General features: G+C 40.4%; 4 protein-coding genes and 1 long non-coding RNA gene across 13 annotated transcripts; 1 reads left to right on the top strand and 4 right to left on the bottom strand.

Annotated features, from left to right (window-relative positions):
- Positions 1–65793: 65793 nt before the first annotated feature.
- On the bottom strand, positions 65794–111955 carry BMS1 (BMS1 ribosome biogenesis factor). 2 transcript variants are annotated; one of them, XM_082674285.1, is made up of 23 exons: positions 111854–111955; positions 109757–109966; positions 108836–109026; positions 107754–107833; positions 104093–104281; positions 103314–103456; positions 102452–102573; positions 101947–102140; positions 100753–100892; positions 97971–98731; positions 97654–97755; positions 96590–96747; positions 91421–91502; positions 76372–76445; positions 75595–75771; positions 72246–72434; positions 71977–72157; positions 71719–71777; positions 70586–70708; positions 69672–69819; positions 69167–69342; positions 66872–67033; positions 65794–66339 (listed from the first exon to the last, which is right to left on the bottom strand). In XM_082674285.1, exons 2-23 carry the CDS (start codon positions 109930–109932, stop codon positions 66109–66111), a joined length of 3858 nt encoding a protein of 1285 aa, XP_082530411.1. In that variant the 5' UTR covers positions 109933–109966; positions 111854–111955; the 3' UTR covers positions 65794–66108. The 2 variants fall into 2 exon arrangements, with proteins under 2 accessions (XP_082530411.1, XP_082530410.1); XM_082674284.1 differs by having other exon boundaries at positions 111840–111891.
- Positions 111956–127523: 15568 nt separating this feature from the next.
- On the bottom strand, positions 127524–137797 carry LOC309834704 (zinc finger protein 33B-like; the record flags this gene model as incomplete). Its single annotated transcript, XM_082673730.1, has 5 exons — positions 127524–129945; positions 131084–131176; positions 131429–131555; positions 136854–136912; positions 137761–137797. 5 exons carry the CDS (start codon positions 137795–137797, stop codon positions 129545–129547), a joined length of 717 nt encoding a protein of 238 aa, XP_082529856.1. The 3' UTR covers positions 127524–129544.
- Positions 137798–151605: 13808 nt separating this feature from the next.
- Positions 151606–170256, bottom strand: ZNF248 (zinc finger protein 248). Of its 4 annotated transcripts, none has more exons than XM_082673225.1 (6): positions 170186–170256; positions 168305–168406; positions 168171–168212; positions 159806–159932; positions 159453–159548; positions 151606–154769 (listed from the first exon to the last, which is right to left on the bottom strand). In XM_082673225.1, the coding sequence occupies exons 3-6, from the start codon at positions 168183–168185 to the stop codon at positions 153289–153291; spliced, it is 1719 nt and encodes a 572-aa protein (XP_082529351.1). In that variant the 5' UTR covers positions 168186–168212; positions 168305–168406; positions 170186–170256; the 3' UTR covers positions 151606–153288. The 4 variants fall into 4 exon arrangements, with proteins under 4 accessions (XP_082529351.1, XP_082529352.1, XP_082529353.1 ...); XM_082673226.1 differs by lacking the exon at positions 170186–170256 and adding an exon at positions 169147–169176; XM_082673227.1 differs by lacking the exon at positions 168305–168406 and having other exon boundaries at positions 170186–170242.
- Positions 170257–180850: 10594 nt separating this feature from the next.
- Positions 180851–258334, top strand: LOC309834389. Of its 3 annotated transcripts, none has more exons than XR_014297859.1 (5): positions 180851–180929; positions 183410–183468; positions 211494–211598; positions 245259–245292; positions 257847–258334. It is a non-coding gene; the product is annotated as an uncharacterized lncRNA (long non-coding RNA). The 3 variants fall into 3 exon arrangements; XR_014297860.1 differs by lacking the exon at positions 180851–180929 and adding an exon at positions 181050–181161; XR_014297861.1 differs by lacking the exons at positions 180851–180929; positions 211494–211598; positions 245259–245292; positions 257847–258334 and adding exons at positions 181050–181161; positions 195709–195779.
- Positions 229575–249589, bottom strand: ZNF25 (zinc finger protein 25). 3 transcript variants are annotated; one of them, XM_082673105.1, is made up of 7 exons: positions 249455–249589; positions 247284–247384; positions 247063–247176; positions 235992–236118; positions 235599–235694; positions 233505–233568; positions 229575–233010 (listed from the first exon to the last, which is right to left on the bottom strand). In XM_082673105.1, the coding sequence occupies exons 3-7, from the start codon at positions 247075–247077 to the stop codon at positions 231927–231929; spliced, it is 1386 nt and encodes a 461-aa protein (XP_082529231.1). In that variant the 5' UTR covers positions 247078–247176; positions 247284–247384; positions 249455–249589; the 3' UTR covers positions 229575–231926. The 3 variants fall into 3 exon arrangements, with proteins under 3 accessions (XP_082529231.1, XP_082529232.1, XP_082529230.1); XM_082673106.1 differs by having other exon boundaries at positions 247284–247358; XM_082673104.1 differs by lacking the exon at positions 247284–247384.
- Positions 258335–288358: the final 30024 nt, after the last annotated feature.

The raw sequence follows: 288358 nt of genomic DNA, 5'->3' as shown, positions 1-288358 counted from the left end.
TTTTCTATGAAGTAAATATAACATTGAAACCTGATGAGGAGTGCACCCACAAAAAGGGAGAAGGTATAGACCAATCTTAATTATTAATTCCGATTTTAAAATCCTAAATTAAATATTCAAAAACAAAATTTATCAATGCACTAAAATAAATATACATCATTATGACTAAGCAGAATTTATTCCAAGAATAAGACGATGACTGAATATTAGGAAATTAATATAATTCATGAATTCAATGGCTCTAAAGAGAAAAATTATATGATCACCTCCGTAGACCATAAGTTTTATACCCAGTCTTAGTTTAAATATTTTAAATGAAACAAGAATAGATTAATACTTCATAACATGATAAATGTATATCAATCTCAAAAATTCATACCCCTAGAAGAATTCCTAACAGTGTCAGAAACAAAACAAGAATGTCCTCTATTACCATTATGATATAATATTGCACTGGAGGAACCAGCCAATACAATTAGACAAGAGAAATAAATTAGTAGAAATACTGGAAAGAGAAACTATGGTATGATTGTATACCTGGAAAATCCAAGATAATCAATTAAAAAGTATAACAATAAGAAAATTTATTAAATTAGCAGAGAACAAAATTAATATACCAAAATCCATAGCTTTTCACATATAAAAGCAACAATCAAGTAGAAAATATGAATTATCAACCTAATAACAAAAAGACAAATAGCCTAATTTTTAAACAGGGCAAAGGACTTGAGTACACACCTTTAAAGAAGACACACAAATAGTCAATAAACATATGAAAAGATGTTCAGCAGAATTAGTCATTAGGGAAACATAAATCAAAACCATAGTGAGATACTACTTCATACTCTCTAGAATGGTTATGAAAAAAAAAGATGGACAATAACAAGTACTGATGAGGTTGCATAGAAATTTAAACCCTCACAAACTATTGATGGGAATATAAAATGGTGCAGCCACTTTAGAAAACAGTTTGGCAGTTCCTTAAAATGCTAAAAATAGAGTTACCATATGACCCAGTAATTCCACCCTTAGGTATATACCTGAAGTACTGTGATTTATAAGAAATATGTATTTGGCCATTCAGATGACCAAAATATTTTTCTCATATACATTTGGTCTTTGTTTATAGTTCCTGGCTCACAGCTCCCCAAACCCTTGGTATCTCCTGAGTGATAAGGGCAATGGGAGCATCTTCTTTCACAGTATTTTGTGTCTTGCTCTCAGTTCATGAAATGGCTTCAGAGCCGTAAAGGTGAAATGGGTGTATTGTTATTTGTATCAAGCCCCTTTCCACCACACTGTGTTTATGTTAATAAGGTGACTTTTGGAAAGCACCTAAACATGGGGGCTGGTTGCCAAGGGAACTGACCATAAATAGTGGGTTGGAAATTTCAGTCCCACTCTCTGATTTCCTGGAATGGGGGAAGGGCTAGAGGTTGAATCAATCACCAATGACCAATGATTTAATAAATAATGGCTATGTATGGAAGCCTCCATAAAACCCAAAAGGACTGGGCTCAGAGAGCTTCCAGGTTGGTGAATACGTGGAGATTTGGGGAGAGGGGCACCCTCAGCGAGGGAGCATGGATGCTCTGCACCCATTCCACATGCCTTGCCCCAGGGGTCCCCAGCCTGTTAGGAACCGGGCCACACAGCAGGAGGTGAGTGGCGGGCGAGCTAGCAAAGCTTCATCTGCCGCTCCCCATTGCTCCCCATCACTCCCATTACCACCTGTACCATTCCCCTGCCACCACCCCATCCGTAGAAAAACTGTCTGCCACAAAACCAGTCCCTGGTGCCAAAAAGGTTGGGGACCGCTGCCTTGCCCTATGCATCTCTTCCATCTGACTGTTCTGGAGTTATATCTTTTTATACTAACCTGGTAATCTAGTAAGTAAAATGTTTCTTCGAGTTCTGTGAGCCACTCTAGCAAATTAATCAAACCAAGGAGGAGGTTATTGGAACTTCCAATCTATAGCCAGTTGGTCAGAAGCCCCAGTGACACTCTGGACTTTTGACTGGCATCTGAAGTGGTGGGGGTGGGGAGGGCAGTCTTGTGGGACTGCGCCCTTAACCTGTGGAATCTGATGCCACCTCCAGGTAAACAATGTCAGAATTCAGTTGAGCTGTAGGACACTTAGCTGATGTCCAAGAATTGCATGGTGGTGTGAGAAACCACCCTCCACACACATTGGAATTGATTCCAGAACCTCTTAATACCCAAGAGAATTAAAAGCATGTCCACACAAAAACTTGTACACGAATGTCCATAGTAGAATTATTCATAGCAGCCCCAAAGTGGAAATGACCTAAATGTCTATCAGCTAATGAATGGATACACAAAATATGGTATGGTCACACAGTGGAATATTATTTGGCAATAAAAAACAAAGTACTGATACATGCTACAACATGAATGAAAACATTATTTTATGCAAAAAAAGCTAGTCACAGAAGACCACATATTGTATGATTCCATTTATATAAACTGTCCAGAATAGGCAAATAGTGACAGAAAGTAGATTAGTGGTTGCTTGGGGCTGGAGCAGGTTGGGGCAGGGGGAGGAACAGGAATTGGAGTGACTGCTAATGTGAACCTGGTTTCTTTTTTGGGTCAAAAATGTTCTAAGGGGCTTCCCTTGTGGCACAGTGGTTAAGAATCCGCCTGCCAATGCAGGGGACATGGGTTTGAGCCCTGGTCTGGGAAGATCCCCCATGCCATGGAACAACTAAGCCCATGTGCCACAATTACTGAGCCTGCGCTCTAGAGCCCGCAAGCCACAACTACTGAGCCCACGTGCCACAACTGAAGCTGGCGCACCTAGAGCCTGTGTTCCACAACAAGAGAAGCCACCACAATGAGAAGCCCGCACACTGCAACAAAGAGTAGGCCCCACTCACTGCAACTAGAGAAAGCCTGCATGCAGCAATGAAGACCCAACACAGTGAAAAATAAATAAAAAAAAACAAATAATAAAATAAATTTAAAAAAAAAGATGTTCTAAAATTAGTTTGTAGTGGTGTTGCCCAACTCTGTGACTATGCTAAAAACCACTTTAAGTGAATTTTATGGCACGTGAAATATATTTCAATAAAGAAAAAGAAAATATCAATTAAGAAAAGACTTCAATTTCGATACAGCACTATTAACTCAAAATACCTAGGAGTAAACTCAAGAAATATGCAAGACCTATATGTTAAATTTAAAATGAAAGAAACCTTAAAATATTAAAAATACCAGTGGAGAAACAAAAATGAATTCTTGAGCAAATGGAAGTGGAGATGAAGAGACAATAATATAAAAAGGAGAATTCTCCCTGACTTACTTCATAAATTTAATGTGAATTCAATGAAAATATCAATGGACTTTTTTTTTAGCTAGACAAACTGGTCCTTAAGTATACATTGGAAAGTAAAAAAAAACAAAGACTGTCTAGTAAAACTATGAGGAAGAAAAGTAATGATGGAGTAAGAGTCCTACTAGTTATTAAAATTTTTATAAAGCCTCAGTAACTAAAACAGTATGGTATTGATTTCATGGATAGTCAGATGGACCAATGGAATAGATTTTAAAATCTAGTAATGGATTCAGGTAGAGCAAATTAGTGTCCAATATAGGTGGAATCTCAAATAATGGAGGAAGATGAATTTTTTGATAAATAATTTCATGACATCTTCATACTCATTTTGAAATAAAATTAGTATATCTGTACTTGCCCCATGAAGCCAAGATAAATTCCAAATAGATTAAAGATTACAATATTAAAAACTGAACAAAAAGTTCTAGAAGAAAGCATTTTTGGAAGATTCTTTTTAAAACTTTGAAGGAGGGAAAGCCTTTCTTACCATAACTCAAAATCTAAAGTCCGTGAAAGAAAAGATTGATAAATGTGTCTATAAGAGAATTTTAAAAATTTTGTATCGTAAAAACAAAACAAAACAAAACAAAGAAAACACTATAAGCAATATAGTGTTTATATATCAAAAAACAAATGATAATCTGGAGGAAACACTGTATCTCATATCAGACAGAGAGCTAATCTCCCTAATATACAAAGAGTTCCAAAGAATTATCATGAATAAGACCAATAATTCAATTTTAAATGTATAAAGGCATTGGATAGAAAGTCCATTAAAAAATACAAAGAATTCTGGAAAGACGCTTAACCTTACTCATATTGAGAGAAATGCAAATTAAAGTTACACTAAAAACTATTTTTCACCTATCAGATTGGCAAAATCTTTTTAAAATCTGAGATGTTCTGTCTGAGGCTGGGGCTCTTACACATTGCTGGCTGGAGTATAAATTGGTCCACTCCTATGGAGAGCAATTTAACTATCAGAAATCACAAAATCAGATGGCCCTTGACTCAGCATTTCCAATTTAGGCGGGGGGGATTTATCCTATAGACATCCTTTCACATATGTGAAATGGTGTGGGGTATTCACTGCAGCACTATTTTTTCATAGTAAACATTGTTTGGAAACTACCTAAATATTTATCAGCCTGGGCCTTAAGCATGCTGGAGAGAGCTAAGGAGCAGGTCAGGGGATTGAAAGAAAAAGTTGAGAACATTTCAGAAGGCAGAAAAGAATAAAGTGTTTAAAACTATAAAAGCAAGCTAAAAGACATGGAGGATAGATGTGGAAGTGCCAACATCCAGAAGGGAAGGAGGTAATGGTATCCTACACATACACACACAAATGGAAAAGAGAGAGAGAGACAGATTTGAATAAAGGCAAAGATAAATTTCCCAGAAATAAAGACTTCGAATTGAAGGGGCTCATAAAGTGCTAAACAGACAAGATAAAGACACACCCAGTCTCATCACAGTGAAACTTAAGAAAACAAGAGACAAAGAGAAAATTCTAAAAGCTTACAGAAAACCTTACACAGGAGTAAGAATCACATTGGCCTCAAACTTTTTAAAAGCAACACTGGAAGCAATAGAGCAATTGAAAAATATTTTAAAAGTATTGAAGAAAAAGAACTTTGAAACTAGAATTTTAATCTCCAGCCAATTTTCCACAAAAACCTAAGAGAATATTAAAAATATACTCAGGCATATATAGGGCCTCAGGCTGGTCACTCAAAGACTCACAAAAACCCACAATGAGAAGAGTTCTACAGAAACAAAGAAATAAGGAGAGAAACAAATTCAGAAGTATGATATAGAAGATGTGGGCAATAGGGTCCTGAAATACATCAGCAAATACTGTCTTTGTTTTAGAAAGAAATGAGGGATGAAAAAAAGAAAGAAAGGAAAATAGGGGAAAATTAATGCAAGAAGAAAGGAAAGATGGAAGGAAGAGAGGGAAGAGGTAAGGAGAAAAGAAATATAAAAACAAAGAAAAGAAAAGAACATAATTATGGCAATTAAAAATTAAGATTCTACACAAGGTGTATGATTCCATTTACTTAAAATGTCCAGAATAGGCAGCTCTATAGAGACAAAGTATATTAGTGGTTGCCTAGGGCTGTAGGGAAAGGGAGGTAAAAAGGGGAATAATTGCTAATGGGTATGAGAGTTTTTCCAGGGTGATGAAATGTTCTAAAATTGATTGTAGTGCTATTTTTCTGGATTTTGTGAGCTTATAACATTTGTCATCTTTTTAAAATTTATAATTTGTTGTGATTTGTTCTCATTCTAAATAAATAGTCTCTTCTCTGAAAATAAATAAATAAATAAGTTTCATCCACAGAATCAGAAAAAATAAAATAAATTTTTTTAAAAAGGGCTTCCCAGGTGGCACAGTAGTTAAGAATCCACCTGGAGTTAGACTCATCCACCAGAGGGCAGACAGCAGAAGCAAGAAGAACTACAGTCCTGCAGCCGTGGAACAAAAAACACATTCACAGAAAGATAGACAGGATCAAAAGGCAGAGGGCTATGTACCAGATGAAGGAACAAGATAAAACCCCAGAAAAACAACTAAATGAAGTAGAGATAGGCAACCTTCCAGAAAAAGAATTCAGAATAATGATAGTGAAGATGATCCAGGACCTCAGAAAAAGAATGGAGGCAAAGATCAAGAAGATGCAGTAATTGTTTAGCAAAGACCTAGAAGAATTAAAGAAAAAACACCTAGAAGAATTAAAGAACAAAGAAACAGAGATGAACAATACAATAACTGAAATGAAAAATACACTAGAAGGAATCAGTTGCAGAATAACTGAGGCAGAAGAATGGATACGTGACCTGGAAGACAGAATGGTGGAATTCACTGCTGTGGAACAGACTAAAGAAAAAAGAATGAAAAGAAATGAAGAGAGCCTAAGAGACCTCTGGGACAACATTAAACGCAACAACATTTACATTATGGGGGTCCCAGGAGGAGAAGAGAGAGAGTAAGGACCCAAGAAAATATTTAAAGAGATTATAGTAGAAAACTTCCTGAAAATGGGAAAGAAAACAGCCACCCAAGTCCAGGAAGCACAGAGAGTCTCATACAGGATAAACCCAAGGAGAAACACGCTGAGACACATAGTAAGCAAATTGGCAAAAATTAAAGACAAAGAAAAATTATTGAAAGCAGCAAGGGAAAAACGACAAATAACATACAAGGGAACTCCCATAAGGTTAACAGCTTATTTCTCAGCAGAAACTCTACAAGCCAGAAGGGAGTGGCATGACATATTTAAAGTGATGAAAGGGAAGAACCGACAAGCAAGATTACTCTATCCGGCAAGGATCTCATTCAGATTCGATGGAGAAATCAAAAGCTTTACCAACAAGCAAAAGCTAAGAGAATTCAGCAGCACAAACCGGCTCTACAACAAATGCTAAAGGAACTTCTCTAAGTGGGAAACACAAGAGAAGAAAAGGACCTACAAAAAAAAAAAAAATTAAGAAAATGGTAATAGGCACATACATATTGACAATTACCTTAAATGTGAATGGATTAAATGCTCCAACCAAAAGACACAGGCTCGCTGAATGGCTACAAAAACAAGACCCATATATATGCTGTCTACAAGAGACCCACTTCAGACCTAGGGACCCATACAGACTGAAAGTGAGGGAATGGAAAAAGATATTCCATGCAAACGGAAATCAAAAGAGAGATGCAGTAGCAATACTCATATCAGATAAAATAGACTTTAAAATAAAGAATGTTACAAGAGACAAGGAAGGACACTATATAATGATGAAGGGATCAATCCAAGAGGAAGATATAACAATTATAAATATAAAAGCTCCCAACATAGGAGCACCTCAATACCTAAAGCAACTGCTAACAGCTCTAAAAGAGGAAATCGAGAGTAACACAATAATAGTGGGGGACTTTAACGACTCACTAACACCAATGGACAGATCATCCAAACAGAAAATTAATAAGGAAACATAAACTTTAAATGACACAATAGATCAGATAGATTTAATGGATATTTATAGGACACTCTATCCAAAAACAGCAGATTACACTTTCTTTTCTAGTACACACAGAACATTCTCCAGGATAGATCACATCTTGGGTCACAAATCAAGCCTCAGTAAATTTAAGAAACTTGAAATCATAACAAGCATCTTTTCGGACCACAATGCTATGAGATTAGAAATCTGTTACAGGGAAAAAAATGGAAAAAATACAAACACATGGAAGCTTAACAATACGTTACTAAATAACCAAGAGATCACTGAAGAAATCAAAGAGGAAATCAAAAAATACCTAGAGACAAATGACAATGAAGACATGACGATCCAAAACCTATGGGATGCAACAAAAGCAGTTCTAAGAGGGAAGTTTATAGCGATACAAGCCTACCTCATGAAACAAGAAAAATCTCAAATAAACAATCTAACATTACACCTAAAGGAACTAGAGAAAGAAGAACAAACAAAACCCAAAGTTAGCAGAAGGAAATAAATCATAAAAATCAGAGCAGAAATAAATGTAATAGAAACAAAGAAAACAATAGCAAAGATCAATAAAACTAAAAGCTGGTTCTTTGAGAAGATAAACAAAATTGATAAACCATTAGTCAGACTCATCAAGAAAAAGAGGGAGAGGACTCAAATCAATAGAATTAGAAATGAAAAAGGAGAAGTTACAACAGACACCGCAGAAATACAAAGCATCCTAAGAGACTACTACAAGCAACTCTATGCCAATAAAATGGACAACCTGGAAGAAATGGAAAAATTCTTAGAAACGTATAACCTTCCAAGACTGACCCAGGAAGAAATAGAAAATATGAAGAGACCCATCACAAGTAATGAAATTGAAACTGTGATTAAAAATCTTCCAACAAACAAAAGTCCAGGACCAGATGGCTTCATCGGCGAATTCTATCAAACATTTAGAGAAGAGCTAACACCTATCCTTCTCAAATCTTCCAAAATATAACAGAGGGAGGAACACTTCCAAACTCATTCTATAAGGCCACCATCACCCTGATACCAAAACCAGAAAAAGATACTACAAAAAAAGAAAATTACAGACCAATATCACTGGTGAATATAGATGCAAAAATCCTCAACAAAATACTAGCAAACAGAATCCAACAACACATTAAAAGGATCATACACCATGATCAAGTGGGATTTATCCCAGGACGCAAGGATTCTTCAATATGCACAAATCAATCAATGTGATACACCATATTAACAAATTGAAGAATAAATCCATATGATCATCTCAACAGATACAGAAAAAGCTTTTGACAAAATTCAACACCCATTTATGAAAAAACTCTCCAGAAAGTGGGCATACAGGGAACCTACCGCAACATAATAAAGGCCATATACAACATCATTCTCAATGGTGAAAAACTGAAAGCAGTACCTCTAAGATCAGGAACAAGACAAGGATGTCCACTCTCACCACTATTATTCAACATAGTTTTGGAAGTCCTAGCCACAGCAATCAGAGAAGAAAAAGAAATAAAAGAATCCAAACTGGAAAAGAAGAAGTAAAACTGTCACTGTTTGCAGATGATATGATACTATACATAGAGAATCCTAAAGGTGCCACCAGAAAACTACTAGAGCTAATCAGTGAATTTGATAAAGTTGCAGGATACAAAATTAATGCACAGAAACCTCTTGCATTCCTATACACTGATGATGAAAAATCTGAAAGAGAAATTAAGGAAACACTCCCATTTACTACTGCAACAAAAAGAATAAAATACTTAGGAATAAACCTACCTAGGGAGACAAAAGACCTGTATGCAAAAACTATAAGACACTGCTGAAAGAAATTAAAGATGAAGGAAACAGATGGAGAGTTACACCATGTTCTTGGATTGGAAGAATCAATATTGTGAAAATGACTATACTACCTAAAGCAATCTACAGAGTCAATGCAATCCCTATCAAATTACCAATGGCATTTTTTACAGAACTAGAACAAAAAGTCTTAAAATTTGTATGGAGACACAGAAGACTCCGAATAGCCAAAGGAGTCTTGAGGGAAAAAAACGGAGCTGGAGGAATCAGACTCCCTGACTTCAGACTATACTTCAAAGCTACAGTAATCAAGACAATATGGTCCTGGCACAAAAACAGAAATATAGATCAATGGAACAGGATAGAAAGCCGAGAGATAAACCCATGCACCTATGGTCAACTAATCTATGACAAAGGAGGCAAGGATATACAATGGACAAAAGACAGTCTCTTCAATAAGTGGTGCTGGGAAAACTGGACAGTTACATGGAAAAGAATGAAATTAGAACACTCCCTAACACCATACACAAAAATAAACTCAAAATGGATTAGAGACCTAAATGTAAGACCAGACACTGTGAAACTCTTAGAGGAAAACATAGGAAGAACACTCTTTGACATAAATCACAGCAAGATCTTTTTTGATCCACCTCCTAGAGTAATGGAAATAAAAACAAAAATAAACAAATGGGACCTAATGAAACTTAAAAGCTTTTGCAAAGCAAAGGAAACTACAAACAAGACGAAAAGACAACCCTCAGAATGGGAGAAAATATTTGCAAACGAATCAGTGGACAAAAGATTAATCTCCAAAATATATAAACAGCTCATGCAGCTCAATATTTAAAAAAACAAACAACCCAATCCAAAAATGGGCAAAAGACCTAAGTAGACATTTCTCCAAAGAAGACATCCAGATGGCCAAGAAGCACATGAAAAGCTGCTCAACATCACTAATTATTAGAAAATGCAAATCAGAACTACAATGTGGTATCACCTCACACCAGTTAGAATGGGCATCATCAGAAAATCTACAACAACAAATATGGAGAGAGTGTGGAGAAAAGGGAACCCTCTTGCACTGTTGGTGGGAATGTAAATTGATACAGCCACTATGGAGAACAATATGGAGGTTCCTTAAAAAACTAAACATAGAATTACCATATGACCCAGCAATCCCACTACTGGGCATATACCCAGAGAAAACCATAATTCAAAAAGACACATGCACCCCAATGTTCATTGCACCACTATTTACAATAGCCAGGTTGTGGAAGCAACCTAAATGCCCATCGACAGATGAATGGATAAAGAAGTGGTACATATATACAATGGAATATTACTCAGCCATAAAAAGGAACAAAATTGAGTCATGTGTAGAGATGTGGATGGATCTAGAGACTATCATACAGAGTGAAGTAACTCAGAAAGAGAAGAACAAACATTGTATATTAACGCATATATGTGGAACCTAGAAAAATGGTACAGATGTACCGGTTTGCGGGGCAGAAATTGAGACACACATGTAGAGAAAAAACGTATGGACACCAAGGGAGGAAAGCGGTGGGGGGTGGGGGTGGTGGTGTGATGAATTGGGAGATTGGGATTGACAATGTATACACTGATGTGTATAAAATGGATGACTAATAAGACCCTGCTGTATAAAAAAATAAATAAAATTAAATTAAAAAAAATAAAAGAATCTACCTGCCAATGCAGGGGACACGGGTTCAAGCCCTGGTCCAGGAAGATCCCACATGCCACGGAGCAACTAAGCCCATGCACCACAACTACTGAGCCTGCGCTCTAGAGCCTGTGTGCCACGATGCCTAGAGCCCACGCACCGCAACAAAGAGTAGCCCCTGCTTGCCGCAACTAGAGAAAGCCTGCACACAGCAACGAAGTCCCAACACAGCCAAAAATAAATAAATCAAATAAATAAATTTACTAAAAAAAAAAAGAATTAAGATTCTAAACAATATCAAGATGACAGGGATTGGGGGATCAGGAAGAGATTGAAAGTGTTGTGAACATCTAATGTACTTACATCGTTAGGGGAAAGATGTACATATTAATATGCTTAGGAAAATAAAAGAGGTAAATAAACACGTATTTGGATTTTAAGGCAATTGCCGTATGAGTAAAAATAACAGTTGTAACTTTTAAATCAACGAAAGAAAACAACATATTCAATGGAAGACAGTAAATGGAAATATGAAATAAGTACTCAGAAATAATCACAATAATTACAAAAATATAAAAGGATTATATCCAACAGTTAAAAGGCTGAGGGTAAAACAACAGCAAGAAAACAGTATCCAAAAATATGTGGTCTCCAGAAGAAACTTTTAAAACAAAGAGACACAGAAGAGTTGAAAATAAAAGGTGCAAATAGCCATTCCATGGAAATGTAAACAAACAAAAAGCTTGTGGAATAATTGTAATACCTATACTGCATTGTATCTGAGGTTTCATCAGTTATATTATTTTATGTATAATTAAGAAAGAAAAAAATCCCTACTGATTAAATCATGACACAATGCTTTCTTATCACTTAGATTTTTATTTTATATGCATTAAAATAACTCTTTAATTTTTTTTTTTTTTTTTTTTTTGCGGTACGTGGGCCTCTCACTGTTATGGCCTCTCCCGTTGCGGAGCACAGGCTCTAGAAGCGCAGGCTCAGCGGCCATGGCTCACGGGCCCAGCCACTCCGCGGCATGTGGGATCTTCCCGGACCGGGGCACGAACCCGTGTCCCCTGCATCAGCAGGTGGACCAGCCCCTAAAATAACTCTTTCATACCTACTTAGATGTAGATTTTTATCATATATCACCCTTGTTAATACATAAAAAGGAAAAATTTAAACTTCTTCACATCAGAGTATAACTCTTCTGAATTAATGTTTCACTCAGTTACCCAAGTTTTTAAGTACACTAAAATGTCCTCCAGGATAATAATAGATTTTGTGATAAAGCATTGTTTAAGAGTGCTCCGCTCTTCTCTTTGGCACTATTCTCTCTTTTCTTCTGAGACCCTGACACCAATCTGTAAGTTGATGCTAGTGCTTTTACAATCTTACCAGAACTTGCCAGTGGAAGGTTTTCAGACAACAAACAGAAATCATTTTCCTTCTTCAAATAGTTCTTAAATGGCTTGTTGATGGAATCATCAAGGGGTCATACTCTGGTCTTGCCTCATGGAAATAACAACCAACTCAATTCACTTTTTAATGAGTTTATTCTTTAGCCGATCAGATACATCAAAACAGATGTATTTGGTTAGTTGCTTAGGTTGCCTGGACACCTATTCATATTCTTTAAGTTAGTCTGCTCTCAGTTTACCTAATGTCCTACTTTTCTTTTCAGTGCCAGCACAGTACCATATTTGGAGAAATATCTCACTCTTAGTTATTGCTCTGTAGTTTAAAATTAAATATGGTGGCAACTTTTCATTTTGGTAGTTATTCATAGCAACATAGTGATGCATTACTTGTTATAACCTGTGCTCATAATAAAGCAACGTTAGCAGTGGCTCCACAAAAGCATCAGGGTTTTATTAGCATTTCTTATTTGATGTAATTCATAGCTTCATGTTTTTCTCCCAACTGAAACATGTGTTACTGGAAGTTAAATAGCTTCAGATCAAGTCAGCAGGAAGTTTCTGACAAATTGATATTTGACACCATGACTCTAGTCGTGCATGACATATCAATAGGCCATACTAACCACTTGTTTTTAATTTTCTTCATCCATTCCAAGGAATTTGACAAAGTAGCTTCCCTCTGATTGGAGCACTTGGTGTGATAGGGAGCCCTTCCGTATGAATCTTAGTAATAAAAGAAACATACCTCCATCTACTTGTATCTTCAATTCTTGGGTTCCATGAAGCATTTGATTATTGCTTTGTATAATAATTTAGAATTCATTTTTCCAATGAAAAATATTTATTTTCTTAATATTAAATGTATTTACTATTAAGAGCTCTAATATGCTCTATTTCCATGCCTTTGTGCATATAACATTTCATTTCAGTTCCAAATGCAACACATATAGTACCAATGATGCACATAATTCAATTGAAGTAATGACAAAAAGAACAGCTATCATTATGTGCACATAAATACAGGCAATGACAACTAGGTCACATCTGCTGCCTCCCTGACAGCAAGTGTAAGAAGAAACTCAACTTAGAGATGTTAAAATGTGGAAAAATGCTTGAGTTAGAAACAAAGTAATATGGTATCTCACAAAATACAATTCAGGATAAAATGTTAGGGAAAACTGAGGATACTGTAAACTACTGAAAGGAAAAATAAAATATACATATCACACTTATGAAAATATGTGTAACTACCATTATAGTATCAACATATATAAAGCCACAGTGGAAAAAATTGCAGCTTATATAGATGAAACAATATTTTAACATACCATTTCCAAAACTGATAGATCAAGCAGACAAAGAAAAGAAGCACCCATACCAAGACCTGAACACTATACTAAATAGATATATAAAGAACTCTAAACCCAACGGATATTTGATACACATTGAATTAGAGCACACATGGAACATGCACAGAACTTGACCATGCACTAGGACATAAAGGAAGCCCTAATAAATTTCAAGGGATGAATTTCACAGAGAACATGTTTCCTAAGTATAATACAATACAATTAAAAACAGCATAAGAGGGCTTCCCTGGTGGCGCGGTGGTTGAGAGTCCGCCTGTCGGTGTGGGGGACGCGGGTTCGTGCCCCGGTCTGGGAGGATCCGGCATGCCGTGGAGCGGCTGGGCCCGTGAGCCGTGGCCGCTGAGCCTGCGTGTCCGGAGCCTGTGCTCCGCAGCGGGAGAGGCCACAACAGTGAGAGGCCCATGTACCGCAAAAAAACAACAACAACAACAACAAAAACAGCATAAGAGAGTTTTTTTTAATCCCACAATTTTGGGAAATAAATATAGCCCTTGGGTTAAAAAAGATATTGAGGAATACTTAAAACTAAAAGATAAAAACACAATTTGTCAAAAAGCCATATTCAGAGGGAAAGTTATAGCTTTAAATGCATTTGTGAGAAAGTAAGATTAAGAACAAACAAGCCAAGCATTCAATTTAAAAAGTTGGAAAAAGAGCAACAAAGTAAAGCCAAAGAAAGAAACAAGATAGGGTCTTTCCTGGTGGCACAGTGGTTAAGAATCCGCCTGCCAATGCAGGAGACACGGGTTCAAACCCTGGTCTGGGAAGATCCCACATGTCGCGGAGCAACTAAGCCCGTGTGCCACAACTACTGAGCCCACGTGCCTAGAGCCTGTGCTCCACACAAAGAGAAGCCACCGTAATGAGAATCCCGCACACTGCAACAAAGAGTAGCCCCCGCTTGCCGCAACTAGAGAAAGCCCACACACAGCAACGAAGACCAAACGCAGCCAATACATTTATAAAAACAACAAAAGAAGAAAGAAACAAGATAGAAGGTAATGATAACTATCAGGGCAGAGATCAAGCAAATAAAACAATGGAGAAGATTAACAAAAGCAAAACTGAAGTCATTGTAAAAGTTAATAAGATAGACACACATCTCACAATACTCCTCAATGAAAAAAGACAAGTATAAAAGCAAACATGAGAGAAAATACAGATCAAAAAGGGTAATAACTGCAAACACAGTGGATATGTATTTCTAACATCTTTATTGGAGTATAATTGCTTTACAATGGTGTGTTAGTTTCTGCTTTATAACAAAGTGAATCAGCTATACATATACATATATCCCCGTATCTCCTCCCTCTTGCGTCTCCCTCCCACCCTCTCTACCCCACCCCCCTAGATGGTCACAAAGCACCAAGCTGATCTCCCTGTGCTATGCAGCTACTTCCCACTAGCTATCTATTTTACATTTGGTAGTATATATAAGTCCATGCCACTCTTTCGCTTCGTCCCAGTTTACCCTTCCCCCTCCCCGTGTCCTCAAGTCCATTCTCTACATCTGCGTCTTTATTTCTGTCCTGCCCTGAGGTTCTTCAGAACTATTTTTTTTCTTTATTCCATATATATGTGTTGGCATACAGTATTTGTCTTTCTCTTTCTGACTTACTTCACTCTGTATGACAGACTCTAGGTCCATCCACCTCACTACAAATACAGTGGATATTTTTTTAAATAACAGAGGAGTATTTTATTACATGTGAAAAAATTGGAAACCCTAAATGAAATGAATAAAATCCTATAAAAATAGAGAAAGCCAAAAGTTCATAAGAAGAATGTGAATGGGTAAACACAGAAAACTTAAAATTAAATTGATAGTCAAAGTTCTCCCTTCTACCCTCATCCCCTCTCCAAAAAAATCAAACAAACAAATCCTGGCCAAAATGGCTAAATCCAAGACTGAGGCAGGAAAAGTACTTTGTGGCACATTTTCTTGCGCCAGAAAGTAAGAAAGTGCTTGAAAACTCATTAGGCATGACAAAGGACACAGTGTCAAGAGTGAAGAGGCTCCCACTGGCAAAATCTGAGATAATCTGAGCATGAAAATGAAAAATGACAGTAATACATTATAAGACAGCAAATAAAAATAGAATACATGGGGCTTCCCTGGTGGCGCAGTGGTTGAGAGTCCGCCTGCCAATGCAGGGGACGCGGGTTCGTGCCCCGGTCCGGGAAGATCCCACGTGCCGCGGAGCGGCTGGGCCCGTGAGCCATGGCCACTGAGCCTGCACGTCCGGACCCTGTGCTCCACAGCAGGAGAGGCCACAGCAGTGAGAGGCCCGCGTACCAAAAAAAAAAAAAAAATAGAATACATGGTTTCATACTATTAGTGTAAGTTATAAAACGAATTAATGAACACCCTTCTTTACGAGGAATGATCTAGAGTTAGAAACCACCATTTTGCAGCCACCATTGCAATAACTGATTCAGGCAAAAAACCATCAAGGGATGCTAAACCATTAGACAGAAGTTAATTGATGAATAGATTATTTATACAAATTACATATCAGTTTTAAAGGTGAAAAAAGATATCCTTACAATGGAAAAATATGTCAGACACTAGCTTGATATTGACCCAAGATTAATATCACAAGTAATAGGACAAACCAGCATCATGATGAATGCCCTAAGAAAGATACAACATCATCCCTGCAATGTTTCTGCCAAATATGCATAACCTGAATTTATCATGAAAGAACATCAAACTTAAATAAAACACATTCTACTGTTCAAAAATGTAAAAGAAAAAAATCAATGTTAAATTAGATAATCGTATTATGGTTATATAAAAGAATGTCCTTGTTTTAGGAGACAGGTTGAAATACTTAGGCATGGTTGTGATAACTGAAACTTATTCTCAAAGGGTATAGCAAACGTATACACATGGAGAGAGAGAAAGACAGGGAGAGAAAGAGATAAAGCAAGTAGGACAAAGCGTTGGATGGTGACACTAGGCTAGGTGAAGGACATACAGAGATGGATGGTGGGTTGCAGATAAATTCCTCTGTGTTAATCCTAAAACCAACTGAATCATGCCAGCTCAGGGGTTCTGGACTGTTTGGATGTTTGAAGCCAACTCTCACATATATCACAGGGCTGTAAATAGTGCAGGTGATGTCTGAACATAGCTTACTATTGTCTTGGTTAAGAACTCAGACTCTCCGGGACTTCCTGGTAGTCCAGTGGTTGGGATTTTGCCTTCCAATGGTGGGGTGCGGGTTTGATCCCTGGTTGGGGAGCTGGGATCCCACATGCCTCCGGGCCAAGAAAAGCCAAGGCATGGAGCAGAGGCAGTGTTGTAGCAAATTCAGTGAAGATTTTGAAAATGGTCTATGTCAAAAAAAAAAAAGAAATTGGACCCCTATACCACAACCCACACAAATCAATTTCAGGTGTGTTATAGACTCAAATGTAAAATGCAAAATTCCAAAACTTTCAAAAGAAAATATGAGAGAATCTCTTAATATCGTCAGAGTAGGAATGATTTCTTAAATAAGACACAAAACATACTACACATATAGGGAAATTTTTAAAGATATAACCACATTGAAATGAAGAACTTCTGTTAATCAGGGTACCTTAAATGGAATATTTTTAAAAACCACGATATGGTATAAAATATTTGTAGCACATGTAATTAACAAATGACCAGAGCCTGGAAACATAAAAAATTCCTATAAGCAGTGATGTGCTAGAAAATGTCTAACGACAGACTCTCCAAACCAAAAAAGGTTCTGATTTGTAGCATTTGCTGATTTCCATGATATAAATACTCCCACATAGCCGATTTCAAGCCACCAACATGAGGTCTCTGAGTGCAGAGGGAAGAGATGGGCACAGTCAGTTCTCATGAGCCTGGTACGAGCGGCTCCATCACAAAAGTCAATAAGAAAAGAATACTCGATGGGAAAATGTGCAAAAGACTTGAGAGGACTTTTATGAAGTCATAAAAGAGAAAGCCTGAATGGACACTAAAATATGAAAAGATGCTCCACCATGTTACTGATGAAAGAAATGCAAATCAAAACCACAATTGGATACTATTTTACATCCAGATCGACAAACATTTAAAAGTTTGGCAATACAGTGTTTGTAATGTTGATCAATGGGAACTTGATCAACGGGAACTCTGACTCACCACTGGTGGAACAACTTGGCATTTCCTAGAAGAGGTGAACTGTGCACACCCTGCAACCCAGCACTTTCTCTCCTGTAAATATATATACAAATATAAATAAATATTTCCTGCAAATAACACACACACACCCTAGAGAAATTCTTGCCCATGCATCTCATACACTTCCTGGGAGCACGGTGAACAACAGGAAAAAAGTGAAAACAACCCATATGCACATTAGCACAGAAGAAAATAAATAGATTATAGTATATACATATGATGGAATAAAATTGCATAACAGTGAAAATGAACGAATTGTAGATAGCTACATGCATTAACATAGCTAAATTCCAAAAATTTCATGGAGAGTGAGCATCACAAAAGAATGCATGGGGCTTCCCTGGTGGCGCAGTGGTTGAGAGTCCGCCTGCCGATGCAGGGGACGCGGGTTCGTGCCCCGGTCCGGGAAGATCCCACATGCCGCAGAGCGGCTGGGCCTGTGAGCCATGGCCGCCGAGCCTGTGCATCCAGGGCCTGTGCTCTGCAACGGGAGAGGCCACAGCAGTGAGAGGCCCGCGTACCGCAAACAAAAAAAAACAAACAAGAATGCATGCAATAAAATTGCAATAATATAAAGTTCATTATATATACTAATAAAGAAGAGCAAGGCTGTCTATCACCAAAGTCAGAAGAGTGGTTGTCTCTGGCAGGGGAGTGAGAAAGGAAGGGGGAGGGTATATTCCAAGCGACTGAAAATATCCTACTCTTAAACCAGGTGCAAGTACACAGATGTTCACTGTATTATTATTATGTAAACAATATAATTGCATCGTATAAGTTCCTTCGATATGTATATTCACATTTTGTTTCATCAAAAGGTGTGTGTGTGAGAGAGAGATCACAGGATAGCGTGTGCAGCGTGACACCTGGGGAAAGGCCAGGATGCATGGCAGCAGAGGAGTACCTGTCTTAACCCGGAGGTGGGAGTAGGTGTGGGAGAAGGCTTCCAAACTGCAAACTGAGAAGTGAATTGTGGATAGGAGTTAGCAGGCCAGGAGCAGGGCGGGAGTCTCCCAGGCAGAAAGAATATCATGTGCAAAGGCCCAGAGGTCACCTAGCTGACAGGTGGAACTCCAGTCTATCTGGTTCCACTTTCTTTTACCCCTCACTCCCTGACCTAAAACAGGCACACGTATGTACACACACGCATAAGAGTCTACATATGTATGGCCAAGCTAACTCACAGAGGTCAATAAAAAAGAAGCACGAGTTTAACCTGTCAATCTTCCTGCTTCCTACCTCATCTCCTTTCTTCCTACCACACACACAGACACACAGACACCACGCACAAGGTATGCATAAGCCTTTCCTCTAGTTGTGCCTTTTTATTCAACTTGTGACTTTCATATTCCATCATTACAGCAGTCTTCATAATCCAGCTGTCATCCCCTCTGTCTGGCTTTCAAAGGTGGATCCTTGTGTTCACGTAGCTACTGGGCTCTAGTATTGCTTTGCTTGATCTTCTGTGAGTTGGTGAAGCCCTTCTCCTTTCAGAGCACCACGAACATCGCCTTTGTAAGCTGAAATGCTCCGTGTCTTTATTCCTGACAGCACAGCTCAGGGTGACCCAGGCCACTGTGGTCCACAACAGGGAGCCAAGTGGGGTCCTGCCCTGTGTCCCTGTGAAAGGTGTCACCAAAGGAGGCAGAGCAGAGCCTGCCTCTGGAGCCAGTGCTCCAGAGCGACCCTCTTCTCAGTGCTCAGCAGAAGTGGCCCCTGCAGAAAGGCAGTGAGGGGAAGGGAGGGCCACAACAGGGGCTCAGATCCCCTGGCCCAAGCTCCTTTCTGCCCTGCCCAGGGCATCTCTAAAAGCCCCTAGCCAGCGCCCGAGGCCTCAGACTGTGATGCACACACCTTGGATTTGCCTTCTGTTGTGGTTGAGCCAGCACCCACCGCTGAAGGAAAAACGTTGCCACCTTCTGCTACCTTCTCTTCTCTGCCCAAGAACATCCTCCCTGCTCAGCCAAAGCCACTTTCCTAGTTCAAAGAGGCAAGCAGGGCTCCTTACTTTACGGGGATGGATGGGGTGCGGGGCGGCAGACCTGGCCTCAGGGTCTGCTTGTAACAACTTGAGCTTCTGCCAGGCCTAGTTCTGTTCCTTTTCCAAGAAATGAGGGGAAATTCATTTCCTTTTCCAAGGTCAGCATTTAAAGGTTTCTCCTCACTTTATTACAGAAAGAAGGAGAAAAGAGACAGAACGTTCCAAGACACAGACTGATGCCTTCCTTGACCTAAAAAGCACCCCCAGCCCCCAGAACTATAAATGATCCTGATTCCCAAAGAGTTCTAGGAGTTATCTCCACCCCAGACGCAGAGTGAGCATTCGGCACCGCAGGTCCTGAGCCAGCGTTTCTGATGCCCACTTCGTGGAGAAGCCCCATTTCAAGGAGAGTCATCACCCTGATGAGAAAATGGATTTATGTGTTTATAGAAGGAGTTATGGGAGGGGGTTGCTTGGATGTTGGGAAGCAGATGATTGAAGGAACTTGCCCTCTAGCTGCTGTGACAGGCTGGGCTTCCAGCTCTCACTTGGTCTCTTGCTGGGTGATCTAGCAGTTCTGTCCTCTCACTTTATTCCTGGCAAACATAGGTGGCCAAGACCACATGAAACATGGAGCTTTTTCCCTTTTTAAAAATATTTATTTATTTGGCTGGGCCAGGTCTTAGTTGTGGCACACGGGATCTTCGTGGCCACGTGTGGGATCTTCACTGTGGCACGTGGGATCTAGTTCCCTGACCAGAGATTGAACCCAGGCCCCCTGCATTAGGAGCTTGGAGTCTTAGCCACTGGACCACGAGGAAAGTCCCCACGGGGTTTTTTTCCTGTGAGCTATCACTGCTTCTGAGCAGTCCTGAACCCTAACCCTAAACTTCCACCAAATGCTGGCTCATAAGAGAGACAAATGAAATACACATTACAAGGGGATTTTTTTCTTAAAGTTTTTTTTTTTAATATGCTATCTGTGTTAACATGTAATGGGCTTACTATATTTCTTTTTATTTATTTATTTTTATTTTTGGCTGTGTTGGGTCTTCGTTGCTGTGCGAGGGCCTTCTCTAGTTGTGGCGAGCAGGGGCCACTCTTCATCACAGTGCGCGGGCCTCTCACTATCGCTTCCCCTCTTGTTGCGGAGCACAGGTTCCAGACGCACAGGCTCAGTAGTTATGGCTCACGGGCCCAGTTGCTCCACGGCATGTGGGATCTTCCCAGACCAGGGCTCGAACCCATGTCCCCTGCTTTGGCAGGCAGACTCTCAACCACTGAGCCATCAGGGAAGCCCAGATTTTTTCTTTATTCTAGCTAAGAACATACTCATCAACTGTCTGCCATGCCCACATCTCTCCAAACTAAGATGAAATAGATCCACACCCTAGTCCCCTTCTTAGGGTCCATGAATTTCAAATTCAGTCCTGTTTCACTTAAATAGGTAGAGACTGTGATGGGGATAAAGGGAGAAATTATCTTAAATAAATGCCTTTATAAATTTTAAATATATCATTCATTCCCTCTCCTCTCCAACATACACATATTCCTCCTGGAACTGTACACTTTCCAAGGTCAAGGCAAAAGAAGTTAGCCCTTCTGTAAGATGGAGGAACACACACCCTGTTAGCATAAACAGCTAGAAACAGGCGAGGAGGTGATTCATCTTCATAGTGTGAACAGCATAACAGATTCTCTACTTCACTTATAAGAAACTATACATGGAGTGGTTGTCACACAGAAATGAGTAGCTAAAATACCAGGTTTGCTCTCAACTTATAGTGAGCCCCTATAGGAATAGCCAAGTGAGCATCCCATGGGAGACAAATGTTTGTATTCCTTTATTGTGTTACTAAGGCAACATCCAATTGTAGCCTCCTTTTTACCTTATTTGAGACACTAATGGGCAGTTTTCCCCATGGTGTTTTACGGATCTATAAAAAGCAAGCATGACTTCAAACAACAAAGGATTCCTAATAGGGGCCTGGCAAATGGACAACCCATCTAGAATAGGTCATGAAGACCTTGGGGTACCTTGTTTAACAGGATCCAGAAACAGTAGTCACTGTTAATCCAATCAACTTGCCATGGAAAGGAAAAATTAGTACATGTGGTATAAGAAGGCCTCAGGCAAGGTCCCAGAGGACAGAGTCTCCTCCCTACTAAGACACAGTGTCCTCCCCACACCCATCCAGCAAGAAGCTCTGATGGAACAGATAACACCTGAGGAGCATAGGCAGGAGCCTGGGTGCCAGGGAAGGTGGGCTTAGGAGACAGAAGGGAAGCCAAGAGGGCCCTGAACACAGAGGAACTGTGAGGGGGGGTGGTAGAGAGCCTGTGAGGTAGATGCTCTCTGCCCTCTGAGGGGATGGTTGCAGGGGTTCTGAGACAGGGAGGGCATCCAGGACACACTGAAGGTAACAGGGAAGGCCTCTTGGCTGTCCCCCACCATGTAGACTCTTTTTGTTTCAAGGTCTGGAACTAATCCTCTGTGGCTCAAGGCTTAGCCCTTTGAGCTAGTGGCTCTGCCCACAGAGTCATCCTTTTTCCTTAAAGGGTAGCACATGAGTAGTGTTATGGGCTGCCATTTCTTGCCTGTAGAATTTTGGGGGTCCCACAGCCTTCTGTTTTGTATTCATTTCATTTTGTGTTCTCTCTATACTCTTCAGTCCACTCTGGCAGTGTTTCTGCTGGTGTAACACCACCAAGAACCATATGAGTTTCCACGTATGTCACAGGGATTCATACCATTAGACAAGAGGGCTCTCCCTAGACATTCCCTATGAAAAGCTCAGTACCACCTGCAAGGTGGTACAGATTGGGAGTCCACTATCAATAAATGGCCAGGAGAAGTGCTCACCTTCTCTGCAGGCCTGAGATTTGCCTCCCTAACCAGATATAGCAGGGTAGGGAGAGGGCACTGGCAGAGGGAATCCCACCACAACAAACACTTAACCTGGGAGGCACTCTCTGTCCCCCACAAGAAGGAGAGATCCTGCCACAACAGGGGCCCAGACAGGAAGACCTCTTTGCCCTTGTGGGCCTGAGACTCCCTTCCCCCACTGAGTGACAACAGGCTGACGAGCCTAGAGAAACCCCTCAGCCCTCCAGGTATCAAGAGCAGGGACCAATGGGAGCCTGGCAGCATGAGTAAAACCAAGAAAATAAAAATAACACCACAAATTGCCTGAAAATTAAATTGCCATTGGAACCACAGCCCACAAAAGTAAGCTAGGACCTTTTACTAACCTAAACAAGGTGATCGTCTGCTAAAATAGAAAATTTAAATAAGAATCAGAGTCTTCTTCACACAGATATCCAAAGAGCACATGAAAAGAGGATCAACATTGCTAATTATTAGAGAAATGCAAATCAAAACTACAATAAGGTACCACCTCACACCGGTCAGAATGGCCATAATTAAAAACTCTACAAATAACAAATGTTAGAGAGGGTGTGGAGAAAAGTTGGTCCTACACTGTTGGTGGGAAGGTAAATTAGTACAACCACTATGGAGAACAGTATGGAGGTTCCTTAAAAAACTAAAAATAGAACTACCACATGATCCAGCAATCCCACTTCTGGGCATATATCTGGACAAAACCATAATTCGAAAAGATTCACGCACCCCAGTGGTCACTGCAGCATTATTTACAATAGCCAAGACATGGAAGCAACTTAAATGTCCATCAACTGATGAAGGGTTAAAGAAGATGTGGTACACATACACAATGGAATATTATTGGGCCATAAAAAGAAATGAAATTGAGTTATTTGTAGTGAGGCAGATGGACCCAGAGTCTGTCATTACAGAGTGAAGGAAGTCAGAAGGAGAAAAACAAATACTGTATGCTAATGCATATTTATGGAATCTCAAAAAAAAAATGCTACTGACAAACCTAGTGGCTGGACAGGAATAAAGACGTAGACATAGAGAATGGCCTTGAGCACATGCTAGGGGGAGGGGGAAGGTGGGGCGAAGTGAGAGTAGCACTGACATATATACACTACCAAATGTAAAATAGATAGCTAGTGGGAAGCAGCAGCATAGCACAGGGAGATCAGCTCAGTGTTTGTGACGACCTAGAGGTATGGGATAGGGAGGGTGGGAGGGAGGCTCAAGAGGGAGGGGATATAGGGATATATGTATGTATATGGCTGATTCACTTTCTTGTACCACAGAAACTAACACAGTATTGTGAAGCAATTATATTCAAATAAAGATCTATTTAAAAAATTAAGGGGAAAGAAAGACATTCTCAGATAAAGGAAAACAAATAATTTGTCACCTCCAGATATATCCTTAAAAATTGGCTAAAGGATGATCTTCAAACAGGAAAGAAATTAAGAAAGAAGGAATCATGGAACATCAGAAAGGAAGAAAGAAAAACAGAATAATCAGAAATATACAAAAATAGACTATCCTTTTTCTCATGAGTTTTATAAAGCATATTTAAAGATTGAAATAAAAATTATAGCATTACCTGATGCTGAAGAGTACAGTATATAAAATTAAGGAAGGTAAATGGACCTGAATGGAAAAAAGGTTTCCAGTACTCAGTACTAGTACATTTACTAGTACTTAGTACATTGATACTGTACTAAGTCACACATGTATATTGTAATATGTAGAACAACCAAAATGAAAACTACATTATACAAAATTATACAAAGAAATAATTCAAAAGCACTATAAACAAATAAAAATGAAATACTAAAAATTATGGAAGTAACCAACAGGAAGACAATAAAAGAGAAACAGGAATGAGAACCAGAGGAAACAAACAGAAAACAAATAATAAAATGGCAAGCTTAAGCTCTAACATATCAATGATTACTTTAAATGTAAATGGTCTAAATATATAAACACAGAGACAGATAGAAGGAGTAGATTAAGCACGTAAAAACCCATAGTTCAACTACCTACTATTTACCAAAACAAAACAAAACAGAAACCTCACTTCAAATTCAATGACATAGGTAGGTTAAAAGTAAAATGATAGAAAAAAAATTTAGGGCTTCCCTGGTGGCACAGTGGTTAAGAATCCACCTGCCAATTCAGGGGACACGGGTTCAAGCCCTGGTCCAGGAAGATCCCACATGCCTTGGAGCAACTAAACCCGTGCATCACAACTACTGAGCCTGCGCTCTAAAGCCTGCGAGCCACAACTACTGAGCCCGCATGCCACAATTATGGAAGCCTGCGTGCCTAGAGCCCATGCTCTGCAACAAGAGAAGCCACCGCAATGAAAAGCCCATGTGCCACAACAAAGAGTAGCCCCCACTTGCCTCAACTAGAGAAAACTTGCATGCAGCAACGAAGACCCAATGCCGCCAAAAATAAATAAAATTAAATTAAAAAATTATTTATCCTATGAACATTAGTTTTTAAAAAGCAGGAATGGCTATAATTATCCACTTACGTAAACTTCAGAGCAAAGGTAATTACTAGAAACAAAAAGTAACATTACATAATGATAAAAGAATCAATCCACCAGGAAGTCATAAAAATTCTAAGTGTATATGCACCAAAAACAGTGCCTCGAAATACATGAAGCAAAAACTGATAATGTTAAAAAAAAACTGATAGAGTTGAAAGGAAGAATAGAAAATCAACAATTATAGTTGAGGATTTCAATACCTCCCTCTCAGCAACTGTTAGAACTACTAGACAGAAAATTGGCAAGGATATAGATCTGAAGAACACAGTCAACTAACAAGATCTGACTGATAGCAATAGAACACTCCACCCAACAACAGCAGAATATACCTTGTTTTCAAGTGTCCATTGAGTAGTCACCAAAACATACCATATCCAGGGCCACAAAACATACCACAACAAATCTACAATAATAGATATTGTACAGATGTTTTTCTCTGACCATAATATAATCAAACTAGAAATCAATAACATAAAGACAACAAGGAAATCTCTAAACACATGCAAGTAACCCAATTCTAAATAACATGTGGTCAAAGTTGAAGTCCCAAAGGAAAATTTTTAAAATACCAAGAAGTGAATGAAAGTAAAAATACAATATATCAAAAATGTGAGTTGCAGCTAAAGCAGTCTGAAAGGGAAACTAATAGCAAAATGGTCTCAAAATCAATAATCTAAGAAACTAGAAAAGGAAGAGCAAGATAAACCCAAAGCAAAGCAAAGAAATAATAAAGAGCAGAAATCAACAAAATTGAACACAGAAAAGCAGTAGAGAAATTAATAAAATGAAAATCTGATACTTCAAAAAACATCAATATAATTGATAAACCTCTAGCAAGACTTACACAGATAAAAAGAGAGAATACACAAATCACCAATATCAGAAATGAAACAGGGAACTCATAAAAGATCCTGCAGCCATTAAAAGGAAATTACAAGGCCTTCCCTGGTGGCGCAGTGGTTGAGAGTCCACCTGCCGAGGCAGGGGACTCGGGTTCGTGCCCAGGTCCAGGAAGATCCCACATGCCGTGGAGCGGCTAGGCCCGTGAGCCATGGCCGCTGAGCCTGCACGTCTGGAGCCTGTGCTCCGCAACGGGAGAGGCCACAACAGTGAGAGGCCCGTGTACCACCAAAAAAAAAAAAAAAAAAAGTATATTACAAGAATACTATGACCAACTTTATGCTCATATATTCAACAATTTAGAAGAAATAGGTCAAAGAAGTCTCAAAGTAAAATTACAAAAATACATAGAACTGTATGAATTGAAAATACCACATATCAAAATATGTGGGATGCATCTAAAGCAGTGCTAAAGGGAAACTTATAGCAATAAATGCTTATATTAAAATGGAGGTGGAGTCTCATTTCTCAAATGAATGAAAAGTAAAATTACCAAAACTCAACAAAGATGAAATGCATAATTTTATAATCCTATAATCATTAACAAAATTGAACTTTAAATCTGTAATTTTAAATCTGAAGAAGAAATCTCCAGGCCCTGATAATCTCACTGGAGAATTTTCCCAAATATTTAAAATAGGAATGACACCAATTTTATACATTATCTTCCCCCAAAATAGAAGAAGAAACACTTCTCATTTTATGAGGTTGGTATTATCACATAAAACCAGATAAAACGAGTATACAAAAAGAAAACTGCAGACCAATATCATTCATCAACTTAGACACAAATTTCCTCAACTAACTGTTAGAAAACCAATTCCAACAATATTAGCAAGTAGGATTTATTCCAAGTATGCAATGTCATCAATTATACCAACAGACTAAGGAAGAAAAATCATGTGATCATATCAGGTGATGCAGGAAAAGCATTGACAAAACCCAACACCCATTTTTGATAAAAACAAAACCCCAGAAATTCTCATCATGTTAGGAATAGAGGGGAATTATCAATACTTTAACTTCATAAAGAGCATCTTTATCACATACAACTAAGATCACACTTAATGATGAAAGACAGGATTATTTCCCTTAATATGTCCACTCTCACCACTCTTATTTAACATAACGCTGGAAGTTCTAGCTGTTGCAATGAGGAAAGAAAAAGAAATAAAGGCATACCAATTGGAAGGAAAGAAATAAACTGTCCCTATTTGCAGATGACATGATTGTTTACATAGAAAATCCTAAGGAACCTACACATAAAATAAAAAGAAATAAGAAGGGAGTTCAACAATGTCTCAGGAAATAAGATCAATGCATAAAAATTAACTGTATTTCTATATACTAACAATGAACAAGTGAAAACTGAAATTTAAAATGCAATACCAACTATAATCACTCTGAAGAAAATTAAATACTTAAGTGTAGAACTTAACAAAACATGTACAGGGTCTGTATGCTAAAAATTACAAAATACTGATGGAAAAAATCAAAGAACACCTAAATAAATGTAGAGACATACTGTGTTCATGGATTGAAATACTCACTGTTATAAAGATGTCAGTTCTCCTCAAATTGATTTATAGGTTTAATGCAATTCCTATCAAATTCTCAGGAAGGTTTTTTGTAGGCATAAGCAAGCTTATTCTAAAATTTACATGGAAAAACACAGGGCCTAGAATAACTAAAATAATCTTGACGAATAAAAATAAAGCACCTGATATTAACTAAAATAAAGTACTCTACCCAATATTAAGGCTTACTATATACGCAGTAATCAAAGCTGTGTGGTATTGGTGGATGGACAGAGACATAAATCAATAGAACAGATTCAAGAACTCAGAAATAGACTGACATAAATATTCTCAACTTATTTTTGACAAAGGTGCCAGAGTAATTCAAGAAGGAAGGATTAAAAAAATTTTAAAAAAAGAAGGATGGATAGCTTTTTCAACAGATGGTGCTGGAGCAATTGGATATCCTTAGTAAAAAATAAATCTCCACCGACACCTCATGCCTTATACAAAAATTAACTCAAAATGGATCATAGACTCAAATGTAAAAGGTAGACCTATAAAATTTTAGAACAAAAAATATAGGAGAAAAATCCCTGGGGTCTAGAGTCAGGCAAAGAGATCTTAGACTTGACACAAAATTGGTAAGTTGGACCTTATCAAAATTGGTAAGTTAGACCTTATCAAAATTTTAAAACTCTTGCTCTACAAAACAAGTGGGAACTAAAATATTAGAGAAGAGTAAGAGTAAAATGGGATACAAGACAGTGATCTGAGGTATTTCTTGAGAGGAGTTTATTGATATTCATTAACTTTGGCCTTTGTCAAGCAAACAAATTAAAATATGAAAACAAAGTAATAAAACTGCTTTCATTTGTAGATGTTATAATGGTATACACAGAAAACCCAAAAGAATCCACAGATAAAATTTTAAATGAATAAATAATTTTAGCAAACTTGCTAGATAAAAGATCAATATAGAAACAACAATTGCACTGTTGGAACACTACACAGCCATAAAAAAGTGTGCCATTTACAGCAACATAGATGGATTTAGAAATTATCATACTAAGTGAAGTAAGTCAGAAAGAGAAAGACAAATACCATATGATATCATTTATATGTGGAATCTAAAAGATGACACAAATGAACATTTCTATGAAACAGAAACAGACTCACAGACATAGAGAACAGATTTGCGGTTGCCAAGGGGGAGGGGGGTGGGGGACGGATAGACTGGAGGTTTGGGATTAGCAGATGCAAACTATTATATATAGAATGGGGGTCCTACAACAAGGTCCTACTGTATAGCACAGGGAACGATATTCAATATCCTGTGGTAAACCATAATGGAAAAGAATATTAAAAAGAATGTATATATATGTATAACTGAAATCACTTTGCTATACAGCAGAAATTAACACAATACTGTATATCAACTATACTTCAATAAGTAAATAAACAATTGCATTGCTATATATCTGCAACAAACATGAATTTTAAATTTTTAAGTGATATAATATAAAAAACCATCAAAAAAAGAAATCAAATACACAGGAATAAATCTAACAAAGTATGTGCTGGAGCTCTACAAAGAAACACAACGCCTTAATAACTAGAGGGATCTATCATGTTCTTAGATTGGAGGATTTAATAAAGTAAAGATGTTAATCATCCCCACAATGATAAATAGATTCAATGCAATCAATCAATCACAGCCAAAATCCCACCGGGATTTTTAGGGGGATTTGACAAACTAATTCTAAAAATGTTTAGAATAGAAATGAAATGGCCCCCAAACAGCTAAGACATGCTTTAAGAAGACAAACAAGGTGACGGGACTTGTTCTACCAAATATCAATAAAAATCATTTTAAGCTGTCTGACAGAGTGGTCTTGGTGCAAGAATAGACAAACAGATTAGTGGAACAGAACAGAAAGGCCAGAAACAGACTCATGCATCTACGGGCACTTGATTTTAGTTGTCATTGTAGGCCAGAGAACAAAGGATGGAGTTTTCAATAAATGGTGCTAGAACAACCACATATCCATTTGGGGAAAAACTAAAGCTTGACTCCTACTTCACATCATGCATAAATATCAATTTTAGGGGTACTAAAGATAATATAGGAGAGTGATCTGGGAGGTAGGGAAAAACATCTTAAACAGGATACAAAAAGCGCTAACTATAAAGAAAGATTGCTGAGTTGGACTACTAAATTAAAGTTAAGAATATCTGTTCATCAAAAGATACCACTAAGAAAGTGAAAAAGCAACCCATGTACTGGAAGTATATATTTACAATACATATAAAAGACCCAAATTATTTAATTCTCTCTATATAGCCTACTGATCAATAAGGAAAAGACAGGCAAATCAAAGGAAAACAGCCTAGAAAACTGAACACGGAATTCATATGAAAGATATGCCAGTGGGTAATATACTTGCAAAACTGTTCAATCTCATTAGTAGTCAAGGATATGCAAATTCACACCTCTTTGAGACACAATTTCACATCCACCAGAATGTCTAAAATTTAAAAGACTGACAATATCAAGTGTTATCAAGCCTGTGGAGAATGGGGTGGGTACTCACACACTGCTGACAAGAGTTTATATTGTACCAATATTTTGGAAACAGATGGCATCATTGACTAACGTTTCATATCAGCATATCCTATGACCCAGAAATTTCACTCTTAGATATACACCCAATCTAAATGTCTGGACATGTATCTCAAGAGTCATGTACAAGAATGGTCACAGCAGTATCATTCATAATAGCCAAAGATCGGAAACAAGCCAAATATTCACCAACATTAGGATGGACAGATCATGACATAATCATTCAATGAAATATTATGTAACAGAGAAAATGAATAAATTACAGCAACAGGCAACCATGTGGATGAATCTCACAAACAAAATACTGAGTGCAAAAAGTGAGGCATATAACAATTCATACTGTATGAATGCTTATAACACATCATCGATGAAAATAATACATATCCAAACCTGAGGGATGCCACTGAAAGGTACTTTTAGGGGACTTTTTAATGTTATCTGTTAGGAAACAATACTTAGAGTCCAAATGAAGAAGTTAATAAAAATAAAATAATAAATCTTTAGATAAAAAGAAGGAGATAATCAAGATCAGAGCAAACATTAATGAAATAGACAATAAAGATAAAATAGAAAGGATCAACAAACTCAAAAAGGTAGTTCTTTGAAAATAAAAATAAACAAACCGCTAGAACAAATGATGAAGAGAATGAAAAGAGAAAAAATATTAGCATATAATATAAGGACTCAAGAGGATATAATTTTCAAAAGAACAGAAAATTTAAAGGTAACTATAGATCATTATAATGCCAATGCATTTGAAAACATTTAGAAAGTGGACAATAACTTGAAGAAACAAAACTTTTTACAGAGTCTCACAAAGAAAGAGAAAACCTGAATATGCCTTGAACATTAAGAATTTAAAATCAGGGGGCCCCTTCAAGATGGTGGAGGAGTAAGATGTGGGGATCACCTTCCTCCCCACAAATACATCAAAACTACATCTACATGTGGAACAACTCCTACAGAACACCTACTGAACGCCAGCAGAAGATCTCAGACTTCCCAAAAGTCAAGAAACTCCCCACGTACCTGAGTAGGGCAAAAGAAAAAAGAAAAAACAGAGACAAAAGAATAGGGACGGGACCTGCACCAGTGGGAGGGAGCTGTGAAGGAGGAAAAGTTTCCATACACTAGGAAGCCCCTTCGCTGGTGGAGATGGCGGCGGGGGGGGGGGGTGGGAATCTTCGGAGCCATGGAGGAGAGCGCAGCAACAGGGGTGTGGAGGGCAAAGCGGAGAGATGCCCACACAGAGGATCCGTGCCAACCAGCACTCACCAGCCCAAGAGGCTTGTCTGTTCACCCACTGGGGCAGGTAGGGGCTGGGAGCAGAGGCTCGGGCTTTGGAGGTCAGATCCCAGGGAGAGGACTGGGGTTGGCTGCGTGATCACAGCCTGAAGGGGGCTAGTGTGCCACAGCTAGCCAGGAGGGAGTCCGGGAAAAAGTCTGGACCTGCCTAAGTGACAAGAGACCATTGTTTCAGGGTGCGCAAGGAGAGGAGATTCAGAGCACCGCCTAAACGGGTTCCAGAGACAGGCGCAAGCTGCGGCTATCAGTGTGGACACCAGACACAGGCATGAAATGCTAAGGCTGCTGCTGCAGCCACCAGGAAGCCTGTGTGCGAGCACAGGTCACTCTCCACATCTCCACTCCCGGGAGCACGTGCAGCTTGCCACTGCCAGGGTCCTGTGATCCAGGGACAACTTCTCCAGGAGAACACACGGCACGCCTCAGGCTGGTGCAAAGTCATGCCAGCCTCTGCCACCGCAGGCTCGCCCCGCATTCCGTACCCCTCCCTCCCCCCGGCCTGAGTGAGCCAGAGCCCCCTAATCAGCTGCTCCTTTAACCCCGTCCTGTCTGGTCAGGGAAAAGACACCCTCAGTCGACATACATGCAGAGGTGGGGCCAAATCCAGAGCTGAAACCCAGGAGCTGGGCGAACAAAGAAGAGAAAGGGAAATCTCTCCCAGCAGCCTCAGGAGCAGTGAATTAAATCTCCACAGTCAACTTGATGTACCCTGCATCTGTAGAATACCTGAATAGACAACGAATCATCCCATAATTGAGGCACTGGACTTTGGGAGCAACTGTAGACTTGGGGTTTGCTTTCTGCCTGTAATTTGTTTCTGGTTTTATGTTTATCTTAGTTTAGTATTCAGAGCTTATTATCATTGGTAGATTTGTTTATTGATTTAGTTGCTCTCTTCCTTACATATATATATTTTTTCCTTTTTCTCTTTTTGTGAGTATAGATGTATACACTTCTTTGTGTGATTTTTTCTGTATAGCTTTGCTTTTGCCATTTGTCCTAGGGTTCTGACTGTCTACTTTTTTGTTGTTGGTGGTAGTGGTGTTTTAGTATAGTTTTTAGCACTTGTTATCATTGGTGGATTTGTTTTTTGGTTTGGTTGCTCTCTTCTTTCTTTCTCTATTTCTTTTTTTTTATTACCTTTTAATTTTTTTATTTTTAAAAATTTTTTCTATTTTAATAACTTTATTTTGTTTTATTTTTCTTTCTTTCTTTCTTTCTTTTCTCCCTTTTCTTCTGAGCCGTGTAGCTGACAGGAGCTTGGCGCTCTGGATGGGTATCAGGTCTGAGCCTCTGAGGTGAGAGAGCTGCATTCAGGACACTGGTCCACCAGAGATCTCCCAGCCCCATGTAATAACAAACAGTGAAAGTTCTCCCAGAGATCTCCATCTCAACGCTAAGACCCATTTCCACTCAACGACCAGCAAGCTACAGTGCTGGACACCCTATGCCAAACAACTAGCAAGGCAGGAACAAAACCACACCCATTAGCAGAGAGGCTGCCTAAAATCATAATAAGGTCACAGACACCCCAAAACACACCACCAGACGTGGTCCTGAGCACCAGAAAGAGAAGATCCAGCCTCATCCACCAGAACACAGGCACCAGGCCCCTCCACCAGGAAGCCTACACAACCCACTGAACCAAACTTAGCCACTGGGAGCAGACATCAAAAACAATGGGAACTACGAATCTGAAGGCTGCGAAAAGGAGACCCCAAACACAGTAAGTTAAGCAAAATGAGAAGACAGAGAAATACACAGCAGATGAAGGAGAAAGGTAAAAACCCACCAGACCAAACAAATGAAGAGGAAATAGGCAGTCTACCTGAAAAAGAATTCAGAGTAGTGATACTAAAGATGATCCAAAATCTTGGAAATAGAATGGAGAAAACATTTAACAAGGACCTAGAAGAACTAAAGAGCAAACAAACAATGATGAACTGCACAATAAATGAAATTAAAAGTTCTCTAGAAGGAATCAATAGCAGAATAACTGAGGCAGAAGAAAGGATAAGTGACCTGGAAGATAAAATAATGGAAATAACTACCGCAGAGCAGAATAAAGAATAAAGAATGAAAATAATTGAGGACAATCTCAGAGACTTCTGGGACAACATTAAACACACCAACATTCGAATTATAGGGGTCCCAGAAGAAGAAGAGAAAAAAAAAGGGACTGAGAAAATATTTGAAGAGATTATAGTTGAAAACTTCCCTAATATGGGTAAGAAAATAGTCAAATCCAGGAAGTGCAGAGAGTCCCATACAGGATAAATCCAAGGAGAAACGCACAAAGACACATATTAATCAAACTATCAAAAATTAAATACAAAGAAAAAATATTAAAGGCAGCAAGGGAAAAGCAACAATTAACATACAAGGGAATCCCCATAAGGTTAACAGCTGATCTTTCAACAGAAACTGTGCAAGCAAGAAGGGAGAGGCAGGACATATTTAAAGTGATGAAAGGGAAAAACCTACAACCAAGATTACACTACACAGCAAGGATCTCATTCAGATGTGACAGAGAAATTAAAACCTTTACAGATAAGCAAAAGCTAAGAGAATTCAGCACCACCAAACCAGCTCTACAACAAAGGCTGAAGGAACTTCTCTAGGCAGAAAACACAAGAGAAGGGAAAGACTTACAATAACAAACCCAAAACAATTAAGAAAATGGTAATAGGAACATACATATTGATAACTACCTTAAATGTAAAGGGATTAAATGCTCCAACCAAAAGACACAGACTGGCTGAATGGATACAAAATCAAGACCCGTATATATGCTGTCTACAAGAGACCCACTTCAGACCTAGGGACACATACAGACTGAAAGTGAGGGGATGGAAAAAGATATCCCATGCAAATGGAAATCAAAAGAAAGCTGGAGTAGCAGTTCTCATATGAGACAAAATAGACTTTAAAATAAAGACTATTAGAAGAGACAAAGAAGGACACTACATAATGATCAAGGGATCAATCCAAGAAGAAGATATAACAATTGTAAATATTTATGCACCCAACATAGGAGCACCTCAATACATAAGGCAAATGCTAACAGCCATAAAAGGGGAAATTGACAGTAACACAATAATACTAGGGGACTTTAACACCCCACTTTCACCAATGGACAGATCATCCAAAATGAAAATAAATAAGGAAACACAAGCTTTAAATGATGCATTAAACAAGATGGACTTAATTGATATTTATAGGACATTCCATTCCAAAACAGCAGATTACTTTCTTCTCAAGTGCTCATGGAACATTCTCCAGGATAGATCATATCTTGGGTCACAAATCAACCCTTGGTAAATTTAAGAAAATTGACATTGTATCAAGTATCCTTTCTGACCACAACTCTATGAGATTATATATCAATTATACGAAAAACTCTGCAAAAAATACAAACACATGGAGGCTAAACAATACAGTACTAAATAACCAAGAGATCACTGAAGAAATCAAAGAGGAAATCAAAAAATACCTAGAAACAAATGACAATGAAAACATGACAACCCAAAACCTATGGGATGCAGCAAAAGCAGTTCGAAGATGGAAGTTTATAGCAATACAATCCAACCTCAAGAAACAAGAAAAATCTCAAACAAACAACCTAACCTTACACCTAAAGCAATTAGAGAAAGAAGAACAAAACAACTGCAAAGTTAGCAGAAGGAAAGAAAGCATAAAGATCAGATCAGAAATAAATGAAAAAGTAATGAAGGAAATGATAGCAAAGATCAATAAAAGTAAAACCTGGTTCTTTAAGAAGATAAACAAAATTGATAAACCATTAGCCAGACTCATCAAGAAAAAAAGGGAGAAGACTCAAATCAATAGAATTAGAAATGAAAAAGGAGAAGTAACAACTGACACTGCAAAAATACAAAAGATCATGAGAGATTACTACAAGCAACTCTATGCCAATAAAATGGACAACCTGGAAGAAATGGACAAATTCTTAGAAATGCACAGGCTTCCAAGACTGAACCAGGAAGAAACAGAAAATATGAACAGACCAATCACAAGCACTGAAATTGAAACTGTGATTACAAATCTTCCAACAAACAAAAGCCCAGGACCAGGTGGCTTCATAGGCGAATTCTATCAAACATTAAGAGAAGAGCTAACACCTATCCTTCTCAAATCTTCCAAAATATAGCAGAGGGAGGAACACTCCCAAACTCATTCTACAAGGGCACCATCACCCTGATACCAAAACCAGACAAAGATGCCACAAAAAAAGAAAACTACAGGCCAATATCACTGATGAACATAGATGCAAAAATCCTCAACAAAATACTAGCAAACAGAATGCAGCAGCACATTAAAAGGATCATACACCATGATCAAGTGGGGTTTATCCCAGGGATGCAAGGATTCTTCAGTATATGCAAATCAATCAATGTGATACACCATATTAACAAATTGAACAATAAAAACCATCTGATCATCTCAACAGATGCAGAAAAAGCTTTTGACAAAATTCAACACCCATTTATGATAAAAGCCCTCCAGAAAGTAGGCATAGAGGGAACTTTCCTCAACATAATAAAGGCCATATATGACAAACCCACAGCCAACATCGTTCTCAATGGTGAAATACTGAAACCATTTCCACTAAGATCAGGAACAAGACAATGTTGCCCACTCTCACCACTATTATTCAACATAGTCTGCACAGCAATCAGAGAAGAAAAAGAAATAATAGGAATCTAAATCAGAAAAGAAGTAAAACTGTCACTATTTGCAGATGACATGATACTATACATAGAGAATCCTAAAGACGCCACCAGAAAACTACTAGAGCTAATCAATGAATTTGGTAAAGTAGCAGGATACAAAATTAATGCACAGAAATCTCTTGAATTCCCATACACTAATGATGAAAAATCTGAAAGATAAATTAAGGAAACACTCCCATTTACCACTGCAACAAAAAGAATAAAATACCTAGGAATAAACCTACCTAAGAAGACAAAAGACCTGTATGCAGAAAACTATAATACTCTGATGAAATAAATTAAAGATGATACAAACAGATGGAGAGATATACCATGTTCTTGGATTTGAAGAATGAACATTGTGAAAATGACTATACTACCCAAAGCAATCTACATATTCAATGCAATCCCTATCACACTACCACTGGCATTTTTCACAGAACTAGAACAAAAAATTTTACAAGTTGTATGGAAACACAAAAGATCCAGAATAGCCAAAGCAATCTTGAGAAAGAAAAATGGAGCTGGAGGAATCAGGCTCCCTGACTTCAGACTACACCACAAAGCTACAGTCATCAAGAGAGTACGGTACTGGCACAAAAACAGAAATATAGATCAATGGAACAGGATAGAAAGCCCAGAGATAAACCCACACACATATGGTCACCTTATCTTTGATAATGAAGGCAAGCATATACAATGGAGAAAAGACAGCCTCTTCAATAAGTGGTTCTAGGAAAACTGGACAGCTGCATGTAAAAAAATGAAATTAGAACACTCCCTAACACCATACACAAAAATAAACTCAAAATGGATTCAAGACCTAAATGTAAGACCAGACACTATAAAACTCTTAGAGGAAAACATAGGCAGAACACTCCATGACATCACTCACAGCAAGACCCTTTGGACCCACCTCCTAGAGAAATGGAAATCAAAACAAAAATAAACAAATGGGACCTAATGAAACTTCAAAGCTTTGGCACAGCAAAGGAAACCATAAACAAGAAAAAAAGACATTCCTCAGAATGGGAGAAAATATTTGCAAACGAAGCCACTGAGAAAGGAGTAATCTCCAAAATATACAAGCAGCTCATGCAGCTCAATACCAAAAAAACAAACAACCCAATCCAAAATGGGCAGAAGACCTAAACAAACATTTCTCCAAAGAAGATATACAGATTGCCAACAAACACATGAAAGGATGCTCAACGTCACTAATCATTAGAGAAATGCAAATCAAAACTACAATGAGGTATCACCTCACACCGGTCAGAATGGCCATTATCAAAAAATCTACAAACAATAAATGCTGGAGAGGGTGTAGAGAAAAGGGGACCCTGTTGCACTGTTGGTGGGAATGTACATTGATATAGCCACTATGGAAAACAGTATGGAGGTTCCTCAAAAAACTAAAAATAGAACTACCATACGACCCAGAAATCCCATTACTGGGCATATACCCTGAGAAAACCATAATTCAAAAAGAGTCATGTACCATAAAGCTCATTGTAGCTCTATTTACAAGAGCCAGGACATGGAAGCAACCTAAGTGTCCATCAACAGATGAAGGGATAAAGAAGATGTGGCACATATATACAATGGAATATTACTCAGCCATAAAAAGAAACAAAATTGAGTTATTTGTAGTGAGGTGGATGGACCTAGAGACTGTCATACAGAGTGAAGTAAGTCAGAAAGAGAAAAACAGATACCGTATGCTACCACATATACATGGAATCTAAAAAAAAAAAAAGTGGTTCTGAAGAACCTAGGGGCAGGACAGGAATAAAGATGCAGACATAGAGAATGGACTTGAGGACATAGGGAGGGGGAAAGGTAAGCTGGGACAAAGTGAGAGAGTGGCATGGACATATATACACTACCAAATGTAAAATAGATAGCTAGTTGGAAACAGCCGCATAGCACAGGGAGATCAGCTCAGTGCTTTGTGACCACCTAAAGGGGTGGGATAGGGAGGGTGGGAGGGAGACACAATAGGAAGTATATATAGGGATATATGTATATGTATAGCTGATTCACTTTTTATACAGCAGAAACTAACACACCCTTGTAAAGGAATTATACTCCAATAGCGATGTTTAAAAAAAAATGAAAAAAAAAAGAATTTAAAATCTACTCACAGAACCAACAACAACGAAGTCAGGTTCAGAGATCCCCACAGCTGTGTTCATGAAATGTTTTCAGACATAATCTGATCTCAGACAAGCTCTGCCAGTTTGTGGACAAGGGGACCTGCCACTTCACTCACACTAGGAGACTGAGGGAGCAGTGATGTCCGGGGTCTCCCCTGGGCGGGGTCTGCCTGGCCGGCCCTCCTCCTCCAGCACCCTTGGCTTTGTCTCTCATTCTTGCACACTCACGCCACCAAGGAAGGTAATGAGGCAGCTGTTCACCACTTGGGGAACCAGTGGCCACACCACTGTCTCCACTGGTTCATGCTGGTCTCCCCATGAAGCAGCGAACTGGCAAACCTGAAGGACCCCCTTCTGTCTGTTGTCCCCTCCCTGGCCCTGATGGCCACCTCTCCCCTCTGCTGTCCATGCCCCATGCCCCCCTCCATGGGGCCCCCTTGCTCTCCCCACCCCCACCTGCCCGGCAGCTGCCCTCAGTCTGCACACCCCCAGGGGCCTCTTGACCTTCAGTGACCAGCTCACTGGGAACACTGCAATCACGGTGACTCCAGCTTGGGTCCCCTGCACTTCTGTCTCACCCAGTCAAGGACACCTCCTGTTCCATGGGTCCAACACAGAGCCAGCCAGCTCCCCTGGAGGAATGGATCCCCTCGACCCAGCCCTGGACACCCGAGCCGCACTCTGGGCAGGCCCTTGCCTCACCTCAACGCCCGTTGGGTCCCCGAGTCCTTGATCTCGCCTCCTGCCTGCCTCCCCTTCCCCCACTGTGGCCGACTCAAGGGACTTTGACACCTGGCCTTGATCACCAGAAGCCTCCTGGCCGACCTCTGCCTCCCCCTGCCTGTCGTCCTTGAGTGCAGCCTCAAGACCTTCCAGAAGCACAGTCTGACCCCGTGGGCCCCCTGGATCAAACCTATTGGTGGCTCCACACCGCACAAGGGCCCAGTTGAAGCTCCTGGGCATGTCTGTCACCCTCTGAGCTGGGCCTGCTCTCCTGGCCTCTCCTCTTATACCCACACCCTGCCTCCCAGCCCGGGGACCAACCACCCCATTTGGGCTTGGTTTTCTGGCCCGTGGGATTTTTATTGCTAAAACTAGGGAAGTCCTGGTCAGAGGGACGAGCTTTTCACTCTGCCCACCGTGTCCCTCACCTCCAGTCTTGTGCTGGCTGTCGCCTCAGCCTGGATCACCCTCTCCCCTTCGAGGTCAGCTTCTCCCTCTCTAGGGCTTACTTGGGGAGCCTGTCGCCCCCTGACCCCGATCCTGTGTGCTCCTGAAGTCCCCCAAGAACTTATTGCCTTAATCCCATAGGCTTTGGCTCCTGGAGAGAAGGGGCCACAGTTTTTAACTCTGCGTTCCCCATCCAGTTAGTGCCTGCAGGCATGGGGACGTATTCACTTACAGCTTGTTTAAAAAGCATGAAAGATAGATTTGGTGTGTCTCTGACCTCAGCCCTCGGTCTCTCTTGGGGGAAGCAGAACCATGGAGAACATGGTAAGGCTCAGTGCCTGATTCTCATGACTCACATCCACCTACAGGGAGAGGGGGACGTGGCGGGAGGGACAACAGGGATGCCCACAGAGGCACCTCTTAGGCTGCGCTGTGAATGCGACAGCGATCCCTTAGAGCCCAGAAAGGGGCGAGGCTCCAGGGAGGGGCCCCAAATGCCTTAAGGGTCAGCCCTGGGTCCCTGGGTGTGGGGCAGACACACGGAGAGCCCTTGGTGACTAAGAGCTCCAGGAGGGAGGTGTAGGTGGCACAGGAGGGCCGGGCCGACTCCAGATCTCACTGTCCTCTGACATGAGCACGCCTCTGGCCTTGCGTCTCTGGCATAGCCCCATCCACCCCTGTTTCCAGCTGCCCAAGGGGCACTTCCAGCTGTCGCCACTTACGTAGTAACAGGGGTGGGGGCAGCGAGCAAAAGCTGCCCCACGAACCTGCCAGGAGTGACTGTGGGCGAGGCGTGGCCCAGTTCCCACGTGATGCCCACCAAGGTGGCGGAAGGGACTCATCTCCAGGTACCATGCTGGCACCAGGGACTCTCAGCTCCCCATTGGCTGAGGCCATCCATCGCTTACCAGGCCCTGTGCCATACTCCTGACTCCTGCTAGGGGCCAGGAAGACTGCAGGTAACGCTGTGGAAAGAGCAGGTGAAGGAGCGTGACGGGCCCTCTGAGCCTGGGCAGGAAGCATGACACTGTCGCGAGGAGAGGAAAATAGAAGATGCCCCAGGGAGGGAGGCTGGAGCGGATCCTCCAGATCCTCAGAGCCCGGCAAGGGCTGCGGCTCACGCCTCCCCTGCCCCGGGCAGTCTCTGCCTCAGTGCCTCCTGTAGGAGGTAATGAAGACCGAAGATGCAGCCCGTCAGCCTGGCCAAGTGCCAGCTGCCTTGTCTGGGGCGGCTCCTGTGGGGGCTGGCAGCTCCCCAAGCCCCGTGCTGCTCCACGGACCTGCTGAGCTTCTCCCACCTTCGCACCCACACCCCCCATGAGGCGGGTGGTGCCCACAGTGCTCTGTCCTCTACAGAGGCTGGCCATCCTCATGCGTCCCCCCAGCATTGCCATGGCCCTGCCGCTGCCGGCACAGGATCCACCCTCTGCGCCTCTCTACTCATTCGCCAAGAACTCAAGCCCCATGAGGACAGACAGGCAGCTTGTCCATCCCTGGTTCCCTAGACCAGGGCCCAGCGCAGGGAGGCACTCAGTGGGTTTTTTTTGGATGAAGAAAAGGGAGCAATTCGTGCTTGGAAAGTTTTCCTACTTAATTCCAACAGGGATATTTCATCTGTTTTGTTTTGTTTTTCATGGCTGGCTGGGCTGTTTTGATCACCTTCATATCTATGTTAGTCAGGGTTCTTCAGAAAAAAACAGAACTAATAGGAAATGATAGATAGATTAGATAGATAGATGATAGAGATAGATGATAGATGATGATAAAGAGAGAGAGAGATGATAGATAGATGATAGATGATATATAGATAGATAGATAGATGATATAGATAGATAGATAGATAGATAGATGATAGAGAGAGAGATGACAGATGATAGATAGATAGGTAGAGAGAGAGATGGTAGATAGATAGATAGATAATAGATGATGATAGAGAGAGAGAGAGAGAGAGATGATAGATGATAGATAGGTAGAGAGAGAGATGATAGGTAGATAGAGAGAGAGAGAGAGAGAGAGAGAGAGAGAGAGAGAGAGAGAGAGAGAGAGATAAGTGACTGACTTATTATGAGGAATTGGCTCCTGTGGCTATGGAAGCTAAGAAGCCCCAGGATCTGCAGGCTGGAGACTCAAGAGAGCCAGTGCTGTAATTCCAGCCTGAGTCCAAAGGCCTGAGAACTGGGGAGCTGATGATGTTAGCCTGAGTCCAAGGACAGGAGAAGACTGGTGTCCCAGCTCAATCAGACAGGCAGGAAGGGAACAAATCCCCCCTCCACTTTTTGTTCTATTCAGGCCTTCAACTGATTATATGAGGCCCACCCACATGGGAGGGCAATCTGCTTTACTCAGTCTAATCTCATCCATAAACAGCCTCACAGACACACCCAGGAATCATGTTTAATCTGGGTGCCCCATCATCCAGTCAAGTTGACACATAAAATTAGCCACAATATCTTAGTTATCCATACCTCATGCCTCATGGCTAGTGGAGTGTCCTGGTGCTCTCTTTGTCCTGTTGACAGAGGCTGCCAGAACTTCAGGGACATTGTCAAGCAAAAGGACCCCCATCCATCAACGTAAATGCCAGTCACAGCACCTCGTGTTCCAGGCTCACGTGGCCCAAGGAGGACAGTGTTGAGAGGGTAGGCCACACAACTCACTAGTGCAGAGCTGCAATTTGAACACCGGTCCAGCAGGCCTCAAAGCCAAAGCTCCCAACCATTGGTCCACTGACTATCAAGGGTCCTGCAACTCTGTGCTTCCAATGCAGGGGGCACGGGTTCAATCCCTGGTTGGGGAACTAAGATTCCCCCATGCCGCGATGCAGCCAAAAAAAAGAAAAAAAATTGAACATCACAGCTAGACAATGGTTGTGTGTGTGTGTTTATGGAACTGTATCATACAAATACCGATTTGTTGGCTCATGCAGGCACACGTGTGTGTATCATCCACAAGCCCACATGCACGCGGGTCTGCCTATTCTTCTAGAAATGGAGCAGGCACAGCCTTCCGACCATTAGCAGCGGACTCGCCTTGCATTTGGAAAATGCATTTGATGGGAAAGTCCAGGAAAAGAAAATGGCAGTGTGAGGCTGCAATGATTTCTTAAGGACATGTTGCTAAGTGATTTAATCCCTTCCTGAGACACTGCCCATGAATTGATGACCTCTGCTTTTCCTTTCTCCAGTCTGATGAGCGATGGCTTTTCTGACAGGCCAGTAAATTTCTCCCATTGCTTCTGTTAAGAAAAATTTTTTAAAAGATGATGAGGGGGAAGTGCTTTATTGCAAAGCACTCTGCACCCTGCCCCCATTTTTCACAGAAGCATAAAGCTACAGTAGAAGGAAGGACAAACCAGTGGCCGTGCTCCCAGAATGAGCCGAGTCCTGTTAAATTAAAACAAATGAGGGCAACTTGCAGATGGTGACTCATACACAAAGGAGGCCGGAGACAGGGGGAAGTCTGGCTGCCTTCCGGAACTGTGCCCAGGCTCTGCAGTGAGGCAGAAAAGGAGCACCTCCCAGCCTCCCACTCCACCCAGAGCACCCTGAACTCCACACTCCCATCTTAAGGGGCTGAGGGGATCCCACAGGGACCTGAAGGGAACCTCACTTGCCTGCCAGAACCTACCATCCAACAAACACATTAGTCTGACAACCACCTACTGCGCCTAGCTGTGGGCCGTGTACACTGCCAGCCTGTGCCTGCAGGGACACCTCTACCAGGAAGTCCTCCAGGATGCCGCGCCAAGGAAGCGCTGCACAGAGGCCTGGGGATCGACTGCAGCAGCCGGCAAGGGAAGGGTTGTGGGGAGAGGACAGTACGTGATCAGCGAGACTGTCTGCCAAGGAACCCCAAGGGGAGGGCGAGGTGGGCAGAAGGCTGAGGAGATGTTGGGTCTGCAGAACGAGAAGAGCTAGGAGGGGTCTTGCTCAGTGCCTGTGACTCAGCCCCTCCCTGTTTCTGACTCTGCCGCACAAAACCCTCCACTAGGGGTGCTCCCCACCCCACCCCTACAGTGTCCTCCAGGGCTCGTCCAGCACAGACCAGCATGGAGGGCCATGTGGCCCCTGAGGGTCATGGGACCTCCCTTCTCAGGTGGGGGTGGAGAGCCACACAGCGCAGGTAAGAATTCCTTTTCAGGGGCTTTCCTGGTGGTGCAGTGGTTAAGCATCCGCCTGCCAATGCAGGGGATGCAGATTCGAGCCCTTGTCTGGGAAGATCCCACATGCCGCAGAGCAACTAAGCCCGTGCGCCACAACTACTGAGCCTGAGCTCTAGAGCCTGCAAGCCACAACTACTGAGCCCGCATGTCACAACTACTAAAGCCTGTGCGCCTAGAGTCCGTGCTCCGCAACAAGAGAAGCCACTGCATTGAGAAGCCCGCGCACCGCAACAAAGAGTAGCCCCCGCTCGCTGCAACTAGAGAAAGCCCGCGCACAGTAACGAAGACCCAACGCAGCCAAAAATTAATTAATTAATTAATTAATTGAAAAAAAAAAAATGAACTCCTGGGCTTCCCTGGTGGCGCAGTGGTTGGGAGTCCGCCTGCTGATGCAGGGGACGCGGGTTCGTGCCCCGGTCCGGGAGGATCCCGCATACCGCGGAGCGGCTGGACCTGTGAGCCATGGCCGCTGAGTCTGCGCGTTCGAAGCCTGTGCTTCGCAATGGGAGAGGCCACAACAGTGAGAGGCCCGTGTATCACACACACACACACAAAAAAGAATTCCTTTGCAACCGCCCTCCCGGGGCTGAGTGGGGAGCTCACCCACCCTGGTCCTTCAGGAGGCACCGTGTGCCCCCAACCCCTGTCCAGGTGTCCACCTTGCCCCAGGTCCCAGGCCTCTGGGGCCCGAGTGGGAATAAAGCACGATACGTCCAGGCCTCAGTTCCACAGGATGTGCCCCCCAAAACCCCTCCCAGCCAGGCTCAGTTGGCCCCCAGATTCGGGGTGGGGAACTGCATCGGGACAGGGACGGTCCCCCCTCACCAGCAAAATCAGGGCCTTGACTTGAGTAGAAAACAATCTGAATTTCTAAGAAAAAAACTAAAATTAGAAGGAAACCAGCCTAGAAACTGTCTCTATCAAATATGACTGACCTATAGCTAGTTTTACAAAATATTCACTCAAATTTTAATGAATTCATCAAGTCCTTGATTGATAAAGGTGTGATGGGTCTGAACAGATAGTTTGTGAGAATGAAACACAAATGGAAAAAAAAAAATCGCACAAGAACAAAAACTAGAGCAAATTGTCCAACCACATAGCAGTCAAAGAAATTCAGATTCAGTGCTACACCAAATTAGTGTCTTAATGCCAAACCCAGCAGTGACAAGTTTGGGGTACAAGAGCAAGCATCTGGGGGGGCGTGGCCTGGGAACTGGCCCCGTCCTTCAGGCTGGTCCCACACATTGCCTGCATTCAAATGCTCCTCCTCGGGCACACTAATTCCACATTTGGGTGATTACCCCCAGAAATGACTGAAGAAAAGGGAAATGCTCTAGGCTCCAGCAGGAGCACTGTAGCACTATCTTCATCAGGGGAAAAAAATAGGGAAAATCTGGGTCTCAGCAAGACGTAAGAAGGCCACTGTCAGACACGAGCTGGTGTAAAGCCTGAGGCTTCTCTTTCTGCCACAAGGTTAGTGAGCAAAGCACAACACAGACACATGCAATGTCGCCACAAGTACGAGCCAAGACAGTCAAGAAACAGGAAAGTAGTGACCACTGTGATCCGGTTTTCCCTCCTGTGCACAGTGAGGTTCAGTCATGCTCATTTGGAACACTTCTGTGTAACTCTAGTGTCCATGTCACATGACATGCCACGACACCCCTGTAGGTGTGTGCTCCTTGACACCTGTTCCCAGGTTACCACCCCTGAGGCCTTCGGTCCCACTCCTTCCCAGCCCATAAGCCATAAACCCATCTTGGGCAGAGAGCCCTTCAAGGACAAAGCCACCTGCTCTCATTTCTTACTCACTCTTTATGCCTGACCTCCTTCCAGAAAAGATGTTCCACAATCTGCAATAATGGGGGAAAATGTACGAAAATTGAGCAACAGCCTCATTCGATAGAGAGAGACCAGGGGCCGTACCAGAGAACCAAGCCAAGGAAAGTCGGTCTGGAGCTGAGCATAAAACTTGGCGCTGAGCTTCCTAGAAGCCAAGGTAAAAAGGAAAACAGGATATATTATAATTCTCATTACCCAGGACAAGCAGCCATAGTCATTTGTTCGGAAAGATCAGTATTTTCCCAACCCACTGCAGGAGACCTGTTACTGCATGTTTGCTCATACAAAGGCCTGAAGACATCGGCGGGTCCCCAGTGGTTGCCTGACTAATACGGGGACGTTCTTCATGGGACCAGATCTCACTCCAACCTCCTCAGAATGCCATGTTTTAAGTTCTGGTTCTGGACACATTTCTGTGGGAACTCAGTAATGTAATCAATGTAGGTCACTTTCCGAATTAATCCAAAAGTGAGTACTGTCAGAAACCGGTGGCAGGCAGAAAGCCAAACCGTGGGGCTTTCCAGAGGAAAAAAAAAAAGAGAGAAATGGGTGGCAGTCTTGGCCACCGCCCTGGTTCCCTGACACAGCCTTGCTGTTTGTTCTGTGACAGGCACGAACATAAAGGAGGAAGAAGTGGCAGAGCAGCAAGTAGTGCTCGGGCTCCTGGGCCAGGAGATGGGGGGACGCCGCCTCTCAGGGGTCCTGGTCCCCTCGGGGGCACAGAAAAGCTCGCCGCCATGTGGCCCGAAGGCACCCAGAGGACTCAGGCAGAAAGTAGGAAGGAGGGAGTGCCCGCCCTCCAAGCTCCCCCAGGGAGCCCAGCATGCGGTGGCTGGCAGGTCTTCCAAGGGAGCCAAGCCCACTGTCCACTGACACCCTTTCCTCTCACAGCGCTGCCTGTGGAGGGAGGGCCAGGGACCTGGACAAACCTGTCTCCAATCCCAGCCTCACTTCCGCGTCGGCACTGTCATCTGGGCCAGGTTACCTGGACCCTCAGGGGAGGGTCACTGAGCCTCCAGGAGCCCCATTTCCTCCTGTGTCACCAGGAGGGTGATGGAGCATAACCTGCAAGATTGTTTTAGGGAATCTTAAAGCTCCTGGCATGTAGTAGGGTCTCAACACATGGTAACGGTACTTTTTTCTAATTTCCTGGGTTCCATCCTGACCCACAGAAAGAGCAACCAACCCAGCTCTCACTTCAGGCCTGGAGCCCTCAGAACTGTTAAGCAGGAAAGGGAGAGAAGTCACAGGTGGGACTGGATCAGGCTGGTGTGGAAATCAACGACGTGGCCGTGTCATCATCACCATCCTGTCCATGATTGCCCCCAGGTCCAAGGCCCCGTCTGTTCTCTGTCCAACCGACAGCTACTCTGCCTGGTCAGAAAGCGGGGCCATGGAGTGGGCTCGTGGGGACCTCTGCTGAAGCCAGCGGCATCTGTCGGGGGACCCTCAGCCCATGTGCAGATCCGGGCTAAGAAACCCCCAGGGGACAGCTAACATCGCACCTCCTTCCTGACAGCTCCACTCTCAGAAGCTACAGCGCGCTGCAGAGGGTGCAAGGAGTGAGGAGGCCAGGCCAGAGGGAATTCCACTCGGGTCACATGGAGAGGGCACATGGGACAGGCAGCATGTGCCCCTGGAGCCGGGCCCCAGCCGCCTGATGCACCTGGAGAAGTGGCTCTTCCGGCCACCTCTTGGGAAACCTCCGCTGGTCCTGCATCATCCTCACCTTCAACCCCTAGTTCCTGCCGGGCTGGGAAAACCCAGACCCTCAACTCAGCCCCAGACCCTGACCACCACCTACTCTGCACTGCCCCCAAGGCCCCCGCTTGCCCAGCTGCAGCGCATACTCATCCCTGGAGGCCCTGTCCCCACGTTTTCAGATGGCACGACACCGAGTTGCCTCTGAGGTCAGTCCTGGGTGCAGACTGGAGTGAGGAGGTAGAGGCACAGGGAAACCAAGAGCAAGGTGTGCCCCAGCCCTCCCCGTATCTGCTTCCCGGAATGTTTCACCCCATCAGTGCCCTCTCACCCCGACTCCCCGTGTCTGCTGACGCCACACTCTGGGCAATCCCAGGGAGAGAACCCACGGGAATTAATACAGCTCTTTGGTTCTGATTACAGATTATACTGGAGAGAATTTCTGGACTCTCCCCAATTTTCCTCTCTTCTTAAAATCTTCAATTAAGAGCCTAACCTTGATGGAAAATGGCCATTGTCTGGAAGGTCTAAGGTACTGATTCCTCATTGCTGAGTGCTTTCTCTAAACAGATAAAGACTCTCCATGATTCTGAATAAAACCAGAGCCAAGGACCTCAAAGGGTGGGAGGAGAGAGGAAAGCAACAACAAGACACTCTGGCAAGGCCGTGCCCCAGAGCCGGCCCCTCTCTGTGGGCACTGGCGTGGATGGTGGAGGGTCTCTGGGGCCTGTCCAGCCTGGAGAGAAGCCATGAGCCAAGGAGCAGCGTGGTCATCCAGGGAGCCAGGCCCGGCTGCCGGCAAAGCAGTTGAAGTCTTGAGGAAACTTCCTGATTCCATTTGCGAGGTGGCATCACCAGGACATAAGCAAATCTCCCTGGAGAACGTGGTTTCTAGAAGGGCTACTGCTCATGTGGGGCCGATTTAGGGCAACCAGTGCCAGAGAGAGCAGAAGGAGGGAAGGCCGGGGCTTGGGACCCAGGGCAGGAGGTTGGAGGGGCCGCCCCACCTGGGATCAGGGCCATCACAGGGCCAGCGGGTAGTGTTGGTTGCCAAGCCCCAGGCACCCTCCCCAGCGATCACGTGTGCAGACACCTGTCAGGCAAAGGCCCGGTTTCCTGCCCAGCGGGCCCACATCCTAGGCCCTCCTAGTTTTACAGGTAAGGAGGGCTGCCTAGAAAACCTGCGCGCAGCAGGTAGGCGTGGATCTGAGTCCACCCCCTCACATCAGGGCCCCCTGCTCAGGGGAACGAGCTCTGGACTCTTTCCAGCTCCACCATCCTCGCTCCAGCCTGCCTGCGCCTCAGTGGGGCAGGACCAATCACATCTGCTTGTCAAGACTGCTGTGAAGAGACTGGCACAGAGATAATACGATGCGGCTTTGTGGGTATAAGCCCCGGAGCTCTGGGGGTGAAGCCAACTGTAGTGCTGCCACCTACTGGCTAAGGGACCTTGGGGGAATCTACTTAACCTCACTGGGGCTCAATATCCTCATCTGTGAAATGGGGATAAGTATAGGGTTGTTTTGAGGTTCAAAATAACAGAATATATATAAAGCACTAAACACAGAGCCTGGCCCAGAGAGATTACTCAGTAGATGATAGCGGCTGTCTTTAGTTGATTGTTATCAGAAAGAGAAGACAGGACCATCCCCCCTGGAGTTAGTGGTTGGGGTGGGATGGGGTGGGGGTGAGGGGATGATCTAAAAGTCTGCTTCTTCATTTTTGCAGTTCAGTACCCTGGGGACACAACTCCTATTAACCCAACCACAGAAGACTAAGGGATACACCCAAGGCCAATGTCCTATAATGCCGCCTCCTGGTTTCTTCTCTAAGAATACTTTATGTTAGCTGCCCAGAGTAGCTAACTCTATAGTCCTATGTCCTGACCATGGTAAGAAAGTACATATGAGAGTTTCTCAACATCAATTTGTTGAACAAATGTATAAATGCAGGCATGAAGGAACACACCTAGAGACTAGGACACAGACCTGCTGATGCACACAGGGGCAGCCCACCGTGGGACTCCCAGAAGAGCCTGGGCTCGGCACACAGATTGCACTTGGTAGCTGCACCTGACACAGGAGGGCCCGGCATTCACTAAGCACCTAACGAACGTTTGGTGACAGAGGACAGCATCACTTCTTCTATGAGGAAGGGAAGAAAAGAGAACCAGAGATGGCTGAGATGGGGTTTTGAGGATGGTCCTGAAGGATAGGCAAGAATGGGCAGGGGAGGGTATAATTCAAGGTTCAGAGACAAGAGGGCATGGGGGTGCGTGTGTACATACGTGTGTGCATGTGTGTGTGCACACGTGCAGGGTGGGGGGCTCATAGAACAAGATCTCTCCAGGACCCCATGCCAGGCCCTGTGGAGACCCTGATGGCAAGACACGCACCTTCCCAGAGCTGGGAGAGACCAGTCAGCTCTGTACCTCAGGGAAGCCCAGGGACTGAGGGGCTGATGGAGCCCCCAGAGCCCCCTGGCTGGACCCAGCGAGGCTCCTGATGGTATCTCTGTTAAGGTGGGAAGGGACGTGGACACAGGGAGAAGGGCTGGGCTGGTGGCAAACCAGATGGAAAGTGATGCCCTTGGTCTTGTCACTTAACCTCTGCAAGCTCCAGCACATCATCAGTAAAGGGAGTGACGACCGTGCCTCTGCTTCTAGTACAAGGGCTGAGAGAAAATTCCTGTAAAGCACCTGAAACTGGGCTTGGTGCATGGAAAGCTGTCCACCAGTGCTGGCAGTGACGGTGAGGATGGGGACAGCAACGCAGTGCAGAGCGTGGTCCACCCCGGAAAGTCCACGCCAGCCGGCCTCAGGGAAGCCCCGAGGCGGGAGAGCAGAATGCTGACGACAACCAGAGTGCCCAGCCACAGGGAGGTCTCAGCAACAGCAACAGCCGGACTAAGCAGTATCATAAGAGAGAGATCCAAGTCCTAAAATTAAGTGGACTGGGACTTCTCTGGCGGTCCAGTGGTTGGGGCTCTGCGCTCTCACTGCAGGGGGCCTGGGTTCAATCCCTGGCTGGGGAACTAGAAGCCCACAGGCTGCGTGGCCAAAAAATAAAAACTAAAAATAATAAAATAAAGTGGATAAGTCAAGACTGCTTAGCAGCGTACCCTTCCATGATTGCAACCATGGAAAAATATGTGGACCTAAAAAAGGCGTGGAAGGGTCTAAGCAAGTTCAAATAGGTCCTCAAGCCGCAGTCTCCAGGTCGGGACTTTTCTCTCCTTCCCAAACCTACGGCAGCGGGTGCCCAGGACACTCTCCGCGGCCCCTGACTTCAGATGCTGCATCTCACCTAACGCTTCTCTTACCTGACTCAGGGAGACTGTGTGTGCGAGGCATCCAGACCTCAGAAGACCTTCTGGGGGGAGCAGTGGCAGGAGGAACCCCGATGAAGCTGTCAGCCTCAAAGTCCCACAGTCAGCATCTGACCCACCTCCTCCCGTCTCCACTCGCTCACTCCTGCTTCCTGGGATAATCCCCCAATTAACCACCTTCTCACAAGTCTCTTCAGTTTTCCTCTTTTTTTTATATTTAAAGTTTTAATCTATCTGGAATTTATGTTAACCATAGTGTAAGGAGTGACTTTATGTTTTTTCAGTGGATTAACTAGTTGTCCCAACCACACTTGTGGAATAACCCATCTCTCTCCTGCTTGTGGCACCGTCACTGCCTTATGCCCACTCGGCCGTACTTCATGGGCCTCCTTCTAGGGCTTCTGCTCCAACCGGCGAGCACAGTCCCTACGGCAGCCTTCTTCCCAAGGGACAGCGTCAGCCCAGGTGCCGAGATGCCCTCCCGGCAGCCTGTGCATTTCTCGACGCCCCCTATTTCCACTCCCTTCTCTGACCACTCTCTCCATCTTCTCAGGCATGCTCTCCACCTCCCCGAAGCACAGGACTGCCATGGTCCAGCCCCCAGCGCCCCTCTTTCCTTACTGTAAGCAGGTTCTGAGCCTCTCTCCCCAGAACACCCCCCGCAGGATGCATGGGGATCGCTGCTTCTCTCCTGGGCACCTGGTGTCAACTGCCTTCCTGGCATGTCCTCTAGACTCCTCAAACTCCAACTCCAGGGTCTTCAATGTACACGTGCAAACACACACACACATCCATGAAAACACGTGTGCATGCACACACGCACACACTTGCACACACCTGTGTGTATGTACACACACACAGGCTAAAAAAATCTATTTTATGTAGAAAAATCTCAGGCTCAAAGACGTGTCCAGAGTCACACAACTACTGAGTGGCAGAACTAGCTCAACTCTGGGAGCTTTTTAATAACAGACTTACAAAAATACAGGGTTCCAAATATTGGCGAAATAATGCACGTTATGCAGTCAGCCCGGTGCCTGGGAGCATAAGCGCTAAATAAGCAGTAACTGTCGTGTTTAATAATTATTATTATTCCCATTGTCAGCGGTAGGCAAGGATCCGAGTCGTGCGCTACCCCGTCCCTGGCAATCAGGCGGAGGCCCACCTGCCGTCACCCTGCATTTGCTTGTCTGGGGCGCCCCCTCCCGGCCTCTGCGTGTAGCTCCCCGCGGAGCCCAAGCAGAGCGAGCGGCGAGCTTAGAGCGAGCGGCGAGCTTACTCACCGAAGAGTTCGGAAACGGCCCTCCTCCTCTACGCTCCAGGGTCTGGAGAGGAAGAAAGCCTCCCGCTCTGCTGGGAGCTGGGGCCTTCCTCCGTCTGAACACACAAATATGCATATTTGCCCGCACGTACACGCGGCGCAGTCGCACCCACGCACACGCACGCACACGTGTGCACGTACAATCTCTCTCACCTGGGTGGCCCCGCTAAGCTTACACGGGCTTGACACCGCTCCCCGTCAGAAAGGCACACGGTATCAGAGCTATGAAGACCTCGTTGGTTTACATCACCGACGGGGAAAGTGAGGCCCCCAGAAGGGGACCAGTCCAGCCCACAGCATTTGCTGACAGGCAGCAGGGCCGGGTGTTAGGGCAGCAAAGAACGCGATATCTTGGTCAGTTCCCGGGAGGGGGCCGCACTGCCGAGCCCGGTAGGCAGGCAGGCTGCGGTAGCGGAGGACCCAAGAGGACCCCGCGGCCTCGGTCAATCACAGCCGAGCACCTTGTCCAGGACGTTGACGGCCAGTGGGGGAAGCAGGTGTCTCAACAAACAGATGCAATAAAGTGTTGGGAGAAATCAGATGGACGCTTGCGCCGAGCCCACGGGGAACCGAGACGCCAATGGTCAGGGGCTGGTGCCTGCCACTCTAGAGCTGAGCATGAACGGGATGTTATTAGAGGTCAATGAACAAGTAGGGCACGATGGGCAGGGGTGCTGAGGCTTGGGTGGGAGGAGAAGCATGGCCAAGCCCTCCTGGAAGAGGGCTGGGGATAAACAAGATGGTAAAAAGAGCTCCTTTCTCGCAATCCCAGCCCCATGGAGGCAGCCCAGGGAAGGTGGCTGCAGTTGTCCCTAACACTGGGCCAGGCCGCTTTAACAACTCTGCCGGTGTTACCCACCAGAGCCACGCTTTAAACACTAGGATTCCCATGTTACAGATGAGGGATGAGGAACAAGGAGGTTTAGCAACTTGCTTAATGCCCAGCGACTTAATGGCCAAGGCAGGATTTGATACAGGCAGACTGGCTCCAAAATCCATGCGTTTTTTTTATTTTAATTGTGATAAAATATGTATAAAACTTACATTTTAACGATTTTTAAGTATCCAGTTCAGTGGTATTAAGTACATTCACAATGTTGTGCAAACGTCCCCACCATCCATCTCCAGAAAATTTTCACCTTCCCAACCTGAAACTCCAAACCCATGAAACAATTCCCCGTTCTCCCTCCCCCCAGCCCCTGGCAACCACTGTTCTATTTTCTATCCCTTCGAATTTGTCTTTTCTGGGTACCAATATAAGTGGCATCACATCGTATTTGCCCTTTTGTGTCTGGCTTATTTTACTAAGCATATCTTCAAGGTTCATTCACCTCGTAGCATATGTTGGAATTTCCTTCCCTTTTTAAGGCTGAATAATAGTCCATTGTGTGGATACACCACATTTTGTTTATCCATTCATCCACTGACGGACAATTAGTTGCTTCTAAGTTTTGGCTATTGGGAATAATGCTGCTGGGAACATGGGTGTGCAAATATCTGTTTGAGTCCCTGATTTCAGAAACTCCAACTCTTAGCACCCTGCTAGAGCACCATGCTAGAGCTGTTTCTCATAAACCTCAGGGAAGACGTGAGTCAGTTTGGGAGAGCAGAGGATAAGGAGGTGACGGAGTGGGGTAAGACGGAGTGCAAGGCAGACAGCTGCAGGCTGAGGGGGGCACCCTGAGAATCACCACAGGAGGAGGACGGCCCGCTGGGGAAGACGTGTGGGGCTTCCCAGACACGCTGGCGTCAGAGCAGCAGTGGCCCTGGGAGGCCCTGGTACTCTCCCAGGAGCCTGCATTCCTCTCCATCACTGCGGGGACCATCTCCACACAGTGGGCCGGCCAGGAGCCCAGGCCAGGTGGGAGCCACCTGACCAATAATATCTGTCACGAGGCAGGGAAGTGGGCAGTGTCTGCCCTACAACAGCAGAGATGGCACACACACCCCCAACCCAGGAGAAATGCACCCCACCCTGCAACTCCTGCCTACTGTGCTCACTACGCTCTGAGACACGGGAGTACTTACCTGGCAATACGCAAGGAGAGCAAATGAGAAGGTGCCAGTCCTGGACAACAGGTATCTGGCCTCTCTCCACTCTACCCTTCAGCCTAAGCAGAGAAACATCCTGGATATGTTAAAAGATTCACCAGCGCCAGAGATTTCAGCAAACAAAACAAGTGAGGCTATTCCAAAACAGTAAAATAGATCAGAATATCTGGAACTCGCTTTTTACAGAAAGATTTGAACCCAACAGAGAACATATGTTCTTGTCAGGCTCCCGTAGAGCATTTGGAAACATTGATGCTGTGCTGGGTGAGCAAGGAGCCCTCAGCATCTTTCACAGATCACATTCGGTCCCCAGGTTGCAATACAATTAGGGACAATAAGAATGTTAAAAATGCATTTTGGAAACAAAATTAATTTCCACAATGGGAATTATAAAATGTTTGAATCTCAATAGCAGTAAGGTATTCATATAAAAATATGGAATTCAACAAAACTGGCATTTAGAGGGAAATCTATATCCTCAAATGAATTTGTAATAAACAGAATAAAAGGGGGAAAAAGAGAAAGGCAACTTATATTAAAGAGAAAATAAAAACTGAAATGAAAAACTCTTTAGAAACAGACTATACAGATGGTCCCTGACTTAAAATGTTTTGACTTAACGATTTTTCAACTTCACAATAGTGTGAAAGCAATGTGTATTCAGTAGAACTGTACTTCAGATTTTGAATTTTGGTCTTTTCCTGGGCTAGCGAAATGCAATATGGTACCCTCTCGCAATGCTGGGCCACAGCTCCCAGTCAGCCACATGATCAAAAGGATAAACAACTGATAACTTTCAACCATTCTGTACCCAGACAACTGTTCTGTTTTTTACTTTCAGTACAGTACTCAATAAATTACATGAGCTATTCAACACTTTATTATAAAATAGGCTTTGTGTTAACGTAATTTTGCCCAACTATAGGCTAAAGTGAGTGTTCTAAGCATGTTTAAGGTAGGCCAGGCTAAGCTATGACGTTTGGTAGATTAGGTATACTAAATACATTTTCAACTTATGATATTTTTTACTTACAATGGGTTTATCAGGTTGTAACCCCATTGTAAGTTGAGGAAGAGATGTACAATAAGAGCATGACCTATCAAAACCTGTGGCATATGTCCAAAGGGACATTTTATAGCCTTGATATACACATGTATACTTAAATATAAGAAAGATATAACTAAGCTTTTTTAAAAAGGATGAAATAAGAAATAAGTTAATTTGAAAACAGCAGTAATAAAAGTAGATTTGATAAATAAAACCAAAAGCCAGTTCTTTGAAAAGATCATTAAGATAAGCAAGCCTCTGGAAAGTCAAGCAAAAGAAAAAAGGGGAAAGGTACGAAACTGAAGATGTGAGGTTAAACAAAGGGACACGACTGCAGATATGAAGGAGGTGATTTCAACCACAAAAAGATGGTAGGCACAGCTTCACCCTGGTCGGTTTTGTTGTATCTGGATGAAATGGAAGATTTTCCTGCAATATCTAAATCACCAAAATAGGCTTAACAAGAGGCAGAAAACCTGAAAAGAACAATAAACATAGAATGAAAAAGGTAAAAAGGGATTAGAGGGGCTCCATCAGCCTCCAGGGACAGGGGATGCTGTTACGGATGTCACCAAAACACAGGGGAAAACGCAAAGCTCCCAGTTCTCTACAGGATTAGCAAACCAAACAAGGATCACACACACACACACACACACACACACACACACACACACACACTGCAATGATATATAGAAAGATCCTCTGAGCCACATACAGTAGTTAAAAATAGAAAGCTTCCAAAAGGAATAAAATTGGGTCATTTGTAGACACGTGGATGGACCTAGAGACTGTCATACAGAGTGAAGTTCAGTCAGAAAGAGAAAAACAAATATTGTGTATTAATGCATATATGTGGAATCTAGAAAAATGGTACAGATGAACCAGTTTGCAAGGCAGAGATAGAGACACAGATGTAGAGAACAAATGTATGGACACCAAGGGGGGAAGGGAGGATGGGATGAACTGGGAGATTGGGATTGACATATATACACTAATATGTATAAAACAGGTAACTAATGAGAATCTGCTGTATAGCACAGGGAACTCCACTTCGCTGTACAGTAGAAACTAACACAACATTGTAAAACAACTCTACCCCAATTAAAAAAAAAAGTAGAAAGCTTCCAAACAAGACAATCCTATTTGTGTTTTTTTTTAAAGATAACACATGGAGGAAAATAAATATACATGAATATAAGTATCCAGAAAAGATCTGGAATATACACATCAATCAGATCACTGTGGCTAGCTGTGAAGCAGAGAGTTTGGAAGGAAGTTAAAGAGAAAAGCATTCTTTTTACGCTATTCCTGTAACGTTGGAATGTTTACAAACTAAATATGTGCATATATTACTTCAAAATTAAATGAAAAACAAATCAATAAAAGTAAATTAAACCAATAATTAATAGCTTGATAATATTAATTTGAAGAGAAAAGTAATACTTTAATAATTGTGAGTTAAATATTTTAAGCTAAAAATTAAAAATTTAGAAAACAAATGGAAAGATTTTTTTTACAATAGGAGGATATTTAAAATAGAGGGTCATTTTTGTAATTAAATAGGTAGGAATGACTCACCCTGACAAGACACAAAACCTCAAAGCCATAAAGGAAAATACCAGATTTGATTGTTATGGACATTTAAAACCTCTATACAAAGAAAGGCATCATGGACTTGTCAAAAGACAAGTGTCAGGGCTTCCCTGGTGGCATAGTGGTTAAGAATCCGCCTGCCAATGCAGGGGACACGGGTTCAAGCCCTGGCCCGGGAAGATCCCACATGCTGTGGAGCAACTAAGCACGTGCGCCACAACTACTGAGCCTGCGCTCTAGAGCCCAGGAGCCACAACTACTGAGCCCATGAGCCACAGCTACTGAGCCCATGCGCCTAGAGCCTGTGCTCTGCAACAGGAGAAGCCACCGCGATGAGAAGCCCGCAGATCACAATGAAGACCCAACGCAACCAAAAATAAATAAATAATATATATGTGTATAAAAATCTTTAAAAAAAAACCCAAAAGACAAGTGTCATATTAGGGAAAAAATATTTATAAGGTTTGTAAACAGCCACAGGGTTTACATCCAGAATATATAAGGAGCTTTCGCAAAGTCACTAATGGCCAAGAACCCAACAGAAAAATGAGCAAAGGAGATGCACAAATTACAGAAGATATGAGAATGGCCGATAAACACTTGAAGAGATGCTAAAGCCCTCTAGCTATCTGATAAAAATGCAAATTTAAACAATAATGAAATATTTCTTGTACCCAGCAGACGGGCAAAAATTAAAAGCATTGAGCACATGCATCACGGGCAGGAATCAGAAATGGGAAAATTCTCAGTTACTTTACAAAGATTTCCTCTTATCTGTTGATCTTTTCCTCCCCCTCTGGCACTCATAGGAGATGAATGTGAACAAGCTTTCCCTTCCCACCTCCGCCCCTCCTTAGCTCTCCATCTCGAGCCCTCAACCCCTTCATGTTCATTCGTTTGTTCTTCTGCCCTTTAACCTTCCCGTTGAGTTAACCATTTCAGCACTTCCATTGTTCACAGCCATTTAACCCCAGCTGGTTCTCCTTCATAACTGCATCATCTAGCCTCGTATTTCCAATATCCTCCTGAGGATATATATCATGCACATGTAAATGCTTTTCCTGTCTTGTTTACCTGTTCCCTCTGGTGTTCAGTTTGCTTGTGGTCTTTGTCTCTCGGAGTTTACTCTTCTCACAGTCTCGTTTTTCCCTACAGCTGCTCACTTGCCCTGAGGAAGGTGAGCCACCTTAGCTGGTCACTTGGGAGGAGGAGCCTGCAGCCTTAGCCCCAGGCAGCACCTTCCAGGGACGGCTAGGGAAGGTGGGCAGGATGCTCCTCAGGGCAGAGAGTAGGGTGAGATTACCTGGCTCAGCCTCCCCTATTTTACTCATTCCCAAGGGGCTAGTCTGGGCCTCAGGGAACTTCCCTTTCTCCAGCCTGGGTGCTGTCTTTGTCCAGCGGCTGTCAACCTGCATCATAGTTGACTATCCGCTCAGGTGGGGACGTGCCGTGGGGCAGCCCGCTAACCTGCCGAGGTGGTGTGGCACTCACTCCAGGTAGGTTCCGGGCTAGTCTGGCATTGCCTAGATGCCTGTGTCTGGCACAGGATCTCCTCCTCACAAGAGCAGTGCTGGGCAGGCAGGGACCCCAGGGAGCGGGTAGGAAAGAAGCTGTCCCAGCCTGGCCCTGATTAGCTAAGTAGCAGCTTCCAAACTGGAATGTGCCTCCCCTCCCCTCCCTCACCCCACTGGGCTCTGCCTCCACGGGATTTCTCCTGGGTTTTCATCTTCGTTCTGGGCTCTATCAATTAATTATCCCTCTTGTGGCATCTCCAAGGTTTGGATTCATAGACTAGAGCCAGCAGCCCATATTAATTAATCATCTTATTAGGAACAAGAAGCAAAATTTAAAAACAAAATCACAGCATCAGATGCTTTTTCATGGAAGAAGAAAATGGATGCATGCAGACATTGCCAGTGGGAGTATGAATTGTTACACCTTTCCCAAGGGACAGACATTGTGACGATACGTTCCAAACACTTGAAAGATTGACTGGTCATTCCATGACAAGATGGTGTACACCACTCACCACTCACTCCTTCCCTCGAAATGTGACTAAATGCGCTGGAAATAATCTAAGAGACGATCGTAAAAGGAATCTGTAAGGTGGAAAGAGAAACTAACAGAACCTTGTAAAGCAACTATACCCCAATAAAAATTAATAGATAATAAATAAATAAATAAAATATAAGGTGGAAAGAGGAAAACAGACTGGCTGGGAAGCAGAGGACTTGAGGGATGACACTGCACTGAACTCCTGGGTTTTCTTTTTATCTCCCATTGTCTTAGTCCATTTGGGCTCCTAGACCAAAAACACCATTCAGCTGGGTGGCTCAAACAACCAAAGTTTCTCTCTTACAGTTCTGGAGGCTGAGAAGTCCAGGATCAAGGCACTGGCAGAAGGGGAGGGGAAAGGAGAGACTAGGCAAAGAGTTCTTAGACTTGACACCAAAAGTATAATCCATAAAAGAAAAAGTTGATAAATCTGGACCACACTCCATCAAAAATAAATTGTTTTTGCTCTGCAAAAGATCCTAAGATGATGAAAAGAGAAATTACAGATGGGATAAAATACTTGCAAATCACATACCTAACAAAGAACTTATGTCTAGAATTTATAAAGAACTCTCAGGAGTCAACATTAAATAAACAAAATTGAAAATGTACAAAAGATTTGAACAGATATTTGACCAAAGAGGCTATATAGATGGCAAATAAGCACATGAAAGGATGGCCAACATAATTAGTCATTAAGAAAGTTCAAACTAGAACCACAATGAATTATGACTACACACCTATTAGAATGGCTTTTAAAAAGCAATAACACTAAATGTTTGCAAGGATGCAGAGAGCTGGAGCATTCATACGTTGCTGGTGAAAATGTAAAATGGTACAGCCACTCTGGAAAACTGTTTGGAAGTTCCTTTTTCTTTTTTATTTTTTTTGCGGTACGCGGGCCTCTCACTGTTGTGGCCTCTCCCGCTGCAGAGCACAGGCTCCGGACGCGCAGGCCCAGCAGCCACGGCTCACGGGCCCAGCCGCTCCGTGGCATGTGGGATCTTCCCGGACCGGGGCACGAACCTGCATCCCCTGCATCGGCAGGCGGACTCTCAACCACTGCGCCACCTGGGAAGCCCTCCACTATTTTCTTTTTAATTTTTGGCCACACTGCGCCACATGAGGGATCTTAGTTCCCCGACCAGGGATCAAACCTGTGGCCCTGGCAATGGAGGCACAGAGTCTTAACCACTGGACCGCCAGGGAAGTCCCTGGAATTACCTTTTAAAATTAAAAATGGACTTTCCAGTTGACCCAGAAAATACAATCTTGGGCGTTTTTACAGGAGAAATGGAAACTTACTTTTACACAGAATCTTATACGTGTATATTCATTCATAGCAGCTTTGTCTGTAATAGCCAAAAACTGGAAACTACTCAAATGTCCTTCAATGGTGAATGCTGAACTGCAGAACATAATAGACATTATGGAATACTATCCAGCATTAAACAGGAAGAGACTATTAATACTAGCAACAACTTGGATGAACTCAAGGAAATTATGCTTAGTGAAATAAGCCAGTTTTAAAAGGACACAAACTATATGATTCCATAAAGTTGTGAAGTAACATAAATATAGAGATACAATACAGACTAATAGTTGTTAGAGGTTAGGGATGCGGTGAGGGTGTGTGGCTCTAAAGTGGTAGCCTGAGGAAGCCTTGTAGTGATGGCACAGTTTTGTATCATGATTGTATCATGATTGTGATCATCAAAGCTACACACATACAAAGCTACACACATGATAATACCACAGAGTAACACACACACACAAATTAGTACATGAACAACTCATGAGATCTGAATAAGCTCTGTGGATTGTACCAAGGTCAATTTCCTGATTTTGATATTGTATTACAGTTATGCTAGATGATAGCATTGGAGGAATGGCACAAGGAACCTCCCTGTAATTTTTTGGCAACTTCCTGTGAATCTTTAATTATTTCAAAATAAAAAGCATTTTTTAAAAAATGGCCTCAGAATCTTACTTGTAGGAATTTAAGGAGAAAAACAAAGAGGATTTCAGATCAGGGAAAAACAGAGTAAGTAAGTAAGTATGTTTTGCTCTGTTTCCCACTGAAACGCAAGTGTAAAAGCTGAATAGAATGCACGGAGAAGCTATTCGAGGACTTTTAAAATCAAATAACAGCAGGAGAATTGGGACACGAGACCATAATTCAAAGTAACACTGAGCTGGTGGTGAGTTGTACCATTTTCCCTTCCCTAGTATCTCACAGTTATCCTCATTCTAGGCAGCCTGAACTCGGAGGTGGACATAGGTGCAAACAGAGCGCTCAGGAAAGCCCTCTGGTTCTGGCTGAGGAGGAGAAAAGTGTCTCCTAACACCCAGAGAGAGTGCAAGAAATACCCCCTCTTCTCTACTCCATTTTCTCCTGCCCCAGCCCCCTGCAGCCCACAGGCACACCCTTTTTTTTTGATCCAAGTAGGGTGGGTTTGTTTTTTTCTTTTAACCATTGTTTTCTTACTCTCTGTCCTTTGACTGCTTGACCCTGGATGTGGGCACAGTCATGGTAAGGAAGCTGCAGTGTCTTGGATGGAGGGCTAAAAAGGAGAGCCCAGGTGACTGGAAAGTACCAGGAAATCATGGAACGGGAGGAGTTCAGGACAGTGACCCCCCAAATTTGTTAATGATCTCCTGGGCTCCCTCCTGAGCTGTGCATGCATAGATCTGACTCTAAAGAGCGTATCATTGACTCTGAGAATGGGCCTAAGAGATGGATCAACGTCCCGGTCCTACCCAGGCTACGGGTAATCCACACGTGGGACTGACCCAAATAACACTGCAAGGCCTTTGTAAACAGAACTGACACTGTGACCACAGCCCACAGAAGTCTGGTTGGGACGTGCAGCTACACAGTGCTTACAGGGACATGTATGGCATTGAATGCTTATATTAAAAAAGAAGAAAGGTCTCAAATCATTAATCTAAGCTTCAACCTTAAGACATTAGGAAAAAAGAACAGAAAAAAATCAAGGCAAGTGCAAGAAAAGAAATAAAGAGCAGACACCAATGAAATTGAAAACAGCAAAAGAACAGAGAAAATCAATGAAACCCAAAGCTCATTCTTTGAAAATAAATCAATAAAATTAATAAACTTCTAGGAAGACTAAACAAAAGAACAAAAGTAGAGAAGACACAAATTACCGATATCAGGAACGAAAGAGGTGATATCACTACAGACCCAAAAGATAGTAAAAGGGTAGTAAGGGAATCCTTCCTACAAATAACTTCATACTTATAAATTTGACAACTTAGGTGAAATAAATCAATTCCATTTCATAACCTACCATAATTAACTCAAGATAAAATAATCTGAATAGCCCTGTAACTATTAACGATATTAAATTCATTGTTAAAAAAAATTTTTTTAAATGTCCAAGCCTAGATGGCTTCATTGACAAATTCTGTTTTGTTTTGTTGTTTTTGGCTGTACCACGCAGCTTGCGGGATCTTATTTCCCTGACTAGGGATCAAACCCATGCCCCCTGCAGTGGAAGCACAGAGTCCTAACCACTGGACCGCCAGGGAATTCCCTCATTGACAAATTCTATCAAACATTTAATGAAGAAATAACAACAATTCTACCCAATCAATTCCAGAATATAAAAGGGGAGGGAACATTTCCCAAATCATCTTATAAGGCCAGCATTACCCTGATACCATCATCAGATAAAAGACAAAAGAACTCTACAGAACCATATCCCTTATAAATATAGATGCAAAAATCCTCAACAAAACATTAGTGCATGAAATCTAGCAAAATATTAAAATAATAATACACCATCCAGGGATACAATATTGGGATAAACGTCACTCAATTGTAAATATTATTTTTTAATATTTTGTTTGCTACACTTGATGCAATATCTATGTAGGTTCAAATATGGTTTGAAAAATAAATCAATGTAATCATCATATTAACAGTTGAAAGATGAAAAATTACATGATTATATAAATTGATGAAGAAAAAGCATTTGGCAAAATTCAACATTCATTCATGATAAAGATTCCCAGCTAACCAGGCACAGAAAGGAATTTCCTCAAACTGAGAAGGAGCATCTACAAAAAAATTGGGACCAAAGCAAGGATGCCCACATTGAACAGTCCAATTTCCCATTATACTGGAAGTCCTATCCAGTGTAACACATAAGAAAAAAAGGCATACAGTTGGAAAGGAAGGAATAAAAACTGTCTCTGCTTGCAGACAACATGATAGTCTAAGTATAAAATCCCAAGGAATGTGTTCCCCTCCCCCACAAGAAAGATCTAGAACTAATAAATGGGCCTAGTAACATCACAGAATGTAAGCTCAACGTACAAAAATTAATCATTTTTCTAAAAACTAGCAGTAAACAGTTTGAAGCCAAAAACAGTCCTAAATAAATGGGGAGATATGCCATGGACTGGAGGACCCAAGAGTGAAAATGTCAATGCTCTCCAAGTTGATCTACAGACTTAATGCAATCAAAATCACAGCAGGATTTTTTGGTAAATGTAGGCAAGCTTATTAAAATTTATACCAAAAGGGAAAGGCCCTAGAACAGCTGAAACAATTTTGAATAAGAGAAATAAATTTATTTAGAGGAATCACACTTCCCAATTTTAAGACTTACTGTAAAGCTACAATAATCAAGATCTTGCAGCAACGGTATAGACGCATCAATCAACGAACGGAACAGAACAGAGAGCCCAGGATATACCCTCACAAATGTGCCCAAATGATTTTTGACAAGGATGCAAATGTATCTCAATGGAGAAAGGATAGCCTTTCAACAAATGGTATTAGAACAATTTGTTGTCTGTAAGTTTAAAAAAAATACCCCAATCTAAATCTCACACCTTATACAAAAGTTAACTCAAAATGAAAATCGTAAAGCTACAAAGCTTTTAGAAGAAAACATAGAAAATCTTCATGATCTGTGGTTAGGAAAAGAGTTCTGAGCCATGACACCAAATGCACGATTCATAAAAGAAAAAAAGTAATAAATTAGTCTTGACAAATATTTTAAATTTTGCAAAAGACACCGTTAAGAGAACGAAAAGACAGCAATAGACTAGGAGAAAGTATTTGTAAATCGCATATGTGACAAAGGACCGCTTCCAAAATATATTAAAAACTCTCAAAATCAACAATAAGAAAACGATCCAGGGCTTCCCTGGTGGCACAGTGGTTGAGAGTCCGCCTGCCGATGCAGGGGACACGGGTTCGTGCCCCGGTCTGGGAAGATCCCGCATGCCGCAGAGCAGCTGGGCCCGTGAGCCATGGCCGCTGAGCCTGCGCATCCGGGGCCTGTGCTCCACAACAGGAGAGGCCACAACGGTGAGAGGCCCACGTACCACAAAAAAAAAAAAAAAAAAAAAAGATCCAAATAAAAAGTAGCAAAAGACTTGGACATAAACTTCACCAAAGAGGACATAGTATATGAAAGGCAAGTAAGCATATGCAAAGATGCTCAATATTATTGGTCATTAGGGAAATGCAAATTAAAACCAGTGAGATGGAATGCAAAATGGTACAGCCCCTCCAGAAGACAGTCTGACAGTTCTTTTAAACCATATGACCCAGAAGTGCTACTCCTGGGTATTTTTACCCTGGAGTAACGAAAACTTATGTTCACACGAAAACCTCTACACAGATATTTACAGCAGCCACATTCATAACTGCCCAAAGCTAGAAACAACCACAATGCTCTTCCACTGGAGAATGGATAACCAACTGTGGCCTGTCTGTACAGCTGGTAACCATTTAGTAATCAAAAGGAACGCACCATTGATACACAGGACAATTGGGACGAATCTCAAAGATATGATCCCAATTTCAAAAGATTACATACCGTATTGTTCCACTTACATGATATTCTTGAAATGACAAAGTTGTAGTGATGAAAAACACATCAGTTTTTTTGGTAGTGGAGAGTGGGGAAGTGGGGAAGGCTTGGGTTGCACAGCATGAGGAAGTGCTTTGGAAAGATGGGACTGTTTGGTATCTTCATAGTGGTGTTGATTACATGAATATATAGGTATGTTTTAAAACCTATATAAGTGTTCAAATTCACAGACCTATACAACTCTTTAAAATGGGACCAGAAGGAGAAACAAAAAATTTAAAAATCTGTTCTGTACCAGTCACTTTGCATTTTGTCTCATTAAATGCTCACAGACTGCCAGATTAGTTTATCATCCCCATATTACTTGGGGATGATAAACTAATCCCCATAAGAAGCTTGAAACTCCAAGATACTCAGGAACTTACCCAGTCACACCATGAAGAGTGGCAGAGCCTGGAGCCCTACCCAGACCCTCTTTGCACCTAGCACTGGGATGGTCAAGTCTGCAGGAAGTAGTTTAAGACACTGGGAAAGACAGGCTGCCCTCTTTGTTCATGTCAGTTACGTGTCTGGCTTCTGTGCACAGCCTTGCTAAGCTGGACCTGCTCAGCTTTTAGTCAAATGGACATCTTGGCAGGATCATCTGGGCTTCTTGGGCGCTGGCCTGCATATGCGGATTGGACTTGGTGATGTTCTTTGAGGTAGTGAAGATACTGAGGAAAGAATGCTGGACTAAGACCTGACTGTTTCATCTTGATCCCTTCCTATTCCTAGAAGATTCTACCCACTCCCAGCAAGGTGTTGATGGCTCTCAGGCATGCATTTTAGACCCAGAGGGTATACCAACATGAACTTCAGAGAGAATGCTAACTACCTCCACAGATGTCATCCCTAGTCTAAAAGCATTAAAACAGTATTTAGTGTTAACTAGCTATTATACTAACTTGAAAAACATGTGAAATAAGATGTAAAATGTCCATTAGGGTCAATAGTCAAAGAATATAACATATGACAGACAAAAAAATAAAAATAACTATATATCCTTCTCTAAAATTTTACCTTAATGCTGAGGATTCAAGTTAATATTTTTTCCCTTCTGGAAGACTCATCATGAAGGTGGTAGAGTAAGCAATTATCAAGCATTCATTCCCTAATGAAAACTACTAAGCCAAAATTAACAAGAAAATATTTTAATGATACTTTTGTAGCACAAAATTAAACTGAGACAGGTAAGAGGAATGTGAGGGAATCTAGAAAACCATCAATTATATGGCTTTATTGTGACATAACCCAGATGTTGAGAATGAACAGGTGTCCTATCAGCAGTCTCCATTTCTCCTCTCAAAGGCACAGTCTAGGCAATATATCCAACAAAGAGGTTGTGCTTAGGCTCCAGTCCCCTGACTTGTTATTTAAAAGTACTACAATATATGAAACCATTTATCACTGCAGTTTCAAATGACTGTCTGTCTGTCTGTCTGTCTGGAGATCACTTCAATTGCTCCTCAGGCCCCTTCAGGCTGGACTTCTGATTTCTTCTTTCTTTCTGACCCTGAATTCGGTAGAGCTTCTTCCTGAGGTCCTTCTGTCGCTTCAGTTTCTCTTCTTCCTCCTTCTGCTTCACTTTGAAGTGTTCTTTGTTGTGCAGATGCCGTTGCTCCTTGGCTTTCTTCATCTTCTCACTGTGCACTGTACTCAGAGCATCCAGCAGCGCAAGGATCTGACAATGGCAAAACCCAGTGAGCATCAGAATATTCTTACAGCTACAGCATGCTTTCCTTCTAAGTTTCAGGAGGCCTAAACACCACAGCTGATGGCATCAAAGTTACAATCAATTCATGATCCAAATGAATATTAACCTAGTGAAAATTTACCCTGAACTAGGAAATTATAATTTGCATGGAAATATAAGTAGGAGCATATTTACTTAGTAAAATACTTAAATAATGGCCTTGACCACAAAACCACCTTTGTTAAATCACTCTGTGGATACTCTGTACAACTAAGAGCGACTTGCCAGCTGTGTGCCTATTATTCCCCATTAAAATGCATAAGGCAGAGCATGACTAAACAAAAGAAGCAAAATGGACTCCGGCCTTTCTTCTAACTTCCAGATCAAGTGCCTTGAATAAGTCTGGCCCTTATCCTTTCCTAATGAAAAGTGAGAATGCAGTAAAAATGCCACGTGTGTTACTGAAAGCATTATTTTCACATCTAAATGCAACATGCTGGAAGCCGTCCATCAACAGTACCTTCCTTTCATGAGGCTCCCGTACGACAGCTGGTCTCAGTCTGTCCTTCGGAATCTTGCCTGCCTTTGCTTGGGTCTTGGGCTTGCTCTTAAATGGCAGGGCCTTCTGCAAGGCTTTTGGAATGTGCAGTGAATTAAAATGTTTCTTTTGCCTCACAATTGGCTGAAAAAGAAAAATAAAACAAAGACTGTGACATATATTATGATCTATGTACATTTAAAACTTGCATAAAATCTTCTCAATGGGTTGATTTTTCCACAAGATCAGTAACACCACAGTTTGCTGACCATCAGAAATGAGGACTCAATCATCCATCAAATATATATTGCCTCAATGGCCATGCACAGCTGCAAACAAAACAAAGGAATATATAGAATATACATATTTACAATTCTTCCAAGAAATCAACTGTGCCCATATCTACAGTATGGACGATAGGATCTCAACAGAGCAGATGAAAAGATCCAAAGTTTCTGTTAATGAAAAACTCTGGCCTTATCTTTGGGGCACTGAGACGGCTTTTTCTAGCCTAACAAGAATAACTAGCTTTTCATCTTGACTATAAACCTCTCTGGATTTAAGGACATAGTTATTCCTCCAATGAGCAGCTGAAATGCCCCCATCCCTGATTCTCATTAAGAAGTTTAACTTTATTCTGTTTCTAATAGAAGGCTGGTTGAGAAAAGTGACATTTAAATGACCAATGAAGGCAAAACTCCTTCTACATTCAGTTTTCAAGCTAACCAAATTCTATGCTTAAATTGAGATGACCAAAATTCTTAACTGTCTCAGAAGTAGTTAATAAGTTGAAAGTTTTGCCCTAGACCTTTACCAAGGTCGACAATTATATAGAGAATATGTCTGCTGTATCTTTATAAATTTACTGTTAAAGACATCACCCACAATAATATTCAATATTCTCTGTTTAAGACACCAAAATATTTTAGAATGAAAGAAATCAGAGAAATCTCCTTCTCAAAAACAAGTAAGCACCACAGACTGGACAACAGGTACTATGTTCTGAAGTATATTTTAAGAGAAATTCATGGCAATGTGATTCAAATTTTATTAACTATTTTACAGAAAAACTAATGTCTGGAAAACTTCTGTTTCTAGCAGAATGGCAGACCGATACCCTGAATTACCCTCTTATTACAAAACAATTAAATATCCTGCATTATCACAAACAAATCTTTTCAAATGCATTGTTAACCTGTGAACAAAATAATGGACTTTCTCAGAGACCAGAACTTGAATGAAAATGGGAATCCAGACAGGCACTGAGAACTTAACATTTTAAAATACTGATGAGGCCAACTACTGGAAAGGATGTGGAATAACTAGAACTCTGATAAGCTGTTCAAGTCTAACCTGGTATTTCAGTATACTACAGGGATCACACACTGATGCTGAACACATGTACCCTGGAACCTGGCAATCCCACCCATGGGGATCTATGGAATGGAACTGTGTGCACATGCACACCAAACAAGTTGCATATAAGTGTTCAGGGCAGCATTTATAATAGCCAAAAATTGGAAACACTGTCCATCAATGGATAAAACCGACATTCTCATACAATGAAATTCTACTCAACAATAAAAACAAATAAATGTCTGCTATATACAAGAACATGGATGAATCTCATAATACTGAAGGAAAGAAACCAGGCAAAACAGTACATGGTATATTTTATAAAACTCAAAAAATATACATGGTATATTTTATAAAACTCAAAAAAAGGCAGAACTCAAAAAAATGTCAGGGGTTGGGATAGCGGCTACCTCTGAGGTGGAGGTGGGGTAGTGACTGGGAGAGGTCACAAGGGGGACTTCTACTGTGCTGGTAATTCTATTGCTTGATCCAGGCGATGGCAAACTTAGGTATGCTAAAATTCGATGAGCTGTATACACTTATTATTTGTGTACTTTTCTGTGTGTATGTTAACACTTCAACAAAAAGTTTATTAAAACTCAAAAAAAACCCTCCCCCTTGCTTCAATAAGAATCAGTACATTAATGTTTTTCAAATTAATACATGTATATAGTACAAAAAAAAGTTCAAAAGAGGTATATAGTTCAAAAGCGGTGAAAAGTTTAAGTCTCCTTTCCAATCCACAGAAAACCACTATTACCACTTGTCCTGTGTTCCTTCCAAAACAGTCTATGAATATACAACATGTTCATTCAAATTTAATGTTACACTTTCTACTTGAAAATTCAAACCACAAAAAACATTACATATGAAGCTTCTGGGTGACACCCATCTACAGAGCACATGGGTGATTGACTGTACCTTATACAGAGAATCCTTGCTAGCCTTTAGTTTGATGCCATGGGAGAGCCGGAGTTGACCAGTTGTCCGCATTCCTGACCAGGTGTCTTTCTCACCAGCTGGTTTCAACAAAGATGTTACTGGGTTATAGAAGGCTGGAACAGAGACAGGATACCAAGTTCTCATGAAGACAATGTCTGGAAAGAGAGGAAATTTACATTAACATTTTCAAAAGAAGATTCATATCCATCTCGGTAAACAAAAGAACAAAATATTCACTCCAAACTTCTCTAGCTGGTTGCACAGTATTTGAAGAGAGACTTCACCAAGTGAACTACTTTTGAATAACACATAGCTTTTACTGGGTGTGGCTGGGCGTGCTACACGAGATGCTCCACCTGGGGAGAGCTACAGCTGACGCCTGTTTCTAAAGACCTAAACTACCAGCTATAGTTCACACTGGCTAGAAATCAATAGTGAATGGTAGGTAACATGCTGTTAAGAACACACCACAAAGGATATTTACCACTCATCAGCAGTTTATCCTCAAAGGTGGCCCGGAAAGCTCCTTCTGGAGCCCGGAGCGCCTTCTTGATCTGTCCCCTTATTCCACTGACAGTTCGAATCACAGCACCTTCAAATTTGGCCACTTCCAAAGCAGAATTAAACATTCCCTACAGGTATATATATACATATATATATTAAAAAATACATACACACAAAGTCAGATATTTTACTTCTGAGTTCATAAATATATCCTTGGTTAAAAAACAAAAAATAATTCATTGAAAGGTGATAAAAAAATCAACTCTATTTTTCCCCCAAAGGTGGAATTACTAGGTCAAAAGGAATACAACTCTATCTTCCCTGAAATAACACTAATTAAGACTCTATTGTGGGCTCATTAACATGTTCATCACTGCTATCTTTGTAGAAGAGAAGATCAAAAAGATATTTATTGGTCTGAACTGGCCTAGATGGCCTTTGCTGTCGTCTCACAGGGCTTGATTACAGTTCATATCCTATTACTTAGGTGCACACACTCAGAAAATAAAGAGACAGCAAGATAAATGCTGATGGTAGTATTACGTTATAAGAACATTTTATGATCATCTTAACTCTGTGTTTTTAATGGAAACACCCTCTACTGATGAAATTTTCAATAAATGTTGCTCAAACTACCCTCCCATGTTATATTGCTCTGTGTTACTTAAATATGCTCAGAAATCTAAAGAAGTAAACTAAATATAAAGAATATAAAATATAAAGAAGTAAACTAAAAATATCAAAGACCAAGTTTATAAAAGATTTCAAATACTTCTCTGAAAACATTAGAACTATATCTTAGACCTACATTAGAATATTTCATTCCTCCTTTAAAAATATACACATTTATAAGCATATGAATATACAGATATATATATGTATATATATATATACCTTAATGAATGAAGTGTTCTTGAAAATTTTATATGGAAAGCCAGTTAGCTTTAATTTCTTCACAATTTTTATAGATTTATCCAGATCAAGGACAACTCCTGTGGCAGCTATCCGGAAATCAGCCTAAAAAGGAACCCCCAAAATGTGAATACAGGAATAATGTCAGCAAGAGAAGAACTACATTTCTCTGTAATGCAACAAATTACCAAAGTGCAATTCACTTACAATCACCTAAGAAAAAGTAAGAAAGAATACATGAACATGCAAAACAGTATTTTAACAAAAGCTATCTGAAACTATAATACACGTACGCCAAAATTAATGATGATATCTTGAGCATTTTCCTGAGGGTGATTTTACAGTAACACAGTTTCACAAAGATGAATGAAAGGGAATATGAAGATTTGGCTACAATGTTTGAGAAATTAAATTTTGGACATTAAGGATGGATTCCATTTGCCCATTATTCTGTTTTCTTTTCTGTTAAATGAGGCCAATAAAACCTGCTCTGATTGGTCAAATGAAGACTGTGTGAACATACCTTGCTAAACCAGATTACTAGGGGGTAGTCTTATGTCTAGCTGGTATCCAATGTATGCCAGAACCTAGTCGAGTGGTTAGCTCATGGTGAGCACTGCTTAAATATTTTTAGAATAATATTAAAAAGCATAAAATATAAAAGCATAAAAATATAAAATGTCATCAGTATCATTACAATTCTTCTATTTCCCTTTTCTCTACTCTCACACCTTACTTAAAAGGATGCAGGAAAGGGCTTCCCTGGTGGCACAGTGGTTGGGAGTCTGCCTGCCGGTGCAGGGGGCAGGGGTTCGTGCCCCGGTCCGGGAGGATCCCACGTACCGCAGAGCGGCTGGGCCCGTGGGCCATGGCCGCTGGGCCTGCACGTCCGGAGCCTGTGCTCCGAGGTGGTAGAGGCTGCGGTGGTGGGAGGCCCGCGTACCGCAAAAAAAAAAAAAAAAAAAAAAAGATGCAGGAAATTTAAAAGCAAAGAGAAGTTTACTATAAATACTTAAAATGAATAATTTTCAACTTAAAGTTTCAGGTACATATTCCATAATCCAGACATTATTTCTCAAACACAATCTATAAAATAAACGATCAAAGATAGTTACCATTATGCCACTGACAGACTGTATTGCCAAGAACCCAGTACCCTGCGGAGTGATAGGACCTTAAAGGAAACAGGAAAAAAAAAAAAAATACAGTGAACCACACATTCTAGATCCTGCTTTACATATATACTCCAATCCAAAAAAAAAAGAGAAAAATCTTAATTGGGATTTCATGAAAGGAAAAAAGCAAAACTACAATGATAAAGCTTAAAAGATTTAAATTAACCTACAAGCAAGTTTATTCTAATCCCTTTTTACCCCAAAAGGTTGCTCCACAATGCATGTGCTGTGGGGTGTATTTCAGAAGCCTCTGTCTTCCATTGTGGTCTTCAATATAATAAAGTGGGATGGTCTGAAACCTCCTCCACCCTACAGAAAAAATGACTGGATCTCGGGACTTGAGGATTTTCTTATACCAACGATGTTTCTTCAGACGCATCTGAAAGGAGAAGAGATTTCAGTAAGATTACTGGTACAAGTATGACCAAAGAACCTCAATCGTTAAGCATACAGTGAAGGGTACCTACCTGTACATATCCAACATTGCCCTCACTATTGCCCAAACCACCCAAAATAATTGGGTAATGTGGGTCAAAGTTAAGCACGAATTCACAGGGGACGTTTTCTATCTCAATTCGGACATACATCCCAGGTCGAAAACCCTCATACTGAACTCTGGCTTCATCATCTTGATCTTCGAATTCTGCCCGGTTAAGCTATACATGAGAGGGGGAAAATAAAACAAAAACAATTAAAAACCCATAATTCTGTTACTTTTAATAAATGTAAGATTAACATTTAAAAAAAAGAGCAATTTCTAAAGAAAGGAACCATGTACAGAATTATTTAGGCTTTATCCTAATTAAAAATAATATGTTTTATCTATACAGTTTGTTCAGGATATGCCCCAACTGTTTACTTCTCTGTTGCTCCAAGCTATACTAAATACAAACAACTCTGAAAGCAGCCCTTAATGTTGGTCGACACTCTGAACTTCCCCATCCACACTTTTCTTACTCTCCCAATTATTTCACACTTTTTCTCTTTTCATCAAACACCCAGTTATCTCCTCCCTCATCCTCACTCTCAGCTGTTGACTGTTTCCTAATTCACCCAAAATTTAAGCAACCTAAAAGAACTTCCACAGTTAGCCCCTCTACCAGGGTTTACACCCATATTCAGCCTTTTATTACAGCTCTGCACTGTTCAATATAGTAGCCACACATGGCTATTTAAGTTGAAATTAAATAAAATTTTAAAATTCAGTCATTTAATCACTTTAACTGTATTTCAAGTGGTCAGTATCAATATGTGGCTACAATATAAGACAGTAAGATATACATTTCCTTAATCACAGCAAGCTCTACTAGGCACTGTTAGAGATTATCCATGCCTCTATTTAATGCCAACCTTTACTTGCACCCTAGATCATCCACTCCTGTTGGACTTTATTCCAACAAATCTTTCCTGTTATTTCTCTCATCTTAAAACCTTTTGACTGCACTTCCTCTCACTATTGCCCCGTTTCTCCGCTTATCTTTGAAGCAAAATGCCACAGAAGTTTTCTAAAGTCTGGTTCCAGTTACGCTGCACATATTCTCATAAATCCCCTAAAATTGTACCTGAACCAATATTCCATTGAAATACTTGCAAAAGTCACTAAAGGTCTCCATATTCTTAATCCAGTGGTCAATTCTGTCTTCACTGTAGTTAACACAACAGCAGGATTTGAAACAATTTATCACTTCCTTCTACAGTGGTTTCCAGCATACTGCACGTCCTCTTACGTTTCTTCTATCTCCTGGGAGCCGCGCAGCCTCCACTGCTGCTTCCTTGTCTCTGCCCAGTCTCCTGAAGTACCCAGTCCTGGTCCTCTCCTCTCCTGACTCCATGCTTACTCCCCAGGTCATTCCACCTATCTCATAGTTTTAAAAAGCACCCAGCTCCTGAGTACATCACATTTAAGTCCCTGGCCTCAACAGCTCTCCAGAACTGACCACCTGACACTCCTCTTATCTGAAAGGTATCTCAAACCTAACAGATCCAAACTTCATCTTCCCAGGTAGACTGACATCAATGAAAGGCTTTCCTCTTACTGATGACAACCCAATGCCTCCAGTAAGTCATCCTTATCTTCCCTCTCACACATCTCACATTCAATCCACCAGGAAATCCTACTGATCTACCTTTCAAAAAAAGTATAGCCAGAATTTGACTCTTTCTTTCCTCTCATCACTGCAACCCCCCACCCCCACCCCAGTGTAAGTCATGTTAATCTTACTGAACTTGTGCCAGGGTAATCCTTTCAAGGGGTAAGCAGATCATGCACGTCTCTCCTCTACTCAAAACCCCCGATGCGGGCTTCCCTGGTGGCGCAGTTGTTGAGAGTCCACCTGCCAATGCAGGGGACAACGGTTCGTGCCCCGGTCCGGGAAGATCCCACATGCCACAGAGCGGCTGGGCCCGTGAGCCATGGCCGCTGAGCCTGCGCGTCTGGAGCCTGTGCTCCGCAACGGGAGAGGCCACAACAGTGAGAGGCCCGCATACCGCAAACAAACAAACAAACAAACAAAAAACCCGATGGACCCCCATTTCATTCACAGTAAAAAAATTCGAAGTTCTTTACAATGACCCACAAGGTTTTAGGTGATTTTATTTTATTATTATTATTGTTTGGTTGCATTGGGTTTTCATTGCTGTGCACACACGGGCTTTCTCTAGTTGGGGCGAGCGGGGGCAACTCTTCATTACGGTGCGCGGGCTTCTCATTGCAGTGGCTTCTCTTGTTGCAGAGCACGGGCTCTAGGCGCGCAGGCATTAGTAGTTGTGGCTCGTGGGCTATAGAGCACAGGCTCAGTAGTTGTGGCACACGGGCTTAGTTGCTCTGCAGCATGTGGGATCTTCCCGGATCAGGGATCAAACCCGTGTCCCCTGCACTGGCAGGTGGATTCTTAACCACTGCGCCACCAGGGAAGCCTCTAGGTGATTTCAAATTATAAACGGCCTAAAGCAAAGACTTCAGAACCAGCCTTACATTTCCTAGTCACTTCTATCAAAGGTCAGAAGACACTTTGAATCACTATGTTAATGACTAACCAGGAGATACTTCTTTAACTAGATGAAGACCTAGGTTGAGCAAACCCTGTCAGCTGCATTTTCACAAATCATATACTTAATCTGCAGAAGACATATTAGGGTATGCTCCCGTTTACAGGGATTCTTGGTGGCCCCACTTGTCAAAGCGCATCTCAAACACTTGCCATCAACTGTACACATCTTTGCCTCCTTCAGAGTCAGTTCATCAACTCAAACAGCCTGCTCAGCATCCCCGGACAGCAGGGCCACACTATCTCCCTTTCAGCATTCCACAGGCTCCCTTTATCTTTGCATCTGACCTTACATTCGAAGTATCCTCTGAACTCTGACCAAGGTGGGTTTTCAGAAAACCATCCCCAGAGAGCACTGGTATATGCATAAGCCACACAGGCCAAGAATCACATACACATTCAAATTATTCAGTTATGGTTCCAGGGAGTGACAATCAGAATACTAAGGCAATGCTTGCATGTAAATAAACACACTGTCTCAAATCACTACTCTGTAAGAGCCTCAAAAATGGTGGCCGTGTCTCAGCCATTTCTGCTTCCACAACATTTAATGCTTGGTACAAAACAGACACTGATATTTTTCTGGTGAATGTCTGACTGAAGAAACCATTAGATAACTGCATGAATAAACACACCTATTTGCATCTTGACCTAGGAGCCCAAACAGGAGGCCCAGAAGTAGGCAGGGAGCAAAGACCTAAACAAAGTTACGTATTCACAGCACTATTACAGCCCTGAAATGAGGCTGATAGGAACTGAGTTTTCTCACCTGTGCTTGTTTCTGCATTTCTCCTTTAAGATCATCAAAGTATGTGTTTTCTCCTTCATCATATTCTGCATCAAACATCTCTTTCAATTTTCTCTTTTTATCCAAATGCTTTTTCTTGGCACTTTCCTCTGCATTGGGGTCAATTTCTTCTTTAACTTCTTCCTCCACATCTTCAACCTTAAATTTCCAGAAGAGAAAATTTTGTAAAAATTTGTAGAGAACTTCTTCTTTAAACATTAAGGCAGATTTTAAAAGTTCTATTTGAGCTGCGAAAATCTTAGTTATGATCATCATGAAAACAAAATAAAACAGTCTTTGTCTCTAAATAACATGTACTGCAACAAGAGACATTTAGACATCTGCATTACAATTAGCCACCATTCCTTAATATGGCTGGGAATGCCAAACATGAATAAAAATAATAGCAACTGTTCCCAACCCAGATGCTCCCAGATACTGTTCTAAAGAAATTTTAGGGAGAACAGGGAATTATTATTTTTTTAAAGCGGCACTTAAAATTAAGTGGAGGAGAATGATGGCAAGACAGTGACCCAGGAGCTAAAACTTTCAATGACTGAAGAATCATAATAAGAAGAAGAGGTAATAGGTATCACTCAAGAAAATTAACAATAACAAATAAACCAACAACTTTTGGTCCGTTCCCACCCTCTTCACTTTTAGGAAGGAATCCATCCATCTCATATGGGGCCTCTTGCAGAACATACTGACCACAGATCAAGGACCAGTGGCTGATGGCTGGCCATGGCCAGGTCATACCTGAGTATCCGGGCCTGATTTTCCCTTGTGCACGTCCCCTGTTTCCAGGTCTTCAAAGTCACCATAGAGCTCCTCTGGGAAAAGAACATCCAAATGACTCCCCTGTAAGTAGGGCCTGCATGTGACACTCTAGCACCACCCAGCACCAAGTGGACTATGTGCTCGGCATCTCAAACTTCATTTTTACTGTGCTTATTGCTACACACCCCTAAAGAATCCCGCACTTACACAGCCTTCTTTTTCTTGTTAAATTTTGTCAGTATTTCATCACCTGTTTAGGTTAAGGAAATGGGCCCAATCCACTTTTCCATATTCTATTTCAAAATGCCACTTAGCCACAAGCTATTTTTCCAGGATAGGTGATGAACATTCTGTAGCACTGATGCATACAGAGGTGGCATGCATGGCCCTGCATGTCAGTCCCCAAACCAACAGTTCAAAGAGTGACTTGAAAAGTCATGGCATGATAACAGCACATATGAAAAAGAGTCTCAACAATGAGATCAACACAGCACAACCATGTGACATACCTAGGAAAGATCTGAGATTACATAAAATACATCATTTAGAGTAACAGTAGTATCCAAAACAATGTCAAGCCCATAAGAAGAGCTCATTAATTTGTTTCTGGAGCTCTAAGTTTAGTTATGGATCCTACCCTTAAAAGAAACAGGCGAGTTAAAACCCTGGGAGGCAACATTTAGAAAGGTATCAAAACATTTTCATACAAGAAAGAACCAAAGGACGTATAAAAGATGGGAAGATTTCATTTGTAATAAAAAACAAAAAAAGGATAAAGTACTTAGGAATAATCCCAACAAGAAATGTACTAGAACTTTAGTTTCAAAATTTTTTAAGTTTTAATATGCTTTTTTTTTTTTTTTTTTTTTTTTTTTTTGCGGTACACGGCCCTCTCACTGTTGTGGCCTCTCCCGTTGCGGAGCACAGGCTCCGGACGTGCAGGCTCAGCGGCCATGGCTCACGGGCCCAGCCGCTCCGCGGCATGTGGGATCTTCCCGGACCGGGGAACGAACCCGTGTCCCCTGCATCGGCAGGTGGACTCTCAACCACTGCGCCACCAGGGAAGCCCTAATATGCTTTTTAAAGGACACATGGAGACACAACTAGGGTGCCAGTGGGACACTGGTGGGGGCCCTCGATGCCCAGGATGACAGGAGGAACCCCAGAGCGACTGGGTAGGACATGGGGGAGTGAGGGGGGAGGAGAAGTGGAGGTCGGACAGGAATGGCACCCCTGAGGGGTGGCTGGGATGGGGGATGGGTTCCCACGCCTAGAGGGACCCTCAGGGGCTCGGAGGATCAGGCATTTCCCCTGTCCAATTGGGCCCCAGGAGGCCTGTGGGGCTCCCGGGCCAGGTCCTCCTCCCTCCAAGGCCCCCTCCAGTCCGCGTTGATCCCAGGGGCATAGGAGGGAGGTACAGGGAGGAGAGGTGGGATATTGGGGCCCTCCAAGATCAGAGGATCAGGGGAGGTGCCGTGGGCGTTTCCCCCACCCACTCGGCCCTGGGAAGTCTGCTGGGCTCTCAGCCTAGTCATCCGTGCTCGTTCTCCAGGGTCCCCTCTGGCCTCATGGGTCCTAGGGGTGTGGGAGGGAGGGAGGAGGGGTTAAGAGGAAAAGAGGTGGACAGTGGTGGGGAACCCTCTAAGACCAGGTCAGAGGAGGTGCCACTCATGTTTCCCCAGCCCACTTGGGCCAGGAGGCCTGCTGGGCTCCCAGGCCAGGTCCCCAGCCCTCTGAGGCCCCCTCCGGGCTGCATTGGTCCTAGGGGCGTAGGAGGAAGGGAGGAGGGGGGAAGAGGGAAAGAGGAGGAGAGGTGGACAGGGGAGACCCTCTGGGGCCAGGGGATCAGGGGAAGCACCGCGGGCATTTCCCCTGCCCACTCAGCTCCAGGAAGTCTGCTGGGGTCTGGTCCCCTGCCTTCTAGAGCCCTCTCCTGCCGCGTGGGTCCTAGGGGCATGGGGAGGGGTGGGGGTGGGGGGAACAAGAGAGGCCAATGGGGAGGGGTCCTCTGGGATCGGAGGACTAGGGGGAAGGCGCCTAGCATTTCCCCGCCCACTCAGGCCCAGTGAGCCTGCTGGGGTCCTGGACCTGGTACTCTGCCCTCCAGGGACAGAGGCACTCCTGGTACCTCCTGCTGTGTTGAGCCTAAGCCCCAACCCCCACCACCCTGCAGGGCCTGTTCCAGCCCTGTGGGTTCTAAGCATAGGCCCCACCCACCACCTAAACACCTAAACCCTGTCCCTGCATAAGCCCCATCCCCATAGCCAAGGCCTTGTTTGGCTTTTTTTTTTTTTTTAACTCCTCTTTTTTACTACTGCAGTTTTCTTTTACCTTCCGGTTGTTGTTTGATCTATATTTTTCTTTTTTTATTCTTTCTAACATATCTGTTAGTTTTCTAATCTTATTTTATTTTCTCTTTGTTATTGTTCTGCTCCTTTTTTCCTTTTCCTTTTTTTGTTTTTTTGCCACCCCACATGGCTTGCAGGATCTTGGTTCACAAGCCAGGGGTTGGGCCAGAACTCCTGTGGTGGGAACTCTGAGTCCGAACCACTGGAATAACAGAAAACCTCATACCCCAGGGAATAGTCATCAGAGTAAGGTCTCCCAGAGGTCCTCATCTCAGCACAAAGACCGAGCTCTACCCAACAGCCTACAAACTCCAGTGCTGGAAGCCTTAGGCCAAACAACCAGTAAAATAGGAATACAATCCCACCCATTAAAAAAAAAAAAAAAAAGAGAGACGATTAAAAAATATGTCAAGTGTCAAGATGAAGGAACAAGGTAAAAACCTACAAAACCAAGCAAATGAAGAGGAAATAGGGAACCTACCTGAAAAAGAATTCATAGTAATGATAGTAAAGATGATTCAGAACCTTGGAAATAGAATGGAGGCGCAGATTGAGAAAATTCAAGAAATGTTTAACAAAGAGCTAGAAGAACTAAAGAACAAACAGAGATGAACAACACAATACTGAAATGAAACATACACTAGAAGGAATCAAAAACAGAATAACTGAGGCAGAAGAACGAATAAGTGACCTGGAAGACAAATGGTGGAAATAACTGCCGAGGAGCAGAATAAAGAGAAAAGAATGAAAAGAATTGAGGACAGTCTCAGAGACCTCTGGGACAACGCTAAATGCACCAACACTTGAATTATAGGGGCCCCAGAAAAAGAAGAGAAAAAGAAAGGGTCTAAGAAAATATTTGAAGACATTATAATGGAAAACTTCCTTAACATGGGAAAGGAAACATGGGAAACCACCCAAGTCCAGGAAGCACAGAGAGTCCCATAAAGGATAAACCCTAGGAGAAACACACCAAGACACATATTAATCAAACTAACAAAAATTAAATTCAAAGAAAAAATATTAAAAGCAGCAAGGGAAAAACAAAAAACAACATACAAAGGATACCCATAAGGTTATCAGCTGATTTTTCAGCAGAAACTCTGCAGGCCAGAAGGGAGTGGCAGGATATACTTAAAGTGATGAAAGAGAAAAACCTACAACCAAGATTACTCTACCCAGCAAGGATCTCATTCAGATTCGACAGAGAAATCAAAAGCTTTTCAGACAAAGAAAAGCTAAGAATTCAGCACCACCAAACCAACAAATGCTAAAGGAACTTCTCTAGGCGGGAAACACAAGAGAAGAAAAAGATCCACAAAAACAAACCCAAAACAATTAAGAAAATGGTAATAGGAACATACATACTGATAATAACTTTGAATGTAAATGGATTAAATACTCCAAACAAAAGACACAGGCTGGCTGAATGGATACAAAAACAAGACCCATATATATGCTGTCTACAAGAGACCCAATTCAGACCTAGGGACACATACAGACTGAAAGTGAAGGGATGGAAAAAGATATTCCATGCAAATGGAAATCAAAAGAAAGCTAGAGTAGCAATACTTGAGATAAAATAGACTTTAAAATAAAGACTGTTACAAGAGATAAGGAAGGACACTACATAATGATCAAGGGATCAATCCAAGAAGAAGATATAACAATTATAAATATTTATGCACCCAACACAGAAGCACCTCAATACATAAGGCAAATGCTATCAACCATAAAAGGGGACATCGACAGTAACACAACAATAGTAGGGGACTTAACACCCCATTTACACCAATGGACAGTTCATCAAAAAAGAAAATAAGTAAGGAAACACAAGCTTTAAATGACAAAATACACTAGATAGATTTAATTGACATCTATAGGACAATACACCCGAAATTGGCAGAACAGAGGTTTTTCTCAAGTGCACGTGGAACATTTTCCAGGATAGATCACACCTTGGGTCACAAATCAAGCCTCAGAGAATTTAAGAAAATTGAAATCGTACCAAGCATCTTTTCTGACCACAGTGCTATGAGACTGGAAATCAATTAAAGGAAAAAACCTGTAAAAAACAAATACATGGTAGCTAAACAGTGCACTACTATATGACCAAGAGATCACTGAAGAAATCAAAGAAATAGAAAAAATACACAGAAACAAATGACAACAAAAACACGACGACCCAAAACCTATGGGATGCAGCAAAAGCAGTTCTAAGACGGAAGTTTATAGCAATACAATCCAACGTCAAGAAACAAGAAAAATCTCAAATAAACTATCTAACCTTACATCTAAAGCAACTAGAGAAAGAAGAACAAAGAAAACCCAAAGTCAGTAGAAGGAAAGAAATCATAAAGATCATAGCAGGGTGGGATAGGGAGGGTGGGAGGGAGGGAGATGCAAGAGGGAAAAGATATGGGAACATATGTATATATATAACTGATTCATTTGGAAAGCAATTATACTCCAATAAAGATGTGAAAAAAAAAGATCATAGCAGAAATAAATGAAATAGAAATGGATAAAACAATAGCAAAGATCAATAAAACTAAAAGTTGGTTCTTTGAGAAGATAAACAAAACGGATAAACCTTTAGCCAGACTCATCAAGAAAAAAAGGGAGAGGACACAAATCAACAAAATTAGAAATGAAAAAGAAGAAATCACAACTGACAATGCAGAAATACAAAGGATTTTAAGAGACTACTACAAACAACTATAACCCAATAAAATGAACAACCACAAAGAAATGTACAAATTCTTGGAAAGGTACAATTTACCAAGACTGAACCAGGAAGAATTAGAAAACATAAACAGACCTATCACAAGTAATGAAATTGAAACTGTAATTAAAAATCTTCTAACAAACAAAAGTCCAGGACCAGCTGACTTCACAGGCGAATTCTATCGAACATTTAGAGAAACACTAACACCCATCCTTCCCAACCTCTTCCAAAAAATTGCAGAGGGAGGAATACTCCCAAATTCGTTCTACGAAACCACCATCACTCTGATACCAAAACCAGACAAAGATATCACAAAAAAAGAAAATTACAGACCAATACCACTGATGAATACAGATGCAAAAATCCTGAACAAAATACTAGCAAACAGAATCCAACAATACATTAAAAGGATCATACACCATGATCAAGTGGGATTTATCCCAGGGATGCAAGGATTCTTCCACATATGCAAATCAATCAATGTGATACACCATATTAACAAATTAAGAAATAAAAACCATATGATAATCTCAACAGATGCAGAAAAAGCTTTTGACAAAATTCAACACCATTTATGATAAAAACTCTCCAGAAAATGGGCATAGAGGGAACCTACCTCAACATAATAAAGGCCATAAATGACAAACCCATAGCAAACATCACACTCAATGGTGAAAAACTGAAAGCATTTCCACTAAGATCAGGAACAAGGCAAGGATGTCCACTCTCGCCACTCTTATTCAACATAGTTTTGGAAGTCCTAGCCACAGCAATCAGAAGAAAAAGAAATAAAAGGAATACAAATTGGAAATGAGGAAGTAAAACTGTCACTGTCTGCAGATGACATGATACTATACATAGAAAATCCTAAAGATGCCACCAGAAAACTACTAGAACTAATCAATGAATTTAGTAAGGTTGCAGGATACAAAATTAATGCACAGAAATCTCTGGCATTCCAATACACTAACAGTGAAAAATCAGAAAGAGAAATTAAGGAAACACTCCCATTTACCAATGCAACAAAAAGAATAAAATATCTAGGAATAAACCTACCTAAAGAGGTGAAAGACTTGTATTCAGAAAACTATAAAACACTGATGAAAGAAATCAAAGATGACATAAACAGATGGAGAAATATACATGTTCTTGGATTGGAAGAATCAACATTGTGAAAATGACTATACTGCCCAAAGCAATCTACAGATTCAATGCAATACCTACCAAACTACCGATGGCATTCTTCACAGAATTAGAACAAAAAAATTTTACAATTCGTATGGAAACACAAAAGACTCCAAATAGCCACAGCAATGTTGAGAAAGAAAAACAGAGCTGGAGGAATCAGGCTCCCTGACTTCAAACTATACTACAAAGCTAGTCATCAAGACAGTATGGTACTGGCACAAAAACAGAAATATAGATCAATAGTACAGGATAGAAAGCACAGAGATAAACCCACACAGACTAGTCACCTAATTTACGACCAAGTAGGCAAGAACATACAATGGAGAAAAGACAGCCTCTTTAATAAGTGAAGCTGGGAAAAGTGGACAGCTACATGTAAAAGAATGAACTTAGAACACTACCTAACACCATACACAAAAATAAACCCCAAATGGATTAAAGACCTAAATGTAAGACCAGACACTATAAAACTCCTACAGGAAAACATAGGAAAACACTCTTTGACATAAACCACAGCAAGTTCTTTTTTGACCCACCTCCTAAAGTAATGAAAATAAAAACAAAAATAAACAAATGGGACCTAATGAAAGTTAAAAGCTTTTGCACAGCAAAGGAAACCGTAAGCAAGACGAAAAGACAACCCTCAGAATGGGAGAAAATATTTGCAAGTGAAGCAACAAAGGATTAATCTCCAAAATATACAAACAGCTCATGGAGCTCAATATCAAAAAAACCCCAAACAACCCAATTAAAAATGGGCGGAAGACCTAAATAGACATTTCACCAAAGAAGACATACAGATGGCCAAGAGGCACATGAAAAGCTGCTCAGCATCACTAATTATTAGAGAAATGAAAATCAAAACTAAAATGAGGTATATCACCTCACACCAGTCAGAATGGCCATCATCAAAAAGTCTACAAACAATAAATGCTGGAGAGGGTGTGGAGAAAAGGGGACCCTGTTGCACTGTTTGTGGGAATGTAAATTGATACAGCCACTATGGAGAACAGTATGGGGAGGTTCCTTAAAAAACTAAAAATAGAACTACCATATGACCCAGCAATCCCAGTACTGGGCATATTGCCTGAGAAAACCATAATTCAGAAGGACATATGTATCCTAATGTTCACTGCAGCACTACTTCCAATAGCCAGGACATGAAACAACCTAAATGTCCAATGATAGATGAATAGATAAAGAAGATGTGGTACATATATACAATGGAATATTACTCAGCCATAAAAAGGAATGAAATTGGGTCATTTGTAAAGATGTGGATGGACCTAGAGTCTGTCATACAGAGTGAAGTAAGCCAGAAAGAGAAAAACAAATATCGTATATTAACACATATATGTGGAATCTAGAAAAAGGGTACAGATGAACCTATATGTAGGACAGGAATAGAGACGCAGACATAGAAAACAGACATGTGGACACATTGGGAGAAGGGGAGGGTGGGACGAATTGGGAGATTAGGTTTGACATAATTACACTACCATGTGTAAAACAGCTAGCTACTGGGAACCTGCTGTATAACACAGGGAGCTCAGCTTGGTGTTCTGTGACAACCTAGATGGAGGGTGGGAGGCCAAGAGGGAGAGCATATAGGTATACATATAGCTGATTCACTTCACTGTACAGCAGAAGCTAACACAACACTGTAAAGCAATTTTACTCCAATAAAAAAATAAAATAAAATAAAGGACACATGGAATAACCTTAGCTCATGCTTTTAAGTGCTTCACATACCAGTCAGGCACTGCTCTAAGTGTTTTACATGCCTTAACTATATTCTTCAACATGACTCAATGAAGGAGGTATTATTAATGTTATCTACTGAACAAGTAAAACCACCATGTGTTTGGAAAGGAAGCCTCAATATTATGAAGACTAATTCTCTCTTTTACATAGTAACTGATTCACTTTGTTTTAAAGCAGAAACTAACACACCATTGTAAAGCAATTATACCCCAATAAAGATGTTAAAAAAAATAAAAAGAAAGAAAAGAAAATAACCACCAAGGATTTCCAGTCTGGAAAAGATGGTGTAGACATATCTCCTCTGTTCCCCCTGACTGTGTATAACCATCAACTCCAGAAACGATGCAAGAGCACAAGAGACAACCAAAGGAAAACTCTGAAAGGTGGAAAGACAAAGATGGGCTGGTGAGCGTCCCCATGACCAGAGGAATGACATAGTGGCCTATGTCTCACTATACCACAACCCACAGAAAGGCAACTTAGGGCCACCATTTCCCAATCCGCAAGTGGCAACAGAAGGCAGCCGCAGAATGAGATAGGCCCATTCTTCCTTCAGATTGAACCAGATCTCACCAGCAATCCAGGTAAACTGGGTATCCCACTGACAGCAAGTGATGAAGGAAAGTGCTAGCCTTCCCAACGAGCTTGAATCTCCTTTCCTCCACCAAGATGTACCAGGTGCCCAAGGGTTATCAGCAAGGAGGGATTCCACCAGGCATGAGGCTCTCCTCTTCCACCTTAAAAACAATATGCGTCCAGGCAGGACCAAGCAAAGGAGATGCCCCCAGAACAAGCAAACTGGCCCCAGAGGCCAAAACAACTTTCCCCAACCTAGCCACACTAGGTGGCCCAGCCTAGGGAAGCTCCTCTGTTCCCCCCAGGTAGCACCAGCAGGAACCAGTAGCACCAGCAGGAACCAGTAGCACCAGATAAACCAAGTACAGCAAAACAGTACCACAAAGGCTCTGAAATTAAATTGTCATTGGAACCACAGCCCATGAAGTAGACCAGGGCCTGTACATTAAACCTAAACAGGATGATCGCCTGCTAAAATTTAAAAATTACATAGGACCCAGGGTCTCCAAATAAAATGTGTGGCTACAATAGAAAATCACCTGTCATACCCAGAACCAAGAAAATCATCATTTGAATGTGAAAAGACAACTGAAAACAACACTGAAATGAATCAGATGTTGCAACTATCTGACTTGTACCTTGAAGCAGCAATTATAAATAAAATTATAAAAGCCAAAAAAAAAAAAACCCTTCAACAAGCAACTATAAATCTTACAGCAACAACCAAAAAACTGAAAACCTCAACAAGAAATTGAAGAACAAAATGGAAATTATAGAACTGAAAAATACAGTAACAGAAATTAAAAAACTGGCTACATGAGCTCAATAGTAAGAGTAGAGATGAAAGAGGATGGACTTAGAGAACTTGAGGCCACATAATAGAATTCATTCAGTCTGAACAACATAGAGAAAGCCTAAAAACAAATGAAGAGCACCTCAAAGACCTGTGGGACAGAAACAAAAAAATCCCAACATCTGTATCATCAAAGTCTCATAAGGAGTCTGGAGCTGAAAGAAATAATGACTGCAGATTCCTAAATCTGTTGAAAGACACAAACTTACAGATTCAAGAAGATGAGTTAATCTCAAACAGAGTAAACCCAACAAAATTCACACCAATCAAACTTCTGAAAACTAAAAACAAATAAAAAATATCTTAAAGCAGCCAGAAAGAAATGACAGATTACCTGTAGGCGCACACCAAGTAAAATGACAGCCTATGTATCTATTCTTTAGAAATGAAGAAGGAAACAGACATTCTCAGATGAAGGAAAGCTACAGGAATTTGTAGCTACCATACTTACCCTTAAAAAATGGCTAAAGGAAGTTCTTAGGCAGAAAGGAAATTATAAAAGGAGAAATCTGAGACCATCAGAAAAAAAAGAAAAAACAAAAGAGAAAAAGAACAGAAATATGGATACACAGAACAGACTATCCAGCTTATGAATTTGTAAAATCATATTTCATAGTCAAAAAAATTATACCACTATCTAATATTCAAGCCAATATTTAAAAGTGGGGAAACTACAACAAACTACTGAATATAACAAAAAAAAGCAAACTCACAGATACAGAGAACAAACTAGTGGTTACCAGTGGGAAGAGGGAAGTGGGGCGGGCCAATAGAGGGGTAGGGAATTAAGAAGTACAAACTATTAGGTATAAAATAAGCTACAAGGTTATATTCCCCATACAACACAGGGAATATAGCCAATATTTTATAATAACTATAATGGAGTATAACCTGTTAAAAGTGTGGATCACTATATTGTACATCTGTAACTTACATAATAATAATAAAAAAAATCTTTTTAAGTGGGGAAGATAAAAGGGCCTAAATGGAAGAAAAGTTTCCACATGTTACTCAAAGTGGTAAAATGTTGGTTAACAGTAGGTGTAATATTACAATATGTATATAGTCTATTTTGACCACTTCTAATCAACATTGTACTGGAAGTTTAAGCCAGTGTACTAAGGCAAGAAAAATAAGTCATCCAGATGGCACAGAAAGAAGTATAACTGTCTTCATTCACAGATCATATATGATGGTCTTTGTTACACAATGGGCAAAAATTGCAAATTCCATGTGATAAAGGATTGTATCAAAAGTAATTTAGAATTAAACTTCAATAATAACACACAACCAAAGTAAAATAATGGGCAAAAGATTTGACAGACACTTCACTGAAGAAACACAGATGGCAAATACGCATGTGAAAAAAGGCTCATTATCATTAATCATTAGGAAAATAAAATGAGATACCACTCTAAACCTTTAGAAGTGTCTAAAATTAAAAAGACCAACATATCAAGCACTGGCAAGGATGTGGAGCAACTGGAAGTCTCATAAAGTGCTAGTGGCAATGCAAAATGGTACAACCACTAAGGAAAACAATTTGGCTATTTCTTAAAAAAAATTAGAACTACATCTACCATATGATTCATTTAGTCCACTCTGAGATATGTACCCAAGAGAAATGAATGCAGTTGTTCATACAAAGACTTGTAGAAGAATGTTCACAGTAGCTTTATTTGCAATAGCCCCAAACTGGAAATAACATAAATGTCGATCAAAAGGTGAACAGATAAACAAACTGTATTGCATTATACAATGGAATACTACTCACCAATAAAAGGAAATTAACTACACAGCAATAAAAAGGAATGAAGATGCAACAGCATGGATGAATCTCAAAATGATTATGCTGAGTACAATAAGTTAGAAAAGACTGCATACCGTATGATTCCATTTATATCAAATTACAGAGGATACAAACTCTTGTATAGTGACAGAAAGCAGAAGAGTGGTTACCTGGTAATAGGGAAAGGACAGAAGGGAGGGATAACAAGTGGCATGAGGAAACTTTTGGGGTGAAAAGTATGTTCATTATCTTGATTGTGGTGATTGTATACTCATGTCAAAGCTTATCAAACTGTACACTTTAAATATGTGCAGTTTACTGTATATCCATTAAACCTCAATACAGCTACTATAAAAAACACAAATCCACCACACTTCCTTTTGGAAACGGAAAAGATGATTCTTAAGTTTCTGTGGAAAAATAAGTAAGAGAATAGTCGGAAGAATTCTAAAAAACCTAGCAGGGACAGGGAGAGATACGAACCAGTCATACCAGTTTTAATAGTTGGTGTCTTAATAGCATACTATAAAGCTATATAAGGGTTTTAAACATAGCAATGATGAATGAACCAACAGAAATCAATGACATAAACTAGAAAAGTCCAAAAACTTTTTTCTATATCTATCAATTAAGAATACGACAAAAAGAGCATTTTAATCATTTGGGAAAAGAACAAATAGTATTGGAAAGAACCTGGTGGCCACCTGGGAAAAACTCTATCTATGCCTCTCAACTCACACTAAAATAAATAGCAGATGAGTCGGTGATTTAAATGCTAAAAAAAAAAAAAAAAAAAAGGAAATCAGGAAGCACTAGAAAAAACAATGGAAGATTTTTCTTCTCCTTTTTTAGATTTTTTTTTTTTTTTTTTAACAAAAGACCTTTTTAAGTATAAGACAAATCCCAAAAGTCATTTAAGGCAAAACTGATAAATCTAACTTCATTAAAAAAAAAAAATTCCACATGAAAGAATCATAAAGTTAAAATACAAATGTTAAAATAAGGGGGTTAAATGTGGTACCTCATATCACAAAAGACTTATTTCTCTAATATATAAAAAATTCTTATAAGTATGAAAAAATATCAACAATAACCCAATAGAAAATGGGCAAAGCATATTCAAAGACAGTCATGGAAGGAAATACAAATGGCCCCCTAACACACAGAAAGGTGCTCAAACTGGCAGAGACCCAAGATTTTGTTAGTGCTCTGTTCATTAATTGTGACAAATGTACCATCCATATGTAAGATGATAATAATCGGGCAAACTGGGTGTGAGGTATGTGGGAACTCTGTACTATATTCACAATTTTTCTCTAAATGTAAACTATTATAAACTTTAAAAAAATAAGCAAAAGACTTAAATGGATACCTCACAAAGGAAGATATTAAATTGGCCAATATGCACATGAAAAGATACGCAACGTCCTTAGTCATCAGGGAATTACAAATTAAAACCACGAGATACTATTTCACACCCACTAGGATGTGAACTGAAATTGTCATCCACTGCTGGAGTTCTCTTTGAAGAACTGTGGGGCAGTTTACTTTGTAATCAACCCACAGAGACAGGATGAACCTCCCACCCAAAATATGGTTTGCATATTGAGACAGATGACACACACATGAATCAAGAGGATATGGAAAGATTTATAATTCACATAATGAGACTTTTTGGGGCGAGTTGGGCAGTCCTCCCAAGCTAGTTCAAATACAGCTTGGGAGAGCGGGCAGAAAAGGAGAACAGCTTGAGCTATTGGTAGTTAGGAGGTGGTGGGGCTTTGGTGACAGCTGGAGTGTATATGGTTTGAACTCCCTCCTGATGCCAAAAGAGGAGCAACTTGGCTTTTTTATCAGCTTGCAGGACAGAAAGGGGGACAGAACAGGTGGGGCTTAAGAGCTGTCATCAGTCTAACATTAAAAATGGAGTCAAACTCTGTTAGTTGCTTATCAAGTTGGTTGTCCATCTACCCACCCATAGCTCTGCCATTCTACTCCTAGGTATTACCAAGAAGAAATGAAAACCAATTTCCACAAAAAAAGACCTATACGTGAATGTTCAGAGCAGCCTTAATTGTAATAGTCAACTACTGGAAACAACCTAAATGGCCATCAAGAGAAAAATGGATAAACGATTGGCATACCCATGCAACAGAATACTTATTCAGCAATAAGAAGAAACAAATTATAATATGAATGAACCTCAAAAACAGTATGCTAAGTAAAAGAATCTACAGACAAAAGAGAGTATTTTTATTATGTAATTCTAGAAAAGGCAAAACTAATTTACAGTGAGAGAAAGCAAAACTAATTTACAGTGAGAGAAAGCAGTCCTTGGGACTGCTGTGATGGTGGGAGTAGGGACTGACTGCAAAGGGGCATGAGGGTTCTTTCTGTGGTGATACTTTATTTCTTGATTGTAATGGTAGTACATGAACATATACAATTGTCTAAACTAGCCAAATTAGAATATTCTTAAAACAGGTATACTTAACTGTATGTAAAACATATCTCAACAAGGTTGATTTATCAAAAAGTAAAACACTGTGTTGAGGGAAAAAACCCAAACACTAAAAAATACATACTGTCTGACTACATCTGTATGAAGTCCAAGATCAAGCAAAACAAATCTATGGTGATAGAAATCCAAAAGTGGCTGCCTGGGGTAGGGGGTGGGTGCTGACTGCAAAGGACACAGACAAACATTTAGGGTGTGACAGAAATGTTCTTATTCTCGTTTTGGGTGATGGATATAAATGTATGTAATTGTCAAAATATATTAGGTTGAACATTAAGCTATACCTTAATTTTTAAAAGTGCTTTCCTTGAAAACAAAACCAAAAAATTCCTTTTCTAATCCCACAACTAACAAATACAAGAAAAAGAAAAAAAAAAAACCTTGTTAATTTTTTAATCATGAGAAAAATAGTAAAAAGAAAAATAAATCCAAAAGTTATGGATCTAACAAAATAGAGAATGTGCAAATCTAACTAAAACACACACAAAAAAGGAACAATGTTAGAAATGAGAAAGTGTAAATAACAGATGAGCACTTTATTCTGTTATAAATTCAAAATTTCACTGAAAGTCTTGTCAGAAAATATTATGAAGAATATCTCATGGGCTTCCCTGGTGGCGCAGTGGTTTAGAGTCCGCCTGCCGATGCAGGGGACACGGGTTCGTGCCCTGGTCCGGGAAGATCCCACATGCCACAGAGCGACTGGGCCCGTGAGCCATGGCCGCTGAGCCTGCGCGTCCGGAGCCTGTGCTCCGCAACGGGAGAGGCCACAGCAGTGAGAGGCCCGTGTACCGCAAAAAAAAAAAAAATCTCATGAAAATGTCAAAATGTAAACACAAAAACCACAACCACCACTACAAGAAAACCAAATTTGACCAATGATCATAGAAGAAACTGAAAATGTTTCTTAGGAAGCCTCTACATACCTATGCATGCCTGCCAAAAATGCTTAACCTGAATCTTAACGTGAATCTAACCACAGCACATAAACAAGAATGACTATTTTTAACAATGCATGATAAAATTTATGGAGAGCTTCCCACTCTTCTTCAATGTCCATATCTAATAAGTCAACTAACCAGAGGGAGAAAATAAGACCATCATGAAAGGAGGAACTAGAATGTTACTCCTGTCAGAACTCTTGTCAGAGTTCCCCAGGCCATTTCACAAGTGACTAATATTTTCAAGTTGACTATTAAAGATATGGAAGAAAATAATATAGAGAGAAGGCAGTCTTCTCTGAAGAATACAGCCATTTACTTACCATCTTCTGCTAAGATCTTGGCTGCATCTTTATCCTCTTCCCACTTCCCAGTCACGAAGCAATCTCTGATACTGTTCATAACCTTATACAGAAAAGTCAGCTTAGTTGACAGGCTCCAATCATTCAATAAATAACTGCTTTGAGAAACAGTAGGTGACAATTTGCCTTTAAATACTTTTCAAGACAGTTCTATGGATATTTTCATTCCAAGTGGACCTATGAAATAACTTTGATGTATATAGTATAACAACAGATATAAAAACATAAATATTATAGCATTAACCAGTGGATAGGGAAAATAACGTCAGCCCACTGACTTCATAAGTAAAGAAACAGATATTTACTAATTCGTTAATCCAGACTTATCATGGCTGTTTAAAAACGTAATTCCTCTGCCAAAGACAAAATGTCTTGTATGAGCCCAACAGTACAAAGAGTATTGATGAGGCTCCCAGTCCCAGATCTGCCAGATCATCCAGTACACACATGTAGTGGATGCTGGATGCACCTCTCAAATACAGGCTAAAACTTGTACACAACTCCTATTTCAGACTGCTTCCTGGGGAACCTGACTTAGGACAGCACATGTCAGTCACTGCCAAGGGCTCAAAAGCACATATAAGAGAAATCTTCACATGGGTCCCGGCTTTCAATCACATTTTGATCATGATTCACATTTTTCAGATACAACCTCACTCTCAAAAAGTAGCCTTGAAGCTAGCACGATTACAATGGATGCAAAAGCAAATCTGCTCATTTATTCATTCCTTCATGCCTATAATCACTCAGTATTTACTGAACATCTACTCTGAGCCAAGAAGCTTTGCAGGCACTGAATGGCAAACTGTTCCAAAAGATCCTTGCTTTCATGAAGCTTAACAATTGACTTAGGGGAACCAGGGACCAAATAAATTTTAAAAAATAGACCCTCCAAGATAAAAACCCTCAACAAACTTAGAAGGGAACTTCTTAAATTTGATGAGAGGCATCCATAAAAAACCCCACAGTTAACATCACACTTAATGGTGAAAGACTGAGAGCTTTCCCCTTAAGATCAGGAGTAAGACAAGGATGTCTCCTCTCATCACTTGTATTCAACATTGTACTAGGCGTTCTAGTCAGGGCCATTAGGCAAGAAATTAAAATAAAAGGCATCCAGTTTAGAAAGAAAAACTATCTCTATTCACAGGTGGTATGATCTTGTATATAGAAAACCCTAAGGAATCTACTGAAAAACTATCAGAATAAATGACTTCAGCAAGATTGCAAGATACTAGATCAATATACAACAGTAGGGCTTCCCTGGTGGCGCAGTGGTTGAGAGTCCGCCTGCCGATGCAGGGGACACGGGTTTGTGCCCTGGTCCAGGAGGATCCCGCGTGCCGCGGAGCGGCTGGGCCCGTGAGCCATGGCCGCTGAGCCTGCGCGTCCGGAGGCTGTGCTCCGCAACGGGAGAGGCCACAACAGTGAGAGGCCCGTGTACCGCAAAAAAAAAAAAAAAAAAAAAAAAAATATATATATATATACACACACATACATATATATATATATATACAACAGTAAACTTTATTTCTATACACTAGGAATGAATATCCAAAAATGAAATTCAAAAAACAGTTCCTTTTACAATCACATCAAAAAGAATACTAGGAATAAATCCAACAAAAGACGTGCAAAGCTTATACTCTGATAACTACAAAACATTCTTGAAAGATCTAAATAAATGGAAAGGCATCCCATGTTAACAGATTAGAAGACTTGGTATTGTTAAGGTCTCAATACTACCCAAGTCAGTGCAATCCCTATCAGAATCCCAGTTGGTTTCTTTGCAGAAGATTCTGCAAAGAATTCTTTGATTCTAAAATATAGAAAACCCAAGGGATCCAGAAAAGACAAAATAATCTTGAAAAAGAACAAAGTTGGAGGATTCACACTTCGTGATTTCAAAACTTATTACAAAACAATAGTAATCAAAATAGTATGGTACTAGCATAAGGACAGATGTATAGATCAATGGAATATAATTAAGAGTCCATAAATAAACCCATGTATCTACGGTCAAGTGATTTTCACCCCGGGTGCCAAGACAAGGCAATAGGGGAAAGAACAGACTTTTCAACAGGTGCTAGGACAACTAGATAACCACATGCAAAAGAATGAAGTTGGACTCGTCTCACACCAAATACAAAAATTAACTCAAAGTGTATCCAAGACCTAAACGTAAGAGCTAAATTATAAAACCCTTACACAAACCATAGAAGTAAATCTTCATGATTTTGGATTTGGCAATGGTTTCTTAGATATGATACCAACAACAACAAAAATACAGAGAAATTGGACTTCATCAAAATTTAAAACTTCGTGCTTCAAAGGGCACAGAAAAGATAACCTACAGAATAGGAGAAAATATTTGCAAATCATATACCTGATAAGGGACTTGGATCCTGAATACATACTCAATGATAAAAAGACAAATAACCCAATTTTTTAAATGGGGAAATAGTATGAATAGATATTTCTTCAAATAATATATACAAATGGAAAACAAGCACATGAAAAGATGTCTAACATCATTAGCCACCAGGAAAAGGCAAATCAAAACTGCAATGAGATATTACATCACACCTCCTAGAATGGTTATAACAATAAAAAACAAGAAAAACAACAACAGGTAATAACAAGTGTTGGTGATGTTATTCCAATGTGGAGGACTCAAAAGCTATATATACTGCTGGTGGGAATGCAAAATGGTGTAGCCACTTTTGAAAAAACAAAAGGGAGAACATATAAGAAAAAAACTTCAGGGGACTTCCCTGGTGGTCCAGCAGTTATGATGCTGTGCTCCCAATGCAGGGGGCCCGGGTTTGATCCCTGGTCAGGGAACTAAATCCCGCATGCTGCAACTAAAAGATACCGCACACGGCAACGAAGATCCCGCGTGCCAAAACTAACACCCCACACAGCCAAAAAAATAAATATATATTTTTTTTAAATAAAGGAAAAAACTTTAACTGTTTTTAGTAATCGTATTAATAGAAACGTGTAATGTTATTCTCACACTTCTATGTATAAATGGGATAAAGCAAATAATTACACAATTTTCTAATTTAATCATCTTCAAGTTCAAACAGGAACTAATTCTACAGTGGAAAAACAAGAGATATAAACAGGAGATAAAAGAGATTAAGTAAGAAGCCTGTAGTCCTGAATCTGAATTGAAAATGTATGTATGAATTTTCCTAGCTCTGGTCACTGAAAAGGCCTAGAAACAATGACCAACCCATAGCAATGAGTATACATAGACCTCGACTGTGATGTTGAAATACCATTTTGTACTAAGAAAAATCAGGACTTCTTATGGCTGTTTCCAAGTCTGGCATCAGAAATGTACAAGATGATACTGGAACACCTTATCATATCAGACAGCAATGAAGCAATCTAAGGACTACTAGGATCATGTCAAAAGGACTCAGGAGCCAATTTGAAGAGACTCTCACTGGTCACAGATGCGATAAATATGATCATCAGCAAGGATAACAAGTGCAGTGAAAGGAAACACGTCAACTACATTTAAATTCATGAGTTAAAAAAAAAACTTAAAAAAAAAAAAAGAGTCACCTTTGGAGAATCGTTCTGAAAACTGATAAAAATAATCAAGCATTTATACTGCTTATGTGGAACTGGGTAACCAAATAGTAGATGAGAAGTTTCTCTTTATAGAAGTATTCCAGCTAACAAGAGGAATTTGAACAAAATATCACCATTTTACATCCTTAACAAATGAATGGATCTAGGCATTGAGCATCAATAGCTAACATCACAAGATGACTTTATGTGCCTCCTAATGAAAAATCACCACCACCTAGGAAGCAGTCTTGCCAAAAAATCTGAAAACAAAAAACGAAAACCTCAAACCTAAATCTAATCAAACTTCTGGATGCATTATCCAGAGGGTAGCTACAACATGTGGTTATTTAAATTCTAATTAAAATTAAACAAAACTTAAATAAAATTAAAATTTTAGTTCTTCTGTCTCACTAGCCACATTTAAGGTGCTCAACAGCCACAAGTAGCCACATAAGACAATTCTTTACCCATCACCATAGACAATTCTATTGGTATTGCTCTGTACCAATTTATAGGACATACAGAGAAGAGTGAAGTCTGACAGACCGCACATAGGGATACAATGCGCCCAGGAAATCCAGAATATGAGAAACTCTACACATCAAATACTTGGTTTCTTAAACAAGTGAAAAGGTAAGGAAAAAAGAGATGGGTGGAGGGGAATATTGTAGATTGAGAGATTTAAAAGGCATAGAGAAAAATAAACAAAAATAACCTGGTAAAACTAAACTTTGGTGTTCACTGATACATACTTGAAGGATGAAATTATAAAGAAAAGAAGGAAATGATTACCGTAAGAGTCGTGATTCCTTCTGCAGGGAGGATAGGCCTATGACTAGGATGGACACATGGTGGTTACAGAGGTACTCACCTAGTAATCCATTAAGTTAAACAATTACTTTTATGTGGTTTTCTATAATCTGTATTAAATTTTACCCAAAAAATGCTTACATAAAAATCTCGTAAAGTGCACAAGTGCTACCCAGTGAATTAAAATACATAATATGATAGTCATTGGGCCTCCCTGAGGAGTGACATTTCAGCTAAACCGAATGATCAAAAGAAGTAAGCCTTGGGAAGATCAGAAGAATATTTCAGAAAAGAAAACAGAAGACAAGAGGTCTATGATGGGATTAAACCTGGCAAGTTTAAGAACTGAATGAATTCTCTAGTGTGACTAGAGGGTGATGAGTGGGGGAAGAAAATTTACCAGTGTCATGGATTCCTGTTTGCTTACAAATAGTAGAAATTATAAATGTTAACTCAGGGATACTACGTATCTCCTAGTCATAAAACACAAAGTATCTCAAATGTATGAAAACCTACGTGCAATGCTTCAAAATAAAGATTAACAATACTATTCACACTAAGAGTTGAAAACTAACACACCATTGTAAAGCAATTATACTCCAATGAAGATGTTAAAAAAACACAAAAAATAAGAAGCAAATAACAGGTAGGCAATACTGAAATCACATAATCTTTTAAAAATATTCCCTAATTTTCTCATAAGTCAAACACACTATTTATATTCAGCCTCACCTCCTCTAAATCCCAATCATGGGGCACCTCCACATGAAATCTGGAGCAGTCCAAAGAGTCAGCCTTGTGCTTACACTCGCTGGCAGACCGGCTGACACGAAACAACCCTCCGAGCTCTTCCTTGGTATCACCATCTTCTTCTTCGTTATCCTCTGTCACTAAAGAGACCACCATGATAGAAAAGTGAGAATAAATCCACCCACTAGAGGACTAGGGACTGAAGGTCTCTGTTTGCAGTAGCTATGGTGTGTGCCCCTGAGCGCATCAGCCACAGACACCGAAAGGCCGTGGAACTACTGCTGAGCAGCTCTGGAGGACATCTGCCCTCCTGCAAGGCAGCAGGAAAGTGTCCATTGAGGAGGGAGAATACTGGGGGATGGGGCAGGGAGGGGACATTTAAAGACAGAGCTTTCAATTATCATAAAGAGTTTCTCTTGAAGAGTGCTGAGTCTCTAATCACTAAGAGTACTTAGACAAAACCTGAATGGAAGTCAGTAAATACCAACCCCCGATTCTATGCTCCTACCTCACATATACTCCTTGGCCTTGTTCTAACCATACAGTAAATAGGGACCACAATATCAGGTTCACCACTTTATTTTCTGCATTACTGAGTCAAGCTCTTTCCAAAAAGAACATATAGACAAATTTAATAAAATATAAAATCAGAGGAGAAAGGCAAAAGGAAAAAACAGAATGAGTAATACAGAGCACTCATTCTCAGAGAGGAAAAAACACCTTTTCAGGCAGAATTATTTTTCTGGTACTAAATTCTACAAAAAAATTCATGAAGGATTTTCTACAGGGGGTACAAAATGACATAATGAAGACTATTCTTATCAAAAGTTTTATGGCAAACCCATAAATCTACTTCGTACGACTGATTTACGGTCCTCATGAGCTGATGATTAAAAACATCTGCCAAATATAAACTATGACGCCCAGGAATATCTTATGGATATCAAAAGTACCACCCAAATCCTCTAACCAATTTCTTCATCTCCTTTTCAGAAAATAGTCTAAGAAACTAAAATGTTTCTAGATCTGAACCAGAGCTCCTTTACCTGTCCCATAAATGAGCTTTCGAAGGTTTGGAGTTGTTTGTTGCTGCCTCAGAAAGGCCTCAGCTGCCTTCCTGGAAAGGTCTTCCTTCCACTTGAGGGCACCTGAAAGGACCAACACAGACATCAGTTAATTCTGTTTGTCTGTCCTCTCTGCTTCAAGCTCATCACTCATTCATCCTGAAATCCTTTAATGAGGTGTAATACTTGAACAGTTAACAAAGTCTCCAAAACAGCAGACCCCAAATGGTAGACATTCTATTTGTAGAACATTTTCAGTGCCGAGTTTGTAATGGCAGTTAAATTAAATTTAAGCATACCTGAAGTTTCTGTGGAATAGTCATTTTCTTCCTTATAATCTTCTTCCTCTCTGAGTAAGTCTTCTATATCACAGGTCTCATCAGTTAAGTTCTCTGACCCCAGTTTCTGACTACTGACCACTTGAGAAGGCTTTGGAAACTTTTTCCTAATAACCTCTTCATTTTCTGAGTCCTCCTCCTCTGTACTGAGAGAGTTTTCTTCAGATTCATCTTCAGATGCAAATGCCTCTTCAGCTGTGCAATGACCTGAATCTGAAGTGGTGAGGGTTGCTTTTTTCATTGTCAAAGACTTCTCCAGATTCAAACTATCACTCAGATCATTAGTTTGTAACAGTCCTGGCTTACCACCTTCTCTAACAGCTTTTGATTCTAAAATATCCCTCTCTTCCTCTGCAGTGGAATCCTCTTCTTCAATGCTTTCATCAGCTTCCTCTGTTGCTTCTTCTACTGAGCTTCTCTCAAGGTCATCATCACTGTCAGCAAACGCTGGCAAATCCACCTCAACGTCTTCTTCCATCTCAAGTTTTTGCCGTTTGATACCTTTACCAGACATATACTGTTTACCAGTCATTTCAGCATCTTCCCCCTCTTCTGTTTCATCATCACTAGAGCTATTTTCCAACCTGTCACCTTCAGACATTTCTTTATCATCTTCATCATCACTATCTCCAGAATCATCTTCTTCATCTCCAAAAATGGCTTTCCGACGCACTCGACCAGTTTTTAAATCCACCTGCTTTTCCTCTTTTGGCATCCACAGCCTATATTAAAGAGAAAATGCAAAATAATTCCGGTTGTATAACAACCAGCTAATCTGCAAGTCAATAAATATGCAAAGAAATAGAAAATAATGTCAAGGAATGGTTTTAAATGACATAGCATATAAAGGAATGATGTGATGAATACTGGAATAGTTAATAAGCAAACTCATGCATATTTCCATAATACCACTCTACAAAAGAACTTATAGAGAAAATAAAGAGATAACCTTTATTTAAAAACGTCTAATTTTAGAAAGAAACTGCTCAAAAGGGAAGTGAGTGCTTAATAGATCTTTTAGAAGACCCATTAGTTCCAAGCTTGAAACAGATGATCCTTAGAGAAATGGCTGACTGCAGGTCCAAGGCAGGGAAAGTACAAAATAAGCCTGGAACATCCTGCTGTCAGAAAGCAAAAAGTGCTCAAGCACTAACAGAGACACACCAAAAGGACACAGAAGACAGACTGAAGGGACAATATAAGCATCACAAAGACTAGTGATAGCAATGGGATAATAACAAATATTTTTTTAAAACTCCATTCGTCAACAGTGATACTAAAATAAAGGGGTGAAAGCTCTTTGTTAAAGAATGCCAGGGCTTCCCTGGTGGCGCAGTGGTTGAGAGTCCACCTGCCGATGCAGGGGACACGGGTTCGTGCCCCGGTCCGGAAGGATCCCACATGCCGCGGAGCGGCTGGGCCCGTGAGCCATGGCCGCTGAGCCTGCGCGTCCGGAGCCTGTGCTCCGCAACGGGAGAGGCCACAACAGTGAGAGGCCCGCATACTGCAAAAAAAAAAAAAAAAAAAAGAATGCCAGCTAACGAATGGAGAAGGAATAACTGACTAAGAATATTCCCATTTTGAAATCACCAATGCAATGCTTGATAAAGAAAAATCATCAAGATGCCAAAAATATGGGATGAAATAAAAAACTATCAAGCTATTTAATGTAACAGTATTATATAAAACTGTAAAAAAAACAATTAGAAAAATACTAAAAATTGTACTAAAAGAGAATGGATAAGTTTAAACACATCAATAATAACAAAATGATGACTATATATAAGAAACTATATAGAAAAAGGAAATGTTCACAATATAGATATAAAAATTTTACCTGTATTATAACTGTAACTATGTTAGAGTATCCATGTACACAGGATAATTACAGGAATGCTCAAAAATGAAAAGAGCTAATAATAATGATCATAATAACAGGGATATTTTAGTGATACTTCTTAACTGTCAGGCACCATGATAAGTAGCTTATGTGCACTATTGTGTTTAATCATCACAACTCCTGTGAGATATTAGGAAATTAATTGATTTCCTCAAACTAGTAGGCCCACTGCACTTAATTACCATGCTATACCATCTGCTAGTTAGAGGGCAGCAGACGATTTTTTTCCAAAAAATTTTTCCTGCTTTTGTACATACTTATAATAAATGATACATTAGATGATCTCAATCATTTTCAGACTAATTTTTATTGGCAGTCATAAACCACTACAATAAAACCAAAATATCCACTATGTATAAATATACAAATTCCCAACCCAGACTGATAATAATTCACATAAGCCCTATATTAGTGGAAATTAAGCCACAGGAGATATTGCAACACAATCTAAGTAAAAATTTTAGAGACAAGGTATGTGGCTTCTGGACAGCAACCTGAAAAAGCTCCCTGACTCTGCTTGTTATTTTGGCCGTTAAAATAAAGCCAAGTGGCCTCAGGACTCCTAAGAAACAAAAGCAACCTATGGAAAAGGTTTTGTGAAATTTAAGGAATATTCTGAGTTTGTTAAAAAACTGAATCCTTCATATGATTTCAAGAAAATACTTCCATGTAATGTCACATAAGTAAAGAGCCCTCAGAAATACAAGCATGTACAAAGCAAAAAGCAAAACCAAACCACCTGGAATGAATCCCACCAAAACGTTTTATGATGGCAGAATGATGTATGATATAACCTTATGTAATATAATTTTTTTTTTAAGAACACAAAAACAGCACACTTACCCTTGATTATCTATATCCTCTGACACCAGTGGTTTGGAATCAGAAAACAGTGTCACTCTACTTGAAGCCATCTTGGCATCAATAGTGGAATGGGTGGAAATGAGACTCTGGACCAGTTCATGGGTGGGCCTCACCTCCTCCTGTCAAGGTCACCAAGAAAGGGAAAGTGAGGAATGCACAAGGATTCTGAAGAAAAATACACTGGTTTCAATCAGTTTCTCAAAATTACCTTAAACACAGTTCCTGAGAACCTTTCTTACTGCCTCAAAAAAAAAAAAAAAAGACGAAGAAAAAGAAGAATTCTTACAAGGCCTAAAATTGATCTCTGTCCTCATTAAACTTTTCCAAAGTGCATGGAGTATACAGTCTGATAACCTAAATACTGTGTTGCCAATACTACAGAAAGCATTTACAGAAAAATCCCATTTCAGAACAGTCAAAGAAATAAAAATCTGGAGTCTATATTTTTTAAAAATCTGTTACCTTTGATACAAAAATTGCACTTCAAGGAATTTACTGCATAAAAAGACCCCTCCCAGTGGGCAAAGCTGCATATGCGAAGGCACTCACTATAGTACTTGCTCAAACCAGGGGAAACTGGGACTGAGCCCCATAGCCCTCCAAGGATTGGTTCAGTAAACAAAGTTTATCTATACGATGAAATACTACACAGCTATGAAAAAACTGAAGCAGTTCTATGAATACTAACAGGGGAAAAACAGATTCACATATTCTTAGGTGCCCTCAAAAAGTTGCAAAAGCATTTACAGTTGGATCCCATATAACAAATACTATTTCTAACACACACACAAATACCATATATATGGTATCTGCAAATAATATATAATAATTTAGATATATAATCTAAATAAATATGTATATGTTTAGAGAAAAACAGAAAAAAAAAAGAGAATGACCAAAGAGAGCTAGAAAACATATTGATTTTATATGATGAGAAATGGGAAGTACAGGCACCAAACTGCTTCCAAAGCTCACATTGGGGACATGGGATCCCCTGTGTGTCTCGGCAGCAGGAAAGTATGGAGGATGTGACTTTTACTTTCTGCTTGGTGCAATTTAAGTATATTGAACATTTACAATATGCACTGTGGCCTTTATCATAAATGTGACTAAAGACAAAAAGCTTCAGTAAATAAAAGGTGACTACATAACTTCCCGTGACTTCCCTCTCACCGATTCCTGGAAGCCATGGCTGCCCCCAAGGTCGACATAGACCGCATCTTTGTCATACAGCACACCACCAACTCCAGAGAAAGGTGCATACACCAACTTCTCCTTCTCATTTAAACAGCGCTTCTTTTGCTGTTCAGGAAGGGCACAGGGGTCTGGGAGGAAACTGACGTCACTCACAGCAAAATCTCCTACACCTGGAAGGCAGACACAGGAAGATAGCTTCAGCTGACAAGTCACTGGTGGCAGAAATGGCCCACAGTCGGAAGGCTTCAACCACAACAAGGGCATGGTTTGACACTAGCACTGTATCTCTTTAGCTAAACAACATCAGAGCAGAGGAAATTTGGTCAACTCAACACCTTGGGTGGCCAATGCAGAGCTGAGTTAACTCTTAAAACCTCCAGGAAGATGGCTCTATCTTGTTCGGCCATTTTTCAGTTTTCCTGAGAAATGAAGTCATCCCAAGAGTTTTACAAATATAGTATATTTTACAACAAAAGGATACCTGGTATGTGAATTTGGCTTTTATTTTTCAAGTGTCCTCCTCTTAGATAACCATAAAGAGACACCTTTCGATCACACTTGATATTTGTTCGAATATCTTCTGGGTTTGTCAAATCTTCCATCCTAGAAAAATAAAACCCAATTATATGGCAGAAATAAATGTCATAGTTCTTGTACCTCTCTTCACATTTCAGTGATTTATCACATTCAGTAATCCACTACACATATTGTTTAGAAAAGTACAGAAAATACAGAAATCAGGGAGCAGAGTTCACCATCTACCAGGGGCAAAGGGAAAAACACATGACTGCATCTCTCTCAGGCTCTACAGGATGCACATTCCACAAGCAAGACACCAAAAATGGGAAACAACATGGGCCTGGAGTTGAGGAAAAGTAGAGAACATATCCAGAAAAATCATTTATGGAAGAAGATTAAGCTTTGACCTGGATTTTTTAGTGTGGCTTGGATTTTGGCAGGTGGAGAAAGGGTTTTCCAGGCTGACAAAATATATGAAAAAAGCATAAAGGAAGGAAAGCACAGGGCACATCTGAGTGACTGGAGCACCACGGTCCAAAGGCAGCATCACTGAAAATTAAGGATAAAAAAGCAGGATGGGGCCCACATCCTGTAGCCTTAAATGCTTCAGAATCCTCACATTTTTCTAAACATTTCATACTTTACTCCTGAAGCCACAGCATCTTTAAGTAATGATACAAAAAAAGTAGATATTTTCCATCAAGTATAGTTCTCTCATCACTATTCAATAATAAGACAAAATAAGCTCTATTATTGTTCTTTTCCAAACTTTTTAGCTTTGAAACATATGGGTCAGGAAGAAAAAGTTTGCATTCACTTTTTACCTGTCTGCCAGGATATAAGGGTGAGAAGTCTGCCATGTAAGAGGCCTAAACTTCATAACTGTTATAAAACGGCCCAGATTGTGAATTTCTTGGTTTTGATATTCTCCGTGTACCATTCCAGAAAGGTAAAATAGCTTGGCACCCTAAATATTAAGAAAAACAAAAAATTAAATTTCAATGAAATTCTTGTCAACACTGCACCAAAATAAAGGCCTTTAAATAAGAAGCAATCCTAAGAAAGGGAGACTTCTAGTGACCCACTATGCCAATGCTTCCAGAACTTCTCTGGCTTCTTTCAGGACTCATCTTTTTAGGGCTTTGTATAAACAGAACTGCAAATATATTTAGTTTCAAGTCAAGCAGTGGCATCTATCTGGAGTATGGATACATAAGCAACAGTGAGGCTCCTGGGCACAGAAAATATTTTATGACCGATGGGACACAACACAGTAGTATGGGGGAGAGGAAGGAGTGGCAGTATGTGTGCGCTATAGTTCCTGGTCCTGTAACAAGGAAAAACTTTGGACAAATTCTATTAAATCACAAATCCAAAATACTTAGAGCCAGACACTGCCTGGTCCTGGGGGATGCAGAGACAAATGAGACACATCAAGAGGTCCAGAATAAAGACTATCTCAAGGAAATATTCTAGGGACTATGAACAGATATAATAAGGAAACTAAGGAGGTGATCCTGTAAAGATGTTTGTTAATCTCTCCCACTCATTCTATTTTTAAAGGATTAGAGTGTTAGTATTCAATAACTAATTCGCTTCCTACCGGGTAGACTTCTGTCCAGAACCTGTGTTTTAGTCGCTTCTTTGTCTTCTTCAGTTGCTTATTATACTTAAAGGAATCTAGGTGAGTGAGAACGCCCATAATTTTAGGAAAGCCATGTACTTGACAGATGTTTAGGAACTCGAACGTTTCCATTTCAAACCCAAAGCTGGCATCTATAAGCATCAGAACCTAAAAACAGAAGACACAATTTCTCAAGGAGGCTACCCAAAATAGACCATCACCAAACTATGGCTCATGAGCCAAATCTGGCCCATCACTTGTTTTATAACTAAAGTTCTATTGGAACACAGCCAGGTTAACTTATTTACATGTTGTCTACACCTACATCTGTGCTACAACCACAGTTCAGTGATTGTAATAGAAACTGGGACCTACAAAGCCTAAAATATCTACTATCTGGCCCTTTATAGAAAAAGTTCACCAACTCCTGCTCTAGACTAAATTAAATGATTATTTAGGGAATCACCATGATAGAGAAAACACTATCCTTTGACTTGCTCTAAAAGGCAACCTTGACACAGTCTCAACCATGTTTCAAGAATGTGCATATATGAGAAATAACTTAGAAAGGGCCAGATCTAATTTGGCCCTTACCTGAAAAGTCCTCACTTCAAGAAATAAAATTTGTTTGTTTGTTTGTTTTTTGTGGTACACGGGCCTCTCACTGTTGTGGCCTCTCCCGTTGCAGAGCACAGGCTCCGGACGTGCAGGCTCAGCGGCCATGGCTCACGGGCCCAGCCACTCCGTGGCATGTGGGATCTTCCCGGACCGGGGCACGAACCCACGTCCCCCGCATCGGCAGGCGGACCCCCAACCACTACACCACCAGGGAAGCCCAAGAAATAAAGTTTTTTGTCAGGTGTTCTTAAGCCAAATAACAGATCTCTAACAAGGAAACCAAATAACAGATCTCTGATATCCAAAAGAATGGGAGGAAGTGGTAATCAATGAAAAACATCAAAAACACGAAGAAAGCCAAACATCTTTGTTTCAGTCTCCTCAGGGGAAAAAAAGTTTTCCACTGGGAAGTATGTAGTAAGAAAGCTCTACCTTAGAAGTTAATTGGTAACATGCAATTGCTCAGAAACTAAAAAAGTCTACCAGTTCAGAACTGAGTCAAAGGATAGTCATGGATGGTAATCTGTAAGAAAATATAAGTACATAAGACCAATTTTTAAAATTTATACTCTTCAAACATGCAAAACAATTTCATAGTTGATTCCTAGCGACTTAAGACATCTCTGTCCTCATCTTTCTGTAGCTAACTAAAAATAATTGGAAAAAAAGAACAGAAAAACTTAATCTTTGATTAAACTAGAGAACATTCATTATCCTAAACCACAAAATACATGAAGGTGGACCACTGAGCATTGAGAGGAAGCATAGCTGTGTGGGCTGGCTGTGGAGTATTCCTACACCCCATTTGATACCATGGCATGACAAGTTGCAAGCAATCGGTTGTAGAGTCAGAACAGGTGGGTGGCAAACAGTCCCTGAGCTGACAATCTTTGTCGACTAAAGATAAGTAAAGCCTCTATTACTCCTCCAATGTTCATACATGTGTACACGCACACACACACAAGCGCGAATCCATGTACTGTGTGCCTTCGCTGTGACTTCAGAAGCTTTATAACCCAGAACAGAGCAATCAACATTAAGCTAGGCTGGGCTTCCCTGGTGGTGCAGTGGTTAAGAATCTGCCTGCCAACGCAGGGGACATGGGTTCAAGCCCTGGTCCGGGAAAACCCCACATGCCGTGGAGCAACTGGGCCCGTGCGCCACAACTACTGGGCATGCGCTCTAGAGCCCAAGCGCCTAGAGCCCACGCACCTGGAGCTCATGCTCCGCAACAGGAGTAGCCACTGCAATGAGAGGCCCGCACACCGCAACCAAGAGTAGCCCCCGCTCGCTGCAACTAGGGAAAGCCCGCACACAGCAACAAAGACCCATTGCAGCCAAATATAAATAAAATGAAAATAAAAAAAACAAAAAAAAATTAAGCTAGGCTAAGTAAATAATGGTACATACAACAGAATACTTAAAAATAATGAGGTTGAACTTAGTGCTTATTTTATACCTCCAAGACATACTAAGTGAAAGAAAGCAAAGCACAGAACACTGTGTATGATAAACAGTGTGTGCTTTAAAAGGGTTATATGTGTATTTATATACGTATCTGGAAAATACTGCTGAGGGGGGCTGAGAGACTAGGGGTCAGAGCAAGGAAAGCAAAATCATGCATCGTGCATACCCCGTAGCACAGTTTGAGTATCTTACCAAATGCATGTGTTCCTTTTTAAATCTTAAAAAGATGTATATGAAAGGCATCTTTCTTAATATGTGTATGCTTTTAAGATTAGTATACAATATATGTTACATAAAAGAGAAACTAATGACATGCTGAACTATTTCAATCATTTCAAGTACACAAGATTTAATAAGTTTATACTATTTTGTGTTGGCAATAACACACTTATTTTTATTAATGGCAGCATTACATATTCAAAATTTGAATGGTACTTATTTTCTGATATTAAGATGGTACAACTGTAACATCTATATTAAATTACTTTTTCTTTTAGTTTTAGGAGACTTCCTGAGTCAAAGGGTAAAATCTGTAGCTCATTGTCCCAAACAGCTCTTCAGAGGTGTTAAATAAATAAAAAAAAAACCAACGAGGTATCCGTTACCCCGCACTTCCTAATCAATATGGTTTAATTTTTTTTTCCTTTTTGGCTTTTTTTTTTTTTTTTTTTTTTTTTTGCGGTACGCAGGCCTCTCACTGCTGTGGCCTCTCCCGTTGCGGAGCACAGGCTCCGGACGCGCAGGCTCAGCGGCCATGGCCCACAGGCCCAGCCGCTCCGCGGCATGTGGGATCTTCCCGGACCGGGGCACGAACCCGTGTCCCCCGCATCGGCAGGCGGACTCTCAACCACTGCGCCACCAGAGAAGCCCTATTTTTGCTAGTTTTAAAGGTAATTAACAGACATTAACATTTCTGTAAATGCAATCAAGGCTGTACAATTTCCAGATGCTGAGTGCAGTACAGATTTTCTATTATAAACTCTGACAACTTCTCAAGGGTAATCCATGAGATTTTTTACCCAATATGGTAAAAAGATCCATATTTTATCATAATCATTAAGAACAGAGTTTCTGGCACCATCAAGAGCAGAATTCTCATCCTCAGAAAAATTGCTTAAATTCTGGGAGCCTCGACTTCATCATACGTAAACTAGAGATAACACCTACTTACCTCTAAGGCATACTGGGGGATTAGATGAGCTAAATTTGTAGAAAGCTGTTAGCACAGTGCCTAGTAAGGGTCCAAGAAATGGTACTATTATAAACTTGTATGTATGTATGCATATCTTAATGAGCTTTTATTAGCTACATTCATTAAAGGTTTTCTCTGACCTACGGTCTACTTTTAGATTTCAGAATACATTTCATTATGCACATTCTATTTTTACTATAACAATTATTGTCATCATCAATTCAAACACATCTTTTGTATCCCTGATGATACTCATCATTTTTTTAATAATCTTAAATCTTTCTTCCCTTCAACTTGGGATAAATAACTTATCACATTGCTGTAAATCCCCATCAGAAACCCATGCTGCCCCCAATGACTTACCAAATCCGCTACTTTAGCCAGATCAATCATCATGTTAATGTCACATCCACATTCAATAATGGTGAGTCTGCGCTTTTTACCTATAAGTGAAAAGATGAAAATTTTACTTTTACAAAGCCTTGGAAAAAAATCTGTTAACTCTAATTATTATTTTTAATTGCATCTAGTAAAGCACCTTGTACATTCACAAGAGTATGCCAGAAGTTCATTTTTATAGGAGAAAACTGATCAAATAAAGTAAATATCAAATAAAGTAAATTAGTTTTCTTGTTAGGTTCTCTAATTTTAAAATAATATCAAAAGCCTACCCATAGGAATCAAGTGCTCAAATAGGTAAAATTCCAACTGGAATGGGCAGACAAGTAGGCTTCATGATGGCTGTGATCCTACTGTTCAGCAGTGGGCCAAAGCTTCTATCTCTATCAAAGCTTCCCCTGTTCTCACTACAGCGAAAAAACCCTCAAACCTAATGCAACAGAATGTTCATGGAGCAATCATTATTTCAAATTAAGCTAAAAACAAATCAGTCAAAATGATGGGAATGCCTTAAAGAAAAAGAAAAGCCTCAATCCAACTATATTATTACTATGAGAAGAGATTTCAGATTCTACCACTGCCATCTGGGAACTTGTTTCATCCTCCCTCAGACTTTAGAAACATCACCATTTCCCAGAGCAGACAAGTTCTCACAGGAAAAAGAAAGGAAAAACTCCCTCACTTCCACAAGAACGTGGCTTCAGGAGGGCAAACAGGTGCACCTGGTACATAGTAGGTACTCATTATCTGTTAAATGAAGGTGCTCACCATAACCAAGCCAGCCTGCCCAGGCCTGCCAAGTCTTTCAGAGGAGCACAGCTGGCAAATCCATACAACAGTTACAATAGGTATACATCTACACCATTATTATCTCTGGGAATCTATCCTTTTCTGAAGCTACAGCCACCTTAATAAAAGTACAAGAGGAGTAACATGGAGTGACAATATTACTTTACCATTTACCAGTGAAGAAAATGTTAAACAAAGACATGCATGTCCCACAGATGACAACACCTGCCATGTCAGTCTGTGACAGCACCTCCTACCTGACACGATTGTCACAGGGCCTCTGATCTCTGTCAGCTTCTGCCTGGTAAAGTTCCGAATGAGGCACTGGATCAAAGTGCTCTTTCCAACTTTTGGAGGCCCCATCACCACTACCACTATTGGTGGGGGCTCTAGTGGAGTTCGATCAACCACTGGAATGTGATGCTTTTTTGTCTTCAAATCCTGAGTCCTATTTGTTTTAAAAAAAAAAAAAAGTAAATTCACTTTCAAAATATAAAAGGCATCATCCCTAGAAACACAAACTTTAAAGAGAGCAGAACAGACAATATGTGAATACAATTAGCTTGTTAACTTCTGGCGCCAATCCAAATAACCACTTCAGTAAATACATACAACACAATAGCAGAGCTGAAAACTATATACACCTTAAATCTGATTGCCTTATTAGTTGACTTTAATAGTTTAAAAAGAAAACAAGAGGCAAACGTGGAGGCAGTGTACCATAATAAATAAAAGGAGAGGCTATTGGGTTAAATTTGGCTCTCCTACTAGGAGAAGTTAATTCAATAATGTTTAAAGTACACTGCCTTTAAAGTACATATAATAAGGACCCATTAAATAAAGCTGTTTAATACTACATACTCCAATTATATGAAACATATCCAGAAAATAACACAAGCACACCTGTTACCATAGAGATTGTTTAAAGTTTACAAACAAAACAAATTCTATAAAGAAAAACTCTTTTTCTCTTGGACAAAAGAACCCAATCAGTGTGCAGATGCTGGAGGCAAAGTGACATCCACAGCAAAGACTTCTCACATTTCAGTAAAAGAAATATGACTTGCACCTCCATGTCCTTCAGAGTTGGAACAGACTCATGAATCCAAACCTCTGGAGAGGCTCCTACTAGTTAAAAAGAATAATTGGAAGAACCACTAGACTCCAGCTAAACATACCTGTGAAAGGACCTCGCCATCCGCACAGCAGACTGGACTGCAAATGCTTTGGGGTTTCGCTTCCGGGCATCTTCCTCATCTCCAATTTGGAGATCGTGCAGACGACGTTTCTTCTTCTTTTCAGCTTTGGGCCCACTGTTTTTCTTTCTATGTTTCTTCTGGTCCTTAGTCTCCATAGTAGCTTTTTACCAATCCACAACTAACTCCAACCTACGGTGAGTTGGGTGGGGGCAGGGGAAGCATTTTACAATCCAGAAAACACCCAGAGAAAAACAGTAAATTTCATTTACTTCTTTACGAAGAGATATATATTTGTTTATCCAACAGGTGTGGAAACTGCTTAATATTATCCCGACTTTTGGCACTTCCCTGGTGGCGCAGTGGTTAAGAATCCGCCTGCCAATGCAGGGGACACGGGTTCAAGCCCTGATCTGGGAAGATCCCACGCGCCGCAGAGCAGCTAAGCCCGTGTGCCACAACTACTGAACCTGAGCTCTAGAGCTCGCGAGCCACAACTACTGAGCCCTTGTGCCGCAACTACTGAAGCCGGCATGCCTAGAGCCCGTGGTCCGCAACAAGAGAAGCCACCGCAACGAGAAGCCCGTGCACCGCAACGAAGAGCAGCCCTCGCTCACTGCAACTAAAGAAAGCCCGGGCGCAGCGACGAAGACCCAACGCAGCCAAAGACAAATAAAATAAAATAATTATCACCAATTTCACTTATCTCTATTATGCTATAAATTAGTTACCTCTGCTTAAGTTACTTTTTATTTGTCCTAAATGTCTACATTAGCACTGTCCGTTTCTGCAATGATGAAAATATTCTATATTTTTCAGCACAGTAGTCACCAGCCACATGTAGCTACTGAGAACTTAAAATGTACCTAGTGAAACTGAGAAACTGAATTTTAAATTTTATTTAATTTTAATTAATTCAACTCTAAATTTAAATAGCCATATGTGACTAGTGGTTACCATACTAACTCAGCCCTAAATATCAACTGGACTAATGAAGTGGCCTCCAAACTTACACTATTTTTAAGATATTTTATTCTGAAAAACTAAATCATTTTAACAACCCTCCAACATAATAGCAGTATTACTTTTACAACTGTTGAATATGTAAAATTTTCAAGTTCTAATACTCATCTATATGCCTTTAAAAAACAGCAGTATCTCCGTGCGTGAGATCTGACTGACTCTGGATGATGCCTGGACACCACATGGATTTGTAGAAACCCGTACAATGATTTCTGAGAGGCCCAGGAATTTATGGCCCATAAGTGGGAAACCACTGGATTAGAGAGTTCTTTAGAAAATTGGGTCGCATACAATCTGCTGCGCTTGCTTGAAAAAAAGAAGGGGTGGGGTGGGGGGGGGTCACTTCATTCAATTAAGGTACTGAATTCATTTCAGTTCGATATATATTTGCATCGGCCTATAATGCACTAGGCATTGTGCATGGAGACGGCTACAGCTGCGATCTGAACTAGTGGAAGAAATATAAACCCATGTCTTCTGTACCATGCTATAAGGGCCGCATCAGAAGTCTGCACAACCGCTGGAGGTCAGCCAGAGGTTTCCCACGGACACACACCAGAGGAAACAGAAAGTCCACATATACCAGCATAATGTCAAAAAATCCTAGCCGGGAGTCAGGAGAGCTGGGTTCTAGGAACGCTTTCACTAAACAGCTGTAGAATTCCAGAGACATTATTTCTCTTCTCCACTATATTTGGGTTCCGACTTGTACTGATGCCTTCCTCCTTTTTTCGGGGTATAGGGGTGGGAAAAGCACAATTTGGAGTCCACAGATCTGGCTCCGGTTTAAGTCACCTGCTAGGATTACCCCGGTAGGAAACGACCTCTCACCTCTCCCTGTCACCTCCCCTCCCGGTCCCGGCTCTCTGCGTGAATTCATTCAGCACTTCTCCGGCCGGTACCAAATATGTCTGCCCGGGCCACGAGGCGCTGCCCGGGGCAGACTGTCCGGGAGAACCGAGCGAGGACCTTACCACGCGCGCGACTCGCGACCCTCCCGGAGTCCCAGCCCCGAAGACCCCACCGCCGCCGCCTAACCCACCACGCGACCGTTACCGGGAACGCAACTGCCGCTCCTCCTCAGGCCCGCACAGACAGCGCCGGAAACGGAAATGCAACGTACCCGAGGACTCTACACGCCGGCGGGAAACAAGGAGGCCAAAGAAAGAGAACTGCGGAGGGACGACTTTCAGGGGAAGACCGAAGGACGGCTCGTGATTGGCTGAGGGCGGACGCAGGCAAACTCTGCGCGGTGCTCTCCACCTGGAGCCCCGCCCCGCCGCCGCTGCCGCGCCGCGGGGCGCCGCTTCGCTGCCCAGTGTCCGCCCTGCACTGGTGATACCCTGAGTCTCCGAGCCCCGGGTGCAGCGCACGACCGAGTTCACCCGGAGGCAGTGGTGACGGTGCGGCATGGTACCAGCTCCCCGGTTCGGGACAAAAGCCAGAAATAACACATTTATCCTGGTCATCCCGGAGTCACTGCGCCGGCCCACTCCTGAAGCCCCAGGCACTGCGTCCTCCGACTGGCCCAATGGAATAGCACTCGGCTGGGAGTCTCAATGGTTGGTCCGCTTGCTCATCCTTAAAGATGACAGGGCTGGAGATTTCTCGGACGTCTTTAGTGCTAGGACCCTCTTTTGCTGGGACCAACAGCCTCTTAGGGCAGGGACAGACTCTGACCCAGCACGAAATGCTTTGGCCTTTCTCTGTTGCAGGAAAAAGAGCTTTCCCTGGGGGATGCCCGTCTTGCCGTTTTCTTGAAGCACAGCTTTGCCTTCCCAGGGCTCTGCCCATTCCCACCTCTCGGGTGAGCTGGAATGCCCTAGTGCCTACAAAGCTAGGTACATTTTCAGAGTTTGAATCTCCCTCTTGTCTTGGAGGCTTTCTCTTCAATATGATCCCACCAAAGCACCCGAGGCTCAGTTCTTCTACCTCACAAAACTAGGCTCATCTATGCTTCATGCCTTTCCACAGCGGACCTGTTCTCTCCCTCAGCATCCCACAGGTATTCACTCTGCCTACACTACACATTCTGTGCTGTGCTTGGGAGGCTACTGTATAGGGCACACACTTCTCTCATCTGTGAAGAGCTTATAATTTTGTGCCACCCTGCAACACTGTTCCCCTCACTTCTTGGAGATTTCAGTGTACAGGTACGTAATCCTTCTAACAACCTCTTGGCTCCATGAATCCCACTCCTATCCTCTTTCTTACCTCAGACTCTCACTCTCCCTGTGATCACACACCCTAGACTTTGTCCCGTTCAAGGAATGGAACCCTGGAAGCATCCCACTATAACCACCACCTGCTTTCTTTACAGGTTACTCCCTCTAATGCCCTGAAATCAAGACTTCGTAACCCTACCCGCACCTCCAAACCACATCGTACTACCTTATTCCCTTATGACTTCTCCCTCCCTAGTAACCTAGCTTAAACTCCATGGTCAATCATTATCAGCAGTGTCTTGCATCCTCAACTCCCTCACCTCCCTGTCGCCTCATCATACCTGCTTGGTAAATTGAGAGCCCTGGATAAAGCCAGTTGCCCATCTACTCCATACTACAGCAGTGCATGGCTGGAGGAAAACCCAGAACCATGCTGACTACCCTCACTTTAATAATTCTAACTTTGCCTGGTCTATGCCATTCGTCTAAATGTGTATTTCACACCTCCTCTTCCCTCTTCAATCCTTCTCACCACCTCCCCCTTCCTTGCTTTCTACTTCACTGAGAAAATGGAAGTGGAGACTCCCGCCACCAAAGACTTCCACCACATGCAGCTGTGTCCCTCTCTGCTGCCTGCCTGTTACTGTAGATGAACTAGCCCTGTGTCCACCTAAAGGAATTCTGTACTTGAGTGCTGGATCCCATCATCCCCTACTACTCCAGAGCGTCACTCCAGCCCATCTGTTCTCTCCCCAGCATCATCAGTCTTTATTGGACTATTCCCATCACACAGCACATACTTATTTCTCTCATCTTCAAAACAAACGAACTCCACTTGACCCCATTTCCTCTGTTACTGCACCTTTCCCCTGCTCCCCTTTGAGGCAAAATTTCACAAAAGAACTGTCAATATGTTTTCTGGTTCCTCTCCTCCTATTCTTTGATTCACTTTGCTCCCAGAATACCACCTACCACCCTGGCTGCTCCTCCACGGTGGCCTTTGCTGGTTCTCCCACTCCTGCCTGACCTATTAAAGTGACAGCCCACAGGGCTCAGCCTTTGGTCTTCTTCTGTGTCTATACTTATTCCCTTGGTGATTTCACTCTGTCTTTTAGTTTTATATGCCATCTGTATCAGTCACTGATTGACTGTAACTGTGCTACAGATTCATCCTTCATTACCCACTCTGCAAAAATGGAGTTAGGCCCTTTATATTTACTTTGACACTGGTATGATGTTAGGTTTTGTCAATAGAGGGTGATGGAGAGACTTTGCAGGAGGAAGCAGTCTTTCTTCCTGGTTCTGCTGTGCTTCCTGGCTGGGCTTCTGAAGGTGGGTACTTCTCCAGGGCCAGCTCCTCCGGTATGTGGTGGCCAGCAGCCCCCCATTCCCCCATCCCAACTTCCCAGCAGTTCTGTCGTGGCGTGACTCTCCCAAGACACCGCCCCTTTCCCCAGCACCGAAAGAGGGATTTCCAACAAGTTCCAGTGGTGCAGCACCACAAGGACTCCCCTGACACTGGTAGGCCATGGCCACACCCCTCCAATGAGGTCTGGATCTCAGCGGTTGGGGGGCAAGTATGGGGCTGGGGGAGGGACCTCTTCCTGGGCCCTCCACCTCCACCCTAGGGTAGCGGCTGCTCCTCACATCTGCTGTTCTTATAGGCTTTAGAGTTCTCTTTACTTCTTACTAAGTCCATTTCTCATTGCTCTAATTCCCTGTTGTAGTTAATAATTCTTGGGGTTTTTTGCACAGTTAATTGAGTAATTTTATATTCTCCTTTTATCATTTGTTATAAGTTTCTTAAATAAGAGAATTTTATAGGCTATGATATGTCACCAATGACATGTACAAAATAAGTTATAGGAAGAGATTATGTTTACACACACTTCAGCAATAGTGATATGGATGATTTATTCTGGAACACACTACAAGCCTTATAATTCAGTAATTGGGAAATTAAAGGCTAAAAATTTGTAGCAAAACACATTGCAGAATAAATCAAATATCTCTCAGCAATGGAAAATAATAACAACCACTATTTAATTGTTAAACAGTAAAAATAGCTAACATTTATTTAGCATGTGAAAGACACCTTAGTAAGCATTTTACATTTCATCATACATTTCATTTATTCGTCACAAAACCACTGTCAGTAAGGTATATTTTTACTGTCAATTTATTACTAAGGAAAATGAGGCAAAGAGAGCTTTAGTAGCTGGTGATTTCTTAACAGTGTCAGGATCAAGACTTAAACCAGGTAGTTTGACACCAAGGCTAATACAGGAGAAATGAGAAACTAATATTTCTCAAGAAAATACTGCAAACACACTGAAAACTAAGCATCTGTATTATAACTCTTCCTGTAGTATTAGAAAATAGAATCCAAACTGGATTGGGCAAATGGAGGATGTATTGGTTAATAGAGCTGACAGGCCCAAGAGTATAAATTACTTCAAGAAAAGCCTGATTCGAGGGCACACATAATGGCACATCTCTCCATTTGCGGTTATGTTTTCCTTTATCATGGATTCTGTATTTAGGCTTCATTTGGTATCAAGATGGCTCTCAGCAGCAATAAGTCCACATCCACCAGGTTAAATTTCAAAGAGGAAAGGAAAGGAGAGGGTTGAGGAAGAAGGGAAATGAGAAAGAGATACTTCCACAGAAGTCCTAGCCTGTAACTGTTGAATTGTAAAATACCATCCTGTAATAATTCTTAACATAAACTTTGCCTGTTCAAATTACAGTGTGGTTTCTTTTTCCCGATTGGACCCTGATCAATATATCATTTGCCAACGACTCCCAAATTTGTATCAATGACTCAGACCTCTCTCCTGAACTCCAGCCACCTCCCTGACAATCCAGCTGGATGTCAAATAGACATCTCAAACGTAACAGGCCCTAATGGAACTAATGATCTTCTCTCTAACCGGCTGCCCAGCTTTTATCTCAGGTGATGACAGTTCTGTCCATAAACATGATTAGGCCAAACACCGTGGACACATCCTGGCCTCCTCTCTTTTTCTATCCTCCATATCTAACCTGTCAGGAAATTGCTGTTGATCCTACCTTTAAAATATAACCAGTATCCAACCACGTATCACCATCTCCAGTACTCCTGCTCTGGGCTGAGCCCCATCTTACCACACATGGGTTACTGCACGACCTCTTAGTCCTCCTCCAACCACCCTTACCCTTGCACAGTCACTTCACAATGCAGCAGCCAGAGTGATCCTGTAAAAACGTAAGGCATCAGTCGCAATTTAAACTGGTATAAACACCTTGGAAGATGGTTTGACATATCTATTATTACTGAGCATACACCTACTCCACAAGCCAGCGACAGAAATATATACTGAAAGACATGTACAAGAATGTTCATAGCATTGTCCAAACTTGGAAAACCCCAAAAGTCCATCAATAGAAGCAGGAACAAACTACAGTATGTTCATACAATGGAATAATACGTAACGATGAAAATAAGCTGCCTTGAGCAACAACACAGATGATACTTAGCAAAAGAAGACACAAGAGAATATGTTGTATGACTCCATTTATATAAAATTTGAAACGAGGCAATAGAAGTCAAGATAATTTACTTTTGTAGAGGAGGGGATGTATGACTAGGTTGGATCCTGGGGACAGCTTCTCGAATGCCAGTGACGTTCTCTTTCCTCATCTGGTGCTAACTGATGGGTATGTTTACTTTGTAAATATTTATTGGGCTGTACACTTGTGCTTTGTGTGCTTTCTGAGTGTATATTATATTTAATTTTCAAGTTTATAAAACAAGTAAGATCATGTCATTCATCTGCTCAAAGCCCTTCAACGGCATCTATTTCACTTCAGGAAAAAGTCAAAATCCTTACAATAACCTCCCAGCTCTGCAGACTTCGGTCCCATCTTCTCAGACCTCATTTCCTATTACACTCTCCTTTGCTCACTGGACTTCAGTGCCACTGGCCTCCTTGCTCTTCCTTGAAGATGCAGGCATGTTCCTGCCTTTGAGCCTCTGCATTGGTTTCTCTTCCTTCAGATATTCATGTAGCCAGTTCCTTCATCTCCTTTAAGCTTTTGCTCAACTGTCCCCGCTCTCTGAAGCCTTTTCTGACTTCCTACCCTCACCCCCAGTGCTCTTATCCTGACCTAATTTTTATAGCATTTATCACCTTGAAACATACAAACATGTAATTAACTATCTCTCTCTGCTAAAGGCAGGGAATTTTGTATGTTTTATTCACTGGTACAAGTGGCTAGAACAGTGCCTGGCATATATAATACCTGTTTGTTGAATAATAAATGGATTTAAATGAAAATGTGGTGGCATCTTCTGACATGATCCCAATGACCCCCACCCGCTAGTATTCACACCTTTGAATTCACCCTGGAGTTCGAAGCTGGACCTACTGACTCGCTTCTAATGAATGGAATCTAACAAAAGTGATTGGATGTCACTTCCGTGGTTAAGTTATAAATGACTGTGACTTCCTTCCTGTGGGTATACTCTCTCCTGCCATCTCAGATTGCACACTTTCATGAAGCAGGCTGAGGACAGCCTCCAAGTGTTCCTCTCAAGTGAGGGACTGAGGCCCTCAGGCTAAGAGCCTGCACAGACCTGAATCCTGCCAACAACCATGGTGAGTGAGCCTTGAAGCTTATCTTTCCCCAGTTGACCTTTGAGATGATAACAGCCAAGACTGTGGTCTGTCAGAGACCCTAGGCCAGAGGGACCCATCTAAGCTGTGCCCAGATCCTGACCCACAGAAACTGTGAGATAAAAGTGTTGCTGTAAGCCACTAAGTTTTGGGGTAATTTGTTACACAGCAATAAATAACTAATACAGGAAAACAAAACATGAACCTGTTAAACAATAAAGATAGAAAGCAGAAGTCGGAGAAAAAACATGAATGCTTATAAGTACCTACAATTTGACAGGCACTTCCAGATGATTTTAATATGTTATCTCAAAAATGGATATACAGTAAGTGACATGTTAGAGTTCTCCAGAGAAACAGAATAGGGGTGTGTGTGTATGTAGAGAGAGAGAGAGAGAGATCTATTTTAAGGGACTGGCACACATGATTGTGGGAATGGCAAGTCTGAAATGTGCAGGGTAAGCCACCAGTCTGAGACCTAGGGAAGAATTAATGTTGCAGCCTGAGTCTCTAGAGACAGAATTCCCTCTCTTAAGGCCTTCAACTGATTGGATGAGGCCCACCCACATTATGGAACGTAATCTGGTTAACAAAGTCTACTTATTTAAATGTTCATCTCATCTCAAAAAAAAAAAAAAAAACCCTGCAGAGCAACATCAGAACTGGTGTTTGATGAATTATATGGGTACTGTGACCTACTCAAGTTGACACATAAAATTGACTATCACAAATGGCAAAGCTATTGGATTTCAGGTAAGGGAAAGAACAGCATGGGCTAGAGCTGTCAGGGCATTTTTCAGAAGATTCATCAAAAATGGGTTAAAAAAAAAAAATGGGTTAACAGGGACTTCCCTGGAGGCGCAGTAGTTAAGAATCCGCCTGCCAATGCAGGGGACACGGGTTCGAGCCCTGGTCCAGGAAGATCCCACATGCCACAAAGCAACTAAGCCTGTGCACCACAACTGCTGAGCCTGCGCTCTAGAGCCCACGAGCCACAACTACTGAGCCTGCATGCCACAACTACTGAAGCCTGCATACCTAGAGCCCCTGCTCTGCAACGAGAAGCCACCACAATGAGAAGCCCAAGCACTGCAACGAAGAGTAGCCCCACTCGCCGCAACTAGGGAAAGCCCCCGCGCAGCAACAAAGACCCAACACAGCCAAAAATAAAAATTAATTAATTAATTAATTTTAAAAAATGGGTTAACATAGGGACTTCCCTGGCAGTCCAGTGGTTAAGACTCTGCACTCCCAATGCAGGGTGCATGGGTTCGATCCCTGGTCAGGGAACCAAGATCCCACATGCCGCAGCCCAAAAAAAAAAAAAAAAAACGGGGTTAACATGGTTGAAGAAGATAAGGAAGAGGTTTACATATGAGAAAAAGACACATGAGCAAAGACTGCAAGCATTTAGGGTAAATAGAATTAATATTTTTGCCTATCAAGTACTTATTTCTTTGCATTATGAAATAGTGCAATGCCCCTGGCCACCAGTATAAAAAAAATGCAATGTAAAAAATACATATTTGATACAAAGAATGAAACACAGGCATACACATTACCCAACTTAAGGAAAATAATATAACCAATAATCTTAAAGCTCCCTATGTGCCCTCCTCAATGAGATCCTGGAAAAAGCAACCCTTATTAATAATTTTATCATTATGAATACCATATTCATTATAGTTTTATTGCTATGTACACTTCCATAAATTATGTATTAAGTTAAATATTTTTAGACTGCTACATAGTATTCTATTATATGAATATAATATTATAAATTTATTCATTCTTCTGTCTACTATATGTTTGGGTTGCTACTAGCTTTGGGTTTTGCTCTTATAAACAATGTCTCTTGGTACATATGTGAAATTGCCAGATCAGAGGAGCTCACGTGATACTGCCAAACGATTTTCAAAGTAAGTCTACCACAACGATGAGATAATACTACACGCATATTAGAATGACTAAATTTTTTTAAAAATCTACAAGACCAAATGGTGGTGAGGCCGTGGAGCAACAGGAATGCTCATTCATTGCTGGTGGAAATGCAAAATGGTGCAGCCCCTTTGGAAGACAGTTTGGCTATTTCTTACAAAGCTAAATACACTCTTACCACACAATATGGCAATCATGCTCCTAGGTATTTGGCCAACTTACTAGAAATTTATCTCCATGCAAAAACGTATTCATAATAACCCAAAAGTGAAGCAACCAAGATGTCCTTCAACAGGTGAATGTATAAGTATGATACATCCAGACATTGCAATATTATTCAGTATTGAAAGGGAATCACACAACAATATGAATGAATTTTAAATGCCTTTTGCTAAGTGAAAGCAGTCAGCCCCCAAAATATGACATTGCAGAAAAGGCAAAACTCTAAGGATGGAGAACAGATCAGTAGTTGCCTTATTATTGTCAGTAACCCTTATTTCAACAAAAGGACAGTGGGGTCAAAAGAACACAGGAGTCATTTTGAAAGGACTCCCAGTGACCAAAGATGGGACCATTTAAGCATAGAAGAATAGACTGCAATTGATTGAAAACCTTTAAATATGTAAAAGTCCAAGAATTCAAATAATACACAGGAGATAGATGGAGAGGGAGCAGAAGAAAAACAGAACCTCATTGGTCAGCATTGGAGAAAGCTAGAAAATCAACCCTTTACTCTGAGATTAATGATGGACAATTTTCCTTTAAATAACTCCAACCATAAATACGGAAATGATCTAATTAGAAAAATACATTTTTGACCCTCATGAAACAATTGTTTCATGCAATAATTATTAATGATGATATAAGGATTAGAAGAAACTTGATGGGGAACCTTACAAAACCACCAAGCTGTCATCACCTAAAACCAGTGATCAATCTTAGGGTCACTATAAGTGTGAGTGTCAAAGATTATACGAGTGTCTACTCATATGATGATGACAACGTATACGGCACCACCTATCAAGTATTCGGGCCCTCAAAAGCTGAACCTGAATCTAGTCAAGCCTTCAGTTCTAACTTCCTGCTTATAAGAAATACAAGGGATTTGAGAACAATTTCAAATGCCACCACCAGGAAGCAATCAGCCAAATCAACAATCAAGCAATATATTACAGGGCAATGGACCTGTTTTCTTCAAGTCAATGGCATAAAAAAGAGGGGTGGGAGACAGCATTCAATTTAAAAAAGACTTGAGAGACCTAACCACCAAATGCATAGTGTGGACTGCGTTTGAATCCCGATTTGAACACACCAACTATAAAAAGATATTTTTGAGACCATCAGGAATTCTGAGTGTAGACTGGACATTAAATAACATTAAAGAATTACTAAAGTTATTGGGTTTGATAACAGCACTGTGGTGTTATACAAGAAAATGTCTAGTTTTTAGGATCCATACTGGAGTATGTAGGAGTAACATGACATGGTATCAGAGATTTGCTTTAAAAGTTGACAAGAAAACATAAAAGAAAAAAAGATAAAAGAAGTGTATCAAAATGTTGACATTTGTTGATCCAAGTGAAGGGCATCATCCAATCCCCCCTACTTTTGTGTATATTTTTTTAAACTTCTATAATAAAAAGCTTTTTAAATGGCCTCTCTCCTTTGGCCTCACATTATCCAGCAGTCACATACTTTTTCTTTCTTCCCTCATAAAGAGATGCTTCTTAAACGTGTTGTCAATTTTCAGTCTCCATTTTCTCACTTTACCTTACTTTTCAATGCACTACAATTTTGATTTCACACCCACGGCTCTAAATTACCTTCAGTAAATTCCCCAGTGATTTCTGTGTCATCACATTGCAAAGTTTCAATTTTTATTTCATTAGATGTCCAAGGACCATTGAAGAGTTACACATTTTGCTCAAAAGTGACTTCCTTGGGCTTCATGTATATATATATATATCTCCTACTGATTCTGATTCTCTGGAGAACCTTATCCTCTTTTTTACTATATTGAATACCTTCTGTGCTTACTGGCTGCTTCCACCACAAGAATGCAAGCTCTGTTCAGATTAGAACTTTGTCTCGTTTGCTCACTTTGTGCCTAAACCATAGAACAGGATCTGGCACATAGTTGACGCTCAGTAAATAATTACAAAAGCGACAGAACATTTTATTAATATTTTAAAATACTTTTGACAGGTTTTTAAATTCTAAATCTTGAATCCATGTGAAACTTTTTGTTACATGCTAAAGATCTAGCCTTACCGAGATAGTTAGCAGTACTTTTTAAAGCCACTAGTATTTGGTATCCCAGGAGCTAGGAAACCCATCCCAAGAAACTCCACCAAATTTCATCACATTTATGGTACCTAGACATTTGGGTGAATTGCTCTTTCTCAAAATCCTCTAAATCTGCGAATGTTCCTGGCGTTCCAGAAAATCATCTTTCTGACTGCGAGGTAAGGCTGGAATTCAGTAAGACACTATCAGGCTAGTTTTCCTTCGAGGGCTTTGTAGGCACTGGCTTCATAAATAGACCTTGTTCCTTAAAAATGACATCATACCCAGGACTTCCCTGGCAGTCCAGGGAACTGGACTGTTTTAATGTTTCAGTTTCAGTTTACAAAAGCAGAGTCTACTAAATTGTTTTGGATTATAAATAGAAAAGTTTCCTCATAAATCCAGTGAATTATTTTGCTAGGCTGCTGTAACAAAATACCAAAGGCTGAGTGGCTTAAACAACAGAAATGTATTTTCTCACCGTTCTGAAGGCTAGAAGTCCAAGATCAAGGTGTCAGTAGGTTTGGTTTCTCAAGAGGCCTCTCTCCCTTGGCTTGCAGATGGCAACCTTCTTGCTGTGTCCTCATGTGGACTTTCCCATGTGTGTGTGTTTGTGTGTGCTCCTAATGTCTCTTTGTGTGTCCAAATTTCCTCTTCTTATAAAGACATCAGTCAGATTCATTAAGGCCACCCTAAAGACCTCATTTTAACTTAATCATATCTTTAAAGATCTTATGTCCAAATACTGTCATGTCTGGGGTACTGGGTGTTGGGACTTCAATATATGAATTTTGGGGGAACACAATTCATCCCATAACATACAGGAAATAGAAAATTAAAACATAAAATATTCCTATGAACAGCAATAATAAAATTTTTCTCATCAATTCATTTGATCCAATGTAATATATTCTTGTTCCTCTGGGTCTTGGGTTACTAGCCTGCTCTCCTGAAGCCATCTACTTTTGGGCTGAAGAGTCTTGGAAATCCCGAGTCCACTGGTAAAGTCGGAAAGTTGTCCAAGTGATGTTATCTCAGAAGCTGTAACCAGGAGTCTATTCTTTGAAGTATCCATCATTGAAGTACTTTGGACAGTACTATACCATGAGGCTCCATGACTGTCCTTTGCTGAAGACAGAAACTCTGACCTGTTGAGCTTATAGCAGCATGCTCAGGCAAGCCTCAGAATGAAAAACTACCTGCAGATGACAGACACTTGGTGGCTGTGGTTAATTTATATCTGTAGCAAATAATAACAGAATGAGAATACACTTCTCTGTTGAAGAATTGTACGTAACTACTTCATAAGAATTTTATTCCTAAGGTTGTAAACATATTATCAACAGAGAGGGCACTGACAAATCTCCAGAGATATCCATAAAGTATAAAATTTCTGAAATATTTATATTAATAACACTTTACCTTTACAAATTTAACCTAGGGCAGATTGAGGAGTATCTCTTCTGATTTGTTAACTCTTCGCATGCAACTTTTACAATAGTAACTCATCAAACCAGCCTAGATGTTACTAGCATCTCTCCTAAGTTGAAGGAACAAATCTTTGCGATTTTTATTTGAATAAAACCTCAGACAGTTCTAGGTGTTAAAGCTATCCTGCCCACACAAAGATCATTGTCCTTACCTATCCTCAAGCAGAAAGAGACCTGATATCTTGTCCTTTATCCCTCACTTCAGAGGAAAAGGGCTCTGATTGAGCCAACGAGGGAAAGCTCCTTGTTCTGTGCTAAGAAAGATCACAAGACAAGGAAGGATCAGATGGATTCCCTTGAACCTCTCTTGGAGCCATCTACATGATTTTTCATGGCCACTGAAGTTGTCATAGGAGCAATTGCTGAGTCCACACATTTGATCACAAAATTCCAAATGAAGCTCTGACACTCAGCTCCAACTCTTTAACCTTGCTCTCCAGGCAGACTGAACCAGTGAAATGGTGATTGGGGGGCATAGTCTAGGACATCTGAGAGCTTCCTGGAGGTCTCATTTGAACTGCATTCTTGAGTTATCAACTTTTCAGAGAATATGATGGAAGCTACTGACACTCCCAAGGAACATGCAGTTCGTGTATGAACAAGATTATAAAAATCTGGGGTTGCTGGTTAGGAAGTATGCTGAATTAACAATGTCAGTTTCCTCATACCTGCTTATGAAACCCTGAATATATTCCAAAGGGGAGATGGTGGGAGCTCCAGAACCCATTGACCTCCAAACCCAACATCATTGCATGGAACTGAAATTCCAGAGGAGTGTAAAGTGACCAGATGAGGCAAACCATTTTTTATGCACGATTCTGGTGCTCAAGATGAAAAAAGAATTCTTATTTACACAACTTATGACAATATTCACTATATCAGTGCCAGTACAACAAGATTCACTGATGGCATCTTCAAGATGACACCAACACATGTCACTCAATTATTTACTGTGCACAGTCTAGTACTGGGTTATACTATGCCACTGATTTATGCACTGACAATGAAAGGATGAGAAGACACAGATATACATGTATGAGAAAGTACTTGAATTTGCATGGGAAAGAAACCTCAACATTAACCCTTCATCATGCATGATGAATTTCAAGATTGCAAATATCAGTAAGATTCAATTACCCCTACCAAGTGCATAAGTAAAAGGATGCTTGTTACACAATCACTGTGGTAAAAAATGTCTTCTTTGGATCTAACGCCAGGGTATATGACAATGTACAGTAACACCTGTACATCCCTGTTGTTTGAACTTCCATTTGCCTATGGAAGTTATAAATGAAACTTTTGAGTACACTGTGGAGACTGCAAAAGAAAATTTAGATACCTAATGGATTATGTAGAGAGACTGTATGTTCATGGAAGGCATGGCAGAAGCAGAAAACCAGAAACTGCAAGATTTCCACCAGAAACTTGGAATGTGTATACATCAGTACTAACTGGTGATCAGAGGACAAACAACACAGTGAAAGGCTGGCATAACAAATTTCCAAAGCTGATGGTAGTGCATCATCCTTCAATTTGGAGATTTACTGAAGTGTTAAAGGATGAATAGCAAAGCAATGAATAAGTTATCACCCAGTTCTTGGTGGTCACATTCAAAGAGGGCCACCAATTTCACAACGATACTAACAAAATCAAATTCATATAACCAAAATTGTTAGCAGATATAACGAACATGAAACCAATAATCAGGTCAATATATACTCAGGAGCAGTTGGTCATCGACTGAAGAGTAACCCTGCCAAACTTCACGACGAGGAAGAATAAATGTGAAATCCAAAATCCATCATGAATTACAACAAAAATTACATAAATTTTTAATGAAGTTAAATGTTTGCATTATTTAATGGATCAGGGACCAAATGTCTCAATGGATGTTTTGGACAGGACCAAATGTCCTGAAAGGGTTCCAGGACCCACATCAGATACCAAAATTCATGGATGCTGAAATCCCTTATATAAAATGGTGTATTACTTGCATATAATTTATGCATACCTTCTCATGTACTTTAAACCAACTCTAGATTAAATAATACCCAATACAATGCAAATAATATGTAAATAGTTGTAAACACAACTCTAGATTAAATAATACCCAATACAATGCAAATAATATGTAAATAGTTGTAAACACAATGTAAATGGTATGTAAACAGTGCTGGCATGCAGTAAATTCAAGTTTTGCTTTGAGGAACTTTCCAGAATTTATTTTTCAAATATTTTCAATTCGTGGTTGGTTGAATGCATAGATGTAGAACCCTCGGGTATGGAGGGCCAACTGTATCTTACAATTTTATTTATCAGTCATAGTCAAAAAGCTGAAAATAAATTAGGTTAGATCATTATCTCCTGTATCATACAGAGGAAAGGTGGACAGTGAAACAAAAACAACATTCTGCTGGCATGGAACAAGTGAGAGACAGCTGGTGAATAACTAATCACAAGTCTGTAAAAGCTCCTACAAATCTGTTGCAAGGAAATTATGCTACTCATAGAAAAGCTAACACCACACTCTATCCAATGGTCTAAGTACTTTACATTTACTAATTTACCTTATCTCCACTAGAACCCTATGGGGTAGGTAATATCATTATCATCATTTTGCAAATAAGGAACTGCAGAACAGATAAGGGATTTGGCCCAGGTCACACAGCTAATATGCAGTAGAACTGGGATTTGAGTCTAGTAACTCTGGTTCCAGAGTCCATGCCCTTAACTGCTACATCAGAGGTCAGCAAACTTTGGCCCACAGGCCAAACCTGGCCAACAACCTGTTTTCCAATGGGCCATGAGCTAAGAATGGTTTTTACAGGTTGTAAAAAAAAAAGCGACACAAAGCACATGTGGCCTACAAGGTTAAAATATTTACTATACGGCCTTTTACAGAAAACGTCTGCCAACTTCTGCACCATACCATGGTTGCTAATACTAGGAAGTAAAGACAACGATATATAGCATGTTACTATACAAATAATTCCTAATTCCATCTAAACTGGGCTGGTACACTCAAACCTACTTAGGGTCCCCATTTAAACATTTCAGGACATTGAAAGAGGGGGTTGTTTTCTCAAGCATTACTGTTCACAGCTGCTTTCTTAAACTCAGGCTTATGCTAGAGGTAAAAATTGTGAACTTAGCATCTATTTTGTATGTAAATAATTGTTATTAGAGAAACATGTGGCTGGCAAAAATACTGTTGGCTTCTTTACTGAACAGACCATTCAGTAACAATGGCCATACCCATTAATATACACCAGGACATAGTAGAGAAGATGTGTGTACAGTTGACCTTTGAACAACACAGGTTTGAGCTGTGTGGGTCTACTTATATGTGGATTTTTTTCAATAGTAAATACTACAGGACTATATGATATATGGTTGGTTGAATCTGTGAATGTGGAACCATGATACAGAGGCCAACTATAATTTATACTCTTATTTTCAACTGCACAGAGGTTCAGTGTCCCTAACCCCTGCGTTATTCAAGGGTCATGTAGCATGATACTTTAAATGTGTCACATATAATCTCACATAAAATATATATTGTGTTTGGACTTCCCTGGTGACACAGTGGTTAAGAATCCATCTTCCAAAGCAGAGGACACGGGTTCAAGCCCTGGTCTGGGAAGATCCCACATGCCATGAAGCAACTGAACCCATGCGCCACAACTACTGAGCCTGCATTCTAGAGCCTGCGAGCCACAACTACGGAGCCCATGTGCCACAACTACTGAAGCCCACGCACCTAGAGCCCGTGCTCCACAACAAGAGAAGCCACCACAATGAGAAGCCCACGCGCGCACCGCAACAAAGAGTAGCCCCTGCTCACCACACCTAGAGAAAAGCCCACAGGCAGCAATGAAGACCCAACGCAGCCAAAAATAAATTAATTAAAAATATATATATATATATATAGTTAAAATATAAAAGACTGCAGTGACATTTACAATGATAATTATGTCATAATGGTCATTAAATTAAGGATCTTGATGTTTTAGTTTGATTCTATTGGGTTCCAGTGAAAATTTTAAACACGGAAAATATTATACAATACACTCATATAAAAGTCTCCCACAGCTCAAGGAATTTTCACACATACATAACGCTGTATACATGATTCATTCGAAATATTTGTGATATTTTACAAAAACACATGTACTACAGCGGCTACATACATATAAATATTTTATTATATTTAGCAAAAGTTTTGTTACCAAAACATTTTTCTAAAAAAAATTTGTTTTCTAAATTGTTTCCCTCAGTAAAAATTCTCTGAACTATAATAAAGTATGTTTTACTGAAAACTTTCAGAAAGCCAAACGTTTATAAAGTTTTACTGTACTCTGATTTACCTGAGGTTCAGTGAAATATCACCTTTTAGTAAAGCCTTTCTACATTTGTTGTAACCAATAGATTTCTTGACTCTGATTTTTCCCATTACAGTGAGTTTGATTCATGGATGAGGCTTCTAAGCATTCAGGATTTTGACAGGAGTCTCCACTCTTGTGTGAGTTCACCAACGTACAGTGCATACAGACCTCTCAATGGAAGGCAACTACATTCCTACCCCACAGAGAACAGAGAACACAAAGGACTGCCACGGAGCCCATCATGTCTCAGACCTAGAAGTGAATGACATCATTATGCTCACATTCCATTGGCCAGTTCTCATTCACATTGTCCCATGTGGTTGCAAGAGAAACTCAGAAATACAGATTAGCAATGTGCTGAGTAGCAAAATGAAATGTATATTGATAAAAACACTGCCAGGGTTTCTTCCGTGTGAGTTCTCTGATATAAACTGAAGGCTAACTTCTGGCAGAAGGACTTCTCACATTCATTACATGCATAGAGTTTCTTCCCCAGATATAGTTTCTGTCATACCAAAGGCTCTGAATTGTGGGAGGAGTGTTTTGTATAAATGTCTTTACATTGTTTCTCTTCTGTGTGTATTCCCTGATGTGTGGCAAGAGTGGGTCTGTGGCTGAAGGTCTTCCCACACTCATTACAATTATAGGGTTTCTCCCGAGTGAATTCTCTTATGTTTAACGAGGGATGAACTATTATAGAAAGATTTTCCACATTCGTTACAATCATAGGGCTTCTCTCCTGTGTGTGTTCTCTGATGTACATTGAGGGAGGCCTTCTGGCAAAACATTCTCCCACGTTCGTTACATTCATAGGGTCTCTCCCCTGTATGAATTCTCTGATGTTGAATGAGTTGTGAATTTTGGCAGAAAGCTTTCCTGCATTTGTTACATTCAAAGGGTTTCTCCCCGGTATGAATCCTCTGATGTTTACTGAGGGTTGACTTCTCAGAAAAGGTTTTCCTACATTCAACACATTCGTAAGGTTTCTCCCCTGTATGAGTTCTCTGGTGTTTAAGGAGAACTGACTTCCCACAGAAGGTCTTCCTACATTCACTGCATTCATATATTTTCTTCCCTTGTGAAGTCTTTGATGTTTATTGAGGGTTGACTTCATATAATACATCTTCCCACATTCACTACATTCGTAGAGCTTCTCCCCTGAGCCTATTCTCTGATGTATAGTAAGTTTTGACTTTATACTGAAGAATTTCTCAAACTCATAACATTTATAAGGTTCTTCTCCTGTGTGAGACCTCTGATGCACAGTCAAGTCTGACTTTTGGGAGAAAGATTTTCCACACTAACTACATTTATATGGCCTCTCCCCTGTGTGTGTTCTTTGATGTTGACGATGGAGAGCTGACTTCTGATAGAAGGTTTTCTCACACTTAGTACATTCACAGGGTCTCTCTCCTGTATGAATTCTTTGATATACAGTGAGGGCTGGCTTATGGTAAAAAGATTTCCCACATTCATTACATTGATAGGGTTTTTCTCCTGTCTGTGTTTTCTGGTGTACTGTGAGGTTTGACTTCTGGAAGAAGGCTTTTCCACATACGTTACGCTCGTGGTATTTCTCACCCATGTGAAGTCTATGACGTTTCTTCCAGAGGACTGACTTATCACAGGTTTCCCCACATTCATTAAGTTTATAGTGATTCTTCCCTGAGTAAATTACCCCATGTAACATGAGGTTTGACTCATCCTTGACCGTTTTCTCACATTCACCATAATCACAGAGTTTCTCTCTTGTGTGAGTTCATTCTTGAGTAATGAAGAGGGCATTACCGTGGAACGCTTTAATGTGTTCATTATATTCAAAGAGTTACTCCACACTGTGACTCTCCTGTTGCTGAATAAAATCCTCATTATGATAGCAAGTGCTCCCATTTTTATTAAAATCATTAAGTTTCTCTCCAATATGAGTTTTCTCATGATTAATTTCAGGAATCAATTTCTCACACCCATTGGTATCATCAGATTTCTTTCCTGAATAGTTTCTATTATTATTGGTTAACTCTGATGTATTTTCTAAACTGATTCCATCTAGGTTATATTTACTGGGCATTCTTCTGGAAGGAATACAGTCTACGCAAAAATTAAATGGTTTTCTTAATACATTCTCTTTCACAGTAACTACTTTTTTGTTATTGATAAATGCAGCCTGCCATAAATGTCTGTCTTGGTTTTCTTTGCTCTTTATCATGCCATCAACTTTCAATTCACCTAAAAATAAGAAAAATTAAACATACATTATGAAGTAAACTACTTATAAAATTGGGCTAATACACAAATACTATTTATCTGACTCTTTGGTTTCAGAATCATTCTTTTGAAATAAAAGTTCCATATAAATGTTTCCATTTCCTCCACTTTTCTGAGGAGCTGAGGGGACGGGGTGACAGTGAACCAACTAATCAAAGCTACTGGGGTAGAAAAGGGGAGAGTAAAGTTGGCAATGAATGTACATATATTTATGTGGCCCTTCATGAATATACCTTCCAAAATGGATAGAAGGGGTGAAAGAAACATCAGGAATAGAGAATTAAAGGTTCAATAAGAATGGATGAATTACAAAGAGTGGAATTCACAGTAAAATATGCCCAATCAAGAGAATTATGCAGTAAATGTGACAGGGAGCACAAGTAGACAAGGATGTTGTTCTAAGAAATTACCAGAGGAATGAAGTATTTAGAGGAGGTAGATTAGAGTCCATGTGCCAATTTTGTTAACCCCACTGTCAACATACACCCAGAACTCCATCACTTTATACACTCTGTCCCCCTAAACCTAGTCAATGGCATTATCTCTTTTCCTGACTGGTCTCCTTGCTTCTACTCTTGCCACACCTGTACATCATTTTCTCACAGGGCAGTCAGGTTCCTGTGTCTGTTTCCTGCTAATAAGTAAATTCCCTGAGAGCAAGGGACTTATTTCACCCACTGCTGTATCTCTTTCATTTAGAGTATGATTGGCATGGACCAAGTGCTCAAGCAGTATTGGTTAAGTTAATTAATTAATTAACTCCTGAAAACAAAAGGAGTCCTTAATAGAAGGGAATGTGGGCAACTGAGAATGCTTAGAGGAAAGGGGACTAACTAAGATAAAAAATTTATTATGAGATAGGAATGAAATTCAAGGTACAGGTAATAGGGATTAAACTCCTAAAAACCCAAGCGAAAAAGAAAACATTTATGTGTGAGACTATATCTGGTGGTGAATTTAGGTATCTGAGGCATGTAGGCTAAATATCCTTAGTCAATTCCAAACAGATGGAGCCTCTAAATAGATTTGTTCAAAATGCTCCAAAGATGCTTATATCTAAAACAACCACCTGGGATCTAATTTCCCCTGGATTACTCACCTGGGTAACAATGGCTTGCAAATTCTTCCTCTAATATCCATGGTGCTTCTTGCTCTAACTTGAAGATCTCCTCTGGTTTGGCAATGCAATGCCCTGATAGTGGAAAGTGATACGGGACATAGAGAACACTGCCTGGCTTCAGGAACTCAGAAGAAAAACCAAGGACCAGCTTCAGGAACTGCACAATGAAGGAGCCCACTGGACTCTTTCAATGGGGAGGTGAAAACACAAACAATATTCCTAGTGTCCAAACCTAAATATCATTAAACTCTACAAACGATCCATATGCTTTGGTAACAAAGAAAGGATAGGTCTGATGTTGTTACTTAGAGAAGCTCTGCTTACCCAATGAGATGAGGATTCTGTAGTTCTCCAGCGTCACATCCCTGCACAAAGTCCTCTGATCAGGGTCCAGCTGACCCCACTCCTCCTGGGTGAAGTTCACAGTCACATCCTCAAATGAAATTGATCCCTGTAAGAGCATATATCTGATCAATCTGAAATATTCACAACTGTATGACAGAGAAAAGATATTTAGGAACTAATTCCTCACCATGTTCACTGTTGAGCTTATTAGAAAAAGTTTTTATGTTTACTATATTCCCTGTTTTGTGTATATGTGGTGGGACAAAGAGAAACATAGTGAAAATACCCAATTAATCTATTAATTCATGCGTAATGTTGTCAGAGAGGAAGAAATTTTCCTCCACCCTTCTGGGTTCTTCTGGCTGCTCTAAGAATTAAATTGACATGAGAGTTTTACCTCTTCATTTCCAATTTAGATACCACAGAGATATAAAAAAAAATCGTAAGAGAGGCTTTGACACAGTTATATGCCAACGAATGGACAACCTAGAAGAAATGGACAAATTTCTAGAAACACAGAGCCTGCCAAGACTGAGTCAAGAGGAAACAGACAATTTGAACAAAACAACCACTAGAAGTGAAATAGAATCTGTAATTTAAAAACTCCCTTCAGGAATTCCCTGGCAGACCAGTGGTTAGGACTCCGTGCTTCCACTGTAGGGGGCACGGGTTTGATCCCTGGTCAGGGGATCACAGGGGAATTCTACCAGATACATATCTCAAACTATTCCAAAAAACTGAAGACGGAACACTCCCAAATTTATTCTATGAGGCCACCATTACCTTGATACCAAAACCAGACAAAGACACTACAAAAAAAGAAAATTACAGGCCAATATCTTTGATGAATACAGATGCAAAAATCCTCAACAAAATATTAGCAAACCAAATCCAATGATATGTAAAGAGGATCCTACAACATGACCAAGTTGGATTTATTCCAGGGTCACAAGAATAGTTCCACATTTGCAAATCAATCAATGTGCTACACCACATGGATAAAAGGAAGGATGATATTCTCTAGGTCAAGTTTGTTTTCTGTATCTGTGAGTCTGTTTCAGTTTTGCATATGCATTCATTTGTATTATTTTTTAGATTCTGCATATAAGCGACGTCCTACAGTACTTGTCTTTCTCTGCCTGACTTATTTCACTAACCAAATATTCTCTAGGTCCATCCACATTGCTGCAAATGGCAGAATTTCATTCTTTTTTATGGCTGAGTAACACACAGCTTCTTAATCCAATCATCTGTTGGTGGGCTCGTGGGTTGCCTCCATGTCTTGGCTATTATATATAAAGTTGCTATAAACATTGGGGTGCATGTACCTTTTTTTTTTTTTAAAGATTTTTTGATGTGGACCATTTTTAAAGTCCTTTTTGAATTTGTTACAACATTGCTTCTGTTTCTTATGCTTTGGTTTTTTCGCCACGAGGCATGCGGGACAGCCCCCCGACCAGGGATCGAATCCATTGGAAGGCAAAACCTTAACCACTGGACAACCAGGGAAGCCCTGCATGTACCTTTCTGAATTAGTGTTTTCATTTTTTTCTGGGTATACACCCAGGTGTGGAATTCCTTGGATAGTATGGCAATTCTATTTTTAGGTTTTTGAAGAACTTCTATACTGTTTTCCATAGTGGCTGCACCAATTTACATTTCTACCAAGGGGAGAGGGAAAGGAGGAGGGGTATGGGATTAACATATACAAATTACTATGTATGTATAAAATAGATAAGTAACAAGGATATACTGTATAGCACAGGAAATTATAGCCATTATCTTGTAATAATCTATAATGGAGTATAATCTGCAAAAATACTGAATCACTATGCTATATAACTGAAACTAATATAATATTGTAAATTAACTATACTTCCATAAAAAAAATAAACTGACATGAGAGAGATTAACAAAAGAAAATCAAACAAAAGTTTAATAAAATGTATACAGCGGAGAGACCCAGGAAAGCTAAGTAACTTGCCAAAATGGCTGAAACCCTCACTTTAAATACCATCTTGAGCAAAAGATAAAAAAGGATGTTAGTGGTAGTGATTTGGGACTTCAAAGGGGAGGAAGGCAATTTACATGGAAATGGAAAAGCAAAAGTTTGGTGAACAAAGGTTTACTGGGCCTGCAGAGACAATGGGACACAGAATAGACACTGATCTCTAGGCGCTGTAGAGCACAGGTCCCCAAACCCTGGGCCTTGGACTGGCACAGCAGGAGGTGAGTGGTGGGCAAGAAAGTGCTGCTCCCCATTGCTCCCCATCACTCACATTACCGCCTGAACCATCCCCGAACACCGCCCCCATCCCATGGAAAAACTGTCTTCCACAAAACTGGTCCCTGGTGCCAAAAAGGCTGGGGACCGCTGCTGTAGAGTTTCCCCAACCACATATAGCCTTCATTCTTTGCAGCTTCTCTGGTGACGGCTCTACTCCAGGAATAGGCCCTATATCTAAATTCTTCAGGTAAAAAGAAAGACTTCCTGAGTCTTCTGTTTCTTAAAAATAATCAGTCTAACGTATATACAGTGGTATATTACTCAGCCATAGAATGGAAAAAAATTGAGTTGTTGTTCATGAGGTGGATGGACCTAGAGTCTGTCATACAGAGTGAAGTAAGTCAGAAAGAGAAAAATAAATACCGTATGCTAACACATATATATGAAATCTAAAAAAAAAAAACGGTACTGATGAACCCAGTGGCAGGGCAAGAATAAAGATGCAGACGTAGAGAATGGACTTGAGGAATGGACTTGAGGGGAGTGGGAAGGTTAAGCTAGGAAGAAGTGAGAGAGTGGCATGGACATATATACACTACCAAATGTAAAATAGATAGCTAGTGGGAAGCAGCCGCATAGCACGGGGAGATCAGCTCGGTGCTTTGCGACCACCTAGAGGGATGGCATAGGGAGGGTGGGAGGGAGACGCGAGAGGGAGGAGATATGAGGATATATGTATACAAAGTCGATTCACTTTGTTATACAGAAGAAACTAACACAACATTGTAAAGCAATTATACTCCAATAAAGATGTAAAAAACTAATAATAATAATCAGCCTAAATTAATCCTCATGCCAAAGAGACACATTTTGGTGTGGCAAATTTTGCTCCCTTACAGTGTATATACATATATAGATGTCCACAAGCATAAAATACATTATATGTATGAAAGTGTCCTAGTTTCTGTGGATATATAAAGTACATAAAACACTGTTTCTACCCTCAGAAAGCTTAGAAACTGGCATGGATGCAAACTGGATTAACAAACAGCATAAAATCAGGAGAGAACTGAGTTTGGGGCTTCAGTAATATAAAATGCCCTGGTCTAGGGACTTCCCTGGCGGTCCAGTGGTTAAGACTCCACGCTTCCACTTCAGCGGGCACGGGTTCGATCCCTGGTTGGGGAATTAAGATCCTGCATGCCGCATGGCATGGCCAAAAAATAAATAAATTTTTAAAAATGCCCTGGTCTGTTCAGGGAATAGATGATGTGTAATCTTGGGATTATTCCTTTACACAAGAGTGCTCCTAAGTCTCTGATAACCTACACTGCCAGGCACAACTTTTAAGCATCTACAAATTTGTGTTAATAGATAGGTATGTATGAATGTTTATGTCTATACAGATAGTCCAACTTCGCATGGTTCTAATAGGCATGAATTTCAGTCACCACAATTTAGTTAAATAACACCAGCCCAACAACACGGGTCAGATTTTTAGTTACTAGGATAACTGTAATTGCACAAAGTAGAAACTTCACTGCTTGTTTTTCAGTCCACAAATCACTACGAAATAACAGACACACATCATGAACAATGATCAATCATGTCGGTTTTTCCAAAGTCTGCCTGTGACTGGTTGCTGTGCATTCACCACACACAGCAAAGCATGTAGTTGTGTTGCCTCTTGTCTCTCAGCAATAAGACATTTGCAAAAACAGTTAACTGCAACAGGGAACTGGCCAACAAAGACGAAGGAGCAATAAAGAAATGAAAGGGGTTTTTTAGAAATGAAATTCAAATTGAATATAAATGGTGTTTTAGAAGAAATAGCTGTGGGACTGCTGACATTGCTGCCACTGGAGACATTCTAGACCTGCAGCTAGAGGAACTCAGGGAAGGGGAACTTGGTACTAAATATTAGCTGTATTATTTTTCAAATTCCATATATATTTATAACTGACAATTTCCAGCCTACCAATTTGCCCTACAAATTTTAGACTTGCCAGTCTCCACAATCACGCGAGCCAATTCCTTAAAATGGATGAATATATACATGTATGAATATATATGGGTATGTGTACATGTGTTATACGCATATATGTGTACACACACACACACACACTATTGGTTCTGTTTCTCTGGAAAACCCTGACTGATACAGGGCTTAAGGAATATTTTTCTTCACCTTGGTTTTCTTTCCATTCCATCTCCTCCCTCTCTCCCAACAGCCACCAGAAGCCAAAAGAGATGGGGAACAGAGTCTTCTCTAGAACCTTAGGCAGGAGTGCTGCCCTGACAACAGCTTGATTTCAGACTTCTGGCCTCCAGAACTGCGAGGCAATAAATTTCTGTTGTTCTAGGCCGCCAAATTTGCAGTAACTTGTTGCAGCAGCCATAGGAAACTAATATACTAACTCTTTGCAAAAACCCTATAGGAAAAAATCAACAGTTTGCTTTGAAAATATGTCTGGCCAGTGATAGGTCTTACTTACTTAACGAGGCACAAAATTCAGCTTCTGAATTTCAGATTTGGAGCGGTTGTCTCATCCTCGGATATAGTTGAAAATCCACATGGTATGAAATTAGTCAAGAACAACAGTAAGGTAAGAATTATAATGGACCGAGGAGGAATGCGTGGGGATAAGCTTTGCTAAAAGGCAACAGGAAGAAGACCATACCAAGAAGCAGACAGAAGAAATCGTCACCTTACATCAACTGAGTCACGCTTTGGCTCTCTGCCTCCTGTGCCCACTAAAGAACAGTCAGAGAAGAGAAATGGAGGTAGCATTCACTTCACGCTTGTTAAGTGAGGTTGTCAACTACCACACTTTCATTAAGACAAAGAAATTGTTTTCACACTTCAGGACAGAAAGTCTTTATATTCCATGACGAGTTACTTTTGTTTATTCTTAGAGTCAAAGCAAAGCATTTTCCTTTTGTACAAAGTATCAGAGATAAATCTGCACATAATTATTATTGTAAAAATGAGTTATAAAATATGTGTAATATACATACTAACAAAGCAACTAGGATTATCTCCATATAATTAAATGTTGACTTTTCCTTGTTTTAGATCTGTTAACTCTATATATTCCTTAATAATTTTTATCATTTTAATCTTGAATCATTTTTGCAATGGAAGACAATGTGAGAAATGAATAAACAACAACTCACCGGGGACTTGTTCTTTTTCTGTTCCTTTTGGGAAAGTACAGAGAAGGCTGTATGTACAGCTATGGGAAAAGAAAACAGGAGTGGGTCATGTGAGATCTGGCTGCTAGGAATCTTTGAGCTTCCTAAGAACTTCTGCCTACCGGCTGGTTAAATGCCCCTCTGTGGGAAAAAGTTTCTCTGGTCTCTGAGAAGTCAGCAAGAACTATGTGGAGGGAGAATTCACATATGCAACTCTGACAGCCAAGTTATAGAGCCTGGCTGAGCAATTTAACCCCGGATTTACTTCCTAATGATTTATTAATTTCATTTTTCTTTTAGAACCAATTCAGGACTAATTGAACAAATAATATTACATCAGAAGACAAACCATTATTTTCATCATCAACGCTGTAGGAAAAGTACTCAAGATATGTTTGCTTATATCCTACTGAGTTGCCTACCCTTCGAGTCAGAGAAATCACCCTGCAGAAAGGGATGGGGGAGTTCCTTCAGGAAAAGGTCTATTTAAAAACTTGTTTGTTTCTAACTGAGTTGTAATAAAACCTGGTGGGTGACTTACCCGTTATAACATGGACAGCCTTTTTCTACTCCTGGCTCCACCACTAACAAACTGGGCGTCTATGGGCAGGTTACTTGTACACTCACAGTCAAGGTTTCTCAGCTTTGAAATGAAGCAGACACAGATGATGTCAGGGTAGATGCAGCAGCCAGCATCCCTCTAGGGGGCACACATCATGACGGATGTCACAGGAGAGCAGCTCAGAATTTGGAGAAAGTGAGTGGAGGCTGAAGGCATGGTACGCTTATTAAAAGCTGGGCCTAGTGATCTCTCTCTGCAGACCATGCCCACGTGAACCCTCCAAAGAATGAACACTTCCTTGCCCACCACTCTCAGGGCCCCACTCACCTATCTTTCCTGAAACTTGGTCCAGACCTTTCACCATCGTGGTGAGGTCTTCTGGATGCAGTGATATTAGCGAAGCATTGCTCATTCTGAGCAGGATAAAGATTGTTACTTGCAAAGGAACAGGAACCTAGGCTTAAAGGACAAAATCATCTTATTTAGAAGTTTCATTCCGGGCTCCAAATGTCACAGAACTTACTTGTCTAAACTCCAAGGCCACTGAGGATGCTGAACATTGGACAGTGTTGCAGTCCAAGCAACACATTATGTAGTCTGCCCCAAGGGTTCCGAGATGGCAAGAAATCCCAGAATACCCGACCACAAGGTGCGATTCACTCCACACACTTTGGGATTGTTTCCCTGTGCCCCGCGGGAAGTGCTGTGAGGAATACACTGCTGGTTTTAGGCTGGATATCTACCGTGGCTGCGTGACCTGGTGTATTTCACTTGAACCCTCTGAGCCTCCGTTTTCCTTTTTTGTCAAAATAGAAAACAGTTACATAAAGGCTGTTGTGAAGATTAAACAAAACAGCTAATGAAAACAGCAAAGTATCTTCCAAACACCTTATCAGCTAATATCAACTATACGTTATGTGCTATATGTAAAAACTTTACGTCCGTATTTTCAAAACGTATGTAAAAACTTAATCCTCAGAACAACCCCGTGCGGTACATATCAATACTCTCGTTTTACAGATGAGAAAACCTCGTCTCAGGTAGATCAATCATCTTGCCAGCAGTAATTAATTTACACCTGGCTCCGCCTGGATACAAAACTCACGCCCCCCCTCCCGCAGTCGCGTGGATTCGGCAGCCTCTCGGGGCTCCGTACGTCCGCATCCCCACGACCGAGGCCGCCCCTTCCCCTGACAGAGGCGCCCCGACCCCGCCATCCCTCCTCGCAGCCGAGGCCGCCCCCATCCTTCCGCGCAGGCTCTCTCACCGGGGGTCACACCGCGGGGTTCCTTCCCACTGCTACCTCCCACCAGTCCTCAAGCCGCACCGGAACCCCTCGGCCCTCACCCAACTCGGGCTCACCCGCAGCTCTGACTCAGGCAGCACCCGCTCTCTGAGCGCGCGCAGACCTAGACGGTCCAGGATTTTCTCCGCAAGACACGGAAAAGCGAGACACCGGGGCTAGTGAACTGCACGTGCGCAGGACGAGCCGCGGCAGAGGGGCTTACTGAACCACGCGCAGTGTGAGCCAGGGAACGTAAGACTACATTTCCCATAAGCCCTGGTGCTACACCCTCCCGGAGAGTTTAAAGGGTTATGCATGAAAGAGGAGGCTTCTCTACCCCGCGTGGCTTGGCTCTGTAGCTCACTGAGGCTAGTTCTTTCAGGACTGCAAGTGACTGCAAAACACCGCAGTGGGATGCGGAGCCGTTGAGTGAATCTGTTTAAAAGAATAACTTTCAGGGCTTCCCTGGTGGCGCAGTGGTTGAGCGTTCACCTGCCGATGCCGGGGACACGGGTTCGTGCCCCAGTCCGCGAAGATCCCACATGCAGCGGAGCGGCTGGGCCCGTGAGCCATGGCCGCTGAGCCTGCGTGTCCGGAGCCTGTGTTCCGCAACGGGAGAGGCCACAACAGTGAGAGGCTCGCGTACCGCAAAAATAAATAAATAAATAAAAATTTAAAAAAATATAATAATTATTATTATGGCAAAAAATGTTCAAGAGGAGCTACAGAGGACTTGAGATGGTACAGGGCCCAATTGTAAGCTTTCTTAAAAGTGATGGGCAGGCGGATTCTTAACCACTGTGCCACCAGGGAAGTCCTCAGCACCAGAATTTTTTCCTTTTTTACCTCTTTACTGGTATTTCAATTTTGTTTATACATTGTTTTCTTGACTTTGTCCATATCATCTTTTAGCTCTTAGAGCATGTTTCAGTTTTAAAGTCTTTATTTACTACGCCCACCATCTGGTGTTTCTCAGAGACATTTTCTTTAAATTCTTTTTTACCTCTTTCTTTGTATGCCTCGTGGTTTTTGTTTTTTTTTTTCTTGAAACCTGGACATTTGAATCGCACAACGTCGTGTCTCTGAAGATCAGATTTTCTCCCTTCCCTGGCTTTTAAGTGTGTTATTTGTTTGTTTAATTGTTATAGGATGTCTTTGGGCTGGGATCAGTGTGAGGTGAAAACTTAAGGTCTTCTCAAGTCTTTTCTGAGCCTGCACCTCTCCTTGGGCATGTGTGGTACTTTCTAAATTTTCCTGTATTTGTGGTTGCTTTTGAATATCCTCGTCTTTAAATGTATGACTCCCAAAGGGTGAAAAAGAGAAAAATGAAGGAGAAAAGAGTGCCAGCCCTTTAAATCCTAAGAAGTCAGTTTATTCAGAGGGGGAGTGGCTTACAGCAGTGGTATGGGGGGTGCAACAGTGGCTGCCTGTCTCCGTGTCTGCCTCTCCACAATCAGAAGCAGCAGTGAGCAAACAGAGCACAAATCCCTCATATTTAGAGGACAGGGCTCTTAATGTCCACCCTGTCTCCTGCAAGCTGCATGCAAGGCTCCTGCAACCTGCATGCTCCAGGAACATGTGAATAGCTGACTGCCACAGGACTAGGAAGTGGGGAATGGATAACCACTACTACGCTAATAACTAAAATTGACTTAAATTAACTGCAATTTACTACCCAAGCCTTTCTGTGAAAAGTTTTTGGGTATTTGGGGCTCATTTTGATCTCAGGTAGACTCTTATTCGTCTTTTCCTTGCTTCTCTCTAGTAAACTACCTGTTCTGTGGTTTAGCCTAGATCTCTCATGAAACTACCAGCCTCTTTTTAATTGCTTTTCACCATACCTTCACTGATTTTTGAGTGCCTTTAGGCTTAACCATCCTGTACACTCTTTTAAATAAAGTCAGTTCCTTGGAGAGAGCTTTGGACCTCTTGATTCTATGACCTGCCTTTCCCCCTTGGCAAAAATCTCTGAGCCATGCCCCAGATGTAGGAGTGGATACAGCGGCATTCTTCTCTCTGTGACACAGGTATCTTAGGCGCATAGTGCCGTATGGGCATAGTAGCTTGTGGTCTTCTCATTTTCCTTTGTGGCCTGGAAGCTCTACCCTATTTAGTCAAAATGAGGGTGACTGGGGCCTCAGTATTCTCAGCATGGTACACCTGAAAGTGGGGTCTGGAGGAACAGGAGCTCTTGACTTCTCTTTAAATGGCACTCGCCTACAAGGCAGCCTCTAAAAGAGATTGCTGGAGGAATACAGGAAACACTGGGAGCCTGCCCCTCCCAGATAGATGCCATTGCATGCGACTGGGAGCTGGGAGGCAAGACAGCTGTTCTTTTGGCTGCACGTGACTGGAGTTACTGTCACACTGAGCTGGAGGGCAGGGGAGCTAGTTGAGGTTCAAATATGACAAACTCTTGCTGTTCTTAATGAGTTTTAAGTAGATTTCCTTGAATGTTTCTTTTTCGCCATATGCCTTTAGGACAATTTCCAGAGACTTTACTTTTTTAAAAAAAATTTTTTTTCATCAGTTTTGCTTGCTTCATGTGGGAGTGGATCTGTGGAGTGAGTCATAAGTACCTGTTTGTACTTTGTTGTGCCCATTAGAAAATAAGCTCTATAAGAAGACAGAGGTTTTTCCGAGCTTTATTGAGATATAATTGACATATAACATTTTGTAAGATTAAGGTGTACAATGTGATGATTTGATACACTTGTATATTACAAAATGTATACCACAGTAACGTTAGTTAACACATTCTTCACTTAACATTGATTACCATTTTGTCGTTATGGTGAGAACAATGAAGCTATGCTCTCATAGCAACTTTCAATTATACAGTACAATATGGTTGACTATAAAGTCCCCATGCTCTTCCTTAGATTCACGGAACTTACTCATCTTATGAATGAGTTTGTACCCTTTGCCCAACATCTCCCCATTTCCCCCACCTTTCAGCCCCTGGCAAACACCATTCTACACTGTTTCTATGAGTTTTTATTTTTATTTTATTTTTTTTGCGGTATGCGGGCCTCTCACTGTTGTGGCCTCTCCCACTGCGGAGCACAGGCTCCGGACGCGCAGGCTCAGCGGCCATGGCTCACGGGCCCAGCCGCTCCGCGGCATGTGGGATCTTCCCAGACCGGGGCACGAACCCGTGTCCCCTACATGGGCAGGTGGACTCTCAACCACTGCGCCGCCAGGGAAGCCCTCTATGAGTTTTTAGATTCCACATATAGGTGAGAACATACAGTATTTGTCCTTCACTGTCGACTTATTTCACTTAGCCTAATGCCCTCAAGGTCTATCAGTGTTGTTTCAATGGCAGGATTTTCTTCTTTTTTAATGGTTGAATAATACCTCATTGTATATATATATAATATGTATATATTATTTCTATATTTTCTGTTTATTCATCTGTCAGTGGACACCTAGGTTGTTTGTGTATTTTGGCTATTGTGAATAATGCTGCAACGAACATGGGAGTGCAAGTATCTCTTTGAGATAGTGATTTCATTTCCTCTGGATATACAATGAGTGGGGTTGCTGGATCATATGGTAGTTCTATTTTTAGCACTTTGAGGAATCTCTGTAATGTTTTCCTTAGTAGCCTTACCAATTTATATTCCAACCAGCAGTGCACCAGACTACCCTTTCCTCCACATCCTCACCAGCATCATTTGTTAACTGTCTTTTTGATAAGATTCATTCTAACAAGTGTGAGGTGATACGCCATTGTCATTTTGACTTGATTTTCCCTGATGATTAGTGAGGCTGAGCACCTTTTCGACATCATTTGTATGTCTTTTTTGGAGAAATGTCTATTCAGTTCCTCTGCCCATTTTAAAATCGAATTGTTTGGGGGTTGTTTTGTTTTGTTTTGTTTTTTGGCCATTGTGTTGTGTGAGTTCCTAATATATTTTGGATATGAACCCCTTACCAGATATATGATTTGCAAATATTTCCCCCCATTCCATAGTTTCCTGGATCATTTTGTTTCTTTGGTTGTGCAGAAGCTTTTTAGCTTGATGCGGTCCTACTTGTTGATTTTTTCTTTTGTTGCTTGTGCTTCAGGTGTCTTATCCAAAGAATCATTGCCAGTGCCAAGGAGCTCTTTCTCTATGCATTCACCTGGGAGTTTTACAGTTTCATGTCTTATGTTTAAGACTTTAATCCATTTCTATTTTTGTGAGTGATGTAAGATAGGGGTCTAGTTTCATTCTTTTGCATATACCCAGCCCAATTTCATTCTTTTGCATAAAGTATACTTTGATTCCCTTTTCTTTATCTTGAGTGTATCTACTATAGGTTTCTGTTTTGTGGTTACCATGAGGCTTACTTGAAACATTTTATTGACATGACAGTTTATTTTAAGCTCAAAACAACTGAACTTCCATCGCATATAAAAGCTATACTTCTTTATCCGTCCCATTTTATGTTGTTGTCAATTTACATTTTTGTACTGTATATCCATTTACTATTATAGCTATAGCTATTTTCAATGCTGTTGTCCTTTAAGCTTTATACTAGAGTTAAATGTTTAACACACCACCATATTATAGTGTTAGAGTATTCTAAGTCTGACTTAGAATACTTATATTTACCAGTGTGTTGTATATTTTCATGTTATTAATTAGCACCTTTTGTTTGTGCTTGAATAACTCCTTCTATTGGTAATGAATTCCCTCAGCTTTTGTTTGGGAGAGTATCATGCCTTCATTTCTGAAGGACAGTTTTGCTGGGTAAAGTATTCCTGATTGGCAGGTTTTTTTTTCAGCACTTCAAGTGTATCATCCTACTCAGTCCTGGCTTGCAAGGTTTCTGTTGAAAGATCCACTGATAGCTTTATGATGGTTTCCTTGTATGAGAGAAAATTTTTTTCTCTTTTTGCTTTTTAAATTATCTCTTTGGCTTTGATTTTTGGCAGTTTTATTATAATGTGTCTTGGAAAAGATTATTTTGGATTGAAATTATGGGGTGATCTATTAGCTTCATGTAACTGGCTGTCCAAATCTCTCTCTTGGTTTGGGAAGTTTCCAGGCATTATTTCTTTCTTTAAAAAATAAATAGATAAATAAATAAATAAATTTATTTATTTATATTTGGCTGCGTGGGGTCTTCGTTGCTGTGCGTGGGCTTTCTCTAGTTGCAGTGAGCGGGGGCTATTCTTCATCGCGGTACGCAGTCTTCTCATTGTGGTGGCTTTTCTTGCTGTGGAGCACAGGCTCTAGGCGTGTGGGCTTCAGTAGTTGCAGCTAGCAGGATCTAGATCACAGCCCAGTAGTTGTGGCGCATGGGCTTCGTTGCTCCACAGCATGTGGGATCTTCCTGGACCAGGGCTTGAACCCGTGTCTCCTGCATTGGCAGGCAGATTCTTAACCACTGCACCACCAGGGAAGTCCTGCCATTATTTCCTTCCTTCCTTCCTTCCTCCCTCCCTCCCTTCCATTCATTTATTTTATTTTATTTTTGGCTGCCTTGGGTCCTCGTTGCTGCGCACAGGCTTTCTGTAGTTGTGGCTTGTGGGCTCTAGAGTGCAGGCTCAGCAGTTGTGGCACATGGGCTTAGTTGCTCCATGGCATGTGGGATCTTCCCAGACCAGAGATTGAACCCATGTCACCTGCATTGGCAGGCAGATTCTTAACTGCTGCGCCACCAGGGAAGCCCCATTATTTCTTTAAATAAGCTTTCTGTCTCTTTCTCCCTCTTCTCCTGGGTCTCCAGTGATGTATACATTGTTTCACTTAATGGTGTCCCATTAGTCCCATAGTCTTTCTTCACTCTTTTTTTGTTTTCTCCTCTGACTGGATAAATTACAAGTGATATTTTTTCTTTTTGGGGGTTCATTTATTCTTTCTTCTTTAAAATCCAGTCTGCTGGTGAAGCTATTCAATTCTTCAGTCATTGTGTTGTTCAACTAAAATCTTGTTGTGTTTTTTTTTCATGTTTTCTCTTCATTGAACTTCTCAATTTGATTTTGTACTATTTTCCTGATTTCACTAAATTCTTAATCTGTGTTCTCTTACAGCTCTCTGGGGATATTTAGAACAATTATTTTGAATAATCAAGCAATTCATGAATCTCTATTTCTTTGGGGTCAGTTACTGTAAGTTTACTGTGTTCCTTTGGTATTGTCATATTTCCCTAATTTTTCCTGATCCCTGTATCCTTGCATAGGTGTTTGTACATATGAACAAGCAGTCACCTCTTGCAGACGTTATGGACTGACTTCAGTAAGGAAAGACTATCACCTGTGAGTGGGGACATGCCAGAATGTTCTGTGATGCAGGTTTACTGGTGCAGGGTGCCAAGTGCTAGAGTGTGTGGCAGCTCTGGCTTGGTGGAGGGGAGGTGTGATGTCTCACTGGCTCAGGCCACTGGGGGCAGGGCACTGGCAACTATGTGGCCCTTGGTGGGTGCTGTGGGGGTCCCCAGTGGCTGCAAGGACTGATAGGGCTCTCAGCAGCACCTCCAGGTCCAGCAGCTAAGGATCAGGGCAGGCAGCAGTGGTGGCCAGAGCCAGTGGCACGCATACACTCAGCTCTGGGGCCGGCCGCAGTTGCTGTGAAGTGGCAGGGGTTGGTTGCAGACACAGAGTGGTGAGGACCAGGGCCAGAAACAAGGACCTCGGCCAACTGTGGGCACACTGGCTGCCGTGGGGCCCCTGGCTGTTGGTGTGCACTCCTGGGGCTGCAGCGTGTCTCCACAGGCACTTGCATGGCAGTGAGGCCAATGAAGGGAGTCAGGCCAGGAGCGTGCAGGTGCACAGCTGCAGGGGAAGCTGCAGGTGAGCCCAGTGGTGCAGACCAGTGGCGAGAGAGGGCCGAATCTGGGCCCCGATGCAGTTAATGGGGCCCTGTTGCCGTGCGCTCTTGTGGCTGTAAGGTATTGCCACAGGCACACAGCAGCGGATGTTAGTGACAAAGTTCAGGCTAGGGAAGTGCAGGTGCACAGCTGGCAGTGGGCCTAGCTGCCTGTGCGCCCAGTGGTGCAGGCCAGTGACTTGAGATACGGCTGAATCCAGGCCCAACAGCATTTATGCGGACCTTGGCTGACAACATGCACTTCCATGGCCACGGGACGGCATACCAGGTGTGCACATGGCAATGGAAGTTGCTGACAAGAGTTGGGCTGGCAGCATGCAAATGCACAGCTGGAGGAGGTAACCCCAAGGGTGCATATGGTGGTGGGAGTTAGCTGTGAGGGCTAGGCTGGTGCCTTGCACTCCTGCGGCTGCGGAGGCCTTCACTAGCTGCTGCTGTGGATCTCAGGCTCTGGTGGACGGGGGTGGAGCAGAAGGGCCTGAGGCGGACTCAGGCAGCTGGTGTCTGTAAATGCAAATACCTGTTGGGCAAAAACTGGTGACACCTGCAGGGAGTCTGTGGCTGTGCTGCCTATTGGTTTCTTCAGTGGGAAAGCTGCTGGGATCCTCTGCAGGTCACTGGGAACCGTGGTTGCTACTGCTGTGTGGGTGATACTGGTAGCCTCTGTTCTTCTTCCGTGTTCCTAGCTACCTCTATACATCTCACCTGTGCCGGTCTCTGGGTGGAGTGAAACTGAAGTGGGTCCTTCCTCTGGAACCCTGAAAGGCTGGGGAGGCTGGTTGCTCACCTGCTCCTCCTTTTCCAGTGAGAGCTCTTTCTAGCTGGGTTGGTCCGTCTGGCATTGAGCAGCGCGGGCCAGCAGGGTGGGACAATGCAGGCAAAATGAAGTGGTTCTTCCTTCCCTTTTTGAGTAGTTCTTCTCAGGTTTTTTGTTCTACTCTGTTGCTGAAGTTTGTTAAGTGGATTCCTGAGCTCTCCCACAGCTGTTTTTGTTCCTGGATAACTTGTCTAATTGTTGACCTTTGTTGGGGAAGGCTGGGGTCTCCTACTTCGCTGTCTTGGTGATGTAACTGTCCAGAGTTTTTTCTGTTTGATTTTCAAATAACTCCTAATCAACTGAGAAACTGACTCATATCTATTGATTGAATAAATACATTTAGAATTTACTTGCTTATCTTATTTAAGTCCTACAACTCTATAAAGTAGGTACCGCCATCATTCACATTTTAGGCAGGGATAAACTAAGGTTTTCAGTGGTTAAACTGCCTATCTAGACTCACAAATGTATTAAGTAATAGAATCTGGACGTGCATGCAGACAATAACTCCAAAGTCTATGCTCTTGAACCATGTGCTTTACTACAGACCACTAACACCCCACAGCCCCAGCTCTTACCGGACAGCCTTTAACAACCCTTCTCAATCACACTCATGGACCTCACGCCCTGGCGTACACAGCTTCAGAAAGATCTTCTGGAATAGAGACGTATACATTTTACTGCACACATCTGGCCACCGACATAGGGAGCTTTCCTCAAAGAAAGTAACAAATGCAACCACAGCTGATCCCCTGCTCAATTCCAGTCCTCACCCTCTCTCCTCTGCACCCTCCCCTTCACTCTAAAACACAGACCCTGGAGCACAGCCTATCCTCAAAGGCCTTTATCTGAAGGTAAGTCCAGGGTAGGCACAAAAATATTATGGACACAAATTAAAACATTAATGGGCCCAATTCAGAGGCATTTGGAGAAATTTTGGATGCTACCCACTGTAAGCTAGTCTCAACTCCTTTTCTCTCTGCCAAATTCCACAGAACCCAAAAGTGCACAAACTTCCTTTCCTGTTCTCTGTCCTGAACCAGGTCTCCAGAAGACAAAGGTTGGAACCTTAGGAGGCTGGAGACAGTGAACTGCACATGTGCTGAGCAAAGGGCTGCACCTTCCTTCCCCAGTGTCATCAGGCCCAATATGTCACATTTCTGAATTCAGCATCCATTACCCTCAATGGTCCCTCCTTTAGTGCTCCCCCAAATAATCTCTTCTCTCTGGAGGTATTGCTCTTTTACAATTCCAAGGACATAGTTTAAAAATGGGCTATAATCACACCCTGACTCTATACTAACATAAAACTACCACAAATATATGCCACAAATATATCCATTTCAATTATGGATATACGGAAAACATTTAAATAAAGCTGAAAACAGAGGCCAACAATTAAAAAGTGTCATATCCATGATCATCAGGGTTTCTCCTGGGTTGCAAAATATGTTAGATTCGAAAAATTACACAATTATTAAACAAAAATGGAAAAAAATCCAAAAAAGAAATACAATCCAAAAGAAGACCCCTGCTCTCAAAGTTAACTTTAAGCACCAACTCTGACTTTTTTTTACAAAGGGTATAATGCTGTGTGACTGGCTTTTCATTAAATATATAGTGAAAATCTTTATTGGTAAATATATATATATATATGTTTTGGGTTTTTTTTGCCGTACGCGGGCCTCTCACCGCTGTGGCCTCTCCCACGGCAGAGCACAGGCTCCGGACGCGCAGGCTCAGCGGCCATGGCTCACGGGCCCAGCCGCTCCGCGGCATGTGGGACCCCCCCCGGACCAGGGCACGAACGCGCGTCCCCCGCATCAGCAGGCGGACCCCCAACCACTGCGCCACCAGGGAAGCCCCGGTAAATATATTTTAAGAATATAAAGTGTCCCCCCTCTGTCCATGATGATAATATAGTCAAGAGGTATACAAGTTCAAAGAAAATAATATCTAGACATAAATAAAAAATATGCAGAGTCTATATGAAGGAAACGAACTTTACTGAACAATAGTTTAAAAGATTTGAGTAATAAGAGGTACAAATCATTTTCCTGACTACAAAATGAAGTATGTTACGGCACAACATTCCAAACAAAATCTCAACGAAGTTATGTGTCTTCACATTTTTTTTGTTCCATTGCTAGAACAAATGTAAATTTTATGTGGAATAATGGGAAGAGCCAAACATTTTGTGAAAATAAAGACTAACGCTTATCTAAAGATGTGTTGTTAATGGCTATAATAATCTAAATATTTTAGTTTTGAGTCGGGTAAAAAAACATGTGAAGTCCTAAGATTGTCATAGGAATTCAGTATATGATATTGGTAGTGTTTTTAAAAAAGTGAAGAGAAATGGGCCTATTTAATAAATGGTGTTGGGGTGGCAGAAGATTAAGTGAAAATAACGGATTCAACAGGATAAGCCTTCCCCAGAAAAACACAGATAAAGGGGTAGGTTCAGGGCAACTACAGCTGCAGTCTCCAACTGGGGGCAATAAACAGGGGTAGTGGCTGAGGACATCTAGGATACCCATGAATTAAACCCTCCCAGAGGCTATGGCTCCACCTTTCCCTGCCAAGCATAGGCATGATGATAGCTCATACCAAGCAAGGGGAGGTCAAGTTCAAGACAGAAAACGGGCCCAATTTTAAAAAAAACAACAACAAAAAACAAAACCAGTTTACACATGTGTATGTATTACACACATATACACACAACTTCCTCCAGATATCCAAGTGGCTCTTTTCCTCCACTTTGGCCTCCCCAATGAGGTCTTTCCCTCTCCACACTACATAAAATCAAACCATCTTTCTGACAACTTTTCCCATTTTATTTTTATAACACTTGTCACCATCATCTTCTTCCTTGCAGATATATTTTCTTGATATGGCTGCTGGTAACAAGAAGGATACAAACTATCTGGTCACGATGACTTCTCAATAAAAATATTCTAGGATGGGTTCTCATTGGCCCATTTTAACAAAGGATCATTCCTGGATGAATACAGACGTGGAGCCAGGAATAGATGGTGCCATCTGGAGTAAATGCCAACTCCATGCTCACAAGAATAGGTAACATTACTAGAACAATGTAGAAAAGTTGCAATAGCCACTACATAATCTTGAGGAACTGACGTCTACTCTTACACACCACTGTTTGAGAGCAAGTTCCCCTCAGATGCTTGAGGAGGTAGAGAAGTGATGCTTAATATCCTGCATGCCCCACCTTGAGCATGTCTGGAGTCCACAGGATGGAATGGTTGATGCTCTCTGGGCTCAGTATCCTCATCTACAAAATAGGGGTAGTTATCCCTATGTGAAAGAGCAGATCTTACCCTGAACTTACTTCCAATAACACACAGCCAAAAATTCTCAGTTGTCTAACCCCCCGCAAAGAAGCCCAAGTCCTTGAAGAATAAGACGGGGTTCAGAATTCCTTGAAGCCCCTTGTGAAGACATGCTCTGCTCTTGTCAGTCTTTAATCATATTCCTTAAAATAGAAGAGGAACTTGGAGAAGCATGGTGGCCATGACTGGTGCCCAAGGAGGTAGCGAAATTTCCTAAGCTTTCCTAGGACTGTGCTGATTAACCAGGGCCCATATTGAGAGAAGAGGGCATAAATACTCTTTGGAGTATAACGGATGACTACTCTTCAGACTCTACCCCAACAGTTACCTCCCCCAAAGTAACTATTGGCTTTTAGTTCAGCAGGTATCCTGGGCCTTTTGCCATGTATTTTAATCCATATATATCAACCTATAGAGAATTTATAATACACTGGAGTCTTATTTTATGGGCATTTGAATTTTGCCAATCAGAAATACTGTCAAAATATTATATTTCAATTAAAAATCCACACAAAAATGTACTCATTATAATATGTGAGGTAAACACCTACTCTTATTATGCTCTCGAGGGGGGTAACCAGTTATCCCTACTGGTCATATCAAGCCAACAAGAAAAAGGATGAATTAATCAAACAGTGCAGAGGACTGGCTATTTGGAAGAACAGAGAGCTGCTAACCTCACACAACTATGACAAGAAACACCATGTAGGGCTATATGAATAATCAGTTTAACATGTCTGCTTCACATATGCCAAAGGAAAGACATACCTGCCACAGTGCTCAGTTCCAAAAGGAATTTACTTTATGACAACGTAACAGCACAATGAGGCAGAAACACTTAACTTTCGAGTAGAATAACTTTATTTCTAATACTGAGCCTTTATATAGGAATTTACAGGAATAAAAAACATTGTGATGCTTATTCTCCAATAGCTCCACCCAGACCTTCCCTTCTACATTCTCTAAGCCCACTTGTGCTCACCTGCACGTGGCACCTGAGGGCTCTGGGGATTTGGTGCCAAAATTTTGGTAGTGACAATATCTCCTATGAGGAGGCCCCTCCTCCATAAGAGCAGCTCTTATTGGGCTCTGGTAACACTTGCTTCCATCCTTTGCCCCTTAAGGACTTAGAATGGTAATGGCTTCCTGGTGACACTAGTCTCTAGGTGCTTCAATATCCCTTGTTTTTGGCCCAAACTACTGTACTGTAATAAGTCTGCCACTAAAGTCTTCTTAGTTGAAGCAGAATTCTGTTTTTCACCAGAACCATGGCTGATACTAACAGCCATCCCTATACTAACTTGTCAAAAGAAGTAATTCTTCCCTAAAATTGCTGTATAGAACATTAACACTTAGACAAGAATTCATCTGTATCAGGGAACTGCCTTCAGGTCTAAGTAACAGACATCCCTGAGAATAAATAAGAAGCCACTTATTGCCACAGTAATACAAACTCCTAGTAGAGAGCAGGTCCAAAAAGAGTTGTGCAGCTTAGTGACGTCATCTCTGAGCCAGGCTTTTCCCATCTTGTGTACTGTTATCTTCAGGCTATTGTCCTTCAGGGTCACAACTATAATCTAGTGTAACATACAGACATGAAAATGTCCAGCAGAAGAGAGACAATCTCTTCCCATGTCATGACAATACTTTATCACTGAGATCTTTCCCCAAAGCACTGCAGAATATTTTCCAAATATCTCACTGCTCCCATATCCATCCCAACAAAATCATTAGAATAGAATATTCATGATTAACTTAGACTAATGTGGATTTACCCCTAAATCATCTGGGGGAAGGACGGACAAAGAGACAAAACAGCCCAGCAACTAAGAAGTAGGGATTGGCTGTTGGGTGGGCAGTATCTCTTGGAACTGCTTTCAATGTGTTCCAAGGAAGCAAAGGAAACACTAAGACAAAGGAGAGAGAGACAGTATATTACAGTCTATTAAATTAAATACATAGTTCCTTTGTTACATACAATTCGGGTTACACACATCATGCCTAAATAGATACAGCAACAAAGCACCAAGAATATGACAGAGGCATTTCATTATACACCACTACTTTTTATTTGTAGAATGCAGTGAGCATTACTGTTCATAACTGATGTTAACCTTTGCGAAATTTATGTAAATATCGTTGTTATTAATAGCATTTGCATTATTGACTGACCCAAGGCAGCTGAGTAACCTCAGAAAAATATTGTTTGGCTCTTTTATGGAAGTGGAAGCTCAGTAAAAATGGCCATACTCATTCACATATGCCAGCAAAGTCAGAAGAAAGGTAAGCAATATGGTTGTAAAATAGCATATACTGGCCATACTACAGAGAGACTCTGGTAGTATTTAGAATAGGATTGATGCAGAGGTAGTTAAAAACCTCACAAAAACATATTTTGGCTTCTTTATTCAAGAGGCCATTCAGCAATAATGGCCATAGCCATTTATTTATATCAGAAAACGGAAAAAGGGGTATGTGGCTTGTACTTTAAATTTTCCAAATGTATTTTCATAAATACACAGTGATGTGCTACTGTAAATATGTGACTACAGGTTCTCTGAGAAAACAAAACCCTGATTTGTAGAGTTTGCCAATTATCATGGTGTAAATACTCCCACTAAAGCCAAGCTACCAACATGATGGCACTGAATGTAGAGCTGGGAAGAGATGTCCAGTAGCACATCATTATACAGTATTCACCATGCAGATTCAACAATACAAATAACCTAAAGAACAAAGATAACAGCAAAATACTGTAAAATAATTAGGAAGTAATGAGTGTTGAGTACTTATTACCTTGCTTTTTTAATATTTAACTGTAAGTTTATATAGTTTAATTTTTAAATAATGACTCTTTTTAACAACTGGCTCACAAAATTCCTGAAAATTTAACAATCAGCAGTACTTGCAAGCCAGTATAAGCTTACTGCAGTACACCACTGTGTGTTGGTATGTGTGTATAAACATATTTACATATCCATATGTACATAATTGTGTCAACCTATAAAGACACTGATGATATCTAGTGTGGGAAATATTAATATAGACCATAATAGTTACTTAACTAAGGGTTCAGAGTTTCTCTTCACAAGCATGTTGGGCTCTAATATACATATCAAGAATACCTCAAATTTCTATGATATTAGCATACTCACATAAGGCCTGCAAACATCAAGGACTCTTCACATAAATGTTTAATGCTGTTGTCATTTAACTTTTTTAAACTTATGATTCTGTGAATATGACTATAAAAGAGTGTCATCCATTAGATTTACAATACAATTTCGGCATCACATCCAGAATATGGCACTACACAACATAAATCTGAGATAAAGGTTTTTGCCATATTATTTAAATGAATTTCCCCTCAATATAAATTTTCTGATGGAAGGTTTTAATTTTTCTTGAAAGCTTTCACATATTCAAAACATTATAAGGTTTCATTCTAGTACTAATTATCTGAAGCACAACAAAACTTCACTTTCTAATAATTTGTGGCATTCTTTGGGTTTCATTAATCTCATTTTAAAAACCTGTATAACAAATTTGAAAGAGTGGATAAAGGCTTCAGAATGTTCAGGATGCTGAAAGAGCTTTCACCCTTGTGTGAATTCTCTGATGTTTAGTGAGTACTGACCTCTGACTAAAGGTTTTCCCACATCCATTACACTCATAGGGTTTCTCCCCTGTATGAGTCCTCTGATGTTTAGTGAGAGCTGATTTCTCACAGAAGGTTTTCCCACATTCATTACATTTATAAGGTTTCTCTCCTGTGTGAGTTCTTTGATGTACAATGAGGTTTGATTTCACACAGAAGGATTTCCCACATTCATTACATATAAAGGGTTTCTCTCCTGTGTGTGTTCTCTGATGCACAGTTAGGGCTGACCTGTGGCAGAAGGATTTTCCACATGCATTACATTCATAGGGTTTCTCCCCTGTGTGTGTTCTCTGATGTTCAGTGAGGTTTGACTTCACACAGAACGTTTTTCCACATTGCTTACATTCATAGGGTTTTTCTCCTGTATGTGTTCGCTGATGGTTGGTAAGATGTGGTTTCTGACAAAAGGCCTTCCCACATTCAGTACATTCATAGGGTTTCTCTCCTGTGTGTGTTCTCTGATGTTGAGTGAGGTTTGACTTCTCCCAGAATGTTTTCCCACATTCACCACATTCAAAGGTTTTTTCTCCTGAGTGAGCTCTTCGAAGTTGGGTGAGATGTGACTTCTTGTTGAAAGTATTTCCATTTTCATTGTGCTCATAAGGTTTTTGCCCCATGTGTACTATCTGATGTCTAAAGAGGGTTGACTTTTCCCACATTTTGTGACTTACTTTATATTCATGGGGGATCTTTCTTGTGTAATTTCCCTGATGGATAACGAAAGCTGAACTGTCACAGAAAATCTGCCCATATTCATTATAAGGATTTTCCCCTGTAAGAGCTCTCTGATGCCCCAATCTTAAATCCATATAGAAGGACTTCCCACAAATACTGCATTCATATGGCTCCATTTCCAAATGAGTTCTCTGAGATAAATTAAGCTTTAAACTTTGGATGAAAGTTCTTCCACATTCATTATACTTACAGTGTGTCTCTCCTATCTGAGCTTTCTTGTTTGTGAAAGAGTCTGCCTCCCCATGGCAGCCTTGTCCATTTTCATTATATTCAAAAGGTGGGTCAAAAATTGGCTGAGTGAGATCCAGACTACGATTCTTTTTTTGATTATATTTATAAGATTTCCCTCCAGTAGGAGTTTTCTCATGCCGAATATCAAGGAGCAATTTCTCATATACATTAAACTCATCAGGCTTCTTTCCAGAATAGTTCTTTCTATTAATAATTAAGCCTGAAATATTTTTCAAACTCATTTCACATGTGTCACATATCTTATACAGAAAATTTCTTGAAGGAACAGAGTCTGTACCTAGATTTAAAGTTTTCCTTACTCTGTCACCACTATCTGTACTTAACGTTTGGTTGGTGAAAGCAAGTTGCCAAAAATGTTCATCTTCATTTTCCTGGCTGCTCTCTATCAGGTCATCAACTTTCCAGTCTTCTAGAAATGAGAAAAATAACCACGTCTTATAAATCCTAGTACATTTCTAATGGAATTGGACTTTTACACTAATGCCCTATTACGCAGTCGATTCTTTTGTTTTAGGCTCAGTTTTCTGGTGTAAACTAAATCCAAGTATACATTTCCTTTACACTTCTAGTTTGAGTGGAAAATAAATACACACTGCAGTGGAATACTTTATTAATATAACCTTTAAAGCTGGACAGAAAAAGGTGAAGTAAATTCAAAGCACAGGGAACCGGTGAGTGGCTGATTCAGAAATCAGGAAGCTCAAGAGAATGGAGTGAGCCCAACAGAGACACTGAACACTGAATAAAGTGACACTGAAGATTAGCAGACAAGGGCTTTCAGGGGATGAACTATGTTTGGTGGAGACAGAACAGTCTAGTCCTAATCCCCTCAGACACTGATTGCTGGGTGGGATTCCTACTAGAGTACTTGCTTCTACTCTACACATCAACACCAGCCTAAAGTTCTGAAAACACCAACTTCCTCAGGTTCAGAAGAATTGTCCGCTAGCCCAGGATCTAGTTTTTCCTTTAATTCACAAGGAATAATTATTTTTTTTAATGCTGTAAGAGCAGCAGGCTAGAGAAGATGAAATGAACTCAAGACACAGTGAGCAAGGGATGGAGATTTTCTGAGCATTGTTCATGTAGGGAGCAGGAAACTCCGAGAACTGGATGAGTTCAACAAAGGAGGTTTTTTGTTTTTGTTTAGTTTTTTTAAAGGAAAATAGGCTGTCTGAGAAACATATTAGAGGAAGCACTCAGTTTGACAGAGACAGATTATGGTTTCTTGTCCTTATCTTCCCACACCTTGATTACTGTGGTAGGATCCTCACTAATATGCATGTTGCCATTCCTCTTTTTCCCATTTGATATAGCAACATCAAAATAAATTTCTGAAAGCACCTATTTCCTCATGTTTTAAGGGACAGTGCTTTAACCCAGACTCTAACTCTCTATCTAGCTGTGATTCACAACAACACAAATGTCCAACAGGAAATACAAAATAGAGGAGGGGCAGACCATCTCTGCAAAACGACCAGGTTCATTTGGTTTTCTCACAGCTGTTAATGAAGTTGTCCCAACCATCAAGTCATATGTTTCTTTACTTCAGTCTGCTGGTCTACTTTCCCCCATAACAATTTTGTTTCTGAAGCAATACTGATTTTTAAGTCTGCTTTTATATCTAGGTTTATCTTTACAGTGAGGTTTTCTGCTTTCATATCTAGCCTCATCTGTGGCTTTTACTTACTGGTGAGACCCATAATGATCACATTTTTCTATATGGTTCTGAGACCTTCAACAAACTTTATCATAAAAAATTCTTGTCTATACTTTACTGTTGGTACCCAATGCAACAATGTTAATTACGTGTTAAAAAAAAATCTAGAACAGTCCTGAGCCCACTGCTCCAAAGGCTAACTGATAATAGTTTTTGTACTGGCAAACACAAATCAAAACAAAAACTAGATTCACAGTAAGAGCTCAAATCACAATTCCACAAATCCATTAAAAACTATCTGTGCAACTCTAGCTGGAGCGCTCATAAACTGTTCATTCCTAAAAACACACATTTCACTTAATTAGCTACACTCCAGCCTTGGCTCTCCTTGGGACCTGGACATCCTTCAGGAAATGCTACTTACTTTAATTTAAAACAACAAACCACAAAAATATTAATAAAAGAACAAAAGCCAACAAACTCTACAACATCCCTACCATGTTTAGCTTCCACTTGCTGCCTTAGAAGAAGTTTAATTCACTGTAAAATAAAACAAATCCAGTGCTCAATGCTAAATCCTTTGTCATGACCACAGTCTAGCTCTTGACAGGTGTTACCAAAATCCTGTTTCCTCTGACTTCATTGAGGACACGGTACATTAATCATTCTTAGAAAGTAATGTGCATATGAATTACTTCCAACCTGTACATGAGGACAAAATAAGGAAATGTGCATTTAGGAAGAGTACTATAGAATGCTTTCTGAATAGATGAAAAAGAGTGATCTCTTTTAAACTTGGCTCAACAAAGTAATTATTAAAATATCAGAATCAGGAAAAATATGAAAGGGCCTTCTCTTTGGGAAAACAAAATCTCAACAATGATAGAAACCCCAAGCAGCAGTCATATGGTCAGGTCTGAGTTTTGGGGATACAGATACTAGTGGGTTAGGGTTACAAAATATGGACTATTTAAGTTGCAGCAAAAAATTGATCTCTAACTTAAAATAAGTGAAATAGTAACAAGCCATTACTATATACCATGCAATATTTAAACACTTTACATTTACAATTTTAATTAAGTTTCTGAAAAGGCAAAATAAAAGTAAAAGTTATAGAAAAAGGATAAAATATTAATAAGTGAAATTTAAGACATAAGATAGTATGAGTTTTAGTATAAACTCTGAAGAGCAGAAAGAAAGACGGAGATATATAGAACAGGACCACATTGTGACAGTCAATGGAAGGAGACTGTAAATTCATTTATTAATAAGGAGCAATTTTGTTAGGTTAGTGAAAGATAAATTGGATGCTTTAGGTAAAAAAATAAAAACCAATTAGGAATTAGATCAAGTCAGGAACGACAGAACAGAGACACAGTTATGGTTTTGAGTGACATCAGTGAAAAGTGAGAAAATGAAGACATGAAAAAGATAGAAAGGAAAACAATATCAGGAGTATTTGAAAAAACTAGTAATAGGGGATAACGGGTTCCATACCCTGATCCCATGGTTGCCATTTAAGGCAGTAATGGATGGTTGAATGTTCCTTATTTGACCCCTGGGAAACCAGGCTCTCTAATTTTCTTGTACCTCAGACTTCCTCTCAGTCTCCTCTAATGATGAGATTTAATGGATTTACACACCTTGTAAAAGTGGTACCATCCCAAGACTACCTCTCTCATTTACAATCACTCTCTAGAAAAGGAGACAGCAAACTATGATTATAAGGCAGTGGTCCTAGAACTCAGGATGTTTTTTATGTTTTTAGAGGGAAAACAACAGAAGAGGCAGCAGAGAGGAGTGAGGAGGAAGAGGAAGAGGTAAGAGGAGGAGGAAGAGCAGCAGCAGCAACTGAGACCATGTGTGGCCCACGAAGCCTAAAATATTTACTCTCTGGTTTTTTACAAAAAAGTTTGCCAATCTCTAATCTAAAACTCTTCATCTAGCCCCAACTTTTAACACCACCTAAAGCTGATGCCTTTCGAATGGATACTTCTAGGTCTGGTCTCATTATGTACTTCACACGATGTATATATGAAATTGCCTTTTCAATACCAGATTCTAACAGTTACCTCAGCTTCTTGTGTCCAAATGTAAAATTTGTAGTAACTCCCCTATAATCTCTCCTCCAAATTTTCTCTATCTCAGTAAATGGTACGCTAAGTTATCAGGTGCTTGAGACAAATCACTGGAGTCATGCTCAACTCCTCTCTCTCTCACACTCTGTATCCAACCCAATAGCAAATCCTCTTGGCCTCATCTCCAAGATATATGTACAAATCCACCATTTCTCAGCACTTCCAACATAGCCTTAGCCACTAGCCTCTCTCCTCCCGAGTACATAGTAGTGTCCTGTTATTCCTTCCTTGATCGTGCCTAAGCATCATCTACCCACCACATGTTCACCACAAAGAAGTCAGAGAGATCCTTTAAAACTGTAAATCCAATCTTATAGCTTCATCTGATTTATGTTTACTCAAAAAAGCCTGAGGATTTCCCACCTCACTCAAAATAAAATTAATGGGTCTCCCATGGTACATGCTACTTATGACATCATCTACTACCAATCTCCCCCAGGCCTTCTCACCTCCAGCCACACTGACATCCTTGCCATTCCTCAAACACCCTAAGAGCACAACTGTCTGAGAAGTTCAGCACCTGATGTTCCCTCTGTCTGGAATACTCAGAATCCACAGAGCTCACATTTTAATTTTTTAGAGACTTGTCTATTGTGGACCTCATCAAAAAGGTTTTCCCTTGACTTCCATACCAAATAGCACATGCCATCATTCTCCAACCCCCTTTTCACTACTTTAACTCTCTACAGTATTTATCACCACCCAACAACATGTGTGTGTATACAAGCATGTATAACTCCGTACACATACACACACCTATACCTATACACACACGTATGCTTTTCTGTCCCTCACTGTAATAGACACTCTGTGATAATAGGGACATTCTTTTAATTACCTATAAACATAGTTGGGTCATATTGGGCGCTCAGCATATATTTGTTAAATGAATATATGGAAGTATTGCATGAATACATACTACCTAACAAGAGATGTCCAAAGACAATACAGAGAAGGTGAACAATTTTAAAAGAGAAGGTGAACAATTTTAAAAGATAAAGTAACCAAGAAAAATTATCTCAGATGAAGCCAAATGAGTTTGGATTATGGATATAGGTAAATCACTCTAAAATGTCAAATAACAAAGGGAAGCATTTATGAGTGAAAGTGACATATGGAGGAATGTGATTAAGGTAACAAAGGGATGTGGGCCAACTGTCCTTAATCACTTCCAAAGGTCTGGGGCTAAAAAATGTTTTTTTGGAAAAATAGTTCAAAGTTAATAAACCATAAACCAGTGCCCTAAGATCTCATTTCCTCTGGCTTCCATCTGCCTGTGAACTCACTAACTCACCTGAGCGGCACTGTTTTGGGAATCTTTCCTCTAATATCCAAGGTTCTTCTCCTTGCTCGATCTTGAAGATCACTTCTGGCTTACTAATGCAATTCCCTGTAAAGAAAATAACACACGACTATGGCTGAACAGCCTGGCTTCGGGGACTCTGAAAAAATGATAGGGAAGAAATGTATAGCTTCAGGAGCTACCTAAAAGAGGTGCCTAAATGAACCAAACCATTCTTTATAGTGGCCAAAAGGGATCAGTCATCTGATCCCTTGAATCTCCATCAGAAAATTCCACAGGGAGTTCTTATGTTTCATCAACTAAGAAATGCATGCTCCTCGTTCACATGGAGAAAAAATTCTTACCTACTGAGACAAGATGGCTGTAATTTTCCAGGATCACGTCTCTGTATAGTATCTTCTGAGCAGGATCCAGCAGGTACCACTCTTCCTGGGTGAAGTCCACACACACATCTTTGAATGACACTTGTTCCTGTAACAGTATATTCCTTTTCTATAATGAAATTGTCAGAGCTCTATGAGTGGTAAATATTTAAAAGAACCAATCTCTTTAGAGTTTACTAAAAATTGGTATATAGGATTGCCTTCTTTTATGCTATTCTATGTAGGAAAAAAGTAATATCTTGTACAAATTGAGTTTCCACTAAGGGGGTGGAACTAGTTGCTACAACTGTTATTCCTGATAAGGAGACATACACATTAACATTTATTAAATTAGACACTGTAGGAGCTAGCATTATGCACAAAGTAGACTGGGGTTACCAAGAAAATGTTCTTTCATATTATCTTTTATATTATAAAGTTAACTGTCACTAAGGAAGTAAAACTTTCCGTTGTTAAAATGAACAGAGGGATTAAAATTAATATGGTACAGGCCCTAACCAAGCTCAACCCGTGACTGATTAAAGTGACCAGTCCTGTACTCTACCTGCCCAACAGAGAAACGGATGAATCCTCTCTGCTAAAAGAGATCATTTTCTGGAGCCTCTACCAATATTTGTGTTGTTAAATACAATGTTTGGCATCCAATAAAAAATTTCATGTTATATGAAGAGACAAAAACCAAGGAAAAAAAGAAAATAAAAGCGTACCCATAGGACACTCAGATATTGGAACAAACAAGAACTTCAAAATGAATTATGATTAATAGGTTCAATAAAATAGAGGAAAATATGAACAAAATAAATGAAAGGATGGGAGAAGTTCAACAGATATGTGGTATGTGTGTTGTGGAGAAAGAATTAACAGAGCAGGCCTGAGACTGCTATCCTCTGAACAATCTGCTACAAGGGTGTTCCTCGGCTGGCATCTGGGAACTTGGATTTCAGGAGGGTTCTTACCAGTCCTTAATAAGAATGGTTCACTGAGCCTAAACTGTTTGTGTAAACAATATGGTTTTTGCTGCACACATACATTCCTTCTGGAGTCTGGAATTCTGTTATATGCTAAGCAGAAAGTACCTATGTTACTAGCCCCTGATAAACATGCTGAACACTGAGTGTCTGTTAAGCTTCCCTGGCAGACATTTCACATCAATTGCCACATCTCACTGCTAGAGGACTTAGGTGTGTCCTGGGAGAAGACTCTTAGAAGCTTGTGCCTGGTGTCCTCTGGACTATGCCCATGTGCCTTTTCCCTTTGCTGATTGTGCTTTGTACCCTTTCACTTCAATAAATGATAGCAGTAAGTACAACTACATACTGAGTCATCTTAGCAAATCACTGAACCTGGTGATGGTCTTGGGGACCTCTGATACATGTGTATACAAACACACACAGGTACATACATACGTGCATAAAATGGGCATTCCAAAGTTGAAAATTACAATATCTGAAATTAAGAACCATTAGATGGGTTCAAATCATATTAGAGAAAGAAGACACAATCTGAAACATATTCGTCTAACAAAAGAGTATCAAAATACATACAGCAAAAACTGATAGAAATGAAAGGAGAAATAGACAAATCTAAAACCATAGTTGGGGTCTTCTATCTTGAGCGATTGAGCAGGCAGAAAATCAGTAAGTATACAGATGACCTGCACAGCACTATCAATCAACATGATCTAACTGGCATCTGTAGAATATTCCACCCAAAAAAATAAAACACACATTCTATCATTCTATTCTAGCTCATATGGTCCATTCACCTAGATAGACCATAGTCCTGGCCACAAAACACACCTTATCAAATTTAAAACAACAGCTATCATACAAAATACGTTCTCAGACCACAATGGAATTAAATAGAAATCAATAAGCAAGAGATAACTGAAAAATCCCAAAGAGTTGAAAATTAAACAACATACTTATAAATAACCTGTAAGTCATACTTATAAATAACCTATAAGTCTAACCTATAAGTTTTAAATAACCTATAAGTCAACTTATAATAAACTATAAGTCAAAGAAGTCTCAAAAGAAATTTTAAAATATTTTAAATGAAATGGAATAAAAATGAAAATACCATGTATCAAAATTTGTGCGATGCAGTGAAAGCAGTGCACAGAGGACATTTATAGCATCAAATGTATACATTAGAAAAGATTAAAAATCAAAACCCTAAGCTTCTATCTTAGTAAACTAGAGAAAAAAGGCAAATTAAGCCTAAACCAAGCAAAGTAAAGGAAATAATAAAAATTAGAATAAATCAATTAAATTGAAAATGTGAAAAAAATACAAAAAGCCAATGAAACTCAAAGTTGCTTCTTTGAAAAGATCAATAAAATTAATAAACCTCCAATCTAACCAAGAAAAAAAGAAAAAAGAGGCAAATTGGAAATCTCAGAAATGAAAGATAGGTTGACACTACTAAGCCTAATGACATTAAAAAAATAATAAGAGAATACTACAAATAATTCTATTCCTGAAAAATTGGTAACATAGATGAAATTGACAAATTCCTTAAAAGACACAGCTACCAAATTCACACAAGGAGATACAGATAACCTGCATAGACTCATTTCTGTTAAAAAAAAAAAACTGAATCAATAATTAAAACACTTCCAAAATAGAAAGAACCAAACCCAGATGGCGTCACTGGTGAATTCTACTGTACATTTAAGGAAAAATTAATAACAATTCTCCATAATCTCCTCTGGTAAATAACACCTCCAAACTCATTACATGAGGCCAACATTACCCTAATACCAAAACTAGATAAAGACATTATGAAAAAAATAAAGACTAATGTCTCTCAATAACATAGATGCCAAAATTCTCAAATATTGGCAAATCAAATCTGACAATGTATAAAAAGAAATACAAACCATAACCAAGTGGAATTTATTGCAGGTATGGAAGGCTGGGTCAGCATTAAAAAAAAAATCAATCAATATAATCCAACATATCAATAAGCCAAAGAAGAAAAATTACATGATCATATCAATTAATGAAGAAAAAGCATTTGACAGAATCCTACAGTCATTCATGATAAAAACTCTCAGCAAACTAGGAATAGAGGGGAACTTTCCCGACTTAATGAAGAAGCTAACATCATACTTAATGTTACGAGACTGGACACTTTTCCCCTAAGTGCAGGAACAGGGCAAGGATGTCCTGTCTTAGTACTCCTATTCAAGTCCTAGCTAGTACAGAAAGACCTACAACAAGACAAAACAAACAAAAAGGGCTTCCCTGGTGGCGCAGTGGTTGAGAGTCTGCCTGCTGATGCAGGGGACACAGGTTTGTGCCCTGGTCCGGGAAGATCCCACATGCCACGGAGCGGCTGGGCCCGTGAGCCATGGCTGCTAAGCCTGCGCGTCCGGAGCCTGTGCTCCGCAATGGGAGAGGCCACAACAGTGAGAGGCCTGCATATCGCGAAAAAAAAAACTGAAATAAAATAAAAAACTGAAATGTGATTAGAAAGAAAAAATAAAACTGTCTTTATTTGAAGTCAACATTGTCTATGTAGAAAGTCCCAAAGAATCTACAAAAAGAAAAAGAAAAAAAATCCTGGAAGTAATAAGCAAATATAGCAACATCATAGGATATAAGGTCAATATTAAAAAGTCAACTGTTTTCCCATATCAGAATAAACAATTGGAATTTCAAACTTTTGAATGAAAAAAATACCATTTACAATATGACCACCAAAAACAAAGTATTCAAATATAAATCTAACACAATATATTTCAGGGATATGCAGAAAAACAAAAACTGATGGAAGAAATCGAAGATCTAAATAAATGGAGAGATATTCCACATTCATCAATCAGAAGACAGTATTGTTAACATGTCAATTCCTTCCAACTTAATCTATAAATTCAGTGAAATTCAAATAAAAATCCCAGCTATTTTGTAGACACTGAAAAAATGATTCTAAAATTTAAACAGGAAGGTAAAGGACCTAGAATAGCCAACGTAATATGGAAGAAGGAAAAAGAGGATATACATTACCTGATTCAAGACATATAAAACTACAAGTAACCAAGACAGTGTGTTATTGTTGAAAGAGACACAGATCTGTGAAACAGAACAGAGGTCCCAGGAACAGATCCACTGATATATAGTGAACTGATTTTTTTTTTTTTTGTAATTGAGGTATAGCTGATGTACACTACTATATAAGTTTTAGGTGTACAACATAGTGATTCACAATTTGTAAAGATTATATTCCATTTATAGTTATTATATAATATTGGCTATATTTCCTATGTTGTACAGTATATCTCTGTAGCTTATTTATTTTATACATACTAGTTTCTACTTAATTCCCTACCCCATCCTGCCCCTCCCCCTTCCCTCTCTCCACTGGTAACCACTAGTTTGTTCTCTATATCTGTGAGTCTGTTTCTTTTTTGTTATATTCACTAGTTTGTTTTATATAGTCAACTGATTTTTGACAAAGGCACAATGGCATTTAAATGGAGAAAAGATAACCTTTCAACAAATGATTCTTCAACAACTGTACATCTATGCAAAAAAATGAACCTAGACACAGACCTTACACCTTATACAAATATTAACTAAAAATGAATCACAGACCTAGAAGTAAAATGCAAAACTATTAAATTTCTAGAAGACAATATAGAACATAGGAAATCTATGTGATCTTGGATTTGGTGATGAGTTTTTAAATACAACAGAAAAAAGCACATTCCATTAAAAAAATACATGGGTTGGGTTTCATTTAAAATAAAATATTTTGCCCTGCAAAAGCCATTTGTAAGAAAATGAAAGGTCAAGCCACAGACTGGAAGAAAATATTTGCAACATATATATCTAATAAAGAAGTTACATTCAAAATACGCAAAAGAACTCTGAAAACTCAATAGTAAGAAAACAAATCACCTAATAGAAAAATGGACCAAAGATATGAATAAACATGTCAAGCAAAGACATATGGATAGCAGATAAATTTATGAACAAATGCTCAATATCATCTGTCATTAGGGAAATATAAATTAAAACAAAAATGAGATACCATGACACACCTACTGGAACAGTTAAATCCAAAACAATGACAACATCAATTTCAGTTCCAGATGCAGAAGAGGAATTCTGATTCACAGTTGGTAGGAATGTAAAATGATACAGCACTTTTGTAAAATTGGCTGGCAGTTTCTTACAAAGCTAAACAGTCTTAACATATGATCAAGCAGTTTCACACCCCAGCTATTTAAAAATGTATGTCTATGTAAAAACCTACATGTTTCTAGCAGCTTAATTCATAATGACCAAAAACTGGAAGGAACCAAGAGTCCATGGGTTAATGACTCAGAAATCACTTATACATGTATGCTGGAACTGAACAATTAAGTAAATGAAGTGCGGATGGTGGTAGACAGATTGCTAAAATGGGAGTTACAGACAAGCAAGGAGAGAACGCTAGAATGTTCCATGTGATAATGATTACAGCAGGGGACATCAGTGTGAAATAATACTTAGCTTAATGCAAACACAGACGGTTACATACTGAAATATTTATAGATATGTGTAAACATGTGAGTTAGTATACATATATATTTTCTTGTTCAGTCAGCTGAGAGGGTCTCTAAGGAATTAGAAACCAGTAGCAATCCAGCCCCCCAATCTTGGTTTCTAATACCATGCTCCAATAAAAGGAACCAGAGCTCTTCAGGGAAAAATGGCTAATTCTAGGGCAGGAAATACAAGATGAGCCTGGAATATCTTCTACTACCAGAAAGTATAGAAGAAGTACTCAAACAAAAACACAATAATGGGGTACATCAGAAAGACACAGGAACCAGTTGAAAGGGCTCTATTTAATAACCAAGCTGAAACAATTTGAGCAACAAAATGACCAAGGTAGTACTGGACTATAAACAAGGTAAAAAATAACTAGCCGTGAGTTTATATTGATATTAAACACTGACTGAGTTAATAAATACACAAGTCTCCTGTGCAGAACTCCTAATAATTTATGTGGATACTCCACCATGAAGGAGGTGTAGCATAACTCCCCACTTTCTTCCAAAGGGTACAGTATGAAAACAGACGAAAAAAGAATAACTTTGCAGTGGAGAAAGTTGACCACATGACCTCAGCCACGTGATCAAAAGTGATTCATCATCTGTTGAAAAGTGAAAAGTCATGTGAAGAGCATTTACCCTGATAAGATGTTACCAAATGGCACTCTACCTCTGTGGTCTTTCTACACGAAAACAATTACCCCAATATAATCACGAGAAAAACAGCAGACAATTCCCAAGTGAGGGACATTCTACAAAACACCTGTCTTGTACTCCTCAAAAACTGACAAGGTCATCAAAAACAAGGAAAGTCTGAGAAACTGTCACAGCCAAGGGGAGCCTAAGGAAACTTGATGACTAAGTGAAATGTGGTATCCTGAAGCAGAATACCTGCATGGGGAAAAAAAAACATGAACAATCATCAAAAGACAAATGATATACCAGAAAATAACTCATATAAAAGACAAGCATAAGTATCCCTAATATACAAAGAGCTAACGAGACATTGAAAAAAAGAAAAAAGCCAGAAACCTAAGAGCAAAATGGGCAAAAGATATGAACAGACAGTTCACAGAAATATAAAAATAAGACACCTTTTAGATGCGTGAAAAAAATCTTCAACCTCTCTCATAGTTAAGATAATTACAGATGTAAAGTACATAAAATATTAATTTTTACCTATCAGTTGCCAAAGTCCAAAAGTGAACCACGTATTTCTATGGGAGAAGCTATGGAGAAAAAGCACTATCATGCAGTACCAATGGAAATACAAAATGATACTATCTATAATCCCACCAAAAGGATCAAGTTTATCAATTGTATTCAACCCTTTGACCTGGCAATCTCACTTCTGGGAATTTATCTGGTAGAATAAACCTACATGTACAAGGCTATTCATTAAAACATGGTTTGTAGTAGCAAAAGGTTGGAAATAGTTAATAACTAGTTTAATAAACTATGGAACATTCGCAATTGAATTACCATGTGATTGTTAACAAAGAAAGATGTTCTGTTACAGAAAGATCCCTGGGAATAGGCTGAAAAAAGAAGTGAAAAAAGGAAAAAAAAAAAAAAAAGAAGAAGAAAAAGAATGGGAAATAGTGTATACACTCATTACTCAGTGTGGTTCCCTGAGCAGCAGAATCAACTCCATCTGGGAGCTGATTAGAAATGCAGACTCCAGGGCCCCACCCAGATATACTAAATCAAAATCTGCATTTTAACACGTTGCCAGGGATGTACAGGTGCATCTAAATTTAAGAAGCTCTAATAATAGATTCCCTTTTAAATAAAGGCCGGGAGCACATATTTTCTTTCAACTGAATAAAGAAACACTGGGAGGACAAATAAGAAATAAAAATAATGTATACTATAGTAGGGTGACAGTACACTGCAACTCATCTGGGACTGTCCCAATATATGCCAGCTGTCTCAGCATAATTGTTAATAAAACTTCTTTCACTCTCAGTGAAAGTGTCACAGTTTAGATGAGAAATAAATGTCACCCTACCTGGAGGAAGCATCACCTACAGAGAGGATGGGGTGTGAATTTTTACTTACTTTTTTTTTTTTTCCATGTTTTAGCCGCACCAAGCAGCATGCGGGATCTCAGATCCCCAACCAGGGATCGAACCCACATCCCCCCACAGTAGAAGCACGGAGTCTTAACCACTGGACCAGCAGGAAGTCCCTTTACTTACTTCTTTTGTATCACTTACTTTTTCTTAAAACCATGTTAATATACTAACAGTTTTAATTATTTCATTTTTTAAAAAAAAGACAAAAGCAGTCAGGAAAAATAGGTATACTGGGAAGGGCAGTTGGGTAAGGATAGATAAGCAGGGGATAAGCAATAAATCCAGAGATAAGCAATGTTGGGGCAAAAGGCAAAGCCAACTTCATGAGGGACAGAAGTTAGGAAAAGGAGAGCTAGGAGGGTAGTATCATAGACAACAACAGAGGAGACTTCCAAAACAAAGAGACTATGGATAATAGTACCAAATGCTGCAAAAGGGTCAAGTAAGACAAAGACAAAAACATGGATTTGATTACAATCTGGTGATCTTTTCCAGAACTGATTCAGGTGAGTGGTGGTGAAGAAGCAAGACTGCACGTATTAGGTGGAAATGGAAATGGAAATGCAGAAACAAAAGCCAGGACTACCTGCTACTTAAGCTAGAAATACAAATGAGCTAACATGAGGTTTTATAAACCTTTAGAAACTTTAGAAAACGCATTTTAAGACAAAATGGCAATAAACAACAAAAAAAAACTCACCTGGGATTTGTTCATTTTTCACTCTTACTGGAGGAGGGAGAGCTGAAGGAGAAGGAAGAAGGAAGTAAGAACTTGACCTGCCTTGTAGTTCCTGGATTCACCTGCCTACACAGCTCCACACACAAGATACTTACTTGTCCATGTGTGGCTCCAATTTATGTTGAGCTTAGACATGATACTTTTCACTGAGTGAATGTAAACATTTGTTTCTTATTGATTTATTACCAATTTAGGTTCTGTGACACAGAAAAATTAAAAACATGACATGAGTTTAACATTGAACAGTAATCTAAAGGAAGGAACACTATGGATCTGCCAAAACTGATGTTGTAGGGGGAGAAAAACACCTCAAACCATATTGTTCATCTGGTTATCTGCTAACACCATTAATCCTATGAGGTCAGATAATCCAAGAAACCTCTGAAAAAAGGGATGGGAGTGTTTAAGGCAAATTCTTTTTTTTTTTTTTTAATGTTCTCACCTGCTTACAATTTTCAGAAGGATCTTTTAATAAAAAAACTAACTTTGACCTAACAGTCACAAAATGGGCAGTGGCCCACGAATCTGCAGACCTGACTTTCAACCTCGATTCTACCACTAACAAATTGCATGACGTCAGGCACTCACCTTCTCAGGCTCAATTCTTTTTTTTTTTTTTTTTTCATTTTTCAAGTAAGCAACAGATAACCCAAAAAGGACCTGCCTGCACTACCATCCTGCGCGTCTATCCAGCCGGGGAGCAGGAACCTCAGCATTTCTCTAGATGCCATGAAAAATGGGACACTGAGGGCGGCTCACCTCAGGAAAGAGTGACTGGAGAATGAGGGGAGGAGGAGGTGTTAGGGACAGACAATGACAGAATTTCCTTAGCTATGGCTGGTGAGCCTTTCAACCCCGACCATGCCTTCACAAACTCTCCAAACAGGTGACATTTCCTGTGCAGCCTGCATGCCCACCCATCTCAGCTCCAGCTCACCTCTCTCTTCTTAAATTTGTCTCAGACCTTCCACCGTCACACAGCCTTCGATGGCTTCAGGATACCGTGTCATGATTATACACAACAAATAACAAATGAATACATAATAAATAATAACTTGGGATCTGGGTGATGTTAGAGCCAGGAAAAGGCCTTGGTGGCTAGCTGGTTTAGCCCCCTCCAATCCCATTTCACAAACGAATTAACTGAGGAATGGAGGCCCTAGAGACTTATCCAAGCTCCAGCCGCCTGTATTACATACAAAACAATTAAATACAACAGCAGCCAACAAAACGTGAGCGCTCAAAACAACACAGTGGGGCAAGCACTCCAGATATCTGCATTTTACAGCTAAGCAAGACAAATCTCCCAGCGGCTATTTGGTCCAGGAAATTCATGTATTTCCGAGCCCCTTCCTGGGGCAGTCGTTCTCTCCCACATCCTCCCTGCGCCCCATAATCCCGGCACGTCACTACGTAAAGCACACACACACACACACACACACACACACACACACACACACACACACACACACACACACACACACACACACACACACACACACACACACACACACACACACACACACACACACACACACACACACACACACACACACACGTCGCGCACGCGCACTCGCTCTTCCCCGCATTCCTCGCCCCTCCCCGCAGGCCCAGATCACACGTCACGCACGCGCTCTCCCCTTGACAACCACGCTCCCTCCCCGCGGGCCTAGCGCACACGTCACGCACGCGCACTCCCCACGGGCGGCCACACGACGGCGCCGCCCGCTCAGCTCAAGGGCTGAAGAGCTGAGGACCGAGCGAGCCCGAGAGTCCGCGTTTCCGCGCGGGACTCCGGCCTCTCCAGGCAGAGGTGCCGCCGCCTGCAGTCCCTTCAGTTCTGCAGGCGCCGCAGACTCCTGGGGTCCTGCCGATGTTCGCGGGGCTCCAACCTACCACCCGGCACCGCTGCCTCCGCCGGCTCCCCGAGCCGCGCGGGGTCCCCTTGGCCCTCGCCCCCACCCTCTGGGGCTCACCCGCAGCTCCCTCGCCGCGTGGACCTGGAGGCCAGGGATTGTTTCCCACGAGGGGCTGGAGGCCGGGGAAGGACGAGCCGGGAGGAGAAGGCGGGGATGCACATGCGCAGAGGGAGGGAGCAGCGTGGCGCGGTGGCGGCGAGTTGGAAGTTGGCTTCTGGCAGCTTGGGTTGGAAAAGTGGCTCTACCTTTAGAAGGAATGCCTCACTCCTAAATTGTACAAAAGTTAGCTAATAGTAGTACAGTACCTAGCTAACGGTTTTTATGAAGATTAAGGGCGTTTACATTGTAAAAGCACTTAGGATGACGTCTGGCACATAAATTGTTCAGTACGTTTCTTAAGATTACCTTGCCCAGTATACGCCATGCGCACTCCTTTAGAAATCAGCTGGGAGAGTTTCTGCCTTGTTGACTGGATTGAGATATTACTATCTGATATATTCACTCCTGCTACCTGGACCCTGGATTCTGTCCGTGTCCCAGAGATGTATGTCAAAGCAGTGTGCGTTTTCGACTAGACACAAACCAAGAGAAGCAAAGTGGTACATGAATTTAATTTATGAACGTGGACAGATGTTATTTTAGTTTTGATAAATTTATCTTCTATAGTTTAGACAGTAAATCTATGTAAACTAAAATAATATCTGTGAGCAGCCTAGTTATTCCGCGGAATGAGGAAAAAAGCAACCTAGCAATTCAGTATTAATAATAAAAACTGTTCCTATGTAAGAAACTGTTCACACACCAAACTTACGAAGAAAGCACTTTATCATCTCTCAGAAATGCTTTACCTGGAACCAAATATACATTCTTTTATGTGGGCATCCTCATGACATTTTTAGCACAGTATGAGCATATGGGTGTATTATTTTATGATGAACTTTTCATAAAAGAATATGTAGTTAACTCTTTTTGATCAATGTCATTTAACCTTTTTTTACTACAGATTTACAGAAGAGTTGCAAAGATAGTTCCCATATACTCTTCACCCAGTTTCACCTAATTGTTAACATTTATTTATTTATTTTTATTCGGCTGCATCAGGTCTTAGTTGCGGCACACAGGGGACCTTCGTTGCAGCGTGAGGATTTCTCTAGTTGCCGCGTGAGGATTTCTCTAGTTGCCGCGCGTGCGGGTTCAGTTGCCCTGTGGCATGTGGGATCTGTTCCCCCACCAGGGATCAAACCTAAGTTTCCTACATTGGAAGGCGTATTCTTAACCACTGGACCACCAGGGAAGTCCCTTTAATTGTTAACATTTTACATAACCATGGTACATTTACCAAAACTAAGAAAGTGATACGGGTACAATTGTATCAACTAAACTACAGAGTTTATTCCGAGTTCATCAGTTTTTCCATTAATGCGCTTTTACTGATCCAGGATTCAATCCAGGATACCACAGTACGTTTAATCATCAAGTCTGTTTGGTCTCGTCCCATCTGCAATAGTTTCGTGGTCTTTCCTTGTCTTTCATTACCTTCAGATGTTTGAAGAATAGTGGTCAGATATTATGAAGAATGTCCCTGACTTTGAGTTTGTCTGATGTTTTCTCCTGATTGGACTGAGGTTATAAATTTTTAGAAAGAATACCACAGAGAGGATGTGTCCTACCTATATATGAGGGGACACATGATATCAACACAACTTATATTAACCTTGGTTACTTGGTGAAGGTGGTGTCTGACAGGTTTCTCCACTATATCTTTAGGATTTTCCCCTTTCCAATCTATGCTTAGGTGTGGGTTACTAAATCCAGTGCACTCAGTGGGAGCGGAATAAGCTCCATCTCAAATTTAGGGTCATATTTTTAAATCACCACATTTAGTAGTAAATCTGGGGCGAGAACCTTTAAGGCTATGCAAATATACTATTCCTACTTAGAGTTTTGGCCACTAATTTTAGCTTTCACTGGTGGCTCTTGCCTGCAACAGTTATTACTGTGGTGTTCCAATTGGTGGTTTTATATTTCACCTCTTTCTTCTATATTTATTAACTGGGAATCCCCTGTAAGGGAAAACTTTCATTTCCAGCATTTATTTATTACATCATTTATTTATATCAGTATGGATATTTATTTTATTCCCAACCATGGTTATTCAACCCACCTTCTCACTCAACCATTGGCACTCTCTGATCTGTCTTCTGTTCTATAATTTTACCCTTTTCAGAATGTCAAATGGAATTACATGTATCTCCTGGGTTTGGCTTAGCAAAATTCATTTAAGATTCATTCATGTGGTTGCTCCCTTTTTTTTTAGGTCAGTTCCTTTTCCCTGACTCTTTTAATTTCATCCAATACTATTATGTTATTATGTTGCTCAAATTGTTCTGTGTTTGGGCATTGAGAGCTATCGTAGGTTAGCTTTTGGATCCTCTTAAAGTATTCTTATCATTTTTAAGAAATAACAGTTTTATTGAGATATAATTCATATAAAATACAACTCACTCATTTAAAGTGTACAATTCAGTCGTTTTTAGTTTATGCACAGATAAGAGTGATCATCACCACAGTCAGTTTTAGAGCACTTTCATCAACTCAAAAGAAACCCCATATGCTTTAGCTATCATCCCCCTATACCTTCATCTCCGCAATGCCATGCAACTACTAATCTATTGTTGTCTCCATATAAATGGAATCAAACAATATGTGGCCTCTTGTGACTGATTTCTTTCACTTTACATAATGTCTTTCAAAGTTCTTCCATGGGCTTCCCTGGTGGCACAGTGGTTAAGAGTCCATCTGCCGTGCAGGGGACATGGGTTCGAGGCTTGGTCCAGGAAGATCCCACATGCTGCGGAGCAACTAAGCCTGTGCACCACAACTACTGCGCCGGTGCTCTAGAGCCCACGAGCCACAACTACTGAAGCCGGCACACCTAGAGCCTGTGCTCCACAACAAGAGAAGCCTCCGCAATGAGAAGCCCACACACCGCAACGAAGAGTAGCCCCCACTCACTGCAACTAGAGAAAGCCCGCACGCAGCAATGAAGACCCAACGCAGCCAAATATAAATAAATGAAATAAATTTATTTTAAAAAGTTCTTCCATGTTTTAGCACGTATTAATACTTCATTCTTTTTTATGACTGAATAATATTCCCTTGTATGGAATATTTTTGTTTTGTATCAATTTTCTTTATCCCTTCATCAGGTGATGGACATTTGGATTGTTTCCACCTTTTAGATATTGTGAATAACGTTGCTATAAACATTCATGTATAACTTTTGCTTGGACATGTTTTCGTTACTCTTGGGTATTTACCTAGGAATTAAATTGGTGATTCACATGGTAACTCTATGTTTAATATTTTGAAGAACTGCCAGACTTTTTTCCACAGTGGCTTCACAATTTTTCATCCTCACCAGAAGTGTATGATGGTTCCTATTTTTACACATCCTTACACACACTTTTTTTTTTTTTTTGGCCATGCCACGTGGCTTACAGGAGCTCAGTCCCCCGACCAGGGATTGAACCCAGACCACGGCAGTGAAAGTGCCAAATCCTAACCACTAGACCACCTGGGAACTCCCCTACACAGACTTGCTTTTATCTGATATTTTATTCTAGTCATCCTAGTGTTATGAACTACAACTGCACTGTAGTCTTGATTTACATTTCCCTGATGAATAATGAGGATAAACCTCTTTTCCTAAGTTTATAGGCCATTTGTATATCTTCTCGGGAGAAATTTCTATTCAGATCTGTTGCCAATTTTTAAATTGTGTTATTTTATTGTTCTTTTAGTATTGAGATGTAAAAGTTTTTGGTGTAGTCTAGATGCACGTCTCTTATCAGATATATGATTTGCAAATATGTAATCCAATTCTTTTTTTTTAAACCGATCAAGGCAAATAATTATCTATTTATTTATTTATTGGCTGTGTTGGGTCTTAGTTGCAGCACGCGGGATTTTTCATTGTGGTATGCACGCTTCTCTCTAGTTGTGGCGCCCAGGCTCCAGAGCGGGTGGGCTCTGTAGTTTCAGCACGCAGGCTCTCTAGTTGGCGTGCGAGCTCAGTAGTTGTGGCACGCGGGCTTAGTTGCCCTGCCGCATGTGGGATCTTAGTTCCCTTACCAGGGATCAAACCCGCGTCCTCTGCATTGTAAGGTGGATTCTTTACCACTGGACGACCAGGGAAGTCCTTGTAATCCAGTTCTGTAGGTTGTCTTTTCACTCTCTTAATACTGTCCTTTCAAGCACAAAAGTTTTGCATTTCAATGAAGTACAGTTTATATTTTGCTTAGTTGCTTGTACTTTTGGTATCATGTCTAAGAATTCATTGCCAAATCCAAGGTCATGCAGATATACCCCTATGTTTTCTTCTAAGAATTTTATACTTTTAGCTCTTACATTTAGGTCTTTGATCTGTTTTGAGTTAATCTTTTCCTATAGTATGAAATAAGGGTTTAACTTTATTCATTTGTAAGTGGCTATCTGGTTGTACTAACACCAGTTTTTTAAACTTTATTGGAGTATAATTGCTTTACAATGTTGTGTTAGTTTCTGCTGTATAACAAAGTGAATCAGCTATACGTATACATATATCCCCATATCCCCTCCCTCTTGTGTCTCCCTCCCACCCCCTCTACCCCACCCCTCTAGGTGGTCGCAAAGCACAGAGCTGATCTCCCTGTGCTATGCAGCTGCTTCCCACTAGCTAGCTATTTTACATTTGGTAGTGTATATGTGTCAATGCCACTCTCTCACTTCATCACAGCTTACCCTTCCCCCTCCCTGTGTCCTCAAGTCCATTCTTTACATCTGCATCTTTATTCCCATCCTTCCCCTAGCATCTTCAGAACCATATATAATTTTTAGATTCCATATATATGTGTTAGCATATGGTATTTGTTTTTCTCTTTCTGACTTACTCTAGGTCCATCCACGTCACTACAAAAACTCAATTTTGTTTCTTTTTATGGTTGAGTAATATTCCATTGCATATATGTGCCACATCTTCTTTATCCATTCATCTGTTGATGGACACTTAGGTTGCTTCCATGTCTTGGCTATTGTAAATAGTGCCGCAGTGAACATTGTGGTACATGACTCTTTTTGAACTATGGTTTTCTCAGGGTATATGCCCAGTAGTGGGATTGCTGGGTCGTATGGTAGTCCTGTTTTTAGTTTTTTAAGGACCCTCCATACTGTTCTCCATAGTGGCTGTTTCAATTTACATTCCTACCAACAGCCAGCACCGTTTATTTTTAAATTATTCTTTCCCTATTGAATATTCTTGACACACTTGCCAAAAATCAGTTGCCCACAGATGTATGAGTTTATTTCTGGACTCTTAATTCTATTCTGTTGATCTGTATTTCTATACTTACGTCCATACTTCACTGTCTTTGATACTGCTTCTCTACAGTAAGTTTTAAAATTCATAAGTGTGAGTTTTCTTCTTCAAGATTGTTATGGCTGTTCTATGTCCCTTGTTAATCTATATAAATTTTAGAATCAATTGTCAATTTTTATGAAGAAGCCAGCTGGGATTATGGTAGGAATTGCATCAAATCTGTAGACTAATTTGGGGAGTATTGACATCTTAACAATACTAAGACCTGTGATCTAAAACTTTGGGCTTTTTTGGAACTTCCCTGGTGGTCCAGTGGTTAAGACTCCACACTTCCACTGCAGGGGGCACAGGTTCAATCCCTGGTCGGGGAACTAAGATCCCACATGCTGCGTGGCCAAAAAAATAAAATAGAATGAATAGTTTCTTTCCTTTAATTAGATTTTTGTTTCCTTTGATCAATGTCTTGCAGTTTTTAGGTGCAAGTTTTGTAATTCTTTTGTTAAAGTTATCCCTAAGTATTCTATTCTTTTGGTACTATTGTTAAGTAGTATTGTTTCTTTAATTTTGTTTTTAGATTGTTCATTACAAGTGTATAGAAATAGAATTGATTTTTTCATATTGACCTAGTATCCTGGCACCTGGTTGAACTCAAGTATTCTTTAGGATTTTATATATACAGGATAATGTCATCTGCAAATAGATTTACTTCTTCCTTTCTTTTCCTCTCTTTTCTTTATTTTTTTTTTGACCACACCCCTTGGCTTATGGGATTTTATTTCCCCCACCGGGGATCAAACCTGGGGCCCTGCCAGTGCGAGTGCTAAGTCCTAACCACTGGACCACCGAGGAATTCCTACTTCTTCCTTTCTAATCTGTATGATTTTTATTTATTTTTCTGGCCTAATTGCCCTGGCTAAGGCGTCTAGTACAGGGGTCCCCAAGCCCCAGGCCACGGACTGGTACTGGTCCATGGCCTGTTAGGAACTGGGCTGCACAGCTGGAGGTGAGCGGTGCGCGAGTGAACGAAGCTTCATCTGCTGCTCCCCATCACTCCCCATCACTCGCATTACCGCCTGAACAATCCCTCCCCATCCCCCAACCGTCTGTGGAAAAATATTCTTCCATGAAACCGGTCCCTGGTGACAAAAAGGCTGGGGACCACTGCTCTAGTACACAGTTGAATAAAAGTGGAAATAATTGGCATCCTTGAATTATTATTGATCCTAGGGGGAAGGCATCCAGTGTTTCATCATTAAGTATGATATTAGCTGTAGGTTTATATAGATGCTCTTTACCAGGTTGAAGAAGTTTCCTTTTATTCCTAACTTGTTGAGAGCTTTTATTATAAAAGGGTGTTGAATTTTGTCAAGTGCTTTTTCTATGTGTGCTGAGATGGTCATGTGGTTTTTAGTTTTATATTATTGATATGATATATGACATAGATTATTAAATGTTAAACCAACCTTGCATTCCTGGGGAAAATTTCGTCGTGATTTATAATTTTTTTGTATGTTATGTAAGATTTAGTTTGCTATTCTTTTGTTGGGGATTATTATGCCTATATTCATAGGAGATACTTGTCTCGTTTTTATTTTTATTTTTTGTCATGCCTTTGGTTTTGTTTTCAGCATAATACTGACCTCACAGAATGAGTTGGGAAATGTACCATCCTCTTCTATTTTTTTGGAAGTGTTTGTGAAAAATTGTTATTGAGTCTTCTATAAATGTTTGGTAGAATTCATAGTGAAACCACCTGGGCCTAGGCTTTTCTTGCTGGTAATTACTGATTAGTGACTTGATCTCTTTACATGTCGTAGGTCTGTTCAGATTGTCCATTTATTCTTCAGTCAGTTTGGATCCTTTGTGTCTTTCTAGGAATTTTTCCATTTGTAGTAAGATACCTAATTTACTGGCATACAATTGTTCCTAGTATTTCTTATAATCTATTTTTATTTGTTTCTGTAAGGTGGATAGTAAATTCCTCTTTTTTATTTCTGATTCTAGTAATCTGAGTCTCCCCTATCTCACTTCCTCCCTTCTCCCCTCATCCCTCCATCTATCTAGCTAAGGGTTTCTCAGTTTTATTGATCTTATCAAAGAACTGGCTTTTTGTTTCATTGATTTTCTCTATTGTTTTTCTATTCTGTTTTATTAATTTGTGCTCTAATCTTTTATTATCAGTTCTTTCTACTTGCTTGAAGTTTATTTTGCTCTTGCTTTTTAAATGTCTCAATTTGGAAGGTTGGGTTACTGATTTTACAGCCATCGAGGAGCCCATGGAGGAGCCAACCCAGAGTTGCCTCATCAGAACAAAAGGAAATATCACCCAGGAAATTCCCAGAGTTTCATAAGCACTGTCAGGAACCAGGGTCAAAGACCAAATATTAGAAGATAAATGCTTCTGGTGTTCTTATCACTTAGGAATTTTCAAGTGTTTTAGGAGCCCTGTGCCAGGAACTGGGGGCAGAGACCAAAATATATTTTCCATTATCTCACAGGCCCAAATAAACAAGTCTCATGATGCAGCCCAAGAGATCTTGATAAATTAGGCTAATTGACTCTCTTCTTCCTGCATTCAACTAGAACTTTAATTTATTTACCTCCAGATTTATGAGCATTTCTTCTGTGTGGAGGGGTTGTCACGGAGAAATTTTGTATGTATATATATATATTTTTTAATAAATTTATTTATTTATTTTTGGCTGCATTGGGTCTTCGTTGCTGTGCGAGGGTTTTCTCTAGTTGCAGCAAGCGGGGGCCACTCTTTGTTGTGGTTCACGGGCTTCTCATTGCAGTGGCTTCTCTTGTTGCAGAGCACGGGCTCTAGGCATGCAGGCTTCAGTAGTTGTGGCATGTGGGCTCAGTAGTTGTGGCTCACGGGCTCTAGGGCACAGGATCAGTAGTTGTGGTGCACGGGCTTAGTTACTCTGTGACACGTGGGATCTTCCTGGACCAGGGCTTGAACCCATGTCCCCTGTACTGGCAGGCAGATTCTTAACCACTGCACCACCAGGGAAGTCCCCGTATGTATATATTTTTGAATTTTTCAAATATATTGAGCCTAGAATAGGGGTAAAGAGAGAAAGGATAAGGTCCTGGATTGTTCTTGAAACCCAGGTTGCTGTCTTGTGCTCAAGTAGGTCAACTTGGTGACCTCCAGGATGAACCCTTAGGGCCATAGTAACCTGCTATCCTAAGGGAGAGGCTCATAACATTGTGTGAGTGACCATCACAACTATATTCAACATGAGCCAAGACATAATTAAAAACACTATTGTTGAGAATATTTGTAAATATATGCGTGTGAATCAAGAATGGCACCACCTTGGCCCTACTGCTCCTACTACATTTACTTTAAGGGGGAAAACTTGTATGGGCCCTGAGGCCTGGAGTCTCCTCAGGCTTGAGGATTCTCTGAGTTTCTAAGACCCCTGAGGCCCCCAAATCTTGTGGACTAGGCATGTGAAGGTATATTAAAAACTCTGTCATTGATTTGGTAGTACCAAGAATGCTCCATGGGTGCTGGGAGCCTAGCAACCATGGGGAAAGGGGCAGTGGCTTATGCTTACTTAAAAGCATAGACTACATTCCTGAAGACACTATCCATCCTCTCAGGATATTGTCTTCCAATTGGCAACATAATTGAGTCTTTAGTAAGCCATTCCACCTTTCAAGTTAGGCCAGCTCCTTCTGGGTAATAGAGTATGTTGTAAGACCAGTTAATTCCATGGGCATGAGGCTTTGCTGTGAAAGGAGTTTCTTGACCAGATACAATGCTATGAGGAATACTATGAGGTTGATAAGACATTCTTTGAGACCACAAGGGGTGGTGCTGACAGAAGCATTACACGTAGGGAAGGCAAATCCATATCCAGAATGTGTATCTATTCCAGTAAGAATGAATCTCTGCCCCCTCCATAATGGAAGAGGTCAAATATAATCAGCCTGCCAGGAGGTAGCTTGCTGGTCCTCCCAGATAATGGTGCCACATCAGGAGTTAGTGTTGATGTCTGTTGTTGATGACAGATTAGACACTTAGCAGTAGCATTAGCCAAGTCAGCCTTGGTAAAGGGAAGTCCATGTTGTTGAGCCCATTCTTTTTTTGCCACCCCATGCAGCCTGCAGGATCTTGGTTCATGAGCCAGGTCAGGCTGAAGCTCCTGCGTTGGGAGCTCCAAGTCCGAACCACTGGACTAACAACAGAGAACCTCAGACCCCAGGGAATATTCATCAGAGTGAGGTGTCACGGAGGTCCTCATCTCAGCACCAAGACCCAGCTCTACCCAACAGCCTACAATCTCCAGTGTTGGAAGCCTCAGGCCAAACAACCAGTGAGATGGGAACATAATCCCACTCATAAAAAAAAAAAAAAAAAAGGAGTTACTAACAAAGAAACACAACAGTACTTCTTTTTATATTTGCCTATGTAGTTATCTTTACTGGTATTCTTTATTTGTTAATACGGCTTTAAGTTACTGTCTAGTGTTGAGTATCCTTCCTTTTCAGGCTAACAGACAGTTTAGAATTTCTTGTAGGGTAGGTCTACACTGACTTAGCTTGGACCAAACTTTAATCAGGCTTCTCTCGCCCTCACAAGCCCCAAACTTTGGCTGTCCCCCAGTGTGACCAAGCACAGAACTACAGAATATATCCTCCCATCCCTTAACAGCTCATTCCAAAAAGGGCTTAACAGAGTCAGACTACCCCATCACGCTGTTTGTTCACCTCCTCCACTCACTCAATTTCCTCTCGAGTTCCCGCTAATCCTTCTTATTCCTCCCTAGAAAAGAAAAGTCTTTTTCTATTTAATTTTGAGACGCTTTCCGATCCTTAAGTCAGGGCATTATTTCTATTGCAGTAGTCTTTTTTAGAGGCTTCTCTTAACCCGAAGCCTGGATTTATTTTTGATATCCAACGCGCCATCTTGCTATCTTTTTCACTGCTGAGAGAAATGCTACCATATACTGTTTACTTTTAAACAGTATCATCTTATTGCTAGTATTTCCTAGTATTTAATTCATTTAATTTCCTAGTATTTAAAGTAACTTTCCTGTTCATATTCATAATTCACATTGATTTACAACTTTGCTTCCTTGGGTAGCCTGGTGTTTAAAAGGCACACTGGCTGTGAGACTGTTTTTATGAGGTACTAAAAGAACTCAGGGCTGCATACAGTAGAAGTGATAACCCTAGCCCACAATCTCTGAATTGCTAAGGAACAAAAATGTTACTGAAATTCTTTCAAGGTACTGGGCGAGCAGGCTTCTGGGAAATGGAGTCTGGAAGTTCGTGAGCTCACCGCGCATGGTCACGGGAACCGGTCTCTTTTTCGCGTCTCCTTCTGCGCATGTCTGATAGCCTGGAGGCTCTGCCTCTAGAAAGCCTCGGGACGATTGAGGCAGACGGTCACGGAGCGTCCGGGTCTGCGCGCCGCTCAGGGAGCTGGTGCGGCCCTAGTGGGAGTGGCGGGCGAGGCAGAAGGGTTGGACGAGGGCCGGGGGGAGGGAGGGGGCGGCCCTGCGCGGCTCCAGGGAGTAGCCGGGGGGACTGCGGTGCCCGAAGGTGGGGAGGAGCAGGACCCGCGGCGTAAGAACCTGAGAGGGCAGGTGGTGGCGGCCTTGGCGGAGTTTCTTTCTGGAGAAGTCGTCGGCGTCGGGCGTGGGGACGCCAGACCTCGGTGAGGCTGCAAATTCCGCGACGCAGGCCGCCTGGTCTCTCCGGCCACGCGAGTGGGGCATGTGCACATACGTGATGGGTGCGCCCTGCCCGCGAGTGGGGGGCGGGTTTGAGGGGAGCTTGGGTGCAGGGCAGAACTAGGTATAAAGGAATTATCTGGGAAAGTTACCTACGTAAGACTTCATTCTCTCGTCTGTGAAACTCAAGATATTAATAACGTGCCTCGTGGGGTTGTTCAGAGGATTAAATACCATAGCACAGTTCCTGGCAGTAAATGTTAGCTACCGTGGTTCATAGAAATAATTCTTCTTACTCGTTACTTTATGGCTCACAACCTGTCACTTAGGTCAGTATAACTCTCCCCACTGTAGCAGATTAGAACACTGAGACTGAGAGGACAGTTATAAAGACAAAGCCACAAAACTATCAGATAACAAACTAGAAGACATACTCAGATTTTCTCCGAATGTCATGGTCTTTCGCATTTACTGTCTTGGTTATAAAAGCCAGCATTGCATCCTCCCCAGAACTTAGCAAAAATAATTTGACGTGTGAAGAAATAATTTGAACGGTTGAGTATTACTATGTAACAGCTCTGTTTCTGGGATTTCTAGATGTCTTCGGAGTCCTGGGGACAGATAGCATAATTGTTTCTGAGTTAGTTCTGTAACAGTCTAGTTTTGTGTTCTGAGCAGCCTTGGTTTGAGTTTATTGAAGGTCCGACCTGAGATTCTATGGAATAATGGATACTAAGAGTTGAACTGCGGGCCTGGGTGAAGGTTCCAATGAAAATGAATTTGTTCCTTAGGTGCATTTCTCATCTACCTTGGAATAAAGTACCTCTTGTGAAGTAAGGAGGAGTCTCTAGGAACAGAATCTGACGTGGGAGAGAACCACTCCACCATTTGAGCAAGTGTCTTAGCAGAGGCAGTAGTTCCTAGAAGGGAGCAGATCCCAGGTTTGCACCGCCTGCTCAGAATGAGTGAGATTTGGATGTTGCCACATTCAGAAGTCGTCACAGGCTGCCTGATGGAGGAAAGTCTGGACAAGTTTTCAGAAGGCAGGGGAACTGGGCTGAGAGGAATGAAGGAGGGTTAGGCTACTCAGGAAATATAAGTTCATTGGAGAGCTTTTGAGGACATGGTGTGAGGAAAGGAGCTTTACAGCTAGATTGGAATGAATTCTGTTTTAGCAATCCCAGTTAAACCCGCACTCTCTATTTTTCACTCACTCATCCCAGATTCTGAGCTCTTAGCACAGTGAATCTGGCATCTAAAAATACGCTGATGATTTTCTTATACAAAACAGTATAAGAAGAACTTTCTATTTGTCTTGTTAAAAGTTGGGAAAAATTGGTCCTGAGGGTGTAAATGAATTTCCCTGGCTTTGTGTTAGTGGCAGAGCCAAGAGTAGATGTTGAGTCTCCTGATACCCAGGCCAGTTGCTGCTGCATCATCATTGGTAAAATGTTTCTTAAAAGGCAGTCTTTTGAGGATCTATATATACTTTTTTGTATTTTTTTTTACTTTTATCCATATTAAAATTTTTTTAATTAGTTGATTTTTAAAATTGAAGTATCATTGATTTACAGTGTTTCAGGTGTACAGCAAAGTGATTCAGTTACACATATATATATTCTTTTTCAGATTCTTTTCCATTATAGATTATTACAAGATACTGAATAGCTTTATATATATAACTATATTTTATAGTTCCCTGTGCTATACAGTAGGTCCTTGTTGTTTATCTATACACATACTTTAGAAAAACACTTAAAAAGTAGCCTTGAAATGCCTCCTTCCCTTTTTCCGTAGCTTTGGGTGAATTCTCTACCTCAAGCAGTAAGTAAGAAAATATATGTGTACATTACAACATTTGCTGTATATCTTAATGAAAGCTTAGTGTTCCTTCATTTAGGGTATTGTTATTTGACCAATTTCCTTGTAATTTTTAAATTTCTTTGAAATAAAGGGGTACATATATTGTTTAAAAAAAAGTAGAAAATAATTACATTCACCCAGTGAAAAATTGCATACCCAAGCTCTGCATGACCATATCACAGTCACACATAGACATGTGAGTACTTTTTTTCATATGTCCCTTCCTGCCCCTTCTGCAGGATGAAAAGGATATTCTTCCACATAGAAACATTTTACCCGGGCTATTTTTGTAGCCATTTAAATAGGCAAATCCAGGAGTTGCAGGCAGTCTATATCTCTAATGACTTTATTCCTCTCTTTCTGTCCCAGCTATTCCTTCAGAGATTTCAACATTTTTCCAAGACCAGCAAAATATGAAGAAATCTTATGTGAGTTGTTAAAGTCTTTCTACACTGTTTAACAATGTATTTTATGAGGTTAATGACTCCTATACTTGAAATGGAAAAGTAGAAATAGGTAAAATGAAACTGAGGGAAACAGCATAGCATAATGGTTCTCAAACTTTAATGTGCATTAAAATCACCTGGAACGTTTGCAAAACATGGAATGGGGCCTGAGATTGCAGGTGATGGTGATATTGAGGTCTACAGGCCAGTAACATTGGAATAGCAGGTCACTAGAGCAGAATTGGCAAGGAGACACATACACACAGATCATAAGAAATTATGTGGTTACCAAAATTAAGCTGCAAATATTTATTTATTTAAAAATTAATTTTTATTGGAGTATAGTTGGTTTATGATGTTGTGTTCATTTCTACAGTACAGCAAAGTGAATCAGCTATATGTATACCTATATCCCCTCTTATTTTTTGGAATTCCTTCCCATTTAGGTCACCACAGAGCATTGAGTAGAGTTCCCTGAGCTATAGAGTAGGTTCTCATTAGAGCTGCAAATATTTCTGACCATTCTGGTAGTCATGGCCAAAAAAAAGACTATGTTACATGGCTTTTATTGATCATGTGAATAAAGCTGCCTGCTTCCTTTTGGAGCCAAAAGATTTTCTGACATTGAAAGCTGAAAGAAGAAAAAAAAAAAACCTTTTGTTTCTTTTCTTGTAAATGATGAACAACCTTTTGGTGGCAACCATGAAATCAATGCCTGTAATTATTCTTCAATGGATGCAAAAGATGGTACCAAGCAAAACCCTTGGTACCAAGATGGTACCAAGCAAAACCCAGATTTTTCAGGAGGCCATATTACTGATGCTCATGTAGACAGCTTTCTGATGGTCTTGGGTTTTTTGGGGGGGCCCACCCCTGCATAAAACTAGAACATCTACAGAATAAATTGACTGCATGTCCTTAAAATAAATTTCTAAAATTCTTTGTCTTGCTCAGTATATAGAGTGTTCAGTTAAGAGAAGATTTTCTGGCAGGTGTTTCTGCACCTAATCAAATTTCAATCTGCTTCATGCAGAATGGATTCTGCCTCATCATTTGCTGGAATTTGGTCAGTGAAAGTCACCAATAATATATATTGTTTAAGTACATGTAAACAATTAACCATTTTAAAGTGTACATTTCAGTGGCGTTTAATACATTCACAGTATTGTGCAACCATCATCACTATCTAGTTCCAGAACATTTCCATCATCCCAAAATAAAACCTAATACCCTTTAAAGTCATTCTCTATTCCCCTTTTACCCCAGTCCCTGGCAACTACTAATTTACTTTCTGACTCTAAGAACTTGCCTCTTGTAGATATTTTACATAAATGTAATTATACAGTATGTGTTTTTTGTGTCTTTCATTTAGTATGTTTTCAAATTTCATCCATATTGCAGCATGTATCAGATTTCATTCCTTCCCCACCCCCCAGCTTTATTAAGGTATAATTGACAAAATTGTAAGATATTTAAAGTACATATCATGACAATTTGATATACATATATGTTATGAAAGGATTCCTCCCATCTAGTAAATTAACACATCCACCACCTCACATATTTTTCTCTTTTTTTGTGAGACATTTAAGTTCTCCGCAGATTTGAATTATACAATCAATACAATGTTATCAGTGTAGTCACCATGTTATACATTAGATCCTCAGACCTTTTTCATTTTATAGCTGAAAGTTTGTACCCTTTTACCAAGATTTCATATCTTTTCATGACTCAATATTCCACTGTATGGAGGTACCACATTTTGTTTATGCAGGTATCAATTGATGGACGTCTTTGTTGTTTCCACCTTACAGCTATTGTGAATAGGGCCACCGTCAACATTTGTGCACATTTTTGTTTGAAAACCTGTTTTCTGCCTGTATCACTGCATCTTTTCCAGTCTTGAATAGTCTCATTAAATAATTGTATTTCATTAAAAAAAAAGAAAACCTGTTTCAATTATGGGTATATACCTAGAAGTAGAAATGCTGGGTCCTATGTTAATTATTTTTAACTTAATGAGGAACCACCAAACTTTTTCACAGTGGCTCCACAATTTTACATTTTCACCAGCAATATATGAGAGTTCCAGCTTTTCCTCATCCTCAGCAACACTTGTTAACATCTGTATTTTTTTATTATAGCCATCCTAGTGTGTGCGAAGTCGTATCTCATTGTGGTTTTGATTTGCTTTTCCCTAATGACAAATGAGCACCATTTTGTGTGCTTCTTGGACATTTCTATAACTACTTTGCAGACATATTTTTTCGTGTCCTTTGTCCATTTTTAAATTGGGTTGTTTATTATAAGAGTATTTCGGGTACTAGGCTTCTATCAGTTATATGATTTTCAAATATTTCCTCCCATTCTTTGAGTTGTCTTTTCATTCTTTTGATAGTATATACTTTGAATCAAAAAGGGTTTTAATTTTTTTTAATAAATTAGTTTAGTGGTGCTTGATTCTTTTTTTTATAAATTTATTTTATATTTGGCTGCGTTGGGTCTTTGTTGCTGCGTGCGGGCTTTCTCTAGTTGCAGCGAGCGGGGGCTACTCTTCGTTGCGGTGGGTGGGCTTCTCATTGCAGTGGCTTCTCGTTGTGGAGCACAGGCTCTAGGCACACAGGCTTCAGTAGTTGTGGCTCGCAGGCTCAGTAGTTGCAGCTCGGATCTAGAACGCAGGTTCAGTAGTTGTGGCTTACGGGCTTAGTTGCTCCATGGCATGTGGGATCTTCCCAGACCAGGGTTCAAACCCGTGTCCCCTGTATTGGCAGGAGGATTCTTAACCACTGCACCACCAGGAAAGCCCAAGGGTTTTAATTGTGATGAAGTTTGGTTTATCTATTTTTCTTCTGTTGTATGTGCTTTTGATGTCGTATCTAAGAACTCATTGCCAAACCAAGATCATGAAGATTTACTGTGTTTTCTCCTAAGAGTGTTACAGTTTTAGCTCTTACATTTAGGTCTTTGATCTATTTTGAGTTAATTTTTGCATATATAACATGAGGAAGGGGTCCAGTTTCATATATTTGTATGTGGATATCCAGTTGTCCCAACACCGTTTGTTGAAGAGACTGTTTTTTTCACGTTGAGTGGTCTTGGTACTCTTGATGAGAAATAGTTCACCAGAGATGTGTAGGTTTTTCCCCAGATTTTCAGTTCTGTTCACTTGATCTATATGTATACCCTTATGCCAGTTCCATACTGTTTTGATTCTCTAGCTTTGTGGCAAGTTTTGAAGTCAGAACACGTGAGTCCTCTGATTTGTTCTTCTTTGTCAAGTTTATTTTGGCTATTCGAGGTTCCTTGCAATTCCACGTGAATATAAAGATCATGTCCATTTCTGCAAAAAAAGGCTGTTGGATTTTTCATCGAATTTGTGGAACACTGGGGAGTATTCTTATCTTGACTATATTAAGTATTTTATCCCATGAACAAGGAGTGTCCTTCCATTATTTAGGTCTTTAATTTTTTTCAGCAAAGTCTTGTAGTTTTCAGTGTATACAAGTCTTGGACCTCCTTGGTTAACTCTGTTCCAAAGTATTTTATTCTTTTTGATGGTATTGTAAGTACAGTTGTTTTCTTAATTTACTTTTGGATTGTTCATTAAACTGATATTTTGTGTGTTAATCTTGTGTTCTACAATTTTATTGAATTTATTAGCTCTAATAATTTTTTGATGGATATTTTAGGATTTTCTGTGTGTAAGATCATGTCATCTAAAGACAGAGATAGTTTTACTTCACTGTTTCTAATTTGGATGGCTTTATTTCTTTTCATTGCCTGGTTTCTCTGGCTGGGACTTCTTTTACAGTGTTGAATAGAAGTGACCAAGGTGGGTATTCTTGTCTTGTTCTACATTTTAGTGGGAAAGCTTTCAGTCTTTTACCATTAAATACTAGCTATGGGTTTTTCGTAAAAGCCTTTTTATCAGGTTGGGAAGTTCACTTCTATTCCTAGTTTATTGAGTGATTTTATCCTGAAAAGGTTTTGGATGTAGTCAAGTGCTTTTTCTGCTTCACTTGAGCATCATGTGGGGATTTTTCATCTTCATTTGGTATATTAAATTGATTTTCTCATGTTGAACTGCTCTTGCATTCCTGGTATAAATTCTACTTCGTCATGATTCATGATCTGTTTATTTATTTGTTTGTTTATTCATTCATTCATTCATTCGTAATGCACCACGCAGCTTGTGGGATCTTAGTTTCCCAACCAGGGATGGAACCCTTGCCCCCAGCAGTGGAAGTGTGGAATCCTAATCACTGAACCGCCAGGGAATTACCTATGATCCTTTTAATATGTTGTTTGGACTCAATTTTGTAGTATTTTGTTGAGGATATTACATTTATATTCATAAGGAATATTGGCCTGTAATTTCATTTTATTGTGATGCCTTTATCTAACTTAGATATTAGGGTAATTAATGCTGGCCTCATTGAATTAGTTAAGAAGTACAGTTTACCCTTGAACTACACAGGTTTAAACTGCATGGGTCCTCTTATATGCAGAGTTTTTTCAATACTAGATATTACAGTACTACACAATCCATGGATGGTTGAATCTGCAGGTGCAGAACCGCAGATAAGGAGGGATAGCTCTGAAGTTATACTCGGATTTTTAACCACACTGAGGTCATCACCCCTAACCCCTGCGTTTTTCAGGGGTCTGAAAAAAGTTTTTCAGGGTTTTTCTTCCTCTTTTTTGGAAGAGTTTGGGAAGGATTAGTGTTAATTCTTCTTTAAATGTTTGTTAAAATTCAGCAGTGAAGTCATATGGTTCTGGACTTTTCTTTGTTGAAAAGTTTTTGATTACTGATTTGATCTCTTTGCTTGCTATTCACATTTTGTATTTCTTCCTGAATCAGTTGGTTATTTGTGTTTCTAGGAATTTATTCATTTAATCTAAGTTTCTAATTTTTTGACGTAAATTGTTTTTAGTATTGTCTTATAACCCTCTTTATTTCTGTTAGGTTGGTAGTAATGTCTCCATTTCTGATTTGAATATTTTGAGTCTTTTTTACTTTGTCAGTCTAGCTAGAGGTTTGTCAGTTTTGTTGATTGTTTTTTAAAGAAGCACTTTTGGTTTTGTTCATTCTATTTTTTTTCCCCACTTATTTGTCTCTCCTCTAATCTTTATTATTTCCTTTCTCCTGTCAGAGACAAAGACCAAAATATATCTATATTCCTTACTGTATCACAGTATCAGAAGGATAGAGACAAACAGAGAGAACACCATGTGATGACAGAAGCAGAGATTGGAGTAATGCAGCTTCAATCCAGAGAATGTCAAGTATTGCTGGCCACCATCGGAAATAAGGGGGAGGCAAGGAAAGTTTCTGTCTAGAGTCCCAGAGGGAGCATGGCCTTGCTAACACCTTGCTTTTGGATGTCTAGACTCTAGAACTATGAGAGGATAAATTTCTCATTACAAACCACCAGTTTGTGGGAATTTGTCATAGCAGCCCTAGGGACCTAATCCATGTGCCATAGATTTGTAATTATTGTTATATGCTTTTGTCTTTTAAGTTAGATAGAGAAAAAAGGAGTTATTAACCAAAAATATAATAATATTGGCTTTCACATATACCTTTATAGTTTTTTAAATTATTTGTTTGTTTGTTTGTTTATTTTATTTATTTATTTTGGCTGTGCCGGGTCTTAGTTGAAGCATGTGGGCATGCGGGACCTTTAGTGGTGGCATGTGGACTTCTTAGTTGTGGCATGCAGGCTCCTTAGTTGCGGCATGTGGACTCTTAGTTGCAGCATGTATGTGGGATCTAGTTCCCCAACCAAGGATCAAACCTGAGCCCCCTGCATTGGGAGCGCAGAGTCTTACCCACTGGACCACCAGGGAAGTCCCTACCTTTATTGTTTAATGGTGTTCTTTGTTTCTTTAACTAGCTTTGAGTTAGTGTCTTCCATTCATTTTAGCCTGAAGGACTCTTTAGGTTTTCTTGAAGGACAAGTCTATTAGCAACAAACTCCCTCGGCTTTTGTTTATCTGAGAATGGCTTAATTTCTCTTTGTTTGGAAGAACAGTATTTTTGAATATAGAATTCTTCATTGAAAGTTTTTCTTTTAGCACTTTAATATGTCATGCCACTGCCTCTTGTCCTCCATGGTTCTGATGAGAAATTGGATATTCCTTTTCAGGATCTTCTGTACATGATGAGTCACTTCTCTCTTATTTCTTTCAAGATTCTCTTTGTCTTTGACAATTGATTATACTGTGTTTTAGTGGGTCTCTTTGTGCGTATCTTACTTGAAGTTCCTTGAGCTTTTTGGATATGTAGGTTCATGTTTTTCATCAACTTTGGGAGGTTTTCGGCTTTTATTTTTTCAAATATTTTTTCTGTCTTTTACTTTCCTTCTGGTACTCCCAATATGCAAATGTTGGTGTGCTTGATGGTGTCCCACAGGTCTCTTAGGCTCTGTTTATCTTTCTTTATTCTTTTTTCTTTCTCAAACTGTATAATTTCAGTTTACCTATCTTCTAGTTTGCTGATTCTTTTTTCCATCTGTTCACATCTGCTGTTGAACCCTCTACTGAAGTTTTTATTTCAATTTTTGTACTTTTCAACTTCAGTATTTCTATTTGTTGATGTTCTCTTTGGTGGAACATCATTCTTCTGGTTTCCTTTAATTTACCCCCCATGGTTCCTTTACTTCTTTAACCTTATTTAAGACAATAGATTTATAATCTTTGTCTAGTAAATTCAAAGATTAGGCCTCCTCAGGGAAGGTGTCTGTGAATTTTTTTCTTGTGAAAGGGCTATACTTTCTCATTTAAATGCCTTATAATTTTTTGGTGAAACTGGACATTTTGAATATTATAATGTGTTAATTCAGAGATCAGATCTCCTCCCCAACCCTCAGAGTTGTTACTGTTGTGTGAGGCATAGTTTTTTGTTTGTTTTGTAAATGTCTAAACTATTTTTGTAAAGACTGTCTTCTTTGTTGCATGTCATTACTGAAATCTCTGTCCCATTTACATAGTGCTCAACTAGTGATTTAACAAGAGATTTCCTTAAGTGCCTGGAGTCAACAAAACCAAAAATCTCCCCAGTCCTTACTGGGTTTGTATGTATTGGAGCATATCCTCAACACCACACTGGGCAGTTTAAAACTCTTCCCTCACCCTCACTTCTTATTTGTACAGAGCTTGATAGTCACCCAGAGTTGAGAGCTTAGGATTTTGTCAGGTCTTTTTTGAACATGTGCTTCATCCTAGATATGTGTGGGTCTTCTAGATTTCCAGGACTATATGGAAACTTTTCAAAGCCCCAAAGCATTTCACTCCCCAGCTTTTCTTCACAGACTTTTTTGACATATCTTTTGTTTGCTCCAGCTGACGTCCTTTGCCCCAGTGGCAGTAGCTGGTTCATTTGCCTTTAAATGTTTTCAGTAAATGCCCTTCATGTAGTCATTTCTTTGATGTAAGAGGTTCTGAGCATTCTGCTGTAGTCTTTTCAGGTTTCCACCAGACAGTTCAAAACAAACAACCCCAATTGTTGAGAAATAACTCCATTCTGCTCTCTCTGGCACCAGGAATCTACACCAAGAATATTGGAGTCCATCTTCAAGACCAAATGTTACTGGTTGAACTGCCTCCTGAAAATTTATATGTTAAAGTCCTAATCATTGATATCTCAGAATATGATCTTACTGGGAGAAAGGGTCTTTACAGAGGTAGTCAGGTTAAAGTGAGGTCATTAGAGTGGGCCCTAATCCAATACTAGTGTCCTTATAAAAGGGAAATTTGGACACAGAGCTACATATAGCAGGAAAACGTTGTAGAGTTACAGGGAGAAGACAGCCATCTGAAAGCCAAGGAGAAAGCCTTTGAATAGATTCTTATCTCACAGCCCTCAGAAGGAACCAGCCCTGCTGACATCTTAATCTTGGACTTCTAGCCTCCAGATCTGTGAGATAATAAACTTATGTTGTTTAAGCCACTCAGTCTGTATACTTTGTTATGGCAACCGTAGCAAGCTAATACAGCCTGAGAGGGTGAGATGGAGCAAGGGTAAGTTAAAACAACACAAGATCCCTCCTACCAGGTTTCAGTTGCATTTTTCTTGATTAATCATTCTCTTGATTGTTGTAACCTTTGTCTATTTTCCAGAGTTCTGCTAAAGTTGATTCTGGTAGTTTTTGCCAGGTTTTTAGGTGTTCCTTTGGAGGGATGTGGCCCTGAGAGTTCTGTGCTCTGCTGTTTTCCCTGGTCAGAGTCTGTTACCAATGATACATTGCAGTTTTGGAGTTACTTGACCTCTCTGCATCATTTGACCCCACTGCCTGCTCTTCTGCACAGCCTCTACTAGCAGCTCCTATAACTTCATACAGCCCTCCTTCTACCCCTCTAGTGATGTCTCCTTCAGAACAATTAAGGACTTTGACTCCTGGCAATTAATGTATCCCTGTATATTAGTTTCCTGTTACAGCTGTAACAAATTGCCACAGATTTAATGGTTTAAACCAACACAAAGTTAGAGGGAAGTCCAAATTAACCTTACAAGGTGATGACAGGACTTGTACCTTCTGGGCTCTGGTGGGAGAATCTGTTTCCTTGCTTTTTTCAGCTGTTGTGACACCTTCCTCCATTTTCAAGGCATATCACATCAGTCTCAACTCTTTATATTGCCTTCTCCTCTTCTGTAGTCACATCTCTTTCTGGCTCCTTCTTATTTATTAGGACACTTTTGATTATCCTTAGCGTCCACCTGGATAATCCAGGATGCTCTCTTTTCAGGATTCTTAGCTAATCACATCTGCAAAGGCCCTCTTGCCGTATACAGTAATATTCACATGTTCCAGGATTAGGACATGAATATCCTTAGGCCATTATTCAGCCTACCACAGCTGGGTTTTCATCCTTGACTCACTGTTCATATACATGTTTATACATTTATATATATACATTAATTTCTCATTCTATTTGTGTAAGTAGACAGAAATGTATGTATCATGGAAGAATATATATTTTGTTTTATATGCTTCTTAGAATTATGTCAGTTATCTCATTTGATATGTAGGTTACTGTATCTCCGTTTTAAAAATTTTAATATTGTACTTAAGATTGGTCCAAATTTTTAATTTTTAATGTCATATAATATTTTATTATGAGACCATACCACATTTTAGTTTTCCATTTCTTTACTGAGAGATGCTTGCTATTTCCATTTTTCAGTGTCATGTATAATACAGGTGTACCTTGTTTTATTGTGCTTTGCTTTACTGCACTTCACAGATACTGTATTTTTTTACAAATTGAAGGTTTGTGGTAAATCTGCATCGAGTCTTTTGGCACATTGTTCCAAAGGCATTTGCTCACTTCTTGTCTGTTGTCATATTTTGGTAATTTTCACAATATTTCAAACGTTTTCATTATTATTATATTTGTTATGGTGATCTGTGATCAGTGATCTTTGATGTTACTATTGTAATTGTTTGGGGGCACCACAAACCACACCCATATAAGACAGTGAACTTAAATGTATCTGTTTCGACTGCTCCACCAACCAGCTGTTCTCCAGTCTCTTTCCCTCTCCTTGGGCCTCTGTATTCCCTGAGACACAACAGTATTGAAATTAGGCAAACTAATAACTCTACAATGGCCTTTAAGTGTTCAATGAAAGGAAGAATCACACATCTCTCACTTTAAATCAAAAGCTAGATTAAACTTAGTGAGGAAAGCATGCCGAAAGCCTAGATAGACCAAAAGCTAGGCCTCTTGCACCAAACTGTTAGTCAAGTTGTGAATGCAAAGGAAACGTTCTTGAAGGAAATTAAAAGTGCTACTCCAGTAAACACACAAATGATAAGAAAGTGAAACAGCCTTATTGCTGATATGGAGAAAGTTTTAGTGGTCTGGATAGAAGATGAAAGCAGCTACAACATTCCCTTAACCAAAGTCTAATCCAGAGCAAGGACCTAATTCTCTTTTCTTCAATTCCATGTAAGGCTGAGAGAGGTGAGGAAAGCTGCAGAAGAAACATCTGAAGCTAGCAGAGGCTGGTTCATGAGGTTTAAGGAAAGAAGACGTCTCCATAATATCAAAGTGCAAGGTGAAGCAGCAAGTGCTGATGTAGAAACTATAGCAAGTTATCTAGAAGATCTAGCTAAGATAATTAGTGAAGGTGGCTACACTAAACAACAGATTTTCAGTGTAGACAAAACAGCCTTAAATTGGAAGAACATACCATCTAGGACTTGCATGGCTAGAGAGGAGAAGTCAGTGCCTGGCTTCAAAGGACAGGCTGATTCTCTTGTTAGGGGCTAATGCAGCTGTTGACTTTAAGTTGAAGCCGATGCTCATTTACCATTTGCAAAGTCCTAGGACCCTTAAGAATTATGCTAAATCTACTCTGCCTGTGCTCTATAAATGGAACAACAGAGCCTGGATGACAGCACATCAGTTTATAACATGGTTTGATGAATATTCTAAGCCTACTATTGAGACTTACTGCTCAGAAAAAAAGATTCCTTTCAGAATACTACTGTTCATTGACAGTGCACCTGGTCACCCAAGAGCTCTGATGGAGATGTACAATGAGATTAATAATGTTTTCATGCCTGATAACACAGCGTCTGCAGCCCATGGGTCAAGGAGTGATTTTGATGTTCAAGTCTTGTTATTTAAAAAATACGTTTCATAACACTATAGCTGTCATAGACAGTGATTTCTCTGATGGATCTGGCAAAGTAAAAACCTGGAAAGGATTCACCATTCTAGAAGCCATTAGGAATGTTTGTGATTCATCAGAAGAGGTCCACGTATCAACATTAACAGGAATTTTGAAGAAGCTGATTTCAGCCCTCATGGATGACTTTGAGGAGTTTGAGACTTCAGAGGAGGAAGTAATTGCAGGTATGGTAGAAATAGCAAGAGAACTACAACTAGAAGTGGAGCCTGAAGATATTACTGAATTACTCCAATCTCTTGATAAAACTTTAACGGTTGAGGAGTTGCTCCTTCTAGATGAGCAAAGAAAGTGGTTTCTTGAGATCGAATCTACTCTTGGTGAAGATTGTATGAGACTGTTCAGTTAAGGGAAGAAAATACTCAGGTGCCTACCTACATTTTTTTAATCTAAAAAAAAGAATTAAATTTTATATATAGATTGACAATATAAGTTTACAATTTATAAATAAATAAAAAGGTTTCCCAGAAGGAAGAGTAAGCAGATATTTTGGACACCCCTATTCTACAGGAGTTATATCCAAAATTATTCAATAACTCACTCCCTGAATAACTCCATAGCTCTTTATCTTATCATAGTCCCAAATGGTACTCTCTTATGCGCTAATTGCTTTTCCTTTAACTACTATTCTTAGAGGTATCCATGGTTATGCTGTTGCCCCAGGTTCATGACTGTTACTCTAATGTTGTTTAACCACTCAGAATTTTACCTCCTCAGTGAAACCCACCCTAATAGCAGGAATAGAACTTTTGTCCCCTTTGAAACCGCAATCAACTTTGCTCATCTTTTCACAATAGTAACATCTTATTGTAGTTATATGCTTGTATATTTGTCTGTTTTTCAGATTATATGCTTCTTGATAACAGTAACATTGCTTTGTCTTCAGATTCCCCCAAAGTAGGATAGTTTTTATGGCATGCAAGCATCAATAACTTATATTAATAACTGGAGGGAATTAGTAGGGAATATCTGTTAGGATTTCTCCCTCTCTAACCAAGTACAGTGCAGAAGTAGACATCCCAAAACGTATTTTAATTGACTCTGAATAGTGAACAGTATAACCATTCTCATGTAGCTTCTCCATGTCTTTCAATTCTGATTACTTAAATTTGAGCACAAATGTGCTATTTCAGGAATCCTTATCATTTGAGGATGTGACTTTGGACTTCACCCAGGAGGAGTGGCAGCAGCTGGACCCTGCTCAGAGGACACTGTACAGGGATGTGATGCTGGAGAACTATAGTCACCTCGTCTCAGTGGGTAGGGATTGTTTTCCATGTAGATTCCTAGTATGCATGTCCTTTCTTGGTTGCTGACACCTGTGGAAATTTTTTGAGTTTGAAGATACTTAGGCTTGAGATCCAGGGTGATAAGAAGAAGGACTGCTGAAACACCATAAAGAATTTTTCTTATCCCAATAATAGATTGAAATTGGTCCCTGAAGCTTCATTTTCTGTTTTCTTCAGGAGCCGTAAAGCCCATGAGCCTAGCGCAATTCCCATGTTATTTCCCATTCACAGGGTATTGCATCCCTAAACCAGAACTGATCTTCAGGTTGGAACAAGGAGAGCAACCATGGGTATTAGAGGAAGATTCCCCAAGCCAGAGCTCCCCAGGTGAGTTAGGCTGTATTAAACAGAAGGACACCTGGTGATAGGTACGAATTCTTATTAATCTTAAGTATTGCTCATGTGTTCATTTTTTCTTTTAACATCTTTATTGGAGTATAATTGCTTTACAGTGTTGTGTTAGTTTCTGCTGTGTGACAAAGTGAATCAGCTTTATGCATATATATATCCCCATATTCCCTCCCTCTTGCATCTCCCTCCCACCTTCCTTATCCCATCCCTCTAGGTGGTTGCAAAGCACCAAGCTGATCTCCCTGTGCCATGCAACTGCTTCCCACTAGCTATCTATTTTACATTTGGTAGTGTATATATGTCAATGCTACTCTCTTGCTTCATCCCATCTTACCCTTCACCCTCCCAGCGTCCTCAAGTCCATTCTCTACGGCTGTGTCTTTATTCCTGTCCTGCCCGTAGGTTCATCAGAACCTTTTTTTTTCTTTTAGATTCCATATATATGTGTTAGTACATGATATTTATATTTCTCTTTCTGAGTTACTTCACTCTGTATGACAGACTGTAGGTCCATCCACCTTACTACAAATAACTCAATTTTGCTTCTTTTTTATGGCTGAGTAATACTACATTGTATATATGTACCACATCTTCTTTATCCATTCGTCTGTCGATGGGCATTTAGGTTGCTTCAATGTCCTGGCTGTAGTAAATAGAGCTGCAGTGAACATTGTGGTACATGACTCTTTTTGAATTATGGTTTTCTCAGGGTATATACCCAGTAGTGGGATTGCTGGGTCATATGGTAGTTCTATTTTTAATTTTTTAAGGAGCCTTCATACTGTTCTCCATAGTGGCTGTACAAATTTACATTCCCACCAACAAGGCAAGAGTGTTCCCTTTTCTCCACACCCTCTCCAGCATTTATTGTTTGCAGATTTTTTGATGATGGCCATTCTGACCGGTGTGAGGTGATACCTCATTGTAGTTTTGATTTGCATTTCTCTAATGATTAGTGATGTTGAGCACATTTTCATGTGTTTGTTGGCAATCTGTATATCTTCTCTGGAGAAATGTCTATTTAGGTCTTCTGCCCATTTTTGGATTGAGTTGTTTGTTTTTTTGATACTGAGCTGCATGAGCTGCTTGTATATTTTGGAAATTAATCCTTTGTCAGTTGCTTCATTTGCAAATATTTTCTCCCATTCTGAGGGTTGTCTTTTCATCTTGTTTATGGTTTCCTTTGCTCTGCCAAAGCTTTTAAGTTTCATTAGGTCCCATTTGTTTATTTTTGTTTTTATTTCCATTTCTCTAGGAGGGGGGACAAAAAGGATCTTGCTGTGATTTATGTCATAGAGTGTTCTGCCTATGTTTTACTCTAAGAGTTTTATAGTGTCTGGCCATACATTTAGGTCTTTAATCCATTTTGAGTGTATTTTTGTGTATAGTGTTAGGAAGTGTTCTAATTTCATTCTTTTGCCTGTAGCTGTCCATTTTTCCCAGCACCACTTATTGAAGAGGCTGTCTTTTCTCCATTGTATACTCTGGCCTTTTATCAAATATAAGGTGACCATATGTGCATGTTTTATCTCTGGGCTTTCTATCCTGTTCCACTGATCTATATTTCTCTTTTTGTGCCAGTACAATACTGTATTGATTAGTGTAACTTGGTAGTATAGTCTGAAGTCCAGGAGTCTGATTCCTCCAGCTCCATTTTTCTTCTCAAGATTGTTTTGGCTACTCGGGATATTTTCTGTTTCCATACAAATTGTGAAAATTTTTGTTCTAGTTCTGTGAAAAATGCCAGTGGTAGTTTGATAGGGATTGCATTGAATCTGTAGATTGCTTTGGGTAGTAGAGTCATTTTCACAATATTGATTCTTCCAATTCAAGAACATGGTATATCTCTCCATCTATTTGTATCGTCTTTAATTTCTTTCATCAGTGTCTTATAATTTTCTGTATACAGGTCTTTTGTCTCCTTAGGTAGGTTTATTCCTAGGTATTTTATTCTTTTTGTTGCAATGGTAAATGGGAGTGTTTCCTTAATTTCACTTTCAGATTTTTCATCATTAGTGTATAGGAATGCAAGAGATTTCTGTGCATTAATTTTGTATCCTGCTACTTTACCCAATTCATTGATTAGCTCTAGTAGTTTTCTGGTAGCATCTTTAGGGTTCTTTATGTATAGTATCATGTCATCTGCAAACAGTGACAGTTTTACTTCTTTTCCGATTTGGATTCCTTTTATTTCCTTTTCTTCTCTGATTGCTGTGGCTATAACTTCCAAAACTACGTTGAATAATAGTGGTGAGAGTGGGCAACCTTGTGTTGTTCCTGATCTTAGAGGAAATGGTTTCAGTTTTTCACCATTGAGAATGATGTTGGCTGTGGGTTTGTCATATATGGCCTTTATTATGTTGAGGTAGGTTCCCTCTATGCCCACTTTCTGAGGGTTTTTATCATAAATGAGTGTTGAATTTTGTCAAAAGCTTTTTCTGCATCTATTGAGATGATCATATGGTTTTTATCCTTCAGTTTGTTAATATGGTGTATCACATTGATTGATTTGCATATATTGAAAAATCCTTGCATTCCTGGGATAAACCCCACGTGATCATGGTGTATGATCCTTTTAATGTGCTGTTGGATTTGTTTGCTAGTATTTTGTTGAGGATTTTTGCATCTATGTTCATCAGTGATATTGGCCTGTAGTTTTCTTTTTTTGTGACATCCTTGTCTGGTTTTGCTATCAGGATGATGGTGGCCTCGTAGAATGAGTTTGGGAGTGTTCCTCCCTCTGCTGTATTTTGGAAGAGTTTTAGAAGGATAGGTGTTAACTCTTCTCTAGTTATTTGATAGAATTCTCCTGTGAAGCCATCTGGTCCTGGGCTTTTGTTTGTTGGAAGATTTTTAATAAAATTTTTGATTTCAGTGCTTGTGATTGGCTTATATTTCCTATTTCTTCCTGGTTCAGTCTCAGAATGTTGTGCTTTTCTAAGAATTTGTCCATTTCTTCCGGGTTGTCCATTTTATTAGCATATAGTTGCTTGTACTAATGTCTCATGATCCTCTGTATATCTGCAGTGTCAGTTGTTACTTCTCCTTTTTCATTTCTAATTCTGTTGATTTGAGTCTTCTCCCTTTTTTTCTTGATAAGTCTGGCTAATGGTTTATCAATTTTGTTTATCTTAAAGAACCACTTTTAGTTTTATTTATCTTTGCTATCGTTTCCTTCACTTCTTTTTCATTTATTTCTGGTCTGATCTTTATGATTACTTTCCTTCTGCTAACTTTGGGGGTTTTTTCTTCTTCTTTCTCTAATTGCTTTAGATGTAAGGTTAGGTTGTTTATTTGAGATTTTTCTTTTTTCTTGGAGTAGGATTGTCTTGCTATAAACTTCCCTCATAGAACTGCTTTTGCTGCATCCCATAGGTTTTCGGTCATCGTGTTTTCATTGTCATTTGTTTTTAGGTATTTTTTGATTTCCTCTTTGATTTCTTCAGTGATCTCTTGTTATTTAATAGCATATTGTTTAGCTTCCATGTGTTTGTATTTTTAAATTAATTAATTAATCTATTTTTGGCTGCATTGGGTCTACGTTGCTGCATGGGCTTTCTGTTGTTGCAGTTAGAAGGAGCTACTCTTCGTTGCGGTTCACAGGCTTCACCTTGCGGTGGCTTCTCTTGCCGCAGAGCACAGGCTCTAGGCGCACGGGCTTCAGTAGTTTTGGCTTGCGGGCTATAGAGCGCCAGCTCAGTAGTTGTGGTGCACGGGCTTAGGTTTTCCGTGGCCTGTGGGATCTTCCCGGACCAGAGCTCGAGCCCATGTCCCCTGCATTGGCAGGCAGATTCTTAACCACTGCACCACCTTGGAACCCCACATGTTTGTATTTTTTACAGTTTTTTTCCTGTAAATTATATTTAGTCTCATAGCATTGTGGTTGGAAAAGATACTTGATACGATTTCAATTTTCTTAAATTTACCAAGGCTTGATTTTTGACCCAGGATATGGTCTATCCTGGAGAATATTCCATGAGTGCTTGAGAAGAAGCACTCTGTTGTTTTATTCTGTTGTTTTTTGATGGAATGTCCTATAAGTATCAATTAAGTCCATCTTTTAATGTGTCATTTAAAGCTTGTGTTTCCTTATTTATTTTCATTTTGGATGATCTGTCCATTGGTGAAAGTGGGGTGTTAAAGTTCCCTAGTATTATTGTGTTACTGTCCATTTCCCCTTTTATGGCTGTTAGCATTTGCCTTATGTATTGAGGTGCTCCTATGTTGGGTGCATAAATATTTACAATTGTTATATCTTCTTTTTGGATTGATCCCTTGATCATTATGTAGTATCCTTGTCTCTTGTAATTGTCTTTATTTTAAAGTCTATTTTGTCTGATATGAGAATTGTTACTCCAGCTTTCTTTTGATTTCCATTTGCATGGAATGTCTTTTTCCATCCCCTCATTTTCAGTCTGTATGTGTCCATAGGTCTGAAATGGGTCTCTTGTAGACAGCATATATACTGGTCTTGTTTTTGTATCCATTCATCCAGCTGTGTCTTTTGGTTGGAGCATTTAATCCATTTATATTTAAGGTAGTTATCGATATGCATGTTCCTATTACCATTTTCTTAATTGTTTTGGGTTTATTATTGTAGGTCTTTTCCTTCTCTTGTGTTTCCTGCCTAGAGAAGTTTCTTTAGCATTTGTTGTAAAGCTGGTTTGGTGGTGCTGAATTCTCTTAACATTTGCTCATCTGTAAAGGTTTTAATTTCTCCATCAAATCTGAATGAGATCCTTGCTGGGTAGAGTAATCTTGGTTGTTGGTTTTTCTCTTTCATCACTTTAAATATGTTCTGCCACTCTGTTCTGGCTTGCAGAGTTTCTGCTGAAAAATCAGCTGTTAACCTTATTGAGATTCCCTTGTATGTTATTTGTTGCTTTTCACTTGCTGCTTTAATATTTTTTCTTTGTATTTAATTTTTGATAGTTTGATTAATGTGTGTCTCTGCGTGTTTCTCTTTGGGTTTATCCTGTATGGGACTCTCTGTGCTTCCTGGACTTGATGGACTATTTCATTTTCCATGTTAAGGAAGTTTTCGACTATAATCTCTTCAAATATTTTCTCAGACCCTTTCTTTTTCTCTTCTTTTTCTGGGACCCATAAAATTCGAATGTTGGTGCGTTTAGTGTTGTCCCAGACGTCTCTGAGACTGTCTTCAATTCTTTTCATTCTTTTTTCTTTATTCTGCTCCCTGGGAGTTATTTCCACCATTTTATCTTACAGCTCACTTATCCATTCTTCTGCCTCAGGTATTCTGTTATTGATTCCTTGTAGAGTATTTTTAACTTCAGTAATTGTGTTGTTCATTACTGTTTGTTTGCTCTTTAGTTCTTCTAGATCCTGTGAAATGTTTCTTGTATTTTCTCCATTCTGTTTCTGAGATTCTGCATCATATTTACTATCATTACTCTGAATTCTTTTTCAGGTAGGTTGCCTATTTCATCTTCATTTATTTGGTCTTGTAGGTTTTTACCTTGCTCCTTCGTCTGTAACACATATTTTTGTTGTTTCATTTTTCTTTTTTTTGATGGGTGGTGCTGTATTCCTGTCTTACTGGTTGTTTGGCCTGAGATGCCCAGCAATGGAATCTGCAGGCAGTTGGATAGAGCTTGGTCTTGGTGCTGAGCTGATGACCTCCGGGAAGCCTCACTCTGATTGATATTCCCTGGGGTCTGACGTTCGCTGTTAGTCCAGCAGTTTGGACTCAGAGCTCCCACCACAGGAGCTCGGGCCCGACCTCTTGACTGGGAACCCAGATCCCGCAAGCTTCGTGGCACGGTTAAAAAAAGAAAAAGAAAGAAAGAAAGAAAGGAGCAGTATAATATCAAAGAGTATAAAACAAAATAAAATTAGAAAGGTAAAAAATATATTAGGAAAACTAAAACTGTAATTGAAACAACTGCAGCAAGGTAAAATAAAACCACAACAGAAAAAAAAAGGGGGTGGGGTGGGGAACAAGCCAAAAGGAGAGATCATTAACAAAGTATAAAAAATAAAATAAAATTAGAAAAATAAAAGACTTATTAGGAAAAATAAAAATATAAAAGAATCAACAAGATAAAACAGAACCCCAGTCTAAAAGGGGAAAAAAGAAAAGAAAAAAAAAGCCTCAACTCTGGGGGCAGAGTTTAGGCAGGTGTTGTAACTTAGGCAGGACCTAGGCGGGTGGGGGAGTGACGTTTGAGTATGGGGTAGGGCCTTGGCGGGGTGACGTTCAAGTGTAGGGCGGGGCATAGATGGGGTGACGTTTGAGTGTGGGGTGGGGCCTCTGCTTCGGACCTGCTTAGAAGGGGAGAGGCAGCAGGTGGAAAGGAGGGCCTCCGGAATGTAGAGTTCCGGAGTTTGGAGGCAGGGCCCTGAGTGAGGATGCCTGGGTGGGGTTTAGGCCCAGCCCGTTGGAGGGGGTCTCAGAGGGGGTCTCCGAGTGCAGAGGTGGGGCCCCGGGTGGGGGTGCAGGGGCGGGGCTTGGGCTCTGCACGGCAGGAGGGAGGCTCCGAGGGTAGAGGATTAGGCCCTGGAGCCCAAGAGTCTCCCCCGTGCCTAAGTGGGCAGGGAAAGCGCTGGCCCCATTCCCCTCCGTTCCTTCATGCCCCTCCCCCACCATCTTCCCCGTAGCCACTGGACCGCTAAGCGTGGCTGGGTTCTGCTGGGTGTAGGAACTCCTTCCCTCCCCCAGCCACCCTTCAGGGTGCCAGTCCTGGAGGTCCAGCCTTTACTTTTGCTCCCCCTTCCCCCCCACCCACTCCCTCAGGATCTGGGCAGCTGGAGGAGGCCTGGGTGTGCAGAGGATCAGGCCCGGGATCTCAGCAGATTCCTGGGGGTCCAAGTGGGCAGGGGAAACCTGGCCACGCTCCCTTTTGTTCCTCTGCCCTCCCATTGGTTCCCCAAATTTCCCCTTCCTGCATGGTATCACTTCCCCTCCCCCAGCCACCCCTCAGGAGCGCCAGTTCCCTGCCGTCTCCACTTCTCCTCCCCCTTTACTCCCCCCAAGCCTCATGTCCTACCCAGTTGCTGGGGGTTACTTCCGGCCCCTTAGGTGTCTGCGGTCCCCCACTGGTGCCTGGTAGGTGCCCTAGTTGTGAGGAGACGTGAATTCCACATCTTCCTAGTATGCCATCTTGACTCCCCCACCCCGCCCCCGTTTTTTCATTCAACAGATATTGAGTACCTACGTTCATTACTCTGGTTTTAGGTGTTGGAAATACATCAGTGAACTAAATTTTGCCCCTAACCTCATGGAGCTTGCATTCTGATAGGGAGAGAAGGATAAGAAACAAACAATTACACATATATACACTTAAATGTGCCAGTAAATAGCTAGGAAATTAGAGAAGGTTAAGAATGATGGAGTATTTTATTTTAGAAAGGAGATCAAGAAGGCCTTTCTAATATTATCAACTTGAATAAAATGAGGATGAGAATCATGGGGAGTCTTGGTGGCAGAGGTGACATTAAATGTCAGTCCACCAAGGCAGGGATATACTTGGTGTTTTTGAGGACACATAAATATGACTGTGGATTGGGGGAAATGAGTGAGTGAAGAGTAGAAAGAGTTGGCATTGTAGAGGTAACGGGAGCTGAAATTATGTGGTGCCATTTGGACCACGATAAGGACTTTGATTTTATTCTGAGTGAGATGAGAAGCCATTGGTATAATTTAACCCAGTAAGCAACATATGCTGATATGCTTTTTTAAATTGATTTCTCTGGCTGCTGAGCAGAGAAAATACTATTGAGGGCAGAGGGCTGAAAGCAGGAACATCAGTCAGAATAGTATTTTAATCTCTGTAAATGTGATGGTAGCTTACCCTTGGTTGGAAATAGTGAGGAAGAATAAAAGTGATTGACTTCTGGATTTAGTTTGAAGGTGGGACCTATAAGATTTGCTCTTGAATTGGGCAAGGACTGTGAGAGAAAGAGACGAGTCAAGAAAGACTCCAGGGATTTCATCCAGAAAAATTGGATGAATGGGCATCAATTGCCAAGATTGGGAAAATTGGAGAGAAACAACTTGGGAGGAGTTATTAGGAGTTTAAATTGCATATACCAAATTCCAGGTGATTATAAAATTTCCAAGTTTATTGTGAATAAACATATGGGTATATAAGCAGAGGTAGATTAGGGGAGAGTCCTAAGTTGGAGATATTTATTTGGAAATTATCAGCCATGGCAATATTTAAAGTTTTAAAATGCAGTATTTAAAGCTAAGGGATTAGATAACATCTCTCCTTAGGAGAAGGAATGCACAGATTTGAGAGGCCTGAAGGCTGTACCCTGGGACACTACCTTTCAGAAGCCATGAGAATGAGATGACTCAGCAGAAAAAAGAGAAGCAGCAGTTTGGAGATTAGGGGGAAACAGAATGTGGTGTCCTGTAGCCAAGGGAAGACAGTGTTTAAAGGACAGAGTGAACTTCTTCAAAGAAGGACGTGTGAAGTCAGCATTGTCTCTATCCCTGCCTGCAAATCATCCAGAAACATTAAAGTAAGTGAGCAATATAAACTCCATTTAATAACACTAGAGAACATCTAAAGTCCCAATCAGTACAAATATAGAAGCTGCAAAATCACTGAAAAAATCAAGCAGGAGTGTATGTGTCAGCAGATGGATAAAAAACAAAAGCATTTCTGACACTAAAAGGAACTGGCAAAGTACTTATCAGGGACAAAGTAAACGCTCTGAGGTGTGAAACCTAAATGTTTTGATTAACTACAATGTTGGGCACAGGATAGCTGGAGCCTTTTTAGATACAATTTGGTTCTGCAAATCAGACATACTAAGGCTACGTGTGGAAACAGACACATAAGCCATGTTTTTCAGTAGCACTATTGTTTCTCTGACAAGTAAGAAAAGAGAGACTTTCTATCTGTGGAAAAAAAACCCTCACAGACGCCTGTATGTGGGGAAATAAACATACATGTTATCTTAGTGGATGATCCTAGAACACAGAATTTAAAGCAAAAACTTACTTGATAACAATTAGTTAGGATGTGCAGACCTTAACAGTTACAAATCTGAGCAACACAGAAAGGCTATCTCTTGATAAGGGGAGGCTAAAAACATGGAAAGGAATATAGTAATACAGTGAATTCTGTTAAAACAGGATGTGTGCATTCCTAAAAAATCATTGTTTTATGCAAAATAGTATATTAAAAATCACATGGCAATGGGAAAATGGGGTTGGGGTATAACACTTAAAAGCTCTGTCTGTGACACATTGAGAGAGCAGTATTGAAGTCTCTAGCTATAATTTTGCATTTGTTTATTTCTCCTTTTCAGTTCTATTGGTTTCTGCTTTATGAATTTTGAAGAATTATTAGATGCATACATATTAGGATCTTTATGTCCTCTTGATGGATTGATCCTTTTATGATTATGTAATGTCTCTCTATCCCTGAGAGAACTCTCTGTTTTAAAGTTTACTTTGATATTATTATAGTTACTCCAGCTTTCTTTTAGTTAATATTTCCATGGTATACCTTTTCCCATTCTTTTATATTTAAAGTGGATTTCATACAGATAGCATATGTTTGGGTCTTTTTTATCTAATGTGAAAACCTCTACTTTTTAATTGGAGTATCTTGACCACTTAAATTTAACATAGAATTTTCCAGAAATCCTTCAGTAAGACCACATATGTGGACACAAAACACACACCAAGCAGGATAAATAAAAAGTAATATATACTTAAGTACTATTAGTATAACTTGAGAACACTGGATCTTAATAGCAGCCAGAGAGAAAAATCACGTTACCGCCTAAGGAATGAGACATTGCCAGAGACATCTAAATTGAAGCAAAAAATATTTGTCAATCTAGAATAATGAACTCAGGAAGCTATTTTTTAAAGGATGAGAGCTGTCAAAGAGAAATAAAGCCAGATACTAGTTAAAGGCAATATAGATTTTATTCACTAACTATTGAAATAGAGGGATAAAATTTCAATAAAACTGAGCTTAACTCCAAATACAGCAAAGGCACCTGGGGATTTGTAGCCAACAAACAGAGTGAAGGTGTAAGTGAATAGAAAATTACTAAGAGGAGACATCAAGGGTAGGGATATTCTTGCTAAACTGGCCTAACAGAATTCTTGCTAAATGCAGGCCAAGGGTTTATAAATCATGGTTGGAGCATGAGGAACTTATGGGTGAGGAGATATCAAGGGTGAGGAGATTGTCACTAGACTGACAAGGTTTCTTGCTGAAACTGCTCAGTAGAGACAGACATGAAAGGCCAAGGTCAAGACCTAGTCAAGAATAAGTCTCAGAGGAGCTTAACTAAAATTTAGTCAAGGAGAGAGTCTTTGTCAGAGTGTATGATTAAATTTGGATTGGTCCTGAAATAAATTATAGGAACAATATCTTTTATTGTATAATTTTGTTAGTAAAATTAAAATAGAAATACTACAGGAAGAGAGAAAATGAAACCCAGAAGAGTGCTTGAGATGAGAGGAGTGGTAAGTTATAAGAAATTAGGAAATTTATAGCTAAGTCTAAACAAGATGTGGATAGAATCACTATGATATCTAATTTATAAGGCTAAAAAAGATACTATGATAAACTAAAAAATAGTTGCATAATTGAGTTGGGAGGTGATCAAATGGCATTTGACTCTTCTCTTATTCAGAAAAAGAGGTTCAGGTTATAGAATCACCTTAGATTTTAAGTTAAATATTAATGACAGAATTTAGTGGACAGCCACCTAAAGTGGAGAAACAGGTATGTATAACCTCCAAAGTTGTAAAGAGAAAAAAGTGGAAAAGATTTTTAAAAAATCAGTCTAAAACAAAGAAAGAAAGGTACAATAAAAGTAGTAGTAAAACTGTGACAAATACAAAGTAGCAAGTAAAATGGAGACAACGTGACATATTTTAATAATCACCATAATTGTATATAAAAGGACTAAATTTACCAGTCAAATTGTCAAATTGGATCTTCAAATAATAAAATAACCTATATCTAAGACATCAGGTTTTAGTAACTTTGTATCTTCAGCATCTTTTGCTCACTCAGCATTCTGTGTTTTATGTGTCTGCAGAACAACTCTAACAGGATACTCCAATTCCTCTAATGTGGCAAGAACTACTATTAAAATCATCATTCACAAATCACAATCTTCCCTACTAATCTTCATTTATTAGGTTCTGTGAACCTTCTACTCTTAAAACTGACATAGCAGCATTTTATTTTTCTCTCTATCATCCTTTCTTACTGATATTAGATCACTGTTACTGGTTTTTTAAAAAATATTTATTTGGGTGCATCAGGTCTTAGTTGCAGCACACGGGATTGAGGCACACGGGATTGCAACATGCGGGGTCTTTCGTTGTGGCACACCAGCTCTTTGTTGCCATGCATGGGATCTTTGTTGCGGCTTGGGCTTCTCTAGTTGTGGTGTGTGGGCTCCAGAGCACGCGGGCCCACTAGTTGCAGCACGTGGGCTTAGTTGCCCTGTGGTATGTGGGGTCTTAGTTCACAGACCAGGGATTGAACCTGCGTCCCATGCACTGAAAGGTGAATTCCTAACCACTGGACCACCAGGGAAGTCCCTAGATCACTATTATTGTTATACTTTTGTAAAAGTATTTAAAAAATATTTTTATTTTCTCATTTTCCACTGACACCACCCAAAACACTAACCATATTATTTTAGTTTGTTCTAGTTTCTAAATGAAATTATACTTTCCCCCCCAAAGCATCTAATTTATCATGTTAGTAGCCTGAGTTACATTTTTCCCAATGTGTAATATATGAAATTTAAGTTTTTCTCTTTTAATGATGTTTTTTTAAAATATTTATTTATTTATTTACTTAGGCTGTGCCAAGTCTTAGTTGAGACATGCGGGATCTTTTTTTTTTAGTTGCGGCATGCGGGCTCATAATTGCAGCATGTGGACTTCTTAGTTGCAGCATGCAGACTCTTAGTTGCGGCATGCAGACTCAGTGGCGGCATGCATGCAGGATCTAGTTCCCCAACCAGGAATCAAACCTGGGCCCCTTGCATTGGGAGCATGGAGTCTTACCCACTGGACCACCAGGGAAGTCCCTTAATAATGCTGGCACAAAACTGGGGGTGCTAAACTCCCATTTAATCCTTCCTGAGTATCACCCATATATATGCTTTCCTTCCCTACAGCTCTATGTTTGATTCCTATGTACTCAGTGATTCTCATGAATTAATATGTGAAAAGTACATGGAACAGAGCCTGGCTCATAGAGATGGTTTGTTATTTTTCTTGTTGTTATTATCATTATTAATATTTTTAAGCATTTTTCTTGTTTTTTTTACTCTTTTTAGATTATTTCTTGACTTTGTCGAACATCTGAGGCAAAGGAGAAAAATATATTTCCATAAATAATTTTTTGAGCAAAAAGGAGCACTCTGCTTAAAATTATATTTTCACAAAACAAGTAATATTTATAAGATGAAAAATACCCAAACTCATATTTAGAATTTGGAAATTATCCCCTCTACATATTAATGACTAAATTGGTCATAGTTCAGTATTTGTACAGCAGATTCATATAATGCATCATTTACCATGTTAAAAATTATTAATATTCAGAGGGAGCTATACATTTTGCCATTGTTTGATTTTCTTATTCATTTCAAAATATAGTACTAAAAAAATCTGTTTTATAATTTTTATATCCTTTGTAAGTCCAGAACAGCAACAACAAAAAAATTTCTACCCTTTCCTCTAAAAAGCCTTCATAGATCCCCTCAAAAAAAAAAATCTCTACCTGTTCCCACTCTCATAATCCTTCATTTCTCTTTTATGTGTTTATTACATTCTGCAATATAGTATAGCTGTATTTGTGCATCCACTTTCCACATTTCCTCTACTATGTACTAAGGTCCTGGGGTCAGGATTAAGGTTTATTCATTGATGTGCCCCTCCCAAAGAATTTGGTCTAATAGCTGGTATAAATTCAGTACTAACATATTTGTTTTTAAATAATTTAGCCCTTTTTGGTTAGTGATCCAAAAAGGGATGTTATTCCACTATATAGAATGCTATATTTATTAATTAGTTTTTTTTTATACTCAGTGCTTGCCTTAAGGTGACCATCCACTGATTTTTATTTAAATACTTGTGGTTTTCTACTTCCTTTGTCTTTGTGCTTCAGATCCTGTCTTTACCATTCATGAAACAGAATAGAAACTATATCCATTAAAAATCAGTTTAGGATTTATTGATATAAAAGAGAAAGCTTGAAAGTCTCTGTATTTATGTGCTTTTTAACAGTGCTTTGAAATGAATGATTTGTTTTAAATTTTGATTATATCCATTAATAAGATATTTGTACATTTCATAATAAAAATTATAGATTTAATAAGCAGTTACTTTTAAGAGGTATTTCCAACAGATCTTGGTATTTCCCATTAGCTTATAATATATGTGTATACATGTTGCAACATGTATTCACTTTAGTTTATTTTTAATTTTTATCCTTTGAAGTAAAAATATTTTGATAAATTTTAAAATTTAAGCTCAAGGTTCCCCAGCTTTTATGAAATGTTTTGTACTTGTTTTGATATACATTATCTGCTGTAGATTCTAATTCTTGATAGTGTATGGATATTGAATGAGGCTGTTTTCTTATGTATATTATGCTTTCTCCAAAGAGAGCATATCTTATTTTGTTATATAACTTATAATGGATATTGGATCATTACTTAATTGTTACTCTTGAGTGAGAGGGCCTTTATATTGATTCATTCAGAAGACACTACAAAAGAATTAACTTCTGAATGCACATATTGAATTTTAAACCTTTAGATTCTTGTTCAAAAATTACAGGTTTGAATAAAATTTGAGATTTGTGTTTTGAAAAGCACACTGCTTGTTAAGGACCATTATTAATTCCATATCCATTCAAGGTATTCAAAGGAAATCAGAAGTAAACACTTGTAAGACCATGGGTTATATTTGGGAAAAGAAGGGGAAAAAAAGAAAAGACAACTGAGTATTTTAAATTTCAGCAATTAATAGAGAATGTTTATGTTACAAAGGAGTATTGTCCAGTGTTGTGATAGAATGAGATGTACAGAATGTAATAAATTTTAAATTTCAGTGTAAATAGAACTTGAAATTGTAGAGATGTTTGTAAAGACATATTGGGAAGCAGATATGAGACAGTGTCATTTCCCTGATGTTTAATGTTTAAATTCTAAGCAAAGCCAAAATGGGAATGTAAACCAGCTTAGTGAAAGTCTTGGTTGAATTTGAACAATTTCTGGCAAATTAATAGTCTGTCATTTCTAGAAAGAATACATTTATTATGGCCTTGTGGAGTGATATTGTGGTTACCCAATATGAATATAGTTGGAAAAAGTATTTTTCCCCCCAGAATGGTAACTACAGTCTATTTTGTCTAATGATGCTTGGAGACAGTGGGCTCTGGACAGGTTTTTGAACAGGGTCATCATTGTTATATTGCAAATACCGAACAGGAAGATAACAAGATGAAGTCTAGCTGAGAATTCTTAGGATAAATAAATGTAAGTATCAGTGAATATTTTAGGTCAGGTCCTCTATGGTTTTAAATATAAATAAACCCCAGAAATGTAGAGATCTGGGTTTAAAAACAAAAAATACATTAACATATTAAATTTGTCACAGAAAATTTAAGATGAGGAAAAGTTAGCATTTGATGGTTGGATAGGTTAACTTTTGCAAAAACTCTTAGAGAATAACCTGAATATACTAAAACTAAAAACAGGCTTCCCTGGTGGCGCAGTGGTTGAGAGTCCGCCTGCCGATGCAGGGGACACAGGTTCGTGCCCTAGTCCGGGAAGATCCCACATGCCGCGGAGCGGCTGGGCCCGTGAGCCATGACTGCTGAGCCTGCACGTCTGGAGCCTGTGCTCTGCAACGGGAGAGGCCACAACAGTGAGAGGCCCACGTACCACAAAAACAAACAAACAAAAAAACAAATGGATCTGGCCCTCTGGCAGTCTTCCTTGTCTCTTTGATTTTACATTTCTTGGTAGACATTTGTATTCTTTGTAAGTCACATGAGTAGAGAATGAATAAGAAAGTAAGCTACAGGTCTCCTTAAGCAGGAACAAATTAGTACTTTTCCATAAATTTAATTTGGTATTAACAGTATAATAAATTAGCAATATATAAGAGAAAATTAAAATAATTTTAAAAAGAGGAGAATTGAACTAGAAACGTAAATCATAGAGATTTAGCTGCAGTATTTTAAGTATATCATGTAAAGTCTAATCTGTATCCTTCAAAAGATCAAATCAGTCCTCTGATATTTCTCCAGGGTACTCTTACCTACTAATCATTGCCTCTCTGCTTCTCTGCATTTCCAACACCTGGATCAGTCTTTTTTTTTTCAAAGTCTGTCTTCCTTTATTCACTGTGATTTGTATTTATTTTTAACCTATATTAAGTCTTGAAGTACATATTTATAAATTGTTAAATGTAGATGGGTTCATTCTAAGTTTTTATCCCCCATTTCTGCTCTGTCAGGTTTTGTTTATTTCTTCTAAGCCAAAAGGATGAGGGACACGAACATCTTGGATTACTCTTATTTCAAGAAACTGAGTCAATCATATAAAAGGGCATTTGTATGTAAGTGTAAGTTTATCATAATAGTAATAAAATTAATAACTTATAGTGTTTTTTTGCTCTTTTCCAGAAGTCTGCAAAGTTGATAATCAGCTAGAGCAGAGTCAGGAAATCCAGGACAGACATTTCGGGCAAGCTCCGTTTATCAACAACAAAACACTGACTATAGAGAGAGGTAATGTATTAGGAAAAATGTTTAATTTCAGCACATACCCAGTTTCTTCTGTAAAAATACCTTGTAAATGTGACACAAGTGGTATGAGTTTGAAATATATTTCAGAATTAATTATTGAGAAAAACTATTTAAGAAAAAAGTCTGATGATCTCAGCGCATATGGAAAATTATTCCTTCATATTAACCATGAAAAAACTCATGTGGGAGAGATACCTTATGAATTCATTCAAAATGGAAAGTACCTCAGTCATAATGAAGACTTCATGCCATATGAGAAAATTAAAAATGTAGAGCATTCTTTTGACTACAAAGAACGTGGGAAAGATTTCTGTGAGAAGACACTTTTCATCACATATAAACAAGGTCACAAGGGACAGAGTCCTTGTGAACATAGGGAATGTGATAAAACATTCTGTAATTATTCAACCCCCCAAAAAAGAGGAAGTCTTTATGAGTTTAATGAATATGGTAAAGCCTCTGAGAAATTATCTCTCTTGAAACATAGAGTTCATTTGAAGGTGAAAGATTATGAACATACTGAAAAAGTAGATAATTTCAGCAGATCAAATTTTCCTGACACAGGAGAGAGAAGATTTGAATCTAACAGCCTGAGGGAACCTTTCTGGGAGAAGTCAGTTCTTAATGTAACTCAGAGAACAGGCATAGGAGACAATGTCTATGAATGTAATGAATGTGAAAAAGCATTCTGTGAAAAATCAAAACTCACCAAACATCAGAGACTACATACAGGAGAGAAACCCTATGAATGTAACGAATGTGGGAAATGCTTCTCTAGAAAGTCACTTCTCACTTTACATCAGAGAATCCACACTGGAGAGAAGCCCTATAAATGTAATGAATGTGGGAAATCCTTCTCTAGGAATTCACACCTCACAATTCATCAGAGAACTCACACAGGAGAGAAACCCTATGAATGTAAGGAATGTAGAAAAAGCTTCTACCATAAGTCATATCTCACAGTACACCAGAGAATTCACACAGGGGAGAAACCCTATGAATGTAATCAATGTGGGAAAACCTTCATAAGCAACTCAGTTCTCACAGTACATCAGAAAACACACACAGGTGAGAAACCCTATGAGTGTAGTCAATGTGGGAAATTTTTCTCCAGGAATTCATACCTTACAGTACATCAGAGAACTCACTCAGGTGAGAAACCATATGAATGTAAGGTATGTGGGAAAACCTTCTGTCATAAGTCAGATGTCACTAAACACCAGAAAACTCACATAGGGAGGAAACCCTACAAATGTAACGAGTGCGAGAAAACCTTCAGTCGCAATTCAGGCCTAAAAGTACACCAGAGAACACACACAAAGGAGAAACCCTATGAATGTAATGAGTGTGGGAAATCATTCTCTGAGAAATCAGTCCTCACGGTACATCAGAGAATACATACAGGGGAAAAACCTTATAAGTGTAATGAATGTGGAAAAACCTTTTACAATAAGTCAGATCTCACTAAACACCAGAGAACTCACACAGGTGAGAAACCCTATGAATGTAAGGAATGTGGGAAATTCTTCTCTAGAAATTCATACCTTACAGTACACCAGAGAGCTCACACAGGGGAAAAACCCTATGTGTGCAAAAAATGTGGGAAAACCTTCTACTATAAGTCAGACTATACAGTACATAAGAGAACACACAGAGGGGAGAAGTCTTCTCACTGTGATCAGTGTGGGAAAACCTTCACTTGCAATTCAGTCCTCAGATCACATCAGAGAACTCACACAGGGGAGAAGCCCTATGAATGTAAGGAGTGTGGGAAATCTTTCTCTGAGAAATCAGTCCTCACTGTACATCAGAGGATACACACAGGGGAAAAACCTTATAAGTGTAATGAATGTGGGAAGCCCTTCTATCATAAGTCAGATCTCACTAAACATCAGAGGACACACACAGGGGAGAAACCCTATGAATGCAGTCATTGTGGGAAAACCTTCAGTTGCAACTCAGGTCTCAAAGTACATCAGAGAAGACACATAATGTAGAAACCCTATGAATGTATTGAGTGTGGGAAAACCTCTAAGAAATCAGTTCTCACAGTACATTCAAAATTACATACAGGGGAAAAAAATCTTTTAAATTTAGCAATGAGAGAAATCTTAGTATGTAGCATTTCATACCTTGAAATACTATGGAGAATTCACACAGAACATGACCCCTATGAATGTCAAGTGGCAAATTTTTTTACCCTAAGTCATATTCCGAAGTAAATGAAAGAGTAACCACAGGGGAAATTACTATGAATGTAATGAATATCTATTAATAAGACAACTAAAAAATGAATACATGTAGAAGAAACCCTACTAATGTATATGGGAAATGGGGGGAAATATTATAAGTTAGGGCTTGTTAAACAAATAACTTACGTAGGAGGTAATCCTGTGAATCAAATGTATGTAGGAAAATGTTCTTCCAGAACTTGGCCATTACTAACAGTCAGATAAACCACACCTGGGGAGAACTGTCAACATCTTGTATTTTTTTGAAAACTTCATACACAAGTTGTACTTGCTGTATGTCAGGGAAATAATAGGGAAGAGACCTGAAGAATACAGCAAATATAGTTGAGCCTATTTCAAGAAATGCCATTTTACTGAACAAGGCGATGTTGAGATGAAGTCTTAAAGATGTTTTGAATGTGAAGGCTTTAACAGAATTCAGACTTTATTATATCTGAAGATTGTTTTGAAGGAAGTCTGTCAACTTAGGAAGTATGGACAGAAATTTTCCTTTAGATATGATGTTATTCTAAAAGTTATATTTTGCACTTATTTCAAATCTTTTAGTAGAAATAAAACTGAAAATAGGCATTTATAAAAATATTAAATGGAATATGAAGCTTTTTTAAAAGCACAAATAAATTGAATAATCTTCTCAGTCTCTGATTCTACTTTTGGAGAAACACGTGTCAGCCCATGGCCTTCCACATCATGAGCCATCACGTTTTTGATGAGTCTGCACCCCAACTGTGCTGTTACCCTTGCAAATACAGTTGGTCCTTCATGTCTGTGTTTTCCTATCTGCGGTTCTGTGGTTGGTTGAATCCACATATGCAGAACCCAAGAGTATGGAGGGCCTACTGTAAAGAACTTGAGCATCAGCTGATTTTGGTATTTGAAGAGGTGTCCAGGAACCAGTCCCCAGCAGATACTGAGGGATGACTGTACTGCCTAATTGTCCAGTTCATCCAGGGGCCTACCTCTAGGGGATCTCAGAATGGACTAGATCCCCAGAACAATTGCCAGGATCAGCCAGGGGCAGCATTGAGACTGCTTCTGCTTCCTCTTCTTAGGTTCAGTAACCGGAAACATTGAGTGTGAATGAAGCTAGAGTACTGGCTAGAATACTCTAGGACATAAGACCTCAGTGCTCCCATTTAAATTTACAGGAAGCTTTTCGTAGCCCATTCTACATCCTATAGCTGTTACCACCTTCCACAGTATTCTAAATTTGGTTAATACTGATCCCACATGTCTCATTACTTTTACAATAATACACATATATTATTGCGTGTATGTGTGTGATATAACATTGTTTTACAGGTATATCACTGGGAACGTGTTCTGCAACTTTTGTCTTCAAATGCATGGTTTTGGTATTTATACATGTTGATATATTTTGCTTTAGTTGACTCATTTTAATAAAACGTAATATATGGGGTCTTCTGTGGCAGTCCAGTGGTTAAGACTTCACTTTCCAATGCAGCGGGTGTGGGTTCAATCCCTGGTCAGGGAGCTAAGATCCCACATGCCTTGTGGCCAAAAAACCAAAACATAAAGCAGAAGCAATATTGTAACAAATTCAGTAAAGACTTTAAAAATGGTCCATATTAAGAAAACTTAAAAAAAATAGCATAATATATGACTATGTAACTATAACAATATTGTCCATTTTTCTGTTTATGATTTTTAAATTTTTCAGTTTCAATATAAAGTAATAAGGTTTGCGTTTTTTTAAAATCAACTTTGAAGTATAATTTAAATGTTGTAAAATATACCCTATTTAAGTAGCTGATTTAATGAGTTTTAATAATAGTGTAACCATATGTAATCACTCCTGCAATTAAGAAAGACAGCATACCCTTTATGCAGAAGTGTTCCTCATTCCCCTTCCCAGTCCCTCCTGGGATGTCCCTCTCCCTTCTGGCCCCTGGCAAACCAGTGATCTGCTTTCTAGCACTAGGTTAGATTGATTTTTTTAATTGCATTTCACATAAATGGAATTATACAAGATGTCCTCTTGTTTGTCTTCTTTCATTCAGCATGATTTTGAGATTCATACATGTTTTAGCATGTATCAGTAAATACCTTCATTTTTATTGCTGAGTGGTATTCCACTGTATGCATATATTACAGTTTTTTAATCCATTCGCCTGTTCTTTGCAGTTTTTGATTGTTAAGAACATAGCTGTAGTGAACTTAATGTGCATTTTTGTGTAGACTGGTGTTTTTATATCTCTCGGTTAAATACTTAAGAGTAAAATTTCTGGGTTGGTAGGGTTATTATGTGCAATATCAAACTTTTTTGAAGTGGTTGTTCCATCTTACGTTTCCGTCAGCAGTGTGCAAGAGTTGCAGTTTTTCCACATTTTTGTCAATGCTTGGTATTGTCACTTTTTGATGTAGCCATTCTAAGGAGTGTATAGGTTTTTCATTGTAGTTTTCATTTATATCTCTGATGAATAATGACATTAGGCATCTTTCAGTTACTTATTGGCCGTTTGTATATCTTATTTTGCGAAGCACCTGTTCATATCATTTGCCTCTTCTTAGTTTGGGTTGTTTGTCTTCGTATTATTGAGTTATGAGTTCTTTGTTAATTGTGAATATTTTCCCCAGTCTGTGGTTTTTCACAAAAAGCTTTTCATTTTGATGAAGTTCAGCTTATCAGTTTTTTCTTTTCTTAGAAATCTTTGCAGATCCAATGGCATCGAAGATTTTTTTCCCATGTTTTCTAAATGTTTTAACTCTATGTTTAGGTGTATGATCTATTTTGAGTACATTTTGTATGTGGTCTTTGGTAAGGGTCTAGATTTATATTACTTCATTTGAATATTCAACTGTTTCAGCTCCATTTGTTGAAAAGACTACCCTTTCCCCACTGAATTAACTTGGCATCTTTTTAAAAATCATTTGATTATTTGTTTATGTGGGGGGATCTATCTATGGACCCTTTATTTTGTTCCTCTGACCTTTATATCTTCTTTACACTGTCTGTGTTCCCTTATCTTTATAGTAAATCTTTTTGGAAATAGTATAAGTTCTCTAACTTTGTTCTCCTGTTTCAAAATTGTTTTGGTTATTCTAAGTCCTTTGCATTTTCACATACATTTTAGAATGAACTTGTCAATTTCTTTTAAAAAAAAGACTGCTTTAATATTGTTTTATGATTTCACTGACTCTATAAGTCAGTTTGGGGAAAATTGGCCTCTTAATAATATTGACTCTACTGATCCATGAATATGATATATCTCACCATTCAATTGGTGTCTCAGTGAAAAGAGAAATCTTAGCCTGTGGAGGCAAAAAGGCTTCCTTGACAAGGTGCTTGTGCTGGTTGGGTGTCTTTTGTCATTTCGGCCCATGTTTCTTGGTTTCTTGGTAGGGGAGGGGGTGCCTGCCCAGGCTGCCTGTTGTTGGATGGGATCTTCTAGATCAGTCCCCTTTGCCAGTGGTTCTGGCTTGCCTGGAGCTGTCAAAAGGACTCCCTTTTAATCTGGGGAGAAGAATGAAACTACCTACTTTCTGTTGCTAGGTTGAGGGTTGGGAAACAGTGAGTCTGGATGGCCTTCTGTTGAGTGGAGGGACGTGCTACAGTTGTTCCTCCAGTCCTGGGGTCATAAACCAGTTTGCCTTTTTCTTAACACTTTTCACAGTTCACTGTTGATTGTCTCATATTGTTTCATAGGAAGAGTTTTACAGAGAGGAGCAGGGAGAAATGGCTCTACACCATATTGTATAAACCAATAGTTTGCTTTTGTTTTTTATTTATCTCATCTATACTTTTGGCCTCCTTTCCTCTCATCTTTTTGAATTTGAATGTATATTTTCCATATTCCATTTTATCAGTGTTATTGCCTTATTTACTATACTTCTTTTTAAAATTACCATATAGATGTTTCTTTTAAATTTACAGTATGCTTCTTTAATTTGTCAAGTCTACTTTTAAGTAATAGATCATTTAATATTTAAAATACATGAGTGTACTTAAATTTCTCCTATTCACTGTTTTTATCATATTTTCCATTTCTTTGTTCATTATCAATCTCACGATATACTATTGTGCTTACTTTAAAATTTCTTTTTAAATAAATTTGAGTGAAAAGTATTTTATATTTGTCTCCTTATTTTACCAATTTTGATGTTTCTTATTACTTTGTGTGTATTCACATTTTCATCTGATATCATTTTGCTTTAGCCTAAGAGAATTTCATTTAACATTTCTTGTAATGCAGTATTTCTGGTAATGAATTTTCACAGGTTTTCGTTTCTTTATTTGGAGGGGAGTTATTTTGCCTTTTTGTGAAGGTTATTTTAGCTGGATATAGAATTATATGTTGGTAGTTTGTTTTCTTCTAAGGCTTTAAAGATGTCATTTCATTGTCTTTTGCCTTAGATAGTTTGTGATAAGTCTGAGGAAATTTTTATCTTTGTTCCTCTGTACATGTTCCCCCCCCCAAGACTCATATAAACTTTTTTGTTCATATCTTTTTCAGGAAATTGATTATGATGTGCCTTGGTTGGGTTTTTTTTGGTTTTTTGTTTTTTGCATTTATCATGCTTAGGGTTCTTTGATCTTAGGGTTGTAGTTTTGGTCAGTATTGGAACCCATTTGCCTATTTATTTAAAAAATATTTTCCTGTCTCTCTTTTCTCTTCTTCTAATGCTTTAGTTACATATATTTTAGACCAGTAGGTTTGTGTCATTGACACTAAGCCTTTTATTTTATTTTATTTTATTTTGTTTTGTTTTTTCTGTTGCTGTATACCCCACAGCTATTTTCCATTATTAATATCTTTATATGGTACATTTGTTATAATTAGTGAACCAATATTGACACCTTATTGTTAACTGAAGTTCATATCAGTACTTTAATATTTAGATATCCTTAACTTTTCCCTAATGTCCTTTTTCTTTTCCAGAATCCCATACCTATCAGCACTTAGTCCCAATTATACCCTCATCCTCATCCCTAACAACCACTAAATCTTCTTTCTGTCTCTATGGAGTTGCCTATTCTGAACTTTTTATATATAAATTGAGTCATATACTACGTGGCCTTTTTTTGTCTGGTTTCTTTCTCTTAGCATTATATTTTCAAGGGTCATCCTTGTTATAGTATGTAAGAATACTTCATTCCTTTTTATGACTGGATAATATTACATTGTAGAGTTACCATATTTTGTTTATCCATCCCTCAGTTCATGGACATTTGGATGGTTTCTGCTTTTTTTTTTTTTTTTTTTTTTTGTGGTACGCGGGCCTCTCACTGCCGTGGCCTCTCCCGTTGCGGAGCACAGGCTCCGGACGCGCAGGTCAGCAGCCATGGCTCACGGGCCCAGCCGCTCCGCGGCATGTGGGATCCTCCCGGACCAGGGCACGAACCCGCGTCCCCTGCATCGGCAGGCGGACTCTCAACCACTGCGCCACCAGGGAAGCCCAGTTTCTGCTTTTTGACTGCTATAAATAATGCTGCTATGAACACATATATTACATGTTTTTGTGTGATTTTTTTTATAACTAGAAGTGGAATTACTAGGAACTTGCCAAACTTTTCCACAGCAGCTGCACCATTTTACATTCCCACCAGCAATGTATGAGGGTTCCAGTTTCACTCATACTTACCAGCACTTGATATTTTGTATTTAAAAAATTTTAGTCATCCTAATGGGTGTGAGTGGTATCTTATTGTGGTTTTGATTTGCATTTCCCTAATAACTAATGATATTGAGCATTTTTCATGAACTTATTGGCCACTAGCATGTCTTCTTTGGTGAAATGTCTATGCAGTAGATTATTTTCCCATTTTTAATTGGATTCTTTTTTTTGTTTTTGAGATATAAGTGTTCTATATATATTCTGGGTTGTATACCTTTATCGGGTATATAATATGCAAATATTTTCTCTCATATTGAAGGTTGTCTTTTTACTCTTGATAATGTCCTTCCTTTGATGCAGAAATGTTTTAAATTTCAGTCAACTCCAATTTATCTTTTGTTGTTTGATTGTTTGGTTTCATATATAAGAAATTATCTAATTCAAGATTATGATTTTCACCTATTTCCTTCTAATAGTTTCATATTTTTAGGTCTCACACTTAGGCCTTTGTCTGTTCTGAGTTAATTTTTGTATATATTCTGAAGGAAATGTCTAACTGCATTCGTTTGCATGTCAATAACCAGTTGTCCCAGAACGATTTGCTGAAGAGACTGTTGTTTTTCTATTGAATGATTTGGTACCCCTACCCCCATTGAACATTAATTGAGCATAGATGTATGGGTTTATTTCTGGACTCTAAATTCTATTTTATTGGTCTATATGTCTATCCTTCTGTTAGTACCACACTGTTTTGTTTTATTTTGTTTTTGTGGCTGCATCATGTGGCATGTGGGATCTTAGTTCCCCAACCAGGGATCGAACCCATGCCTCCTGAATTGGAAGCACAGGGTCTTATCCACTGGACCAACAGGGAAGTCCCAGTACCACACTGTTTTGATTACTATAGCTTTGTAATGAGTTTTGACATCAGAATACGTGAATCTTGCAACTTTGTTCTTCTTTTTCATTATTATTTCTGCTGTTCGGGGTCCCTTGCAATTCCTTGTAAATTTGAGGATCACCTCTTCCATTTCTGCAAAAAAAAGCTGTTTGGATTTTGATAGGGATTACATTAAATCTGTAGATTGCCTTGGGTAATATTGTCATCTGAACCATATTAAGTCTTCCAGTTCAGGAACATGAGATGTCATTTCATTTATTTAGGTCTTTAATTCTTTCTGTGATGTTTTGTAGTTTCAGTGATTTTTGTGGGTTAATCTTGTATAGTGCCACTTGATGAATTGTTTTGGATTTAATCCCTTTTTGTGTGAATTTATTGGGATTTTCTATTTGTAGCTTCACCTCAAATGCCATCCATCACCTTAGGCAACATCAGTCTGTAAATATTTTTGACAGATGCCCCCCAGGAAGCAACTTTAGCACTGGGCCAGTTTTGAATTAGCTGAAAGAAATACAAGGCCTTTGAGCTGTGCTATCAGACAGGTCAGATAAATATAAGTGTTTGTGAGTGGGGTTTGTGGTGATTCTTCTAATATTGGAAATGTGGGCTATTATTTTGACATTTTATTCCTAAGCTGGAGAGTGAGGACCATGATGGGGGCAAGTTAGAATGTCCCACAGTTTCACTGTTCTTACCAAAAATCAGCCATGTTCCTTGAATTTGCATTCTGACTTGGATGCAAGGCTTTAATTAAATTCCAGATTTCATAACATTGATTCTGACAGTTTTTGCCCATATTTTTGTTGCTTTTATGGAGTTGCATAATTTTGAGTTCCTTACTCCACCATTTTTGCTGACACCACTGTGATCTATTTTGAGTTAACTTTTTGCTAAACTTGTAGGTCTGTGTCTGTGGTCATTTTTTTGGATATGGATTTCTAGTTCACTCCCATTTGTTGACAAGACTATCCTTTCTCCATTGAATTCTGATAAGAATGACCTGGGTTCCTAGAGATGACTCTCTAAAGGCACAGAGAAAGAATGTAAGTTCTGGGACTTCCCTGGTGGTGCAGTGGTTAAGACTCTGCACTCCCAATGCAGGGGGCCCAGGTTCAATCCCTGGTCAGGGAACTAGATCCCACATTCATGCTGCAACTAAGGAGCCCACAAGCTGCAACTAAGTAGCTGGTGAGCTGCAACTAAGGAGCCCACAAGCCACAACTAAGGAGCCCACTGCTTCAACTAAGACCCAGCGCAACCAAATAAATAATAAATACATATTTTTTTTAAAAAGAGGACCAACTTTTAAAAAATTTATATATATATATATATATATATATATATATATATATATATGAATACAAATTCTACCAAGAAGGACTTTTGTTCCCTGAGTCCAGATTTTTAACAATATCTATAACACTTTTGAGATGAATAGGGAAGTTTTGGGGATTGGTAAAAAGGTTAGGTGGGCTTTGAATTGCTTCTACAGCTGCATTTTTGTTCTTGCTAAGACTAAATTCGTAAGACAAGGACAGTTGTTCTTAATTCCTTAGAGAGTTGGGTTGCAACCTGAATGACATCAAGAAGCTAACCCACTCATCAGACAGTATTATCTTTAGCTTGCTCCCTTATGTTATAGAGGAGATCCTCAACCAAGATGGAAATCAAAAGATTCCATTGGTCTTGATTTAGAGCTGTTTCCCTTTGGAATGCTTTTCTTCCTCTGGGTACACAGTTTCATTTCAGCTTAGGGGAGAAGGCCTTTAAAAAGTTCCTATGGGGCTCTGAATATCAGCTTCCAGTTTGGTCAACTTTTGATCATAGTGCCCCTTAAAAAATTTTTTTTTCCCGATATCTTATCAGGTTTCAGCTGAGACAAACAGTAAATATACCTGTCAGTATTGAATAACCTCTTGGACACAAGAGGCCTCCCAAAAAGCGGGTGCAAAAGATACTGCCCTCCCAAGATGCAGAACCAGTCCCAAAGATAGCCAAAAGAAAGTAAGACAGTCCCTCTGGGAGCTAGCAATGGTTGATAGGATCCTAGCCGCAAATGGGGTGCAACCCACCTTTTCTGTCAGGCCACATTTTTTGGCCTCCAACCTGACTGTTGAGCTGCCTGCATATGTAAGAACCAACAATTTCCATGTCCCAGGCATGCAGAAAACCAAGCCAGTTCTCAGAACACAATATAAGACAAACAAGAAAGCAGTAGTTGTCCTTGGAAGAGAAAGGATGACAACAAATGGGTATCTCAAAACCAAATTCACAAGAATCTGAATTTGGAAAGAAAGGGACAATATGAAATTTTATCTTTCTCTCTCAACCAGGCACTACATAGATCTAGGACAGTTGACTCTGGTAAGAATTCTCACCCTTTGCTGGCTCTGCCAGTTTTCCTAGGATCCCATCTACAGGCTGTGGAGCAATTTGGGTAGAGAGAGAGTTGCCCCAGAACCTACCATACTTTGGCAGTTTTCCACTAATTTTTAGTTTTGTTGCAGGAGAGAGAAATGTCATGTCCTGGGATGTGTGAGTGAATCCCTGGGATGGACCACCAAGTGAGGGTCCTTGGCTTCAAGCAGGAAAGAATTCAAGAGTGAGCCAAAGTAAAGTTAAAGCAAGTTTATTTAGAGAGATACATATTCTATAGGCAGAATGCAGACGGGCTCAGAGAATGGCCCCGGGGTATAGGGTTGTTAGTTTTTATGAGCTGGGTAATTTAATATGCTAATGAGTGGGAGAAATGTTTTAACTATTTTGGGGAAAGGATGGAAATTTCCAGGAATTGGGCCACTGCCCACTTTTTGACCTTTTATGGTCAGCCTCGGAACTGTCATGGTGCCTGTCGTGGCACTGGTGGGTGTGTCATTTAGCATGCTTATGTATTACAGTGAGCGTACAATGAGGCATAAGGTCTCCTGGAAGTCAGATCTTCTGCCATCTTGGGCCTAGTTGGTTCTAATAAGTTTCTGTCATATTCTGTTTTTCTTAAAGGCCATGTCCCCCTTCTCATTCTTTTAGTGGTTGTGCCCTGCCCCCCTTCGTTCCTTTCTCAGTTTCTCTTAGCTGTTTAAGGGAATAATTGCTAGAAGTTTGCTGGAGGATTCCTCGGAGTCCTGTCAGTCCTGAGTGCCCCATATGGTGTCTTCTCTGGGGGTGAAAATGGGGGCATTCAAGTTTTTATGGAAGGATTTGACAAAGGACAATCTTTTTTCCACTATCCCAGTTTATTACAAATGAGACACTAGTTTCTGGGCCAGTGTTTTGGTGATGGACCCCTAGGAGGGTACAACAGGGGAGGCTCAGGTGTTCTAGGTTTCTGACCTTGGAGATGTTGCAGCTATAAGGCGACTAACTTGGTAGTCTTTTGTTTATAGCCTTACAATGTCTTCAGAGTGGAAAGGCAATTAAGATAGTAGACTGAGTACTCAGGTAAATGAGGGTAGAAAGGGAGTGGTCGGAGACACATCAGTCATTTAGTCTTTTGTTTTAGGTACATTTTGTGTCTTTAATTTTTCATTAGCCTTTGTAATGAGTCTTTCAGTGATGCTGTTTTGGAATCTTGAAGTCTTTTGGAGGCTTCTGCATATAAAATATGTATCCCATTCTGTTTGTTTGATTTGGGAGCCCTTGCTTTCAAGTGTACTTCTCAAATGAATGATCATATCTAATTGGAACATTCCCCATAATGGCCATTGTAATTCTAGGTTATCTTAGTAAAATTTTGCCATTTTGGGGACTACAGCTTTTAGGAGCACAGTTCTTGAGGTGTGCTGGAAGGTGGCACACTCAATTCTTTGAAACTTGAAGATCCCATTTCTTTAACTAATCTTGGATCTCTCAGAACCATATTAATACCTAAGAGGGATGTGCCATTGGGTTGGGGATTTTGCGGTGCTTTACAGTGTACCTCATTGCAAGGAAATTTTCTCGAGGTTGACAGCTGACCTAGTGTCAATCTAACCCATTCCATGACTAGCTTATTTTAGCACAGGAGTCTTAAGAGTTAGGTGGCGAACACACCATTTAAGCGTTCAACCCATGCTCACCAATTTTGCAGGTTTGGTTTCTCAGTGAGATTCCCATTAATAACAGATCTGTTATTCCTTTATGTCATGTGTACCTTAGCAGAAATCAACAGTAATTGAAGAAATAGAACTGTGGACACCAGCAGTAATCAAAGAAATGGTCCTTTGGAGTGGCCAAGAGAAGGCCTTAGGTGTACACCAACAAAACCAGCAGTTCTTAAAGTGGAACTATGGACTGATCCAGTAGAACCCAACAAAGCAGAATTGTGGACTAACCACATTGAGGGTTAAATGTAAAATTGGGAAAAAATAAAAGAATTCATAAAAAAGAGAAAAAGGAAGGGAATGGATAGGAGAGGTAAAATTAATAGAAGGTACAGAGTAGATGGAATTTTAAATATATCAATATTAATTACAGTAATTGTAAATTGACTAGAGTACAGAATTTGACAGACCCCATTTAAAAATAGTATCTACATTTTATTTACAATAGATATAAAACATAGTGATATAGAATGAGTGAAAACAAAAGTATGGAAAACGTTCTACAAACACACCAATAGAAAATTAAAGTAAAATTATCTGTATTCACAGGTGACATGATCTAATGTATAGAAAATCTTAATTCACTAAAAAACAATTAGAACTAATAAACCAGTTCAGCAAGTTTGCAGGATACATCAGTATACAAAAACTCAATTGTATTTTTACACATTTGCAAATAACAACTCAGAAATGAAATTTAAGAAGTCATTCTATTTACATAGCATCAAAAAGAATAAAATACTTAGGAGTAAATTTGACAAAAGAACTGCAAAACTTATAATCTGAAAAATGCAAAACATTGTTGAAAGAAACTTTGAAATGACCTTTAAGTACCTGGGAAAAACATCTCACATTCATAGATCAGATGGATACAATAAAGGTTACAGCTGAGATAAATAAAATAGAAAAACAAGACAAAATGTAAAAAATTTCTTTGAAAAGATCAACAAAATTGGCAGATCTTTATTTAGCTAGATTGACTTTTAAAAAAGAATTCATATTACTAATATCAGAAATGAAAGTGGGGATATTACTAATGATTTTACAGAAATGAAAGGATTATACAAGAATAGTATGAGCAGTTGCATGACAACAATCTAGATGACCTAGATCAAACTGAAGAATTTGTCCATTTCTTCGTGGTTGTCCATTTTGTTGGCATATAGTTGTTTGTAGTAGTCTCTTATAATCCTTTGTATTTCTGCAGTGTCAGTTGTGATTTCTCCTTTTTCATTTCTGATTTTGTTGATTTGTGTCCTCTCCCTTTTTTTCTTGATGAGTCTGGCTAAGGGTTTGTCAATTTTGTTTATCTTCTCAAAGAACCAGCTTTTAGTTTTATTGAACTTTGCTATTGTTTTCTTCATTTCTCTTTCATTTATTTCTGCTCTGATCTTTATGATTTCTTTCCTTCTACTGACTTTGGGTTTTCTTTGTTCTTCTTTCTCTAGTTGCTTTAGGTGTAAGGTTAGATTGTTTATTTGAGATTTTCGTTTCTTGAGGTGAGATTGAGTTGCTATAGACTTCCCTCTTAGAACTGCTTTTGCTGCATCCCATAGGTTTTGGGTTATCGTGTTTTTGTTATTTGTTTTTATGTATTTTTTTATTTCTTCTTTGATTTCTTCAGTGATCTCTTGGTTATTTAGTAGCACACTGTTTAGCCTCCATGTATTTGTGTGTTTTACAGTTTTTTCCTGTAATTGATTTCCAATTTCATAGCATTGTGGTCAGAAAAGATGCTTGATACGATTTCAATTTTCTTAAATTTTCCAAGGCTTGATTTGTGACCAAGATGTGATCTATCCTGGAGAATGTTCAGTGTGCACTTGCGAAGAAAGTGTATTCTGCCACTTTCGGGTGGAATGTTCTATAAATATCAATTAAATCTATGTGGTTTATTGTGTTATTTAATCCTTGTGTTTCCTTATTTATTTTCTATTTGGATGACCTGTCCATTGGGTAAGTGGGGTGTTAAAGTCCCCTACTATTATTGTGTTACTGTCGATTTCCCCTTTCATGGTTGTTAGCATTTGCCTTATTTATTAAGGTGCTCCTGTGTTGGGTGCATAAACATTTATAATTGTTATATCTTCTTCTTGGATTGATCCCTTGATCATTATGCAGTGTCCTTCCTTATCTCTTGTAACAGTCTTTATTTTAAATTCTATTTTGTCTAATATGAGTATTGCTACTCCAGCTTTCTTTTGATTTCCATTTGCATGGAATATCTTTTTCCATCCCTCCACTTTCATTCTGTATGTGTCCCTAGATCTGAAGTGGATCTCTTGTAGACAGCATATATATGGGTCTTGTTTTTGTATCCATTCAGCCAGCCTGTGTCTTTTGGTTGGGACATTTAATCCAGTTACACTCAAGGTTATTATCAATATGTATGTTCCTATTACCATTTTCTTAATTGTTCTGGGTTTGTTTTTGTGGATCTTTTTCTTCTCTTGTGTTTCCCACCGAGAGAAGTTTCTTTAGCATTTGTTGTAAAGCTGGTTTGGTGGGGCTGAATTCTCTTAGCTTTTGCTTGTCTGAAAGCTTTTCATTTCTCTGTCAAATCTGAATGAGATGCTTGCTGGGTAGAGTAATCTTGGTTGTACGTTTTTCTCTTTCATCACTTTAAGTTTATCCTGCCACTCCCTTCTGACCTGCAGAGTTTCTGCTGAAAAATCAGCTGATAACCTTATGGGGATTCCTTTTTATGTTATTTTTTGTTTTTCCCTTGCTTCTTTTAATATTTTTTCTTTGAATTTAATATTGGTTAGTTTGGTTAATATGTGTCTTGGTGTGTTTCTTCTAGGGTTTATCCTGTATGGGACTCTCTGCACTTCCTGGACTTGGGTGACTATTTCCTTTCCCATGTTAGGGAAGTTTTCCACTATAATCTCTTCAAATATTTTCTCAGACCCTTTCTTTTTTCTTCTTCTTCTGGGACCCCTATAATTCAAATGTTGGTGTGTATAGTGTTGTCCCAGAGGTCTCTGAGATTGTCTTCAATTCTTTTCATTCTTTTTTTTTTTTATTCTGCTCCTCAGCAGTTATTTCCACCATTTTGTCTTCCAGCTCACTTGTTCATTCTTCTGCTTCAGTTACTGTTATTGATTCCTTCTGTTGTATTTTTCATTTCAGTTATTGTGTTGTTCATCTCTGTTTGTTGTTTTTTAGTTCTTCTAGATCTTTGTTAAACATTTTTTGTATTTTCTCAATCTGTGCCTCCATTCTATTTCCAAAATTCTGGATCATCTTTAGTATCATTACTCTGAATTCTTTTTCAGGTCGATTGCCCAGTTCCTCTTTATTTATTTGGTGTTGCAGGTTTTTACCTTGCTTCTTCATCTGTAACATTTTTTTTTTGCCATGTCTTTTTTTTTTTTTTTTTTTTTTTTGGTGTGTGGGATTGTGTTCCTGTCTTACTGGTTCTTTGACCTGAGGCTTCCAACAGAGTTTGTAGGCTGTTGGGTAAAGCTGGGTCTTGGTGCTGAGATGAGGACCTCCAGGAGACGTCACTCCAGCAAATATCCCCTGGAGTCTGAGGTTCTCTATTTGTCCAGTGGTTTGGACTTGGAGCTCCCACTGCAGCAGCTTGGCCCGACCACAAGCTTGTGAACCAAGGTCCTGCAAGCCACATGGGGCGGCCAAAAAAAAAAAAAAAAAGAACAGTAACAAAGAGTAAAATATAAAATTAGACTGGGAAACTAACAGATATATTAGAATATAAAAATAGAAATATAGATGAAACAACAACTGGAAGGTAAAACCACAATAGTAAAAGAGAGGAGAACAACAACAACAAAAAGGTGGAAAAGGCCTTGGCTGTGGAGGGCCTGGCCTAATCAGAGGTGGTGTTTGGGTGGTGGGCAGGGTTTATGCTTAGGAGACACAGAGCTAGAAAAGGCCCTGGGGTGTGTGTGGGGGTGGGGTTTAAGCTCAGCGGAACAGAAGGAGCCCAGGCGTGCCCCTGCTCTCAGAGGGTGGGGGACCCTGCCTCGGAGTCCAGCAGGCTTCCTGGGCCCAAGTGTGCGGGGCAGACATCCTCCGCTCCTTCTCCCACTCCAGTCCTGGAAGGCCCCACCCGCCTGTGTCTCCTGTTCTCGTCCTGGCTTCCTTCTTATGCCCCCAAGGCAGAGTCAAGATGGCGGTATGGGAGGACTCAGAGTTAATGTCTCCCCACACCACCAGTGCCTGCCAGATGCTGGTAGGGGACCTCAATGCCCAAGGAGATGTGAGGAACCCCAAGTGAACCAGTAGGATGTGTGGGGACTGGGGGATGTGGAGAAGTGGAGGCCTGACAGGACTGGCACCCCTGAGGGGTGGCTGAGAAGGGGGAGGGGTTCCCACACCTGGAGGGACCCTCTGGGGCTCAGATCAGTGGGGAGCACACTGATCATTTCTCCTGCCCAGCCGGCCAGGGAAGTCTGCCCTGCTCTCAGGCCAGGTCCTGTGCCCCCAGAGGCCCCCTCCGGGCCGTGTTGATCCTGGGGGCATAGGAAGGAGGCCGGGGGAGAACAGGAGAGGCAGGCAGGAGGGGCCCTCCAGGACCAGAGGAGCAGGAGAGCAGCAGCAAAAGGCATTTGCTCTGCCCACTCAGGCCCAGGAAGCCTGCTGGTCTCCCAGGCTGGGTCCCCTGCCCTCCAAGGCCCCCACCACAGGCTGCATTGGTCCAAGATGGCAGAATTTAGATTGGAGCAGCATTTAACAATTCTATGAAGCGTGGGCAATAAAATAATTTTACTAGTAATGTAGCTGGTGGAGTTGGGTATTCTATTTTGCTTTTGTTATTGGGTTGCATTAGTTAAGTATGACATAAAGATGTACTTTATTATGAGATAGTGAGAAAATTAAAAAATGATACAGGGGGACTTCCCTGGTGGTCCAGTAGGTAAGACTCTGCACTCCCAATGCAGGGGGCCCAGGTTCGATCCCTGGTCAGGGAACTAGATCCCGCATGCCACAACTAAGAGTCTGCATGCTGCGACTAAGAAGCCTGTGTGCCACAACTAAGAAGTCCGCATGCCACAACTAAGACCTGGCTTATTTTGGCTCAGCCAAAATAAATAAATATATATTTTTAAATGATACAGGGAAAACTGGCCACTGACATGGAAGAAAATACAGGAATACTGTGAGTAGGGATCAATTAATTTAATTTAGACAATGTTTATTTCATAATTTACTGCTACATTCCATCAGGAAATTTGCTTTGATGTTACAACAGTCCAGCAGGTAAAACACATTTGAAAATAAATTCTAATGCTTAGTCTTGTAACATATAAATATAATGCACATAATATATTGGAAAAACCCCCACCTACCCACAGATTGCTATATGCATCATTTCTGAAACATACCGTATATAAAAGTATACCTTTACATTGGCTGTGATGTTTTCAGCTCTAAGAAAACTTAAATTTGTAAAGCACCAGATGGTAACTATCTTAGGCTCATCTTAGGCATGTGAGGCATAACACTCACCTCTGCTACTGTAATGTGAAGGCAGCCACAGGCAAAACAGGTACAAATGTTTTTTTGCTTTGTTTTTGTATTAGTGTTGTAATAAAATTTGTATTTATAGACACTTAAGTTTGAATATCATATAATTTTCACATGTCACAAGATATTCTTTAATTTTTCTACCATTCAGAAATGTAAAACCATTCTTAGGTTGCAGGCGGTGGGCCAGATCTGAATCACTTGTGGAAAAATGTACAACCAAACCAAACCAAGGCACTACAGCAATGAAATGAGGGATGAATGCTGGTAGTCAACCTTTTATTTATTTTGCAAAATACTTCAAGAAATACAAATTATAACGATGATAGTATCTAACATATAGCTCTTCCTGTGTCTCAGACACTATTCTAAGTGCTTTAAAAATATTAACTTTTTACACCTCACAACAATCCTAACACATTTTCACTTTTTTTTATAGAAAAGGAAACTGAGGCACAGAGAGGTTAAGTGCATGCTTCATGCTGGAAACTGAGCCTGGGCAGTAGGAGTCCAGAGTCCACACTCTTAACCTCTATATCACGTTGCTTCTACCAGGAAGAAAAAGGTAGTGAAGAATGCTTAGGACTCTAATACAAAATACAAATTCAGAGAGCTCTGCAATCTGCTAAAACAACACTAAGACAGACGTTTCTTTACATAGCATTTTTTTTTATTGTGTAGGGTGTTTTCAGCTGTTTTTTAAAATGAACTTAGGTTTTTCCTATAAATAAATGTATCCCTAATGTAAAATTTGGCTGACCATGAGTTGAAAAATTTACAAAAACATTTTTAGCTTCTTTCTGAAAGATTAGTTCAGTAAAATCCAAATCCATTCAGAAATAGGAGGAAAAGATACATTATAATTTTAAGAGTATTACACTTAAATACACATTCTTATTAACAAGAGTCACTGCTGAGACTTAATATCTTCATATACATAAAAGTTACTGAACTAAGGGCTTCCCTGGTGGCGCAGTGGTTGAGAGTCCGCCTGCCGATGCAGGGGACACGGGTTCGTGCCCCGGTCCGGGAAGATCCCACATGCTGCGGAGCGGCTAGGCATGTGAGCCATGGCCGCGGTGCCTGCACGTCCAGAGCCTTGTGCTCCGCAACAGGAGAGGCAAGAGCAGTGAGAGGCCCGTGTACCGCAAAAAAAAAAAAGTTACTGAACTAAATAAGGCTACATATTTCTCTATGTACAGTTATGGATGGGTCCACATGCACATCAAACATCCACAATCTGTATTCTGTAGCACACTGACATTCACACATAAGTCCTACATACTACAGGACTCTTCACATGTGTTTAATGATGTCACCTGGTTATTCAATTTATTTGTGCTTTTTAAGAAGCTCCATATATCTAGATATTTGCAGGTTTCTTTAAAAGAAAAACAACAACTTTGTAATCAGATTTCTGCAACATGGCTTCTAGTAAAAGTGTTACCCTAGGTACAGATTCTCTTGGAATTTTTGTTAAAAAGCTTTCATATATTTAAATACTTATAAAGGTTCTATACTTTATCACTGATCTGACATTCACCAAAACATCATTTCTTGATAAAGCCTTCCATATGTGTTTCAGTCTTTGTGATTATCCTCTTTTACAGTATTCTAAGTCCAACTGATATAAAAAGATTTCTGAATGGTCAGGATACTGATAGGAATCTCACTCATGTGAGCTTTTGGATGTCTAAATGATGGCTACCCTGACAGAAATTTCCTTACATTCACTTACTTACAGGATTTCTCTCATATGGTTTCTATGCTGTACAATAAAGTATGACTTCTGAAAGAGAGGTTTCCCTCATGTTTTACAATTTGTAGTGTTTCTACCATCTAAGTTGTCTGATACTTAGTAAAAGTCTGAAATATGATAAAAATTTCTCCCTAAAATATTTACAGACTTCCTCTCCATGATGAAAGACTGTGGCTGAAATTTTCCCATACTGATATTTCATAAGGTTTTTGTCTCATGTTAATTATCTGATTATTCTGAAGGATAAATTCAGACAGAAGAACTTCCCAATTTATACTCTTTATAAGCTTTTCCCTTTGTGTGTGTCTTCTGATGTGCAGTGAGTTTTGATTTCTGGAAAAAAGTTTCCTTACACTCCTGACATTCATAGGGTTTCTCTCCTGTGTGTTTTCTCTGATGTATGACAAAGTGTGATTTCTGAGAGAAGGATTTCCCACATTCTTTACATTCATAGGGTTTTTCTCCTGTGTGAGTCCTTTGATGTAATCTGAGGACTGAATTCACAGAGAAAGATTTACCACATTCATTACATTCATAGGGCTTCTCCCCTGTGTGTTTTCTCTGATGTTTAGTGAGGTCTGATTTATAGTAAAAGTTTTTTCCACATTTATTACATTCAAAGGGTTTCTCCCCTGTGTGAGTTCGCTGATGTACTGTTAGGGCTGACTTCTGGTAGAAGCATTTCCCACATTCCCTACATTCATAGGGTTTCTCTCCCGTGTGAGTTCTCTGATGAGTTTTGAGGTGTGAATTTCTAGAGAAGAATTTCCCACATTCCTTACATTTATAGGGTTTCTCCCCTGTATGTGTTCTCTGATGTACTGTGAGGTGTGATTTCTGGGAAAAGGATTTCCTACATTCCTTACATTCATATGGTTTCTCCCCTGTGTGTGTTTTCTGATGTACCATGAGGTATGCCTTAACGTAGAAGAACTTCCCACATTCAGTACATTCATAGGGTTTCTCTCCTGTGTGTGTTTTCTGATGTTCCATGAGGTGTGGCTTCTGGTAGAAGGATTTCTCACACTGATTACATTCATAGGGTTTCTCTCCTGCATGAGTTCTCAAATGTCTACTGAGAGATGACAGGTGGTAGAAAGTTTTCTTACATTCTTTACATTCATAGGTCTTCTCTCTGGTAGGAGTTTTCTGTTGTCTTGTGAGGTCTCCATTCCGAGAGACAGATTTCCCGCATTCACTGGGTTTGTCCTTTGAATGAGTATGCTCATGTATTATGAGGACAGACTTCTGGCAGAAGGACTTTCCACATTCATTGCATTTATAGGATTTCTCATTGGTATGAGTTTTCTGATGTTTTGTGAGTTCTCCATTCCTAAAGAGAAATTTCCAGATTCATTAATGTATACGGATTTTTTTTTTTTTTTGGTCTGCTGTGTATATTTTCCAAGTAACTCTGAGAACCAATTTCTAGAGATTTTTCCAATATTCATTAGATTCATAGGGCTTCTCCATTGTGAATATTCTATGTTGAAATACATTATGGCTTAACATTTGGTAGAAGGAATTTCACTTGCATTATAGGTCTCTTAACTGCCTGAACTCCACTTTGTGTAATAAAGCCTCCCTTATCGTGTAAGTAAGAAGAATCAAAAGACTGTTGCAAAGTTGTAATCTCCTGATCTTGAATTATAAACAAGGTCTCTATTATGAAACAAGGCTTTCCCATTTGGATTATGTTCTTTGGAATTTTCTCCAGTGTTAGTTTTTTCACATTTATTATTAACTAGTGCTCTCTCACTTCTAGTACCCCCATCAAAACCCTTTCTTACGAAGCTTCTAATCTCAAAATTGAATTCTTGAACTTGCCTTGAATTTTTAGCTTGGCTTTCCTGGTATCTTGCTCCTTGGTCATGAGTATTCCATAGGTCTTCTACAAAGGAATCCAAAATTTAATACCGTATAAATCTTAACACATTATTATGGTCATAGGGTGGATTCTTAGGCTTCAGGCCAATATCCTCAAATGAAGGAACTCTCAAGTGCAAACTTCCTCTATCTCAGTGGTTTAGAAGAAACATAAATAACACTAAAAACCGCTATAGCAGAGGGGAAGGGACCTGGTTATAAACCCAAGTATCTTTGACACTACAAATATGATCTTAAAAACCTGGAGAAGGTTAAGCCAAAAAAAAAAAACAAAAAAAAAAAACAAAGAATAGGGAGCAGAGAACAAAGGACATTCAAAGTGCTGCTGAACAGGAATGTGAGACACAGAGAATGCTGTGAGTCCATTAAGGACAATGAATAGTAAGTAGGGTGAAAATAAAAATTAGTAGACAACTGTGTTCACTGGAAATATCAGAGGAAAGATTAAACTGGATGAAGGAGCTAAAGTATAGGTCTTTACCCACTCAAACCTAGTTTACTGTGTTAGGATTCCTAGTAATCAGTAGACTATAAACTTCCACTTTATTTCTCTTTACCCATAATACAACAATCTCGATGTCAACACTAAAGTGACTTTCTCAAAACATCCATTTCCTAATGTTTAGAGGAAAATTCCGCTCTGTCTAGTTGGCTTAATTTTTGCTGGTTCAGAAGACCCAGAAACACATACATCCAAAAGGAAAGATTAAAGAAAAGCAGAGTGCAAGCCATCCTTATAACAGAATGAATTCCCAGTTGTAGCACCAGAGATTTTCAATGCTGACCACCAAATACTGCATCTCCAAAAGAGAGTTACCTATGACTCAACACTAGTTTTATTCTGCTTTCACATCTTAGCTCCCACATATCTGCTTCAATTTGCTACCTGATCTTTAAAGAGTAATTATTCAACATTGTTCTAAATCTTTATGGACCTTCATATTTATTCATCTTTAAATGCTTGAAAGAAAGTGAAAGATTATGAGCAGAAGCTTGGGGTTAGAATTTCATGGCATTTGTGGGGAAAACATAAAAAAAGTTGTTTGATAAGGACATGTGCAAGGTTAACTTGGATACTCATGAAATAAGATCTTACATATGAAAGACATTTAAGAGAGCAGATGAAATGAAAATTAGCATGTGTTTTGGGGCCACAAGGAAAAATAAGAATCAGGGCTTCCCTGGTGGCCCAGTGGTTAAGAATCCGCCTGCCAATGCAGGGAACACAGGTTCGAGCCCTGGTCTGGGAAGATCCCACATGCCACGGAGCAACTAAGCCTGTGCACCACAACTACCAAGCCTGCGCTCTAGAGCCCGTGAACCACAACTACTGAAGCCTGCACACCTAGAAGCCTGTGCTCCGCAACAAGAGAAGCCACCACAATGAGAAGCCTGTGCACTGCAACCAAGAGTAGCCCCCGCTCGCCGCAACTAGAGAAAGCCCACGTGCAGCAACCAAGACCCAACACAGCCAAAAGTAAATACATAAATAAATAATAAGATGCAGTAGGCAATAAAGCGCCAGACTAGTTCTTGACAGAAAATTAGGTGTATTTTGTATCAACTCCAAAATAATATAACCGATGAAAGGCATAATGATTTGTAAACTGATTTCAGAGTTTAAAGAGAGAATAGGAAATTAAAATGGGTGCTGAAAAAACTAAGGCATTTTGTTGTTAATGAAAGGAGGAAAATGGCATTTGACAAAATTTATAAGACAGATTTTAAGATTATAGTTGCATACTTTAATGGCAAGGAGTAACTGGGAATTCTAGAAAAAAGACAAAATGAAAGTTTAAGTCAAAGTTAGTATATAGGGAAGAGAAGTAAATCTATTTTAAAAATGTCAAGCAAAAGAGGGAATTTAGATGGAGAACGAAAACTGGAATTGTGATTTATGTTGCTTACATATGCAGATCAAGTATCCTCAATCATTTCCAAAAGTACAGGGCATTTAAAAAAGAGATTCCTGAAAAAAAAAATTTCAAAAGTCAAAGGCACCAACCTCCTCACAGGTTATAATTTCTAACTTACCAGGGTACTTTTGACGTGGAAATTCTACTTCTAATATCCATGGCTCTTTTCCTTGCTTCAACTTGAAGACTGCATTTGGCTTATTCACACAATAACCTATTAACAGAAAGATAAAGAAAACAATACAAATTGCTTGGAATACACAACTCTGAAGGATAAAGAAGTGCAGTTTAGGAGCAGAACAAGGAAGGTTCCACATAGGCTTGGCAAATTTAGATTGTATCAGTGGAGTGCATGGGGACACACATATTTTTCTGGTACCCAAAATGGATTCATCAACTTTGACCCCTAAAACAAAGCTAATATTCAACCCTATAGGGGACTTAACAAATTCCAGTAACTGAGAAAGGAAATGCAAACTACTGGGATTACAGATGGGGAAGATTTCCTCACCCACTGAGATGAGGTGACGATAGTTCTCCTGCATCACTTCCCTATACAGGGTCCTCTGAGCAGCATCCAGCAACTGCCACTCCTCCTGGGTGAATTCCACAGTAACATCCTTGAATGTTACTGGTCCCTGAAACAACGTATTTCAGTTAAAACTGAAGCGATCAAAATACAGTACCATCTAAAAGACATGTGAACTGTTAATGTGCTAACTATAGTATTTATTCTGGAGAGTTAGATATACTGCCACCCTGCTTTATACATATATAAAATATTTGTTCAGTATATATTTACTCAGATATCACTCCATGCCTGGAACTCTGCCAGAGATACAGAGATGAATGAAAGCAACTTTTTTTTTTTTTTTTTTTTTTGTGGTACGTGGGCCTCTCACCGTTGTGGCCTCTCCCGTTGCGGAGCACAGGCTCTGGACACGCAGGCTCAGCGGCCATGGTTCACGGGCCCAGCTGCTCTGCGGCATGTGGGATCTTCCCGGACTGGGGCACGAACCCGTGTCCCCTGCGTCGGCAGGCAGACTCCCAACCACCACGCCACCAGGGAAGCCCCGAAAGCAACTGTTCTTGTCATCAAGGAGCTTACATGCTGACAGGGAGGCAAAGATTAAATTCTTAAATGCAATATGCATAGCAGTTGCTATGACAGAAGTATGTACAAGATGAAAGATGGTCACAAAGGATGGCCAAGATGGTGGAGAAGGAAGACTCTGAGCTGAGCTCCTCCCACAGGCACACTGAAATTACAACTATTCACAGAGCAACGATCTCTGAAAATTATCTGAAGAGTAGCAGAAAATATTCCCCACAACTAAAGATACAAAGAAGGAACCACAGTGACATGGGTAGGAGGAGAAGAGAGACAGTATAGTCAAGACCCACACGCCCATGTAGATGACCCACAGATAAGAGGATAACCAAAATTGTAGAGGTTGTCCCCAAGGAGTAAGGGGTCCGAGCCCCACATTGGGCTCCCCTGCCTGGGGGGTTCTGCACCAGGAAGACGAACCCCCAGAACGTCTGGCTTTGAAGGCCAGTGCGGCTTGAGAGCCAGAGGACTGTAGAAAACAGAGACTCCACTCTTAAAGGGTGCATGCAAAAATCTGACACGTTCCAAGTCACAGTGCAGAGGGAGTAATTTGAAAGGAGCCTACCTCAGACCCACTTGCTGACCTTGGAGAGCCTCCTGGAGAGGGAGGAGGCAACTGGAACTCCCCCTGGAGACATAGACACTGGCAGCAGCCATTTTGGGAGCTTGTTCTACCATGAGGACACTGGTGCTAATAGGGACCATTCTGGAGTCCTCCCTCTAGCCTATTAGTGCTGGAGGCTTCCATGCCCACCAATGGGTCATCACCAATCCCAGGACACTTCAGGCCATGCAGCCAGCCACGTTGGGTCCCATTCCAGGCACCCCACAGGCCGTGCAGCTAGCCAGGCAGGGACCCAGCCCCTCCCAACAGTGGGCCAGGAGCCACTGGATGAGGCAGGGCCTGGCATCCAAAAGGGCTGAGGGTCAGCCCTGCCTACCAGTGTGCCCACAATAGTCGGCCCCACAACAAGGAAGGATTCATGTAGCCCACATATAGGGAACCAGTAGAGCTTATAGCTCTGGTGATCAGAGGGGAATATACTGCTGGGCCTCAGAGGACATCTCCTACATACGATTACTTCTCTAAGATTGAGAAATGTAACCAACCTACCAAATGCATGGAAATAAAAACAGAGGATTAGGCAAAATGAGGAGACAGAGGAATATGTTCCAAACAAAAGAACAAGACAAAACCTCAGAAAAAGAATTAAATGAAGTGGAGATAAGCATTCTACCCTATAAAGAGTTAAAATATCTTTTATGAATATAAAGACGAAAACCTTTAACATATTACTAGTAAATCAAATCCAACAAAATAAAAAAAAATAGATTATAATCTATACCATGACCTTGTGTGATTTATCCCAGGAATGCAAGAGTGGTTCAACATACAAAAGTCAATCAATTACAGTAATAGAGCAAAGGGGAAAAAGTAGAAGATCATTTTAATTGACGCACAAAAAGTGTTTGACAAACTTCAACACTCTTTCATGATAAAAACACTCAGTAAACTAGAAATAGAAGGAAATTCCTCAAAATGATAAACAACATTTTTAATCCACCTCTACCCCAGGTAATAGCATACTCAGTAGTGAAAGACTGAAAACTTTCTCCTTATGACCAGGAACAAGTCAAGGATGCCTGCTTCTGCCACTTCTAATCCACACTGTACTGGAAGTTCTAGCCAGAGCAGTTTTACAAGAAAAGGATATAAAGGCACCCAAACTGGAAAGGAAAAAAAAAAAAAAACTATCTCTATTTGCAGATTAATCTACATATAGAATATCCCAAAGAATCCACAAAAACGAAAACTAATAGAGCTCATAAACAAAGTCGGCATGTTGCAGAATTATAAGATCAACCCACAAAAATTGGTTGTGTTTCTATATACCAGTAATGAAAATCCAAAAGAGAAATTAAGACAATTCCATTTAATGTAGCACCAAAAAGAATAAAATACCTAGGGATACATTTACTCAAGGAGGTGTAAGACTTATACACTGAAAACTGCAAAACATTGCTCAAGTATTAAAGAAGACCTAAATAAAAGAAATGACATTCTATGTTCATAGACTATAAGATTTAATATAGTTCAAGTGACAGTACTACTCCAAGGAATCTACAAGTTCAGTCCAATCCCTAATAAAATCCCAATGACTTCTGCACAGAAATGGAAAAGCCAATCTGCAAATTCATATGGAATTGCAAGAAGTCCCTAATAGCCAAAACAAAATTGGGAAAGAAACAAAGTTGGAGGACTCACACTTATTTCAAATCTTACTATAAAGCTACAGTATCAAAACAGTGTGATTGGCATAAAGATAGACATATTGTGCAATGGGATAGAAATGAGAGTCTAGAAATAAAACCATACATCTATGGCCACCTGATTTTCAACACGGAAGACAAGACCATTCAATGGAGAAAGAATAGTTTCTTCAACAAATGGCACTGCGACAACCAAATGTCCACATGCGTAAGAACGAAACCTGACCTCTACTTCACCCCATATAAAAAAAAATTAACTCGAAATAGATCACTGACCTAAATATTAAGAGCTAAAACTATAAAACTCAGAAGAAAACATAGGAATAAATTTCCTTACCTTGAATTTGGCAATGGATTCTAGATATGACACCAAAAGTACAAGCAGTAAAAGAAAAATAAGCTGACTTTATCAAACTTTAAAATTTTTATGGGGACTTCCCTGGCGGTCCAGCGGTAAAGAATCCACGCTTCCAATGCAAGGGGCGCAGGTTTGATCCCTGGTCAGGGACCTAAGATCCCACATGCCATGTGGCGTGGCAGCCAAGGAAATTATATATATATATATATATATATATATATATATATATATATATATATATATATATATATATATATATATATATATATATATATAACTTGTATGCATCATAGGATATTACCAAAATAGGAAAACGACAACTCACAGAATGTAATATAATATTTGCAAATCGCGTATCTGATAAAGGTGTTATTATCCAGAATATATAAAATATACTTGCAATTCAATAACAGAAAAGATAGCCCAGCCAGAAAATGGGCAAAGAAATTGAACAGACATTTCTTTAAGTTATACAAATGAGCACATGAAAAGATGCTCAGCATCATTAGTCCTTAGGGGAAATTCAAATCAAAACCACAATTATACCACTTCATATTTACTATGATGGGTGTTTTTTTTTAAAAAAAAAAACAACAGAAAATAACAGGTGATGGAGAGGTTGTGGAGAAACTGTAACCCTTATATATTGCTTGTGGGAATGTAAAATGGTACAGCTGCTGTGGAAAAGTTTGGCAGTTGCTCAGCAAGTTAAACATACAAATACCATACAACCCAGCATACTTGTACACAAAAGTTCATAGCGGCACTATTCACAACAGCCAAAAAGTGAAAACCACCTAAATGCCCATCAGTGGATGAACAGATAAACAATTGTGGTATAAACATACAATGGAATATTATTTTGTCATAAAAATGAAGTATTGATACATGGTATAGGGTGAATGAACTTGGAAAACATTATGCTAAGTGAAAGAAGCCAAATAGAAAAGGTACATATTATATGATTCCACTTATATGAAATATCCAGAATAAGTAAATGCACAGAGACGGAAAATAGATTGGTAATTGACAGAGGCTAAAGGGAGAGGGACTAGGTAATGACTGCTTAATGGGAATGGGGTTTTCTTTGGGGATGGCAAAAATGTTTTGGAACTATCATGTTGTAGTGGTCCCACAACATTGTGGATGTGCTAAACGTCACCTAACTGTACGTTTTAAAATGGTCAATATTATGTGAATTTCACTTCATTTAAACCAACAAAACCTTCTAACAAAGAAATCTTCAGGTCTCGGTGAATTCCACCAAACATTTCAGTGGTGAATTGCACCAAACATTTAAGGCAGAAACAATACCAATTATATGCAATCTCTTCCATAAAACAAAGAGGAGAGAACCGTTCTCAACTCATTTTATGAAGCCGACGTTACCCTGATACCCAAACCTAACAAAAGGATTATCAGAAAAGAAAACTACAGTGGTGGCTTGCACCTGTTTGTACCAGATAAAGAGTGCTGATTGTCAAATTTTGGGCAATTGATTAACATCATTTTGTAGCTTGAAATTAGCCCTGGCAGGGGTATTTATACCATAGAAATTGGTAAACAGTACAAACCAGATTTCTCTCCCAGTCCCCAAAATCTGATTAAACATTTACCACCATAGTGACTACCAACCAATATCTTTCATGGTTATAAGTACAAAAATCCTCAACAAAATATCAGCAAATCCACTACCTGATTTCAAGACTTATTACAAAGCTATATTAATTGTGTTACTAGCAAAAGGATAAACACACAGATCATTGGAACAAAAACAGTATCTAGTAATAGAACCACACATATAATTTTGACAAAGGTTCAAAAGAAACTCAGTGGATTAAGGATAGTCTTTTCAAAAAACTAGTGCTGGAACAAATGAGTAGAATGGTGGTTCCCAACGTATGGGGGGAGTGGGGAGTTAGTGTTTAATTTGTGCGGAGTTTCAGTGTAGGATGATGAAAAGAGTTCTGGAGATGGATGGTGGTAATGGTTGCACAACAATGTGAATGTACTTAATGCCACAGAGCTATACATTTAAAATTGGTTATGATGGTAAATTTTGTTATGTGTATTTTACTACAATTAAAAATAAGTCAACTATACTTTAATTTTAAAAAAGAAAAATAAATAAAAGAAAACAACAAAACACTAAAAATAGCTATACAAAAGCATCAAATATTAACTTAAGCACTAGAATTTGAGAGGTAAAGATCCAAGAAAAAAGTGAAATTAATTATGATGAGTCTTATACCTCTGGTTAGCATTTTCAGGGCATTTTCCAATTTCATAGCCAGGGCAAAAATGTAGAGCAGAAAGCAGCTCAGAGCCAGCATCTCTAAAATAAGCATAAAGAAAGAAATTCTGAATAGAAACAAATTCTGAGAAGCAAAGGAGAAGTTGATCTTAACCTTAACGAGAACAAGCCTCTAACCTAGTGTTTTCTAAAATCAGAGATCTGAGAATCCAAAGGTGAACAAAAGATAAAATTCAGAAGAGACAAATATTTCAAAAGACAACAGAAAACCACAACTTATTTCATTCTTGGGGGCAAGTAGGGAAGAGAGGAAACTGGTTCAACTTTTAACAAACTTTTAATGTTTGCTTATGGTCTTGTGTGATGTATTAGCATCCCTAAGACCCCTGGTCACAAAGCAAGTCAACACCAACTTGCCTTTTGATACTACCTGGTGACTGAGTGGGAGTTTCATATTCAAGAGGTCCCCAAACATAAGCTTAGTATTTGTAGAACTTTTTTGTTGTTGTTGTGGCGGTGGTATGTGGGTCTCTCACTGCTGTGGCCTCTCCTGTTGCGGAGCACAGGCTCTGCACGCACAGGCTCTGCACGCACAGGATCAGCGGCCATGGCTCATGGGCCTAGCCACTCCGCAGCATATGGGATCCTCCCGGACCGGGGCACGAACCCTTGTCCCCTGCATCGGCAGGCGGACTCTCAACCACTGCGCCACCAGGGAAGCCCCCTCTGTAGAACTTTTTTACTTCCTATCAAATGTCTCAAAGTGGTCAGTTTATTTTAAGTTGGGGAAGCAGTTTCTGGAACCAAAGGAAAGCTCCATAATTTATATGGATGCTCTGAAATACAAACACTCACCATTTTCCCCCCACAGGCCTTTACTGAGTGCATGGCCACAACCCTCCAAAGGCTGGGAGCAGAGCACCAGGGCAGGAAGAGATGTCTCTGGTGCTTAAAGCTCTACAGGGCAGCAACTCCTCGGTCATCCAAAAGAAAAGCTGGTGGCTAAGCTAAAAGCACATCAGTGGAGCTCTGGTGGTGTTCACAACCCAAGCCCCCTGAAGGGAAAGCCTTGCTACTGCCCTCAATCATGTGAAGCTTGGTGGTGAACAGTACCTCGCTAAAGCCCAGGGCCATCTCAGCTACATATCTGACTTAGCGAGCAGACAAAGGAAGGGACGTGACTTTTTCTGGAGGTATTATTTACTTCAATCCCTACTGTACTTTTATATATAATGTCTAGCAATAATAAAGAAATAGGAGACATGCAAAGAAGTAGAAAATTTTGATTCATACTGAAGAAAGGAGCCTATTGAAACAGACCTACAGATTAACCTAGATGTTGGGATTAGCAGATAAGGATTTTAAAGTAATTACCCTAAAACTAAATAAATAAAACTAAATGACCTAGTGAAAAAAATTGAGAATATAAATGAAATTATGCGAAATCTTAGCAGAGAAAGAAAAACAAAAGAAAAAACAGAAATTTTTAGAACTGAATGATACAATATCAGAAGTGGATTCTACAGACTTATGAGTGAAGAGAACTGACAGAGCAAAAGAAGGATGCCATGAACTTGAAAACAGTCAGCTCAACAGAAATATCCAAACTAAAGGACACACACAAAAAAAACAACCCAAACTGAACAGAGCATCTGAACATTTAGGACAATATGTACATATTTCAACACTGTGTAATTGGGATTTTAGAAAGAAAAAGAGAATGATGCAAAGAAACTATCTGAAGAGTGAGTTCCAAGAATTTTAAAAAATGATAAAAGGCAACAACCTACTGGGCATATACCCTGAGAAAACCGTAATTCAAAAGGAGTCATGTACCAAAATGTTCACTGCAGCTCTGTTTCCAACAGCCAGGACATGGAAGCAACCTAAGTGTCCATCAACAGATGAATGGATAAAGAAGATGTGGCACATATATACAATGGAATATTACTCAGCCATAAAAAGGAACGAAACTGAGTTATTTGTAGTGAGGTGGATGGACCTAGAGACTCTCATACAGACTGAAGTAAGTCAGAAAAAAAAAATACCGTATGCTAACGCATATATATGGAATCTAAAAAAAAAGAAAAGAAAAAAATGGTCAGAAGAACCTAGGAGCAAGACGGGAATAAAGATGCAGACCAACTAGAGAATGGACTTGAGGATACGGGGAGGGGGAAGGGTAAGCTGGGACAAAGTGAGAGAGTGGCATGGACATATATACACTACCAAACATAAAATAGATAGCTAGTGGGAAGCAGCCGCATAGCACAGGGAGATCAGCTTGGTGCTTTGTTACCACCTAGAGGGGTGGGATAGGGAGGGTGGGAGGGAGGGACAAGCAAGAGGGAAGAGATATGGAGATATATGTTTATGTATAGCTGATTCACTTTGTTATACAACAGAAATTAACACACCATTGTAAAGCAATTATACTCCAATGAAGATGTTAAAAAAAAAAAAGGCAACAACCCACAAATCTTCGTCATCCTTCAAAAGGGATAAATGCAAAACAAATCATGCCTGTGTGCATCATGGTCTAACTATTGAAAACTAAAGATAAAATGAAAATCTTAAGCACAGAGGAAAAGAACACATTATATTCAGGTGGATAACAGTAAGATGAAGACTAGCTTCTCATCAGAAACAACAGAAGCCAGAAGACAAAGACATCCTAAAAATGCAGATACAAAGAAAACTCTCGATAAAGTTCTATATCCGGCAAAATGTCCTTCAAAAACCAAGGTGAAATGGAGATTTTCAGAAAGACCAGCCAAGTAAATTTGTCACCATCAGTGCTGAAATAATACATGAAATAATAAAATGAGTTGCTTAGGCTGAAGGGAAAGGATATCAGAGAGAACCCCAGACCTGTAGGAAGGAATAAAGAGCTCCCAAAGCAGATACGTACATAAACACAAAAGAGTTTTATTTACACACACACACACACACACACACGTTTCTTTAAAAGGTGAATACTGTTTAAAGCAAAAATAACAAGTATTGGGGGTTAAAATATATGTATAAGTGAGATATAAGACAAGGACCACAGGGTGAGGAGGCTGTAAGAGAATTATACTGATAAAAGTTTATTACACTGTTCATGAATACAGTATTTGAAGACACCATTATTTTAATGGTGCATGTTGTAATCTCCAGATTCAGCAATAAGCAAAATAACACACAAAAATAAAGCTTCAAAGTCAATAAAGGAGATACAGTGTAATACACAAAATACTCAAATATTCAACCCAAGGGAAGTACAGTAAATCTAATTAGGATAAAAAGAAATATAGATATAAACATACTAGGATAAAAGATATCTTAAAAAGCAGCTAGCCCAAAACACAAATTTATTTCAAAGGTGTGACAAGTTAACAGGTGAATTTTCAATAGTACCAGTAGTAGAAGACAATGAATGCTTTTCAGTGTTTTAAAAGGTAAGAACTGTCAACCAGTATTTCTATACACAATGAAAAAGCTCTTCGTGGATATTTCATATAAAGAAAACTGAGAATTTTCCACCAGCAGACCCTCACTAAAACAACAAGCAAGCAGAATAAAAAAAATAACTATAAAGGATGTTTTCAAACAGCAGAAATTGATGGCAGCAGAACTTGAGAGATGCAAGAAGGAATAAAAAAGACTTTCTAATCTGGCCAAAATGCCTTAAAAAATCCAATTATCTGCACAAAATAAATTTTTCCAGGAGTAGGTAGTGATGACTGTACTTAAAACTACTTCAAAAAACAAAAAGGCTCACTAGTTATTTCTTTTGTTCCAGACTGACCACTCAGCAGTTAATTACAGAGCATAAGGTAAGAAAAACATCATGTGCCACACCTGAACAAATGCCGGATAAGGAAATTTTCATATATAAGGTATAAATGTGTTCAAGACTGACCAAAGCAGAACCACAGAATAGGTTAAATTTTTCTAGAGTCTCTTTCTTTCCACCACCAGGCCTAAAGGCTATGATCTCTAATTAATAATAATGTCCACACTGAAAATTTATGTTATAGTAATAATAACAACACTTCAAAAGTTGGCTGTGAGAATTATGTAAGATAAACTACGTCAAGGGCTTACCAAAGGGCTGGGCATTTAATTAATTGCTAAATATGCTATTTTGTTTTTAAAAATTAAGTTTAAAAAGCAAAGAAATGGTTACCACAGAATTCAGGATTCCTTTTCTCTGGGTAATGGTGGGATGAGATTAAGGAAGGGCATACAGGCGCTTCAAAAGTACTAGTAATTTTCATTGCTTAAGCCAGATATGGGATACAGTGGTGTTACTTAATCAGTATTCCCTAAATTATACATATACATTATGTACATTACTTGCATAAAGTATGATTTTTTAAATATTTAATGAACCAATAAAATCAAAATTCATGTCTTCTACAGCCTACAAAGTCATATACATTCTACTCCCTTCTACCTCTTAGATCTTACCTCTTACTGTTCTCCCCCAAGTTCACTTCTCTCTAGTTTCAGTATCCTAAATACTGTTTCTGGAACATGCCTCAGGGTGTATGCATTTGCTATTCCTTCTATGTAGTATGCTCTTCCTCCAGATTTCTACCTGGCTGTCTCTCATTTAATTCAAGATATTCCTCAAATATTACCTTTTAGAGTGGCATTCCCTAACCAACTTATTCCCTGTTCCTCACTTCTAACACTCTGTCCTCTTAAACTGCTTGAGTTTGCCTCTGAGCAGATACATAAGAAATATTACTCAAGTGTTGACACATTTTATTATTTAATATTAAAGAATCACATTTGTTAATATCCTTACCAATCTCATCAGAAAAGTCTTTAAGTATCAGCTTGTCAACTTCACAAGTTTTCCAACATTCTAATTTTCACTTGAAAGCTCAACTTTCAATATTAGCAACAAATACTAAGTTATTTTCCTTGAAATGACAGGCTCACATCACTCACTGTTGAGAAAATGTTTGAATACCATGTGAATACCGTAGTTTGTCTGCCAGTTGCTCTTTCACATAAAAATGATATTCCATGAAAAAAAGTGGCTAGGTGAGCTCACAAATCAATCACACAAGTGCTTTTCCTCAAGACAACCAACCATCATACTTCAGGATGCCGCAAAAGTACTTTAGGTGAACTTGCCATTTCATCCCACTGAATATTAAAAAGATGTGTACTCAAGGGTCAAGATTTAATAACATTACTAACTTTTACTGTTTCATCAAAGATATCCTTAAGTAAAGGTGGCAGTTTTTTTACTACTGCAGAGGAAGACAATGTCATTGGTGTCATCATCCTGATGTATGCCAGATAGGCAGCAATCTATTGCTTTTACACCATCAGTGCTAATGTCGTCAGTGTAAAAGGCAATTTGCATCCTGGTATTATGTTTTGACTTCACAAACCCTCGGAAAGGGTCTTGGGGCTCCCAGACTACACCTTGGAACTGCTGTTGTATTCAAACAGTATTTTCCCTGAAGGTGATTTTTAATGATTTCCACTTTTCTAATTTAATATATGGGCTCTCTTTCATAAAATTCACTGAAAACACACACACACAGAGTGAAATAAAGTTAAGAGGTAAATAAATGACTCACCCGGAACTTGTTCATTTTCTGCTGCTATTGGAAAGTATAGAAACTATGAAGTCAGAACAGGGAAAGTTGGAAGACAGAAGTCATAAGAGACCTTATCTTGCAGTCAGGAATCACCTGTGAGAAATTTACATACAACATTTTAGTAAAAGATAAACCTCTGGGAAAATGTCTCTTTGAGACATGAGAAGGAATAGGAAGGACCATGAGAAAGGAGTACCCACCTGTCCACTGGTGACTCTCATATAATCTTGATGAATCTGGGACATTTTTGAATCTAAACATTTCTTTCCTATTGGCTGTTTTGAAAATTATATGTCCATTACTAAATAACACAAAAGAATATAAAACTTAAATGTCCAATAATAGCAGATTAGTTAAGCAAGGTATATAATATATATCCAAAGTATGGAACCCTATGCTGACATCACAGATGATGTTGACGAGAAACATCTATTGATATGGAAAATCTTTTAAGTTACATGTCATAACAATTTTTCCTATTGATACTATAAACCCCACAAGGTTAGAAAGTCTTCAGAGCTCTCGAAAATAAGATGTTTCATCTCTCTAAATTTCAGTTTCTCCAGAATCACTTCTCCAAAAACCCTATTTTGACTAAAATATGGTACAGTGACAGGGAGGCTTCAGTTCTATGCTAAGCTCTGCTATTAACAAACCTAGTGACTATCTTAGTTTCTATGTTATTATCTTTTTTTAACATATTTATTGGAGTATAATTGCTTTACAATGGTGTGTTAGTTTCTGTTGTACAACAAAGTGAATCAGCTATACATATACATATATGTCCATATCTCTTCCCTCTTGTATCTCCCTCCCACCCTCCCTATCCCACCCCTCTAGGTGGTCACAAAGCATCGAGCTGATCTCCCTGTGCTATGTAGCTGCTTCCCACTTATGCTATTATCTTTAACATGAGAAGGAATTAGGTAATTTTAAACAATCATGTACTATTCTGATTCTATAAGTCTTCATTCAGTACCACAAATCCAACAGAACCCCAGAATTCACTGGCCCCTCCAACCCTGGGCTGGGGCCTAGAGTAAAATGTAATTAGGCCTTGATGAATTCTGACATGGCCATCTAAACTGTTGACACTAACACAAATATAACTTCTAAAATAACAATTTGGCACCATAATCCCAAAATAGGCACTTCACATGGGGAGCAAAAGGTGCCAAATGCCGAGGTCCTTCTCATATGCAGAAGAAACCACTTCCCTGGTGCTTACGTGATGCCTACTTACTAAAGCCTAGATACACCATCCAATAAGAGGCATTATGATATCACCTTCATAATATGGAGCATGGATGAAATCGCTGTTTTCATCTTTAAAAAAGTCTGTCCCATTTCCCCTCTGGCCTGGATAGGATTCTCAGCTTCTCCAGTAAAACTTAAAATTCAGGGTTTCAACTATGGTTTAAATTCACATGTGTAACAGTCGTCTGGGTATCGAGACAGGTTAGAGAATGCAGGAAGGGCCTTAATTAACCTTTTACACAGGAGTTTTAAGGAAGCCTCAAGAATTTTTGAAAATAGAATACTACATTGTACGATTAGGTCCACTACACTCTACTCTGGTGGTGCTCAGGGACAATCACTGGATTAAATACAACCCAAGCCTGTGGATTTTAGGGTGGAAAACAGCATGAGATACAGAGTAAAACAAATCCCTGCTAATGATGGCTAAGCCAGTTATCTCTCTGAACCTTCGGTACTTGTATTTATTAAAATGGAGGTGGTAAATACGGATTCAAAGGATGGTTATGATGATTAAGATGATTAAATGAGCCAATAATGAAAAGAACAGCATACCTTTTAATGAGAAAAGCAGCTCACCTTTATTGAATCCTTAACGTACTTTATATACACTACCCTATTCAATACAAAAAACGACCCTAAAGGCTATTATAATTTTACAGATGAGTATCCGAGTCGTACCCAGATTAACCTGCCCATTTACCGGCGGGCGCTGGCCTTAAGCCCGGGCCCCTCAGGCTTTACAACCCACGTCTCCAACAGCCTGCGCCGCCCACGCGCCAGCGCCGACGTGACGGGTTTGGCATCCACGTCACAAACGGCTGTTCTCGCGCGCGTACGTCCCGCTATAAGCCCGGCGCCCCAGGCTTCCTCTAGCCGCCCCTTTCACGCAGGTCGAGAAACAAGGCTTCTGGGGAGGAACCGCACTGCGGACAGCCAGCCTCCCCGCCAGGCCCCCTGCCTGGCCTCTTCCCCAGTCCTCCTCGGAGGCCAGTCCGGCGCTCAGAGTGGGGGTGGGGGGCGGCGGCTGCCAGGGTCTCCGACTCGGCGCGGCCGTGGAGACCGGCTTCCCCCCGCCCCCGGCCTAGCGCCCGCACCGAAGCCTCCGACACACCTGCAGGGGCTCGGCCTCAGCTCCCGGCCCGCGCAGGTTCCAGGCCCCGCCCTCCGCGGCGCCGAGCGGACTGGAGGCGCCTGAGTCCTCTCCCCGCCGGGGAGCGAGACGGAGAATGGCGGCTGCTGAGGGGAGGTGGAATTGCTCATGCGCGGAACACTCCCGCGCCCCACGCAGGCACTGCGCGTCCCGGGAGCCTCCCGGCGCCTCCACTTCGGATGACGTCACGAGGGTCGGCTTCTTCCCGCGGTCCGAGTGTTTTCTGCTGGCCCGGTCCTTTCCTCACTCGCAGCGGTAACGGATTAGAGCTGGCCACCCGCTTGAAAGCAGGAAGCTACCTTGAGGTAGTGCGATGAATATCGATAGTAATCGAAAGGTAGTACTCGGAACTAAGTACAGTAGTACATTCAAAGAATAACACCCTGTAACAGCTGACTTTATTTTAGGAGTATTAGCTTTCAGAATTATGGAAATGACACATGAAACGTGATGAAAACATGAATAAGCTAAAACAGAAGACGAGTCGCACACATCCCACTTTACAAAAGGAAAAAACCTCGCTTAATGTTAGGTGCACACTCTTCTAAGATTTTCACTCAAATTTTACGCTAATGGTATATTTTGACTATCACTTCACTAAGGAATATATACTGAATGTATGCTGATTTTCTGATCTAACTTTATGACATCAGTTTACTCTGGGCCAACAATAGAAATGTTTCCTCTCAAAGTAATTACAAAAATACTAAATTTTTATAATAAAATTAACTTAAAAAACGTGGAATCCATATAGAGAAAATATATATACATATCTGAATAATGTGTGCACATGTGTGCATAGCTGTATACACACACACACACACACACACACACACACACACCAATATCCTGGGTGGGAGGTGTTGGGGGAATGATTAAAAATAGTCTCTTGCCAACCCAGAAAATCCTCTCCAGAAATGGAGAAAGAAAAAATTATTTATTATTAATTATTTTATTAATGAACTAAGCATTAAGCTAGACTGCAATGCGCATTCCAGGCAATCTGCTAATGAGTTTGCAGACAGAAATATCACACTTTTATGTAGCCAGGCAGATACAACCCTTTCTATGTACTAAGAGAACTTGACAACACCATTTACTACACACTGTTCATCCTAAGTTCACACGGTAATTGGGGTGGCCATTTCTATTAGTTAATTGCCTTTATCCAAATGAAAAGTAAAGCTTCTTGCATCTCTATGACAAGCAAGTAGCTACAACTTGTAGCCAAAAGCCTAGGAGTTTACCACAGACACAGGGAGATGGGGTGCTATCTTCCTTGATGTTTATTTACATTTCAAAGACATAGCTCCAAGGCCTTTAACAAAGATAATCCTGGGTTGTAAAACTAACAAGAGGTTTATTTACTTTTTAAAAACATTTGCATGCATCTCAAAGGGACAGAAAAAAGGATTTCAGTTACAAGTTTTCTCAAGGAAATGCTCTAAGAAAAGAGGGGAGGAAAATCTTTTCCCCTTTTTGAACCAGGGAAAATTCAATTTTTAAATATTTGTATTTACTCTTACAGGAAACTATAAAACTTAACAATTTAAATCAAAATGACAATTTTTTCTGAGAGTTTGGTTTTGTTTTCCTTGACAAATAATTTTAAACTTCATCAGGAAATATATAACCTCAGAGAATAGGGAGGAAATTTTATTGGAAATGCATATTATTATAAACATAATTTAAAAGTTTGGTGCTGGCTTCAAAGAAGAACGGAAACAGATCCAAATACATAAGAATTGAGTATATGTTAAAATAGTTATTTCAGGGCTTCCTTGGTGGAGCAGTGGTTGAGAATTCGCCTGCCAATGCAGGGGACACAGTTTCGAGCCCTGGTCCGGGAAGATCCCACATGCCGCAGAGCAACTAAGCCTGTGCGCCACAACTACTGAGCCTGCGCTCTAGAGCCTGCGAGCCACAACTACTGAAGCCTGCGTGCCTAGAGCCTGTGCTCTGCAACAAGAGAAGTCACCGCAATGAGAAGCCCGTGCACCACAATGAAGAGTAGCCCCCGCTGGCCGCAACTAGAGAAAAGCCCGCGTGCAGTAACGAAGAGCCAACGCACCCAAAAAATAAATGAATACATAAATTTATTTTTTAATTGTTATTTCAAACAATGGAGATAGTTTGGAATGTTCAGTTAATGATTTGAGAAAATAAGGTTAATGGTACATGAATTCAGCATGTAAATTTAAAAAGTAAACCATCAATTACCTAGAATATAAATAAAAGATTTTAAAGAACATAATTTGATATAGCATGAAACAAAAGGCAGAAACCAGAAAGGATATAACAGAAAGTTAAAACACAAACTGAGAAAATATATTTAATAATTACGAGACACAGATTTCACACTCTTGATAAACTGCTCTTACAAATCAGTTGAAAGATGAACATCTAACATGCAATAAAAATAGAAAAAGAATATCCTGCTGCAGCTTTTCATTCAATCTACAATGCAGTGGACTGCCAGATGCCTCAATATTCTATTTACTATTGCAAAAGAAAATATATGGACAATTAAACTATGACATACCATTTACTTTAAGATGCATTACAAGATCCATTTCAGAGCTGTTAAAATACGAGAAAAAATGCATGTCTTAGAAATATTGAAATGTAATTATAAAAGAGAAAGTACAGGGACTTCCCTGGAGGGTCCAGTGGTTATGAATCTGCCTTCCAGTGCAGTGGACACGGGTTCAATCCCTGGTCGGAGAACTATGATCTCACATGCCGCAGGGCAACTAAGCCCAGGTGCCATAACTACTGAGCCCGTGCATCACAACTAGAGAGCCCACGTGCCGCAACTACAGAACCCATGCACTCTGGAACCCGTGTGCCACAACTAGAGAGAAGTCCACATACCGCAATGAAAGATCCCACCTACCACAACTAAGACCCAATGCAGCCCCCCAAAATTTTTAAGTAAATACTAAAAAAGAAAATACAACTAGTCACTAAGTATATGAAAAATATGTAACATCACTAGAAATCAAAGAAATATTAAAACAAACATGAGACACTATTTTGTCTACAGTATTTCAAATTTCATTTCCTTTCAAATGTACTGCCTTAACTAAAACCCCACCTAGAATTTTCCCCAATTTTATTTTCTTCATACCACTTATCCAAGTGATTTCTATTTGACTGGTCCCAGGAAATGACAGTAGAATAAATTTGTAGAATGATGCTATTCATGTGGTCTAGACAGGAACTACTTTTAGATTTAGAGTAAATGTAACTTTTGAAAGTTTAGAAAGTAGGAAGATTTGAGATGGCATTTGTGGAGATTTGGAGTAATAGTATCATTATGACTTTTTTTTCTAGATACTAAATAGAGCCAAGGCTGAGTGAGAGAACACATTTTCAGCTTGTTAAGAGTGGACAGTTCAATGAGACAAAGAACTGACTAGACTGGGGCAGGGGTTATTGATTATGGAGCTGTAGATTGGTAGCTTGAAAATCTGATGGGCATTCAGTTGGTGTAAATTTTGTTTGCTAGAATGAGGACTTGTAATAGTTTTCTATGTAGTACTTGGTCAGTGGTCTTTCAGCTTGGGATACACTACGTTGCACTGGATGACAAATGTGAACAAGACTTTCTAAATGGTAAATAAACACGATTGTTACTCATTTTCTAAGACTGGATTGAAAAATATGTCCCTTAAATTCTAATAATATGTAGAAGCCTGAAATGTAGAAATGTGAGATGTGAGATATAAAGCAAAATTAAGCGTTAGTATTGTGGCACAGGCAAGGTTTTAAGGAAAAGTAAGTGAAAGTGAATGTGATTATCATGGTAGTTTACCTGTCAAACAAGTATGATAGATTGATATTAAGGTATCACAGCCAAAATAGTCAGAACTAGATTGCCACAGGTGACTTAGTCTGCCATTGTTTTGTACTTTCTTTTGTACATTCCTGTGAATCATGGCTAGAAGGAAAATTAGAGTGCAATCTAATAACTCTTCCCTCAAACATGAGGCAGTTGGTGCATTCAGAGATTTACTTTGCTGTTATGTGTAGAATGGAAATAAGGGGAGTTCAACTGGAGCATGAAAACTTGTCACAATGTTATTAAAAACAATGTAGATTTGAGGGTATTAGACCTACTCTGTAGTCCATCTCTTTATTTTCCCCATTAACACCTTTATCTACTTGTTTTCCTTGTCACTGAAATTACTCTTCATTAGCTCAGTTGTACCCATCCCAGTCTCTGTGATTTTCCTCCTACCCGAAGCTACCACTTCTGTAAAATCTTCCATCCTCTATTGCTGTTTCTTGAGTTTACATTTTCATTTCTACCCACTTTGAAATTTCTGTTTGTAAAATGCTGAATAATTACGTCTGCCTATTATTAGCTTTTCTCCCTTTTCTCCACATTTGTTTTCCCAAACAAACTAGATGGGGAAGAGTCACTTTGATCTTGAGAGACTCCTGAAACCAAAAGTCAAATATATAGTATGACATTTGTATCTTAGTCCAATTCTATTAGAAATCTGTTCAAATTCTTATGGTATGTTCAATATTTTCATTTCTAGAAGACTGCAAAACTCATGACCTAACAGAGAGAATCCAGGACAACCAAAACAAATATTTGCCACAAGTTGCATTCAACAACAAAACATTGACTTCAGAGAAAGTTAATGCTTTAGGAAAATCATCTAATATGAGCACAAACTTTGTTTCTTCAAGCATAATGCCTTATAAATATGACTTATATGGAACAAGTTTGAAAAATACTTCAGTATCAATTAGTAGTAATAGAAACTTTTCAAGAAAGAAGCCTGATGTGTTAAATATACATGAGAAATTATTTGTTATTAAGGAGGAAAAGTCTCATACTCAAGAGGATTCTTATGAAAATAATCAAAATGAGAAACCCTTGATTGTAATCATGGTATTATTCAACACCTAAACATCCAAACTTCAGAGAAGACGTTTAAATATAATAATGGTGGGAAAGCCTTAGAGAAAAAGGCTGTGATAATCCCACATAGGCAAATTCATACAGGAGAGAAACTCTGTGAATATAATGGACATGAGGAAAGTTTCTGTGAGAAGTCCTCTCTTTTGAAATGTCATGGAATCTACGTGGAAATGAAGCAACATGAAAGCAGTCAAATTGAAAATAATTGCAGCAGAATGTCACAGTTCACTCAACTTCAGAAAAATCAGAGAGGAGAGAGGCTATTCAAATGTAATGAATGTGGGAAAACATTCAATCACAAGTCAAACCTCACAGTGCATCAGAGAACACATACAGGGGAGAAGCGCTATGAATGTACTAAATGTGGGAAGTCCTTCCAACAGAAGTCAATGCACATGGTCCATCAGAGAGTTCACACAGGAAAGAAGCCCTATGAACATAATTTATGTGGGAAGACCTTCAGTCACAAATCAGCCTTCACAGACCATGAGAGAACACACACAGGAGAGAAACCCTACAAATGCAATGAATGTGGGAAGTCCTTTTACCGAAAGTCATCCCTCACTCAACATGGGAGGACTCACACAGGGGAAAAACCCTATGAATGTAATGAATGTGGGAAAACTTTCTGCCAGAAGTCAGCTCTCATTCAACATCAGAGAACTCACACAGGAGAGAAACACTTTCAGTGTAATGAATGTGGTAAAACTTTCTGTCAGAAGTCAGCCATTGTTATACATCAGAGAACTCACTCAGGAGAGAAACCCTTCCAGTGCAATGAATGTGGAAAATCTTTTCGTATGAAGTCAACTCTTACTAAACATCAGAGAACTCACACAGGGGAAAAACCCTATGAAAGTAATGCATGTGGGAAGAATTTCTGTCAGAAATCTACCCTCACTAATCATTTGAGAACTCACTTGGGGGAGAAACCTTATAAATGTGGAGAATGTGGGAAAACTTTCTGCCAGAAATCAACCCTTACTAATCATCAGGGAATTCACATAGGGCAGAAGTCCCATGTGGCACAAACTGGCTATGTTTTTCCCAATACTCATTTCCTTTTTTGTGTGGATACACAACTAGTTAAGATTTTCTAGCTTTCCCTTGATCCACATGAGGTTATGCGATCAAGCTCTGTATCAGAATGTGGGCGTAAGTGATGTACATTATTTCCAAGCCCATGAAAGACCTCATTTGGAATCCTTCCTACTTCCCACTCTTTCCCTGTCAAAGATCATCCTCAGGACAGCTTGGGAGTGAGGCATTAGAGATTACAGATTCACAAGTTGGAAGAAACCAGGGTCTCTGAATGACTTCCTGAGCAGAGCCCTCCCTTCTCTACCATGACGCTTAAGTCTTTTCAGGAACAAGAAATAAACTTGCATTGTGTTGAGCCATCACATGTTCAGGTCTATTTGTTGTCATAGCTTATCTTAGCCATCCTGTATTTCATATAGCCTGTGAATCTAATGATGGAGTGAGAAACACTGTATGTCAGAGAATTCAGTAATAGAGAAACCCCTGTCAATATCCTGCATTTTAATAACCCTTCATCAGCAAGTCAAACATTTTGTAAATCAGATATTTACCATGAAAAACCCCAAGATGAAATGGCTGTAGGAAGATTTTCACAAAGACACAGATTTTACTGAACATCAGATAATTGAGAGTAGAATAAAACCTTATAATATCAAAACACATTTCAAAATTTGTATATCAGAGAATATGTGACAGAAGAAAATTGTCAGCTTTAGAAATGTCAGGGAGGCTTCCCTGGTGGCGCAGTGGTTAAGAATCCGCCTGCCAATGCAGGGGATGCAGGTTCGAGCCCTGGTCTGGGAAGATCCCACATGCCGTGGGAGCAACTAAGCCTGTGTGCCACAACTACTGAGCCTGGGCTGTAGAGCCCGCAAGCCACAACTACCGAGCCCATGTGCCACAACTACTGAAGTCTGTGCGCCTAGAGCCTATGCTCCGCAACAAGAGAAGCCACGACAATGAGAAGCCTGTGCACCGCAACGAAGAGTAGCCCCCGCTCACCGCAACTAGAGAAAGCCCGTGCACGGCAACGAAGACCCAACGTAGCCGAAAATAAATAAGTTCATTAAAAAAATGTTGGGGGAATCTTCATCTGGAAATAATCTAATCCTAGAAGCAAGGTTTTGGATGCAGTACCAAATATCTTATTAGAAATATAACACAGTATGTTTACTTAGTCATGCTCACCATGGAATATGTAGCTTTAAAAAAGGCACAAATGAGTTGAAGCATCAGAATAGCAGCTTTCAATGTGTGTGTAAATAGCCTCTGAGCTATGTCAGGCTGATATGCATAATTATGCTCTTTAACACTTATTTCATGTATGTTTGATTTTTGTTTCAGACCCCAAAATAATCGTAGTGGAATGATGACGCTTACCTAAATAACTTTATTTATATCAGGGTTTCTTACACTAAATACTATTGTTGTTTCATCATATATTTACACAACATATACTTTAGAAGACACATTGAATGCATAAAATGCCACATATCCTGTGTTCTTTACTCTTTGGTGACATATATAAATGGGTATAAACATTGTTACCAAACTGTCCTTTCAGTAAATGACCCAAACAATGTTTAATAGAATCAAGGTTTACTTAAAGTATGCAACGAACCAGTACACAATTGTTTATAACACACATCTGAGTCAATGTTCAAAAGTAGCCTTGAACATTAGTACTTATACTTTACAGATTAAAAACAGCACTTGTTGAAGAAGTTACCCCCATTTTATATTTTTTATATGTCTAAGTGATATGCTTATATAAATTTAGGTGTGAAGCCCAGATTTTATGTGAGCTAAGAACTATCTGTGTTTGTATTTAGTGTGGTAGAATGCCACAGTTTTCTTCCTTGAATTATGTGACATGGCATTGTTTTCTCAGACAAGCTGTTCTATTTCTGCCACTTATCATTTGTGTGACCTACGTAGTGATTTAATCTCTCTGTGCCTCAGTTTCCTCATTTGCAACATGGAGATACTATTACCTACTTCACAGATACTGAATAGTTTGACTTGGAGTGTTCTGTTATAGCCAAAGGCATTTCTGTTCAGAACTTGAACTTTAGAAATAAAATTGTCTATCATTCCATTGTTTGAAAGGAATTTCTATTTGTTGATACAAGAAGATTCTTTTTAGAACTTTCCATTTTGTCAGGTGTCTTCTCTTTAAAACATATGAAACAAATATGTTTTAAGTTAAATTGAATGATCAACTGACCCCCTTCTCTTACTGCTTGATTAAATATGGTGCAAAGTAAAGACCCAACTTTGTTTTTTTCCAGATGAATAGCCAGTTGATCTCTCACCGTTTGATTTATTCACCCTATTTTACTGATTTGAAACCCGTTTTTAAATTGTATGCAGGACTTCCCTGGTGGCGCAGTGGTTGAGAGTCTGTCTGCCAATGCAGGGGACATGGGTTCGAGCCCTGGTCTGGGAGGATCCCACATGCCGCGAAGCAACTAAGCCCGTGCGCCACAACAACTGAGCCTGCGCGTCTGGAGCCTGTGCTCCGCAACAAGAGAGACTGTGATAGTGAGAGGCCCGCGCACCGCGATGAGGAGTGGCCCCCGCTCGCCGCGACTGGAGAAAGCCCTCGCACAGAAACGAAGACCCAACACAGCCAAAAATAAATATAAAAATAAATAAATAAATAAAAATGTTTAAAAAAATGTATGCAGAATTACCCTTTGAAGTGGCTATTGTATTTTTAGGCTCTGCATTCCTGTCCACATTATTCTGCTGGTGCATAACCCAGATGGGCCAATTATAGGACACTGCCTGCCTTGAAAGGAGTCCTTCAAGCTGAAATGAAAAGATGCTAATCAGCAACGTGAAAACATATGAAAATACACAGGACACTGGTAAAGGTGAAAATAAACTTAGAAAACTGTAACTCTGTATTAGGATTGTCTGTTACCCCCTCAAATATATAGAAGTTAAAGGAAGGGAGTAGTACAAATAGCTACTGTAACTATATTCTGAGTGGATTTCGTGTGTGTGTGTATGTCTGCCATATTTGAATAAAACATGCAGTGTGGAAATGCAGCATTTTATGTGAGTATGTAGGCATATATTATCTGACAGGACACGTGAAGTCCTTAATCAGGTAAGACATTATTAATAATGAGGTGATTTTATGAGAGAATATTTATAAATTTGAGCATGTGATTTTCCCCCATCTTAGTGACTACCTCTGGTGCCTGACTCCTAATGAAGTCACTGGGAAAACTGCTTATCCGGGGATTTCCAGCGAGGCTGAGGATCTTTTTACTCCAGCTGACTAAAAAATCCTGTTGATCCTGGTGAAGTTGACTCAGTTTATACTGAGGTTGGGCCTGGGTAAAAGGTGTCAGCCACCCTCAGTACTGAGGAGAGGTATTTAAGGACAGGAACATGAAGGCAGAAGCAAATAAGATTGTCAAGTCTGTCTGGTGACAGCAGCCCATCATTTTCCAGTCTGACCCTGGGCCACTATGTGTCCAGCCAGAGTAGCCAAGCCTGCCAGGATGGGTCCCTGCTGAAGGCGGCTGTCTTGCTGCACCCAGCACTGTGGTTACGGGTGTGGACGGTGGAGCCAGTGTCTGAGTCTGTTATCCCAACTCCAGCTCCTGCTACCTGTATGGCCTTGTGTCACTGTGTCCTGATCTAGGCCAAGGATTGGACACCTCTCATTGGGATTGCTTTGGAAATTAGAAACCATAAGATCTTAGGAAGTTTTTGCACATCCCTCCCTATGTGGGGGCAGTTTTCTTCTGGCTTCCCAGAGAGTGCTCATTGTTGTGTACTCACGCGCGCGTGTACAGAGGGCTGTGTGCTTATTGTTGTGTATGCACAGACACGCACACCTGCAGAATGACGTTAAATAAGGAACTATGGGGTGGGATCAGAAAAGGACATGCCTGAGGACATCCCTAGAAATACATGCTAGAATCATCCCCACTGGGCAGGTGGGGGGAGAGAGACAGGCCTTGAGAGACCCAAGTGTTACCGAAACGCAAGTCCATGTGCCCAACCCACAGTGAGGCCAAACAATCCCAAAACTCCGGAGTTAGGAACAGAGAAAGGTTTATTGCAGGACCATGCAAGGAGACGGGTGGCTCATGCCTTAAAAAAAAAACGCCGAACTCCCTGAAAGTTTCAGCAAAGCCCTTTTACAGGAAAGGTGAGGAGGGGGCGTGGTTAGTTGTTGCAGACTTCTTGGTGTCAGATCCTTTGTTCCTGAAGTCAGGTCATAGGTCACGATGTTCCTTTAAACCTCCGCCAAAACAAATGTTACTCTGTTCTACAAGAAAGGGGAAGGTCGCAAGGCACAGCTTTCACCCTTCGAGGTCCAGGCCTGGCTGAGAGAAGGGGGTCCCTGCGCGGGGGCGGGGGGCGGGTTACCCTGCCCCAGAGCGTTCGTCCAGCACCCAGTCTGGGTCCTCCCGCCAGTGCCCAGGCCTGGCTGAAGAGGCAGATCTCAGATGGTGGCTCACTCAGGGCCGGGTCCCCAGACCCTGCCCAGCCGTCATCGCTGAGGGAGCCAGGCACCCAGCACCCAGCTGGCCCTCAGGCTCCTCAGGCTGTCCAAACGGTGGGGGCCTGGTCGCTCAGACTGTGTCCCATGCAGCCTGCCGCTCCCATTAGGTCGCAGAGGCAGGGATGGGGGAGAGGTTGGTTCACCGCCGCCTCAGGACCTGGGCCCGACCAGTGGGCGTCGTGGCGAGGGCTCTGGAGCCCTGCAGGACACACCCCCAGCCTGTTCCCTGGGCCCCCAGCTCACCCGCCAGCCCGAAGCCGGGGAGCTGGAGGGCCCCAGGGAGAAAGAAGGCCGGGATCTGCCTCTTACCTCACTCTCCACCTTACGACCACCACTCCCCCCGAACACTGGCTCAATGCCCCCCCTAAGGGTCGCTCATTGACAGTTGCTCACTTGGGGGCGGGGCCCACTGTAGCGCGGACCAATGGCTGAGCAGGACCTCTAACCCGGCTCTAACCGTCCCGCATTAATGGTCTCCCGGTAACTGTTGCCTGGTAACAGCGTGGGGGAGGTGGGTAAAGCTCGCGGCAATGGCCTAGGCATGCACACTGCAGCACGCTATTACACTAGGAATTATCCAGGGTGGAGAACAGGTAAAATGGGGAATTGAGTCTGGAACCCAGGTCTGCCTCCTCAGAGCTGCGCACAGACCCTCCCCGGGAGCGGTGGAGAGGGCTGTGAGGTGTGACTGTGTGAGATATGGGGTTGCGTGGAGAAGGGGTGAGCCGTCGGCAGCCCAGAGGGCTGTGTGTAGCGGTGTTGTCTGAGGAGGGGATTCAAGTAAGGGGCCCCCAGGAAGTGAAGTCACCTCCTTGGCAACAGACCCCAACAGAACTCTGAGCCCCGGGAGCCAGGCACACACGTTCTAGCGACAGCCCCACAGCCGGCTCACTTGGCTGGAGACGCTTCACAGAGACGGATGTTCTCCTGCTGTGTCCTGACTTCCCAGGGCTTCTGCTTCAGGAAACCCCTGAGTGGGAGCTTTCTCAGGTGCGTTAGGCGGTTCAATGCTTAACCTGGACGACTCTGGTCCTTTACCAGGAGGTCCCTAAGGGAACACGAGGTGGCCGAGAGCAGGCCAGTCGTGGTCCGGCCGCGTCTGGGAGCCCTCCCCGGGCAGCCTCACATCCTCGCATCTCCATGTGGGGGGAAGGGGGACTTGAGGGGAGGTTTCCCCTCTGGGCAGGAACGGGTGGATGGGAACTTGGTCAGCTGGTGGTCCCGTCATGATCACACTCAAGCACAAGGGTGAGAGAGGATTCCTGAGGTGCCTCTTATCTGTGCCAGCGTGGATCCAAGGCCCTCAGGTTGTCATCACTTTTCCCTCCTTGGAGGAGGTCTGTGCAGAGAGTGGTTGCGTGTGTCTGCAGTGGAGATGGCTGGTGGGTCTGAGGGGCAGCGCAGGCGGCAGGCAGGGCTCTGAGGCTTCACAGGGCTCCACACAGGAGATCGCACAGGAGCCGGTCCATGGCGCCCCCTGCTCCATCTCCCTGCGGGAGGGGCAGGAGCCCCACACCAGCAACAGAGCCCAGGGCAGGCTCAGGGTGAGTGCCAGCGAGGAGGAGACTGCACACCCAGGAAGCCCCAGAGCCGCCCTGCCCCTCCCCTGGGTCCCTCCTGGCGTCCTGCTCCCAAAGGAATCTGGGCCCCCATCTCCTCTCCCGCCCGCCCTCACGGCCCAGGCCCTGCCCGGTCCAGCTATAAAGTCACTATCCACATATACGTGGGAATCTCAGAAAGACACTTTCATAGGATTCCACTTCATTTTTTTTTTTTTTTTTTTTTTTGGCTGCGGTGGGTCTTCGTTGCTGCACGTGGGCTTTCTCTAGTTGCAGAGAGCAGGGGCTACTCTTCGTTGCAGTGCTCGCGGGCTCTCGAGTACAGGCTCAGTAGTTGTGGCTCACGGGCTCTAGGGCACAGGCTCAGTAGCTGTGGTGCACGGGCTTAGTTGCTCCGCGGCATGTGGGATCTTCCCGGACCAGGGCTCGAACCCGTGTCCCCTGCATTGGCAGGCGGATTCTTAACCACTGCGCCACCAGGGAAGCCCCCACTTAATGTTAAGTCAACTTTGTTTCTGCATTTTTCTACAGATTTCCCTCTTTTAACTCCATCCTCAGGTGTCCATGTTGGCCTGACTAACCTGATCCCTCCTGCCCCAGGGAGACTCTGTGTTCTCATCCCCAGAATGGGATGTTTTGATGACAATCACAGGGATGATGCAGTTAATACAGGGGGAGCTGTCAATACTGTGCTACAAACTGCCCTGAGATAGTAACACATGTAACCATCGCCCACCGCCAATTCACTTGTGAAGCCAGAACCTTTATTCTGCTGAGGGCACTCCTGTCCCACCTCTTGCCTCGAGTCCCTGAGGCTTGGGGATTCGGTCTCAGCTCCAGCTCCAGCCCTCCTGGTGTCCTTGACGCTGCCTCTGACTCATGTCCCTGCTCTGTTCCACCCCAGGGGGAAAACGTGTCCACAGGGGACAGGAATGAGACCTGCATGGTGTGGAGCGTCCAGGCAGGCAGGCTGGAGAAGCTGGTGGGAAACCTGGTGCCTGCCTTCCTGGGCGGGGCCCCCTCCGACCTCCCCACATTCCTGGGCACCTACAGGGGCTTTCCCTACCACCCAGCAGATGCTGGACCTTCTCTTCACAAGGTGAGCACTTTTTCCCGATGGGACATTGGTGACTCGGCCACCTTCTAGCTGTGACATGTGGGAATGTCACTCCACCTCTCTGAGCCTCAGCTGGCCCCTCTGCACACTAGGGTAAAGAGAGGACCAGCCCCCTACGGTGACTGTAGAGACCAGCGGGTCCTTCACGGAAAGTGCTTTCTGCGGGCCTGGCCTGTGGAAAGGTCTGCTGGAGGGGCCGTGGTTGTGCTAACTCATCATGTCCCTCCTCCCCACGAGGAAGCCTCCGCCTCAGTTGTCACTGTGCTTCTCACCTTGGGATGAACTCTTTTCCCAGTTGAATGGTGATGGGTGATTCCATTAGGGGTGCCCTGTCCTGGGTGGGTGAGAGCAAGTGTTCCTGGGAGTGGGCAGTGGGGCCCCAGGCCACTCAGATGTGTGCGATGGGGCTGGAGGGGCTCATTCATTCTTCACATATAGAGGAAGGCCACTAGGTTCAGGCGCTTTTCTAGGAACACCCTTCATTTAACGCATCGAGCAGACGGCAGTCCTGCCCCTCAGGGCTTCCGTTCTACCGGGGGTCACACTGTCACACTAGGCATCACATCCAGGTGTGTCCTCAGGACAGTCCATGTGACGCCTTCCTGGCCTCCTCTAGTTATGGATGCATCCTCCCTTACTCTGATGAGGACGGTGGACCCCTGCACCAGCTGAAAATGTGAGTGGGCTTTGTATGTATCCTTTTTTTTTTTTTTTGCGGTACACGGGCCTCTCACAGCTGTGGCCTCTCCCGTTGCGGAGCACAGGCTCCGGACGCGCAGGCTCAGCGGCCATGGCTCACGGGCCCAGCCGCTCCACGGCATGTGGGAGCTTCCCGGACCGGGGCACGAACCCGCGTCCCCTGCATCGGCAGGCGGACTCTCAACCACTGCGCCACCAGGAAAGCCCTGTGAGTGGGCTTTGGTTCAAGAGGGAAGGACTCCCTTCTCCAAAGAACTGCATGGAGATGTGGGGTCTGTAGATGGGCAGGGCTGGCAGAACCCTGGATCCCACTCATCTGATGGTTCGTGCTGAGGGCAGAGGTCCGAGGGCTTCTCCTGGAAAAGAGGAAAGGAGTCCAAGAGCGCTGCGGACGGGGCTGGGGTGCCGTGAGGAGCATCCGGGAGGTCAGAGGCCAGAGTCAGCCCCTAAGGGAGTCCACACCCGTCCCCTCTCCATCCCAACCCTGCCTCCACCCCCCATTCTGGGACCCAGAACACAAGGTGTGGAGAGCATCCGACTCACTGTCTGGTGGATCTGGTTAGCAGTGGTGCTCAGCAGTGGTGCAAGTCCATTTTTAATATTTTTTATTACATATACTAAATTGTTTATTCTATGATATGAAGTTCACTTAAAATAAAATTTAATAGTTTGATTATTTTAAATTGTACATGTAAATGGCAGTAAGTACATTCACAGTGTTACATAACCCCCTCTAACATCTATTCGAGAACACTTGTACCCTTTTGGTCGCTGAATAATTTTCATTCCAGGAACACACCACAGTTGGTTTTCCTTACATCTGTTGATGGACATTAGGACTGTTTTACCTTTGGGCTCTTGTGAATAGTGGTGCTCTGAATACTTGTGTACCAGCATTTGAGTGTCTGTATTCACTTCTTTTGGGTATTGATTGATCTAGGAGTGGAATTTTGGGGTTGACTGAAAACTGGATGCCTGTCCTTTTGAGGATCTGCTCAAGTCTTGTATACAGTGGTTTTTACAATCCCCCAGAATTTAGGTGTACTATTCACTTCTTCATCTAAGTTGCAATTTCCCCTCTCTCTCTCTCTCTCTCTCTCTCTCTCTCTCTCTCTCTCTCTCTCTCTCTCTCTTTCTCTCTCTCCCAGGTCCCTCACTCTGGGGAAGAAGCCTGTACATTATGAGTTGCTGACTGAAGAGGTCCCCGTGGCCTGGCACCGAGGGAGACCAGCAGACAGAGGAGCACCTGGGTCCTGACTCGAGTCCACAGCCCCAAACCCCTGGGAGACACTGGCAGAGGCCTCCAGCTGAGTCCTGTTCAATTCCTGGCCTACAGATAGTGTGAGATAATGTTTGTTGCTTAAGCCACTAAGAGTGGCTAATGCTGTCGCACACAGTGGATCACTCCCACGGCCATCAAGCACCAGGCCCTGGCCCTGGCCTCCCTACTGTCCCCTACTGTCCTCCCAAGCTCCCACCAGCCACACTGGCCCCCTTCTGACTCCCTCTCTGGCCAAACACATTCAGCTTCTATGTTTCGTGCCTTCTTCTAGGCTAATTCTCCCCAGATGTGTGCAGGGCTGGCTCCTTCTCGTCTCACTGCTGGGAACAGACATGTCACCTCAATACAGCCTTTCCAGATCCCCTCACCTAGTGGACTCCAGGACCCCGTTGTGGCACCCTGCTGTTTTTCGATATAGAACTTGCTGTTTTCTTTCTTTTGTTTCTGTATTCTTGGTTTTGTCTATTTTCCCTTCCAGACTGTGAGCTGCTAGAGGGCAGGGACCCTGGTGGTTCTTTTCATCATGGCCCCCATTTGAGGGCTCAGGGCACAGCTGGTGAATGAGTAGATAAGAGGCTCCATCCTGCCACTGACAAGCTCAGATGTTAGAGATGGATGCTAATAAGAGGAGGTACAGGCCAGGTCAGGGGCAGGGGAATGTTCAGGAGTCCAGGGGACACTCTCCTGGCCCCAGTTGCTCCAGTAGAGCACACTGGACACATCATTCCCCCTGATGGGAACCACTCATACTACACACCAAGCAGGGAAGCCACAGCACAAAACATACCTTTGTTTCAGAGACTTCAGGGCATCAACATCCCTTGGGCCCCGGCATGTTGGGGCCCCCCCCGGAAAGGGGCCCTCTTGTCCACATTGGCCCTGTGGTGTCCAGTTCCCTTACAAGGACTCCTCAGCACAGCCAGTGCAGTGGTTCTCGCCTCAATTTCAAATGAGGACCCTGATGGTCTAACAAGGGGGAATTTCTTTTAGTCCAAGGAAGAGTGATCCAGGTTTCAGTTATTGTCTTTCTTCTTTTCCATTTTTCACCATCCAAAGGTCCACTCCTTCCCTGACCCCATGCCCCATGGTCCCTTCCTATAATGTGTGAGTGTCGGTGTACACTTGTGTGGACATGCAGAGGAATCTACTCCACATGTTCTGGGGTCCTAGGAGTTCTAATTCCAAAGCAAGCCCTGTGGGAGGAGGCAGCCCTAGCCTAGGAGGTCCAAACTCTCACTTCATCTCAAGACTCTGCCCCTGCCCAGTGCCCTGGGTTTTCCCTGCCCCTTTCTGGCCCTCAGTTTTCCAATTGTACAATGATGGGTTAAAAAAAAAGACGTTCTAAAGCCTGCACACAGTCTGACTAGCCTTCCACATCCCTGGGCTGGGTATGTCTTGGTGATACAAGCACCCTCAGGCATTCCTTACAGGTTGGAGTCACCCCAGTGGTTCTTGGGTCCCTCTGACCTGCAGCCAGGAAGGGGTTTCAGCCTCAATTAACCTTGTGCACTGAGGGACAAGGGACAGTTCCCCAAGATGTGCTGAGGCACTGTAAGTAATAGAAGATGACATGGATGCGGACCAGGCCAAGGAATGGGATCTTCAGAATAGATGAGCCACCTTCAACCTTGCGACTGCCATGGTACCTACGAGGACGTTTCTGAGATGGGGATTGTCACGTCAAAGTTCACACCGTATTTCAGTGCAAAACCAATAGTTTCCTTAATATTAGATTTCCGTAATATAACAGAAAACCCAGAACAATACAGGCTCAGACAAGAGGCAGAGTTTTTCCTTTCTCATGTAAAAAGATCTATGAACTTGGACAGTCCTTGCTGACCCTGAAATGCACATGATTATAGTCAGCCATCATCTGTCTTTCTGTTCCAGCAGCTTTTAGGTAGTGTCAATCCTTAAGTCAGTCTCCTACCCCAAAATGGCTGCTGGAGCACCAGCCTAGACCAGCCACCATGTCTTCATTTCTGAGGCAGGACGGAGCAAAGATGAAGGGCCATAGCGCCCACACAGCTGTGTCTGCACTGTCTAAGCAGTCCCCAAAGCTCCAGGTAATCTTTCTATTCACAACTGGTTTGCCTGAAGTTTGGCCACTCTGAGCTGCTAGAGAGGTTAGAAATTAGAGCCTTGAATTTGGTGAACTGCTGTCCTCAATAAAAGAATGAAAACCAAGTGTTGATGACTAGTACTCTTTTCCTACAGTAAACAGCAGGATGAAGAGTTAAAGGTGGAATACTCTTCAGATGAGTTGTTCATTCATTTCCCCACAACAGTCTCTCCTTGTTGTTTCTTCATTCCCAGAGAAATTAGAGATGTGGTTTCTAACCAGGATATTCGAGTATTAAAGATTCTTTCAATTCCTGCTGGTGACTGGAAACTTTTGGTAGCTTTCGTTTGCCTGTACCTTGAAAGCAGCTCAGAGAAATTCCTCTTCTGTTCTCTAATGAGGTGGAGAGACATGGAGGGTGGTGTCTTTGGGGGAAGCAGCATGCTCAAAAAGCTGGATCAAAATTCAGTATCTGTCAAAAAAAAGATCTCTTTGATCAAGGAAGTAGAACTATCAGACATCGCCATTTTGACACTAGGAACTGACGGACCATCGTTTTGATTATTAGTAAAAATAATCCCCCACCCAATAAAACCCCACATGGTAAAACTTATTAGTGACTGAAAACTGATGGAAGGAGAATATGATTTAAAATTTTTTTGATACCCGTTATTTGACTCAGGTTATTTGACCGAGAACCAGTTAAGATCCCCTAAAGAAATCTTACAAAGGCAGACTCTGTAGTCAGTAAATTATGATTTGGACAAGAAAACGTATCATTTATTTTTTTTAAATTAATTTCAAGTAAAACACTTTCAGGAAATTAAAAATAAACACGGGTATGCAGACCGGGGGTCCTGAGGCCGGGAGGCGCCCCGCCCCGCCCCACCCCCTTCCTCCCGAGGAGAGTGCGCAGGCGTGAGCGGAGGCAGGTGAGAGGGCTGCGCCGCTGGGAAGCTGGGGCTCCTGAAGGACCGCGTCCCGAGGAAAGGGAAGTTGGAGACCAAGTCGGTCCCCGCACTGTGACGCTCCCGGCGAGGTAGCAGTGCAGAGACGAGTAAGTACAGCTCTACCCGCAGCCCCTCACCGCGCGCCCCCCGGCCGCCGCCCCCCGCCTAACCAACAGCCAGGGGCCCGACCCCTCCAGCCCCGAGGAGCGCGAGCCTCCCTCGCTCCTCGGCTCCGGGACCGCCGCCACCGGCCGCAGGGTGAGGACGCCGGGCCGGGGCCACGAAGGCGGCCGTTCAGCGGTGGGCGCCCCGCGCGCTCGCAGCCCTCCCTCCTCGGCGCCCCTCGGGCCTCCTCGCGGCGGGGCTGTCCCCACGCGCCCGGGGGGTCTGGCCTCTGGTTCTGCGGACGCCGGACTCGGCCCTGTTGCCGTGGGCTCGCGGGGCCTGGACGGGGAGGCGGCGCAGAGGAGCCCGAAGACGGGGCCGCGGGGCGGGCGTGTCGGGCGCGGTGTGTCCGGAGCGGTGCAGGGGCCTCTGCTCTCGGGACGCGCGCGGGTGATGGGCGCACGCACAGCTCGGGGATCCTGGACCCCCGGCCGCCAGGATTGGTGTTCAGACGGGGGCCTCTGTGCCCTTTCCTGAAGCCCTCAGGAGGGTCAGCTCCAAAGGCTGAAGGTTCGCTTTCAGCGTTTTCACCCTTGATTAACTGAAATGACTCGTAACTGACTCGCAGAGCGCTCTCTGGAGGGTGACGTGGGACATAATAACATCTAACCGAAGTTTGAAATAAGGAAATTCTGGGCTTTTTGCGTATGGAGGGCTTTTTGACCAGTATGTTTCTCTGGTTTGTGTTACTCTTTTCCAGCAACAAGCCCTTGCGAAGCAGCGTTACTCTAAGTTAAATGAGCATTTAAAATTTCATTTTTGAGTAGTTATCATAGATGCTCAAATATTTGAAAATTCTAGCTACTAAAAAGGGCTTGGTTGTTTTGGGGGGCTTTTTGGTAAATGTTGCATGAGGAAGGGAAGATTTCTGAATCATGAGAAATGTTTATTTCATGATATTCTGCCATGCAGCACTATTGCAATTTTGAGTATCTAACAGTGGGTGAATCTCGATTGTCCCCAGCAAATGCATAATTTGTTTGAGAACAGTTTGTTTTTTGTTCTGTGGGGTTTTTTTTGTAGTATTTTGTTGGTACCAATCTACCTAATTAGCTAGCTTCAAATCATAATAGAATGTAGTCAGAAGTAGTGGTTGATGTAAGGTACAGTGCTTTGTTAAGAGAGATAGGTTGCCTTTATCTATTGAAATTTTTTCTTGACTTAGCACATTTTCCACACAAAACACTCAGGAATGACTTTTAAAAACACTTCAGTTCCGTCTCTGGTAATGAGGAAGCAAGCACATGTTTTCACTGTTGAAAATAATGACACACATTTCAAAGATGGGGATCTGGTAACAAGAGGAATTGGAGCATTGAGCTTGGTGAATTGGCGGCCTCAGTAAAACTGAGTTTCTCTTCTAAGGGAAAAAGAACAAGAACCACCTGGTGATGACCAGGGCTCTTTCCCTACACTAAACAACAAGAAGAAGGGGAGGAGATGGAGTGATTTTCAGATGAAATGGACATTCATTTACCAACCACATACTTTCTTTTTGGTGTTTCTTGATTCCCAGGGAAATTAGAAACGTGGTTTCCTCACCCGGATATTTGAGTGGGAAGATTCTTTCAGTTCCTAGACAGGTGACAGAATCTGTTGTGTAGCTTTCATCTGCCTGTCCTTCTAAGTAGCTCTGAGAAAATGCTCTTCTCTAATGAGGTGGGCAGAATGGGAGGGTGGTGGACCCTTTTGGGGCAAGTGTTTTAAAAGCTGGACCAAAAGTGAATTGCTGTCTTCAGAGAAATGGACTGACTAGACCCCAGCATTTCGAACTTAAGGTCACTTGCAACGTCATGGAGAAATAATCCACACCATATAAAAATCCACCTCATCAAATGAATTATTGACTGAATATTGATGAAAGAAAAATAACATTTTGAAGAATTTTGATGTCTGATATTTGACCTAGGCCAATCGACTGAGTACAAATAATGATTAGTAGACAGAACTTCCAAAGAGAGAATTTATAGTCATTCAGCTGTGATGTGGACAAGAATCCTGTCGTTTATTTGTTAAAAATAGATCCCAACCAAAATATTTTCAGTTTATTAAAAATAAACATGGATAAACTATAAATAATTTACTGTGCTGTGTTTTCAAAGCAGGATCAAGGAATTAAAATGTCTTTCTCAACACTATTTTTCAAATATTATTATAATGCTGATTGCAGTGTTTATTAAACTCAGTAAAAATTGTTGAGGAATTTAAGTTCTCTGAGGTCAGATCACTGGGTCAGAAGAGCAGGGTTAAATTGGAGGGCAAAACTATTAAAAATACAAGATTGACTTTTGTCATTTTAAATGTATTAGATCGATGGCTATTTAAGTTGATTCTATGATTAAAATTTTTGTGGGTATAGTAGTTTATGCTGAATTACCAAATAACTCAAAATTTCAGCAGCATATCACTCTCTATTTCCCACATCTCAGCGCTGGGTGGGTGTTCACTTTGAGGAGGCTGCACTCCTTCACGTGGTCGTTCAGGATCCCAGAGTCTCCCATCTTGTGCCTCTACCATCCCTAGGACCTCCATGAGCAGAAGGGCCAAGAACCAGGAGAAATGCATGTGGGAGGTTAAAAGGACCAGGTCTGGAGGGACACACATCAGTTCCTCTCCTGCTCCATTGACAACAAAGTGGTCCTGTGGCCACAAAGGAGGCTGGGAAATCTTCCAGCTGTGTGCCCCAAGAAGGGGAGCATGGATTTCCATAGACAAAGTTGTCAGCAACAGGGGGAATTCATTAGATTTACTGTGTTTTCAAATCTATATTGAGTATTTATCATACACCAAGCACTGTGTGGAGAGTAGAATGAGATTTGATTTTTCTTTAAGTATAATACTTTTATTGCACCTAGGTTTATTTTTTTTAATTTAATTTCATTAAAATTTTTTTTTAGGGCCTCCCTGGTGGCACAGTGGTTGAGAGTCCGCCTGCCGATGCAGGGGACGCGGGTTCGTGCCCCGGTCCGGGAAGATCCCACATGCCGCGGAGCGGCTGGGCCCGTGAGCCATGGCCGCTGAGCCTGCGCGTCCGGAGCCTGTGCTCCGCAACAGGAGAGGCCACAACAGTGAGAGGCCCGCATACCACAAAAAAAAAAAAAAAAAAAAATTATTCCTTTTTCGAATTCGTTTCCCATTTAGGTTATTACAGAATATTGAGCAGAGTTCCCTGTTCTATACAGTAGGTCCTTGTTGGTTATCTTTTTTAAATATTGCAGATGTACATGTCAATCCCAAACTCCCAGTCTGTCCCTCCGCCCCAGCACCCTTCCCCTCTGGTAACCATAAGTTCATTCTCTAAGTCTATGAGTCTGTTTCTGTTTCGTAGATAAGTTCATTTGTATCATTTTTTTCTTTTTTTAGATTCCCGATGTAAGTGATATCATATGATATATTTGTCTTTGTCTGTCTGACTTCCCTCAGTATGATAATCTCCAGGTCCATCTATGTTGCTGCAAATGGCATTATTTCAGGGGCTTCCCTCGTGGCACAGTGGTTAAGAATCCGCCTGCCAATGCACGGGACACGGGTTCCAGCCCTGGTCTGGGAAGATCCCACATGCCGCGGAGCAACTAAACCCGTGTGCCACAACTACTGAGCCTACACTCTAGAGCCCACGAGTCACAGCTACTGAAGCCCATCCACTTAGAGCCTGTGCTCCGCAACAAGAGAAGCCACCACGATGAGGAGTCCTTGCTCACCGCAACTAGAGAAAGCCTGCGCGCAGCAACGAAGACCCAACGCATACAAAAATAAATAAATTTAATAAATTTTTAGAAAAATGGCATTATTTCATTCTCTTTTTATGGCCGAGTAATATTCCATTGTATACATGTACCACATATTCTTTATCCATTCATTTGTCGATGGACATTTAGGTTGCTTCCATGTCTTGGCTATTGTAAAGAGGGCTGCAGTGGGCATTGGGGTGCATGTATACTTTTGAACCAAGTTTTTCTCTGGATATATGCTCAAGAGTGGGATTGCTGGATCATATGGTAGCTCTATTTTTAGTTTTTTAAGGAACCTCCGTACTGTTCTCCATAGTGGCTGTACCAATTCACATTCCCACCAACAGTGTAGGAGAGTCCCCTTTTCTCCACATCCTCACCAACATTTGTTATTTGTAAATTTTTTAAAATTTATTTTTTAGCTGTGCCATGTAGGATCTTAGTTTTCCAACCAGGGATGGAACCCGTGCCCCCTGCAACGAAAGCGTGGAGTCTTAACCACTGGACCGCCAGGGAAGTCCCCATGTTTGTAGATTTTTTGATGATGGCCATTTTGACTGGTGTGAGGTGATATCTCATTTTAGTCTTGATTTGAGTGTCTCTAATAATTAGCGACGTTGAACAGCTTTTCATGTGCCTCTTGGCCATCTGTGTCTTCTTTGGAGAAATGTCTATTTAGGTCTTCTGCCCATTTTTTGATTGGGTTATTTGTTTTTATGGTATTGAGTTGCATGAGCTGTTTGTAAATTTTGGAGACTAATTCTTTGTCAGTTGCATCATTTGCAAATATTTTCTCCCATTCTGTGGGTTTAAACTGAGAATTGATTGAGCAGCATCTTGGTCGGGGAGAAGCTCTGAATCCATAGAGGCAGAGAGGACATGGTATAAAGTGCCTGCCATCCTGGGAGAAAAGGATAAAGACAACCTGATCTGGAAGTTCGGGGGATGATTTTAGATTTGGAAGCTGCCTGGAGATGATAGGATTTGGACTCCACTTTCAGAGATGAGCAAGATACGGGTGTGGAGGAAGATGCAGCAGGAGCTGTAGAAGCAGGTCTTTTAAGTACAAGGTGTCATAAGGAATATAATGCAGCCATTAAATTCATATTTTCTAAAATTTTAAATGGATGGAATAATTACTAATGTTAAATGAAAAAGTGACCAGTAAATAAGCTAATCTCATTTTTTAACTCTATATAAATTTGGATGGAATTATATAGATATGTTGAGTGACAGTCTTCTAAAATTTTTTATGGTTAATTTAAACAGAAAAGTGCCATAAATTACATTGGTTGGATAGACTAATTCCTCCAAACCAGACACACACAGCTGGGATGTAGACAAGTGAACGCCAGCACTTTCTCACCCTTTCCCTGCAGGTCCTCTCCCTGTGAGGCATCGACCTCATCTCTATTCTCTGCTGTGGACCCAGGGCCGCCTGACTCAGGGGCTCATTGGCCTATTGTGTCATAGTCCAGACAAGGACTTCCACTAGAAGGCACCCCTCAGAAACACTGAATCTACAGAATTTGGTTTGCTCTAACAGCAGGACTGTGAAGGTGGGTAAGTGTGATTGACTCCTGCTGACAGAACTATAGAGCCCTGCAGCACTCTTCCCATTTCTCACAAGACCACCAGAGGGCGGTGTGTAGCTGCTTCTGACAAACATACTGCCCCCTTCAAAAGCAGTCATTTCCAAGTTAGCCTTCATCAGAATGTGTTTTATAAACTTAGAGGAATTCTTTAAGGTATATTTGCTTGCTTTTCTTCTCCAATGTCATTTGGAAACTAGTGAAAATCCACTAAAAGTAACAAATATAAGGTGAGCCACTGACTGGATGTTGTCCCTTGTGATCTTTACAGGCATTTAAAAGTATGTGTCCATATATATGGAATCTAAAAAAAAAAAAAGGTTCTGGAGGGCCTAGGGGCAGGACAGGAATAAAGATGCAGATGTAGAGAATGGACTTGAGGACACTGGGAGGGAGAAGGGTAAGCTGGGATGAAGTGAGAGAGTGGCATGGACTTATATATACTACCAAATGTAAAATAGATAGCTAGTGGGAAGCAGCTGCATAGCATAAGGAGATCAGCTCTGTGCTTTGTGATCACCTAGAGGGGTGGGATAGGGAGGGTGGGAGGGAGATGCAAGAGGGAGGAGATATGGGGATATATGTATACATATAGCTGATTCACTTTGTTATAAAGCAGAAACTAACACACCATTGTAAAGCAATTATACTACAATAAAGATGTTAAAAAAAATAATGCCAAAGGGAGTTCCCTGGTGGCCTAGTGTAAAAAAAAAAAGTATGTGTCCAACTCCTCCCCATGTCTGCCCACCTCTGGACCTTCCTCTCTCTCTCCAACCATCTATAAACATCTGTTTATGTAAAACATCATCTATGTAACATATTAGAGATATTTTTCAATCACATTGCCCCTTCTTTGTGCTGTGAATCTTTGGGTGGCACGTTGTCTGCTTGTAAGACAGTGAGAATGTCCCTGACGCCCTAGGAGACAATTGAAGGTGGGCAGTAGGTCTCAGTGGAGTCGGTCAAAAGTGGAGATCTCCTACTCAGCACAGCCAAGATCGGGTCCACATGTCTCCTATCCCCAAAGCACTGTCTGCTTTCCCCCTGGGGAACTTTGCTAAAATCCTGTCTATCCTAAAGGAGCATCAAGGTCATTATTATAATGGTTATAATAATTATGGGAGAGAGGGACTTCCCTGGTGGCACAGTGGTTAAGAATCCACCTGCCAGTGCAGGGGACGTGGGTTCAAGCCCTGGTCTGGGAAGATCCCACATGCCGCGGAGCAACTAAGCCTGTGAGCCACTGAACCTGCACTCTAGAGCCCGCAAGGCACAACTACTGAGCCCACACGCCACAGCTACTGAGCCCGCACGCCTAGAGCCCGTGCTCTGCAACAAGAGAAGCCACCGCAGTGAGAAGCCCGTGCACCGCCACAAAGAGTAGCCCCTGCTCGCTGCAACTAGAGAAAGCCTGTGCACAGCAACGCAGACCCAACGCAGCCAAAAAAATAAATTAATTAATTTAAAAAAATAATTATGGGAGAGAGATGGGTTATGATTCTAATTACCTGGTACTCTGCCTACAACAGCCTTCACTGTATTACATTACAACTGATGCTCAACCTTCTGGCAGCAGAGTCTACACCTTGGTTTCAGTATATTACAGACCGCCAGCCCTGCACTTGGCAAAGAAGACAGGCCAATACTGCTGAATGAATACATTTGGGAAGCAAGATCTGACAGGTTTGAGAATGTATTTGAAATCAGGACTCTCCCAGAGCTGTCCTGACAGGAGGTCATCGTAAATCGGCTGCCACCTCACCTGCCAGGCCCTTTACACCTGCTGGCCTTCTCATAGCACCCTTCAGCCAGGACCCAGCTGATCCCAGGTATCTCGTAGATCAAATCTCACCATCTGCTGACTTCTCTTCCTCACTTTGGCCTCCTTGATTGTCCTACTGTGTGGCTGTCCACTCCAGGGCTCAGGGGATGCCTCTGATTCCCTTGGGGATCATGTTAGTGTACAGGAATGCACATGATTTTTAACATTGACTTTTGTATCCTGTTACTTTGCTGAATTCATATATTCTAACATGATTTTTGTGGCATCCTTAAAATTACTCCATATGAAATCATGTCATGTGTGAACAGAGATAATTCTGCTTCCTCCTTTCAAATGTGGATGTCAGTGATTTATTCATTTATTAATTAATTAATGTATTTATCTATCTTTCTTAACTGCTGTGGCTAAAAATACTAGAGCAATGTTGAATAGAGTTGGTGAAACACAGCATTCTTACGTGCTTCCTGATCTCAAAGGAGAAGTTTTCAGTCTTTTACCATTGAGTGTGATGTTGACTGTGCATTTTACATATATGGCTTGGATTATGTTGTGGTAATTTCCTACAAACGTAGTTTTAGAGCGTTTTTTTATCATGAAAGTGTGTTGAATTTTTTTCAGTTGCTTTTTCTGCAATAACTGAGATGATCATGTTTTTTACTTCATTCTGTTAATGTAGTGCATTACACTGGTACATTTTCTTAGGTTGAAACATTCTTGTATTCCAGGAATAAATCCCACTTGTTCATGGTATGTATTCTTATTACAAAGTAATTATAACTGATTATTATATAAATAGATGTATATGTGCTCCCAACCTCAGCTCAGGCTTCCCGAGTCCTGGTAGAGTGGCAGGTGATGGCCAGGACACAGCACTGAACCACAGAAGTTTATGCCTCTAATTAGTCGTGATTATTGTTATTACTAATCCATGACTGTTGTTTCACACAGTCAATGACTGTCTGACTGAGACCTGCTTCCCCCCATCTCCTGCCTCCGTCTCTCAGACTCCACTCCTTCCTTCTGGGATTCACTCACTTCTTCCTTAAATATATCTTTCCTCACGCTCAGTGAGAGCCTGAGAGAGGCAGACTCTTAGTCTTTTTTATCTGAAGATGTTCTTATTTTGCTTTTATTCTTGAGTGATAGTTTAGAATGAAAAGTACATGGACCTCACTTATCACCTCATTAAAACAAAATGTCCCGCACTCCCCACCTCCACCCTGTTCCTCCGTTTACTTATGTTCAGACGCTGGCCTTATAATCAGACACTGGCTGCCTGAATCATGGCCTGTCTTATTCTGTTTGGGCTGCTATAACAAATACAAAGAGACTGGGTGGCACATAAACAATAGAAATTTATTTCTTGCAGTTTTAGGTGCTGGAATGTCCAATATCAAGGTGTCTGCCGATGTAGTGTCTGGTGGGTGACCATCCTCTGGTTTATAGGTGGCCCTCTTTTTGCTGTGTTGTCACATGTGAGAAGGAGCCAGGGGGCTCTCTCAGGCCTTTTTTACAAGGGCACTCATCCCATTCATCGGGGCTCTGCCTTCTGACCTCATCACCTCCCAAAGGCCCTGCCTCCTAATATCATCAGCTTAGAGGTTAAGTTTTCAGCATATGTACTTGGGGGGACATAAATATTCAGTCCATAGCAAAGGCCTAGTAGCTTTCCCCTCAGGGGGGTCTCTTTCTTGCTCACCCAGAGCCCAGACAGTAAAGCTTCCTCAGTGAGTAGAATGTTTTCTAGTCCCCCTTCTGTTAGGGGCACAGTCCACCAGCAGACCTGGCTTTCTGTGTGTGTCCATCCCTGATCCCTGCCTCCTCTCCCGCCAAAAGGCAGTGAAACTCAGTCCCTCACCTGGTTCTGTGGACCAGTAGCAGGAACCTCACCTGGCAGCTGAAACATTAGATCACAAACTTGCACCCAGCTTTCCTTTCTCTCTTCACTCCCAGAGCCTTTCCCTTGCTCTCTTCTGAGCTTGGCCAGGCCATCACACGACTGGGTGTTTGTAGCACAAGGGTGTTTGGACTGTGTGGTCTGCATCTTTCCTGGACCAGGAGCTGTCACATCCTTGGCAGCTGCAGTCTCCCTTGTTAACAATGAGAACATGCGTAGGCCTTTAGCTAACAATACTCTTGTGGATTTTTTAATGTAGTTTGTTTTTTTTTAAGCTTTCTGTGTGTAGAAAATAATTCTGGTTCTCCGTTGCTTTCTTTTAAAGTATCCTTTTAAAAATAAAATTAATTTAAGAATTCTGGGAAGATGGCAATTGTCGTGGAAGCATAGTCTTTGTCTTCCAGAATCCCCACATAAACACAGAGCGGTATTAAAAACAAAACCCATGGGCAATATTTACAACAAGACTAGATGACAAGGTATCCCCCTGTTACCACAAAATACAAGTGAACAACAGCCATGAGACCTGCCCAATATCACCATGAGTGTTGGGAAAGGAGAAGGAAGCAACAGCGTAACTGGACGCCTGAGAGCCCTGCGCATGCTCAGTACAGGAGCAGGTGCGCCCGCATCCGCCCCTTCCCAGGAGAGCCCCACGCATGCGCGGTGCAGGAGCCAAATGAGGACCCGCCGCAGAGCCTTGAGCTTGTGCAGAGCAGGAGCCAGGCCGGGAGCCGCAGCTGCGACTGGGAGGACTAGGTTCACTCCACCAGTGAGTGAGGCAGAGGTCTAAGGTAAGGCATGAAAGTCCTTGACTTCTCCCACTGAGCCCCCAGGGCTCCACAGGGACTGCACCCCACAATTGACATCCATTATAGGATGTGTAATCAAAATAAGTACGATGGAAACAGTAAAGAGGAAGGACAGAGAAGCTCAACTCAATGCTTGAGCCAGGGTGAGGTGAGAAAGGCACTGGCATTGGGCACAAAGTTTCAGGGACACCAAACAGTAATCAAGATAACTGAAATTTTAATGCAATAATTTTTCGAAAACCAAATTCAATGCCAAAAAGTCCTTGATGAACAAAATATCAAACTTTGAAATAAAGATAGAATCATTAAAAGTCCCGTATTGAGCCATATTGGAGCTGGAGGCAAAAGGAAACGCCAGTAATACTGACCCTGTCTTTATTACAGTTTCAGAAGAGTGTTCCAGGAGCCCTCCTTGAGGAATCTAGTGAAGAACCAGCTTCAGAAACCACAATAACTAAAGAGACATTGCAATAAGGATTCGTGTGAGCAGTAAATATATAGTTACCTCTAGAATTAAGATTAAATGCGGGTTAAAAAGAAGAGGTTATACTATGTAACTGATACAGATTTGGGCCCTTGGACTCTTCAATCAACGTAAATTGATAAGAGGCCAGACAAGGAATTCAGGCAAGCCTTTATTGGGACTCATGCTGAAGCACAAGGGATAAAAACAAGTAACAGGCGCCCTTGCTAGCTCTCCAGTGGGGGGCCGATTCCTTCAATGGGATGAGGGTGGGGGAGGATTGGTAAGTCGGACTGAGGTGTGGATTAGGTATCCTGTCCACCCCCTTTGTGGTGCTGTGTGCAATGATCATGTGCAGTACCCTGCCTTTGCTCCTGGCACCTCAGAAGTGGTGGTTGGTTTGTGGCCTTTTAGTATCTTATTGTTCCTAATTGCCTCTACCTGGCTTGCATGAAGCTATTTTTAGTCCCTTATAGTTGCCTTCTATTCTGTTACTGGAGGAGACGTTTGTCCAGGTGCAGGTACAAGCGCTCAGGTAGAGGGTCCCATGTCCCAACCCATCTCATAATGGCTTTATGATCTAAGAATATAGATATGGTACAAACAAAGAAATGGGGAAGGGAAGGAGAGAATTTCATGCAAAAAAATTTTTAACTGTTTTCAGAAGTCACAACTAGTTCTGATATTTTATTGTTCTAAGGATATTATTTTTTTCAGGTATAGGTGACATATAACATTATGGTACTTTCAGCTGTACAACATAAGGATTCGTTATTTGTATATATTGTGAAGTAATCACCACAATAAGTCTAGATGAAATCTGTCACCATATATAAGTACATTTTTTTTTCTTTCATGAGAATTTTTAAGGTCGACTCTCTTAGCAACTTTCACGTATTCGATATAATATTATTATCTATGGTCAGCATGATGTTTCTTACATCTCATGACTTATTTATAGCTGGAAGTTTGTACCTTTTCACCCTCAGTCATTTCACCCCACCCACCTCCTAACTCTGGCATCCACCAGTCTGTTCTATGTATGAGCTAGGATTTTTGTTTTTTTTCTTAAAGATTCCACGTGTAAGGGAGATCATGCAGTATTTGTCTTTCTCTCTCTGAGTTATTTCACTTAGCGTAATGTCCTCAAGGTCCTTTCATGTTATCACATGGCAAGATTTCATTTTTTTATTTGGCTGAATAATATTCCATTGTATATCTATCTATACCACAGTTTCTTTATCCAGTCATCCGTCTTTGGACAATGGGTTGTTTCCCTATCTTGGCTATTGTAAATAGTGCTGCCGTGAGCATAGTGGTGCATATATCTTTTCAAATTAGTGTTTTCCTTTTCTTTGGATAAATACCAGAAGTGGGATTGCTGGGCCATATGGTAGTTCCACTGTTAATTTTGTGAGAAAATGCTATACCATATTCCATAGTGGCTGCACCAAATTCCATTCCCACCAACACCTCACAAGGGTTCCCTTTTCTCAACATCCTCTCCAACATTTGTTATTTCTTGTCTTTTTTGATAATAGCCTTTCTAATTGGTGACAGGTGACATCTCGTGGTTTTGATTAGCATTTCCCTGAGGATTAATGATGTTGAGCATCTTTTCACGTAAATACCTATTGGCCACCTGTGTATCTTCTTTGGAAAAATGTTCCTTCAGCTCTTCTGCCCATTTTTTAAAATCAGAGTGCCTCTTTGTTTGCTCTTGAGTGGTATGAGTGCTTTATATATTTTGGATATTAACCACTTATCAGATACATGATTTGCAAATATTTTCTCCCATTCCAATGGGCCTTTTCACTTTGTTGATGGTTTTCTTTGCAGTGCAGAAGCATTTTAGTTTTAGTTTTTGTTTTTTAATATTTATTTAGGCTGCACCCAGTCTTAGTTGCAGCACCTGGGATCTTCTTTGCAGCATGTGGGATCTTTAGTTGGGGCATGCAGGCTTCTTAGTTGCGGCATGCATGTGGGATCTAGTTCCTGGACCAGGGATCGAACCCAGGCCCCTTGCATTGGGAGCGCGGAGTTTTACCCACTGGACCACCAGGGAAGTCCCGAAGCTTTTTAGTTAGATGTAGTTCCACTTATTAATTTTTGCTTTTTTTCCCTTTGTTTTGGAGTCAGATCCAAAAAATCATCACCAAAACTGAAGTCAAGGAGCTTACTGCCTGTTTTTTTTGTGATTTCAGGTTTTCCACTCAAGGCTTTCATCCATTAACTTTTGTGTTTGTTGTAAGATAGTGGTCCAGTTTCATTCCTTTGCATGGGGCTGTCGAGTTTTCCCATCACCATTTACTGAAGAGATTGTCCTTTTTCCCATTGTATATTCTTAGCTATTTGTGATAAATTAACTGACCATATAAGCATGGGTTGATTTCTAGGCTCTCCCCGCTGTTCCATTCATCTATATGTTTGTTTCTATGCCAACACCATAGAGTATTGCTTACTATAGCTTTGTAATATAGTTTGAAATTAGGGAGTGTAAATCCTTCAGCTTTGTTATTCTTTCTCAAGATCGCTTTGGCTATTGGGTGACCTTTGTGGTTCTATAGAATTTTAGGATTGTTTCTTCTATTTCTGTGAAAAATTCCGTTGGAATTTTGATAAGGATCGCATTAAATCTTTAGATTGCTTTGGGTAGCATGGTTATTTTAACAGTATTGATTCTGCCAATCCATTAGGTGGAATATCTTCCCATTTAGTGATGTCTTCTTCAACTTCTTTCATCTGTGTCTTGTATGCTATTATGGATACTGTTAATCTGAACTTGTGTGTGCATCAGTTGAGATGAAACAAATGACTAATTGGATATTCTAATTCAGTTATTCCACTGTGTCCTTGAGAACCAGATTTCCCAGTGTGGAGGAAAGGAAATACAGATGTCACAGAAGAGGTTAAGTAAAAACCTTACAGTTCTCAATTTGAATTGGGTATATCTGTATAACCTACCAGAGTATTGTCTCATATGTGTAAAATCTATCTCTTCCCACTGAAAAGACTAGAAACAGTGATCAGACCAGAAGCAAAGAGGATTCCTAACTTCACAGTGTTCAGTATTTAATATTCAATATTATTTCCCACTAAAGGAAACAAAGGCTTCTTGGAGAAATGACTGATTCTAGTCCTGGGAAGGAAATATGCAAGATGAACTTGAAACATCTTGCCAAACGAGATATCATGGAAGTATTCAGACTATTAGGGGCATGTCAAAAGGACTTAAGAGTTAACCTGAAGAGGGTCCACCATGTAAAAGATGGGACAATGTGAACATCAACAGATATAATAACGGCCATGTATTGAAATCTGTCACATATGTTTTAATTCTTCACTTCATCCCGGTGTGTTTAAATTAATTCATCATCTTTGGAGTATGACAGGGTAGAAATTTATTATCTTGATAACGGATAAATAAATGAAAGAAGCATCTAATCTGCCTTTCCTTTATGAATGGTTCTACTGGGTGATGAAATAGTAGATGAAGGGAAGTATTTGTTTATTAGATTAATCCAGCTGATAAATAAAAAAATGATGTAATTAGAATATCATAATTTTCCACCCCCAATGGATTAATGAATGTAAGCATTGAAAATCATCCCTGCTGACATCTCAGTAAAGACAGACAACCTGAGATTATGTGCCCCTTGATGAAAGAGCACATCAATACCTAGAGTCTCATCAAAAATATTTATTCGAGTCTGGTCAAGCCTCTGAATACAGTTAAAAATTTGTAGGAAATAGAGAACAGAGGGATGTGTTGAACTGCATCCTGAGAACACAGTCTACAAAATTCTTACTGGAAAATCCCATGGGGGCAGGGCTAGGGTTCTTCCATGGATACAGTGTAAGAAAGAGAAAGGGATGGAGAAGGAACTTAGTGGCTAAGAGAGGATTAAAAGACATCAACAACGTGAGCAAGACTAAACTGTAGGTTCTAGAGAGCACACTTGGGTGATAAAAACTAAAACTCAAGGAGAGTAATGACTATAAAAATCAGGACAGTGAGTCCTTTTGGAAGTAGGGAGGTAGTTGAGATTGGGATGGGGCACAGGGAGGGTATTCTGCCATGGATGGAAAAGTAAAATTTTCACCTGGATGGTGGTCACAATGGTGTTCCTTTTTTTTAAATTAAGGTATAGTTGATTTACAATATTATCCTAGTTTCAGGTGTACAACATAGTGACTCAAAATTTTATAGATTATGCAGCATTAAAAGTTATTTAGGACTTTTCTGCTGGTCCAGTGGTTTAAGACTCCTGACTTCCACTGCAGGGGGCGTGGGTTCAGTCCCTGGTCGGGGAGCTAAGATCCCGTGTGGTTCAGCCAAAAAAAAAAAAAGAAGAAGAAAGAAAAAGTTATTTAGAATACTGGCTGTATTCCCTGTGTTGTACAGTGTATCCTTGTAGCTATTTATTTATTTCCTTGTAAATCTCAAAATATTTATGGCTATGAGAAAGCAGCCAGATACAGAAAGATGTCATTCATATAAAATGCAGTGTTATCTCTAGTAGAAGAAATCAGATTAGTGGTTGCCTGGGGATGGGAAGGAGGGAGGTGTGGATTACAAAGGGACATGAGGAAACTTTTGGGGGCAATGGGTATGTTTTTTATCTTAATTAGGCTGATGCTTTACTGTGTATATACATATGACAAAACTCATTGAAGTGTATACTTTAAATATGTGCAGTTTTTTGTACCTCATTGGTACACCCATGAAGCTGTCGATAAAGCAGCACAGAGTGAATGATTTGAAGAGTGTTTCCCCAGTCTTTGTTGATGTTAAGAAGCCCCTCGTGCTGTGAAAAGTCCATGCTCCTGGTCCTGCTGCTGAGGCTTCCGTGAAGCACCAGGTGAACTCTGCTTCCAACAAGGCTCCCAGGAACTCTCATGCTCAGGGAAATTGGGAAACACTGGTATGAAGTGGGTGATAGCTGAGAAGGGGCCTTCCCTCCTAACGAAAACTCCGCCATCAACAGCCAGGGGAACACAAGTCTTCTGTTTCCTAGTGTTTCACACCAGTACATGATGGTTAACTAACATATAACGAAGGTTTGTTACCAGTCTCTCCTTGAAGGAGTCTTCTCAGCCCCCCAGCATCTTAGATCATTTGATTAATTGGGAAAAAGGTAAGCTGATGGGTGAAATGGCTCCTCCATAGAATCTGTGCTATTGCAGTTATCCAATCAAGACCCTATAACCTGTGAAAGAAGCACAAAGAGGTGTGCTTAGCCTTTCATCTTGAAGGGTATTTGCTTGTTTCTGTTGTGAAAGAGGTGCATTTCGTGCCAGGTAAAGCATGCTGCAATTTTTAAAAATTTGTATAAAAGTAGTGATTGGAAGTCATTTAAAATGCTCTTTTCTCATGGCTAGCTAAGGTCAGGGATAAATTTGAAATTCACTGACAATTGCAATTCCTTAGATGTGAGTTTTTGTTATGCCCTTTGTCAGATTTTCTATTCTTTTTTCTTAATTTGTGGTAACTTTGTATGTAATTGATTTTAACTCTTTGTCTTATCTATGGGGAAAATACATTCTTCCATCTATCACTTACTATAACTTCATTTCTTGTGTCTTTTTTCACTTATGGCAGCTGTGCTTTATTTTTTTCAGTAAAAACTTGAAGTTTTAAATTACAAGTATTAATTACAAAAAACATACATTGAACCTAGGAATGGAAGACAAAATTTTAAACAATGGAAATGGAGGACGAATTTAAAATGGAAAACCTAAAATAACCAATTGTAGAGCAAACACTATGCTTGACAGATACAATTAAAGGCTGCTTTTTGGAAAAGGACAGTCTTGTTTTTCGATTTGGAAATAGACCCTGTCAAGCAAATAAAAAAAAAAATTAGAAAAAATTAAAATTAAAAAAATAAAAAATAATGAAGAATTTCATACCTAAATACTTCACGTTAGGCTACTTTAGTTCTATAATGGAGTATACCAGATTTACAACGTTGTGATTGCCATATCCTCTGTAGCTGTTTTTTAGATTTTTAAGGAAACTGCATACTGTTCTCCAGAGTGGCTGGTAGCATTTTACATTCCCACCATCAGTGTAGCAGGGTTCCCTTTTCTCCACGCCCTCTCTGCATTTCTGTTTTTAGACTTTGTGATGATGGTCATTCTGAGTGGTGCGAGGTGATACCTGTTTGTAGTGTTGATTTGCATTTCGCGAATATTTGGTTGGCCATAAAGGGCGTTGGGGTTTTTCCATAAGGTGTTATGGAAAAACCCCAATGCCCATTAGGGCCAACCCAGTCATTGGCGATGTCCAGTGACTTGACTTTAATGTCGAGTCCAATCTACCTCTTGAAATCCGGTTCCTGCAATTCTGCCTTGTTTTCAAGTCCTTTTTGATTACTTACCCAAAGACATTTTTCGAGGGCAGGTGTCCTTTACAACCCTGCAGGCCTTGTGAGCGGCAATGTCCCTGAGCACCGGTTTTCAAGTTGTTGTTTCAGGAAATGGCCATAAGGGGACAGGATTTCTTCAAGCCCCACTCGGGTTACTGGGGCAACCTGAGCCTTCGAGAAAGTCCTCTTCCTGACTGGACATTAGAGTGGCCTGTGCCTGTCCAAAAACCCCAGGACTTGTGTCTCATTCCTTCCCCCCCCTTACCCTTCAACCCCGGACAAATACCAATCTGTGCAAAACTGGCTGTTGGAGGGTGTTGTCTTCCCCAGGTGGGGAGACTCTAAGGAAAGAGGCTGGAGGTGGGAACCCCACCACCAGGAGATGTGGAGATTAGGTGACTTTTCATATCTCTTCCTGCCCAGAGGGTGCACCATCCTTTGGGTGTCCCAGGCATGTTTAGCTGTAGGTTGGCTCCGCTGCACCTGGAGATTTTGGACGCATGGAGTGGGGATCAGGCAGTACAACTCCCGTGGGGCTGCATTGGCTGGCACATCCTCACCAGCTCCCTAAGCCCCTTGGCAACTCAGCCTTGAGAGCCAAGCCAGCGCTTGCTCCAGGGATGTGAGGCTGTGTTGGGTCACTGGGCCTGAACCAATTTAGTAACCATTTCTCTTTTTGTTGTTGTTGTTTGTTTGTTTTGCTAATTTAATGTTAATCATATAACGGATACAGCTGATTTACAGTGTTGTGCTTTTTGTTGTACAGCAGCTGGAGTCACTTACACGGAGACATCTATATATTCTTTTTCCGATTCCTTTTCCATTGACGAAATTATAATGTGTTGAGTCGAGTTCCCTGTGCTATACAGTAGGTCCTTATTGATTATCTGTTTTCTCTCTGTAAGGGTATGTATGCTAATTAAAACCTCCTAATTTAAGCCTCCCTCCCCCCACCTTTCTCCTTGGCAGCCAAAAGTTTGTTTTCTAAGTCTGTGCCTCTGTTTCTGTTTTGTAAGTTAGTTCATTTGTATCAATTTTTAGATTCCACCTATAAGTGATATCATATGAAATTTACCTTTCTCTGTTTGATTTATGTCACTTAGTATGTGTATCAAGGTCCATCCGAGTTGCTGCAAATGACCTTATTTCATTCATTTCATAGTTGAGTAATATTCCATTGTATATATGTACAACATGTTTTTTATCCATTCGTCCTTTGATGGACACTTTCATTGCTTCCAAGTCTAGGCTCTTGTAAGCAGGGCTGCAGTGAGCATTGTGGTCCGTGTGTCTTGTCGATTTCTGGTTTTCCCCAGATTTACACCCAGGAGTGGTTTTGATGGATCCTAAGGTAGCTCTATTTTTCTGTTTTTAAGGACCCTTCATACTGTTCTCCAGAGTGCCTTTTAGCGCATGTTAGCATATTTCATTCCCAGCAGCAGTGTAACATGGTTCCCTTTTCTTCACGCTCTCTCCAGAGACTTTGTGGTGATGGTCATTCTGACTGGTGAGAGGTGATACCTCGTTGTAGTCTTTTTTGCACTAGCATATAATTTCTGATGTTGAGTAGCTTCTGGTGTGCTTTTTTTAAAAAAATATAAAATCACTGTGAGGGAAATTTACATCTTGATATCTGGTTCCTGAAATTCTGCCTCCTTTTGAATTTGTTTTCCAAAACTAACCCTAAGGCACAGGTGTAATTTACAGCCTTGAGGGCCTTGTGAATATGCAGGACCCCCAAGCACCAGTTTTCATGTTGTTGTTTCGGGAATCAGCCACAAACCTGCCGGATTTCTTCATGCCCCACTCTGGTAATTGGAACAAACCGAGCCTTAGGGAAAGTCCTTCTCCTGGTTGGAAATTAGAGTGGAATGTGCCTGGACAAACACCCCAGGGCAAGTGTATCATTCCTTCTCCCCTCCTTTTTGTAGTTAGGATTTGCATGTCTCTAATAATTCGTGATATTGAGCATTTTGCCATGTCCTTTTTTTTTAAGTGTGAGTAAAATTTACATCTTAAAATTTTCTTCTTGAAAATTTGACCTGTTTTGAATTTTTTTTCCATTACCGACTTAAGGACACTTTTTGAGGGCAGGTATCATTTATTACCCAGCAGTCCTTGGAAATATGAAGTGACTGTTAGCACTAGGTTTAAAGCTGCTGTTGCGGGAAATGACCACAAAGCGGCAGGATTACTACATTCCCAACTCTAGCTATTAGGGAAAAAGAACTTTCCTGGAAGTTGTGTTCCGAGGTTGTAAATTGGAGTGTAAAGTGCCAGGACAAACCCCCAAAAGCTTATGTCTCATTACTTCTTGCTTGCTTTTTTTTAAATTTAATTTTTATTTAACAGAGTAAATATCTGTGGAAATGTATTCATTGGTATCAATTTTTAGATAACACCTATAAATGATGTCATAAGATATTTGTCTTTCTCTTTATGACTGATTTCACATAGTATGATTATCTCTAGGCTCATCTATGTGCTGAAAAGGACATCATTTCATCCTTTTTAGGGGCTAATATTCCGCTGTGTACATGTACCGCTTCTTTGTACTTTCATGCGTCAATGGACATTTTGTTTGCTTCCATGTCTTGGCTATTGTAAATATTGCTTCAGTGCCCATTGGGGTGTCTCTGCCTATTCGATTCTGGTCTTCTCCAGTTACAGGCCCAGTAGTGGGTCGGCCAGATCATCTGGTAGCGCAATTTTTACCTTTAACGGCACCTCCATTCTGTTCTCTTTGGTGGCCGTTACCAGACTACATCCCACAAACAGCATAGAGGGTATGCTTTTCTCCAAAACCACTTCAGTATTTAATGTTTGTAGACTTTTTGCTGATGGCCATTCTGACTGATGTGAGGTGATATTTTTTTTCTAGTTTAGATTTCCATGTCTCTAATGATACATGATGTTGAGCATTTTTCTGTCATTTTTTGTTTGTTTAAAAATTACAGTGAGAAAAATTTACCTCTTGAAATTATCTTCTTGAAAGTTTGCCCTGATTTGAAAGTTTTTGTAAATTCCCGACGCCAGGACATTTTTGAGTGCTGGTGTCTTCTAAAGCCCTGCAGTCTTTGTGAATATTAACTGACTGTTGGCACTGGGTTTAAAACTGCTGTTGCGGGAAACCGCCACAAGGTGACAGGATTTTTCCATTCCCCACTCTGGTCACCATGGCAAGAGAGCCTTCCTGGAATTCATGTTCGTAGGTTATAAATTGAAGTGGAATGTGGCAGGACAAAACCCCAATCTTATGTCTCATGACTTGTTTTTTTTTTAATTTAATTTTTATTTTCTATCGGAGTAAATTTGATTACAATGCTGTGTTTGTTTTAGGTGTGCAGAATTTGGTTTATTTATACATATACATATACCTATTCATCTTCAGATCCTGTTCCCATGTAGGTTATTACAGAGTGTTGAGTAGACATTCCTTGGTACAAGGTGGTCTTTGGTGATTATATATTTTACATGTATTAGTATATGTATGTTAACTCCAGTATCCTAATTTATCCATTCCTCCCACCTTTGTTTTTGGTTAACCATAAGTTTGTCTTCTAAGCCTGTGAGTGTCTTTCTCTATGGAAATATGTTCATTGGTATCAATTTTTTGATAACACCTACAAATGATATCCTATTATGTTTGTCTTTCTCTTTCTGACTTACTTCACGTCCTGTGATTATCTCTCGGTTCATCTATGGTGCTGCAAAGGGCTATGTTTCATTCTTTTTTGTAGCTAATATTCCACTGTGTACCTGTACCACTTATTCTTTGTCCATTCATGTGTCGATGGACATTTTGCTTGCTTCCAAGTCTTGGCTATTGTACATATGGCTGCAGTGCTCTTTTGGGTGCCTCTGCCTT

This window comes from Grampus griseus (genome assembly GCF_964374135.1).
Source record: "Grampus griseus genome assembly, chromosome: 16".
In the NCBI taxonomy this organism is placed as follows: domain Eukaryota; kingdom Metazoa; phylum Chordata; class Mammalia; order Artiodactyla; family Delphinidae; genus Grampus; species Grampus griseus.
This window is presented reverse-complemented; position numbering and strand designations above follow the sequence as displayed.

Excerpts from the sequence above, each read along its gene's own strand:
- ZNF25 (XM_082673105.1), bottom strand. Across the intron at positions 235,695-235,991 it reads TCGTCACCTCATCTCAGTGG|GTTATTGTGTGAATAAGCCA; the intron begins GTGAGGAAATCT and ends TTCTGTTAATAG. Across the intron at positions 233,011-233,504 it reads AGCCAAGCTAAAAATTCAAG|GAATGGAGAACTCACAAAAC; the intron begins GCAAGTTCAAGA and ends ATTTCTCTTTAG.
- ZNF248 (XM_082673225.1), bottom strand. Across the intron at positions 159,549-159,805 it reads CAGCCATCTTGTCTCAGTAG|GGAATTGCATTAGTAAGCCA; the intron begins GTAAGAATTTTT and ends TTTTCTTTACAG. Across the intron at positions 154,770-159,452 it reads CCCAAAACAGTGCCGCTCAG|AAGACTGGAAAGTTGATGAC; the intron begins GTGAGTTAGTGA and ends TCTCATTTCTAG.
- BMS1 (XM_082674285.1), bottom strand. The coding sequence starts at position 109,932 with ATGGAGACTAAGGACCAGAAGAAACATAGAAAGAAAAACAGTGGGCCC. Across the intron at positions 67,034-69,166 it reads GCAAGGATTCTCTGTATAAG|CCAATTGTGAGGCAAAAGAA; the intron begins GTACAGTCAATC and ends TTTCTTTTTCAG. Across the intron at positions 66,340-66,871 it reads GGGAGCCTCATGAAAGGAAG|ATCCTTGCGCTGCTGGATGC; the intron begins GTACTGTTGATG and ends TGCCATTGTCAG.